The sequence below is a fragment of the Caretta caretta genome, chromosome 3 (genome assembly GCF_965140235.1).
Source record: "Caretta caretta isolate rCarCar2 chromosome 3, rCarCar1.hap1, whole genome shotgun sequence".
NCBI classification, from domain to species: domain Eukaryota; kingdom Metazoa; phylum Chordata; order Testudines; family Cheloniidae; genus Caretta; species Caretta caretta.
In genome coordinates, this window is record NC_134208.1 from 46,550,959 (window position 1) to 46,839,316 (window position 288,358).

The following is a 288,358-nucleotide window of genomic DNA, read 5'->3' on the forward strand; positions in this document are numbered from 1 at the left end:
GATGCCAATTTCCTGGGCTGTCAGTCTGGCACTGAATAGTAAATTTGCATACAAGATGGAAAAAGATCATCCAGATGCTACTTTTTTTTTTACTACAAAATGTAAAAAAAATGGTCTGCATGCTCAAGATAGACTAAGATTAGCTTGTAAACCTGTTTATGGTCTTCTGGAGTGAAATACTGATCCAATTGTGTGAACAGAAATTTTGCAAATTACTTCAGCGGGGCCAAGATTTCACTCTTGATGTAATAGTATTTGTATTACTCATGACTTGTTTGAAAGTCAACCTAACTGCTGTATTTTGTTGTTCTCTAAAAAGTTTCTTGTGTGCTATACTTAATCTAGTCAGTGTTAGATCAGCAATCATTACAATTATTTGATCTACTCAATCTAGCAGCCCTCTCTATATGCAGTTTCTTCAGATGTATTCAGGGCTTGCATTTTTTTTTTTTTAAAATCACTGGATACATGTGAAAACAAATGAAATTTCTGGTTCCAGACTGATATGTCTTGGGGTGTTTGTAACAAAGCAGGAAACATTTCAGGTATTTATTTAATATTTTGTAGGCTAGTTAACTGTTAGCAGTGTACAAAATCCTAAAATGTCAGGGCACATTTAAGAAAAATCATCAGATAATTGCAAACGCTGCAGAAATCAGACAAATGAAACTTGCGAGATTTAGCAGTTGATCTAAGGTGAGAAATAACACATTAGATTTTAAAAAGACTTCCAATATTCTTACTATCAAATAGGAATTATTCAAGATTTTAGAAAGGGGGAAAGAAGAAAGACAATATTGGATTCAACCCCCTCCCAAAAATATATTTTCCATTTTCCAACTTTATAATTATTAACAACATCTTAACAAGTTCTAATGCTAAATAGTTATTTTCCTAATGCTAAATAGTTATACACAGTTATGCAGAGTCCAAAAATGGTATAAGGAAACCCAACAAACAAGATCTTTGAGACTGAGTTATCTCTGTAAAGCTCGTAGCCATCCCACTCTCAAAGGCATGAAGGAATGAAGTTTGTAGTAACAGATGGTGTTGTTTGTATGTTTGCCTCTGCTAACCCTCTTGACCTTAGAATTAGCCTTTTTTCAAATGAGTTGAAAACCTTATTTTAGAAAGCCTTCAGCACAGCAAATTGGTTTGTTTTTATGCTATAATCATTTTAGTTTGTAAGGTGCCTAAAAGTTACATCATTTTCTTTTTAATTGCTTCAACAATATATTGTGAAGAATGTAATGTAAGAAAATATATGCAGTCTGCACACAATCTTGCTCTTAAAAGATTCAAAGCATCTCAGAGAAAGAAGCTTAGACCTCTCTAGCCAATACTATGGTTAAGCCAGGTAAATTCAGCTGGCCAAATTCATTCCAGTCTCTTTATTCACACAATATAGTTTGTACTATAATATCTGAATGAATATGCAAATTAACATTACTGTACTTGATTCTGCAAATCCTTACACCTCTAAATAGTCCCACTGCAGTTCAATGGGACTAGTCACAAGTGTAAAGTTACTCACCTGCTGGATTAGGGCCTATGTTAAGCATGTTAGAACAGCAGTTCTCAACCGGGGGCCGCAAATAGGTTTCAGGGGGTCCGCCAAGCAGGGCCAGTGTCAGATTCGCTGGGGCCTAGGGGAGAAAGCCGAAGCCATGTCATGCAGGGTTGAAGCCCAGGGTCCTGAGCTCTTTCACCAGGGGCTGAAGCCGAAGCCTGAGCAACTTAGCTTCACGGAGCCCCCTGTGACATGGGACCTGGGCAATTGCCCTATTTACTACTCCCTAATGTCGGCTCTGGATTTTATATGCAGAAAAAGAATTGTTGTGGCACAGCTGGGCTGTGGAGTTTTTATAACTGGGGGGGCTTAAGAGAAAGGTTGAGAACCCCTGTGTTAGAATACTATTATGTACCTTCTAAAATACTTTTATTTGATACTCCTCTAAATTCTGTATTACGTTGGGATCGTAGCAGTATAAATTAGTACCACCAGGAAAAAGTTCTGCTGGTCCTGTCCTACATGAGGGCTGATTCCGCATACACTTAAATAAGTGCATAACTTCATACAAGTGAGTCCCTTGGTGTCCCTAGCCTCTGTTTGCCAGAAGCTGGGAATGGGCGACAGGGGATGGATCACTTGATGATTACCTGTTCTGTTCATTCCCTCTGGGGCACCTGGCATTGACCAGTTGGAAGGTAGGATACTGGGCTAGATGGACCTTTGCTCCAACCCAGTATGGCCGTTCTTATGAGTAACAAAGTTAAGCATGTTGCAAAAGTGTTAGCAAGGTTGGGACCTGAGTGAGCCTTACTATGGACTGAGTGCAACATGGAGCTACTATCTATTTTTTATTATATTTTTAAGGTATTGGCTAGTGTAGTATGACAAAAGATTTGTTATAAAGCAGTCTTTGCATGTGCTGAGGTACACAGAAAGACGAGGTTTTGTGTAACGGGGGTTGTCTGATCCTGCAAAAAACTATGAACGTAACTTTCCTCAGATGAATAGTTCCACCTGTGTAAGCGTTTGAAAGACCAGAGCCAGCGACAAGAGCTGTGATTACAATCACAGACCAGGATGACAATCTTTCCACTTTCTGACAATATCAAATGGTGTACTGACTACGGACAAGGTTTCAGACACGGAAGAGGACAGTCAGACTCCATCACCTAAAAGTAGAGATAGAGTGGAAAAATTACAATTTTAAAGCAATATTAGTGTTTGTACAAACTTCTGTTTTTACTGTCTAGATTTACAGAACCCCTCATTTTAACCATCCAAATCAATCAATAATCCATCAGATTCTTCCTCTCCCCCCGGGGTGTGTAACCCCTCATTCAGCTTGTTTTGTTTTGTTTTGCTGGTAGGATGGGAAAGTTGATCCCGTTTCTTAATGGGCAGGAAACTTTGAAGGGTGCAATACTGCCGTTGCCTCTTGCCTCGTGTTGTGGCTGCAGCAAGGAGCAGCAGCAGAAGAGGTGCTCTGGATTGGTGTCCCAGAGCCTCAGGGTCAGAGACCAGAGTCAGGAAGGGAGAGGGGGAGGGATCAGGGAGTGATGATGTCAGCCTGGAATGAGGGGGAGGGAGGGCGAGAGCGAGTGTTCCGGGTCAGGAAGAGGAATGAAAGGAGGGAGAGAAGAGCAGAGCGCCCAGGGACCCGTGCTAACGAGATACAAGTGATTGGAGAGCAGGGGCCCCACAGGAGACCATAAGAAGGACTTCCCCCGCTGCTCCTGCTCATTGGGCTTTCTGGGACTGGTCTAGGGGGAAGAGTTTCCTCCTTCTCCAGCAGCGTGTTGGATGCGGGTTCCTGTTGCTGCCTCTGCTGGGACTCGCAGTGGGAAGAGGAGGAGCAGGAGGGAGGAGGCTTTGGAACCCGTAGCGGGTTGCTGGCGGCTGGGGCCGCTTTGGAACCCGGCGGGGGTTGCCAGGCGGGAGGGGGGCGGGCGCTTTGGAACCCGGCTCCGGCGGGGGTTGCTAGGGGGGCTCGCAGCCCGGCGCGGGCTGGTCGGGGAGGAGCGTCGGACCCGGCCGGGCTGCTGGGTGCGCTCCCAGGCTCGCTCTTGGCGCGGCCGGCAGTAGCCGGGGAAGGCGGCGGCAGGGAGAGGCGCTGCTGCTGCCAGCCCTGCAGCGGCCGGACCCCTCGTGGGCGGCGCTGGCTGCTGCTATGTTTCATTGCATCCCCCTGTGGCGGTGCAACCGTCATGTGGAGTCCATCGATAAGCGGCACTGCTCGCTGCTCTCGGTGCCCGAGGAGATCTACCGCTACAGCCGCAGCCTGGAGGAGCTCCTTCTGGACGCCAACCAGCTCCGCGAGCTGCCCAAGGTGAGCGCGGGGGCTTGGGGAAGCAAGGCAAGGTCCTGGGATTAAATTGCCCAGCCGGGCTCATTTGCCTGGGCTGGGGCTCCTCCCCCCTCCTCCGCTATTGTTACAGCCTGCTCCAGTGTAGGGTTACAGGTGCCGGCTTTGTGGCGTGGTCGTAGCCGCCTCCCGGTGAGGGGCTGCGCCAGGTGAGCAGCCCCGGCAGGAGCCCGTGGCCCGGATTACCTCCCTCGGCGCCTGCTGAGGCTGAGCGGGGAGAAGTGCTCGTGCTTTGGCCGCTCTCTATGAGCTGTCACAAGCCAGGCTCCCGAGAGGTGTTTGGAAAAGGGGCGTATGGGGGGCGACAGCTCAAGGAAGGCCAGTCCTCTTCTCTCTCTCCCTCCCCCCCCCCCCCCCCCCCCGACTGTGCCCAGGCCAGCTCCTCCGAAAACCTGCAGCTCCATCCATTCGAGAGCCAGCTGCCTGCTAAAACAGGCAAGCCGTAAGGCAGAAGGGAATGTACTGGACTCCACCTTGAATCCAAATCCACTCGCTCAGCTGGTGTTTCAAGTACAGCGTGTCCCCCCAAGGCTTGCAGCTAGGGTGACTAGATGTCCCGATTTTATAGGGACAGTCCCGATTTTGGGGTCTTTTTCTTATATTGGCTCCTATTACCCCCAATTTTTCACACTTGCTGTCCGGTCACCCTACTTGTAGCGTCGTGCGAGGCACGCGGCTCAGTGGTGGTGGTGGGTGAGTTTCCCTCCTCACATTAGAGCGATCCATCTGAAACAGCGCAGCTCCTCCCCTACCAGTCCCCCAAGGAGAACCGCTGGGGGGAAGAAGGTAGCTACTTCTGCCTTAGTTTAGCTGTAGCTCACGAAAGCTCATGCTCAAATAAATTGGTTAGTCTCTAAAGTGCCACAAGTCCTCCTTTTCTTTTTGGGAATACAGACTAACACGGCTGTTACTCTGACACCCTCCTAGAGTTATTTGCTGAGGCTGTTAGTACTAATGACCCAATACACGTGTTTAACCTCTGGTGTGACTTGGTGCAGTTCACCAATTAAACAAGAATAAACTTGTGGTAGCAATGTTTGCCTAGGGAGGGTGTCATCTAAAAAACCAAACAACTCCCTTCCCCCTCCATAAAAATAAAAACCCAATAGATCATAAGATCTGGGCAACTTTCTTTGGTTTGGAAGAGGAAAGCTTGTCAGAATTAATATAGTCCTAAATCAATGGTACTGCCTACAATCAACTATTATCTGTCTAATTAAAGGGACACAATAAAGTTTTTTATTTTTTTTAAAGTTAATTACTATTCCTAATAGCACTGTAGATAATTGCAAGTGGAGGGGAAATTAAAAAATGTATTAGTTTACACCACCAGTGTTTGTTTACTTCTGGTACTTTTCTCAGGTCTGCAGTATAAAAAAATAAACCAATCAGTTTGGCTCTCTGGCTTTCATTCACATTCTGTCACAAATGTCTAAAGGGGCACTCCATTTCAGATCTTGTTAGTGTCAGAACATGCGTTAAAAGTGATTTTCAGATACTACATGCTAATATTGTGGGTTTAAATAACACTCTGCTGTATCTGAAAAGAAGTGACCAGTCCAAATAAACAAAAGGAATAACTTGACTATACATGAAGTACTGTAGAGTGTACAGTACAAAGTAAACAAACTGGATTTTACAGCTGTGATGAGGTTAGGTGTTACATGTAAAACACTCTTAAGTGAGTTGTCACTGTCCATTTACGTTTAAGCCAACTATCTTCATTTAAGCTTTTTAAACCAATAGTAATATTTTTATTGATGTTGGTTCTAAATTCTGGGTCTAGGATTGCTTGATAATGCCCATTTAATGTATTATAATGCAACTGGATTATCAAACTATATACTGATTTTGGTAATACTAGTAGCAGAGGAAAACCATAATGTGGCATTAGTTTTCAGTGTTTCACCGTGGCTCATAGTGGTGTAAGTGGCCTTTCAGAAACAATATTTCAAAATCCTAGTGGTATGGAAGTAGTACGGTACTTGCTATGGGAGAACTGGGGAGATGAAAGGCCTAAAGCTTGCTGGTGTGAATGCCCGTGACAACATCTATTCACATCTATCTTTGTGCTGCTGAGTTATAAGTACACTTTGTATCTAGCCAGGTTTTTTTAATATACTAATCTGTTGGGCTGACAAATTCTCTTTTTTTTCCCTATGATGTTGACGATCTTTCCTTTCTTGTATTCTGCTTCTGGAAACTGAAAATGTTTGATTCTTATTTTGTTGTACTGTAGATTTGCTCTTCAAGTTGATATGAACTCTGCGAGGTCATCAGTGTTGTGCTTCATTTACAGAAAGAAAAGGAGTACTTGTGGCACCTTAGAGACTAACCAATTTATTTGAGCATGAGCTTTCGTGAGCTACAGCTCACTTCATCAGATACTGAAGTGAGCTGTAGCTCACGAAAGCTCATGCTCAAATAAATTGGTTAGTCTCTAAGGTGCCACAAGTACTCCTTTTCTTTTTGCGAATACAGACTAACACGGCTGTTACTCTGAAACCTGTCATTTACAGAAAGCATTCACCAGAACTTTCTGTGTAGTACTTCATTGGCATAGTTTGTCGTGTTTGACAACATTTCCTGTACAACTTCTAACAAATTAAAACTTGCTACTAACCTATTGTGAAACAGTAGGTGTTGCTACCATGAATGGCATAGGAGCATTTGGTGATTCTGAAAAAGCTACAGTCCAGAGTAATTTTAATGAGTAACTGTAAAAAAAAAAAAAAAACAAAAAAAAACAAACAAACAAACAAAAAAAAAACTTTTTAAAAGGTTTTAGCATGGGAAGATGATTAGCCAGTTGGTAAATTGTGGGTGTGTTTAGTTGTTTGTGGGTGATGGTGTGCTATTTTTTTTTTTTTAAAGCGTTCTCAGGTGCAAACTTTGGACCCTAGTGAATTGCAGTGGTGAAAATCTAACGCTGGAAATGAAACATGCTTAACTGGAAACTGAATTTAATAGGCAGTTGAACTTCTGTTAACTCAGAATTCAGTTAAAACAGCCTATGTAACTGAACAGAAATGGATAAACCAGAAAGGAGGAACTTTCAGAGGTGTCCAGTATTGTTTTTCTGGGATCAGGGGAGTATAATTCATTCTCTGAAAGATAAATGTTGGTTTTTAAAACAAGTTTTCTTACAGGAGCTATGACTGTTTTTTGACTCTCTTTTTTAATAAGAGTAATTATGAAATGGTAAGGCGTGACTTTGCTTAGTGAAACTAGAAGTGTTTTTAACTGAAGGGAATGCTTTACTGGTCCAAGTATCATCTTTTGAAATAATTAGACTTCCTGGAACAACAGGTTTGAATCTGGGCATACCTGACTCAACTCTCCATCCTTATGAGGTAGATAAATCTAGTTTCACACAACTCTAGCTTGTGTGAGGCCTTTCAGGTATGTAGTGTAGTTGTAGCTGTGTCAATCCCAGGATATTAGAAAGACAAGGTGGGTGAGGTAATATCTTTTATTGGACCAACTTCTGATGGTCAGAGAGGCAAACTTTTGCAGTTAGAAGAGCTCTGTTTGGCACAAAAACTTGTCTCACTCACCAACAGAAGTTGGTCCAACAAAACATTACCTCACTCACCTTGCCTTTTGGATAGGACCTCTCTTAAAGCGTCATCTGCTCTGTGTGGACTGAACACCCTATGACTTTTTGTAAGAGTATGGCTATCTGACCAAAATTTTCTCTCCCTCTCAACTCCGTCCTTGTGCAGTATACTGTGCTCTTGTTGCTTACTGTAACTGCTGTCACTCTACCTCAGACAGGACCTTGTTTCAGAGATGCAGTGAGAGTGCATGAGGGGGTTATAGATCCTACTGAGACCTAAGGCTCTGAATAAATGTAAAATCGCTCGGGTGCTATAAATGATAGAGGCAGAATGATCCATGCACTTCTTGCAGTCATTACTTTTTGCTGAACAGTGTTGTTGATGTCTGTCAGGTGATTCATACAATAATTTTTCTGTCTGTTCCCTATGCGATCTTCTGCATTCAGCCTGCTTAATGATGGCATATAAATCCTTCTCTACTCAGTGTATTGGGAGTCCCCCAGGTATAGAAAATAGCTGATGGATAAGGACAAGTGTGCTGGGGTTGCAGTATAGCAAGAATCAGAGTTAAACAATAAATCTTGGTAGGTAAAAAGATGTATTTGAGAACAGATGCAGTCTTGTCTGAAGTTTGTGCATGGGCTTTTAGAGGTACTGTATTTGTGTCCAATGCATACAGTTTATGGAAACTGTCTGTCATGATATCTATCCTTATGCTGCCTGGCTTATCAGAAGCACATAAACACATTTACTCGTCTGCCTTTCGTAGTGTTCTATGGACTTTTCTTCTCCATTGTTCTACTGTGTGTCCATTAACAACTTCTGATAAATGGGCTCAGCTAGGGGTAGTGTCTGAATAGATATAAGAAATAATAACAACAAAGTGTGTGTTATAGTGGTCTTCTAATCTTTTGAGATCAGAGACCACATCTCTAAAAACATTTTCTGTAATGGAAATTTTAAAGTTGTGCTGTTTGGAATAAAACTGCCTTGGCAGGGTAATGTAAGAACTTAAGAATATATTTTTTTTTAAATGTGGAACTTTACATCGCACACAAGATGCTGTAGTCATCACTTTATATTAAGAGAAGAGTGAGGCACAAATTTTGCAAAGAATTGGTAAAGGGGCATGTTGTGACCCTCTCTTAGGCAGAAGATGCCATTGAAATTGTCGGTGAGTTCTGTTTATGAACTGATGGGACAATATGGACCTAAATAGTCACCAGTCTTATTTTTTATATTGTGCCCTAAACACACTACAATATTTTTATAAACAAATTCTCATTTTAACACACAAAGCAAACAACTCTTAAACAAAGCTCCCAAAGACCTCCTGAATTCAGCAAAACCCTCCTTAGTCCACAGTTAGAAACTCCTCTTGCTCAGTTCTTGCGTTCACCACACCTGCCCAGGAAAAGCTGTGGGAAGTAAGGGTCCTGCGACATGCCCTAAAGTTCATTATGTGAAATGCGCAAGTGAAATCATTGCAGACCACAGAGTGAACTTACTCTGCAACAACACACACAAATATTTGTGTCCTCGTTAAAATGTCTGTACTTGGGATTGGTTAATGGGATTACTTAAGGCAGTTCTCAAGGAACTTAAGTAAATTACATACTTGACAGAAATGTTTTGATTGTGCTGCTCAGAGTTGTAGAGGTTGTCAGTAGAGTAAGAAGTTACACTTCTGTAGACAGATTCTTCATGCCACCTGCTACTTCCTTATTAGAGGGCAAAGTCTGCACCTTAGCTTTTGAGGCCTTTTGCTGCCATGCATTACTGTGGAGGGGCTAGGGCAGGGGCGGGCAAACTTTTTAGCCTGAGGGCCACATCGGGTTTCCAAAATTGTATGGAGGGCTGATTAGGGGAGGCTGTGCCTCCCCAGACAGCCAGGTGTGGCCCGGCCCCTGACCCCTATCCAACCACCCCTGCTTCTCGCCCCGATGCCGCCCCCTCCCCCCCGGGACTCCTGCCCCATCCACCACCCCCTGACTGCCCCTGGAACCTCTGCTTTTGACTGCCCCCTGCTGCCCCATCCAACCCCGCCTCTCCTTCCTGACTGCCCCCCCCCACCCCGGGACCCCTGCCCCTATTCAACCCCCCGTTCTCCCTGTCCCCTGACTGCCCCCAAAATGGCTGTCCCTGACTGCCCCCTGCCGCCCTCTGACCGCCCCCGAACTCCCCTGCCCTCTATCCAACCTCCCTGCCCCCTGACCGCGCTGCCTGGAGCACTGGTGGCTGGCTGTGCTACAGCCATGCCGCCCAGCTGGAGCCAGCCATGCCACCGCGCAGCACCAGGTCAGGCCGGGCGGGCTCGGTAGCTGGACTGCCCCAGGAGCTCGCAGTCCTGCTGCCCAGAGCATTGCACTGGTGGCGCAGTGAGCTCAGGCTGCAGGGGAGGGGGAACAGCAGGGGAGGGGCCGGGGGCTTAGGGGCCGGGCAGGAGGGTCCCAGGCCATAGTTTCTTCATCTCTGGGCTAGGGAGAGGGCCTCAAGAAGCAACATAGTCCAGTGGATACAACACTGGACTGGATGTCCTGCAGTTTTGAGTGAGTGCTATTTCTAGATCTGCCATGGACCTGTTGTGTGGCTCTGGGCAAATAATTGCCTGTCTCTCTGTTTTCCATCCCACGCATCACCAGTCTTGTCTGTTTAAATATTCTGTTCTGTGGGACACGTTTTGTGCGTTACTGTGTTTGTCCAGTGCCTGGAACGATGGGGCCCCGATCTTGGGGCCTGTAGGTGTTTCTGTAACATCACTACTGATGATACAGGAGGGAGGGAAGCAGTGTGTAGGGAATGAGTGAGACGTAGCCGTAGGCTCACGTAAATACATTGACACACTGGCCAAAATCTCAGTGTCATGCACTGCTATGGTCTAGAGGCTGTGCTGAAAGACTGGTCCATGCTTTGGCTGCAGGTTGGTGGAATAATTACACACTCATCGTATACAAACTTTTGTCATTTTGCTTCAGGCCTGGATGGTAATTTGGCCTCTGTAGACTTTGCTCTAAGGCGATAGTCACTTTCGTAATCTTAAGTGAAATCACAGTACGACATTCTTAATTTGAAATGTGTCCACACAGAGACTTGCATAGAAATAACAAAAGATATGAATTAAACTAGATTTTAGTTAGTTCAGCTCCAGTTTGTGCGTAGACAAGCTCTGAATGTGTTTGCAAGGATTTCTGTAGAAAATCATAGACTACAGGGCTGGCGCGCACTGTCCATCCGTCCGTCCTACAGTCCAGGATCCTGCATTTCCCCCCAAAACACCCACCCATTCCTGAGTCAAAGCATTGTCAGGTGGTGAACGCCAGGAGTGTAAATCAGTGGTGGCAACTTGATGGTTGGTGGTGGTAGCCTTCCATTACTCCACTCAAATTATTTAAAACACAAAAGTAGTCATGGAATTTATCCCCCAACAGTCACTAACTTATTTATAGGTTCTTTGTTTCTAACATGCACTCTACTGTATGTTCTGGTAATTGGTCGCCTAAGAAGTCTTTATAGTATTGTATAGTATCTGATCTTGATTGGAGAAGACTTTATTGAGTAAAGAACCAGCTGAGCAGCATAACTTCCCTGTGTGTAAACTAAGATATCTGCTCTTTGTTCACCCGGTCCTTATGTAGTTCAGCCTCCTATAACTCATAGGGTTAAGATTAAAAAGAAAAAGTTGATTTGATTGACCAAAATCTAGTAGTTAAGAAAGACCTTTATAGTCTTCACCGAGTGCCTCTTTTTAACATACAGTATTTGACTGACTGTATTTAGTTTTGACCGGAAAAGCACAGTGCATTGGCGCAACAGTGTTCTTAGTCACTTACAACCTTTTATTTATAAACCACGTTTCATTAAATGTCCCTTCTTTACTCACCTGCTGGAGGGAGTGGAAATAGATTTTTATTCTTTCAACTTAATTTATAGTTAGATATCATTTGCTATGGTAAAGAAACTAACTCTCACTGAAGAGTAGGGCCTTTTTAGGATTATCTTCATTTTTCTTTTTCTTAAATTCCTTTCACTCCAAATCTGAAGATGCTAGTGGGGTAAGAGACAAATCGAGTAAGCTCTCAAAGCTTTCTGAAAGGAAGCAAATACACATGCTGTGTGATTCACTTCATAAACATATTTATATTCCTCAAACATGAAAAGGCACACACCAAAAGTTAAGTTTCAGAGGAACAGCCGTGTTAGTCTGTATTCGCAAAAAGAAAAGGAGTACTTGTGGCACCTTAGAGACTAACAAATAAATTGGTTAGTCTCTAAGGTGCCACAAGTACTCCTTTTCTTTTTACACCAAAAGTTAAAAGCTTTCAAGTCTGAACATAAGTCTCCAGTCAACTGAGTTGCATTTCCCAATTTTGTGTGTTGGCCCTTAACTACCGATACACATTTTTATCAACTTATTTATGTTTCAGCACTTGACCTATTACAAAGTTTCATTCAAACCAACCTGAACGTTTAAAAACACATCCTATCATCGCTGAGCTGGTTGGACAGAAGTGCAGGTCCTTCAGAATTTTTGCAAATTTTCAATTCGGCAGTCATGTCTTGTCATTTTACTTCTAACATTTAATGCAATGAACTGTGACACAAATGCTTCTGTATAGATTTGGGGTAGAAAACTGGGTTGTCTTTTGTAGCTTTTAAAATCGAGGATTACATTTCAGCTTTTCTTCCTGTTTTGCAGACAACCTGTGATCTTTGTATTTGGGATCAATTATGTTAGCAAGTAACGGAAAGGTTCCATAACTTCTTTGAATGGCTTTTCAGTTTTTGTCCTTGTGATGTTCCAGTTTTTCATTAGATCAAGCGTTTTCCCAGAGACTGACACAGGCCTTGTTTACACAGAAAATTAGAGTGGCTTAAACCAATGCAAACCTGTGTGTGGATACTCCTCATTCATTTTAGAGTGGCTTATTTCAGTTTAGCCTGTTGAGAGCAGGTTTAAGCTAAATCAAAATAGCCACTCCTAAAATGAAATGTGTATCCACATTGGTGTGTGCATTACATTAAATTTGCACCTTTAGTTAAACTGGTGCAATTCTCTGTGTAGACAAGCCCACAGTGGTGTGTGTCCTCCCTTTGTAATCTGTCAAGTCCCACTGAAATGTCTTGTAATTGCTATAGTATATTAGTACAGTACCTCTTTGTAGAGTCCTTGTAAACTGAATGAGTAATTTTTTTTTCCTTTTCTCCCCCCGAACTGGTGGGTGAACTAAAAAACCCAAATGTTCAAAGTTCTTGGGTCAAACTGAATGTTTTGTTTGCTACAAAATGAATTATTTTCATTTTAGTTTTGATTTGGTTTTAGATATTTTTACCTCTTTTAGTTCAAATTTAAAAAAAAAATGTAAAAATATTTCATTTTGAAAGTGTCATAACACAACATTTTGAAACTTTTTTGGAAAAATATTTTTTTTTTGTTTATGTTGAATTTGGTGAATGGTTTTTGCGAAATATACGAATAGATTTTTGTCAACCCAAAAAATTGCATTTTTTGGTGAATAAACTATTTGTCTGAAAAATTTCACCCGGCTCTAGTCCCCGTATTTATAAAGTGTGTGTGCCATGTCTTGATCAAAATCCTCCTCATTCAGGATAAAGTGCTATGAAAACTCTTTAAACATAGGTCTTTCCTTCTCTTTAGAATATGTGAGACACTTAAGTATACTGTTTAGTTATATGGAAGATGAAGCTTAGCTTCTCCCCTTATGTTATGCATTATAATTATCCTCAGTTATGATGCCATATTTCTAAATAGAATTTTTTTAAATTTGTAGAAAATATGTGCGGCATTTGAAGTTGTCATATGTGGGGAGGAGAGGGGAGATGTCCAATGGAACATAGTCCAGCATGCTATGGATGGGATTATAAAAACAGTTGTGACTAGCAGTGTGGTGATGGCATATACAAGGTTTTAAGGTTAAACTACAACACTAATACTTCCACAAATTACATCTCTATCAGTAGTGGTTAATGGATCTTGCTGTAAATACTGTTCTAGAAGTAGCACCTGGAAACATTCATGTCAAATGCAATTTTAAATTTGCTTGTATTTCAGGCTAGAAATATAGATTATACAACAAATAAATTTCAATAAATTCTGTGCATTCCCTTACACAAAATTCAAGTAGCATGCATATGCTCTGTGAAGATAATTGAACTAAAAAAAGATTTTTTTGTGACCCAACTAAAATTATATATGATACTAAATGTCTCCACTCTTTCACCCTCCCTATTTAAAGTCTGTAATACACTTGCACTGACAGTTCAAATAAATGATGCCTTGCAGAGGAATTATACTGGGATATTATGTTAACGCAACTAGTGTAAGTATACAAGAACACTGTGTGCTGATTGCTCCAAATTGCAGTAGGTTACTAATGCACAATGTTCCTTTAAAATTGGTTTTTGTTTTTTGCTGGTTGAGGCATTAAGAAAATAATGAATTTTTAGTGGACTGACAAACAAACTGCCAACAAAAGAAGAAAACAAGTTCAGCAGAAGTGAATATTTAGATAGCTTCTGCAGAGCCTGTAAATTCCCTGTTGGTGCCTCTGAGAATGTGGCAGAATACAAATGCTTTCAAAAACCTGGATTTTCTTTGAGGTCCTCTTGATTTAATATTTCTTTTCCTTTTATTTTAATTTGGGAGCCCCTTGCCTACATTCCTGTAGAGAGGCAGTTACAGTGGCATTTATCTCGGAGGAAGAAAGAGGGTACATGTCTCAAAACACAGTGTTCATTATGTTTTACTGTAAAACAAGGATTGCTTAGCAGATTGGTGCATGCTACAAATTCGCTATTGAGAGGAGGGGTTGCCTTGCCCTGCTTAAGGTGCTCGAGGGCAGTTTAATTGCAGTCTCAGCAGCACCAGTTGTAATGCTTGATCACTGGCCTCCCCTGCAGCAGCTAAAATAAAATGACAGGTTTCAGAGTAACAGCCGTGTTAGTCTGTATTCGCAAAAAGAAAAGGAGTACTTGTGGCACCTTAGAGACTAACCAATTTATTTGAGCATGAGCTTTCGTGAGCTACAGCTCACTTCATGAAGCTCACGAAAGCTCATGCTCAAATAAATTGGTTAGTCTCTAAGGTGCCACAAGTACTCCTTAAAATAAAATGGTTTTCCCCCCCCCCCCACTGTGATCCTATGTCTGTGGCACCAGATGCTCTTTAATCTTTATTGCTGCTGCTTAGTCCACATAAAGGAAAAAGTAAATCCTTGCCTACAGGAAAACAAAATGAAGCAACCTTTTCAATGTGTTGCATTACAGAGCAGGCATGTGAGTAGAGATGCAGCAGCATGTGAATTTGTAAGCCCAGATAACCCCTTGTGCTTTTTTTTTCTCTGTTTCTGTAAAAGTGAGCTGTAGCAGCATAGTCCTGGACTCAAAACTGGCCAGTTACTGATTGTAGGTTAGGGATGGCACGTCTTTTGAGCACAGCTGCCAAACACTAAATTGGTGGTGGTGGAGTGCCAACCTTAGTGTAGCTTCAGTTATCTGATTCGTGCTCTCTCTCTCTTTGGCCTCTTTTTTCCCTTCCCTTTCTGCCTTGCTGATTTTGTATCTCAGACTTCAGCGCATCCATTGGAGGGAAGAGGGGCATGCTGCATTTCTTATGTCTTGTCAAGCACGTCATTTAGAGTGCATGCCAGCGGAGTTTGCATCATGAACTGTAGATCTGTGCTTTCTCTTGCCCTGAAATTTGGCTTTTTTCCTTCCCTTCCTTTTAGTGTGAGTTGCACATGTATGTGAAGCTTAAGGAAAAGATGGAATGCAGAAGCATGACATTCTTTCATGCATTATTCAAAGTCTTAAAATTACGTAATGACTCCAGAAAGATGAAAGCACTACTCTAACCCAGCTGTAAAATTTTGGGGTGGATGTTTGTAAACAATCCTTACCCATGCTCACTCCCATCCCTCTGCAAAAAAAAAAAAAAAAAAACAAACCAAACCCACAAAAAAACCCTCTAGCAGGCTCCTTTTCACTGTGATAAATACTGTCAGATGACTTTGTGGGGCATCCACAGACTTGATTCATTGTACAAAAAGGTGACTGGTTCTTTGGGCCATCCACTACTTTCTGCTGCAGAAATGAGGTCAGCTGGTTGTGATGAGGTCTAGTAGTTGTTGGGGGTTTTGTAGAGGCCTCAGCCAGATCAAGGCCCTGTTGTGCTAGACAAACAATTAAACAACAGTCCATGCCCCCCAAAAGTTATAATAATATTTTTTCTAAATTGATTATTGTCCAGAATAAATTGAGGGGAGCAGTGTTTGTCAGATCCCATTCTGTTCTGCACCCCACTTACTATCCCAGTAAGTAGTGAGAATGCAGGATTTGCTCACTTGCTAATGGTGAGGCCTTTGGGTAGCTGAAAGATCCTGACTTCAGTTATGTTATAGTAACTGGCATTTTATTGTACACAAAGCTGCTGCTGACTATCCTACAGTACATGAGACTCCAACTTAATTTTTTTCACACTTATACCTGTCCAAACCAATTAAACTTCATAGTTATTTCAAATGCTTAACTTCCTCCAGATGATTATACCATGGTTAAATAGACAGTTGGCTGTTTTCTGCTGATCTCTTGGGCTGTCATTCCTCATTGTTCCCACATACTCCTGCTCAGAGGTCCCCATTGATCCCAAACAATGACTATAAACTCTTTTAAGGGCTTCATTGCAACAGTTAACTTGAGGTAGTACACTCAAGTTTCTCCGCTTGAGCAAGCCTTGTGTTATTGAAAGCTGCCATATTGCAAAACAGCACTCATAATGCACAGTGATTGGATTAGCAGCGCAGTGACTGGTTTAACTGGTGGTGACTTATAACAATGAATTCCTGCATCTCCACTACATACAAGCTCCAACCAACCCTCTGCCTCACACCCCCTCCAACAGACCAGCTAGTTTGAATTCTAAGCACCACTTGAGCTGGAGATGTGTGTGTGTGTGTGGGGAGCTGGAGACGTGTATGTGTGGGGATAGGAGTCAGATTATGGGGGTGAAACTTTAGATGTGGCTCTGATAGCATAATAATGCCATGAAGACAAACCCTAAAGCAAAAAGGCAGTTGGATATATACAGTATCTGTACAGCAAAGACAGTAACTAAGACATGTGGCTAATACATTAATGATGTTCTAAAACAGACTATTAATATACCACAGAAATATCCCTTCTGTGAAACAATTAGTGATAAGTACTGACATAGCCATACAGTGACTTGATTTCCACATGGGAGGCATCTGTTAACCAAGCAGGTGTTCAGAGCTGAAACAATTGCTGTTCAATATTAGCAGTATCTCTTACACGTTAAATTAGGTGTTTCTTCTGAAGTTTGGTTGTCTTTCCAATGTAAAAGAAAGTTATTTAAACTTAATATAAGCCATCTAGCTATACTTACTCAAATTTGCCACCAGAGGGTCCACAGAGTTGATTGAAAAGTCTTCTTCAAGAAAGAAATAAACTTGGAGCTTTTGTTTCTTGGGAAACAGTGAAGTCTCATAGTAGTTGAAGAGATGAGGCTTTATCCTTCTCATAGAGGATGCTGGTAATCTATCAGTGGTTGAGTACTTCACTGCTTTAGGCCCAACTGCCCCCTATGTAGGGGAAGATCAGACTCTTATCTTTGGTTGTGATGGATCCTACATCCATAATACTGGCTTACGGTTTTCTTGCCTTCCTTTTATTTTGCTCCTGAGATATATATTGATTGGCTGGAGACTTCCTCCTGGACATATCGTGGAAAATTGCCAGGTGTCATTCAGTTGCTTTTTCAGCCGTGCAGCTACACAGGTAGTCTGTAAACTGACTTTTAAGAAGAATGAGTCTATAACTTTCAGACTGTTGATCCATTATTATCTGAATTTGAAGAGACTTCTTTCAATAGAATTTAAATTACACATTAGGTTTTTTACTGGCCTTTATGGGTTTGGCAGTCTCTTTTTGCTGTAAAAGTCCTTTTTATGTTTTTCAGTTTAGTTTCTGCTCTTGGAATAAACTCCAAAACTAGAATTCAAATCTGAGGTTAGGTTGGACATGGTAAGTGCAGTTGGCACAACTCCCCACGCTTTTAGAATTTAACATTCAAGAATAACTACTCTATCGAGGATTTCTAGTTAATATTCATTTTCTTACTAGGACAAATAAGCACTTGGAATGACACTGTCCTTGCATATTCTACAGATTAAATCCTGCTTTTAGCAAAGCTAATCAATGGCATAGGTTGCATAGTATATGAATATCTACACAAAGCACCAGTCTCGCGGTCTGTCATATTTTTAAATGTATGTAATCCTCTTTGACTTAAAATTGGTGACCAGTAATCTTGAAAAACATATACCATTTATTAAAACTATATTTAGACGGATCTCCGGCTTATAAAGTTAGTCTGAATTTTCTGCATGCAGTATAATTTGTAACTGTATGTGCAGTGTTATGAAAGATTCCATGCTGAGCATTGCTTTCTTCTGTGAAAGTTGTGTATTAAGGTAAAGATTTATTTAATTAAACTTTACATTTGAGCTGGCATGCCATCACTTGTGACGCCAGCAGCAGAGGGTTCCAATGTCCAATCAAAAACATCTGAAGTAAACCCACCGCAACAGTTATTTCCCTCTTCTGATTATTTTAACATTCTTACTCCTGAGGGAATTCTGTGCCCCTGTGTGTGTGCAGAATTTATGTCCCCCGCAGAGTTCTTTGCTTCCTCGCAGAAAAATGACTTTGACAGGGAAGCAATGGAAAGCGTAAGAGCGGTCATACGATCCTCCTCAGCAGTATGTTTCAGGTGTCCAGGGCAGCTGTCAGAGAGGTAAATCACTGTGGAGCAGGGGGCAAGACTTGAGAAGACCTGGCTGGTGGTTCCTATCTTGCACCGGGCTCACCTGCTAGTCCCAGCAGGGCTAGGAAGGACGGGACTTTCTCTTCCCCTGCATGGCATCTGAGGCCATGTCAGACCCACCTTCGGATTTCTCCCCTAGCTGTAGAAAGCTCGGCAAACTGTCTTCTCCCCCTGTCCCCAGTCCCCTTGCGCTTCCTGCACCCATTGCTCCTCAGCTGCAGGGGAAGGGATCACTGTACAGGGAGCTGCTCCCACATCCACCAAACCCCCGTGCATCCAGAACCCCTCATACCCAGACCCTCCCACTAAGCCTCATCCCCTTTCACCCAACCCTGGCCCCCCCCCCACCCCAACGAGCCCCACTCCCCCTGCATCTGGACCACCCCAACAAGCCACCTGGATCGCCACCCTATTGAATCCCAACCATCTATACCCCCACACCCAGACACCCCCCGCCCCACTGAGCCCCAGCCTTCTTCATCTGGACCGCCCTGCAGAGTCCCATTATCATTGCACCCACAACTCCCCAACAAGCCCCTGTGCATCGAGATCCCGCACTGAGTTGCCCTCATCCAGATTGCCCCACACAGAGCCCTCTCAACCCACACCTGGGTCTCCCCTCCCCCTGCCAAGCCCCTCTGCACTTGGATCCTGCATTGCTGAGCCTATCTGCCCATACCTGGTGTACCTGGCACGGAGAGGCAGGGCTCTGGGGTGTTCCTGGGGCAGGTCTGGCCTTCACACTGTGTCAGGGTTGCGTGCAGCCTCTCCGCTGAGTCCATGTCCCTGGGGGGAACCGCACAGTGATCTCCCATCTCTGTGCAGCTGGTGGCCTGTGTTCCCAGTGCCGTGCTGGAGCCTCCATATTTATTTGACAAATAAAATTTGCGGAATTTTGCAGATTTTTAAAATATCGTGTGCAGAATATTTAAATTTTTGGTGCAGAATGCCCTTGGGAGTAAATCATTCTGCAGTTTGGTTTCCATCATCCTCATTCAAAGTGATGCTTGCTCTTTCACACTTTATCGCTTCAATGATATGTTAAAACTGTGCTGCATTTCACTGTTTGGGAGAGGATTTATATGTATATTTTTTCCAGCTTCAGCCCCCTAGCAAGCTGAGGCAATGGTCTTAGCTAGAACTGCAAAAAATGTCAGCTATGCTAGATGTTTTACCATCCCAGTACAAAGGTGCTCATACGGGTTATACGAAATGTTTATACCATATCTATGCTATGACAAACATGCATTTAATGGTATCTGTAATCTCAAAGATTTGTGAGATAATTTGGAACAAATGCCTTTCCTTTTAGCTGTCTTTTCGGAGAGTTCACCAAAACTTCTTTTGGCTTCTGCCTGTTTGCCCAGAGAAATATTTGTGGTTGTGACAATAAGCTTCAAATCCTCCCCTTTTTTCTGGGGCAGCACAAAAGAAGAATAAAACAGTTTTAAAGAAAATTATTCTAATCAGTGTCCTGATAATTACAGAAACATAATCTGCAAATGGAAGATTACTCTCTCAAAACCCGAGGGCTTTTCTCATTTTGGTGGCTTTCATACTTTGGTGTTAAAAATTGTTGCCTAAAATTAGGCTTCTGCCTGAAAAGAAGTGTGGGTTTATGAGCTTAACTAAAGGCCTACATTTTAAAAAAAGTTCTTGTTCAAATTGTTTATCAATTTACTATACGTGAGGCTTTTTATTCTCAAACTTTTCTTCCTAAATCTGTAACTCCTATATACCTATTTTTCCTTTTTAAAAGCTGTTGCTGCCTTAAGACAGGCGAAGTTTTGATCTCTGTTCAGTTATTCTGTGCCTTGATACTTTAATTATAGGCACTATATGAAACAGTAAGTAAAATAAAAGTTCCAGTGACTTTCAGATATCCCCAGTGATATGTTTATTTCTTGGATTTGAAATTCCAGCCTTTATTATCTGAAGTTGACACCAAAGCTATGTTACGTATAAAATGCTTAAGGGGCTATTTTAAAATAGACTTTTAACTGCTTGTCGTCCCTCAACACCCCCCCCCCCCCCATAAGGCCTCAGTTTTCGTCAGATACAACACTGAGCTTGCAACTCATTCATAGTCTCTTCATGGCAACTTATTGTGGATGTAACTGTTGTCATTTCTAGAAAATCAGGCCCTAATTATCTTTCTGAGCCTCCTGCTGTTAGTGGTGGCTTTCCTGAAGGAAGACGTTGCTTGTGATGTTAAGCGTTTTGGTCAATCTGCTGAGTCAAAGGGAGATTATAAACTGACTTTCACATGGCTTCAGTGTGGTTGTATCATTGAAAAGAACACTTAAAGCAGCTTAGCTTCAAGAGTGTTCTTTAGCCCTCCATTATCTTCGTTTTTTTTATTGTCTCTTGCTTTCATCTGCTCCTTATTGTTGTTCAGGCAAGGGATTGAAATATTCATGCAGGATGCTAGTGCATTAATGCTCTGCCTTCTTGCAAGAAGGGAGCAGTCAAAGAAGTCCAGCAACGTGTGTGTGTTTGGCCCGTTGCCCAGAAGAGAAGTTGGAGTTTCATCAATCCTTATTAGAGACTGACTGACTTTATTTTTTGGTTTGCTTGTTTCCAGATTCAGGAGGACCAGTTATAATGTTTGACATGAAAGATTTCATTAAGGAATGAAATGTGTGGTGTACATTTTTTTTTTTTTTTTTTTTTGGTCATGAACATTATAAGGATAAAAATTGATTTACAAGGTCTTAATTTGTGGACTATAGCTAGTCAGTGTCACAAGTGACCCTCCCCCCTTCCTTTGCAGCAAAATGAACAGCATTGAGCTTTGAAGTGTTCCTCCTAATATAAATCCTTAAACACAATGCTGAGAAAAATGGGTAATGTTCCCTTTTTTTCTTTTTTAAACTGAGAATTCTTTCACTAAAGAAGCTGTATTTAAAAAATGTTGCCAAAACACATGCAAAGAAGTTGGATCTGCAGTCAAAACCATGCTGTTGCAGCATATTTTGAATGCTGGGTAGACACTCTGGTCTGGCCCCCATTCAAATATCAAGAAATTATTATGTTGCACTTAGGTTCCTACCAGAGTGCTTTGTGAATAGAGTCCGACTATTATGGTAATTTAGTAATGAGCCAGGTCTATCAGATTACATGTAGCAAATATTTAAGGCAGTATGCTCTCTTGATGAGTGTAACGTGTGCATGCATATAGATTATTTTAACTAGTAAATACTGCTGTTTTGGCCACTAACAAACAATTGGCAGAAGTAAGCGTAGCTCAGAGACTACCTCAAGGCTTCAGTGAGCATTGACAGTGTAGCTCTTGCTTAACTATAAATAGGCATTATCTGAAATTGGAATAGGATCCACTAAAATTGGAACTGAAAAATGATTTAGGCCTGTATAAAAAGGTTACAACAACTTTAAGACTTTTTTCACATTTCTACAGTTTATCATTTATCTACATATTGGTGTTGCCTCCTCAACTGGTACATAAAATGGACATACAATTCTTAGAGAACTTTAAATGTAAGAAATTTAGTTCACTTTGGGAATAGTAACCTGGCTAAATATCTTGTAACTTGTTCAGGTTTAACTGGTCCTATTTGGTCCTTATATATTTTTATGTGGTGTTTGCAATATATATTACAGACATGTGTACATGCTGTATATGTAATAAACAACACTGTGTGGATGAGGAGTTCTCAAATGTTCCTAGTCTGCGCTGTATATTAATAGTGTCTTGTGAACCATCTCCCCTTCCATTTGCAATTGTGTGCACTATATCCCTTCCCATTTGCTTGGAGTCAAGTGATATCCAATATCGTTTTTGTTTTAGTCCTTCATTGTTGCACAGTTGTATTTCAAGGGAGTTCTGCATATTTCTTGACTTCCTAGTGAGTAATAAAAGGTCAGTTTTATTAAAAAAATCATGTGTCAGACCCCCCCCCCCCCCCCATGAGATTTTAAAAAAATAAAAATTGGGGCTTCTTTTTATTTGCCATCTGTGGATTTTTTTATTTTTAAAGCCTTTAGAAAACACTTGGTCCATATTTTCACTGCAGCCATTAGGGCTAGAAAATTTTCTAAATGAAAGCTGAGATTGAGTCCAGGAGCTGGGGCTTAAACAAAAACAAACCCCTCCAAACCTAAATATCATGAGACTTGCAGTATAATTTTGAGTTGGCAACACTGTTTTTCTTTTATAATGCCTTCTTCTGAAAAGCAGTTTTCAAAGTAGAAAATTGTGATATCCAAGTCCAAGCTATCACAAGATCGTCGTATAGATGATGTTTTATTGACTTATGTGAGCACAATATTTCCCTATAGTATTAAAACTATGGGAATGGAACTTACAGACTTTTTAGAGTAGCAAGTTCTCTTTGTGCTCTAACCATCATAACTGGGATGTGGAATTTCTGTGTATGTGAATAGCTTTTATAATTAATATTCTACTTTGTGAGATCAGAATAATGCTGAGATGTTCTCTGAGAGAGTTGCTGAATAAATTATACCAAAATAGTATTTATCTGGAAGTGTAGTCAGCAAACTATATTGCTTAAAAGCCAGCCTCTAAGTAACAATTACGTAACTGTCTAGACTTTATGAATCTGCTGTGATTCATAATGGCTAGAATTTTATAAATGTTCTAAAAGCTACACTGAACTTTATTTTTCACAAAAGAGTGCTGCAAGGTCTACTCACCTTTCATAGCAAGGTCAGTACAAATACCTAGATGGAAATTGTTTTCTGTGGTTCTGAAAAGAATCTGACTTCTTTTTAAGTTGTTTCTGTACTTGATTTTTATCATACTAAGGGTATGTCTTCACTACACACCGGGTCAATAGGCAGCGATCGATCTAGCAGGGATTGATTATCGCGTCTAGTCTGCACGCAATAAATCGATTCCCGAGTGCTTTCCCGTCAACTCCTGTACTCCAGTGCCGCAAGAGGTGCAGGCAGAGTTGACGGGGGATCGGCAGCAGTCGACTCACTGTGGTGGAGACACCATGGTAAGTCGATGTAAGTACGATCTAAGTCGATCTATTCACATAGCTGAAGTTGCATAACTTAGATCGATTTCCACCCCACCTCCCCCTGCCCCAGTGTAGACCAGGGCTTAGTTGAATAAGAAGATTTGTGAGGCAGTCCCTGGGACTTTAGATGTTTATATCAACCAGTGCTGCTGTCCCTCCAAGAAACTTGACATATGTGAACTTAACCAAGTTGCAGATGCATTATGTGAATAATAATATGGGATTTTCTTTTTCAGCCCTTTTTCCAGCTTGTAAAATTACGGAAACTTGGACTCAGTGATAATGAAATTCAGCGGCTCCCTCCAGAAATAGCAAACTTTATGCAGCTGGTGGAACTTGATTTGTCTCGAAATGGTAAGCTAGAGTATTCACAGACTTGTTTGGTTCTGCCCTATTTATTGTACAGAGAGTTACAAGTCACATTGTACCTTAGAGTTGCAAATACTTCAGGAATAGAGGTTGTTCAGAACTCTGAAATGTTCGTAACGCTGAACAAAACGTTACGGTTCTTAAAAAGTTTACAACTGAACTTTGATTTAATACAACTTTGAAACTTTACTATGCAGAAGAAAAATGCTGCTTTTAACCTTTTTAATGTAAATGAAATAAGCACAAACTGTTTCCTTACTTTGTCAATTTTTTTTTAAATTTGACATTTGTTTTTTTTTTTTAAAGTAGTTTAACACAGTACTGTACTTGTTTTTTGGTTGCTTTTTTTTTTGTCTCTACTGCTGCCTGATTGCATACTTCCAGGTCCAAATGAAGTGTGTGGTTGACTAGTCAATTCGTAACTCTGGTGTTTGTAACTCTGAGGTTCTACACTGTACTGTGATTCTCAATTTGCTACTGGGGGTCTTTGTATGGCTCTGAAGCCTCTAAACACCATGAAGAATGTGCTCCTAGATAATGCACAGAGTTTTCTGGAGTGCTAGACTGTGTGTGCTATGGTTCAATGCTAAGGGGAGCCAGCAGTAGAACTATAGCATTAGAGTACTGTTCTTCTCTCTACCCACTCCTTTCTGAAAGGTTAAATACTGTTGGCTGAAGGAATACTAATCTATATATCCGGTTTTGCTGTGTGTGTGTCTGTTTGGTAAGGTTTTCAAGCACAGTTTATAAATATACACCTAGAAGGCAGAGACCAAAATGAAAGATGTGGCAGATAGCCCATTGATGTACAAAGGCTATGCCCTGGCTAGATGTCCATTCCATTCCTCATCCTTTTCTGTCTCTCTCCGCCTAATCTTTTGTTGTTCCTTGCTGCAAGTAAAAAGCATGCCGTTTGTTGTTCAGGTCTTGTGCTTGCTTCAACTACTGCTCCTGCTTTTCTAAGCAGTGACAGTGAAATTGGTGTGACTTGTTAGCTTTGTAGCCTGGTGATCCCTTGGTAATTGTAGGAGATGTTTAGGACCTGCAGGGCCCCCTTGCAGCAGCTTGCTGCCCTGATAGGTTAGGAACAGTAAATCAGTGTTTAGGAGTGGAGCATGGTCTCTTGTTGCCTGGGCCAGCAAATATCAGGAACGCTGCAGAAGCAACACACAAGGAGCCCTGGGCAGAGGGGTCACACTCAGTGATGTGCTTCTGGTTTAGTGAAGGAACAAGAGCCAGTTAAATACAGAGGCAGTCATGTCTATCCTTTTTAGGTCTGGAGTGTTGCTTCAGTGTATACTCCTGAAAATTGCCGTGTATGGGGGGGACGGGGACAAAAATGTACCTGAATATAAGGAGAAAGAACACTGAAGAGCTAGAGAAGTGACATTAAACTGTAAAGGAAATTTTGTATTTGTTTCCATTGGTAGAGTCACCTAACCTTTCCTCTCCCCTTCCTTTCCCTCCATATCTATCTAAACTTTGAATCCTCATGTGAAGGTGTCAGGTGATTACATTCTCACCAGACCCCTCCTTTGGACATTCAGTAATGAAATGCAGCCACTTCTGACCCCCATTCCCAAAAGAATTACTGCAGGACTTCCACTGTACTATATCATTTCATTCATATTCACAAAGCTTTGTAGGGAAAAGGCTGTGTGATTGAGCAGGAATTATCTGGGAGCCAGAAAGAATGCATTCAGCTGGTTAAGAAATTGCATTGTAAAAATGGTGTATACGTCTCTGTGTTAATGCCATTGGCTTTATGTACAGCATTTTTGGCTGTGTAGGTCTGCCAAGAGATGGCAACCCTTTAATTCCAAAAGAAACAGTACTTTGGCTCAACTCTGTGTTTTTTTCCCTGCAAATGAAGAACCGATGGAGCAGAGCCATTGGACCTTAAGCAGCCTGACTTCACTTGGAAGTTGGCATGAGAGTTCAATTCTAACAAGAATGGATAGTGTGAATGAATGTTTGTGTGTGGAGGGTGGTGGTGGTTTATAAAATACTTCTTTGTGCAATAACTTCTGAAGTGATGACTTGGACTAAAGTAGGTTGCAGGAAGCAATTTCTCTTGTACATCCAAGGTCCAGTCTTAATCACCCATTTTATTGTGCTATTTTCTTGCTTCCAAGTTCATTACCCAAAATGACTGGCTTAACTTTCTTCAGTTTAATACAGTTGCATGTAACTGCTTACAACTTAGTTGCTTTTGTCAATCTAAAAAAAATCTTGTGTAAGGATTCTCACAATATTCTAACTATCAGAGTGTTCTGTGCGGTTCCTACTTCTGTTCTTCAGAACAGCTTTATACAGGAGAGAATCTCAACATGCCTAAGGTTCCTCCTACCCAGTGACTCTCTATTAATCAGTCTTTGCTATTTATGTATTCAGCAAAAACTACAATCATGTGTGTTTCTTTCAGACCAAGAAAAACAGCTCTGCTTGTCAAAACATGACCTGCTGCGTGCATAGGGAAGTGTGGTGGTGACATCTTAACTCTGGGCACAAGAGATCATTGTTCTGTTCTTGTCCTAGCTGTCTGCTTACTGCACTAATTGCTTTCATTTCTGACCATCCTACTTCCTTCAGAGATGGAATACTAATACCCATTACCACCACTGACCCTTGTACCTGTCTATTCCCCACATATAAAATGGGATACTCTGAATGTTCTATCACTGGATGAGGTGGAAGAGAAGTTACTGAATGAACAGAATGCTCCCATTCTTCTATCATAGAGCTAATGTTTCTTCCTTTCTCCCCACCCTTCAAGTGATAAGCTGAGGGCAACTTTACATAGGCCACTATCAGATGTATAGACTACAGAACTGCATTGCAAATCGAAAAAAGTGTGTAAAGAGCCAGTGGCATCCCCAGCACCAACAAATATAACTTGCAGTATATTTTAAACTCCAAGATATAAGTGAATTGCTAAATGCAGGCAACACTTCATCATGCTGTCAGCAGAGTGAGTGTGTCTCTTATGTTGGCATGAAGGGAGGAATGCTACTCAGTGAAAGCTTTGTCAGGGATGGTGAAGATCCGTTCCCTGCCGCCTTTGCTCCTTGCTCTTTATTACTCCCAGAAGTCCCAGCCCTGTGCTTGCTACCCAAGTGCCTGATCTCCTAACTCAGTGTACATGGTACCAGGATTTCTAGGACTGAGGGACATCTTATGTTCCCCATTGAGGTAGCAGCAGCTGAGAAGGAGAAATAATAATATACTCCAACAAAGGACACATTCAGTACTTCAGAAAAGATGTTTGTGCAAACTTAATCATTGTACGTGTGGGTTATCCCTGCATATGGGACTGGAAATTTAGGACATTTACACGAGGAATTAAGCTAAAGTAAACTCAGTCCACTGTACTTCTGACTGAGAGCATCCACACAGGAGTCTCAGGGTATGTCTATACTTAAACTGCAACAGCCACAGAACTGCAGCTGCTATAGCGCTTCAGTGGGAACAATCCCTGTTCCAGCAGGAGGGATTCTCCTGTTGGCATAGGTAATCCACCTCCCCGAGAGGCAGTAGCTATGTCGATGGAAGAATTCTTCCATCGACATAGTGCTGTCTATATCGGGGGTTGGGTGGTCTTAGTTACATCGCTCAGGGGTGTGGATTTTTCACACCCCTGAGAGATGTAGCTATGCCAATGTAGGTTCCCGTTGTAGATCGGCGCTAATGTGCTTTAAGTAATACACTTTAAATTCACACCTTTAGTTCAGGTGGTTTAATTTCTCTGTAGACAAGCCTTTAGGATTCTTGAGTTTGACTGACCAAAAAGTTGTTCCTGGTGTGGGCAGGGGTTCCAGCTTGAATAGCTGGCACAGGCTATCTGCTTGGAGGAGACCATGTCTACGTTAGGAAAGTTGTGCTGCTATATCTATGCTAGTATAGCTATATCAGCAAAGTATCCTGCATAGATGCAGCTTATATCAGCATAAAAGTGCTTTTGCTGGCATAATTTACACCAGTTCCCCTGAGAGACATAAGCTATGCCTGCAAAAGCACTCTCTTATGCTGGTGTGTGTAGACTAGGGGTTGATCTACACTAGAAAATTAGATCGACCCAACTACATGGCTCAGGGGTGTGGAAAAAATCCACACCGCTGAGTGAGGTAGTTAGGTCGACCTAAGTTCCTGTGTAGACAGTGCTCAGTTGACAGAAGGATTTTTCCGTTAACCTAGCTACCGCCACAGGGGTTCTCCTGTCACTGGATTAACTCTGTGCAGCTGTGTCACGGTAGCGTTTCAAGTGTAGACAACCCCTAAGACTTGTAACTAGAGTGACCACAGCTTCCCAAAGAGAAAACGGGACATTCCCAGCCTCTTACCTGAGGCCCCTTCCCCCAAGAGGCTGTTGCCTGTTGCTGGCACCCTGCTGGCCCCCTCCCCGTGCTGGAATGTTGCCTCAACATTCTCCCCCCTGCCCCAGCTCTGTATCCCTCCCTGGCGGGAGGAGGAGGCTGGCATCTCCGCTTGCCCCCACCAAACATGTTGACACAAGTGGGCATCCAGACTCTTCTCCCCCCCCCCCCAAAAGTAGGCATTTGTCCCGTTTGCTCTTGCCAACTTGATCAGCAAACGGGACAAATGCCTACTCTTTTGGCGGGGATGGGGGGAGGAGAAGAGTCTGGAAGCTCGGGACCAGGCTTAAAAATGGGACTGTCCTGGTCAAAATGGGACATATGGTCACCCTATTTATACTGGCATAGCTATGTCTGTTTAAACAAACAAACAAAAAAAAAAACCAAAAAAACCAAAAAAACCCCACATGCCTAACCAATATAACTATGCCTGTATAAGTTTTAAATGTAGACCAGGCCTCAGCACTTCTTCTGGCCTCAAAAACAGCTTCTGGAGATGCTAGCCCTACCATGACTAATGTGAACTGTTTTAGCATTAATGTAACACTGGCAGTGTCTGGGGATTGTAGCAGTGAGGATGATGGCAACTATCCCGTTTTCTATCCTAGCTGTTCACTGTTCCTTGTCAATCCGTAGTTCCTCCACCAACCACTTCAATCAAACTGAGGGGACAAGAATTTACCCATCTTAGTTTCTATCGTGCTTGTGTGCTCACATGATTGAGGTGCAAAGAGCTGATGGCCAGAGGGAAATGTAAGCTGTCACTTCTGTGTGTGCACTATTCTCCTGCAACTGACGTTTCTTCCCATTACATGTGAAATAAGAAAGCTACCTTCACCTCAGGAGCGATTCTAGGTTCCCATTATTAGAGGAGTTATTCGTAAAGTAGAATTTGGCTAAAAAAGCCAGCATTTTGTTGTGCTTTATAATTTATATAAAGGATGAAGACTCTCCAATTTGCTGTTGTTCCATTGCTTAACATTCGTAACTTTGGCCTTTTGGATAATAATTTGGAGCCTTGTGAAGACCATTGCTGGGGGAGAGGAAGGGTTAAATGTTCTCTTTGCCCATCTCCTCTTCAATAGCACCTGGCCTGCTTCAGCCTGAAATGAAAACAAGACTTACCTTGCACCCATAGTTGTGGTATATAAATATTATCTTTCTTCCCAATGAAATAAGGAATTCTAAAAGAAAAACTTTAAGGGCTGTCCTGCAACTAGTGTCTTTCTGCCTTTTCATTCTGGCCTTGTTTCTTCTCTCCTACTCCCCTTGTGTTTCTGTCCCATTATATTTCTGTCTGCTGTTGTAGATCGCTTTCTTTCCTGGGGTGGCCCCGGAATCTGTTGTGTACAGACTGCTGTGTAGAGTGACTAACTTAAGTTTGATTTTTCGAGGCGTGTCCCTGTGAGTGTTTTACTTCAGGTGATTGTGCATCCCTGCACCTTTGATCGGAGAATTTCAGCAGCAGTGCTCATCTGGGTTGCAAATTCGCTCTCCGCATCTTGTGCCATTGTCAGCACTTATCTAGTGCTGCGCAATCAGATCCCCCTCAGTTCCTTCTCAGCTGTCCTCTGCCTGAGACTGAGCTCCCAGTCGTGTTAAAACCGATAACTATACTTAGTGTTTAGAACAGTCTTTTAGAGTGGTCTTAAGTACCCTAATTAGGTTTACTTATCCCTTTCTCCCTGTTTATTTTCTTAAAAAAAGAAAACAAAACCTTTTTTTCCCTCTCCCCTTTCTTCCAAGTTTATCCCTTAGCATAGTTTGTGTTCACTGTTAGGATCGAACCACTATAATTTGACCCACTTCACCGGGCGTCAAGTGCTGCCTTTCCTGGTGGGAGGTGATCCCAGTCTTGGATGGACACTGAGTACCTCTGGCACCTAGGTGAGACACATGTCCCACAGAAGTGCTCTCGCTACACCAGTTTGAAACCTTGCGTCAGGAAGGACAGAGACCTACGTCTCAAACTTCTACTAATGGAGAAGTCTCTGCACCTGGCATCCGACCCTGGTCCACAGACTCCCTCTGGACAACAGTCTCCAGCAACTTCACCCTTCTCACAGTGGAAGACTCACTCCTCCAAAAAGGTAGTGAGGAAAAGAGCATTGACTTCCTATCCTAAAGAGCTGCCAAAAAAGAAGTGGTCTCCGGCCCGCTCCATGCCCTTGGTACCAACTGCACTGCAGCTGAGTACTTACAAGGCACCAGGAACCTCCAGGAGTGCGCATACCGTGAAAGTGGGCAAGCTCGGTGTCGAGGGGCAAACAGACATCTATCTCCTCTGCTATGGCACAGACCGAGCCGCCTAAATAAGCGGCAGCAGGATGCTGCCCCCAGGCTATGGCACCACCTCCTGTCCCAATAGCGCAGAGTGCTCCGATGTCAGCACTAACGGCCGCAATTGCAACAGCATCGTTGGCACCAACCACCTTTGTACCAAAATCATTGGCACCGCACCATTTTCTATACCACAAAGACCTGCTTGTTTCACTGACGCTGGAAACCTCTCTCTTCGGTACCAATGTTTCTCTGGTGTGTTTGGCACCATGGGAGCCCATTTCATCTCTGGCCCCTCCATTTTCCAGCGAGGAGAAAGATGAGGAGGAGGTTGCCTTCTGCTGTGAGAAGGATGGCACTGCCTATGCCATTCCCCACTCAGTGGCCCTACTGGGACCCCTAGGGGCTATATAGGAGACAATACCCCAGCACCCTGTGGGGAGAGGATTAGATTTCCCCCACCATCCTCAATGACTGCACCATCAGAGCCCCTTGAAGAAAGCTTTGAAGAACAGGAGGTGACCTTGGAATAGGACATGACACCAGCCACTAATATTTCTTCTTTCTTCTTCTTCTTCTTCTTCCCAGATGAGGCCATAATGCCACCGCCACCCACAGCTGCGGACGATTTCAAACATTTTCAAGAGCTCTTTAAAAGAATCCCTGATTCCCTAGAGATCCCTCTAGAGGAAGTCCCAGAGTTCCAACACAAATTACTGACATTTTCCAAGCATTCTCTTCATCAAAAATTGTACGTCTGATAAATGACGCACTCATGAAGTCGGCTAAAAACATGGCAGACCCCGGCTATGATACTGCCCACTTCCAAGAGAGTGGATAAAAAGTACTGTCCCCTCAAAGGAAATGGACTTTTTATTTTCTCACGCTACATCGAATTCCTTAGTGGTTGATGGCATCAACCAATGAAACGGGCAGCACAAATCCAGATCCACTTTGAATGACAAAGAGTGAAAACAGTTAGACCTCTTTGGACACAAGGCCTATTCATCAGCCACTCTTCGATTTTGGATTGCTAGTAATGCTGCTTTAATGGCAAAATATGACCACACGAACTATTCCAAACTCTCAGATTTTATTGACATAATCCCAGAAGACAAAAAATCAATTTAAAGCCATTATTTCAGAGGGCCAACTCCCAGCCAAATCACCTAACGGGTATCTTTAGATGCTGCTGACCCGGCGGCACACTCCATGGCCACTGTCCTAGTTATGTATCCAGCTTCGTGGCTTCACTTGTCTGGCTTCCCAAAAGAAATACTGTCCACAGTGGAAGACCTCCCATTTGATGGCCAGAAGCTGTTTGCGGCAAAGACTGAGTCCCTTCACACCATGAAGGACTCTCTGGTGACTCTTTGCTCCCTTGGTGTATATACACGCCTGCATCAATAAGAAAACAGGGTAAATACTATGCCACACAATGTACAAGGTCTGTCCCATATGCCCAACAACAGAGGAAATATGACGCACAAAGGCACAGACCGAGACCTCCAAAGCATCAACCACCCTCAGCTCAATCATCAGCATCCCACCAATCCTCTGAAAAACAACAATTTTGAGGGTTTGGTCAAGGGCTTGAGAGACCTGTCCCTCTTCAGGGACCCCTCTCATGAACACCTTCAATGGCAAGAAGTAAACCACCTCCTCCATCTGGGTGCCGTACAACAGGTATCATCACAACACAAGGAAAAGCTTTAACTCCCACTACTTCTTAACCCAGAAAAAGAATAGTGGATGGGGGGGAGGAGGGTCTATTTTCTACCTCAGAAAACTCAACAAATTCAACCAATGGTTCAGGATGGTCACATTAGCAACAATAATATCAGCATTGGAACAGGGGGACTGGTTTTCAGCCCTCGACCTACAAGATGCCTATTTTCACATAACCATACATCCTGCTCACAGGAGGTCCTCAGGTTTACTCTGGGGACAGAATATTATCAATAAAAAGTTCTGCCTTTTGGCCTTTCGACAGCAGCGTGAGTCCCTCCCCCCGACCCCCCCCCCCCCAAATTCTTGCGGTAGTGGCAGTACACCTCCGCAAGCAGGGAGTGACAGTTTTTCTCTATATGGACAATTGCCTTCTAAAAGTACCCACAGAAGTAGATGCCATAGACATTATGCACAGGATAATCACCCTCTTCTCACGGTTGGGATTCCAAGTAAATATAGAAAAATCAACATTGACACCCATACAGGAACTGGACTTCAACAGGGCCCATCTTGAAGCTCTAGAGGCCAAAGCGTCCCTACCACCGACCAGATTAGTTACTATAATCAGTCTGATCTTCACAGTACTGAACAGCCCACAGATGTCGGTGCGGACCTGTCTCCAGCCATTAGGCCTCATGGCAGCAACCACATCCGTAGTACGACACACATGACTTCACATGCTCTGCAGTCAGGGTTCGCTAAGAACAGTCTACATTCCACACAAACATGGCCTGAACAGGCACCTCACTGTGCTGCTCAAAGTCAGACTCTTTACGCTGGTGGACCCAACCCCACAACAAGTGTGTGGCAGTCCCTTTCAGACAGAACCTACCCACAATGCTTCTTGCAACAAATGCCACCTTGATGGGGGGGCTTACCTACACATCGTACAATTCAGGGAAGATGGTCTCCCTCTGAGACACTGTTACACATAAGCTTCCTGGAATAGCGCAATCCGGAACACATGCTTGCACTTCCTGCCCTTGATCAGGAGCAAAACCAGCATTGCCTGAATGTTTTATATAAAACTGACTGGGGAGCAAGATCACATTTCCTGTGCAGTGAAGCCAGGAAACTATGGAACTGATGTATCCACTACAATGCCTCATCTCTCTCTCTGGATGTCAGAACACCGCAGCAGATACAAGGAGGAGGGAATGCTCTCAGAACCATGAGTGGAAGCTAAACAACACGGTTCTGCAGAACATATTCAAACACGGGGTCACCCATTCATAGACCTCTTTGTGACATCCCAGAATTATAAATGCCCGCAATTCTGCTCGAGAGCAGGGTTGGCGTGCTGATCCCTGCGCGATGCCGTTCTTCTCAAATGGGATGTCTCCCTGCTATATGCGTTTTCCCCCATCCCCCTGCTATCAAAGGTAATACACAAAATAAGAGGAGACAAGGCCAAAGTCACCTTGATAGTCCCCACATGGCCCAGACAAACTTGGTACTTGTACCTTTTGAGGATGGCGGTATGTGCACCATGCACTCTTCCACTTCTGCCAAATCTTCTATTGCAAGATGCTGGACAGGTGTATCACACAAACCTGGAGAGGCTTCTCCTGAGAGCATGGCTCCTACACAGTTCCATCATGACGAACTGACCTGCTCAGAACAGCTGAAAAACATATTATTGAACAGTAGAAGGACAGGTTTCAGAGTAACAGCCGTGTTAGTCTGTATTCACAAAAAGAAAAGGAGTACTTGTGGCACCTTACAGACTAACCAATTTATTTGAGCGTAAGCTTTCGTGAGCTACAGCTCACTTCATCGGGTGCATACTGTGGAAAGTATAGAAGATCTTTTTATACACACAAAGCATGAAAAAATGGGTGTTTATCACTACAAAAGGTTTTCTCTCCCCCCACCCCACTCTCTCCTGCTGGTAATAGCTTATCTAAAGTGATCGCTCTCCTTACAATGTGAATGATAATCAAGTTATTATCCATTTACCACCCATAATACTTCATAAATGGAGGAGATTCTATACCTGGGGCAAAAACAAACTATCCCGAGCTGTTACCGCCCACTTACCAATGATTTTAGAATACAGGCCAGAGTTCTTTAGTTACAGCTTATCCCTTAGCTTGCTCACAGTCCATCTCGCAGCTATTACCGCCTTTCATCACAAGGTAAACCCTCACCAGGAAAAGTGGCATAAAGAAGAAGAAAGAAGACCACAAGCTCTGAAATCTGTATTTTCCTATCCTATCGCCAAACACTTTCTTAGGGATATCAGAAATGTCCACCCTGAAATATGAGTACCTGCCCCTCCTTGGGACTTGAACTTGGTAATATGCTGCCTTACCTGGGCCCCATTTGAACCATTAGCAACATGCTAACACATCTGTCAATGAAGGTGGCATTCTTAGTCACTATCACGTCTGCCCGACGAGTGGGAGAATTAGGGGCCCTCCTGGCACACCCACTATATACCATCTTTTTCAACGACAAGGTCACTCTAAAACCTTGTCCTATATTTTTACCCAACCAATCCATCTTGCCTCATTTTTCCCTAAACCTCATGGGAGAAAATGGGACTCAATATTTCACCCTCTGGACATCAGACACACACTAGTGTGCTACTTTGAGAGAACTAAGACCTTCAGAAAGTCACTGATACTTTTTATTTTAACTTTGGAATGATCTGAAAGTTCCACCCTTTCCAAGCAGAGACTGTCTAAATGGATTTCTGGATGCATCCACCTTTGCTACTAACAGGAGGATATACAACCCCAAACAGAAATCTGAACCCATTCCCCCAGATCCTTATCAACCTCAGTAGCCTTTCTCAACAATTACCAATCATGGACATACGTCAAGTGGCCACCTAGGCGTCCGCATACGTGGTCAGAAAACATTATACAATAGATCCGAGCTCAAGTTTGGACAAATTGGTAGGACTTAGTGTATTATCATCCGTTACCCATGCAAGTCCTAAGCCCCTTCTATCCACTGAGGGGCACTGCTTGACAGTCACGTGAAGTGGAGCACCCACAGGGACACTCTTCAAAGAAGAAGAGACGTTTACTCACCCTGTACAGTAATTGAGGTTCTTCGAGACGGTGTTTCTGTGCGTGCTACACTACCCGCCCTCTTCCTTCTTCTTCTGACTTCAATTTCCGGATTCTGTGGTAGAGAAGGAACTGAGAGGGGTCTGGTTGCGCAGTGCAAGATAGATATCGACAATGGCATGAGATGGGGAGAGCACATGCAGAACCCAGGAGAATTTCAGTAGCAGTGCTCGTCTATCAAAGGTGCAGGGATGTACAATCACCAAAAATGGAGTACCCAAAGTGACACCATCTTGAAGAATCTCAGTTACTTCACAGGGTGAGTAACCTTCTTATTTCCAACTCTCCCCTCACTGTCTTAATACTGCCAAGTATTAAACTTACCTTTTTTTGTTAATTGTGTGTTTTTTTTTAAATAGCTTTTTGTCTGAGAACGGTTTGTTAAAAACAGAATCTGAAGTCTACCCTGGACTTTATTTGTAGATGCCCTCACTAAAAGGTGACCAGAAAAGTATTTTGAGTGATGGTGCTTTCTTAAATAATTAGGTATATTGGTAAGGGAAACTCATTGCTACATATTTAGTTTCTCTCAAATTCTGTTGTGCTAATACTGAATATAAGACAGTGAATTTCCCTCTTAGAAAAAGCCTTAGATTGAAATCGTCAGCAGGTGCGGGCCCTACAACCTCTTAATGTCATTGTTTGTTTGCCAGTATAGAAGTGTGACGTTGTTTCCTTTTCTACATTGCTTTACTTCTCCCCCAACCTTCCTGGCGCCGGGGTTGGGGGAGGAGACTTGAGTAAACCGTGTAAGCAGCATTAACTCAAATTATGTCTGAGAGAGCATAAATATGCAAGTAATAGTTATTCCATTGTAAGGCTGTGTCTGCATGGGGATTTTACCAAAATCATTCCCACCAGTGTCCTCCCCAGTTCATCTGTAAATTTTCTTCGTGTAAAGAAGGTTGTAAGGAGGTACCAAGGAAGAATGAGTCAGTCAGGGATGTGAATGTCAAAGAACAGATAAGATGTGGTAGGCTGATTTTTATAGCGGATCTATGAATATTTTAAAGGTTATTAGGAAACACTTATGGATTGGTGTAAGGAGCTGGACACTATCCTTGGTAGCAACCCCACCTCCACTGTCGAGAGACCTGTGGATACTCTGGTGGGAGTGGACAGTGGATTTAACCCTGTGGACGAAGTTGTGGACGAGGTGGTTGGTTGAGTTGGAGGACGATGCGGAGCACAACGCAGGGTCGTTTGGTGGTGTGGCGAGTTAGGACTTCTTTTCCACTCTGGATGGGTCTAGTCCATTCCAGCAGTCTGTCTCTGGCGCACATGATGCGGGAGAGGAGAGCCCTCTTAAATGCTGTTTTTGGGTTGATGCTAACCGAAGCAAGGAGGACATGTTCAGAGAGGTGTTCCAATCCTCAGAGGCTGAAAAAAGAGAATGCAGGAAGTGGAGAGAGACCCTGAAGGAAAAATTTAAAATAAAAAGGCAGGGCAGTGAGGAGCGCATTGTAAAGGGCCAGGAGCAGATGATGATAAAAGTGATGGAGACACAAGCAGAGATGTTTAAATCCCTAAGCATGCTCCAGGCAGAATACGGGTGTGCTCACTCCCCTCCCCTCCCCTCCCCACCCCCCCGGCCGGTTGATAGAGAACTGCCTTCCCAAAACTCCTCCCGCACATACCTTGCAACTTCCCGGAAAGTCTCAGTACTCCGTTCACTCCACCCCTTTGGACAGATTCCAGAATAAGAGCTGGACTTACACACAGCTATAAGAGCCTATGTGCCCTGCACTCTTATCTCCCATCCTACCAATCCTTTTGTTTGTGGTGTTAATTGGTATTTAATAAAAACAAACTCTCAAAAAGGTAAGCAATCTTTGTTTCATACATGTAGTGGTTGGTCATAATAGTAATACATAGTGTCAGTTTGATCATTTGCTGACTGTAAATCCCAGTCAGGAATCATCACAATTTTCATGCAAGGTGGCAAGTTAACAAAGCATGGCAGAATGCTATGTAGAAAACACATTACTGGTGCTTATTGTCAAAATGTTGCCTCAAAGCCTCCCTGACTTGAATAGCCCCCCATTGTGCCCCCCGAATAGCCATGGTATCTGGCTGATCAAATTCAGCCATCAGGAGATCCACCTCTGTGCTCCACCCTGTGGGAAACTTTTCACCCTTCGCCTCACAAATATGGAGAACGCAGCAGGCTGCTATGACCATGGGAATATTTTCCTGGTTTAGGCCAAATCTGCCATTAAGGAAGTACCAGGGCATTTTTAGTCTGCCAAAGGCACATTCTATGGTAATTCTGCACCTGCTCAACCTATTGTTGAAGTGCTTCTTGCTGCTGTCCTGGTTTCCCGTGTAAGGCTTCATGAGCCATGGGAGTAAGGGGTACACTGGGCCTCCCAGGATCACTGTAGGCATTTCAACATCCCCTACTGGCATCTTATGGTGTGGAAACAAAGTCCCTGCTCGGAGCTTTCTGTACAGGCCAGTGTTCCTGAAGATGTGTGTGTCATGCACCTTTCCAGACCATCCCATGTTGATGTCAGTGAAATGCCCACCGTGATCCACAACCTCCTGCAATACCATAGGGAAGTACCCCTTTCTACTGATGTACTCCATTGCAAGATGGTCCAGGGCCAGAATTAGAATATGCATGCCATCTGTTGCCCTGCTGCAGTTTGGGAATCCCATTGCCTCAAAGCCATACACTATTTCACGCATATTGCCAAGAGTCACAGTCCTTTGTAGAAGGATGCAATTAATGGCCCTGCACACTTGCGTTACCGTAGCCCCAGTGGTTGACTTCCGGACTCCAAACTGATTCGTGACCAACCCATAGTAGTCTGGAGTTGCCAGCTCATTTTGGAGCCCTTGTGCAACAGTTTTGGGGTGAGCTCTGCACATGGTTCCAGGCAGGTGCTTGTCCTCCCAGGCTGCATAACAATGCAGTCTGACCACTCAGTGCTTGTTTCCCAAACCCAAAAGCAATGGTCCACTGTGTTCAGCTGCTCCATGAATGCCAAAAGTAATCTGGTGGTGCTTGTTTCTATGGCGTACAGCAGGTCAGGCAACTCTGATTCCTGTTCAGAAGAAAAAAAGGAAGAAAAGCATCAGTCATTTGCATCTCTTCCTCACCTGTGCGTGCAGCGGAGTAGGGAACATGGTTATAAGATTGCCATGCCTTTCTGGAAAATTGGAAGCTCTTTGGGGCAGGGACTGTCTTTGTTCTGTATTAGTACAGCACCTAGCACAAACGGGTCCTGGATCCTAGGCAGTGGTACCAATTGAGGGGGAAGTGGCGAATGCCCTCCCACCCCCAGGTTTTTGCACTTTAAGTATTGGTCCCATGCTAAATCAGTACAGCTGCTGCCAGAGCCATTCGGAGCATCATTTTGGCTGCTTGGCTGCAACGCCACTGAAATTTGACCCAGCTGCCCCTTTTTACAGACGGAGGGGCATCAGATGTTAGTGAATGGCATTGCAACCTGGCACATGAGGTTGCAGCATCACTCAAATTTGGCCCTGCTGCCCCATCATCCAGATGAAGGGGAGTCTGTTCCTGTACAGTGGAGCACAGGGGAGTCTGCTGAGAACTCTACTCCTGGCAGCACTGGTACAATGAAGCAAGTGGGTAAGAGAGAGAGGGGAGACTGAGGCTCCTTGGCTGAGGGAGACCTGCTGCCCCAGTGGTGGGGAGGAGGTTGGGACAAGTAGGACTAGGGTGGGGTCCCTTCTGTGGGGTCGGTGGGGACTGGAATTGCCCCTGCTTCCAAATATCTGAATTGATGTCTCTGCTTCTAGGCACTTACCTTAGACCTTAGTCCATCCCATGCTTTGCTGCACATTGGCTACCCACATTTGCCATCCTTGCCTATCAACTGCCCTTCTCTCCAAATCTTCCCTTTCCACGTTGAGGTGCTTGATGTCATTCAGAACTGTTCGTTTCCGTGTTATTTGCGGTCTTCCTCTCTTTCTTCTTGAGTTTCGTGGCTTCCATTCAAGGCAGTATTTGGTAAGCGTTCTCTTTCCATTCTCAGCACATGTTCCAGACGCTGATTTCCCTTTTGTAGATTATTTGTGAGGGTGCCTTGTCCAGTAATTTTTCTGACTTCTTCGTTTGTCTTCCTATCTCTATATGTTGTTCTCAATACAGTAACTCCTCACTTAAAGTCATCCTGGTTAACGTTGTTTCGTTATGTTGCTGATCAGTTAGGGAACATGCTCATTTAAAGTTGTGCAATGCTCCCTTATAATGTCGTTCGGCAGCCGCCTGCTTTGTCCACTGCTTGCAGGAAGAGCAGCCTGTTGCAGCTAACTAGTGGGGGCTTAGAACTAGGGTGGACCAGCAGCCCCCCATCAACTCCCCGCTCCCCTAAGTTCCCTGTGCGGCAGCTGCAGGCTATCAATTGCCGGCAGTTCAGCTGTCCCTCCCCCCACTGCCATGTGCTGCTCCTGCCCTCTGCCTTGGAGCTGCTCTCCAGAGCCTCCTGCTTGCTGGGGGGCGGGGGAGGGGAGGAGAGTGGGGCTAACATCAGGGTGTCCCCCTCTCCCCTGCTCCTGCACCCTGCTTACCCCATCTCCAAAGAGCAGGGGACACACACGACAGGGCTCAGAACGGAGGGAGCTTCCGTCTCAGCTTGCTGATTAACTTAACAAGGTAGTGTACTTAAGAGTGGGGTCGGCGTACTTAAAGGGGAAATGCCCATCTCTCACACACAGGGTGTGTGTCTCTGTCTCTGTCTGCCATGCTGTCTCCCCTCCCTCCATTCGTGCTGCCTTGTAGAGCGTGAGGCTACATTAACAACGAGTTAACCCTTGAGAGCTCAGCCAATTGCTAGTTCATCACTGAGCAGTAAGGCATTCCCTGGGAAATATCCCACCCTCTGACTCCACCACCTCAACCAAGCTTCACAATCATCATCGCTATTAAATTGTTTGTTTAAAACTTATAGAGTGTGTGTGTGTGTGTATGTATATGTGTGTATATATATGTGTGTGTGTGTGTGTATATATAATATATATATATATAAATGAAATAGTCTTTTGTCTGGCAAAAATTTTTTCTTCCTTGGAACCTAACCCGCCCCCCCCATTTACATTAATTCTTGTGGGGAAATTGGATTTGCTTAACATCATTTCACTTAAAGTCGCATTTTTAAGGAACATAATTACAACGTTAAGTGAGAAGTTACTGTATTCTTATCAGACTTTGTGATGAAATGCATCCAGTTTTGGTGTATCTTTCTTGGTAAGTTGCCATGTTTCACTGCTATATACTGTGATGGCAATAACAGTTGCTTTGTACACGTTCAGTTTTGTCTTGAGGAGATGTTTGAGTTGCCAGATGTTTTTGAGTCTTCCAAATGCAGTGTTTTCCTTCCCTATTCTTCTTGCCTCGGAATTGGTACCATCTTGGCTGATGGTACTTCCAAGATACGTAAAATTGTCCACCTTCTCTAGTTTCTCTTCTTCAATTCTGATTTCTGTCCCTGTAGTTCCTATTAGCATGACTTTTTTTACATTTCTTTGCATTGTATCTCAAATCTGTCTTCTCCATTACTACTTGGTTTGTGCATTTTTGTAGTCTGTTGGCATCTTCGTTTATAAGAGCGATGTCGTCAACAAAGTCTAAATATAGATCAAATGGCCTTGAATTGTTCCATTTTAGGCCATATGTATCACTGTCACATTGTTTTAATATACAGTTGATGACTAGCATAAATAAAAAAGGAGACAGGACACACCCCTGCCTTACACCTGTCTTGGTGCTGAATAGCTTACTCAATCCACTTTTAATTTTAATGCAGCATTTATGAAGGCATTCTATGCCAACTCAAAAGTTGATTGATTTTGTTGGAATTCCATATTGTTCTACAATTTTCCACATTGTTTTTGTTTACACTATCGAATGCCTTTTGAAAGTCCACCAAATTGATGGCAAGGCTGCCTTGGAATTAAGTTGTGCTCTCAATAATCCGTCTCAGGGTGAAAATAGCATCTGTGCATAATCTCCCTTGTCTAAATCCAGATTGTTGTTTATGTAGGATTGTATCCATCTTTCCTTTCATCCTGTTCAGGAGGATGCTGCTAATACTTTTCCTTTGATAGACAGAAGTTACTCTCCTCCAATTTGAGGAGTTGTGTAGGTCACCTTTCTTCGGTAACTTGATTATTATACCAAGGGTCCATTCTTCTGGCACTTTCTCCTCCATCTATATTTTGTTGCATAGTGAACAGATGACTGATTCCATTTTTTTTCCCTCCATATTTAAGCATCTCAGGATGAATGCTGTCCAAACCAGGTGCCTTGTGTGTTTTTTTTTTTTTTTTTTCCAGCTTCTGCAATCCTGTTTTTACTACTTCCATTTTTACCTCAGATACATCTATATCTAGCTCTAATAGTTTGTCATTGTTAAATTCCAGTCTTATAATTGGTTCTGGTTGGTTTAGCACTTCTTTGAAGTGTTCCACCTATCTATTTTCTTGTACCTTCTGTGTTTTCAAAATTTCTCCTTGTTTCCCTTTCAGTGGGACATGTCTGAATTTTGATCCATATCCTGTTAACAGTTTCAGGATCTTGTAGACTGTTCTTGTATCACTTCTTTCCCCTGCTTCTTCAGCTTTACTAGCCTTACTTTCTATCCAGTTTTGCTTATCTTTTTTGCATTGTTTCTTTACTACTTTGTCAAAGTTCCTATAGGTTTATTTTGTTTCTTCAATCGCATATTGTAGTATTAGAGCCTTTTTGTTTTCTTCTTTTGTCTATAGTTTTCTGTTTCTTCCGAGATCCACTGTTCTTTATTGCTTCCTCTCTTTCTACCAATTATCTTTTCAGCTGCTTCTAACATAGCTGTTCTGAAAAGATCCCAGTATTTTTCCACTTCATTTTTTTCAAGATCTTTAAGAGCCTCAAACCTGTTCTTGACCTCTCTTGTACTCTTTTTGTATCCTGCAATCTTGTAGTTTCTGTGTATTGAATAGTCTGAATCTGTGTTCTTTCTTTCTGAGTGCTTTAAACTTCAATTTGATGTTTGCTTTCAGCAAGTAATGATCGCTCCCTATATCTGCTCCTCTAAATACTCTTGTGTCTAACACTGATGTTTTCCACGTCTGACTAACACAGATATAGTCTATCTCATTTTGCGTACAGCCATCTGGTGAAATCCATGGGTTTTTTTGTGTGTTTTGTGGCAAATTGCCGGTACGATTATGATGGGTCCTGCTCTTCCTCTTCTTGGGAGGGGGGGTTCAGGGCACAGTTTCCTGCCCCTGAACTAGGGTATCTACTGTCCCACTAGTAACCCAGAGAAGGGTAGTGGAGAGGGAGGGACCCGGGCCTGTCCTCTACTCCGGGTTCCAGCCCAGGGGCCCTAGGGATAGTGGTAAACCACTTGAACTAGTGCTTCCTTCCCCAGGGCTACTTCCTTCTCCTGTTCTTCAGCTTGTGGGGCTTCCTGCTCCCCCCTGCACAAGCTGGGTGTCTCTTTAACTAGGGTCTTGGTCTTCTAGCCAGCCACGGCAGTTCTCCAAACTCTCTCCTCTACTTCAACTCCTTCAAACTGCTCCAACTCCAGACCACTCTGCTCTAACTCCTTCCCCTGGCTGATTGAAGCAGGTGGTTTTTATCAGGTGACTAGCTTTAGGTGCTCTAATTGGCTTCAGGTGCTTTTAATTAATCTATAGAAACCTTTCTTCCCTCTACAGGGAATAAGGCTTCTCCTCATCCTGGGACTTACATATCTCTCCTACATCACTTTCCTGCTGCCTTCTGGCCATGCTGTATCACAGTTTTTATGTTGGAAGAAAGAATTGCAGATGCTAAAATTGTTTTCGGCACAAAATTCAAGGAGTCTTGTGCCATTGCCTGTTGTTGTTGTTCCAGTTGTATGTGGGCCGATGACTGTTTGTTTGTTTCCCAATCTCTTCTTTCATTTCTGATCCGGGCATTTAAACCTCCCATAACCAGGACAAGATCATGGTTTGGTATTTCTTTCGTTACATCTTTCAATTCTGTATAGAATCTCTCTTTATCCTCTTCATCTGTATCGTTGTTTGGAGTGTGTGCCTGGACTATGGTGCACTTAATGTGCTGAGAGTGGAATCTAGCTGCCATAGCTTATCTGATATTGGCTGCCAATTCACAAGTGATTTCTTTGCAGTGCTATTCATGATGATCCCTACACCTCTTTCATGTTTGTTTCTACCTGAATATAACATTGTTTGTTTTTTCTCCAGATGTTATATACCTTGATCTTTCCACCTGACTTCAAGAAGTCCTAGGATGTCAATTTTATATCTATCCATTTCTTTGATGACCTGTGCTAATTTTCCTGAACTATTTAAAATTCATACATTCCAGGTAGCTATGGATGTACTCTTTTTGACCGTCAGAATTTGAATCATCGAGTGAGTGACTTCCTGATGGATTTGATAATCCACTGTCATATGTGCATCTGAATGCTTTCCATCCTCCTCAGGCCATGATTTTTGGTTTATATGGTTTATGTGAGCAATTTCTGTAGCTAGAACTTTATTTTACGGTGAAGCCACCTCATCAACCAGCCCTCCTCCTTTTTGATCCGGGCTTGGGACTGGCCCTGGCGGAGTTGCTCGTAGGCACTAGACCAATGGTTTCCAAACTGGGGTTCATGAACTCCTGGAGGCTTGTGAAATGTTACAGGGAGTTCTCGGGGGGTGGGGGCGGGAGAATTCCAGGGGTGCACAAAGCTGTCCCTAGGGACCCCGGGCAGCACGGGGCCAGCAGCCCGGAGCCCCTGGACTTCTAAGAGCTAAGCAGATCAAAGCAAACATATCTATCACACTAAGGAGATGTAAACTTCAAAACTCTTTATAAGAAATGGAAAGGGAGGTGGATATTTTTTGGTGTTTTTAAAATTAAATAGGCAGCTAGTATTGTTTTTAAAATTATTATCAAGAACAAGTTTTTAAGCTGTGTTGTAACATGCGTTGTTTGCCTGGACTGCTCAAGACCTGAATGTTTGTATAGGAGGAACTCTTTGAGTTGGCTTCTTAAATACCTTCATTCTGTTTCATATTTGATACTCCTTGATGAAACATAGGAGCCTTGTCTTATAACAGGCTTATTCAAAGTGATACAAGCTACGAAAGTGAGATCTTGGAAGAGTGTTGCCATTTTCATAATGTAATAAAAATACTGTAATGATAAATAATAATTGAATAGTGTGTAATAAGCATGTCATAAAAACAAAAGATCACTGTTTTTTAATTTTATACTCATGTAAAGGAGAAAATCCTGGGAAATCCTCATTTTTAGGAGGGGGTTTGCGAGACTTGACATTTTAGTGAAAGGGGTTCGCAGGTTTTTAAAGTTTTGGGAACAACTGCACTAGACTAATATAAATGTAAATGAACATGCTTTGGAGCTTTACTCAAAGCTGTATAGATAGCCTCTGTTCTGTGCAGCAGTTCTGAGTGTCTTACACATCCTCAACCTGAGAATTGAGTTAATCAGCGCTCATGGACGGAAATATTACACATGTAGGAGCTATAGGGAGCCCTACCAAATTCAGGGTCCCTTTTGGTCAATTTCAAGCTCATAGGATTTTTTTAAATGGTCACTTTCAGGGTTTCAGATATTAACATCTGAAATTTCATGGTGTTATAACCATGGGGGTCCCGACCCAAAAGAGGGTTGTGGGGGTGGCCGTCGCAAGGCTATGGGGGGGGGGGGTCGCAGTATTGCCACCCTTACTTCTGCGCTGCAGCTGCGGACAGAGGCACTACCTTCAGAGCTGGGCAGCGCAGAAATGAAAGGGTCACATGTTATAAGGGTGTGTTATCACTTGAGGAGGGCAGGGCCAGTCTTATGGGTGGGCGACTGTGCAGGGCCCTGTGGTTGGGAGGCACTGTGGCCCCCCAGCCAGCTCACGGCTCCTTTAATCCCTAAGCACTGGGCCTAGAGCAGGGAGGGGCAGGGCTGGGGACAATGGTGCCAGAACCTTTGTAGAAGTGAGGGGGCCACCGGTAATGGAACCGGGGACGGCAGGGACCATGCCCTCCACTTTTTAACATGGGCATAGTGTGGGGGGGGGGCAGAGGGAGGCATTGCCCCCCCAAACTGCAAGCCTTTGGGCACACACAAAGCAGTGCCGATAGGGGCTGCGCTTCGTGGCAGTGTTGCCCTCCGAACAGCAAACCTCAGGCAGGTGCAGAGTGGCGCCCAGCTTCTGTTCCATCAAGAGAGCAAGAGGGGACCTGGCATGAGTAAGAGAAGGAAGTGGGCCTCAGACTGGGCATAGCCAATCCCCAGATGCAGCCAGCAGTTACTAAACCCTGTCACAAAGTCACATTTGGCTAACAGTTACCCGCTTTAAATAGGGACTCTGTCTGAGTAAAGAGCTCAGAGACTGAACTTAATGAGAAGAGGGCATGTAACTGCCTGTTAACTTGCTGCTCTTCTGAGGAAAAGAGTGCCTTATACAAATCTAGGGAATGAGTATTTTATATGCGGATGTGTCAAAATCTGCAACACTGAGCTACAGGCAAAGTTCTCTATCTGACTATGCAAGTTGAGCAGACCAAGTCGACTATTCAGAGACCTGAATGCTGCTCTCTACAAAGATAAACTGACCAGATTGAAGTGTTCGGCTATGGACTGCAGTTTTCATTCCAGTTTGGAAGAATCCAGATGATGTTACATTTTGCAGTCTGTGCTTGGTGTTGACTAAAATCTCATGGTATTTCACCCGCACAAAGCGTGTCTTGTAACGTTTCACTTTAGCATGCCACACAGAACTGAACTGAACAGGGTACAAACAAAATGGATACCCTGCTCCCTATGACATATCTCTGATGAAGTGGGTATTCACCCACGAAAGCTTATGCTCCAATATGTCTGTTAGTCTATAAGGTGCCACAGAACTCTTTGCCTGTCTCCTATCAGTGTAGCCAGCAGCTGGTAGTCCAGAGGCAAGTGGAAGATGGACTGCACAGGGAGAGAGTTATAAAAACTGAAGTGTTCTCTCCTCCCCCGTTCTGCCCCACACCACCACTGTCTAAATTTAAAACTGGCAGTTAGACCATCCCAGAGGGATACAAGATTGTTCCATAGATACATCTCAGAGGAGCTGTGGCAGAGCTTTTGTACCACTTAAGAAATGTTGAGTAAAACTGCCGAATATTAGCAAATATCAGCTGACAAGATTAACCAGCTGATCACAGTACTCCATTTCTGATTTGGGCTTGAAAATTGATCCAGAGACTGACTACACCTTCAGAAGTTTAAAAACAACCTCACCCTCCCCTTTACAGGGGAGCACGGAACATTTCCAATATCTTGGTAAGTGAACAGAGCCAGGAAAGATTTGGCCCAGCTGTGGGGAACTTCAGCGTGATTGTAGGCACTAAGGCATCACACCACTGAATGGAATAATTCCTGAATACCTTTTAAAAAAATCGGAGCTTAAGTCTCATTTTCAAAAGTGATTTAGGGCATGTCTACAATACAGATTTTTGCTGACACAAGTTACATTGGCATAAAGCAGCCGCAGTTAGTATATCGCTTGTGCTGGTCATGCGTGGGTGCTTGCGTCATGCTGCTTGTTTTGATGCACAGGGCCGTGCACTGTGGCTAGATATCCCAGCGTGCAACCTGGAACTGTCAAGCACATTGTTTTGGCAATGCATGGCGGGGCAGAAACGAGTCACGCAGGGGTGACCGGGAGCAAGGGGTCAACTTCCCAGTATGCAACGGTCTCCATCCCATAGTGTCATCTCTATTCCATAATTTTTGCACCTTTTTAAAAAAATCTCACAAACGTGTGCGGTCCTTCTCTCTGTCTGCCATTTCTAATGGAAGCGTGGAGCTGACGCATCTCTGGATTATTGTCCATAAGCATCGCAAGCACAGGCTAAACGGTCCTCCAGTATTTGCAGAGCTTGTAAGAAAACCTGAATTGGCGTGGAACATGATGATTTCTTGGAGGACAGATTGCTGTGGGACATAGAACCAATTTAACGTTGTTGGTGGCGTTCACAGAGCAGCTATTGGTGGTGGATCTTGTTGGTTTAAATGCAGAATAAATGTATTTAGATCAGAGGGGCACCCTCCACATTTATGCTAGTAACTGAGGTAATTTGGCTCATAGGCTGCAAATGCTGCCAGAATTTGACCTTCTACAGTGACTAGAGTGCCACTTCCAGTGTCTTAGCCAGCCACTTTTGTATCTGCAAAACAGCTATTGAAAGCTGTGTGAATTGTAGTAGAGTGCTTCATAGATACTGGCAATGCAGCCATTAGGTAGGCAAATGAAGCAACTAATTTGTTACTTTTAAGTGCTTTGGGGGGCATGGAGCACAAGCAGTCCATAAAAACACATTTTATTCTGTGTAGCACTGAGTGACTTAGTTTTAAGTGGTTTCCAGAACAAGGTTGTTTTTACCATACGGTGAAAACCTACTAGGGAGAAAAAGGTAAAATAGTGCTAAACTGAACATGAGATACATAGAGGTTTTTGGTTAAAACCTTGAAGGAAGTAGTGCTTGAGGTAGACAATGCAGGGAATTCTGTAGTCAGACTCTTTTTCTCCCAAGGCTATGTGTACATTAAATATAGCAAGCTTGCTAAATTGTCAGTGACAAGCATAATTTATTCTTAAACAAGGGTAATAAATTACCAGAGAGCAACCCTGCCTGGAAAAAGGTATATCCTCTTACATACATGACTGCTGAGCCTGATTTTATCCGCTTGTGTGCTGGTACAACTTTCGCTTGCTCTCAGCGTGGCTGCATTGTCATACGTCATAGAGCTTATGAGTGCTTTAGCCTTCCTATTCAGCAGTGCTTGCACAGAGTCTGTGTATGCCAGAACATCGGGGGCAGCATGTGTAAATGCAGAGCATTCATCAATGTGCAGCATTAGAAAAATCTGGGATATTTAAGCAGGATTTCAGTCTGTTATCCAGCAACAGTGAAAAGTGTCTTACCTGGCTAGCTTTACTTTTGGCACAGATATACTGTTTAAATATCAGCTATGAAACCTAATAGTGAACAGAAATGGAAGACGCTGCATAACCCACTGAAATTTAACACTGTCTCAGGGACCTCAGTATTTTATACTGGTCGTTGTCATTTCTTCCATTATGGTTTTTTCTTTTTTTATAATTATCAATTCAGGATGATTCTTGATAGGTACAGTGTTTCATCCTGGACCTTATTTCATATTTTTCTCTGCTCACCTATATCCTGTAATTTTCTTTAAGCGTTAAGTAAAAGGAGTTCAGAAATATTGTTTAAATCATCTGCTTTAAATTGACCTTCAGTGGGCAGATATTCCAGCTCCCTTGATAATCCTTTCCTGATGTCATCATGTAATGAAGAAAAATGAAGTTTGGCGTCAGCCTTGATTGATTTTTTTTTTAATCTACTTTTGTGATAGTGTGACTCAAGTGAATATCAAATTCATGTTTTTGTTGGGGCGTGTGTGGAAGAAAGTGTAGATGGAAGGAGAGAAGAGACACTTTGTGGGCAAGTCTCCTTTTCCCCCAATTCTGCAAACACCCTCAGGATTTGTTTTCACTTATTGAAGACATTTCTGCTCCTGTCGTGAAATCATAATCCTTGGGTTTTACATGGGTCTGAAATAGGAGAAAGTGGGCCAGGAGGGCATGTTCTTTTAATCTGTGAATTATAAATGATCTAAACAGGCTGTCTGCACTGCTTTATAACAGGAAACTTTGCGTACTAAGAAAACACAGGGGTTTTGTGTCAAATTAAAAAAATCAGTCTTTGGCCTTAATTTTACTTACTGGTGTTACAAATGACACTTAAGATAGCTGAAAGATTCAGTGAAAAATATTTTCAGTATACTTGTTTGTTCTGTTTTTGTGTGGGTCTCTTATACAGAAAGAGAAGAAAATTTCTTTAAAATGTGGTTATTAAACCACAAAGTGGCATGGTAATTTAGGGGCATGATTAGTTCCTGAAATTATTTCTTAGCTTTGAGTGGATTTTTAAATCTGTTTCTGTTATATGTTGTGACAAAGTCAGGCTGGAGGGCTGCAGGAGGGTCTGGGAAAACAGGTATGTTAACCCTAGAATGCTGAAGGCCCTTTTTCCTACAAGCTGGGAAGGGGTCACTTCAGGTCAGTTAGGAATACCTGAGTCCAATTAAGGGCTGCCTGAAACCTGTTAAATCCTCTCTCCTGGCTGGAGAAGACAAGCTGCTGCAAGGCTGGCAGTAGCAGGAAGATAGGCTTCTCCAGCATGTGAGTCTGTGCTGCTTCCCATAGGGGAGACACCCAAACCCAGTGCCTGGGGAAGGACTGACACCCCAGGGCCAGCAACAGAACAACACCTTCCCCATGAGGGGGCCAGAGAAAGGTATTCCTTTTTGTTTCAGTGCGTTATAGACTTGTTTTCCTTTGGTTGGCAGAGGAGCACTCCTCAGGCCTGCTCCAAGGCCTACTGGGAAGACACTGAGAAACAAACCCCGAAGGGGGAAGACGAACACGCTCCAAAGTGGGACTGATTTCCCCAGGCGCTGTCCCTGTAGGAGGAGGGAGTGCTAAGTCCGGTGAGGCAGAAGGCGTGCCTTGCCACAATGTCCTGTTTCTATATGCCTCCTCCAAAGCTCGGCAGACCAGATTGAAAATAGTTCCTCCTTCTATTTTGGAGAAGAGGGAAATATAGGTACTAACTGTGTTTGGGCTGCAGCGAGACAGGATTCTAGGTGCTGATTAGTTTTTAAACTGTTGTGCCTATCACTGTAGCATCTGTCTTGAGGTAGATATTATATAGTGTCGACAGTATGCTTTGGTGTTATACAAAGAGAAGATGAGGTCCCTGCTTTGAGGAGCTAAAATCTAATGCTAACTGAAATATGTTCAGACATGTCAAAAGAAAGCCCAAACACTCAAGGAAGTGCAGGGGCAAATATGGTTGTTCTCCCCCCATCCGTTGGACAACTGTCTGGTAAGGAGGCAGGAAGGAGTGAAGTATGGGCAGATCCAGACTCATGGGTCAACCATCCTGCATGCTGGCCAGCAAAAAGGAGTATGCTATAGCAAAGGGCTACAGGAAGTTACTTGGGAAATACAACAGGCACTGTGTGGCTAACTACGTATGCCAACTGGTGCCTTCTTTCTACTCCTGTACTGTGCCCAGTTTAGTCCTGTATGGGCAACGTTCAAATGGGGGAATGAGATGAAAGCTGTCTAATTCAAAAGTCAAACTTAGCACTTATATTTCTGTGCAGGGGTGGGTAGAATCTTACATTTCCCTTTGTACAGGGCATCTTAATGTGGCGAATTGTAAACTTGTGGGCTACAAACCCTGTCATTTCTGTGACAGGTGAATTTAACTGAAAGTGGACACAGCAGATGCCTCTTCCATATACTGCAGTGGTCCCCAAACTGTGAGGTGCACCCTGGTTGGGGGTGGCATGGAGGAACATTTGGGGAGGGGGGGAAGAGAGTGCAGCAGGGCCCTGGATTGCCCCCATGGGACGTGGGGAGGGAGTGCCAGCCTGCTCCCAGTGGTGGTGGCTCCGCTCTTGGCTGCTGGCCCTGGCTCCCAATCCGGCTATGGCTTTAGCCCCTGGCTCCTGGCCCGGCTGTGACTCCAGCCCCAGGCTCAGCCCCCTTACCCCTGTCTATGCATCCCCCACCTCTGGGAGCCACAGCCCTGCTCCTGGCCCCAGCTCCTGACTGCAGCTTCCGGGAGTAGAAGGGAAGACGGGGATACAATGTGAAAAGTTGGGGGACCACTGATATACTGGATAAATTCTCAGAATGCTGGTAGTTCTCTTTGAGGATGCACAAGGGGTGCATGTGTCCTGCAAATCTTTGAAGGTCTTTTCATACCCTGAGGAAACAGGTATCTGAACCCAGCTACCAGGCAAACTGACTTCTTTATGTGCCCACTCTAACAGATATGACACCTAAAATCAGCATAGAGAAGACTGCAGAGAGAGAAAAAACATTGTACTAGGTGTCAGTACCAATGCTATCAGTGTCTTGCTTCAGACCTAGAGCGAGGCTTCCCCAAACACAGAGGCAGATATTCTAAATGGAGCTCATGGCCTTCCCACAAGGACAGACTGCATAAGGCCTCGAGAGAACCACTAAGCCTCATGTGTGACATTGAGGGCTAGTGACAAAAAACAGCCTGTGGCAGAGAGAGAAAAATTATCTAGTGCCAATCCTGGTATTGGTGGCACAACCTTTGGCATTGATGCCTGCAGCTGAACAAAGACCACTTGATGTGCCCCCAGAAGAACCAGGCATGTCCTCAGTACAGTCCTGGTACAGAAAGTTCTGTAGGCCCTGGCACTGCTCCTACAGATTTACTCCTTCATTAGGGCACATGTTCTCACCGGCTTTGAGCAGAGAATCTTCTCCTCTGAGATCTGTGGGTGACACCACTGAAAGACCACTTGGCTGACCCTACAGGGTTCAGCGACCATAACATCAGGATTGACATTGAACTGGGCAATATCAGATGAGCCAGCCACATCCATAGGACATGCCACTGTGGCCCTATTGAACATATTGGGGTCCAACCTCCATGTGCTTCTAAGAGCCAATGTCTACCACACTCCAGGAGGAGAGAGATCACTCTCCCCAATGGCATCCATGGTTAGGTCACTGACTCCAGGGCAGGGGGAGAGGAAGGAATCGGGAAGAAGGAGACCTGGGACCAGAGCAACACCTCCACCCTACTTTACCACCAAAGGACTTTTCATCCTTGTCAGCTGATGAAATGGTATCCTCGGTGCTGGTTTACTTCAGGAATTTCTTATGAGAGTTGTGGAGACTCTCTAGAAATAGACACATTTGTCATACAAGAAAAAAAAAATCAAAAGTTGTTCAACATATTGACAACTTCTGTCCTGGTTAGAATTGCTATCCAAATAAATGAGGGACTGATAGACCCTGCTGTGGGTGGCAAAATATCAAGCCCTTCTGGCCAACTATGATTCTTTGACCTAGGTAGAACAATTCCCTCTTTTATTTCTTTGAGCTTTTCCCTGTTCTATGGTGGGAGCTTTGATAATCGTAGATGACCAATTGGTGGCCAGATGGCCCTACAGGTGGGCAATGGCTGTATTTGTGGTCACAGCGATGACTATGTGCGGAATGTCATGGCTTCAAGGATTGGGCATTAGCAGGGACACATATAAGCCACAATTGAGGACCTGACTTTTGAAGGCGTGGAACTATTCAGTGAGCAGATAGACAATGCCATGCACTCCATTAAAAAGATTGTAAGGCCACTTGGAGATACACATCTCAGCCCCGTCTTGCAAGCCATACAGTCATCAATCCCAGATGAGAGAGTGACATTTTAACACACCAGACAACCTGATTACCATGGCCCTGTTGAACCCACGTTTCTTCTTGGTGCCAGCCTTCCTTCTCCCCTGCATCTATGGGGCATCAGCAAATTTTGACAGGATTTTTGGGAGCCACAACAGAGCCAGCCCAGAAGGCATGATCTGTGGTAACATCAGACAGGTGCTGGAGATCGCCCACGGCTCTTCCATCCAGTTCCACTTTTTGCCCTCTAGTCCCCCACTTCCTTTGCCCTCTTAAGGGACATTTCTTACAAGAGACTGTTACAAGCAGAAGTGTCTCATTCCTTTGTCTAGGACCCATAGAGGAGGTTCCATGAGAGTTCAGGGGAAGAGGCTTCTAGTCCCAGTATTTCCTTATTACGAAGAAGAAAGGAGGTCTTAGTCCTATACTACAGCTGAAGAAATTCAACAAATACATATGCTGCTCCAGGATCAGGATGGTAACTCTCTTGCTTCCATACTTTCACTTCTTCACACTCATGACTGGTTCATGACTTTCGACTGCAGGGTGCATACTTCACCATAGTTAAGTCCACAGGAAGTGCCTCAGTCAGTGTGACCCAACCATTGCCAGTAAAGGGTACTGTCCTTCAAACTCTCAGCAACACTATTTTCACAAGATGCCTGGCAGTGGTCGCAGCATGTTTAAGGAGAAAGGGAATCCACTTTTACTCATGCCTACATGAATGGCTGATCAGAGGCAGGTCCCAGGAGCAAACTGCAGCAGCTCGGCAGTGTGTTCCTCTCTCTTCTCCCAACTAGTACTCTGGGTGAACTATAAGAAATCATGCCATCGTAGTCCCATGGTGGCATAGCCATGACTGATTTGTCTACCTCCCAGAGGAGAAGTTCCATTTTCTCCAGTCTGACAGACCACCTTCAGTCAAATCTGTTGGCTGTGCATACATGTCTGGAGCTTCTAGGCCACATGTTGGCTTATCTGATTTCATTTTCAGCCCTTGCAGCTGAGGTCTGTGTACACCCTGTCCAAACATTATGTGAACAAGAGTCGTGCTCCTGTCTCAAATTCTATGAGAACTCACTTGGTGGCTGGATGCAGAGGATATGAAAGGGGGTTCTCTTGTTTTGTGCTCCCTGCCTGACAACAGGCAAACTCCTCAAGGATAGGATGGGGTACCCACCTAAACCTTCTGCAGATGCAAATAACTTGGTCTCAGGACAACTTGAAACTGCAACTTGAAACTGCCTGGAGCTCAGTGCCATCTGGTTGGCTTGTGTAGTATTCCTGCCTGTTTTGCAGAAATCCACAATGCAGATCTTGACGAACAAGATGTAATGCACTGGGAAATATCTGTATTTTTTTTTTTATTTTTAAATAAATCTGGTGCATGCTTCTCTGTTTCTTCATGATGGGTTACTTGCTATAGACTGAGATCAAAAGGCGTTGTTGCAATCAAGCTGGAAAGGTAAAATGGGTCTAGATAAGGAGCATCCCAACAATCAAGCATAATTGCCAGGTTTAAAAGTGTTAAGAAGCGACTCCTTGGCCCCAACATGCTGATATAACTGGTTTGCCAAGGCTGAGAGAGAGGGATATCAAAGGGAACACTAAGGGCATGGCTACCCTAGGGACATTACAGCGGCACCAATTAAAAACTCTATGTAGCCACTCTAAGCCGATGGGAGAAAGCTCTTCTGTCAGATTAACCACTCCAGCCCCTGCAAGCAGCAGAAGCTGTATCATTGGGAGAAGTTCTTCTGCCGACATAGCACTGTCCCTACTGGTGCTTATGTCGGAATAACTTTTGTTACTCACCTCTGAGCGACATAAATTATGCTGACATAAGCTGTGCCGTTGATACAACATAAATTGATTAAGATCCTGGGCCTAGGGGGAAAAAAAAGGAGTGAGTTTGGGTGAGCTAAGGAAGGTTGCCCAGGGAGTGTTCGTTAAGTTGACATGCAACTGAGGGAACACACAGACAGTGCATGCTGCAAGCAGAATGGTCTGTTTCTCTCAGCCATGCCCGGGGAGAATGCTAGCCACAGGGGAACTTAGAAAAGCTGTCAAGGAAAGATTAAGGTAACAGTAAGATCCAAACGCACAGGCCACCCACTGTTTATACGCTTTGCCCTGTGTGCTCTGCACCTTTGGGGGAATGAATATAATGCTTTGTTTTTGTTTTGTAGAGATGCTGTTTTTTGAGTCACTGGAATGTTTAATCAGTTTGCTGTTCACAGGTCCCCATAGGGAAAGGGCTCACAGGTACCAAATGCAGTTGGGCCTGTAGCATTCCCACTTTTGGAAGATGGGTACTGCAGGCCAGAGATCCAGTGTGTCACTGCTGCAAACAAAGGTGTGACTTTTTTTTTTTTTAAATCTAGCTAGCGCAGCTAAAAACAGCAGTGAAGATGCAGCGGCGTGGGCTTTACACACTCCCCCAAAACCCTGGGTGTGTACTTGTGTGCCTAGCTTACACTGGGGTCTGTGCTGCCACATCTGGACTACTATTTTTAGCCATGTTAGCTAGCTTAAAGCTAGTGTGGCTAGGTCTACATGAGTTGCAATCACACTTTCAATTGCACTGTATACATCCCTCCAGTCTGAGTGATTGGACCATGGTACTGCCCAGGGTAAGGTGCAGAAATTCGGGCCTGTCTCTTAAGTGAGAGGGGTGCACTTAAGTGGGGGACTAAAACGATCAGAAGGTGCCGTTTGCCCGGTAATTGTGACACAGCACTTCCTGATGCACTATGTAAACAAGGAAGGAGGCTCTCGGTCATCCCCTCTCTATCAGGAAACAATCAGGATGTGGATATGGTGCCATTATTACAGAGTAATCCCATTTGCTCTGTACCTTCTAGGAGCCAGCAGTGACCTGGAAGACTTCTTAAACGGACATGTGGTAAACAACCTTGAGTGGTTGCTGCAGAATCCATCATGGACCTAATATTTCACCAGTACTGCACTTGAAATATGCTGGACTGGCAATTGATTTGTTGAAGTCCACCTTGCGGCAGTATTGGTGTTGCTCTCTGATACAGTCATTCTCTTTTCTCATCCGGTATCAGAATTCTCAAGGGCATCCTACCTACTTATCCACCTACTAGAGATACTAGTCCGATGTGGCATCTCAGCATTGTCTTCAAGCTCATAGAGCCTATTTCAAGCTGCCCTTCAATTGTTTGATTCATCATCGTACCCTCAAGACCATTTTTCTAGTTGCTATTGCCTCCAGCACGGAGGGTCAGTAAGCTCCAAGCCCTTATGACTGGATCTCTTCAGGGGCAAGGAGGTACGAAGGTAACACCTTCAGTTCCACCCTAAAGTGGTTTTGAAATTTCACCTATATCAGTCTATTAACTTACTACTTGTCTTTCCAAAACCACATGTGATGCCAGGGGAGAAGCTGCTTACTTTGGAAGTTTCAAGAGCCTTGCTTTATTATCTTGACAGGACTGAGCATTTTAGATTATCACCCCACTTCTGTGGCTATATCTGGCCTGTCAAAGGGCCAAGCTATGCTTTTGTAAAAGATATGCTCTAGGACTTATTTTGGTGAAGTTCTATGGCCTGCGTTGTACAGGAGGTCAGAGTAGTTGATCGCAATGGTGCCATCTGGCCTTGGAATCTGTGAACCACAGGGAGTCTCTTAAGTGGATCACACAGTGTCTTGCCATCCGTTGTCAATTAGCTTGTGAGCCTCTCTCCGAATGTCAAATCGTACTCCACCAGGGCTCGGGCATTAACAGAAATACCAGTATAGCTTATATCAAGGTAAATAGATGCAGCTACCTGAGTGGTGTCCACACTGCTGCACACGCTGATTTAAGCTACTTTGCCTTTGAAGTGCCTTTGTATCCACACTGTGCTCTGCTGTGTTGATCAAAGCATGTTGCACTGTGAGTAGGCATCTTAAGGTACTAAGTGCTACTTCTAGGTGCTACACTTTCTAGGTAACTTTCACAGCAGATTGTGGGATATTTCCTGGATGCTCAAAGAATCCTGGGATTAGTGCTCAGATTCATGTGATCTCTTTTTCTGAATCACAGTAATCTTTTAGTGGTCATTTGCCTCTCCCTGACAGCAGTTTTAAAAATGAAAGAAATGCAGACGAACACTTTTTTATGTATATTATTTATATCAGCAGGATGACCTTGTCTCGTAGGTAACCCTAGTTGATGTGCTTTTTGTACAGTTGTGTGAGGAAGCAGAGGAGGTTTCCAGGGAAACACTCCTATATAATCCCCTCATTGAGCATCTAAACTTAGTTAAGCAGTGCTTCTGAAGATGGTCTTGCTTGCTTGCTCTTCAGTTCTGCAGTTGGAGGTCATTCAAAAGAAACGATTTCCCACAGGCTTCACAATATAGTTGTGGGAAATCTTATTTTTGCGACGGGGGGAGGGGGGAAGGAGGGAGGAAGTCCTGCTATACCTAAATCAGGTTTCTAGAGTTGAAACTCCAAAGTTATTGGATCAGATTGGAACACACTTTCCAAATTCATTTTTTAAACTAAATATACCTCCCACTACACACAGGCCATATAGTCCTGCTGGCCAATAAAGTCCAGGGAACTATTTGTGTGAGTAAGTATATCGGATCACTGCCTGACTACGTTTCCTGTGTGGTTAGAATTGGAGGAATATATTTAACAAACTTAAACAGGGGATGTGGTCTGGGAAAAATGTGAGGCGGGGATGGAAGGGAACTGAAAAGAAAATTTATGACTGGGCAATTGCTGTTACTTTTTTTTAGATTTACCTTGATTTCTTCTGACTGGAGAGAATTTAGATCTAGTGTGATGTTTCTATGCGCTTTACGCTTGTTTTAAATGCGTAATATTCCTACGCAGGTTCTGGAAGAATTGAGGAAGTAGATAACTACCTTTTTGTTGTTGTTGTCATTGGTTTGACCAATAGGAGACTAAAACACAAAATAAATCTAAACCTGGTAGATTTAAAACACTAGATCAAGCTAAATACATTATTGTCCCTGGCAAACTCCTCTAGCCTTCACGTTTTCACTGAGCCTGGTATGAGTGTATTTTGCCTCTTGTTAAAGTGGCTGAACTAAGTGTTCCAAGGATGAAGCAGTGGCATCTACATTTTAAGATCAGTTTAATAGCAGTAACAAAGAATTAGGGGTTTTCTAGAGATAAACATTCTCAAAGTGCTCTCTACTGTCTCGTCTCGTAAACAATTCCCAGATGAAAGCGGGGCTCTTATTCCAAAGAGGATGCTTGAAACGAAGGGACGTATGTACAAAGGTTTAATTGCTGTTAATATCTGAACATGCTGTTTTCCTCTGTGCATATCTCTATCCAAGTATTCATATAAATTTTATTCCTTTCAAAGTAAATGACTGGAATCACAAATCTGAAGCTTTGAAAGCAAATACATCCTACCAGTGTGGGCATTATTCTTGTTGTAATTTAATGTAAGAACTTAAGGACCCTTAACGTAGGCTGCTCATGAAAATAGCATTGACGCATGAAACCTGGCAGACATCTTTTTAAAGCTCTACTTATGTACTGTACAGTATTTGAAACTTCCTGTTTACCTACAAATAGCTGATTAACTTCATTTATATTAAACCAGACCTCGGACGGCTTGTCTACTCTTACAACCATTTTCACGTCTGCTTAGTGAAGGTGCTACCTATGCTGAAAGGAGAGCTTCTCCCGTCAGTGTAGATATTCCACCTCCCCAGGTGGCAGTAACTGTCTACACTGGGGTTAGGTCAGTATAACTATGTCGCTCAGGGATGTGGATTTTCCACACCCCGAGTGATGTAGTTATGCTGACATAAATTCCTAATGTAGACCAAGCCTGACTAACAGTGTTTTGCATTTATTTGTGACCTAGATTCAAGAGAGTAGTACTATAAGGCGGTGGTTTTCAAACTTTTTTTTCTGGCCACCTAGTTGAAGAAAATTGTTGATGTTCATGATCCAACAGAGCTGGGGATGAGGGGTTTGGCATGTGGGAGGGGATCAGGGCTGGGGCAGAGAGTTGGGGTGAGGGCTCGGAGGGGTTCAGAGTGTGGGAGGGAGCTCTGGGCTGGGGCAGGGAGTTGGGGTGCAGCTGGGGGTGCAAGCTCTGGGGTGGGGCCAGGGATGAGGGGTTTGGGGTGCAGGATGGGGCTCTGGGTTTGGGGAGGCTCAGGGCTGGGGCAGTGGGTTGGGATGGGGGAGGGGGTCTGGGTTGGGGGTGCAGGCTCTGGGCTGGGGCCGGGGATGAGGGGCTTGGGATACAGAAAAGGCAGGATTCTCGCCTGCAGGCACGCCTCCCAGCTCCCATTGGCTGGTTCCCGGCCAATGGGAGTGTGGAGCCAGTGCTCAGGGCAGAGGCAGTGTGCGGAGCACCATGGTCACCCCTGCCTAGGAGCCGGGCCTGCTGCTGGCCGCTTCCGGGGTACAGCGCGTTGTCAAAACAGGTAGGGACTAGCCTGCCTTTGCCAGGTAGCACCACAGATGGGACTTTTAACAGCCCTGTCGGCGGTGCTGACCAGAGCTGCCGCGACCCAGTCCCTTCCATTCTGCGACCCAATTGTGGGTCATGACCCACGGTTTGAAAACCACTGCTATAAGGTGTGAGATTTTAGTGTAGTAAGAGGGGATGGTACTGTGCCCATGAGTGTACATTTGGGCAGAGATATTTACTCTTTTTTTTTTCTGTTCTACCCTCACACCCTGCCAACACACCCTCTAAAAAAAATGCCTGTCCTTATATTGACCCAAATTTCCAAATCCCTGGATTAGATGATTAATCTAGGACTGTGTCTCTAAAGTGGCTGACTTTGGCTTTTGCTAAACAGAGAGACTGAATTCCAGAGATTCTTCTGCTGATTTACAGACAACCCTCATTTGGACAAGTGAGCATTCCAGGCCCTTTGAGCAGGGCATGAGAGATAAATAGTCTCTAAAATGTCTGGGTCCCAATTAATTTTGGGCTCTCTAAATGTTAACTAACACCTTGAATTGTATTTGGAAATATCGGTAACTTTTTAAAAAACAGTCTTACATTTAAAAAAAGTCACAGCACACAGCAAGATAACTTCCTTGATTTGAAATGACTAGATACAGTATGTAATGCTGTGACCATTTCCGAATGAAAGGTGGTCTTCTACATCACAATTGTTAACCATGCATTTGTTTGTTTCTGCAGAAATTCCTGAAATTCCAGAAAGCATCTCCTTTTGCAAAGCATTACAAGTAGCAGACTTCAGTGGGAACCCACTGACCAGGTAACACTCCCCCTTATGCTAAGTGCTTTCCAGGCCAGCACTACAATCTTATTTAACTTGCTCAGTTCTTAAAGTAAATATAGTGTGTGTCTGAGTCATGCAGGGTCTATTTCTTCCACAGGGTGGTGGCCAAAGATCAGAGTTACAGGGACAAGTGCACCCTTTTTTCCCAGGGGTTGAAGATTACAGGCTACTCAGAACAAATGTGAATTTAGTCAGTACTTAAGAACACAAATCCAAATGATAAAAAGCCTGGCAAGAAGGGCCAGCAGTATAAACCAGCAAAGCTATGGTTCTATATTTTTCCACTGTCATCTGTTCCTTTCATCTCTAGCCTTTGTCTATACGTGGGATGTAGCAGTCAGTGACCAGCAAACCAGTGTAGCTGTACTGGCATAGTTTGACTGCTTAAAATTAGGGTTAATTCAGCAGGTGCAAATAATGGCTCTCCTTGACTACGCCTGAGGCTTGCACCCATGCCGTATCCCTAGCCACTGAATTAGGGCTAATCCAATATATTTATACGTGACATGTGGCCATACTGTTCTCCATCTGATGGTGACTGCTGCTTCTCTAATATCCATATTCCCTCCCTTGGTGCAATTGCATGGTTGCAGTGAAAGCAGTTCATAGTGGCATTAGTCACTGCTCCCTCCTGTTTTGGCCTAGGAAAGAGTAATAGTTGATGGTAGTTCTTCGTCTCATGTTCTGTACAGCACCAAATAAACTGTAACTGATCATTTTAAGAAAGCGTCCTTTAGATGTTTCTTGATTGGCTCTTGATTGGCTCAGTTTGGCAGGATTCGCTTGATTGCTGTGACTCTGATTCAGCCTAATGAATTAGTGTTCTTTACCCCACCACTCCACATAGCAAAGGAGAAGGACAGGCTCTTGGACAATCAAGATGATTGATAGAGAAATCAAATAGGCAGCAAATGAATGATAGACAGGGACTCTGTGCAGGAGCAGCTAGGAGAAGTGGGGCTCAGCTCAGCCTTCAAGTGCTGAGTTGCTACTAGGTGCTGCAGCACCTACTATAACTTCCTTTGCCCTGGCTGGTTGCATCTAGCAAGAAGGGGGTAAAAGGAAAGCCTCTAATGCATTGTGACTGTCTCTAGACGTTTAGAAATAGGGAGGGAATCCGCATAAGTGATCCTTCCCTGATGGAACAGAGTAGCATGTTTGTCATGTAGAGAGGGCACCAATCCAACATTGCATAGACACAGGGCCTTCTGCCTGTAGCCGTCCTTCTTCCTACCCTGGAATATTTAGGCTAATGTTGCCTAATATGATGGGACTATATAACATGGCCTAAGCCATAGCATTCTCTAACTAAGTAATAGTTGTCGTGTCCATGCTAGCAGTAAAAGCATTGTTGTGGATATCACAACTGTGTTCTGGCTTGTTACACTTGTGCTGTTAGGCCCTGTGCTGCTCTTGTTATTCAAGCAAAGAATTAGTTTTCTGATCCTTCTATATTTCATGTAACAGTGTTTAAAAGGATTACTCGTAAGCTGAATCCTTCCCTATTTCCTAAACTGTAAAGAAAGTCACAAGGTGTTAGAAAATAACAATAAGCTTCTATTTGCTGGGGTTTAAAATGAGGAGCAATATGCAGCACACTTCTTGATGAAGGGAGAACAGTTGTATTGTATTGGGGGGTGGGGAGCCACTTAAAATGATTTACTGAAAATAAATATGTATTGGTCTTTGTCTAATATATTATATTGCAGTCAAAACAACTACATGAAAAGAACTGTAAGGTTTCAAAATTCAGGGTTCAAAAGCTGTAAAATGTCACAATTTAAGGTTGCTTGGTACAATTTTTAATTCTGTCTCCTTGTGCATATGCATTATGACAACCTTCAGTTATATCACACACTACTTTTTCCACAGGACCCATACCTCTGTCAGTGCACTGGATGGATGGGTGCTCACAGAATGAGCAGCTGTTCAATATTTTGTTTTCTTCTCATTGTTCAATATGTAGCCCCAAGTTTTATTTACTGCACAGTATTGAAGTCTTGCTCTGAAGACAAAATTATTAATTTCCTTGTGGGTTTTAGTATGGTGATCATCACAATAGAATCTGAGTGCTTCAGATATTTATTAATTTACCTTCACAAAACCCTGGTGAGGTGGTGGTATTATCCCTAGATTACAGAAAGCAAATGGGACACTGAGGGACTAAGGTAAAAACTGTCCCCTTATCTTGGATGCCCAAATTGAGAATGCCTTAGAACTGGTTTTGAGATTATTTAGCATTTTATAGCATTTCATACGTTCCAGCACAGCTCTTATGCGTACTCAGCACTTCTGCATATTAGATTCCAAGGTATCAAATTGGGTATCCAGAAGCTGAAGAACACACATGACCAAAATGTTCATGTTTTGGCCACTGAGTTCCTTGCCGAGCATCACACAGGAACTCTGGCAGAGGCAGGGATAGAATCCAGTTCTCCTGGGCAATGTTCAGTTGTCTTAACCACGAGACCACCCTCTGTCTTCTTGCAATTCCCTGCCTCATTAATTACTCACCTTCCAACTTCTGCAACAAATGAAACAGAGGTCCTATAGACAACAGCCTCTTTTACTATACAGTCCTGATTAAACCCTGGAGCATAGGTCATCCTGTGCACTGAATGAGGAAGGGATCATGTGGAAAATATAGTATGGGATCATGTAATTTGTGTACACATTAGGATACAGTCTTTAAAGGGGTTGAGTTAAGGTTGCACAGGCAATTTTCTAACTTTTGAATGCTTGACTATTTGTAGCTTTCTAGGTGTAAAAAACAAACCAGAAATTCAATTCCATGGAACCATGTTGACACTCAAATGGTTGCAACATTTAGATCCATTGCACAGACCTCTGCCACTTGAATTAACAGAGTAAACTGACAGAGGATAACAACTTATTACTGGTTGGTGGACTAGCACTAGAGGGAGTCGGACACATTTTGCCAGTGAGTCTCTCAGCTATTTGCTGACACCAGAGAAATGTTGAGACTTGGGAATCTTGGGTTTCAATCTGGATTTTGGTGGAGAGTGTGCTGTAGTGGTCACACATCCTTCTGCCCTGTCTCCTTCAGTCTAGCCAGTCCTGATCAACTCCTTGCATCCCCTCTCAGGTCAGATTCTTGTCCGCTCTGCATTGAAGTTAGGTGGCTTCTTCCATAGCACTGCTTGGGATCCAGCAAGCAGGAGCATTGAGAGAACAGGAAAAAATTTCCTTGCATTTCTGGTCTGATGCCATAACAGCCCAGCAGGTCAGAGCAGCAATTGCAGGGAAAGTCCTGCTCAGCCCCGACAGCCAGGGCCTGAGTATGCTCAGTACATATGGAATCTTTGGAGGATCATAGAAGATTAGGGTTGGAAGAGACCTCAAGAGGTCATCTAGTCCAGTTTTTTCTGGATCATTTTTTTCCTGTTTGTATTTCCAGTATTTATAACACTACCCATTGTAATAATTTTCAGTTTTAAAAGTGGCTGTCAACCAATTTTTTTCCATTAGATTTTTATTTATTTAGGCCCTTTCTTTATGTATAAATCTATCTCAGGCTAGGCATTTTGACTAGCTTTTAAAAAAGGTAAACTCTACCAGCTAAATAAGCCTGCAATTTAACCCCAGCCTTCAAACAATTAGAAACCAAAAAAATCAATTGACATTTGAAAATGCACTGATGTCCCCTGAATCTGTGAAAAGAAATAGTTCTTGCTGCATGCCCTAAAGATAGCTCATGTTAACAAATCTTATCTGATCACTAGGCCAAAAGGTCTCTGCCTGTTCTACATTAGGTCGCCTTTTCCTTAGCATGATCCATCTCCCACATAGCTGGGATCAAGCCCCTTGGTATTTAGCAGTATGAGATGGCTAGGATGGCTGCGCAATGTGTTCCATGCTTTAGACATCTTTAACAAATAGTTAAAAATACAAAAGAGGCTGCTCCATAACCTAATATTGAAACAGGTGGCATGAAAAAATAAATTTCCCATGCTTCCGAAACCATAACTCTTCCCTCACAGGTTTCAGAGTAGCAGCCGTGTTAGTCTGTATTCGCAAAAAGAAAAGGAGTACTTGTGGCACCTTAGAGACTAACCAATTTATTTTGAGCATAAACTTTTGTGAGCTACAGCTCACTTCATCTCACTTCACTTAGTCTCTAAGGTGCCACAAGTACTCTTTTCTTCTTCCCTCACAATATATGCTGCTTCAACAGCTTTTGAATGTATCTTTTGTGGTGGTCTTCTTATATGGGATATGCGTTGCCTTAATACATACAAACAAGAAGAAAATTAAACCCATTTGGTTTACTTTTAACTTTTTTCTTTCTAGTGCTTTTCCCTTTGTCTTAGTACTATTGTTTAGCTTTTTATATAAGAGCCACCTCATATCCTTTTCCACCAACTATATACAATCTGACTGTGCCAATATGAATAGTTATTGTAGTACAAGTGTTTGATTTATCCGAATTAATATCTCCATAGGTTGCCTGAAAGCTTTCCGGAATTACAGAATCTAACGTGTCTTTCTGTAAATGACATCTCACTGCAGGCACTACCTGAAAACATTGGGAAGTAAGTTGTTTGTTTTTTTTGTTTGTTTTTTTTTTAATCAAGATATGATATTTAATTTGTTTTCACTGACTTAGATGTGGTACACCAGGTGTATGCAAAAATGTAAAGATTAAATTTACAAGTATGTTACACAAATTAGTAATTGATTCAGGGTAATACGTTTTTTTTAGTCTGTTTAAAAACCTTCTCTTGTGTTCCTATCAGTCACTCCATTGAGGTGACTGCGCTGAACTTGGGGTATATGTGCATATGTTTAGTCTTTGGGAGGTACAAATCTAGGGAGTTGGGAGAAGCTGGACAGACTAAAGGATAAAAGACTAAAAGGATGTTATCAGTTTGATAATTGCACCTCTGTTCAAACTTGTTACCTGCAATTCTTCATCATGCTGAGAGCCACAGATCTATTACAGTGAGTGCCTGAGCCTTGTTGCAGCTCACAGAGAGACCCAGATCTAGCAGCAGGAGAATGCCCCACCCGCTGAAGTTCCACACAGTTTTATGTGCTTCTGCAGTGGCTGGTGGGTCTGACCGTTCCCCCTGCCACAGAGCTTGTCTGAGGGAAATTGCAAACTTCTGTTACAAATTTCCAACCACCAGTCTGGGTTAGTCTTTGTCCAGTTCCCAACAGTGTCCCACTGCTGCATTTGCCTTTTTGGGGAGACTTCCCCCCAGCTTTTCCTCCCCCCCTGAGATATTTGCAGCAGCTGGTGCCCTGCAGGCTTCAGGGAGAGTGCTACACCGAGAAGAAAAAGGCAAAAGGAAAGGTCTGTTTCTCCTGTGTTTCCCTTTATTGTGTGTGTCTCACTGGGGAGCTTAGCTGGCTCGGAGGGTAGAGTGCAGTTCATCTCTTCAGTCTAGTCCAGGCAGGGTTGATTAGGATCTTCATGCTTTTGTTGTTCGTTCCTGATGGCTCACCAAATTTGATGGCCTGTTGTCTGATGGGTGTCTTCCCAATACACACCCAGTTGTAATGGTTACATAGTCCATATTTCTAATTTTAGATTCAGAATTGATACATGCATACAAATTGGATAATCACATTCAGTAAATTATAACCTTTCCACTGATACCTTACAAAATCCATCTCGCATAAAGTACATCTCAGTTATGTCATATCTGTAACATAAGCATATTTCCATAAAGAATATGGAGTGCAACATCACAGCGCCATTTATTACTTTCTGGTCTCCCGGCTTCCATTTTATAAGGGCATGATGTTCGTTTAGTGTGCACCAGTCCAAATTCAACCTGGTGTCACTTCTGAAGTTAAACTTAACTGTCTTTCATGGTGGTCAGGGACTCAGCATTTCAAACTGGGGAAGATATTTTTTAACCTAATAGAGTGGCCTCCTCACTATAAAAGCCTTTTGTAGGCAGCCAAGTCCAGGCAGGTGTCACCTCAGCTCCTTCTTATGGGCATGAAAGCTCTCAGTTGGCATCAGCCAAAAAAGAACTTCATACTTTTTTTTTTTTTAAATTTAGACACCTTTCTTATGCTTTCACAAACCATGCTAACTTGGATCATACCTCCCATACTGACCACCTCTCTTGACCCGAAATATTCCCTATTGTAAGGAGTTCTTCCTGAATAGATAGTGGGGAAACAAATCTGTTTAATGTAGGCCTTTGTCATTGAGATCAGACACTTGGACAAGTCAGTTCTCCACTCTCATCATGTTGTAGTGGGAAAACTTGATGAAAAGCTGAGACAACTCCGGAGTTATTGGGGAAAAATAGACTTACAATCCTGGCTGCTGCCAGACACTACTGCAAGGAATACAGATAACATGACAAGCAGCCCCTGAAGTACAACGAGGGATTGCTGGTTTGCAAGGGGTACCTGGAACAAATATAGGATGCTCTGGCAAGGTCAGTAGTTGCCCTCAGTTGCCTCAGAACAATCTGTTAGACTCCTGACTGGTGCTGGGCTCTTTCATTTTGAGAATAAATGGCTGCCTATAGCTTTCCTCAAAATGAGGTCACTGGACATTGTCGAGAAGGGCTACTCCTTGGAGCTGTGCTAGAATTACAAGCACAGGTTTGTCCCTTTTCTAGTCTCTAGTAGTCTATGGGAATGCCAGGGCAGGAATGAAATCCTACATAATCTACTTCAGATCAGAGCAATATCACCATTCTCCATCATGGCTGTTCCTTGTACTGTGTCTAGCTTTAGAGAATTGGGAAGAAATAGACTGACCCCAGTTGGAACACCTGAAGTTCCTAAAGAAGGCTCACATTCTAATGTTATCATTCGTCAGACAGCTCTCCAGCTTGGCATACGGATCGTGAACTATTTTCTTCAAAACTGATTGTTACCCTTTGATCTGACAGATGCTTCCAAGGTCTCTTCCAAGATCATGAGAGTATTAATATTGGCTTTAAGGAAAAAGGGCGTTCACTCTTGTCTGTTCCTGGAAAACTCTGCTCGTCTGGGCTCTGTTTAGAAAGTTGAGACAAACCTGTAGTGATACGGCTTCTGGAGTATTGTGGATTCAAGATAAAACAGATGTATGGTGCCAGGGACTCAGTCATTGGTGTGGACTGAGGATGAATTCTATTAGTAAAAGGTCTTATGGCAAAGAATGTTAACATCAGATATAGATGGTCATAAGGGAAAACTAGTGTGTCAGAAACAATAATCTATTTCTTAGTGAAGCCTGTTGGGAATGCTGTGCACAGACACTTAATGAATCGGAGTTCACATGAGCCCTACCCAGTAATTTGTGTTCTCTTCCGCATCTCACTTGAAATAACGTTTGTTGACAGAGGTCAAGGTCCTATTGTCTTTTTTTCCACTCCGCTCTGTGAATTGGGGAGTGCAGATAATGAGATTTTTTTTTTTCCAAAAGGGTCCACTCTTAGTGTGGTAGGCAAAGAAATCTTTTGTCAGATGTTAGCAGGAGTTAGTGGAGAGGACTCTTTCAGGTCCCAATTCTATCCAGGAAAATAGGTCTTAGAACGAAAGCATAGCATCCACTGGCTGGAACACAATGATTTGAGGTCTCGGTGTACTCTTCTTCCCATTGATAACAGACTTGTTCTGGTTGTGACAGTCTCTATCTGATGGGATTTTCATAAGTAAAGTAGAACACAGTAAGCCCATCCCTAGAGAAAATCAGCTTCTGTCCTGGACAGACCAGAGTTTCCTGCCTTGATGTGCACTTCCCATCAAATGGAGGAGGAGGAGGATGATGATTACCAAGACTTACGTGGCAGAAGTCCAGATCAAGCAGAGTGGCATTTGGATCCAGAAATATTCTTGCTGATTATAAGTCAATTTGATGGGCTGATGATTGATCTCTTTGCATCTGGAAATGGCCATTAAGTGCCCTGTGGCCTCTCCATATGTCAGGTTCTGGGTTCAAGGTGATGGATGATCCCTTGCAAAGCTGGGTAAGGTCTCTGCTCTTTGCCTACTCACCTCTTTTCCACTTCTCCCCAGGACAAAAGATAGGAAAGAGAGTGTGGCAGTGATGTTGGTTATGTCTTACTGGTTCTTGGGCTTGATTAACCGAACATTGGACCGTTGGCTGTGTCTGCCTGAGGAGGTCTGTTATTGAAAAAGCAATCCTTGACCCAGGAACAGATAGGTTCAAAATGGATGGTTGGATGAAGTGATCATCGTTCTCATGGATTCTAGAAAGAAATTGACACTCACAGCAGCACTATGTAATAACTAGGCCATCCCTGATAGGTGTGTCTAACCTGTTCTTAAAAACTTCCAATGCTGGAGATTCCACAACCTCCCTAGGGAATTTATTCCAGTGCTTAACCACCCTGACAGTTTGGAAGTTTTTCCTAATATCCAACCTAAACGTCCCTTTCTGCAATTTAAACTCATTGTTTCTTTTGCTATCCTCAAAGGTTAACAAGAACCATTTTTCACCCTCCTCCTTGTAACAACCTTTTATGTACTTGAAAACTCTTATCATGTCCCCTCTGTCTTCTCTTCTCCAGACTAAACAAACCCATTTTTTTCAATCTTTCCTCATAGGTTATTGATTCTAGACTTTTAATAATTTTTATTGCTCTTCTCTGGACTTTCTCCAATTTGTCCAACTCTTTCCTGAAATGTGGTGCCCAGAACCGGACAGAATACTTCAGCTAAGGCCTAAGCAGTGCAGAGCCTTAAATTCCTCCGGGGGGCTCTAATGTAGGTGTTTGAGACTGTCCAAGCAAAAGGTAACATCTCTGTACTATAATGTTCTCAGCATGGTTGAGAGAGAATTTTTTGTACAAGCCCTGACACTAAATGCTTCTGTAGAGCAGCTTCCCTGGGTCCACTCCAAGACTATAGAGCCCAACCTAGGAAACTCATTCTGCTCCTTCCAGCACTTTACCCCTGTCATAAATATAAAAGGAAGGGTAACCACCTTTCTGTATACAGAACTATAAAATCCCTCCTGGCCAGAGGCAAAACCCTTTCACCTGTAAAGGGTTAAGAAGCTAAGATAACCTCACTGGCACCTGACCAAAATGACCAATGAGGAGACAAGTTACTTTCAAAGCTGGACCGGGTGGGAACAAAGGATCTGTCTGACTGTGTGATACTTTTGCAGGGAACAGATCAGGAATGCTCTTCGGAACTCCTGTAAAAAGTTAGTAAGCAATCTAGCTGGAAATGCATTAGATTTCCTTTTGTTTAAATGGCTGGTAAAATAGGTTGTGCTGAATGGAATGTATATTCCTGTTTTTGTGCCTTTTTGTAACTTAAAGGTTTTGCCTAGAGGGATTCTCTGTGCTTTGAATCTGATTACCCTGTAAGTATTTACCATCCTGATTTTACAGAGGTGATTCTTTTACTTTAATTAAAATTCTTCTTTTAAGATCCTGATTGCTTTTCCATTGTTCTTAAGATTCAAGGCTTTGGGTCTGTGTTCACCTATGCGAATTGGTGAGGATTTTTATCAAGCCTTCCCCAGGAAAGGGGGTGTAGGGCTTGGGGGTATATTCTGGGGGGGAAGACATCTCCAGGTGGGGTCTTTCCCTGTTCTTTGTTTAACACGCTTGGTGGTGGCAGCATAGTGTTCAAGGACAAGGCAAAGTTTTTGTACCTTGAGGAAGTTTTTAACCTAAGCTGGTAAGAATAAGCTTAGGGGGTCTTTCATGCAGGTCCCCACATCTGTACCCTAGAGTTCAGAGTGGGGAAGGAACCTTGACAACCCCATTGAAGCCCTGTACCAGGTTTTATTATATTCACTATTCCCATTAAAGTAGACTTCCTGATAACTCTAATCTCCAGTCAGGTAAGTTTAGGAAAATAGAATGGAATTTTCATGTCTGTGAAAGTTGTTTCACGCAGAGAGGGTATCAGGGGTGGGGCATTCACCTACTGCTAGTGACTGAGAGGTCTGATTCTGCCCCAAAGCTGCAAGCAGGCTGAAGTAGTTACTGTAACAGATCTGTGGACCTTACTATTCAAAGAAAGAAAACATTCCGGTAAGCACAGGTATATTTTTTCCTCTTGTTACAAGTAACGCTTTTATGACTACTAGAATTGAAGGATTAGTGGGGATAAGGATTTGTCTCTATTGACAGGTCTTGTGTACTTAAAACATTCCACAAGACATAAGACTTCTGAGAAACTTGTAACTAGACATGCTTTCCAGAGTAGATGGAAAGCTAAATATCCTTCGATATCTGGTCAGAAAGATGAAGTCACAAAACATAATTTTGATTTTAGAAGTACTTTTTATAAGTTGTAGGCTTAAAATGGCAGTGATTTGAGTCAAGTTGTATTGATATCTGTGGACTGAAAGACTTTACAGAGGCAATGGAAATGTCTCAAATGCATACCAAATGTTAGGCTTATTACTTTTCACTTATGGCTTCATGAACAGATGTGTGGCTGAGAGAGTTGGTGTATGTCAGACTGATGTAAGATGGGCAAGGATGCAGTTTTTTACAGACATAAACTTGCAGTCTGAGACATCTGATGGCTTCACATGGAGTAAAAATAGTTCTGCAGGTTGTATGGAACAAGGAAGAAGAGCTCACTTAATGAGTGTACTTTAAAATGCAAACTTGTTAAAGTGCAGTGTTACAGAAGCAACAAATGAGATAGCGAGGCTTAACTCATAGTGATATGGAAAGTGGAATTTTTTTACTTGTACTGCTAGATATACTCAGTTAATGCTATGGGTTCTCTGTCTGACTCTGTTTACTAAACTCTGATAAGCTTAGCTTTAGAAATCTTTGCACTTTTGATTAGGTGGGGCTCTGTGTGATGCAGACTGCTCTCCATTAAATAGTAAAACTGAATGTTCATGAATTTGAAAGTGTTTACACTGTATTTCATGAGCACTATTATAGCAATTTAAAACTTCTAATGAATAGAGTGACCTCTGATGTTAATAGATCTATCAACTTGTGTATAAGTCAAATGTTTGTCTTGTGTTAACTTAATATTAAAAGTTCCATATTTAAATAAAATACTGAATTTTGTTGAGCTATTTTGTTAATGGAGGCAGTGGAAAAGCAACCTGGAAAATATTCTGAATGGAATAGCTTTTGAAAATAGCTGAAACTCTTACTCATCTTATGAATTGTCTTAGCATTTACCCCTATTTCAGTAATATTCCTGAGTAAACTGTAGAATGTTCAGTTAAGAAATCCAAAATCACATATATTGATCCACATATTTTTAAGCACCCTAATTCTTCTCCCCAACAATGCTTTTGAAGATTCCACAGTGGAGTCCAGAAGCTATGTCTTTGTTGGGCCCCATCGACTGCTGAATTTGGTCACGCTCTCTCTTAAAGTGTGTGAGTGTGAAATTAGATTTCAACAGTAGCTTAGACCCAGCAGCTCTTTTCTTCAGGGTTCAGTAAACTTTGGCGTGGGTGGAAATTCATGGGAGGGGAAGATTGCTGGAGGGTTGTACCTAAAGATTGGGAGAGCCAAGGCCGAGCTGAGAAGGGTGGAATCTGATCCTTATCTAAATCTGAATAGTCAAGAGTGAACCTTCAGACCAGTTTGTGTATTTCTGATTAAAATATTTTGCCAAAATTAGTCATCTAAAGAATCTGCGTTAAGTGGCCAAGCTTCACTGACTGAGGCAATATCTGAGCCATTAGCAATTATCTTTGAAAAATCCTGGAAGGCAGGTGAGATTCCAGATGACTGGAAAAGGGCAAATATAGTGCCAATCTATAAAAAGGGAAATAAGGAGAACCTGGGGAATTACAGACCAGTCAGCTTAACTTCTGTACCCGGAAAGATAATGGAGGAAATAATTAAGCAATCAATTTGCAAACATCATAAGATAATCAGGTGATAAGTAACAAAGAACTTCCTTTTATTTGTTTTAAACCTGCTTCCCATTAGTTCATTTGGTGGCCCCTCATTCTTACTTTATGGGAACAAGTAATTAACTTTTCCTTATTCACTTTCTCCGCACCACTCATGATTTTATATACCTCTGTCATATCCCCCCTTAGTCTCCTCTTTTCCAAGCTGAAAAGTCCTAGCCTCTTTAATCTCTCCTCATATGGGACCCATTCCAAACCCCTAATCATTTTAGTTGCCCTTCTCTGAACCTTTTCTAATGTCAGTATATCTCTTTTTTGAGATGAAGAGACCATGTCTGTATGTAGTATTCAAGTTGTGGGCATACCATGGATTAATATCTTTGTTGTGAAGGCCAGGACCATAATGGGGTTCAAAAAAGAACTAGATAAATTCATGGAGGATAGGTCCATCAATGGCTGTTAGCCAGAATGGGCAGGGATGGAGTCACTAGCCTCTATTTGCCAGAAGCTGCGAATGAGCGACAGGGAATGGATCACTTGATGATTACCTGTTCATTCCCTCCGGGGAATCTGGCACTGGTCACTGTTGGAAGACAGGATACTGGGCTAGATGGACCTTTGGTCTGACCCAGTATGGCTGTTCTTATGTTCTTAAGGCAGTTGAAAATATATAATGCGTTTTGTGTTTAGAAAATACCAAAAACTAATCATTTAAATGCTTTCTCATCTGTCCTGTGGCCCCTTTCCAGCTTGTGGCCCTAGGACTATGAAACAGTTAACATTGCTAACTCTGAAGTGTAACGATGATAATGTAAAAGTTAAATATAATCCTAATTATCTACTATCTGCTTGTAGATAGTGATGCTTTCTAATACTTGTGCCCACTCTTGCTTATGTTTTTTTGGAGATATTAGTGCAAAAGGGAGCATCTGGTATACTGTGGTGAAATCCATAAAGGCCAGTTAAAAGAAACTTGAAGAGGAATAAGTGTGCAGGGAACCCCAAACTGCATATTCAGTGGCAGAAATACTTATAAACTACCAGAGACATAGTAAAACTACATGCAGTTAAAATTCCTGTTACTAAAACTTTCTGAATGTTGGGCTTCTTAGAACATTTGAGGCACCTGTGTTTCCCCCTAACTCTTCTTTCCCGCTGTGTTGTGTGGGGAGCCATTCCATGCTAGTAACTTTTTGTATCCTCTTCATTCTCAACCTATAGATCTCTGAAAAATTACTACTCAAAACAGGCTTCCAGTATGTTCCCTATTCTGGGACACCCCAGTATGCTGAGCTAGTAGGGAAGGGCTAGCATCCTTTATAGCCTTCTCTACAGGATAAAAATTTCTGGCCAAATTCCCCTGTCATGGATATGGTGGAGGGGGAGAGGAGAAAAATTCTTGTTAGTGAGATGGAGATGCCTAACTTCCTCCTCCTGGCTTGAGAAGAGAGGGGAAACATTCTTTGGACTCCTCCTAAAGCTCAAGACAAACACCTGGACCCAGCTCCTTTTCCCTCAATAAGTGACTGTCTTTTTGCGGGGATGGAGGGAGAAGGTATGAACAACTGGGGCAAATATATAAATGGTTTTGTCAGACAAGAAATCCTGCTTCCAAAGTATGTAGACCATGCATCAGAAAGTGACAAGTGTGATAGCGAATTGAGATCAAGTTACCTGACATGAATTACAAAAAAAAAAAATTGTGGCTCATACTCTTAATTTGTGCTTCCTGCTTTCACATTCTCTTACTAATGCCATTATTGGCACACTGTCCTATTTGACAGTTCTCCGAAATTAACCTGCAACAAAGGATATTTCCAGATATCAGTTAGGAAAGTGATATGGCAGAGCACAAATTTTCCAATACATTCTTGGAAAGTATTGGGGACAGACTTTTTGTTTCAGCAAGTGGAGGAAGTATCCAGGGGGACAGCAATTTTAGGCTTGATTCTAACCAACAGGGAGGAAGTGTTAGCAAATGTGAAAGGGATCATGAAACAATAGATTTCATGATTATAAGGAAATGAAAGAATGAAAGCAGTAGAATAAGGACTCTGGATTCAAAAAGGCAGACTTTAACAAACTCAAAAATCATAGATTTTCTTCCCAGGACCTTACCTAAGGGAAAAAAGAGTTCAGGAGAGCTGTCAGTTTATAAAAGACAATAGTAAAGGCACAACTGTAAACGATCCCAATGTGAAGGAAAGATAAGAATAGTAAGAGGCCAATATGACTCCATCAGGAGCTCTTTAATTACCTGAAAATCAAAAAGGAATCCTACAAAAAGTAGAAAAACGATGAATGGCTACAGAGTAGAACAAAAATAAAACAGTGTGTAGGGACAAAATCAGAAAAAACTAAGGCACAAAATGAGTTACATCTAGCAAAGGACATGCAAGGGAATAAGAAGAGGTTACTTTAAATAAATCAGGAGCAAGAAAAAGAGGCAAAGTGTAGTCCTCTACTTAGCAATAACTGATGACCTGAAGAAGACTCTTAATAAAGAAGGCTCAGATGTTTAATATCTATTTTGCTTCTGTCTTCACTAAAAAAGTTAATGGTGACCATGTATTTAACACAATTAATATTAACAACAAGGGGAAAGGAACACAAGCGAAAAGAGAGAAAGAACAGGTAAAAGAATATTTAGATAAGCTGAATATATTCAGGTTTGCAGTGCCTGATGTAATTCATCCTAGAGAATTTAAGGAACTAGCTGAAACCATCTTAAATCTTTAGCAATTATCTTTGTTTCACTTTTTAAAGACAAGTACTATGTTCACTCTTCTCCAGTCCTCCATGAGCTCACAAAGAGGATCTGGGGAGCTATAGACCAATCAGCCTAACTTTTGTTACCTGGAAAGCTACTGGAACAAATTATTAATCAATTCGTAAAGAACTAGAGGATAATAAGTTTATACAGAATAGACAGCATGGATTTGTCTAGAACAAAACATGCAAACCAACACAATTTCCTTCTTTGAGAGGCTTACTGGCCTCGTGGATTGGGGAGAAGAGTAGACAGGATGTATCTTGATTTTAGCAAGGCTTTTGATACAGTCGCATATGACCTTCTCATAAGCAAAATAGGGAACTGTGATTTAGATGAAATTTCTGAAAGGTAGATGTACAACTCGTTAAAAGAGCATACTCAGAATAATAATCAATGGTTCACTCTCAAACTAGGAACATATATCTAGTAGGGTCGCACCTGGGTCAGTCCTGGGTCTGGTACTAATCAATATTTTTATTAATGACTTGGGTAATGGAGCAAAGAGTGTGCTTATAAAATCTGTGGCTGACGCGAGGCTGGGAGGGGTTGCCAGCATTTTAAAGGACAGCATTAGAATTCAAAACTACCATGACAAATTGGAGAACTGGTCTGAATTCAGCAAGATGAAATTCAGTAAAGTTAAGTGCAAAGTACTATACCTAAGAAGGACAAATCAAATGCCCAACTACAAAATGGGGAATAACTGGCTAAAGGGTAGTATTGCTGAAAAGGATCTGAGGATTATGTTGGATCACAAGTTTGAATATGGGTCAATAATGTAATGCTGTTGCAAAAAAGGCTAATATTCTGGAATGTATTAACAGGAGAACTGTAGGTAAAATGAGGGAGATAATTGTCCCACTCTACTCAACAGTGTTGGTTGAGACTGTGTCTTATTCTGGACGCTGCACTTTAGGATTTTGTCCCAAAAATGTGGGCAAATTGGAGAGAGTCTAAAGGAGAGTAACGAAAATGATAAAAGATGGAAAACTTAACCTCTGAGGAATGGTTTTTCTTAACAACAACAACAAAACAAAAAACCCACCCTGGAACCCACCCTGTTTATTCTTGAAAAAAAGACGGGGGGGGGGGGGGAAGGGAGAGACTTGATAAGCCTTCATATATGTTAAGGGGTGTTAAAAATAGGACAGCGATCACTTGTTCTCCATGTCCGGTGAAGGTAGTACAAGAAGTAATGAGCTTAATATGCAGCAAGGGAGATTTAGGTTAGATATTAGGAAGAAAGGGTAGTTAAGCACTGGAATAGGCTTCCAAAGAAAGTTGTGGAATCCCCATTGTGACTGGTTCTCCCCGGGGTACCACCTGGAACTGGGCTACCACTGAGCCCCCCAACCCACTAGCCTGGGCTCCCTTTTACACTGTACTGCTGTGACAAGCTGCAAAGCCCTCTCTCTAGTCTGCACTTTCACCAGCATACATACAGGTAGGGACACACCCAGCTAAAGTTACATGCAGATAGGCTCTTTAACCAGCCCCTGCATAGGCAGGCTTCTGCTAGGGCAAATCCCAGCTCCTTAGGCACACACCCTCTCTGGAGTGTAAACACAAAATTATACAGTCTTGCGCTGCACAGGGAACTGTACAATGTAAGTGCCTAAAATTCACCCCCCCCACACACACTCTTCAATTTGGAGAGGAATATGCAAACAGCTTTCTGTCCTTCAGTTATGATTTCCACGCACTGGATTAGATCAAGCGAAAACAAACGTATTTACTACAAAAGATAGATTTTAAGTGATTGTAAGGAATAGCAAATGCAAACTAAGCTTAATATACTAAATAGGGTGAGAATCTGCTCTACGTATCCAAAGTGATGATACAAGAAGGCTGCAGATTCTTAAGGGGCAAGCTGCACTTGCTGCCAGCTTGGAATCCCTAGGTGTTCCATTCACAGGCTAAAAATCTCTTTAGCTTGGGTCCAGCACTTCTTCCAGTTCAGTCTTTGTTCCTCAGGTGTTTCCAGGAGTCTCCGTGGATGGGGAGTCAATGAAGAACCTAGATAATGTCACTCCTCTGCCTGATATAACTTTTGCATATGGCAGGAACCCTTTGTTTCAAAGCTTGGATCCCGTGCCAGTCATTGGAAAAATACTGACATCCCAAGATGGAATCCAGCACCAGATCACCTGGTTACATGTCCCTGTAGAGTCACAATACCCATCCCACACTGGCTGTTTGGAGCCTTCACAGGAAGGCTTCCCAGGTGGGGAGGCCTCTCCTAAGGCCTATTGTTTCTTCCTCATGGCTTATTAACCTGAATGGACCCTTTCCAGCCAGCCATGTAGACTGACTGACTGCATTTTGCCTAGTGGGCGTTGCCCAGGAATAGCTATGTGTGAAATAGAAACATAGTCAATATTCATAACTTTGGATACAAAAATGATACATGCATTCAAATAGGATAATCCTATTCAACAAAGCATACCGTTTCTAATGACACCTTCGATGCCTTATTGCATAAAATACATCATAACTGTGGTATAATTATATCCTACTAATATCACTATGAAGAATATGGGGTGCAGTGTCACACCCATCATTAGAGGTTTTTAAGAACAGGTCGGACAATCACCTGTAAGGGATGGTCTAGGTGTACTAGTCCTGCCACAGCAGAGGGGGCCAGGCTTGATGACCCCTCAATGTGCTTTCCATTCCTACATTTCTATGATTTAATATCTACCAAGCCTGGGATGATTTAGTTGGGGTTGGCCCTGCTTTGAGCAGGGGGTTGGACTAGATGATCTCCTGAGATTTTTTCCAACCCTAATCTTTTATGATTCTAAGCCGTTTTCTATCTTGTTCCCTCCTTTCCCCAAAAAATTATACATTGAACACTAAGAAAAGAAAATAGCATTTAACTTGGACATATAAGGATAAATCCCTACCCTCAGCTTATTTGGCCTCCAAAAAGAAAAGAAAAAACTCCCCACAAAGTATTAAATTGATCTTTAAACATATTGGTCAGTAGATATAACAACTCCTTTAAAACTAATACTTCATCAAAACTGACCAGTGTAATTCTAGTTGCCTCACTTCGTTATTATTTTTTTATAATGTGTATAATTTATAATGTATGTTTGGAAAGGTGGAAGAGCCTTTATTTTTTTATTTACAATTTTCATATTCATAATGTGGAAAATCCTATTGACTTCATTATTAATCTTTGTGGATTTCGACTATCTTAAAGAATTCTGTCCCTGCTACTACTGAATCCTATTGGATGCTTCCAAAAACCTATAAAATATTTTTGTTAAATTCTGTAGGCTTTACAACCTAGTTAAATTCTATAAGACTCTTCATTAAGAAGAGTTAAAAGAATAACTAATTCATAGTCACAGAATGAATTTTACTTACACTTATGTTTGTTGTTATGCATGTTGTAATATATATTTACCCAATTGAAGGCCCCCAAAACCCCACCTAATCAAAACCCCATTTAAAAAAAAAATCTCTTCTTAAACACGGCTTTATGAAACAATCTGCTGGGAAAATGAAATTTAATTTAAATTATATATCATTTGCAGTGTACCACATAATACATATGAATCATCAATTCATTTTATGACCATTTAAAGTTGAGTCTGATATGCAACTTTCAATAATTACATAGGATGACATTAAGCACTAGTTGCAACTGTAAATAAGCATACAGTATTCAACCTTTTAAAGGAAAAACATGGCAGGAAAGTACATCAGTGGATATAATAGTATAATTTGTGGGCTGTATAGTCAGAGAACTTTTATGAAATGCTTGGAATGTAATCCTTTAGAATCCTAATATTAATTGGTTTGTTAAGGTAAATCTGATTACACCAAAAAGCAAAACTGCCTAGGAGCCCAGTACTTCAAACACTTCAGTAAATGCTAAGCTTGTGGCATTTGCAGAACAAGGCTTCTAAGTAGTAACTGATCAGTACGTGCAGGTGAGTGAAGACAGACACAGGGATGGATTTAAGTGACAGGTTGTAGTTTGAATTTTAATACTGGGTTGAAGTGCTATAGGCTTATCCACCCAAGACTCTTGTGCTAGGCTTTTAACCGAGTCAAGTGTAACGTTACGAAGCTCCTATCCTACAACCAACAACTCATTCACACCAATACAGGAACTCCACATTTAAAGTCGTCCCGGTTACTGTTGTTTCGTTGTTACGTCGCCAATCGGTTAGGGAACATGCTCATTTAAAGTTGTGCAGTGCTCCCTGATAACATCGTTTGGCAGCCACCTGCTTTGTCCACTGCTTGCAGGAAGAGCAGCCCCCCCTGCGCTAGCTAGCTCGGGGGGGGGCTTAGAACCAGGGTGGACCAGCAGCCCCCCCATCAACTCCCCGTTCCCCCAAGTTCCCTGTGCAGCAGCCGCCCAGCAGGCTATCAATTGCCGGCAGTTCAGCTGTGCCTCTCCCCACTGCCATGTGCTGCTCCTGCCCTCTGCCTTGGAGCTGCTCTCCAGAGCCTCCTGCTTGCAGGGGGGCAGGAGGAGAGTGGGGCTAATGTCAGGGTGTCCTCCCTCACCCCTGCTCCTACACCCCTCTGACCCCATCCCTATAGAGCAGGGGGCACACACGACAAGGCTCAGGATGGAGGGAGCTTCCTGGCAGCAGCTGCTGCGGTCTCAGCTTGCTGATTAACTTAACAAGGCAGTGTACTTAAGAGTGGGGTCAACATAAAAGGGAAATGCACATCTCTCTCTCTCTCTCTCTCTCACACACAGGGTGTGTGTCTCTGTCTGCCATGCTGTCTCCCCTCCCTCCATTCGTGCTGCCTTGTAGAGCGTGAGGCTACATTAACAACGAGTTAACCCTTGAGGGCTCAGCCAATTGCTAGTTCATCATTTAGCAGTAAGGCATTCCCTGGGAAATATCCCACCCTCTGACTCCACCACCTCAACCAAGCTTCACAATCATCATCGCTGCGTACAGTATTAAATTGTTTAAAACTTATACTCTGTGTGTGTGTATATGTGTGTATATATATGTATGGCGATAGGTATAGTCTTTTGTCTGGCCAAAAAAAAAAAAAAATCCCTGGAACCTCCCCCCTCACCCCCCATTTACATTCATTCTTATGGGGAAATTGGATCCTCTTAACATCGTTGCGCTTAAAGTCGCATTTTTCAGGAACATAACTACAACGTTAAGTGAGGAGTTACTGTAGTAACATATTCAGCAAATCGTAACCTTTCCATAGACCCCTTACTTGACAAACTTTGTACAAGATTTGTTGCAGTTATATGACAGTGGTAGCAACAATATTCTACATAGTCATATTTTAATCAGATAATGTCACACCCTCCTCAGCTGCTTCTAGGCCTCAGCTTAGTTTTGATTCCTTTTGACCTCTTCCACCTCAAGGGGTTAGGGTACCCAAGAGGGAACTTGGTCTGTGCAGGCTTCAGATCTCCCCTTCTCCCAGAGGCCCAAGGTCTAACAGCGAAATCCTGAGTCTCTGTTTCTGGGAGCTGGCCCTTTTAGCCTTTATCCGCAAAGGCCACTGGGTGTTCCACCTATGAGCTTGGTCACACCCCTTATCACCTTGTCTTTGCCTGCCCCAGTATACCATCTGTAGCGTAAACATATGTCCAGTTTCCAGCAGCCTATTGCATGGACCTCCAGGAGTCAAACTGTTTCATGTTGCAGATGTCACTGCCCCAAACTTGAAGGAATGTGTGCCAAAGTTTGCTGAGTTGAGACGTAAGTAAGCTCTAATGCCTTCGTTACCTCAGTGAACTTGTCTGGTCAGGTAGCCACCATCACTGTGCACAAATAATGGGTCTGACTCCCGGTTTCATGTGTCTAGAAAGGCTTTGACAGCTTTTACAGACACACTAGTTCAGCCAAGCATTCTCTTAGCTGTGTTGTGGCCCCTTTTCTTGTTTTATCAGTTTTGGAATACCTCAGTTTCAAGGGCATCTGTTGTTGTTTGAGTAAACAGCACATTTGCTCGCTTAGTGCATGCTTGGACCTGCTGACTGTGCCCAGGTACACGTTCTCTAACCATTGCTTACTACTGTTTTAAATGAGGAATACCAAACTGAACACAATTGAGGGTCTACATTGTGATACACAGAGGAGACTTGAGAGTAGAATAAATGGTAGGTAATCCTACACTCTCCTTCAGGTGTCTTACACGCCACATCCAAGAACTGTATCTGTTGGTTAGGCACTAGTAAACTCAAAAAGGGGCCGGCTACCTGTTTAGCTGCTAACTCCACCTGAATTTTTTCCTGAACTATTTGCTCAAATCCTTTAACAGACTTCAAGTTTTCCACCCACACATGAAATCTTGCTGCCTCATATGGGATTGTAAAACCTGGCCAAAATTCATTCCATGTATAACAGTCTTGTTAGGATAACATAAGAAGGTAGTAACACCTCTAAATAATTGGGGCTGGGGCTTTTTCCAGAACTGCCCCTTCCTCCCACTGATCCTGTTGGAGTACTGTCCCCCTGCTAACAGCCCCTCTTTCTGACATATCAGGCCTTTTCTTTGCCCCTATAGCAAACGAGGGCACTGTCTTGACTTCCACATTTCTTATATGAATGTTTGTATTTGCAGTAGGAACAAAAATGCTTTGCTTTATTAAATGCACAACAGATATTAGAGCGGATATCTGCTTTTGAAGCTTGTGGGTTTGATACTCGTAATCTACTGTCTGTATAAACATGCTGGCCCGCATGGCATGGTGGTTCTTACCCCATGGGAGATTTGGCTCCTCTGCTGCCTAAGTCTGAACTTCATTGGATCTTAACTATGCCTCTCTCCCATTTGTGGCATGTGTTCTGGATATCCTACCTAAATATTATGAAAATTGGGATGCTTGGCTCAATTTGTTTTGCACATTACACTGTGTGTGTGTGTGTGTATGTATGTATATGTATGAAAGGCTGCAGTCCAATTCTCTAGTGTTCTCACCATCTTGAGCTTGTCCAGTTTGTCGTCTTCTTTCCCTCCCTCCCCACCTGTTTCCTCAATCTGGTTTGCACAGAAGAGAAGGGTGAACATGTCCACATGCTCTCCTTTCCAATTTTTTTCTATAATATCCTTTGACAAATGGGCCCCAAGGGGTTGATCAGTTCCCACATACGATCACTTGGCATCAGTGCTTATGTCCCCTTTGCCTCTCTGTAGACAGGGAAGAGGTATAGCCTTGTTAGATGTACTGTCCCCTTGTGTTGGAGTGTCTTAGTCCACTGTACTCTTTTGTAGGTGCCTGGCTCTGCCATGCAGAGATGCGATGGGACAAGTTTTCCCCCTAGCCTTTTGGCAATGAGGTGCCAATGATTTTGCTGACTTGTTCCGCACCTCATGGGGCTGCTTTTCTGCAGCCCTGGTGCTGAAGAGAGGGACAGGTATGCAGCTATCTCTGAGGTGTTGGAGGAAGGCTTGCTGTCTTTCACTGTGTGCTTTTTCAGGGAGTTTCTTGAGCAAATGCTGTAGTTTCTTTTGGTAACCCTCAGTGGGATCAGAGGGTAATGGCTTGTAGAAAGTGGTGTTGGAGAGCTGCCTAGCAGCCTCTTGTTCATACTCCGACCTATTCATGATGACGACAGCACCTCCTTTGTCAGCCTTTTTGATTATGATGTCAGAGTTGTTTCTGAGGCTGTGGTTGGCATTGTGTTCTGTACGGCTGAGGTTATGGGGCAAGTGATGCACAAGAACAAATCTGCACAGACACACCCCTGGAACCCTGACCTGGGGTATTCTATCTGCTACCCAAGATCCATAAACCTGGAAATTCTGGATGCCCCATCATCTCAGGCATTGGCACCCTGACAGCAGGATTGTCTGGCTATGTAGACTCCCTCCTCAGGCCCTATGCTACCAGCACTCCCAGCTATCTTTGAGACACCACTGATTTCCTGAGGAAACTACAGTGCATCGGTGATCTTCCTGATAACACCATCCTGGCCACTATGGATGTAGAAGCCCTCTACACCAACATTCCACACAAAGATGGACTACAAGCAAACAGGAACAGTATCCCCGATAATGTGACGGCAAACCTGGTGGTTGAACTTTGTGACTTTGTCCTCACCCATAACTATTTTACATTTGGGGACAATGTATACCTTCAAATCAGCGGCACTGCTATGGGTACTTGCATGGCCCCACAGTATGCCAACATTTTTATGGCTGACTTAGAACAACACTTCCTCAGCTCTCGTCCCCTAACGCCCCTACTCTACTTCCACTATATTGATGACATCTTCATCATCTGGACCCATGGTAAAGAAGCCCTTGAGGAATTCCACCATGATTTCAACAATTTCCACCCCACCATCAACCTCAGCCTGGTCCAGTCCACACAAGAGATCCACTTCCTGGACACTACGGTGCTAATAAATGATGGCCACATAAACACCACCCTATACCGGAAAGCTACTGACTGCTATTCCTACCTACATGCCTCCAGCTTTCACCCAGACCACACCACACGATCCATCGTCTACAGCCAAGCTCTACGATACAACCGCATTTGCTCCAACCCCTCAGACAGAGACAAGAGCTCTATCAAGCGTTCTTACAACTACAGTACCGACCTGCTGAAGTGAAGAAACAAATTGACAGAGCCAGAAGAGTACCCAGAAGTCACCTACTACAGGACAGGCCCAACAAAGAAAATAACAAAACGACACTAGCCATCACCTTCAGCCCCCAACTAAAACCTCTCCAACACATCATCAAGGATCTACAACCTATCCTGAAGGATGACCCACCACTCTCACAAATCTTGGGAGACAGGCCAGTCCTTGCTTATAGACAGCCCCCCAACCTGAAGCAAATACTCACCAGCAACCACACACTTCACAACAGAACTACTAACCCAGGAACCTATCCTTGCAACAAAGCCCGTTTCCAACTGTGTCCACATATCTATTCAGGGGACACCATCATAGGGCCTAATCACATCAGCCACACTATCAGAGGCTTGTTCACCTGCACATCTACCAATGTGATATATGCCATCATGTGCCAGCAGTGCCCCCTCTGCCATGTACATTGGCCAAATTGGACAGTCTCTACGTAAAAGAATAAATGGACACAGATCAGACGTCAAGAATTATAACATTCAAAAACCAGTCTGAGAACACTTCAATCTCTCTGGTCACTCGATTGCAGACCTAAAGTTCGCAATATTATAACAGAAAGACTTCAAAAACAGACTCCAATGAGAGACTGCTGAATTGGAATGAATTTGCAAACTGGATACAATTAACTTAAGCTTGAATAGAGACTGGGAGTGGGTGTGTCATTACACAAAGTAAAACTATTTCCCCATGTTTATTCCCCCCCCCCCCCCCCCCCCCCGTTCCCCTCCATTTCTCAGACATTCCTGTTAACTGCTGGAAATGGCCCACCTTGATTATCCCTACAAAAGGTTTTCTCCCCTGCCCCCCCCTCCCCCCACCGCTCTCCTGCTGGTAATAGCTCATCTTAAGTGATCACTCTCCTTACAGTGTGTATGATAACACCCATTTTTTCATGTTCCGTGTATATAAATCTCCTCACTGTATTTTCCACTGAATGCATCCGATGAAGTGAGCTGTAGCTCACGAAAGCTTATGCTCAAATAAATTGGTTAGTCTCTAAGGTGCCACTAGTACTCCTTTTCTTTCTGTTTAAAAAGTTACATTAGATTCTAAACTCATACACTGTTTATCCTAGTCAAGGTACCAGCATCTCATCATTGTGGATACTTGATCGTAATCCAGTTTCTTGTATTGATTCAGAAGAAAAATATTTATTTGCAACTTTGTTTGTCCTTGGTGGGTTTTTATACTAAGGTACTCATTCAACTTCATGTATTCTCATTCTAGTAATAAATTCTCCAGTGTTGGATATGGTCAATGTTAGAAATGTTTTAAATTTAGTTTTTGTTTGAATTCAGATTTGGCTGAAGAATAGGAGTGTGATTGCATTTCTCTTTGCAGTAGTAGCTATAAATACTTTATATTTTTACCTCACTTTGTCCAAAAAGAAAATCTAAACCTTTAGCACTCAAGGCAGAGCATATTATGTTGTAGAGAACTGTTTTTTATTTGTAGATACAATATCTGGTTTTTATTTTTTCCTGGGACGCTAGAGGATTAAGGCAGATTATAGCATTGGGATAATGTCTGACTCCTTGTGTTCCATTGAGTCATAAATAAAACCCTGAAAAATCTGAATGTTACTATGGTGATGTTAGTAAAAGCCTGGGTTCTGGAGTAAGCAAACAGCTTAGAAACATACTGTCACTTATGATAATGAGCATGCCATAGTTGTCAAGTTGGGTATAGCCAGAGATGAGTTTAGTGGCTGCTGCTGTAACTTTACAGCCCACATGTCATCATCTAAAAGCCAATCAGTAAAATTACTTTCATATAATGACTAAAAAAACCTACATTATCTTTTTAGTAACTTAATATCACTGACCTTTTTATTGAAGTGGAAATGTGGGGTGTTACTTCCTATGTTGATTCCTTCCTTCCTTGAACTGTTTTTAAACAAACAAAAACTAATTTTTAAAATTTCTCTTTAGTCTATCAAGCAATCATGTGAAATGAAGTGTGAGGAGATTTTAAAAAAGAAATTATTGGTGGATGACTTCCATTAGAGATCACTGGAATACACTGTATAAAGCTTCCTTTTTCCTTAGTTAATGAAACTATTAAAGAAAATATCTTAAGATGACTTCAAAAATTATCATTTCTATTTTTAGCCTTTTTAACCTGGCTTCCTTGGAACTAAGAGAGAATCTTCTGACATACTTACCTGAGTAAGTTCCATTGCATGTGTGTCTGTGGTCGTGTGTGCTTTAATATATGCCCATCCTCGGGGGGAAAAAAAAAGTCTGAAGTTAATATTTTCTCTGGCCCTCATGTAATTTGTGGATGAATACAAGGTGTTTTCAGTCTCCTGCGTAATGAATGAAGAGTTCAGGCTGTAGCTTTCCCTTCATAAATAGCAAGTTGCCTCAGGAACTTAGTTCATCACTGGTTAGGAACAGGAGTCTGAAGGCTGTGTGCAAATCAGTTTTACCTGTGTAATATATCTGTGTAATAGAAATGTGCAGAATATACTGAATAGCTAAATACTGTAAACGAATGCCAAATTATTAAAGAGGTGGAAGCTTTAATCATTACATGACCAATATTAATTATTACGTAAATGAAGGTAGATCTCATGTTCAAAACTTTTAACATTCACTGTGTGAGCTGTATTAAACCTGTGTGGAGCTTTACATTTTTTAAAAAAACATTGTAAATAAGCAATTACATGAGAGGTTGAGTAATTTACAGAAACCTTGCAAACCTGGAGATGAGAGCGTCTGGCATCCCCTTGCAATATATAATTCAACCCCACTACTTCAGTGAAAGAAAGAAGGTCCTAGGATTTTTATTGGGGTGCTGTGTCTGCACCAGGTACAGGGAGTCAAGTCTTTTTTTTGACGGCCCCTGCTTGGACATCTGACTGTTTTTGAACTCCTTTCTCCCTTTTGGCTACTGGAAGAGGAAGATTTTTCCCTTCTTTCTTCCCAGTACCCCAGAGTCTCCTCACTGCTGAGGGACTAAGGGAGTAAAGAGTCTCTTCTCTTAGCTTCCTGGCTGCTACTATCAGGGGATACTCTCCTCCTGTATCATCCTCTTTTGAAACTTCCTCTCTTGCGGATATATCCAGTAGTTCCCCAGTTGCTGCTGTTCGTAACTCTCATGAGCCTCATGGCGCTTCAAATGCCACAATGAACTATAGAGTATGAATAGATAGTTTTTCCATGCAGCATCAGAGTAAAACTGTTTATAAATGGATAGTCTTACTGCTGCTCAGAGTTCTGACTAGCAGTAGTGAAACTGGCCAGTCTTGTCTTCATGCTGAGGCAGCATGGGGAAAGGTAAGCAGAAGCTCCAGAGGAGGGGTCTGTTCTGAAGTGTCAGGAAAGCTCTGTTTGTTCACATTCAGAAGGCTTCTTTTAAAGCCATAAATGCTCAAATGTTTTTTTTTAATTCAAGTGAAATTCTGTACAAGCTAATGAGTTAAGACATTCATCAGGGAAAAAAATCTTTATTTGCTCTTGGTGAGTAGGCACATGAGGGACTTGTTAAATCTTGACCTACATCTTTATAAACCATTTAACATGAACAATGCAGGGTAATGTAAGAAGTTTTCATCCAGGCATAAATTGTTTGGCTCCATTTTGTGGAGGTTTTCAACTTATTCTAAATTGTGGTATTGACCATGGCTAAGACTGGTGATTAGCATAGTGGGCTATGATCTTATCAGTTATAATGTATTTTATGCTTGAGAGGCACAACATTATACTGACAAACCCAGTACTCTTCAGTATCATGTTAATGTACATAATCTATGCCCAATAAAATCCTTTTCTAGAAGGATGTTTGGCTATACAGTGGAAAGAGCTCATTCAAGTATCTAGGGGTTCTGATGGGATCTAGGGGTTCTAGCCTAATGGGGTTCTTTCTCTGCTTACAGATCACTCACCCACCTGCAGAGACTAGAAGAACTGGATTTAGGAAACAATGAACTTTATAACTTGGTAAGATATTATCAGTGGAATATGTCATTGAAAATGTTGCTGTTTCATGTGGAACTAAAATATCCAGAACAGAAATGTCGCACACTGGAAGCAGTGACACTTCTGGAACATTTCTATACGTATAAATGAAAAATTGGCAGTGACATGCTGCCATCATGTTACCTATTTCTTGCGATCATCGTACAATACAAAACAATAAGTTCAGCTGATGTACCTTGATACTTTTATGACCCTATCCTAACTATTGCTATAGCTATTAAAATGATGTGATCTGTAGTCTGGCACTTCACCATATGTTATTAATTTGTGGTAGAATTATTTTTCTGCAAAAAAGGAAGGATCCCCACAGATCTCTCTGCAGAAACAAAGCAAGGGGCACAGATTGTTTTCTCTGTTCCTCAGTTGTGCCCCAGTACTTACCTTTTTTTTATTTCAAGATTGAACAGACGTCTCATTTGGGTGCTAAAATATGAAATAAGGCTCTTGTGCAGAAACACAAATGCTTACACTTTGCTCTTTTTAAAGCATATTTTAGTGATTACACTAAACACTAAAATTATATTAATGTTACAATTATGGTTCCACCAACAACTCTAATTACGCACTTGTGGTATACTGTGTTCTCCCGTATATTCTTATGGCATTCAGATATGACAATAATATATAGTATTTTGTGTGTGTATATGGGGGGTGGGAAGGGGATGGGTTAGAGTTGTTTTGGGAGCTATAACTTGGAGTTTAATTCTTTAGGTAAGCAAAACAAGAAAGAGGACCCTGTATGGTCACTTGAATATACATTTTTTCTGATTCTGTCTAATGGGTTGTAGTTGCTAGCCTAATACCTGTCTCTCCTCTGCATGTAAGGGTGTTTAAAAACTGTCTGAGAATGTGGAGTCCCCTTTGTTAGACTAACATAGTCTTAGTCAAAAACATAAATCACCTGTTGGATACTTACCAGAATATATAATGAATACAGATAACTTATGGTCATACGTAGTCACATTTTCTAAATCAGAACTAGCATTACAACATAGTAATAGTACTAAAATCAGTGTGTTTGGTCTCCTGGGCAACCAGTTTTTCTTCTGTTGCATGCACTGCTTGTTTCTGTATTACTCTAACTACCTTTTGCTCTTTTTTGTTTTTGTTTACATCTTGCAGCCAGAAACAATTGGTGCACTTTTCAGTCTTAAAGACCTCTGGCTGGATGGAAACCAGTTAGCTGAAATACCTCAGGTAAAGTAGTGTTCTCGTGAAAAAAGTATGTGTGAAGAAAAAATTCTTTGCGGCTAAACTACAAATATCAAACTTCCTTTTTTGGGGATATGTTTTTAAACTTTGAAGTTTATAAGCTTTTTTGAAAAGTTCAGCGAGTATCTTTAGGATTTCTGCCCCTCAGCTTTAGAAGGTTGGGCATGATGCCTTTGTCATATGCACCAAACATGGCTGATAGGCTTCAGAATATTTATGTGATGAATGACAGGACATTTCCCCTTTCCAGAAATGGATTATTCTGTCTGTAGTGTTCATGGCCCAGGGATCAGGGGACCAGTATTCAGTTCAACTGATCCTCACTCTTCACACTTGTCAAAATGCAACTAATCAAAGTTGTGTGTGAACTGTCCTCTTCTGCAGCTTTCTTCTGCTGTTTAAAATACAGTGTACAGAGGATATAGGATAATAAAATTTCCTCCATAAATAGAATTTTGAGACCCCAGTCCTGCAACTGGATACATGCAAGCAAATACCCCATTGACTTCAGTTGCAGGATGAGGGGCCTTAACAACTAAGGTATTTCTGTAATCTAGTAAGCTTCCCTGTCCTTAGTGCATTAAGAACAGCTTTTTTTTTTTTTTTTTTTAAGATTCAAGCCAAAAAATCAGGCCATTTCACTGGTGTTCTATATGCTGAGTCCACTGTGGGTGGTGTGGAAATCTTGCATGCTGAAAATCAATGCAAAAATAATAGTGATTGCAACTGAACTTAGTGTATGCCTTTTTCAGTCATTTAGACTAGCTACAGTAAGAACTTGTAAGAGGATCCAATTAGACTCTGCTATATCAGGTTTTCTGTGGACATCTGAAGTTTAGCAGCCATTTTTAGCAATAATTAGTGGGTTTTGTTCATGTCCAATGGAAAAATCCTAAGAAAAAGCTTTTTATGAGCAACTTACTTTATGTAATTAGTTGTTCAAATATTAGAAAATAGAGAGAAAAATCTTTGCTATCTAACGTGATCAGTCTTCAGATTTTCAGTGATCTTGTTGCTACTCTGTAAAAGTCTATATATGAAATATTAAGGTTGCTGTTCTATTTTTTATCTTTATTTTCAGCTGTGTTGGTACAGCAGTGCTGAATGTTTTGATGATTAAAGTCAGCTGTGACAGAATGTGTGTAGGTGTATACTCAGAATGAGGGTGTACTGAAAAATATAAAAATAAGAGGTGTCAATTTTTCCCAATCAGATCTTTAGATAAACTATATCATTGTCAAAACTAAGTAATTGGTAACAATAGCAGAGGACCTCAGTATAATTTCATAGCTTTATATGCTTGCTAGTGCAGCACTTCTGATTTGTATTTCTCCATTTGTTGCAAAGGGAGGAAAAAGATATGAAATCCCTAGATATTGATAGTTATGGTATGTTGAAATATCAGCCAAGAGGGGCTGATCATAATTTGCCTTGAGTTACTTGGGAGAGACAGACTTTGTACGTGGGATTTGAGTTCTGTAACTCTGAGAAACAACTACATTGAGTATTTCCTCAAGAAAAAGACTGTTTTGGCTTATGTTTCACTTATATTGCTTGCTTGTGGTTCCTCTTATGTACACAATGTTTGAGATGGAAACGTTTTGTCTAAATTACCTAGCCTGTGCTAGTCAATATTTTTATCATAAGAAGCTGCTGTTGTCATTTGTAATATCACACAAAATGAAAGTGGTCATCTTCCAGCATTTAGAAAAGAGGTCCTCCTTCTGAGTTCTTCATGGAATTTAAATGTGGTAGGAAACTGTCAGTGACTTGGTATTGCAAGTTTGGACATGATTTTGGATTTTTTTGTTTTGTGAAATGTGTTGTAGGAAATAGGAAATCTGAAAAACCTGCTATGTCTGGATGTCTCTGAAAATAAATTGGAAAGACTTCCTGAAGAGATCAATGGTCTGACTTCCTTAACAGATTTGCTCGTTTCTCAGAATTTACTTGAGGTGCTACCTGATGGTATTGGTAAGTAGTATAAAATAAACATAATAGACAACTATTGGATCTGATCTAAATAGCAAGCGTATGTGTCCTGAATATCTTTTGCAATTTCTGCCTATGTAAGAGATGAGCCTATCCCAATTTTTTTAAACAAAGTCTAATTATACACACAGTCCTGCTAATTTTGCACTTTGAATATTTTTATTTCTACTGTGGAATTTATGCCTCACCATTTAGGCTGCCTAAATTTATTAACAACTTGCTGAGCAGAGTATGAGACAGTACATCGTATGTGATACATTACCATCAGCACCAGAGGGTTGAGTGTCACAGTTCAGGGCAACTGCCCCATGCTCCCTCTGCATGGGGTCCACCAATGGCACCCACTCAAGGCTCCCGGCTCCTCAGTTGCCATTTCTGTTGGTTAGAGACACGGATCTTTCTTACTCTTGACTGAGTGTTTTGAGGCTGCACAGTTCTCTGCCTACATTGTGATAACCCCAGAAAGCCAGACTACCTAAACAGGCCGCCATCTTTCTCTTCAAGTGCTATAAACAGCTATAGTTGCGAGCAGTCAAGTTACCACACGGCCCTTTCTAAGCATGCACATTTATTCTTAACATGAAAACATTACAGAGAAAACATCTAAAAATCAATAAAAGTTCCTTATACGCATGCTAACAACTTTCCAGAGGTCACCCATCAGTAATATGGGACCTCAGTAGGCCCAAATCCTTCCAACCCATCCAGGGAAGGATTAGGTCTGTCTGTTGGTTGGAATGGATCAGAAATAAGACACTCAGTTATTTTAAACTCAGTTTATCCAGAAGTCCTTTCTTTGCTGGTCTCTGGAGAATCCTATTTGAACTAGTACATGGGAGCCTCTCCAGGTGGTGACACCTCTCTGGAAGTGTTGCAGCCTGAGTGAATTTGCCTAATCACCCCCCATTGTTAGTTCTTGCAGGAGCTTTGGTCACCCTCCCCCATGGAATCCTTGGCCTACAATGATACATAAACTTAATACAGGTTTCAGAGGAACAGCCGTGTTAGTCTGTATTCGCAAAAAGAAAAGGAGTACTTGTGGCACCTTAGAGACTAACCAATTTATTTGAGCATGAGCTTTCGTGAGCTACAGCTCACTTCATCAGATGCATACCGTGGAACATGAAGGTCGCTATCTTAAAACAAAAAAACTTCAAATCCAGACTCCAGCGAGAAACTGCTGAATTGGAATTCATTTGCAAATTGGATACTATTAATTTAGGCTTAAATAGAGACTGGGAGTGGCTAAGTCATTATGCAAGGTAGCCTGTTTCCTCTTGTTTTTTCCTACTCCCCCCCCCCCCCCCCCCAGATGTTCTGGTTTAACTTGGATTTAAACTTGGAGAGTGGTCAGTTTAGATGAGCTATTACCAGCAGGAGAGTGAGTTTGTGTGTGTATGGGGGTGGGGGGGATGTGAGAAAACCTGGATCTATGCAGGAAATAGCCCGACTTGATTATGTAAAGAGTTGTCACTTTGGATGGGCTAGCACCAGCAGGAGAGTGAATTTGTGTGGGGGGGTGGAGGGTGAGAAAACCTGGATTTGTGCTGGAAATGGCCCACCTGTTGATCACTTTAGATAAGCTATTACCAGCAGGACAGTGGGGTGGGAGGAGGTATTGTTTCATATTCTCTGTGTGTATATAAAGTCTGCTGCAGTTTCCACGGTATGCATCTGATGAAGTGAGCTGTAGCTCATGAAAGCTCATGCTCAGATAAATTGGTTAGTCTCTAAGGTGCCACAAGTACTCCTTTTCTTTTTGCAAACTTAATACAGTAAGATCTCCCAAAGATACTGCAGGAACTTGCTCTGTCACACTCCGGTGTACAAGTTGATTCATTGGAGGTTTTATAATCTGTAAATTCTATTTTGTAGCACATCACATGTAAAATTATTTAGTAAATTTAGTAAAATTCATGGAGCATAGGTCTTTAAAAAAACATTGTGTGGTTTTTAAACCACAGCAGCTCCACCACTGGCTGCCTTTTGCATCTGAGGGGAGGGAGGAGAGTAACTCTGGCAGTTCCATTATCTGCTTCCCTGTTGGGTTGTTAGAACCCTATGAAGAACAGGAATGGAGCTTGACTGATGCTGCCGAGCCTAGCACAGCCATTCAGGGCAGCTCAGGAGAGGGTAGAAGGAAGAAAACTTAACTTGGCACCCAGTGATGACTCTCAGGTTCTCTGTCTCCAGAACAAGTTAGAGCAGCCTGGGAAATGCTCAAACTTTCCTCAGCTGGCAGAGGTCTCCATCGTACATAGCACAAAGGGACCAGAACAGGACAGAGTCTGCCTGTAGCATCAGTTGTGGCTCACTGACCTTTTTAAAAGTAATGTTTGGCTCTTCAGCTGAAAAGGTTAGATACCACTGACCTGGAGGAAGATGTGGTCCTTTCCCCAAGAAGCAGAGTGGCACTTAGTGCTTATACTAGCTATCTGTGTCCTGAGCTACAGTGATTCTGGTACAGAGCTCTTTGACAGTGACAGGGCTTGAACTCATCTCCCAGAATGATTTTCTTTGAATTCTGACCTTATCAGTTATTGCATCTGTCTATCTTTGTTGACCAGGCCAGTATGAGACTAACTAGTGTTTGTACAGCACCTAGTGTATTTGGCCATGGTCCTATTTGGGGCTTTTGGGTGTGCTACCTCAAACTACGGCTATTTACTGTTAGTATTACTACTTCTAGTTTGTATTGCTAGAACAAACTAACAGTAATAATAGTCTGGCATTTATGTGGTAATTTTTGTCAGCTTTTTAAAAAAAGTAGAATGCAAAAAAAAAAAACTCCTATTTGGTGCCACTTGGTGACATTGAGGCTGATGTGCAGAGTTCAGGCTACAAGTCATGTACTGATATCAACAGATGGGGTTGTTCAAACTTTCCTTCTATGCCTTTTGGTCTTAGCCCTCTTCAGTAAATATGCACACAGGATATGAAACTGCAGCGTTTACCAGTGTAACCTCCTTGGGAGCCTTTATCATGTGATTTCAGTTACCGGCTAAAATCACTAAGAATATGTTAGGTGAGGCAAATGCTTGAAAATTTTACGTTAAATGTCATAAGAGCACACAGTGGAAGGAAACAAAGCAAAAAAGGAAATCACATGAAATCTTATATATTCATAGAGAATTCATTATATAATGAAGGATCTGGTAACCTAATGTTTGGGATTATAATTGTGTTTTGTATAAAACTAGCATGTTCGTATAGTAGTCCAGCACAATGATAAGGATAGAGAAGGGCATCCTACACCATATCATGGACCTGCCTATTCTAACTAAATGTAGTATGTTTTGATCACAGAAAATTAAATGCGGGTTCAGTTTTCATAAGTACTAGATGGTTTGTTTGTTTTTTAGTATCTGTGTTTAATGAATACAGATTACTAGAGGCCTAAAATTTCAAACACTTTTGTATGCTTATCAGAAAATATTGTATGGCTTGATTTCTCTTCCCCCCCCCGCCCCCCCATCTCCCCAGTCATGTTTGGATGGTGAAATATTTAACTCCTGATTATCCCACACTCCCTGTCTCAAAGGACTTCCCATTTCTTAACGCATTGATATGGTATACTGTTACCCCTTTGTCAAACTTCAGACTCATGAAATATAACTGAAAACACTTTTGCTCCCAAGCAAACCTTTCAGTTTTTAAAGTTTTTTTTGGATTTTAAAGGCATTTATTATTGGGAGCATTTGCTCTCGAGTTCACCCCACAACTAACTTTTTTTCCTTTTCACATAGTTTTATGGAGTCACTATTTGAGGAGGACGATATGTGATTTTTCAGCTCCTCTTCCATCAATAACAATCCTACAGTTAAAATTTATTTATGGATATTTTATTATCATTGTCTAGAAGAACTATAGTGTGCTGGCAATTCAGCACCTAAAATCGAAGTGGAAATAAGCATTACATATTCAATAAAATACAGCCATTGCAAATTGGAAAATTCCCCTGTTTGTCTTACATTTGTGATGTCTAATTCCAAGTGAGCTTTCATTGTCTATATCTGACACTTATCCTGTTTTTGCTATTGAACTTTAGTCTGGAAAACTCTTGTCAAATACACCAAAATTTCCCAACAGAAGAAAAGTTGCACTGTATTTTGTATGATTTTAAATGTTCAAACTGTAGGTTATGTGCAGTTTCATAGTCTCCATTGTCTGCTGTTGAACATGCTTAGAGTTCCTTACTTTATTTATTTTTTTTGCTCTTACTGTTTGTGTTCAATCCCCATTAGCAATGCAATCCAAAACATTAAATGTTTTCTGAATTATAGAATATTTAGTATTGTTGTAGCTTTACAAAACTAGTTAGGTTATCTGAGGAAACAATGCATTGTAGCATTTGGTTTTACAAAAAATTGTAATGCAATAACAAAATCTAACATTTTAAAAAGGTTATTTTAAAAAAAAATTTAATATTTAGATATTCACATATATTGCAGATGTTCTGGAATAATATAATTTCAACAACATGACTGTGTTAATCTTAAAGGGAACATCTGATGCAGGTATAGTTGAAGCCAACCACCAAACTTAACAATTCTCTTTTATCTATAGGAAATTTAAAGAACTTGTCTATCTTGAAGGTTGATCAGAACAAACTTGTTCAGTTGACAGAAGCAATAGGAGACTGCGAAAGCCTTACTGAACTAGTTCTAACAGAAAACCAGCTGCTGGTGAGTATAGTCTTGACTGCTCAAATAGCTGACAGTAATTAGGCCTGCTGCTATGCCCTGATTCATTCTGATTGTAATGCCTTTATTTTATTTCTCCTCCTATTATAGTTACTGCTAAGTACAATACAGTGGAGTTTGCATTAAGTAAATGCATGATTGTTACAACAGTCGTGATATTGTTTCCATATAGAATATATTCTGTATATTTAAATGACAATACATTCAAGAGGAACTTTCCATAATATAAAATTGGTAAATCAAAGTTCTCATTTTTAAATAACTGTTTTTCTGCAAGTGATTATATGAGAGAATGGCATTGTGGGGTTACAGATTTGTTTTACTGACTCTTATGGAAGGTATGCTCTGTTTACAAGTATAAAGATTTTCTTCACCTAATGGCAAGACCTGTAGACTCAACTTTTGAGCGAAAAATCAATTTAGATTGTTTTGAATCTGCGAATCATTATCAACAACATCAATTGTTCATGTTGCCCAGGTGTAACTAAAGGCAGAACTTGGCTCTGCAATTAGATTTTAGTTCACAGTTTTATTGATGGAGAAAGCAGAATGGAACCCTGTTCAGTTTTAGCTATTTTGGCTCTGCAATACTAATGAGTAAAAACTTATTTATCAGAATAACAGATGTGAGTAGCCTCAGTCTTTTTACTCTGTTCTTGACCATGGTATGAACTGTAAGCACCGATGACTGAATAGGTATAGAGCAACGATGCTGAGTAACAAGGTGCCATTTTTACATGGTCCATATTTTGAAGTAGAGCTTCACTTTAACTTGTGATTTGCTGACTTAATCTAAAATTATATACTAGGGCTGTCAATTAATCTCAGTTAAGTCACGCGATTAACTCAAAAAAATTAATCGCGATTTAAAAAATTAATTACAATTAATTGTAGTTTTAATCACACTGTTAAACAATGGAATACCAGTTGAAATTTATTAAATATTTTGGATGTTTTTCTACATTTTATATATATTGTATTCTGTGTTGTAACTGAAATCAAAGTGTATATTATTTATTATTATAAATATTTGCACTGTAAAAATGATAAACAAAAGAAATAGTATTTTGCAAATCACCTCATACAAGTACTGTAGTGCAGTCTCTTTGTTGGGCAAGTGCAGCTTACAAATGTAGATTTTGGTTGTTGTTGTTACATAACTGCACTCAAAAACAAAACGATGTAAAATTTTAGACCCTGCAAGTCAACTCACTCTTACTTCTTGTTTAGCCAATTGCTAAGACAAACAAGTTTTTTTTTTTTTTACATTTACAGATGATAATGCTGCCCTCTTCTTATTTACAGTGTCAAGAGAAAGTGAGAACAGGCAGTTGCATGGCACTTTTTTAGCTGGCATTGCAAGGTATTTCTGTGCCAGATATGCTAAACATTCATATGCCCCTTCATGCTTCGGCCACCATTCCAGAGGACGCTCGTTAAAAAAATAATGCATTAATTACATTTGTGACTGAACTTCTTGGGGGAGAATTGTGTGTCCCGTGCTCTGTTTTACCCACATTCTGCCATATATTTCATGTTGTAGCAGTCTCGGATGATAACCCAGCACATGTTGTTTATTTTAAGAACACTTTCACTGCAGATTTCACAAAACGCAAAGAAGGTACCAATGTGAGATTTCTAAAAATAGCAAAGCACTCAACCCAGGGTTTAAGAATCTGAAGTGCCTTCCAAAATCTGAGAGGGATGGGGTGCAGAGCATGCTTTCAGAAGTCTTAAAAGAGCAACAATCCAATGCGGAAACTACAGAACCCGAACCACCAAAAAAGAAAATCAATCTTACCCTGATGGCATCTGACTCAGGTGATGAAAATGAACATGCTTTGGATCGTTATGGAGTAGAATCCGTCATCAGCATGGACGCATGTCCTCTGGAATGGTGGATGCAGCACAAATCTTTAGCGCATCTGGCACATAAATATCTTACGACGCTGGCTGCAACAGTTCCATGAGAACACCTGTTCTCACTTTTTCAGGTGACATTGTGAACAAGAAGCAAGCAGCATTATCTCCTGCAAATGGAAGCAAACTTGTTTGTCTTAGCGATTGGCCGAACAAGAAGTAAGACTGGACTTGCATGGTCTAAAATTTTACATTGTTTTGTTTTTGAATGCAGGTTTTTTTAACATAATTCTACATTTGTAAGTTCAACTTTCATGATAAAGAGATTGCACTACAGTACTTGTATGAGGTGAATTGAAAAATACTAGATCTCTTGTTTTTTACAGTCCAAATACCTGTAATCAAAAATAAATATAAAGGGAGCACTTTACACTGTATTCTGTGTTCTAATTGAAATCAATATATTTGAAAATGTAGAAAACATCCAAAATATTTAAATAAATGATATTCTATTATTGTTTAACAGTTTGATTAATCACTATTAATTTTTTAATTGCTTGACAGCCCTATTATATACATCTTTTAGTTGAGTTAGCAGAGCTTATTGAACGGCAAGGAATAACCTGAGTATAGTAATAGGAGCTTGCTTCCCTGCCTGCACCTTTTTGGGTAAGTGAAAAGTTCAGGATTCTTTTAGATATAGTAAGAATTGTTTATCCTCTGTGTGTTGGATAGCAAGAGGATATTTTGTTTTGCCTCAACGAGCTCAACTGAGCACTTGTAATCCAGAAGCAGATGGCACGGGAGCCTGTATAAATACAAGAAGTAACCTAATGTCTTTGTCCGTGCCACGGTGTCCCCAGTGAGAATTCATACTGAGTCTCTGTAAAGGAGCAGACCCACCCCTGCAGCCTCCTGCTGGTCATTGGGAAATTAGCTCTTTCGAGCATGGAGCGCTCTCTGCAGGCCGGTGATCCGCACAGCTCTGGCCCCCATGTACCTCACAGACCCCGGTGCCCCTTTCTCTGGGTTCTGCCCCCTGGCATTATCCCCACAGTCTACCTCTGGGTCTCCCATTCCTGGGGAACCCCCAACCCACTATCCGCACCTTGCCTCAGTCTGGGTTACTGCCAGTCATCACCAAGCCCCTGCTCCCTGGGGCAGACTGCAGCGTAAAGGCCACTCATCATAGGCAAGGGGGTTCGGACCTTTTGCCTTCCTCTGCCTCCCAGTACCTCTATGGGCCTTGGACCAGGCCCTACAGCCTGGGGAGTTGCGAGCCTGGAGCGCCCCGCTCAACATGCTTCTTCCCCAGCCCTCCTTCACTCCCAGTACCCTGTCAGGCAGGCAGCCAGGCCCTGCTCTCTCCCAGCCTGAGAGAGACTCCTTGGGCCTCTGGCTCACAGCCTTTTTATACAGGCCAGCTGGGGCCTGATTGGGGCATGGCCCAGCTGCGGCTGTTTCCCCAATCAGCCATCCCCAGCCATAGCCTTCTCCGGGGCTGCTTTTAACCCCTTCTATTTTAGGAGCAGGGTAGCCACCCCGCTACAGTCTCATACAGGGGAAGTAGATGATGTCTGAAACTGGCAGCCAAAGTTTATACTGTATCTAGCTAAACAGATTCCCTTGTCTTTTACCTCTAACCGCTGAAGGATCTGACTTGACATGAAGGGAAGATTTATTCACGTACATATTCATTTTAAAGTCTTCCATGACTAATAAGAGAATTGGAGAGCCTGTTGTGTAGGAAGCTTTTACTTTGGGTTTGTCTACACATGAACATTGTGTAGGAATAAGATGGAGCATGAATTTAAAATGAATTAACTTCCTGATTCAATTTGGTGTGTTGATGCTCTTATTTCAGAGTAGAGCATCCACATGTGAATTTAAATTGGGAATAGCTCTCTGCGTAGACAAAGCTCCCCTTTGATGCCAACTAGTGCTGTGCATATCTTGATAAATAATGGTGGAGTCAAATTGCAGGCCCCACTGCTATGTGGTTGCTCTTTGTGTCACTCCCTGCTTTGTTAATCAGTTGTTTCAGCCAGTGATTTAATGCTACACGTGTTGAATGAAAATAAAATCTGAGGTTTAGGGTGTCTACACTGCAAAGTTGTTGACACAACTTTTGTCTTTCTCAGGTACTTAAAAAAGCCCACACACAAAAGGCAAAAGTTTTGCCCACGCAAGTGGCAGTGTGAACGTGGCTTTGTCGGCAGGAGCACTCTCCTGCCGACAAAGCTAAAGCCGCTTGCAGGGCTTGAAGTATTTTGTTGGCAAAAGTGCTGACAAAGGGTGTTTACACACCCTGACTTTTAGCAACAAGGCTGTGTCAACACAGCCTTGTCGCTAAAAGCTGCGTGGTGTAGACAATCCCTTAGTTATAGCGGGAACTTATTTGTTTTTCCACTTCTTCAAAACTGCCTTCAAAAGGACACTTAAATAATGTATCTTCTACCTTGTGTATATGGTCATTTTAGTACAAAGATAAAGTAAGGAGTGCAGTTTGGTTAGAAGCTGAAACAAGCAGGCCAATTCTGTCTCAGTTACAACTCTGGAACGCCACTGAAATCAGTGGAGTTGCACAGTTGTGACTATGAATAGAATTAGTCCTTTATATGTAAACTTTTTTATTACAAAAAGGGCTGTCTCCTAGATCCTATTCAAAGTGAGGTAAAGTTTTGTTTGACATTGTGATAATAGAAAGCTTGTTCATGTGTCACTTTCTATTGAAACAGAAATTGCCGAAGAGCATTGGAAAACTAAAGAAGCTGAACAATTTGAATGTTGACAGAAACAAATTAATATCTTTGCCCAAAGAGGTATGTTGTGTGCAGTCAACCATTATGATTATAGATATGCATTATTATAGATAGTCTGTTACAAACAAAAATGGTGAATATCGGTGCTTGTAGGAAGTAGTAAGCAGCTTTTGTTCTACTTAAATTACTAGAAAATATTCCTACCTAACAGGCTATGACCAAGGCTTTGTCTATAGGATTGCAGAGGCCTGGACAAAAGTAGAGGCGGTTTGGCTGCTAGTGAGTGGCTGGTATAATGGAACAAGAGGTCCAAAACCTAAATAGTTTCTTAGAAACTATCTGATAGTACATGTCAGACCCACCACTACTTGAAGACAGGTTTTTAAGGTCTGCTTATAACTCAGTGCACTTAAACCAAGGTGTAATTTTTTCTGCAGGTAGAATGACGATACCACAAGAAATTCTGATCTTTAAAGTTGTGGTTGGAAAGCACATGGGTGGTGGGGTTTTTTTTGTTGTTTTGGTTTTTTTTTAATATGAGAGAGAGAGAGAGAGAGAGAGAGAGAAGAAATTATTTGGGGTTCTGCAATTTTGGGATCTTTGTTTTATGAAAGTCTCTACAGGCTGCTTGTGTCATCAAACAGCCAGACCTAAAGCAGTGATTTGTGTAATACTAAGCTTAGCGATACCCTAGTTTTATAGCTGTGATCACTGGGGCTTCTTGCTCAATTTAAGCAGTGTATGAAGCAAAACAAAGGTAGAATAGGATTAAATGTAATGGTGGTCTGAGAAGTTGGTCTAGCTCATCAGTAAAACCTGGAAAGGTTGGTATTGCTGGGGTTGGCAGGGAGTATAATAGAGAGAGCCAGTGTGATGTGATTAAAGCATGGGACAGAGAGTTAAGTGGCCTGAATTCTAATGCCATCTGTGCTACTGATTCAGTGTGTTAATTCCTCTTTGCTACCCCCTGCTGCTGCCTACCCATATTAGAGGTAACAGCTAAGCTTGCTGCAAGGGGAGATTGTAGTCTGAACTCGCAGAAATAAGAGCCTTACAGGGATAGTTTGTTGGGGAAAGGAGAGGGGAGGAATAAGGACCTGCAGAGGGGAAGAGCAACCTGGAGTGGGGTCATGGGAAGCAGCCAGGGTGGGACTGTGGTGGTGATGGAAACAGAGACCTGGGGTGGATGGGGAAGTTGGGGTTAGGGGGAGAAATAGGAACCTGGAAAAAGAGTTGCGGGGGGCAGGCAGGGATTGTGAGATAAGTGTGGGAGGGGAAGTGAATTTGGTAATAGGGCTGAAGGAAGTGGGTGGATGGGGGCCAAATCAGGAACCTACAAGATGGGAGTAATGGTGATGAGGGAAGCTAGGGCCCTGGGGTGGGAAGGAAACTGAGCATGTGGGTGTGGAATCAGGGGAAACCGAGATGGTGAGTGGAGAAGGGGGGACCACAGACCCTGGAGTGGGGTGAGACAAGCTAGACCTGGCTAGGGGGAATGAGGGAGCCACACAGAGATCTGGGCATAGTGGGAAATGCCATTAGGGAGGGCAAGGAGGGAAGGGATGAATGTCATGGGTGGGCCATACTGTGCCTCTGCCTGGGGGGAGAATGGGGCATACACAGCCCCCTGGCAGTGGCAGACGGGATGGGAGTGGAAGGAGTTGCTGGGAGTCCCTGAAATAGAGGGGGATGGGAGGGTGGCATGCAGGGAACAGGGGTGGGGATGGAGGAAGGAAATGAGACCTTGGGGTGCACAGTGCATTCAGCCTACAGAAGCTACAAAATGTGTAACCCCTTAATAGTCACCTTTACAAAGCAGTGTGCACTTAATTAGCTTTTTATCTAAACATTTCCGAGGTTTTTTGTGTGTTTTAGTGCTCACTATAATCAGAATGATAGGCTTTAATCTTATATCTATGTCTTCACCACTAACAAAATGCTCTGGAACACTAACTCTGCTTAAGTGCATTTGCTTTGTACATGATTTGCTAGCCCTTGAAACTTCAGGAAATGCAGTCTGTTACTTTCTATTACACATTGCTATTATAGCCTTTCACCTCAAAGTCAGTGGTTTGAATTCAGAGTTGGTAATGGTAGCAAATGGAAAATAAATTACACTCTTGGATCCACATGGTAGATTGCATTTGCTTCACTTGCTTTCATAAATAACATGTCACAGAAACCACAGCCTAACTGCTGTGAATTAGCATCTGTGGCTGCCTCAGTTCTTTGTGCTTAGACAGGCCAACACGAATGCCTTTTTGGATTCTGCTCCCCCCAAAAAAGACTTATGGAACACTCGTGGGGTCATGTGGAGAAGCTTGCTGTGCTGCTCATGCTGTGTGTGCTTGGGGTAATTAACAGTTCAGTTCCCTTGGTATAGTACCCGTCTTAACCACAAACACTAGCTTTAAGCAAAACGTAAGGTTTTTTTTCTTATTTGTGGCACAAATTCATGATGTTAAAGTGGATGGGGGGCGGGGAGGGGAATGAATGGAGATTCATATGTTCTACAATTCTAAAAGAAAAAAGGAGTCTGACCAGCCTCGTAGGTGGTATGGCACATGCAGTATGGGCCATGCAAACAACCCAGGCTCAGGAGTGTCTTCAAGGATACTGATGATGTTGATCATGACTCCAGTGATGAATCTCATCATGGAGGAGATTCGCTTGGTCTTTTGCTGAAGATTGTGTCCATTTCCCTACTGAACAAAACAATGTTACAAATATTGAAGACCTTTTCATTCACTCTTCTTGGTAAGAGAAGGGAAGAACCCTGCTTGTGACTACTTAATAGTGAGATTGTACTGTGTTCATTACCACTTTCCCATTTATTCCCATCTCAAGCTGATTTTGATACAGAAGTTAAGCAAGGAGGTCTGAACGTTCACTTAAAAAAGCTGCCGTTGGTGACTTGGTCCCTCTGTGTATTGAACTCAAGGTGGCTGTCGGGATGGCATTGGGAAGATGGTGGTCTCTGACCTCTAAATGTCAGTAGTCAAGTGTGAGCTGCTAAACACACATGTGTTCTTCCCCTTCCGGCCCCCTAGAATGTCTCCCTGCAGCAGAGATATAACTTGTACTTGTGATATCAGAAACTGTTTGTTTTAATGAAATATAGTGCTCTGACAGAACTATGAATTGTATGAATAAAACTTTATTTTAGGTGTGGGATTTGGGTAAACCTGTGAAACAAGTATTTATGTACTTATACCTATACACACTTGTAAAACCAGTCTTTCCCTACTGCAGTAAGGTGACATTGACACCTTATTACATAATTATGGTATGGTTCAAGATTATTCTGAACCTTTAGCATCATAATTCTTTAGATGCTTTCTGGTTCAAAGGTTCTTCTGAACCTGATGGCAATTCATCATGTGAAAATGTTAAAGACTGAATGGCTGCCAGATACTCCAGTCGCTTGACAAGTTATGTATTCAGTATTCGTATTTTGAAGATGATTCTGCTCTCATAGAACCTAGTGGCAAAACTCTAACTTCAGGAAGTTTGTTTAAACTTGTTCATGATCACAAATGGTTTATTCCTTTAAACTTGAAAGACCTGCTCGGTGACTAACTCTAATCTTAAATCGCATCCTGCGGTTAGAACATGAGCGAAACTAGTGTGCTGAACCACCTGTTTAGGATACTTCAAAGTATCCTAAATTGTGTAATTACGTGCTCATTAATGAGCCTACATCTGCAGAAATCTGACACAGAGAACTACCTGGCATAATAAGTAGAGCTGGTCAAAAAAATTTTGTTGGAATGATTGTCTGTCTGACTGAAAATATCCATTTTGCAAAATCAATATTTTTCCTGGGAAAACTTCAGTTTTCCCTTGGGGGGAGAAATCAAAATGACAGTTTCCCTGTTGAAGGCTCTTGTCAGTTTCTCTTTCTGCCTTCCCCCAGCCATCCAGCTGCTGTGTGCACTGAACTCTGACAGCCAGGCTGGAAGGCTTATGTCAGTTTCACTGGGAAGCTGGAAAATGCTGTTCAGAGTCTCCCAAAATAGCTTTTTTTATTTGTTTTGTTTGTTTTTTTTTTAAATCCCTTCCCTTGAAATATTTCTCAGTTTTGACTTTTCCTTCCCAGTTTGGGATTAAAATTTGTTCCAAAAACATAAATTTTTTTGTGGGAAGGGATTCCTATTTTCCAGACAACTGTAATAATAACAAAACAAGTAAAACCTCCGGTGTGAATCTGTGGATTCGTTTGGGTAACAGTTATGTGTTTACTTTAAGGCCTTTAGTTTTACATCATTCAGTTTCAATTATTTCTTAATTTCATAAACTGGAATTGTAGAGTTTAACCCTTCAGCCACAGCCACCTCGAATTTATGAGACTGGCAAGAGAGAAAGTGAATTTGGGGCAGCTGAAGCCAGGACTCCCTCTACATGATTTGTCAGAATTTGCAGTTGAAGCCCACCTTTTCCTCTTGCACTGCTCTTCAGCTCACTCCCCTTTCCCAGCCATGGCAGCACTCGAGGCCATGCTGCCCTTAAACCAGCAGCACTGCTATGGGTACCCGCATGTCCCCACAGTATGCCAACATTTTTATGGCTGACTTACAACAACGCTTCCTCAGCTCTCGTCCCCTAATGCCCCTACTCTACTTGCGCTATATTGATGACATCTTCATCGTCTGGAGCCATGGAAAAGAAGCCCTTGAGGAATTCCACCATGATTTCAACAATTTCCATCCCACCATCAACCTCAGCCTGGACCAGTCCACACAAGAGATCTACTTCCTGGACACTACGGTGCTAATAAGTGATGGTCACATAAACACCACCCTATACCGGAAACCTACTGACCGCTATGCCTACCTGCATGCCTCCAGCTTTCACCCAGACCACACCACATGATCCATTGTCTACAGCCAAGCTCTGCGATACAACCGCATTTGCTCCAATCCCTCAGACAGAGACAAACTCCTACAAGATCTCTATCAAGCATTCTTACAACTACAGTACCCACCTGCGGAAGTGAAGAAACAGATTGGCAGAGCCAGAAGAGTACCCAGAAGTCACCTACTACAGGACAGACCCAACAAAGAAAATATCAGAACGCCACTAGCCGTCACCTTCAGCCCCCAGCTAAAACCTCTCCAGCGCATCATCAAGGATCTACAACCTATCCTGAAAGACAAGCCATCACTCTCACAAATCTTGGGAGACAGGCCAGTCCTTGCCTACAGACAGCCCCCCAACCTGAAGCAAATACTCACCAGCAACCACACACCACACCACAGAACCACTAACCAGGAACCTATCCTTGCAACAAAGCCCGTTGCCAACTGTGCCCACATATCTATTCAGGGGACACCATCATAGGGCCTAATCACATCAGCCACACTATCAGAGGCTCGTTCACCTGCACATCTACCAATCTGATATATGTCATCATGTGCCAGCAATGTCCCTCTGCCATGTACATTGGTCAGACTGGACAGTCTCTATGTAAAAGAATAAATGGACACAAATTAGATGTCAAGAATTATAACATTCATAAACCAGTCGGAGAACACTTCAATCTCTCTGGTCACTCGATCTCTAACGTAAAAGTCGCAATATTACAATAAAAAGACTTCAAAAACAGACTCCAACGACAGGTTTCAGAGTAACAGTCGTGTTAGTCTGTATTCGCAAAAAGAAAAGGAGGACTTGTGGCACCTTAGAGACTAACAAATTTATTTGAGCATAAGCTTTCGTGAGCTACAGCTCACTTCATCGGATGCATACTGTGGAAACTGCAGAAGACATTATATACACAGAGACCATGAAACAATACCTCCTCCCACCCCACTCTCCTGCTGGTAATAGCTTATCTAAAGTGATCACTCTCCTTACAGCGAGAGACTGCTGAATTGGAATGAATTTGCAAACTGGATACAATTAACTTAGGCTTGAATAGAGACTGGGAGTGGATGTGTCATTACACAAAGTAAAACTATTTCCCCATGTTTATCCCCCCACCCCACTGTTCTTCAGACGTTCTTGTTAACTGCTGGAAATGGCCCACCTTGATTATCACTGCAAAAGGTTTTCTTTCCCACTCCCGCTCTCCTGCTGGTAATAGCTCACTCTCCTTACAGTGTGTATGGTAACACCCATTGTTTCATGTTGTGTGTGTATATAAATCTCCTCACTGTATTTTCCACTGAATGCATCCGATGAAGTGAGCTGTAGCTCACGAAAGCTTATGCTCAAATAAATTTGTTAGTCTCCAAGGTGCCACAAGTCCTCCTTTTCTTTTTGTGAATACAGACTAACACGGTGCTACTCTGAAACCAAGCAACTACCAGATATCCTTGGTTCCTTTAAAAGATTCAGTAGATATTGCAGCACTACCTCAAAGAGTTTAGTCATTTAGAGATGATACACTGACTAGGATGAAGGATACAGCATTCAAGCAAAGTAACAAAGGTAGTAAGAGTCATGTCATGTTATTTCCATCTCTTTTTAAACTGTCCCAACTGATATGACTATAATTTACCCCTGCTGTATTGTTCAAAAGAAAAGAAGTGAGCCTCCAGGAAGGATAAATGAGGAGAGGGTACTGGCTTTGCAGACCATTTCAAGAAGGGCATACCAAGTTGCCAGGGAGGAGTGGGGAGGACAAGAAGCAGACAGATGGAGCCTTGAGGTTTGCAAAATTTGCAGAGGAGTAGCACAAAAAAAATTCAGTAAATGAACAAGAAAAGGTGAGTGATGCAGGGCCTTAAAGGATAAAATCAGAGTCCATGATGCAATAGGGTATGAGAGAGCCACTGGAGACATGAAAAGTCAAAAGAGGAAGTGGTGTGGCTGTATTTGGGATGGATAGGTAGTGGGTGTCATGGTTATCAAGAAAGTGAGAGGCTGCAAGAATCAAGACTGGAAATGATCAGGGCATGGGTGAGAGAACGTTATTGTGGAGGAACACATGGCAAGACATGGACATATGTTGAGAATGAGATAAGAGTTGCAGATGATGATCCCCAAGTTGTGAGGTGAAGGATGGTGGTATTGACCGACCGGGAAAGGAGGAAGAGTGGGAGAATTTTGTGTGAAAAGATAGAGCTTTGCTTCAATCATGTTACGCTTTTAATTAATGGTGAAATATCATCTGGTAGAAGACATTGGAGAGAAATGGCAATGTGCAGTTTGGCAGAGATGGAAAGATCAGTGGTGGGCTGAGCTGAATTATCCGCATAGAGATGAGAGCTGAAACCATGGAAGTAGAAAGAATCACCCATGTCTGAGGTTTAAGGGTCATTCACAGTGGGATAAGGGAAGAGCAGTCACTGCTGGAAGAGCAGTCAGACTTAGGAAAACCAAAAAATTGTACCAAAAAAGCCAAGGGAAGAGTTTCCGTGTTATCCAATGAAGTGTATTTTCGAGAACACTTGCATTTTAATGTAAATAATAAGCATGTGCATGATTTGTATGTAATTTTTCTAAATCCTAAACACTTAATTTTCTTTCAATTATCAGATGTAGACTGCATAACTATCAATTGTAGGGCTCTGATATCTTATTTTAAACATATGTAATTCAACCTTACAAATTGCCATCTGACCAGCTGGGTTGATTTTATTTGTTTGTTTTTATTTATTTTTTTTAATTTTTAAAGGAAAACAGACACGTGATATAACATGGCTGGTATGCAAGGCTGTTGTAACAGACCTAGAAACTTGTTTTTGTATCGTACTAAGATATATTTTCTTACGTTATGTTTAGTTGTGTGTAGACTATACTTTGAAATTGGTTGTGTATCAGCACTTTCCATGGCATATAGTTTAGTAAAGACAGTTTAAAAAATGTCCTCACTTTAAGCAGCCCCAATTCAATAGGGCACTGAAGTGTGCACTTTCCTCGGATGAGTAGGCCCATTAAAATCAGTGAAGTCCATATTTAAAGTTAAGTATGTGCTTAAACGTTTTGTGGAATGAGGGCTGAACTGTTGTATGTTTAGTATACATGTAATGGTTTGAATATGTGTTTGAAATTGTGCATAATAGATGTTGCCAAACCAACAAAAGCATGGCCTGAGTCCCTGGCTCTTTGTCAATTAATGACGTGCAGCCAAGTAAAGTACAGTGTTCTGGTATTGCATTACTTCATAGTGGTCACAGTGACATATTTTTCTTTCAATATGCTGTTTAGTACATGCAGTCTACCTCAATGGCTTTTGTGTTTCGGTCCTGGTGTCTTCCTACAATGCTGGGTGGATGCATTCTTTTCTTGAAATAGTAGCAAACGCTTATCTTCCAAATGATTCATTTATCCTGTCATAAAGTTTTCCCTTAACGTTAATTGCTCAATATATGCTATCTCCCCCATGGAAGAACATTGTTTCATAAACAGCTTCCAGTATTTTGTCTGTGTAATTTTTTATTTTGAAATACAAATGGTCTGGACTTGTGAGTTTATTATTAGACTATGTTCTGATGAATAGTTCATGTTAAAGTAATTGAGGTAGCAGCAGCCACATGTGAATTTTGGCAGCTCTTTAGGGGAGATGGGATTTATGTTTTATCTCCATTTTTAGCATAGTATGGTCCATCCAGTACAGATGATGAAGAATAAATCAAATGAATGTCTCTTGTGTTTTCTTAATTGTTAGCTGCTTGGAAAATTGAGTCAGGTAAACTTGTAACCTTTTAAATATTATTCAGTCCACAGTTGCTCTATTATCTCTCATTTAAGTGCTTTAAATGCATGATGACTCAAACCAGCTGGCTCCACTGCACATTCTTCATTGTCAAAGTATAGAAATTTTCAGCTTAGTGGGGTATCCCAACAGGGCTGCATGGCTTTTTCTGTTTGTCTGGCAAAATTGTTCAGATCCTCATGCTCCCAAGATTGAATTACTCAAACTTCATTCATAGAAAAACAAACACTTTGTGTATGGTGAGTCATCACTTGCCAGCTCATCTAACATTCACTAACTGTAGCTGTTGTCCTCACAGCTCCTCATATTAGATGCACCAATTAGACACTGAATAGATTTGATTTTTTTTTCTAGATGGCACCTCAAATGCTGTGAATTTGTCAAGACAACTTAATTAACAATTTGAGTGAGTGGTCACTTGATGCTGCAAAGAGGTGGTGAAATAAAGTAATTAGCAGAAGAATTGTAATTTTAACATTTTTGCTTATGCTTTCAATGCCAATTTCTAGTATAGTTAAATACTGCATTTGTCCATGAAAATATATGTAAATGTAGATGAAGGTGGTGGATGTTTTTGTTTTGGTTAGGGTTTTTTAATCCAATATGTTAAAACCTTTATTAACCCAGGAGAAAGGGAGTAGTGGGTTAAATGCATATGATCAAAACATATTATTTTGTTTGGAGACAACACACAGCTTAATTTTAGATGGATTTTTGATTATTAATTTCTAGCTTTGGCCAAGGTAGAGCTTGCTCTGATAGCTAGTTGGTACTAACACAAGTAATTTGAAGATCCGTAATCAAGGATTTTAAGAACTTTGAATGTTGTTTGTAATGAAAGAACCATATTGCTTTACAAAGGAGCCTACTCTTTTAGCAAGAGAGTGGCATTGGTGATGTTGCTGACAATAGAAAACATTTCATGTTGGAGAGAAAGCTGCTAAAGGGGAGGCATCCTGGATAATATCAATTATATATTGGTTCACTTGAGAGAGGGAATATTAATTAATTGAATAATAAAATATTATTAAACTACTTAAATTGTGTGTGTGTATATATGTGTAGAAAGAGTCTTACTTTTTAGACTAGGATCCACATCTGTAGCTTCTGCTTTTACTAATGCAGTCAGGTTTTAAATCAACTTGATCTGAAAGTTTCAAAAGGCTTCTGATATTTTGGCCTAATACATGGATTAAGGGGAAAGAAATATACTTTTAAGTAAGAGGGATTTTTGTTCTTTGTTTTGTGAACATATATAAGATTAGCAGACCCAAGGTAAGTAAGGTTCTCATCTGAAGGAGAACAACCAGTGAATTGCTTGAAGAAGCTTTCTGCTGGGTGAATTCAATAACCTCAGTACTCTTGTTATCAGTAGTTGCCATCCAGAGCAAAGGTCATTGAAGCTGGATTTTACCAATTTAATGCTATTTTTAACTATGCATTTTATGTGAAAATATATTTTGCATCAAAGTCCGGGTGTAGAAACTTGTATCTGTGATGAACAGAGGATATATTACCCATGTGGAGTGCTGTGGATGAGGTAAGCTTAGTTGGCAGGATGGAGGGAGTTAAATGATCACATTTGGAAAAAGGCTGGAGGCAGAGGATATTAGAGTATATTGGGCAGCTTGTATGGGAAAGAAGGGATGAGTTTTGGAAACTTCTAATAAAACAATGGTGTCACTGTTTGAGCTATACCAAAGACATTTATTTGTAAGATGTTTATTACTTTGTCTCACACTGTTGCTAGTTGCTGACTCTAGTGACCGCAATCTCAACAAACGTTAAGAGCTGACTGGCTTATTTAACATTTTATATTGCCCAGAGCTCTGTTGTGCTTGGTGAGGTACAAAAACAATCCAAGAATGTTAATGCTGAAATATAAGGTTAGAAAAAGTTGAGGGGTAAAAACTAACATTTGCTGGGAGACGCATACAGATGACCTGTGCAGCTGAGATAATTGGTTGTGCAGCAGAAGGCAGGAACAGGTGAGGCAGAATCTTGACCTCTTTGTTTCTAAATAATGAACTTTATAGTTTTACAAGCTTATTGTTCATGAAAGTACTAAAAGAGACTGTCTAGAGATCTGTTATCTCATTAATATTATTAATTTGCAGTCTGTGACTTGAAGCCATTATAATTTGAATGTGCTGTGACATCTTGTGCAATCTATGTGACATGCCTTTCTTACAATATGGTTCTGCAACAAAAATAGTTTTCCTCTCTTTTTAATATAGATTGGGGGGTGCTGCAGTCTTAATGTCTTTTCTGTGCGTGACAACAGATTATCTCGAATTCCCTCTGAGATTTCACAAGCCACTGAACTGCATGTCCTGGATGTAGCTGGAAACAGGTGAGAGATATTTTATAGTGTCCTGTTACCATGCTGGTTTTGCTTCATACTCAGTCAAGACATGTAGATTTGATGTCTTAGAATGAAGCAGCAAAAAAAGCTTATACTCGAATTTCACAATACTTTGAAATTGGCAATATGTTCCTGCTCTCTGGCCAAATGTAATTCCAAACCCTGCCAATACGTATGTGTGTCAAAACTACCTTTGTGACAAATACACATAAAAATATAGGATTCCAATCATGACTTTCAGGTTTTCTTCAGCCAGGAACAGAAAAGTCTAACTTTTTCACTTCATGTTCTTCTGACTTTAAATTAAAACAAAGAGATCTTGGCTTCAGGTGAAGTCTGGTGAATTGACTCATTAATGCCAGCTGATCCTTCTAAATGGGAAGTTTGATAATCAGGTTAATCATATAAATGTTAAGACAACAGAGGTTATACTTTTTTATCAGCATAAAAACTGGGCTTACAGATCTCATGTCATGCAGTGGTGTTTTGGATTCATTTATTTGTTGTTTATATTGTTGCACAAGTAGAGGCCTGAACCAGGGCCCCATTATGGTGAGCACTGTACACACACAATGAAAAGACATTCCCTGCTCCAAATTACATCTAAGCATAATGAGAAACAGCTGAGTAGAACAGGCCTGGCACAAGGTATAAAGTGAGATGGTTAGCCAGTTCGCTGAGTCATCTTTATTTTTACTTGAAATCAAACCATATGCAGGTGTGCAACTGGTTCGCTGCCCAGTTGGGCAGGTTGATTTATTAAGTCTCTTAGAAACTGGCCTGAAATTTCAGACTTTCCATTTCTTTTTAAATTAGGCTGATACATCTTCCTCTGTCACTGACTTCCTTGAAGCTGAAGGCTTTGTGGTTGTCTGATAACCAGTCCCAACCTTTGCTGATGTTCCAGACTGACACAGACCCTGAAACAGGAGAGAAAATTTTAACATGTGTTTTACTTCCTCAAATGCCTTCTGAGCCCAGTTGCCAAGGTATGGTATACTTTGAAAATCATTTCCACGTACAGCAGAACTGTCATCTTAAAAATCTACTGTCTGGAATCTTTCCCCCCCAGCATTGTACAAAAAGCTTTAGTTTATCTTTAGTTTATTTAGCTTTTGTTTAAAAAAACATAACAAAAACAGTTAATATTTGGTAACGGATAACATTTTCGTTGTTCACCTTTAAAGAGCTTCTCTTCTGCCTTTCACTATTCACTGTCTCAAAAGATTTTAACTCCAGTGGGTAAGTTGTTAAGTAAATTGATTTACCTCCCCTCTACATCAGTTATATAAGTGTGAATTTATTTAACGAAAATACAAAGTAAGCAAGCATAATTATCTTCTTACCCCCCAAATCCATGAGAGCTCGGTAGTGAAGCACATGTGTACAAAGTGGATATATGTTTTTCAATCTTGTGTATGTGGCTATGGAACAGAGTTGGAAGCTGAAGATTGAGTTTTGACTCGAAAAATCCAGGTGAGTTAATAGCAGATGTCATAAAAAATAGGCATTATCATCCCTAGAATGTCGCCATTCTGTCAAAAAGGGGTCAACAGGCTTTCTCTCAAATGTAAATACTGTGCAGTAACTTGGTATTTCAGTCTTAAAAGAATAGGTGAGGGATTGGTGGGGTCAGTTAAATTACGAACTCTTTTGCTTTGTTCCCTCATGTGTAACTAGTCCCTTCGGGGCTCAGTTGAGTCTTTAGAACTTCTGTGGCAACCCAATATCTGAAGGGTCAGATATGCCCACAAAAGTAACAGCTATTTATTGGTACTCAGATACTGTGGTGATTGCTCAGTGTTGTCGGTTCTCACAATTTTATTGTGATTCTCTATATTTGGTGTCTGTCTTAAAGGCCAACTCCAAGAGGCACGTGGATTACATGAGAATCTATTTAATTTAAAAACAAAAACCAAAAAACCCCTAACCCTTTAGTGCCCATAGTTTCAGAGACAAAGATTGAAAATCTGAATCCTAAAATCTCAAACCAGAAGGCAAATAAAAAGCACCAAGATTTTATTTGTTTGGCTTAAAAATCATGATTTTCAAAAAAGCCATGTCATGATTTTTGAGAACCTGGCTGATTTTTGAAAGCTTGGGGGTGGCAAGAGTGGAACCTAGATAGCCTGGTTAGAGAAGGGGGTTTAGGCATGCTACTCTTGGGGGGGGAGGAGGGGTGTCACTGATAGGTAGTGTGATAGGGTCGGACCAGATGGCTATAGGAGAGTAATAGAAGGCAGATATATTAGCCCCAGGCTAAGTAGGTCCCTTTTCCCTGGGTAAGGTAACAGGGAAGGTTCCAGAACAATCGGGAACCTTCTGGAGACAATTGAGACAGCCTGATTAGAACACCTGCAGCCAATCAAGAAGCTGCTAGAATCAATTAAGGCAGGCTACTCAGGGCACCTGAGTTTTAAAAAGGAGCTCACTTCAGTTTGTGGTGTGAGGAGCTGGGAGCAAGAGACACTTGGAGCTGAGAGTGAGAACGCGGACTGTTGGAGGACTGAGGTGTATAAGCATTATCAGACACCAGGAGGAAGGTCCTATGGTGAGGATAAAGAAGGTGTTGGGAGGAGGCCATGGGGAAGTAGCCCGGGGAGTTGTAGCTGTCTCACAGCTGTTCCAGGAGGCATTCTAGACAGCTGCATTCCACAGGGCCCTGGGCTGGAACCCGGAGTAGAGGGGCGGGCCCAGGTTCCCCCCAAATCCTCCCAACTCCTGGTCAGACACAGGAGGAGTCGACCTGGACTGTGAATTCAGAAAAACGGCCAAGCTGAGGGCTGCCGTGAAGCTCCAAGGCGAGCAAATCCACCAATAAGCGCAAGACCCACCAAGATAGAGCAGGAACTTTGTCACAGTAGGAAACTGGGTGGCACACAAGACCATAGTCCTGACGTAAACAAAATAAGTGTAGTGGGTCCAGCTTCTTGGATTACCAGCCACTGTCTCATCCACTTGTTTAACATGACATCATGTCAGCCAATGACAGAGAGTTGATAAATGTTGTATTGTTGCCTGTTGATTAGCTACAAACCTTTTGGCTCATTTCTTAGCCAGATAGTTAATCCAAAACTATAGTTTTAACCAAACACATACACTCTACATATTCCTTCGTGATGAATGCTTGATAATGGAAAAACTGCTTTCTCTTCTGTCAAAAATAAAATTGCTTGACTAAGTGAGTGGTCAGTAGAATTTTTGCATGGGATGAGTAGGTCATAATTAGGGCTTCTAATTTTCAGTTTTAGCTGATAACACCCTCAATACAAAAAAATGAATGTTTCACTGGAAAAATGCCAGAAATGGTTACTTGTACTTAAGGGCTTGTCTATATGGAATACTAATGCAGACAAGGGTGTGATGTCTAAAATTCACTAACATGTTGCACATTAACTGGCCTGTATAGAGGTGGTGGTGTGCACTAAAGGTTCCCCAGTGCATTTTAATGTTGTGCTGTTTGAAACAGTACTAAGTTAAAGTGCACGAGGTAACATTACCAAGAGATTACTTGTTACAGTAGGATACAGTGTAACAAGTAATGTAATTAGTAATGTATATTATATACAAAGAGCCCCAAAACCCACCCAATTTTTGGACATCTACATAAAAGTTAAAAATTACTAAAAACAAACCCTGCAAAATGAAATTAATTAAACCCCAAAGTCCTCATAATATATGTTAACATGTTCTTTCTTGAGAAGGTTCAGCTTTGTTTGTTTCCATTATAACAGATAACCTGCCCCGATGTGGTGCATTTGAGAGCTTGGTAACTGAAATGTCAGATGAAACCTGGAATGAGCGTGCAGTAAACAGAATCAGTTCAATCCGCTTTTTAGATGATGAAAAAGATGAAGAGGATAATGAAATGGTACGTTTCTCAAACATACGCTATTACACAAGTAGTGACTAAAATGCAAAAGAGTAAAAAGTGTTTGAACTGTCTACATCTTGCCTTAAACATTCCAAGTTTCTAACAGTAGTAGCAGACTTTCTATGTTTATAGCAGAGCTGTTAAACATTGGTTTTATAGTAGTTTAAAAAGGCTTTTTAAATTTGGTATTGTTTATCTGCTTAAATCAAATACAACTTTCAGTTCTGCTAAAACAAGACTCTCTTACTGTGAAAATTTTAGTCTGTTTTTTCTTTATTTTTTTAGGATGGTTCCTTCCAGTTTTCCAAAAGCAGGATAGGAGTAGGGTCTTCTTCTGCTCTGTGGAAGGTGTAAGCCTTGGACTCTATGTCCTTTAGGCAGTAACTTTGAGTTATTACACTCCGACATTCGTCCACATTGAGTTTTCTACCCCCACTATCATGTTTGTCTTTTCCCCCACTTTCATTACCCCTCCTTCATCTCATGACCATATGTATTGATACCAACATAGTGTCCATAATCAGATGGCATGTGGCACATTGGTGCATGCTGTTTCCAACTCAAATGAAGAAGGGCTATTGGGAGCATCTGTCACTGTACTTATGAGACCTCCATTAAATGGTCATTTCATACTCCCTGGAAATAAAAAATTTGAGGTGGTCTTTGAAATAAAGCATTCTTTTGTAATGGCTTTGCTTCACTAACAGCAGCTACTTGTAAATATTGAGACTTTTAGCGCCAAAAGAACTTTCCGCAGACTCCTAAATGTCTCTCAAAACTTGCTGATAGTACCAATTTTGCATGCACATTTTCGGAGGCATGCTGATGTCTTCGCCTTCAGCCTAATTTGAAGTGAGCCTGCATCAAAACACAAATCTAAAAAATCTCCAAACATGGGGATTTTCAGATCTGTACTCTCTCAAGAACATCTTAATTATAACACTCCAGACATGCTAGCAGTATGGCTTTATTCTGAAGAGTGACTTTGAAACAGACAGTATTTTTAACAATCACTTGCATATCAAATATGCTCATTTTACAAGTGTACAGATATATTTTTTCCTTACTACCTGCTCTGTAAACTGAACGAGGGATCTGACAAGCTAGGGTCTGTCCTTCTCAGAACCAGGAGTAAAGGGTTTAGCAGATCAGATTAGTCCCCCTGACATCTGTGCCAGCTGTGATTGCCTCGTATTGGTTTCCACAGGGGTAGCTGATGGAAACTTAGTAAGCAACTTTTGTGAATACACAAGGGGGAATATAATCTAGTTTACTTTTCTTCAGTTGTGTCATTTGTGCAGGGCTAACTGGAGTAAAAAGTAGTAAAACTAAATTTGGTCACTGAAGGCAGCATATGTGACTGGGGCAGCACGCAGCAGAACTGCGTTTTGAATAAGGTGTCACTTTTCATAACTGAACCACATAAAGTTGTGAAATAAGAATCTTTAACTAAACTCTTAAAACTTCTACCTCTTCTTATTGAACCACTTGTAATGAACTCGGAACAGCAGGCACTTTGAAACACTATTAAAAATTCAAGTACAGGACATTACTTGGGGATTTACAGACTGCCCTGAAGCAGTCGACTTTTGATACTGGAAAAAAAATATGTATGTAAATCATTTTGTGATCTAATCAAAAAAGTGTTTTATTCAGCTAGTCGTTAATTCCCAATGTATGCCCCTTATAGTTCACTAATGCTACTGTAATAATGTAAATAGTACACAAAATACTTATTTTTAAAAATTATATACATATGCACCTGCACACACACTCATGCTGTTATACTTAATGTGGTATAGATTTTTTTAAAAAGAAAATTAAAAGCTAATTCACTGGTTATTCAAATTATGCCAGTAAATTATCTTTCCATTTAGCTTTTGTCAACTTTCCTTGCACATATTCCAACATAAGGACATATCCTTCTCTAGCAGATGGTACAGAATTACTGAAAATAAACTGTTATGTTCCCTCTCTTTCCCTCCAAGTTCAGTGTCTATTTGGCAAAACATAATCTAATCCATGTCTTGATGATGGAAGGAGAGTAGAACATCACACAGACATTTACTTGACCATATAGAGAGACATCACAGAGAGGTGTTGTGGGATTTTTTCAAAAGCATCTGTTTTGTTTGGTTAATGGAATTAATTCCTAAATCACTTCAGCGGTTTTGAAAATCCCATATAGTTTTTTCATGACCCCCTCCACCCCCCCCAAACAAACACACAAACACACATCTGGGAACTTCTTTTGATGTGGATTTCAAATTAATAGGGCAGATTAGGAAAATTATGTGCCCAGAGTCTGTTCTCCCCCCCCCCCAAAAGACCTCTTTCACTGACTTCATCAACAAGCAGCTATGAAATTAACATATCTTGAAATTAACATTATGATTTTTAAAAATCATGTTATAGCTAATATTTGGTATTAAATGCTAAAACCTTGAAAGTGTGTGTGGTTCAAAAAGACAAAAGCAAAACCGTTTACTCCACTGTTTGTTTTTAGAGAACACTTCTAAGGCGAGCCACTCCACATCCTGGAGAGTTAAAGAACATGAAAAAGACAGTGGAGAATTTACGGAATGATATGAATGCTGCTAAAGGACTGGATTCAAACAAAAACGAGGTCACTAATGCCATTGACAGAGTGACCACTTCTGTGTAGAGTTACATCTCCAGGTTTTACCTCCTGTGTCTTCCCCTGCTGTTGAAATGTTCCTGTCGTCTTCTGGGACGTCATTCAGACCCCTTTGTTTTTAACCAGAACCTGATTCATCATCTCCTTGTATGTGGAAGGTGCTGATCACTGGAAGAAAGTGCCTTATCTCAGCCAGGCATTGAACCAATAATCTACAAATCAATATTGTACTTTTAATAGTTTAGTTTGTTTTTAATAAATAGAGTACACTACTGTATAGGTAGTGCCATATTTTTGTCTTACATGTGGGGAAATATGATTTTTCCTAAGTGCTGGGGTATCTTCTTCCCAGTTGTTAGATATGCTGGTGAGAAATATAGTTTTATGTGGAAAATGGATACATTTTTACTCTTTGGCAGCTCAGATGGTGTAAATTTTAAAATTTTGTATAGGAGTTTCATAACAAAATGGTGTATTTCATTTTTAAAAAGAAATTTATCTTAATCGGTACATATTTTAGTATTTGTGGAAGAGAACGTGAGTTTCATGGATAGTTGTATTCATTTGTTGTTTGTACTGCCCACTTGTGCCTTAATGTGTCTTGTATGTCAGACCAGTCTTAAAAGAAAACAGAAGCCTTGGGCAGAGCAAGGTTAAAACAATCGTGCCTGTTTGGAAGTGTTCATTTCAAGCAGTAATTAACCTTTGGGGTATTACAAAAAGAAGGAAAACTGATGTTTATATCACAGGATTCAAATTTGTGAAGCACAACTGTTTATTTTATTGTATGCTGAGTTGAGATTAAATGACCAGACTGCTACTGTTTATTACACAATGCACTCACACTTTAACTTAATCATAAGGAAACCTCTTGCTTTGGATGCAATGATGGATTGCAGTCAATAGAAACTCATGCTCCCACTTTTAAAGTTGAATGTGCCATTTGTAAAATAAACAGAACAAAATGCACACTAGACTTTCAGAAGCACAGTATGAAACTAGTTTTATGTATGACACAAGAAGAGTGATATTCTTTTAAAGTGCTTTGCAGGTTTTATATCTACATATAAAACCACAATAAAATAAAAATCTGAAAGCCTCAGTAGCTTTTTATTGTATCATTAAAATTGCTATGATAAATATTCGAATTGACTTTATTTGTACATTTTATTGTGCTACATCTTAAATAAGTGAACACTGGCTTTATTAGGTTAAGTAAACTCTGTTAAACTGAATATAATGCTGTGGAAAGTACCAGATTTAACATATGTTGGAGAAAGTAGTCTCTCAAATGTAGTGCAAATACAACACGAACAGTTGCATTGTAAGGTTTCTCATGATGCCACTCTCAATGTTCCTGGACTGTGGCATACATATCAGACCAATTCAATCTCCATATATATTAAATTCTTGGCACTTCTGCTGAGACTTGAAACAATGGTGTCAGTTTTGATTGTGTCCACTAGGAACTGGACCAAGACTGCTAACTTATCCCATGTAGACAACTGAATAGCCTTTAGGTTCAGAACACAGGTTTAATATACTAGTGCATTCAGATGCAAGTCGATAACTGAAATGAACAGACTTAAATTGGATCAAAATAAACCTGTTACTTTCTCAGCACATAATCATTTGGAACTAAACCTTCTTGTAAACATTTGAATGTTTGACAGGAAGACTTGAGAAACTTACAGCGAGCAAATTCTTTGTCCGGTTTGTATTGTTAGCGAGAATATTTTGAAGGCCAAAGAAACTGGCTACTGTAAACTTCAATTCTTCTTCGAGTGCTTATTCATGTCCATTCCACATTAGGTGAGCCCGCGTCGCGTGCATGAGTGTTGGAAACTTTTCCCCTTAGCAGGCCCCGCCGGGAGTGGCGCCACTGCGCCATGCATATATACCCCTGCCGCCCGACCCCCTCCGGTTCCTTCTTGCCGTCCGTGGCAGCGTTGGAACAACCTCTCTCTCGGATGAGAGCAATCCTTTAGCCTTTCTCATAGATAGCTGTTATCAGTTAGTTAGCATACCTTTGTTCTGGACACTTAAATGATTAGGTGCTTGGAGGTTTCCAGCACCCGCTCCAGGCCCACGGGGTGAAGGCTTGTGCCACGTGCTGCAGGCCTATGCCAGTTAGTGACCCCACGGCTCGTGTCTACGTTGCCAGGGGGAAGAACATCAAACTGAGCCGTGTAAGATTTGCAAGGCGTTCAAGCCAAGAACAAAGAAAGCAGTTGTTGTTGGAAGCCGCATTGCAGTTGTTGTTTGTTTAAAGCAGTTGTTGATGGAAGCCGCATTGCAGCCACTGGGCCTGGAGCGCCTGACGCCGGCTCCAGGTTCCTCAGTGCGTAGTGTCCCGGAGCCGTCGGGAGACCCGGCACCGGCTAAATACTGAAAGCTGTCGGCCCCAGAGCACCAGACTAGGCCCTGGCACCACTCGTCCTCCATGGCGCAGCCAAAAGGAAGGCGCAGATGTTCCCCACATAGAAGCACCAATAAGAGTGGGAAGGCCACTGTACCGGCGCTGGCATCTGTGGCTTGAGCACCACAAGTCCCACCGAGCCCAGGCCTAAGTGAGCTCAATGCGGACGATGGGCTCGAGGATTTAATGGATCAGCCCTCCACGCCTCACACCTTTGAGTCTGCAAAGGACCTCATTGAGCTGTGGGCAACGAGCCCCCTCCTGTATAGGGAGAATCCTCCGGCACCGATGCCACAGGTGCCGTCGAGGGGTAAGCCGGCAATGGTGTGCCGTTAGAGGACACCATCCCGGCATTGCTCCGGAGTTGGTCCCAGGCGAGCTCTGCCTCTGCGGACTCCCAGTTACCCACGGCTCAGAAGGAAGTCGCATTACCGGGAGTGGGTCGGCGCGAGGAAATAACGGAAGAGTCATGACGCTCTCCGGCACCGATTAGAGACTGGCACTGGGAGGAGTTGAGACGGCCCTTGCTGGAGGACTCCCGCAGACGCCGATCCCGGTCCTGAGAACGCCAGTGCCGGTCCCGGGGATATCGGTGCCGGTCTCACTCCCGTTCCGTTAGGAGCCATTCATTGACCTCCCGCCAGCACAGATCATCGGCACCACAGTGGCCTTTGCAGTCAGTGTCACTGCAGTCCGGCGCCGACTCCAGCCGTTACAGTTACTCACACCGTGCTCCAGACAGCAAGGACCCTCAGACGGGGTGGTACCCCCAATGGGAGCCGCCAGGTCATTGGCCCTTCTGGACTCCTTGGGCCTATCAACAGTGCCAAGGGGCCCCATCCAGGGCAAGCTACTCGTTGCAGCGGTCCCGTTCCCCGCACCGACGCCCGACAGCACCAGAAGCTACAGTATCCAGGCCTCCAGCATCCCCCCAGGATAAACCAGAGAGACCAGCACCAACTCCGGTGTCACCCCGAGGTCTCCCAGCCTGAGCCAGAGGCCCCTCCCATGGGAGAAGGGGAGCAGGAGGACCAGCCAGAGCGGGCTGAGCAGCTGCTAACCTCCTCGTCATCCCCGGATGAGGTGGTGGCAGGAACAGCGGTGTCTGGCCCTCCACCCTTAGACCACAGAGCCCGCCAGGAGTTACTGCGTAGGGTCACCCAGAACTTGGGGTTGCAGGCTGAGGAGACAGTTGAGCAGGAGGACCCCATGGTGGACATTTTGAGCCCTGAAGGTCCATCTAGAATAGTGCTCCCGCTCATTAAGACCATCCAATTGAATTATAAGACTATATGGCAGACCCCAGCGTCCAGCGCTCCAACGGCCAAAGGTGTGGAGCGCAAGTACTTTGCCCCGTCAAAGGCTACGAATTCTTGTTCTGCCACCCAAGTCCATGCTCCCTGGTGGTCTCGGTGGTGAACGAAAGGGAGCGCCCTGGTCAACAGGCCCTGGCACCTAAGGCCAAGGAGGCAAAACGCCTGGACCTTTTTGGCAGAAAGGTGTACTCATCAGGGGGCCTTCAGTTGAGGATTGCTAACCAGCAGGCCATCCTCAACAGGCATAATTTTAACTCCTGGGAAGCGGTGGGGAAGTTTAAGGACAACCTCCTGCAAGGTTCCCAACAGGAGTTTACGGCCCTGGTATATGAGGGCAAGGCAGTAGCTAAGACCTGTCTCCAGGCCTCCCTGGATTCAGCAGACACGGCGGCCAGAACAATCGCATTGGGGGTGGTCATGAAACGCTCTGCGTGGCTGCAGGAGTCAGGCCTGCCATCTGAGGTCCAGAGTACGCTTCAGGACCTTCCCTTTGAAGGGTCTGGGCTCTTTTCGGACCAGACAGACGCGCGGCTGCATAACCTCAAGGACTCAAGGGCTACACTTAAGTCGCTGGGTATCCACACCCTGGTGACGCAGAGGAAGCCCTTTAAGCTGCAGCCTCCGCCTCAGCGCCAGTACCAGCCTCGTCATAGGCATGAACCTTACCGTAGGTGATAACAGGGATAATAGGCAATGGCGCAATAATGCTCCGGGTCAGAACCATGGTCAGCACAAATCCCAGCCGGGCACTAAACCAGGCTTTTGAAGGTGCGCTCAAGGACAGCATACCAAACCAGTCACCAGATCTGTCTCCTTGTTTCCTGAACCGCCTGGTCCATTTCTCCTGAGCATGATCCAGCATTACGTCGGACCATTGGGTCTTACGCATGATACGGAACAGGTACTCGCTGCAATTCTCTTCCTTCCCTCCCTCCCACCTCCCTTCCCCGTCCTCCTTCAGGGATCCCTCTCACGAGCATCTCCCAGAGAGCAAGGTTCTCTCGTTGCTGGAGTCATGGGCAGTAGAGGCGGTGCCGCACGGCCTAAGGGGGAAAGGTTTCTACTTCCGGTACTTCCTCATCCCCAAGGCCAAAGGGGGCCTTCATCCCATTTTAGACCTGCTCAACAAGTTCCTGGTCAAGGTCCGGTTCTGCATGGTCTCTCTGGGCACCATCAACCCTTCCCTGGATCTGGGAGGCTGGTATGCTGCCCTCAACATGAAGGACGCATACTTTCATCTCGCCATCCACCCAGCACATCGGCAGTTCCTGCGCTTCACCATGGGCCAAGAACATTACCAGTTTGCGGTTCTCCCATTCGGTCTAGCCATGGCCCCACGGGTGTTCACAAAATGCATGGCGTTGGTGGTGGCCTTCTTACGGAGGCAGGGGATCTGGGTTTACCCGTACCTCGACAATTGGCTCCTGGGGGGTCGAGCTGAAGCCGAAGAGCGGGGCCACGTGGAGGTGTCCCTGAGATTGTTCCGTGAGCTAGGGCTCCTGGTCAATGTCCCCAAGCTCACTCTCATGCCCATGCAGAAAGTGGAATTCATAGGGACGGCCCTGGACGTGGTGCAGGCCAGGGCAAGCATTCCAGTGTCCTGATTCTGGGCTATCCAGCAAGTGGTGGCCTCCTTGCACCAGTCTCCAATGGCAACGGCCAGGTGCTGCCTGCGGCTGCTGGGCCACATGGCAGTATGCACGCACGTGGTCAGACATGCCAGACTGAGACTCAGGACTCTGCAGGCGTGGCTCGCTCGGGTGTACTGCCCAGGCAGGGACCCCTTGGACTTGGTAGTGACAGCCCCAAGAGACGTGCTGGACTCCCTGCTGTGGTGGCAGTCCCAGCCTGTGGTTTGCGAAGGCATCCCCTTTGCCTCCCCACAACCGGACCTGACGCTGGTGACGGACGCGTCAGACCACAGATGGGGGGCTCACTTGGGGGACCTCAGGGCTTGTGGTCCGGAGCAGAGCGGTCGCTCCATATCAATGTGAAGGAGCTCAGGGTAGTCCGTCTAGCCTGCCAGACCTTTCACGCCACTCTGAGTGGTCACAGCGTGACCGTTCTGACAGACAACACTACTGCCATGTCCTATATAAACAAGCAGGGTGGGGTCCGTTCCTCGCTGCCTTGTCACGAGGCTCTCCTCCTCTGGGACTTTTGTATAGCCCACGCCATTCACCTCTAGGCGTCGTATCTCCCATGGGTGCGAAACGAGCTGGCGGACTACCTCAGCAGGTCCATATCGCATGCACGAGTGGACGCTCAGAGCGGACATCGTACTTTCGCTCTTCCACAGGTGGGGGTTTCCTCGGGTAGACCTGTTTGCCACCAGGGCCAACACCCAGTGCCCGCACTTCTGCTAGTTCCAGGGCCACAGCCCGGGCTCAGTCACAGACGCATTTACAATCCCGGGGGGAGGGGGCTTGATGTATGCTTTTCCTCTGCTCCCCTTGGTACACAAGGTCCTGCTCAAGGTACACAGGGACAGGGCAGTGGTGGTCCTCATCGCCCTGGCGTGGCACCGCCAGCACTGGTACACAACGTTCCTAGAGCTGTCAGTGGAGGCCCCAGTAGTCCTGACCCTACACTGGGACCTCATCACGCAGGACGGCGCGTGGTTTCTCCACCCCAACCTGCAATCACTACACTTGACAGCATGGAAGCTCTGTGGCTAAATGCCTTGGAGAGCCAGTGCTCCCTTCCTGTGCAGCAGATTCTGCTTGGCAGTAGGAAGCCCTCTACCAGGGCTACTTATGTGGCCAAGTGGAAAAGGTTCTCACGTTGGTGTGAGCCCCGACAGATGCAGCCGTGCCAGACCCCGGTGCAAGCCATCCTCAAGTACCTCCTGCACCTCAAGCAGCAGGGGCTGGCCCCGTCCTCACTCAGAGTACACCTGGTGGCCATCTCCGCCTTCCATCCAGGGTTTTTGGGTGGCTCGGTGTTTTCCCTCCCAGTGGTGGGATGGTTCCTTAAAGGATTGGAGAGGATGTTTCCGTACTCATGCCCTGCAGTCCCTCTTTGGAACCTTAACTTGGTCCTCTCTAAGCTCATGGGACCCCCGTTCGAGCCCCTCGCTACCGGCTCTCTCCTCCACTTTTCCTGGAAGGTGGCATTTCTGGTGGCCATTACCTGGGCCAGAAGGGTGTCTGAGCTGAGGGCTCTCACCTCTGAGCCACCATATACAGTGTTTCACAAGGATAAGGTGCAGCTCCGACCGCACCCCAAGTTTCTCCCTAAGGTGGTCTCGCAATTCCATTTGGGCCAGGACATTTGTCTGCTGGTGTTTTTTCCAGAACCCCATACGGACCCGAGTCACCGCAGCCTACACACCCTGGATGTCCGTTGAGCGCTGGCATTCTATTTGAACGTACCAAGCCCTTTCCTAAATCCATGCAGCTGTTCGTGGCCGTAGCCAAGAGGATGAAAGGCCTCACGGTGTTGACGCAGATCTCGTCTTGGATTATAAGCTGCATCCGGGCGTGCTATGAGCTCGCAGGTGTTCCGGCCCCGGCGGTCACAGCCCACTCAACCAGGGCGCAAGCGACTTCCACGGCTTTCCTGGCACAGGGCCCGATCCAGGAGATCTGCAGAGCAGCCATCTGGTCCTCGGAGCACACCTTCACGACCCACTACGCAGTCAACCAGCAGGCCAGAGAGGATGCAGCAGTTGGCAGAGCGGTCCTCCAATCAGTTGTTCCGTGACTCCTACCCTCCTCCAGAGGTAAGCTTGTGATCCACCTAAGGTGGAATGGACGTGAACAAGCACTTAAAGAAGAAAAAATGGTTACTTACCTTCTCGTAACTGTTGTTGTTTGAGATGTATTGTTCATGTCCATTCCACCACCCACCCTCCTACCCCTCTGTTGGAGTCACCGGCAAGAAGGAACTGGAGGGGGACGGGTGGCAGGGGTATATATGCACGGCGCAGTGGCGCCACTCAGGGGCCCCGCCGGCCCGACGGGAGCCGCTAAGGAAAAAAGTTTCCAAAGCTCATGCACGCGATGCAAGCACACCTAATGTGGAATGGACGTGAACAACACATCCCGAAGAACAACAGTTACGAGAAGGTTAGTAACCGTTTTTTTTTTCCTTTAGCAGGCACAGAAAGGGGAGTGGGGGTGGCAGGCAGAAACAATAATAGAATTTCTTCTTCAAGTAGATGCAGCTATGTATTCTACTTAGGTATGTGCACATTCAGTGGACTGGGCCCAGAGAACTTTGCCCAGCAGTACCTTTAGGAGAGGTGCTCACAGCCCTAGCCCTTCCCCAAGCCATACAAGGGCAGCACTGCTCTGACCCTCTCTGTCCCTGCTTTCAGCCCATGGCTACAGTCAGAACTCTGCTTTTGGTCTCAGTTTCTGATAATTTTTTTTCTTGTGTATACTAGTTAGTACATTAGGTTAAGTTTAGTATGGAATTAGAGTAGTTGGCTGTCCTGTGTGATGCCCTCACCAGGGTTCCAGCATTGTCCATTGTGTGGGGGGGCCATCCCCAACAATGATTCTCACACAAGGTGCTTGTGTCTCAGTGAAAGACACATTAAAGAGTTGTGCTCCATCTGCAAGTCATTCAGAGAGGACTGAGGTGGTAAGACACTTGCAGCTGAAGCAGCACCTGCTGGAGCAGGCCATGAGGATGGAGGCCCTTGTGTGATTGCCAGTCGCCTTCAAGTGATGTCACTGCACTTTGGCTCAGCCATTTCCCCAAAGAGGAAGGAGTCATTCTCCCTCTGCTGGTACAACGAGGAAGAGGTGCCATAAAACAAATAAGGACCACTCAGGGAGACTCCACCGCATTTTCTAAGAGGAGTGCTGACAGGCACCATACTCTGTCTGGCACACAGGATGGAGCAGTCCATCCAGCTGCTCCCCAAAGCCACTCCCAAGATAGGGTAAGAGCCTGTACCATCAACTCTGGTTCTGGCCATGAGGTGTCTGTTGAGTCCAATACCAATGACATTGGCACCAGCACTGACTACCTCCACTCTGATGACATACTAGGCAGCATGGGCACTTACTGCATCAAACCTTTTTTGCCTCTCAGTCTTGGACTCTACACTGGTTCAGGAGTTCTCTGGTGCCATGGCTTCTACTGTCTCATCCTATGTTGTGCCATTGTCACCTTCTGGTTGCATCACAGAGCTTTGGGTTCATCAGCACCACAGCTCGCACCGCCTGGGCCTCAGACAGTAGAGTAGAGACTGATACAGGGTCCGGCACCAAAGGTCCCACTGATGCTGGTGCATCCTTTGGCACCATTGTTGTCTTGGCAGTAGATCCTTTTGAGTTAAGTACTGTCCTTAGCCTTGGTACTGGCACCTCTCCCAGAATCAGATGGGAGTGTGTTTCATTTGGTACCACAGGTGCCAATCCCCCCATTCCTCTTCAGCACTGATGCTACCCCATATTGGACATCAGAAGTGTCTGACCATTTGTTTGCTCCATTGGGGCTGGTTCCCTCATTGTCCCCAGAGAATCTCCAAGACTCCTCCAGAACAGATAGGCACCACAGATAACCTTTGGCTCACCATCGGTACCGAGATTTGACATCTGTCCCACAGCTGAGGTAGGAGCTCTTGGCCTGGTGCCTGGTGGTCACTAATGCCTTGTCTGTATGCCCAGTGGCCTTCTTGGAATCTTTGGGATGCTCCTTGGTCTATGAGGTCCTACTCCTTGCCTCTCTGCAGAATGAGATCGCTGATGGTGGCTCCTGCTCCCAAACCATGTCAGCTGCAAGTGACTGCTGAGCCCTTTCACCCTGGACCTCTGGGGCTCTTCCCACTGTGGTGCAAGAATAGGATCCATCATTCGTGCACCAAACCACCTCATCCTACCTGGACAACTCTACTGTGCCAGAATCTTCTTCTTCCTCTGTGCCAGAAGACTTTAAGCCATATTCACACCTCCAGAGGTGTATGGCTTGGGTATCCAGGAAGATTCCTGCAGGAGAATTACTCATAAACTGTTGAATATTCTCAAATTATTAGCTCCAGGGAGAGTAACCCTCTCAATAAATGAAGCTCCTTTTGAAGTCTGCAAAGGCCTTCTGGAATTATCCAGCTTCATTGTCTTCTGTGGTGAAGTATTTGGAGAAGCGGTACTTTTTTCCACATGAAGGGTTTTGTGGGTTTCTACTCCCACCTGGCCCCTAACTCTTTGGTGGTAACTGTGGCAAATGGCTGGGCACAACAGAGAAGGTATAAGTTCATGCCTAAGGATGAAGAGCCCAAAAGGATGGACTTGATGGAGAGGAATATTTATATCTCCTGTTCCCTGCAAATGCACATCACAGACTAGTAGGCATTGCTCTCTAAATATGATTTTGTCAATTGGGTGGCCATGTCTAAGATCATGGATAAGTTACCAGAACCTTCCATAGAAGAGTTTAATGTCTCATCCAGAATTATGATATTGGCTGTGACCATGAGGAGGACCTCATAGCTGCAGGATTTGGTCATTGCACCCAGTGTGCAGCAGACCATTGGGGGATTTAAAGTTTGATGCCTGGGTTTTGTTTTTAGAGAAAACTGACAAAATTTTGCACTCTTTTTTTAAAAGACTCCTAAGCTACTTTGTTCTTTCGGAGCCTATATTCCAGCCATGGAGAGACGCCACGATAGCGGTCAGCAACAGCAGCAATACCATCTGCAGATTTTTTTCTGGACAGTCCTACCTTCCTGTAAGGCAGCTGGACTATTCCTGGAAGGGCCACAGATCCCAGAGGAGCAGGTCTTCTGGTTCTGAGCTTAACCAGCCAGCTCTCCGTGTCCCCTTTCTCCTCCACCCCCCGCATCCAGTAAGTGCCCATTTTGACTTGTGTGTCCAGGACTGAGCCGCTGGTGGCCTCTCCTCCATCCCCTCTGTTCAGGGACTTGTTGGCTTGTTTTTGTGGTGTTTGGGACTTGACTTGAACTGGGTCCTAAGCACTGTCACATCAGGTTGTGCCAGATAGTTTCTCTCCATCCTTCCTCCCCACCCCATCCGTCTTCAGGGACCTGTCTCACATGAAACTGCTCCTTCAGCAGGTTCAGTCTCTACTGACTCTGAAGTCTGGCAAGGAGGTTCCCTTGCAGCACTGGGGGCAGGTTCTAAGCATTGATATTTCCTGGTCTGCAGGACCAAGGAAGGGATGAGAGCTGTCCTGGACCACTACAATTTCAGCATGGATGGCTAACCTAACAACTATCCTTCCAACCTTTAATCATGACTAGTTTTTTGCCCTCAACCTGCAGGACACTTATTTTCTTGTAGTAATCTTTCCAAGCCATAGGAGGTTCCTCGGGTTTGTCATAGATGGCTGGCACTACCAGTTTACCATGCTGACTTTCAGCATGTCTTTTGGTCCCCAGGTTTTTACCAAATGCCATGACTTGGTAACATCATACCTTAGGAAAAGGGTAATTCATATCTTCCTGTATTGGGACGATTGGTTACTGAGATGCAAGTCCAGAGAGGAAGTCCTCTGGCATGTCCATTTCACATTACTACTCAGTCGTTCAGGTCTCATCCTAAATGACAAGAAGTCAACACTGGTTCCAGCTCCAAGAATCAAGTCCATTGGGGCCCTGAGAGCATTTGAGAGCATTTCTACTGACCAAGAAATTCCAGGAAATTTGCCATCTATATCTGGAGTTTCACTCTCAATTCTCAACCACAGTCCAAGTATCTCTGAGATTGCTAGGGCATATAGCTGCATGCACAAGCTGGTCCAAGATACCAGGCTGCACCTGCATCCTCTTCAGATGTGGCTGAAGTTGGTCTATCATCTCAGTTCTCATCCTTTTGGACAGACTGGTCCAACTTCCTCCACCAGTCCTGGACTGGACAGGTTGGGGAGTGCATCTGGGGTCACTGAAAGTTCAAGGCCTATGGTCTGAACTGGAAGCTTCTCTGTATATCAGTGTCCTGGAGCCTCCTGCCATCTATGCTGCCTGTCGGCCCCTTTGAGATCACATCAGAGACTAGGCAGTGCACATCCTTACAGACAATACTGTGGTGATGTATTTATGTGAACGGACTGGAGAGCATGCTCCAGCATGCTGTGTCAGGAAGTGATCAGGCTCTGGCAGTTTTTTGCATTGGGGAAGATGCACGGTCAATCACTTACCTTGGATCCAGAATCACCTGGTGGATCACCTCAACATATATTTTTCCCTGAATCACAAAAGGTTGCTAAAGCCCAGTCTCCTGCAGTTCATTTTTGCTATTTGGAGCATCCCAACAATCAACTTGTTCATCACAAGAGACAACAAGAAACGTCAGCTGTTTTGCTTCCAAAGGGGGTCTCAGTTTGGTCTCATTTTCACTTGAGCTGGGAATCAGCACTCCTGTATGTATTTGCTCCAATTCCAATCATCCTGCAGGACGTTCTCAAGCTGAAATTGGACTGTGTCAAGCTCATTCTCATTGTCCCAGCCACGCTGGAGCAATGTTGGTTCTCCAATCTCCTTGCATTATTGGTTCAGCCTCTCATATCCCTTCCTCCTTATCCTGATTGCCTGACTCCAGTATCTTGGTGTGTTCCCTTCCCTGCATCTCACAGCATAGATGCTGCATAGTTAAATGATGAGGAGGAGCAATTTTGGAGGTGGTCCAGCAAGCCTTGCTCAATAGAAGAAAGCCCTCCACAAGAGCAACCTATTTTGGCCAAGTGGAAGCAGTTCTCAATATGGTCATTAGCCTGGCAAGTTCGTCCAGAACATCTTGGAGTATGTGTTACATGTTCAGTCTTCTGGTCTTACACTTAGTTCATTGAGAGCTCACCTGTTGGCATTTTCAGCCTTTCATCTGCCCATCCATTGGAAGTTGGTGTTTTCAAGAACCTCACTGCCATGGGGTTTGAAAAGAGTCACTCGTCTCCACCTGCCAGTGAAAGAGACAATTCATTTGCGTGACTGTAATGCTGTCCTAGTGGCTCCTATAGGGCCTCTGAGGCTCTGACAACTTTTCTCCCTTCTGTGTTAGAAAACTGCCTTTCTTGTGGCAATAACATGTGCAAGGAGGATGGGTGAGTTGTAGGCTTTGATAGTGGAACCCCCTATATGCAATTTTCTAAAGAGACAAAGCAATCCTGCATCTGCACCAAAAGTTTTTATCCAAAGTGGTTTCCCATTTGCACGCGAACCAAGGGCCACATTCAACCCCAGAGGAACAATGTCTTCACACATTGAATGTCTGACGATGTTTAGCTTTTTATCTAGGTATGACCAAACTTTTCCGCTCTCATCTTCTTTGTTTATATGCAAACCAAATGAAGCGTCAAGGGGTCTCTTCACAGATGATCTCCAGGTGTATAACTTCCTGTTTCATGCATACAGCATGTTAAAGTAGCCCAGGCTACGTCTCCTCAAAGGGTGTTAGCTCATTCTAACAGAGCCTGGGGAATGTTGACTGCGTTTGAGTGACATTCCTATATTGGACGCTTGCAGGGTTGCCACTTGGTCCTCAGTGCATATTTTTACAAGTCAGATGCAAACTTTGGGAGCGAGTCCTGCTGTCCTTTTTGAAATAGACGTTACACCACCTCCTGCCAGTACTGCTTGTGAGTCACCTAAGTAGACTACACACCTGCATCTACCTGAAGAAGAGAAAACTGTTACCTAACTGTTTTTCAAGATGTGATGCACCCACCCTCCATCCCCACTGCATCAGTGTCTAGACTTCTGATGTTTGGTGTGAAAGGACTGAGGGGGTCAGGGCAATGCAGCCCTTATGAGATCGGGGAGGGATTCATGAGCACTGTTCCTATGCATCCTGCTAGGCAAAGTTCTCTGGCTCCAGTTCACTGGGTGCAAACGCACTGAAATAGAATTGTATCTTCATCATGTTTCAAAGAGCAACTTTGAGGTAGGTACTTACTTACAGGTAGGTAACCATTTTTTATGAACATTATTAAATGTTTGTAATAATTATAATTACTTTGCATGCATTTTAAATCACTAAAACATCAGTAAAAGGTTTGAGTAGGGTATGCTTTCTTGCATTTTCCCACTGAGTGGTGAGTTGCAATACTGGTTTGTTCAAATGCTCCAAGTCAGGTTTATACAAAATCAATATTACAGACTCAAAACGTTGGGTATATCAGGTTAACACTTACTGTAACTTTCCATTTCCTTCAGAATTTAACATGAACTCTGTATAATTTGTCCAGTTCCAATATAAAGTACATAGGTAATGCATTTCATAGTCTGATCTGGTCCCAAGTAGCCCAGGTTTGACCCTCAAAGCATGTTTATTTGCATGGTCTGCTACAGAGAATGGGGTTTGATAGGGATTAGGTTTACATGGAGTAAGGACGTTCTGTTTTGCTGGAGGCAGAGTTTTGCTTGTCATGGGTATGTTGCTATTTAATTTTATTTGTTAGTTTGTGGCAGGGTTGGCTATAGCCTTTGAATAGGGTGCCGTTTTATTGTTTTGATAATCCAAATATTACAAAAGATCTGAAACTATGGTAGACTGTATAGCTAGAGTCCAGATAAACCTCAGCAAATCTGTTCTAGGATAAACCTTTTGCACTGGAGGAAAGCAAAAATGGTAACTAGTGACATCATAGTCTCCTGTGATGACTGTACCATCCTCCGTTGGCAATTGATTAAAAAATATTCTTTCGTCTCTAGACTCTGGATGAGTAATCACAGAAGATTAGGGTTGGAAGAGACCTCAGGAGGTCATCTAGTCCAACCCCAATTAAATCATCCCAGCCAGGGCTTTTTCAAGCCAGGCCTTAAAAACGTCCAAGGATGGAGATTCCACCACCTCCCTAGGTAACTCATTCCAGTGCTTTACCACCCTCCCAGTGAAATAGTTTTTCCTAATATCCAACCTAGATCTCCCGCACTGCAACTTGAGACCGTAGCTCCTTGTTCTGTCATCTGCCACCACTGAGAACAGCTGAGCTCCATTCTCTTTGGACCCCCCCTTCAGGTAGTTGAAGGCTGCTATCAAATTCCCCCTCACTCTTCTCTTCTGCAGGCTCAGTAGGCCCAGTTCCCTCAGCCTGTCCTCATAAGTCATGTGCCCCAGCCCCCTAATAATTTAGTTGCCTCCTCTGGACTCTTTCCAATTTGTCCACCTCCTTTCTGTAGTGTGTGTGTGTGGGGGCAAAACTGGACATAATACTCCAGATGTGGCCTCACCAATGCCAAATAGAGGGGAATAATCACTTCCCTCAATCTGCTGGCAATGCTCCTACTAATGTAGCTCAATATGCCATTAGCCTCCTTGGCAACAAGGGCACACTGACTCATATCCATCTTCTCGTCTACTGTAATCCACAGATCCTTTTTGGCAGAACTGCTGTTTAGCCAGTAGGTCCCCAGTCTGTAGCGGTGCATGGGATTCTTCTGTCCTAGAATCATAGAATCATAGAATATAAGGGTTGGAAGGGACCCCAGAAGGTCATCTAGTCCAACCCCCTGCTCGAAGCAGGACCAATTCCCAGTTAAATCATCCCAGCCAGGGCTTTGTCAAGCCTGACCTTAAAAACCTCTAAGGAAGGAGATTCTACCACCTCCCTAGGTAACGCATTCCAGTGTTTCACCACCCTCTTAGTGAAAAAGTTTTTCCTAATATCCAATCTAAACCTCCCCCACTGCAGCTTGAGACCATTACTCCTCGTTCTGTCATCTGATACCATTGAGAACAGTCTAGAGCCATCCTCTTTGGAACCCCCTTTCAGGTAGTTGAAAGCAGCTATCAAATCCCCCCTCATTCTTCTCTTCTGCAGGCTAAACAATCCCAGCTCCCTCAGCCTCTCCTCATAACTCATGTGTTCCAGACCCCTAATCATTTTTGTTGCCCTTCGGTGGACTCTCTCCAATTTATCCACATCCTTCTTGAAGTGTGGGGCCCAAAACTGGACACAGTACTCCAGATGAGGCCTCACCAATGTCGAATAGAGGGGAACGATCACGTCCCTCGATCTGCTCGCTATGCCCCTACTTATACATCCCAAAATGCCATTGGCCTTCTTGGCAACAAGGGCACACTGCTGACTCATATCCAGCTTCTCGTCCACTGTCACCCCTAGGTCCTTTTCCGCAGAACTGCTGCCTAGTCATTCGGTCCCTAGTCTGTAGCTGTGCATTGGGTTCTTCCGTCCTAAGTGCAGGACCCTGCACTTATCCTTATTGAACCTCATCAGATTTCTTTTGGCCCAATCCTCCAATTTGTCTAGGTCCTTCTGTATCCTATCCCTCCCCTCCAGCGTATCTACCACTCCTCCCAGTTTAGTATCATCCGCAAATTTGCTGAGAGTGCAATCCACACCATCCTCCAGATCATTTATGAAGATATTGAACAAAACCGGCCCCAGGACCGACCCTTGGGGCACTCCACTTGATACCGGCTGCCAACTAGACATGGAGCCATTGATAACTACCCGTTGAGCCCGACAATCTAGCCAGCTTTCTACCCACCTTGTAGTGCATTCATCCAGCCCATACTTCCTTAACTTGCTGACAAGAATACTGTGGGAGACCGTGTCAAAAGCTTTGCTAAAGTCAAGAAACAATACATCCACTGCTTTCCCTTCATCCACAGAACCAGTAATCTCATCATAGAAGGCGATTAGATTAGTCAGGCATGACCTTCCCTTGGTGAATCCATGCTGGCTGTTCCTGATCACTTTCCTCTCATGCAAGTGCTTCAGGATTGATTCTTTGAGGACCTGCTCCATGATTTTTCCAGGGACTGAAGTGAGGCTGACTGGCCTGTAGTTCCCAGGATCCTCCTTCTTCCCTTTTTTAAAGATTGGCACTACATGAGCCTTTTTCCAGTCATCCGGGACTTCCCCGGTTCGCCACGAGTTTTCAAAGATAATGGCCAATGGCTCTGCAATCACAGCCCCCAGTTCCTTCAGCACTCTCGGATGCAACTCGTCCGGCCCCATGGACTTGTGCACGTCCAGCTTTTCTAAATAGTCCCTAACCACCTCTATCTCCACAGAGGGCTGTCCATCTCTTCCCCATTTTGTGATGCCCAGCGTAGCAGTCTGGGAGCTAACCTTGTTAGTGAAAACAGAGGCAAAAAAAGCATTGAGTACATTAGCTTTTTCCACATCCTCTGTCACTAGTTTGCCTCCCTCATTCAGTAAGGGGCCCACACATTCCTTGGCTTTCTTCTTGTTGCCAACATACCTGAAGAAACCCTTCTTGTTACTCTTGACATCTCTGGCTAGCTGCAGCTCCAGGTGCGATTTGGCCCTCCTGATAACATTCCTACATGCCCGAGCAATATTTTTATACTCTTCCCTGGTCATATGTCCAACCTTCCACTTCTTGTAAGCTTCTTTTTTATGTTTAAGATCCGCTAAGATTTCACCATTAAGCCAAGCTGGTCGCCTGCCATATTTACTATTCTTTCGACTCATCGGGATGGTTTGTCCCTGTAACCTCAACAGGGATTCCTTGAAATACAGCCAGCTCTCCTGGACTCCTTTCCCCTTCAAGTTAGTCCCCCAGGGGATCCTGGCCATCCGTTCCCTGAGGGAGTCGAAGTCTGCTTTCCTGAAGTCCAGGGTCCGTATCGTGCTGCTTACCTTTCTTCCCTGCGTCAGGATCCTGAACTCAACCAACTCATGGTCACTGCCTCCCAGATTCCCATCCACTTTTGCTTCCCCCACTAATTCTACCCGGTTTGTGAGCAGCAGGTCAAGAAAAGCGCCCCCCCTAGTTGGCTCCTCTAGCACTTGCGCCAGGAAATTGTCCCCTACGCTTTCCAAAAACTTCCTGGATTGTCTATGCACCGCTGTATTGCTCTCCCAGCAGATATCAGGAAAATTAAAGTCACCCATGAGAATCAGGGCATGCGATCCAGTAGCTTCCGTGAGCTGCCGGAAGAAAGCCTCATCTACCTCATCCCCCTGGTCCGGTGGTCTATAGCAGACTCCCACCACTACATCACTCTTGTTGCACACACTTCTAAACTTAATCCAGAGACACTCAGGTTTTTCTGCAGTTTCGTACCGGAGCTCTGAGCAGTCATACTGCTCCCTTACATACAGTGCTACTCCCCCACCTTTTCTGCCCTGCCTGTCCTTCCTGAACAGTTTATATCCATCCATGACAGTACTCCAGTCATGTGAGTTATCCCACCAAGTCTCTGTTATTCCGATCATGTCATAGTTCTTTGACATCACCAGGACCTCCAGTTCTCCCTGCTTGTTTCCAAGGCTTTGTGCATTTGTATATAAGCACTTGAGATAACCTGTTGATCGCCCCTCATTCCCAGTATGAGGCAGGAGCCCTCCCCTCACAGACATTCCTGCCTGTGCTTCCTCCCGGTATCCCGCTTTCCCACTTACCTCAGGGCTTTGGTCTCCTTCCCCCGGTGAACCTAGTTTAAAGCCCTCCTCACTAGGTTAGCCAGCCTGCTCGCGAAGATGCTCTTCCCTCTCTTCGTTAAGTGGAGCCCGTCTCTGCCTAGCACTCCTCCTTCTTGGAACACCATCCCATGGTCGAAGAATCCAAAGCCTTCTCTCCGACACCACCTGCGTAGCCATTCGTTGACTTCCACGATTCGACGCTCCCTATCTAGGCCTTTTCCTTCCACGGGGAGGATGGACGAGAACACCACTTGCGCCTCCAACTCCTTTATCCTTCTTCCTAGAGCCACATAGTCCGCAGTGATCCGCTCAAGGTCATTCTTGGCAGTATCATTGGTGCCCACGTGGAGAAGCAGGAAGGGGTAGCGATCCGAGGGCTTGATGAGTCTCGGCAGTCTCTCCGTCACATCGCGAATCTTAGCCCCCGGCAAGCAGCAGACTTCTCGGTTTTCCCGGTCAGGGCGGCAGATAGATGACTCAGTCCCCCGGAGGAGAGAGTCCCCGACCACCACCACCCGCCTTCTCCTCTTGGGAGTGGTGGTCGTGGAACTCCCAACCTCAGGACAGCGCATCTCATGCCTTCCAACCAGCGGAGTCTCCTTCTGCTTTCTCGCCCCAGACATATCATCTGGTCCACTCTCCGCAACAATACCTGTGGAGAGAACATGAAAGCGGTTAGTTACCTGTGTCTGTGTTACTGGAACCTGGACATTCCGCTTACCTCTTCTGGAGGTCACATGTTGCCAAGCTTCTTCACTGGCCTCTTGGCTCCTCTGTGCAACCTGCTCTATATCTGTAGAGCTTTGTGCCCCTAGAAGCCTATCCTGAGTTTTGTCCAGAAAATCCTCAGTTTCCCGTATGCAACGCAGGGTTGTTATCTGTTGCTCCAGACCTTCAATCTTCTCTTCCAATATGGAGACCAGCTTGCACTTTGTACAGACAAAGTCGCTTCTCTCCTGTGGAAGAAAGACAAACATGGCACATCCAGTGCAGGTCACAACAGCTGAACCCCCCCCTTCCATATCACCTTCCTACTATGAGCTTCCTCAGAGCAGTTTGCAAGACGTAAGCCTCACTGGGCTCACTCCAGGCGAACTCCCAGGCAAACTCCTGCTGTGAGCTGCTCTGCTGTCCCCGCTGCTCAGCTGGTTCTCCGCCGCTCAGCTGGTTCGCGAAGCTCTGGCTATTTTTAAACAGCCAGGCTTCCCTGTCGCAAACAAACAGACACCCTACTGCCCGCCCCCTGCAGGCTAGCAGCCAATCAGACACTCACTCAGGCTCTCACACTGCCCCCCCAGCAAACACACGCTCGGATACTTCCTCAGCAAGCAAACAAACACACGCTCGGATACTTACCAGTCCCAGGCAAACTCCTGCTGTGAGCTGCTCTGCTGTCCCCGCTGCTCAGCTGGTTCTCCGTAGTACAGGACTCTGCATTTGTCCTTGTTAAGCCTCATCAGATTTCTTTTGGCCCAATCCTCCAATTTGTCTAGGTCACTCTGGACCCTATCCCTACCCTCCAGTATATCTACCTCTTCCCCCCTCCCCCAGCTTGGTGTCATCCGCAAACTTGCTGAGGGTGCAATCCATCTCATCATCCAGATCATTAACGAAGCTGAACAAAACCGGCCCCAGGACCGACTCCTGGGGCACGCTGCTTGATACTGGCTGCCAACGAGACATTGAGCCATTGAGCCCTACCCGTTGAACCCAATGATCTAACCAGCTTTCTATCCACCTTTTATAGTCCATTCATCCAATCCATACCTTTTTAACATGCTGGCAAGAATACTGTGGGAGACCGTATCAAAAACTTTGCTAAAGTCAAGGTATATTACGTCCACCGCTTTCCCTATATCCACAGAGACAGTTATCTCATCATAGAAAGCAATCAGGTTGGTCAGGCATGACTTGCCCTTGATGAATCCATGTTGACCGTTCTTGATCACCTTCCTCTCCTCCAAGTGCTTCAAAATGGATTCCTTGAGGACCTGCTCCATAATTTTTCCAGGGGTGAGGCTGAGGTGAGGCTGACTGGTCTGTAGTTCCCTGGATTCTCCTTCTTCCCTTTTTTAAAGATGGGCACTCTATTTGCCTTTTTCCAGTCGTCTGGGACCTCTCCCGATCGCTGCAAGTTTTCAAAGATAATGGCCAATGGCTCTGCAATCACATCAGCCAACTCCCTCAGCACCCTCGGATGCACTGCATCCAGCCCCATGGACTTGTGCACGTCCAGCTTTTCTAAATAGTCCTTAATCTGTTCTTTCACCACTGAGGGCTGCTCACCTCCTCCCTGCATTGTGCTGCCCAGTGCAGCAGTCTGGGAGCTGACCTTGTCTGTGAAGACTGATGCAAAAAAGGCATTGTGTACTTCAGCTTTTTTCACGTCATCTGTCACTAGGTTGCCTCCCCCATTCAGTAAGGGTCCCATACTTTTCCCTGACAGCCTTCTTGTTGCTAACATATCTGTAGAAACCCTTCTTGTTACCCTTCACATCCCTTGCTAGCTGCAACTCCAGTTGTGCTTTGGCCTTCCTGATTTCACCCCTGCATGCTCAAGCAACATTTTTATACTCCTCCCTAGTCATCTGTTCAAATTTCCACTTCTCGTAAACTTCCTTTTTGTGTTTTAAGCTCACCGAAGATTTCTCTGTTAAGCCAAGCTCGTCGCCTGCCATATTTTCTATTTTTTCTGCACATCGGGATGGTTTGTTCCTGCGCCCTTAATAAGGCTTCTTTAAAATACAGCCAGCTCTCCTGGATTCCTTTCCTCCTCATATTAGTCTCCCAGGGGATCCTTCCCATCAGTTCCCTGAGGGAGTCAAAGTCTGCTTTTCTGAAGTCCAGTGTCCGTATTCTGCTGCTCCTTTCTTCCTTTTGTCAGGATCCTGAACTCGACCATCTCATGGTCACTGCTGCCCAGGTTGCCACCCACTTCTACTTCCCCTACCAATTCTTCCCTGTTTGTGAGCAGCAGGTCAAGAGGAGCACGGCCCCTCGTTGGTTCCTCCAGCACTTGCACCAGGAAGTTGTCCCCAACACTTTCCAAAAACTTCCTGGATTGTCTGTGCACCGCTGTATTGCTCTCCCAGCAGATGTTACTAGCGTAAAAGAAAACGTTGGGCTGTAATTTGGGTCTTGTCCGACACTCCTTCAAAGGTTCAGGCTCACGCCAAACTCCCTTCCATCTACACACAAATCTGTCTGACTCAGGCCAATAAGTTGGCATAACCCAGCCCCTAGGATCTGGGGGTGAATCCAAGCCAGGTTCTGTTGGACTCTCATTTGTTTTGCAGTGTGAATGCAGTTTGGGTCAGTCTCCCCGGACTCAAGTCCTGAGAGTCCACCAATACTATCCCATGGGCCACTGTTCCTTTCCTTTCCTTTCCTTTCCTTTCTATACCAAGAATAGCCAATCAACTCCTAGGAAACAGAAGCAACCTCAGTGATTCAAGTACAGTCAGTGGTGAGCTGGAGCTGGTTCGCACTGGTTCGCTGGAACTGGTTGTTAAATTTAGAAGCCCTTTCTAAAAGGGCTTCTAAATTTAACAACCGGCCAAAAGTGGCGCCTTAGGCATGAACTCCGTGGGTGCTCCAGGGCTGGATCAGCTCTTCGCGCGGGAAGCTGGGGAGGGCTGAGAAGCAAGTGGCAGCTTTGTGCTCAGGCCCAGGGAGGCAGAGGTAGAGTGGAGGTGAGCTGGGGTGGGGGGGCGCAAGGTGGGCTGCCGGTGCCGCAGCAGGTAACCCCGGGGGGGCTTGCAGGAGAACCGCTCCCCGCCCCAGCTTGCCTCCGCCTCCCTGGGCCTGAGCGCGAAGCCGCTGCCTGCTTCTCAGCCCTTTCAGGCTTCCTGTGTGAACAGCTGATTCGTGGGAAGCCAGGGCGGAGAAGCAGAGCAGGGCGGCGTATTCGGGGCGGAGGCAGAGCGGAGATGAGCTGGGGCCGGGCACGGGACAGGGAGCTGCCAGTGGGGGCTCTGCACCCACCAAATATTTCCTGTGGGTGCTCCAGCTGCGGAGCACCCACGGAGTCGGTGCCTAAGGTGCCACTTTGGATGTGATCAGTGGGGGGAGGGGCCACTCCCGCCCTCAGCTGTGCTACCAAGCCCCTAGGAGCCAGAGGGACCTGCCGGATGCTTCCTGGGAGCTGCCCCTAGTAAACAACGCCAGGACTCCCCACCTCACCCCCCGGCAGGTCCCTCTGGCTCTTAAGGGCGTGGCGCAGTGGGCATCCACTATGGTGGCCCACGAGACCCTCCTTCCCGGTTCTGGGGGAAGTCAGGGGACGGGGAGGGGGGTGGATGGGGCGGGAGTCCCGGGGGGGGGGCGGCATCGAGGAATGCAGGGGTTGGATGGGTCAGGAGTCCCGGGTGGCAGGGGTGGGCCACAACCCCCTCGTGGGGTGAGGAGGGAACCAGTTGTTAAGATTTTGGCAGCTCATCACTGAGTACAGCAGCTTGGTGCTTAACCCTTCCATTTTATTCTGACCACTGAGCTACAAACAGAATGAACCGTTTCTTGCATTAGCTATGGCCACAGACAAGAAGTCCTTTGCCAAGCATGCTACTACCTGGGCATGGGACCGCAGTCAGATTCTGATAAATCTCTGGTATGAGGCAAAGCAAGATGTTCAACGTCAGTAAGTGTACCAAAAATGATGTGTACCAAGAAATCGTGGATAAATTGGCAGCATTGGGGACCAGAGTAAGTGGCTCAAGAGCAGCTAATAGAAAGCCAGGAATGAGAACCATCACTCTAGGAACTTGTCATCATCCAGCCTCTTTTTTGAGAACTTTGGCTACTGCTGGGCACTACGCTGAGCACTGAGCCAAGAGCGGTTCATGGTAGCCTGATCAGCCAGGATGGTGACCTTCTGAACCTGACTCTAATATAGTACTGGAGGGAGAGTAGGCAGCTGCTGGATCAGGCTAGCGAAGTGACTTTGGTGGTCATGCCAGTCCACTAAGAGGCTTTGCCTCCACAGAAGCTGTAGCATAACCCAGGTCCATACTTGAGGAAGGAGCTGTTTTATGACACTATCCCCGAGGCAGCCTGCCGGCAGCAGAAACCACTGCAGAAGCAGCCCCAGAGCCTGGTAAGTTTCTGACTCCGTCTGTTGTTAATATACAAATAGGACGGATTTCCAGTTTATGACCCAATGCAATTTTTATTACAGGTTGTGGGTAGCAGCCTGCATACTCAGTGTCGCTGCTCAAGCCTGGGCTGACAAACACTGAGCCTGTGGTTCAAGTCCCACAAACCCTGGGCTTACATTGCAGTGTAGACTTACTCCAAATCACTTGGACATTGTCTCCAGAGTGAAGTCACTGTGGAAGGGAATGTAATTTTAGGCTGCAGTTAGGACTCTGGTCTCACTTTGTCTATCTCCTTGAATGTTTACTGACAGCCTGGCTTTTCCTAATCTTTCATTAGTGAGAATCCAGGGCATGGCTGCAAGAGTATTAGACATGTTTGTTACCCTGGAATGTAAAATTTCTAATGGAACTGTTGTCTTGTTAGGGGCCCTGTTAAAACCTTTTGTGCAGCAGGTTGGGATTTTACCACACCACAGAGTGCAGCAATGTAGACTATTGGGGATGAGGACGTTTGGAAAGGTAGCAGAGTCGGCAGAGTGTCTGGGCTAGTGAATGCTATGTTACAGCTGCCTACAGTGTGGCTGATGATACAAGAGCTGCTGTAAATGGTGATTTGAAAACTTACTGCTTTTCCTTCGTAGTAATTTGCCTTTCAAAACAGTTAAGAAATGGCAAAAGTCAGCTTGAATTTATGGACACTGGGTCCACAGACTGTTTTATATCATAAGAGATGACATGACTGGCAGAAACCAGTCTCATAGAACCTGGAGCTAATAAGAATTACAGTGACACCATTACAAAGTCAGCATTTGCTAAGTTACTACACTTGTCTGAGAACAATCTGTGCTTTAAATAGGAGATAGCAAATGCTAACTGTTCAATGGCCATCCCTTTACATAGTGTTTAGTGTTTTTCTCCTAACACCACCACTGTAAAGTATAGCTGGTAAGTATTATTTACATTTAATAGAAAGGAAAACCAAGTTGATGCTGGGTCTAATTTCTTGCACTAGTGCCTGTAACAGTTGTTTTCCTCTATCATAAATTAGCTGAATACATAACTAAGGAAAACCAGGTTTCAGAGTGGTAGCCGTGTTAGTCTGTATCAGCAGAAAGAACGAGGAGTACTTGTGGCACCTTAGAGACTAACAAATTTATTTGAGCGTAAGTTTTCATGGGTAAAGCCCACTTCATCGGATGCATGCAGCATGCATATCTATATCTTCCTACTGTATTTTCCACTGCATGCATCTGATGAAGTGGGCTTTAGCCCATGAAAGTGTGTGTGTGTGTGTATACACACACACACACACACACACACACACACACACACACAGAACTGAAAAAATGGGGGTTGCCATACCAACTTTTAACGAGACCAATTGACCAAGATGGCGGTGTGGATTAATATTAACATTTCAATACTGCCATTCTGCTCATGTGTAGTCATAGGGGTAAGGAGTTTGTTAGGCTCAACCTATTAAGTTCAGTAGTCCCATGTGTGAGCACCAAATGCATTCTACATTTCTCAATAGTATATTTTCTGTGGTCTTTGTACAATAACAGATTTTTTTCAACCGCTTGAGGTATTTGTAGTGCAAAGTGTGGTTGTATTTTCACAGCTGTGATCTCACAGATGCACTGTGAGATTTTTTTGTGTGTAGCTATAGGGCAAGCTTGCCTATTATATTCACTGCCTGGCCTTCATTATATTTAGCTGCTTTCATTATATTCAGCCATAACACAAGAAACCTACAGGTCTGTTTCCTGTAAGATATTAGCTGAAGCATAAGTTAGTATAAGTGTGGTTAAATTGGCCATAACCCTTGGCATAGATTAGTGGTTACCTTTAGATTTTGGGAACTAAGAAGAGCTTGCTCAATGGTAGGAGTTAGCATGTTTCAGTAAGTGCTACCGCAAGGAACATGGAAGTAATAACTGCAAATCCACTTAAGTAAAGAGCGATGGGTATGATCAGGAGCTGATATGGCAGTTACACGTATCAATATGCTAACCTACTATAGAATAAGTACACCTCAGTATTATGTGGGTGAAAAGGCTAAGTATGGGCATGGAGGACTGAGCATGAGAAGATGATGCTCGGGCCCTATAACAGGACAGTCACCATGTGGACTGGGGCTTGATCTTTCCTGGGTTTTTTCCATTGCTGTCTGCTCTTTCTACTGTTTGACTCTTCAACTCATTGAGGAACCTGGACCATTGGACACTGTGGCATGCCAAAGACAGTGCTGGTCCTTTTGTCTCCTACCACTCGGTCCTCAACAAAGGGTGTGAGTATGTAATTCTAAGAGCTTATGCATAGAATGATACCACAGATAACAAGATAGAGATAATACAACACTGAGGTTATGTGGCTTGGGTCTTTTCTAGCTTTATCCATTATTTTAGTAAAGATACCTAAGGTTTTACTTTGCTTTCAGTGTAGTCTTTGTCATCCACCCCAAAATTCCCCACAAAATAGTGAACTCCGTAGTGTGTGTTCTGTGTAGCCCAATTCTGGAGGAAGAACCTTATCACAGTCAGATGAATTGGCCATTAATTCAAACATTATTAACCTTAAAAAGGGTCAGGCAACATGTGTAAGCTTTGATGCCATGTTCTGTAAGTAGAATACTGTGGACGTACATGTTCAGTTAAGGCTACTCTTTCCTACAACATGAGAGTACAACAGCTGTTATTTTGGGGCTGTCCTTTATTAGGCTCCTCACCATAGTATTTGAACAGTCATGGGGAGTGTTCTCTACTAGTAAAGCAGACGACTGGAAATTTGCACTCTCCTGTTCTGTTCCCATCTCTACCATTAACTTGTTTTGTCCCTAAGGGCAAAGCATTGAACTTCTCTGCCTCCATTCTTCCATCGCAAAAAGGGAGATATTAATGTTTACCGGAGTTGGGTGAATCATTTCCTGCAGTTCTTAGTGTGGCTGGTTGATGTGAACCAAGCCAATAACGATACCATCTTGTGCTATGATTCTTTCACATCTCACAACCTAGGTCTGATTAGGCTGCATTGCCACTTTGATAGGAGGGTACTGAGGGAACCCTATGGGCTGGTCTACACCAGGGCTTGAGTAATCACAGAACTCCGTTCCGGCCTTTTTTGCATTCTAGCCTCTGGTACTTTTGGATCTGTTGCCTACGAGTGACTACTGGAAGTGTGTTTCAGCACTTTTTTTATTTTTTAGGATCTGATCATTGGTCTACACATAGCTTTTGCACCGATATAACTAAATCAGGGCAACTCTAGTCTAGAATGTGGACTCAATTAGACTGGCATAAACATCTTTAGGATAAACACCACCTTTATGCTGGTATAACTGCATCCACAATAGGAGATTTTCAGTTCATCTATTCGTTTACTGAAATAGGTGCAAAAACTGAGTCAATAAGCTCTAAGGTACCCGTAGAATTGGTGTGGCTGTCGCCTTAATCAGAACCGAAGGACTTTCTGATGCTGGATGCTGAGCCATGGGGTAGGGAGCAAAACACTGTTGGTGTTTGCCATCTTCTGGATGAGATGCCAACCTGGAAGTCTTGATCATCTGTGATGATTAATGATCTTCTGGCCATTTTGGGTTGTTGTTTTTTTGTAAGTGTAGGAGCATTAACCCTGTGAGCCTAATCAAAATTCCAGTTTGAGTGATTACATTCTGCCTACCTCGTGAAACTTCAGTATCTGTTGGAAATAGCCTCTTCCTGTACCTGAGAATATTGGTGGATTTAGTAATGTTGATGTGTGTGCTGTTCAGGTTAAGAGATTTGTGCACTTTTAAAAAAAATCTGTTTGATTGTAAAGCACTTTGAAATCTTTCTCTCTTTAAAAGAGCTATATTAATGTACAATCCTTTTTGGTTGGTTAGAATGCTACATGCACTGTATACATAAAATGGCAAGGAAGTCTACTCTAGGAAAACACCTTGCAAAACTAAAACCAGTACCATATTTTCACAATTTTTAAAAAATATTTTAAAATATAAATAAACTTATTTTAAAAATAGGGAACAAGCAGGTTGGAATGTGAAATCTGGGCTTTATGAGCTAGGTTATGGATAACAAAATGTGCTTCATTTTGCAAGTTCTACACATCTGAAAATTCTGCCATGTTAACATTCCTTCTGCAAGTCAAAATACAATGTAATTAGCCTACTGCTATGAAGATTGTTTCTCTTTAATCTTAAAATGTAAATGAGTAGATCAGCCATTCTTCTCTTTTGAGTAATTGATTAGGATTTTTTTGTTGTTTTGCACGGATGATTTATAGCGATATGTGGTACTTGCAAACCTTTTTGCCTGTGGAAAACTCATTCCTATAGAGGATTTATTAAAGAGATTGTTTTTTAATATCTGCACACCATTTTATTTGTGCCCTCATGAGGATAGCTTGTCCTCTTAACACACAAGGGTGTGACAAAAAATACTGTTCCATATGGATTGCTAAAGTTAAGATTTTGAGAGTTATTTTCAGTTAAAGTCAAGGATTGGTCCTGGGCAATAAATAAAGATTCACTAAAGCCCATGACCTGTCTGTGACTTTTACTAAAAATGGGGTCGGGGGGCTGATGGGGAATGACTGAAGCCCAAGGGAAGAGGGATGAGAGCCAGGTGGGAGGGAAGCAGTACCTGCTTCCCACAGTGGCTTGGCGCTCCGGGGCGGTAGGTGGGAGTCCCAGGTCCCCACCAATGCCCACGGCAGCTCGGCGCTCTGGGTCCCCACCCACCCACAGGCTGCAACGGCTGAGGCAAAAAATGTTATGGAGGTCTCTGGAAGTCACAGAATTTGTGACTTCCATGACCTCAGTGACATAATCTTATCCTTAGAGATTGCATATGAAGACAACACAGGGTAGGAGGCAGAGATTAAGAGCCTCTGCAGGGGAAAGGAGGATCACCTAACCTGTTTCTTGTTCATTAAGTAGTAAAGCAGTTTTGTACGTCAACGTGGTGTGCACATGCTGATGAAGGGCATGCAATGGGAACTGTATTTATGTGCATTGTAATGAAATAAACTATGATGGATGTGAGAAAAATGTTTGTTTCAATAATTTATTTTAAATTTCCTGAACGGAACTATATTCCATAAGCAAAATATCTTTGCTATTTTAAAAACACTTCTTTAAAAAGTTCTGAATACAAAATTAGGAACCAGGGTATCCAATTCTACTCTTGGATTATTTCAAAAATTTCAAAGGTTATGGTCTAAAAGTTAGGCACTTAAATTCATATTTGATATTAAGCACATTAGGTTTGCCATTTCACCTGGGTGTGCCTGAGTTTCTTCTCTTTGTAAAATAGGGATGTGAATGATTATCTTACCTGGGTGTCATAAAGTTAGCTATTGTTTGTAAAATGCTTGGGAAGCAAAAACTGCTGTATTAATGCTAGTATTGTGCCAACAGGTGGCTCTGTCTCAGAGAAAGACATATATTCTATTCGGTCAATAAATGGGGGCTGTTGAAAGATTCAAGTGCTAACGAATATTCAATTATAATACAACACCATCAAGAGACATCTTGATGCATCTTTTCTGGATGCATGTCATTAGTATAACTAAGAATGGACAGCATTGTGTACTCCGGTTGTATGCTTGGTTTTGTACAATGTGGAGAAAGACATGGTTCTGTGCTCCAGGGAGCTTGCAGTCTTTGGGTTTTGAGCCTGCAAGATGCTGAACACTCCCTGTTCTCCATGCAGCACCCTCCATTCTTACTGTACTCAGGTTCATGACCTACATCTCTGCATTATTTATTTATTGATCTATTTTTGCATTGAAAACTTTTATGGAAGAGGAGTGATTTATAAAAAGCGATGAAGTTAAGGCTTGCATTCACATCAGCACACCAGCACAAAGATTTCATTGGCTATCTTTTACTTTGTGGCTCTTTGCAACGCATTCTGGTGATCGATCGTGAGGGAACATTGCACAGTCCTGATAGAATGGTGAGCTCTTTTTCTCTGGAACTGCCTGTGTAGCTCAACCTTAGCGATCCTAAATGTGTGTGTATAGAAAAAAAACTGCTTAAGGTGGAATTAAATTATTTATGCATATTTTGCATATGCAAAAGATCCCCGGTGATGAAAAAGCTTATGAATGTGAAAAAGATCCTGGATTCCTAATGTGCTTTTGCCCCCAATTCCCTTATTTATCACCATTTATGGCCTGAGCATAAAGTTCAACCTAAAAAACTGATGCTATGAAACTTATTGTACCAAAGAAGAAAATACAAATAGGGAACGCAGACTACCTTGCACTTACATCTTCCAGGCTTATCTTCCCTTCCAAGTTACAGATTGAAATTTAACCTGTATCGAGGACAACCTACTCACTTTCCATATGTGTGTGACAGCAGCACCACCAGCAGTGAGGGTGAAATGAAGCTCTCTCTTTTTGTAACTGACTGAGACCTATCCACATTCAGTCATAATATTCTCTGTTTACATCTTTCAACTTGCACTCATTTGGGAAAATGGACTTTTTCTGGTCATGCTGAAAAAGTGTTTTCAACATTGTGTGTGTGTTTAAGGAGCTGCTGTTCAGCTTTTAAATGGGGTCAGAGACCTACACTGTGTTTATTTTTACTATCAACGCTGTCTGCTTGCTTTCTAATGGTCTCAGATGCAAAGCAGACAGAGGTCCAATCCCTATGTCCTAACACCCTTTTTTTGTTGGGGAAGTTCAAATCCATAATTAAACTGCGGCTGAGTCCAATTTCTAATGTTTTAAAAAATAACCTCTATAACCTCAAAAAGAAAAGGAGTACTTGTGGCACCTTAGAGACTAACCAGTTTATTTGAGCATAAGCTTTCGTGAGCTACAGCTCACTTCATCGGATGCATACTGTGGAAACTACAGAAGATGTTTGTTTTTATACACACAAATCATGAAAAAATGGGTGTTTATCACTACAAAAGGTTTTCTCTCCCCCCACCCCACTCTCCTGCTGGTAATAGCTTATCTAAAGTGATCACTCTCCTTACAATGTGTATGATAATCAAGGTGGGCCATTTCCAGCACAAATCCAGGGTTTAACAAGAACGTCTGAGGAAGGGGGAGGGTTAGGAAAACAAGGGGAAATAGGTTACCTTGCATAATGACTTAGCCACTCCCAGTCTGTAATCAAGCCTAAGTTAATTGTATCCAATTTGCAAATGAATTCCAATTCACCAGTCTCTCGCTGGAGTCTGGATTTGAAGTTTTTCTGTTGTAATATCGCAACTTTCATGTCTGTAATCGCGTGACCAGAGAGATTGAAGTGTTCTGCGACTGGTTTATGAATGTTATAATTCTTGACATCTGATTTGTGTCCATTCATTCTTTTACATAGAGACTGTCCAGTTTGACCAATGTACGTGGCAGAGGGACATTGCTGGCACATGATGGCATATATCATATTGGTAGATGTGCAGGTGAACGAGCCTCTGATAGTGTGGCTGATGTTATTAGGCCCTGTGATGGTGTCCCCTGAATAGATATGTGGGCACAGTTGGCAATGGGCTTTGTTGCAAGGATAGGTTCCTGGGTTAGTGGTTCTGTTGTGTGGTATGTGGTTGCTGGTGAGTATTCGCTTCAGGTTGGGGGGCTGTCTGTAGGCAAAGACTGGCCTGTCTCCCAAGATTTGTGAGAGTGTTGGGTCATCCTTCAGGGTAGGTTGTAGATCCTTGATAATGCTCTGGAATGGTTTTAGCTGGGGGCTGAAGGTGACGGCTAGTGGCGTTCTGTTATTTTCTTTGTTAGGCCTGTCCTGTAGTAGGTGACTTCTGGGAACTCTTCTGGCTCTATCAATCTGTTTCTTCACTTCCGCAGGTGGGTATTGTAGTTGTAAGAATGCTTGATAGAGATCTTGTAGGTGTTTGTCTCTGTCTGAGGGGTTGGAGCAAATGCGGTTGGACACAAATCAGATGTCAAGAATTATAACATTCATAAACCAGTCGGAGAACACTTCAATCTCCCTGGTCACGCGATTACAGACATGAAAGTTGCGATATTACAAACTTCAAAGAAAAACTTCAAATCCAGACTCCAGCGAGAGACTGGTGAATTGGAATTCATTTGCGAATTGGATGCAATTAACTTAGGTTACCTTGCATAATGACTTAGCCACTCCCAGTCTCTATTCAAGCCTATTTCCCCTTGTTTTCCTAACCCCCTTCCCCCCCTTCCTCAGATGTTCTTGTTAAACCCTGGATTTGTGCTGGAAATGGCCCACCTTGATTATCATACACATTGTAAGGAGAGTGATCACTTTAGATAAGCTATTACCAGCAGGAGAGTGGGGTGGGGGGAGAGAAAACCTTTTGTAGTGATAAACACCCATTTTTTCATGATTTGTGTGTATAAAAACAAACATCTTCTGTAGTTTCCACAGTATGCATCTGATGAAGTGAGCTGTAGCTCACGAAAGCTTATGCTCAAATAAACTGGTTAGTCTTTAAGGTGCCACAAGTACTCCTTTTCTTTTTGCGAATACAGACTAACACAGCTGTTACTCTGAAACCTCTATAACCTCCTGTACTGGTGATATCCTACCTGCAGTTCTAGAACCTCATGGTGGCTCTTTCATGTAATCCATGTGTCTGATCAGAGTTCTGATCTTCCGACCTAATCTCAAAAAGAATAAGCAGAGTGGTGATCACAGGAGCAGTCCCCGTGCTGTCTGGCATCCAAGGAGAGTGATGAAATAAATGCAACAGAGAATCCTTTCTCCTATCTACCAAGCTGTCAGGAATGGGGGCTACTAATGCAAACCTGATTGTTTGTGGCTCTTTCAAACTCCATTCATTAGTGAACTGGCTCTCCAGCTCTGCAAAGCAGAATACTTTGACCTTACATGATTTAGAATATCCAGAAATCCTTGCTGTTTTACTATTAAAGGGTCAGGGGTTGGGGAGTTTTTAAGCATAAAATTATTTTGAGTGCATCCTTTAACAGCTAATTTCTTTTAGAGGCAAAGTGACCATACTGGAATATAGTAATGGAAAATGTATGTTTAATTTTTATTGTATTACGATCTATTAGAAAAGTCTGTGAAAGAGTTCTGTAATTTTGTCATACATCTTGCACTGAACTACTGTTGTTGCATGGTACCTAGTCTCTTCAACTATAATAACAAAAAACAAGCAGACAAAATCCCAAGAAGACTACAAACATATTGCATGATCTTTCAGCATTGTAATCCTTGTCTTCCTATGTTCCCTCCCTAGGACTTTTATTGTCACCAGCTGCTATATTATATATAAAACAGATTGTAATATCAGTTGTGCTGACACCAATAATTTGTGTATGTGCAGAGCCTCATACAGCAATGATGCTGCATTAAAAAACAAAAAAGCAATATGAAGAAAACCATTTCTTAAACCAACATCTGGTTAAACAGCGTGAGTGCAACCATTTGTTGAGGATGGAGTGTTCTTGAGGTAGCCTTTCCTGAAGTTTCCCTTGTCTAGAACTGTCCTCCATCTCTTTACCTCATTGACGAGTACGTATGTATGTCTGCGCATGCACACACACTTATTTTATTTTACATTTTTCTCTGTGACTCATGTATACATTCAGAAAATGGATTGAATTCATCACAAGTAATTTGTGTAGTATGAATGGGATGTAAACCTCTGCTAGAGTCCAAGTTAGATGTCTTCAAGTTGGCAGGACCTGACAAAATTCATGTGAGGATGCTTTCAGAACTTGTGGAGGATAGTAGAGATCCCAGAGGCCTGGAAAAGTGCAAAAATATTACCAATCTATAAAAAAGGGGAATATGGACAACCCAGGGAATTACAGACCAGTCAGCTTAATTTTGGTACCCAGAAAGATAATGGAGCAAATAATCAAACAATCGGTTTGTGGATAACAAGGTGATAAGTAACCGTCAACATGGATTTGTCAAGAATAAATCACGTCAAACCAACCTATATCCTTTTTTGACAGGTTAACAAGCTTTGTGGAGGGGGGAAGAAATAGATATGCTATATCTCGACTTTAGTAAGGCTTTTGACACTGTGTCTCATGATCTTCTCATAAGCAAATTAGGGAAATATAGCCTAGAGGAAGCTAGTGTATGGTGGTTACACAACTGGTTGAAAAACCGTACTCAGAGAGCAGATATCAATGGCTCACACTCCATCTTGAAGGCCATATCAAGTGGGGTTCTGAATTTATCTGTCCTGGGTCCAGTTCTATTCAGTATCTTCATAAATGATTTAGATAATGGTATAGAGAGTACACTTATAAAGTTTGTGGACAATACCAAGCTGAGAGGGGTGGCAAGCACTTTGGAAGATGAGATTAGAATTCCAGTTCTGGGCACCACTCTTTGGGAAAGATGTGGAAAAATTGGAGAAGGTCCAAAGAAGAGCAACAAAAATGATTAAAGTTCTAGAAAACATGACCTATGAGGAAAGATTGAAAAAAAAATTTTTTTTTTTTTTTTTAGTCTTCAGAAGAGAAGACGAGAGTGGGAAGGTCGGAGAGTGGAGGGGGACATTAGTCTTCAAGTATGTAAAAGGTTGTTATAAAGAGGACAGTGATAAATTGTTCTCCTTAACCACTGAAGACAGGACAAAAAATAATGGGAGATTTATGTTAGCCATTAGAAAAAATTTCCTAACTGTAAGGGTAGTTACTCTCAGGAATAACTTACCTAGGGAAGTTGTGGAATCTCTGTCATTGGAGATTTTTGAGAAGGGGTTAGACATACACCTGTCAGGGATGTTCTAGATAATACTTAGTTCTGTCTCAGGGGACTGGCCTAGATGACCTATAAAGGTCCTTTTCTAGTTCTACATTTCTATGATTCTATGTGGGGCGTATAACCTGTGTGCCTCAGTTTCTCCATCTGTAAAATGAGAATAATACCTACCAATTATAGAAATGTTCTTAGGCTGTAAAATGCTTTTGAGATCCTCAGATGGAAGCTATTGTAGAAGTGCAATGTAAAAGAACTGATGCTTTCCCAACACCAACCTCCCTAGCTGCTGCCTCATTTCCAGGGTCAATACTGTAGCTTTAAGGAGTTTGTTCAAAGAGAACATATGTACATTTGATGATGTGTGACCACTATCACCCATCTTTACATGCAACTTTTCTAGGGTCCACACATTGTGTAACTGCAAAGCTCTCTGAAATGTGTAAGTTTGGGTGGGAAAAGAGAACTATTTTTGTATAGCTTTAATGAGAGGCCCACATGTTGTGAAAACTGGACTAAATTACCACATGGTAAATTATAATAGCATGCTATGTGGCTCTCAAAGTTCCCCCTTCCCTTTGTGCCTTGGCTTTTTCACAGTGCTTTAGATATCCGTGAACTTTTTAAAAAAAATACTAATTTACTGTTTTCTTATCTTTTGTTGGCAATGCTTTTAAAATAAAGCACTTCGTTCCAAGGGCAGTGAAAGCAAACACTTAACTATCACTGGGATTCTACACCAAGAGATGGGGAGAAACAGCAGGTGAAGTCGTGGCTGCTCTATCAGACCGTTTGTTTTAACAGAGCAGTATAGAAGCCACTACCTGGTGCTCTCACGGACAATGTTGCCAATTGTGTTTATCTGAGTGTAAGCAGTGAGATCCTCCTTTAAGATGCTGAATGTGGTCTCGATTCAATGCTGGCTGATCTCGGATCATGCCCCATGCCACCACTACAGCCTGTTTACTCCTTAAGGGTACATCTATGCTGCAATTGAGTATGAGTTGTAGCTCAGGTATGTGTGCTCACGCTAGCTCTCATCTAGCTAGCACAGGTCAAAACAGCGGTTAGATGGTCTTCACCTTTAAGTGTATTAGCTAGATTAAAACTAGTGTGTTAACTAGATTAAAGCTAATGCAAATCATACCTTCAATTGCAGTGTGGGCATACCTTAACTGTCTCTGTTGGACTAAAGGCACTTTCCTAGGTGCAGTGCTTACCTCTGTGTAAGCCAATGAAGAATTATGTGATGATGAAACACTCAACCATACTTGCCAGACCATCTCCTTGCTAGGTAGATATTGACAGTAATACAGTCACATTTTAAAAATCTATTCATTGCCTCTTGTCTTGTTTTATTCTTCTTCACCAGGACTCTGTTAAGTGGCTTCCCAAGTCTCCTAAACTCTATAGCGGCCATAACTGGAGCTCTCGCTGGGCCTCATTAAAGGGAAAAGAAAGTTTTCGTGATGGCAATGTGTATAAATTCAACTCAGGCAATGAAAATTGGAAGGAAGGGAGAGTCAGTCCTGAGCAAGAAGCAGAGGAATTGGAGGATCCTGATGAGGATGTAAGTAGCTTCCTTTACAATCTCACAGACATAATCTAGTAGATTAAAAATATATTCAACCCATTCAATTTTTGATTCGATGAACATCTGGATGCTCCTGGTTAGAAAGGAGCTATAGCTTCCTGAACTGGCCTGGTCACTGTTCTAATCCATAGTTTCAGTGTTCCTGTTCGTGTTTTGTGGTGCAGGAGATGGAATCACCTTCAGGCCTTTATTTATTTTGATTGAAATACATTTAAGCAGATGCCTCTCCCAGATTCTAGGAGCCTTAACAATTGTCTAAAACAAAACCACTTGGGGCAGAGCCCCAAACCCACACTTAAAAATAATCTGGCCAGCAATGGAAAATAGAAATATCCTGTTTCCCTAGAAATACCTAACCTTTCATATCGACATGCCTCCCCCAGCTCTAGTGAAATGGGCTATTCAGCATACCTTGATGATCAGTGGATTCAGACTATTGGGGAATAAGGAGGGGAATGGAGAGTGAATTCCAGAGACAAGGGGTCTCATGTTAATTAGTTATATCTATACAAATGCTAGCGTTGAAAAGTTATAGAAGTCTGAATATTTTGAATTGAGTAAATATAGGTTATTTGGATAACACTGGCGTCAGTACAGTCCTTACAGAGATCAGTATATAAGTCCTTGACCAGTGCTGTCTAAAAGCTAGGTTGGGACTTGGTGTACTTACTCATGTAAAGGCTCCCCTTATACCCCACATGGTGCTCAAGCTATTCCTACCCCTGAAGCATGTAGGCAGAACCTTGGTTCCCCCCCCCCCCTTAAATCACTGACCAGCAGAACTGAGCTGGCCAGAGGTGGTTGTAATTTGCTTGTGGTACAGGCCAGCAGCAAATTTATACTCCTTGGATCAAGGGGGAAGAAGTAGTGAGGAAATTGTTCCTCAGAGCCAGAGTCCCTTACCTGTTCTGCCCCAGGTTGGTGCAGCTACTCTGTACCCCATGCACAAGGTTTGTAGCAAAGCCACAATCTAGCCTTAAAAATCAATGGCCTGATAAGGACCAGGAGTTTTGCTCTAGGAAGGTTGGCAGGATTAGGCCTATTGTCTTGCTTTGTATTAAGTACTGCAACTTTAGAAAGAGAGGCTGAAATCCTGGCCCAGTTGTTCATACACGTGTGTATGTTAAATAATTTTATTTCCAACTAGGGCTGTCAATTAAATGCAGTTAACTCAAGTGATTAAAGAAAAACACATTATCTAGGTTAAAAAAATAGTTGCAATTAATCACAGTTTTAAACACACAGTTAATAATAGAATACCAATTTAAATTTATTATAAGTATTTTTGGATGTTTTTCTACATTTTCAAATATATTGATTTCAATTACAACACAGGATGCAAAGTATATAGACTCACTTTATATAATTTTTTACTACAAATATTTGCACTGTGAAAAAGATAAAAAAAGAAATAGGATTTTTCAATTCACCTCATACAAGTACTGTAGTGCAATCTCTTTATCGTGAAAGTGCAATTTACAAATGTAGATTTCTTTTTACATAACAGTGCTCCAAAACAACATAAAACTTGAGAGCCTACAAGTCCACTCAGTTTTACTTCTTGTTCAGTCAATCGCTAAGGCACACAAGTTTATTTACATTTATGGAGATAATTCTGCTTGCTTCTGATTTACAATGTCACTTGAAAGTGAGAACAGGCGTTTGCATGGCACTGCTGTAGCCGGTGTTGCAAGGTATTTACGTGCCAGATATGCTGAACATTCATATGACCCTTTGTGCTTCAGCTTGTAGATTCCACTTTTTTTTATCTTTTAATCGTTTGACAGCCCTACTTCCAACTAAAGGAGTAAAGGATACAATAGTCAACAGATCTGATCCAAACCTTTAGCTGCCAAGTTAGAAAGAGAAAAACAGCCGTATATAAATATGGAAACCCTGTACCCATGGAGCTAATTTAGAAGAGAGGGGCTGAGATTTGTTTAGCCAGCTTGCTAACTCCTCTCTAATAAAAATAGCATCAAGAAAAATAAAATTGCATGTGTGAAGACGGAAAACCTAGTGCTCTTTGAAACCAGAGCTGTCTGAAGGAACTCCTCAGCCTGAATGAATTATTGGAGATGTTTTATGTGGATGGTTTATACATACATTCTTCTTCACTATCTCCTGGAGCCTGAGCTAAAACAATGGGTTGGATCACCACCTTCTCATGGATCCTGGGGTTACTACACAGATCTCTGGAGATTCACAGGAGACATAAGGTCATCTGCATGGAGGACCTATGCCTCTGCACCATGTATGTGCTTCCATTGCCCCATTCACACTTCCTGGAAGCATGGCTCCAATGTAGCTGTTGTCCCAGGGATTCCAGCTGGCCCCCCACTCCCTTAGTGGAGGATTCCCACTGCAGAGGAGGTTCCGCATATTAGGTAATCCAGTCCCAGGCTGCATTATCTTATCTCCATGGATTCAGAGCAGGCAGAGGCCTCAACCCTGCTAAGGAGAAGCCAACCACTGCCCACCTTCACCCTTACCCAGTCCCCTACCATTGCTTGTGAATCCCAAACCTGCCTCACATGCTCCACTGAGAAATGGGAGGTGGTGTCACAGAGGCAGTTGCATGGAGGATCCCCTCTGTATCTGAATTTGGGGGACACAGTTAAGTCTAGCGTCTTCAGTAGAGTTACCCCCGATCTACACCCATGTGATAGAGAAAAATGACACTAATTTACTGAATATAATGTCCAGGCTCCTAGACAGTAATTAGGCATTTACATTTCTGTTGTTTTGTCTTTCTCTAACAAACAGGAGCCGATATCCAAGTTTTCTGGCAGTCTTTTTGACACTGATGACAACATTAAAGATCAAAGAAACCCTAGAGCAGCTGTTCAGGAGAAGCACAAAGCAGCAGTGAAAGCGAAGCCTTTTCCAGAGGCTAACAACAAGCCACAGGCTCCTGCCTCCACAGCAGGCAGCTTTCCAGCAGACAGCAACAGGTTTCCAGAGGAAACGAAAGAGCAAGTTCCAAGAGCTGCAGAGGTGACACAGTCACCATTAAAGGTAATGCAGCATCTCTCTGAAGAGCCTTTCACTCCCGTTCTGTTCTGTGACTCTTGGTTTATCTGAGAAGCTTTGAATTTAAAGGAGACCGTTTTTAAGTGTGATATATCAGGGCCGGCTCCAGGCACCAGCAAAGGAAGCAGGTACCTGGGGTGGCCAATAGAAAGCGTCATCTGGGCGGCATGTCCAGGTCTTTGGCAGCAATTCTGCAGCAGGCCCTGCAGTCCCTCTCTTCCTCTCCGGCGGCACTTTGGCGGCAGCTCAACCAGGCTGGTTTTTCTTTTCTTTCTTTTTCTTTTTTCTTTTTTCTTTTTCCTTCGCCGCTTGGGGCGGCAAAAAAGCTGGAGCCGGCCCTGGATATATAAAGACAAGAAATATCCTCATCTGACTTACAATATATTCATATAATGCTGTCCGGAGTCCATTCCTGTTCCCATTGGCTTTAGTGGGAACAGGGGTTGGTCCATATTCTGAGTTATTTGTAGCCAAACTTTTGAAAAGAAGCCCCTGATTTTGGGTGACTAAATTTTTGAACGCCCAGCTTCAGACACTGTGGGATGATTTCTCAGAAGGGCTGAACGCTCACAAGTGCAAGTGCAAATGAAGTCCTTGGGAGTTGTGGATGCCCCACATCTATGGAGATCCATTCCCAAGGTGTCTCTAGTTGGGCATTCAAAACCAGTGGTTACTTGTGGATATTTGGGCCTTAGTGACTCACAATTAAAGACACAGCCTTACAGACCCTTACCTGTTTTTACAGACCTTGCATACTTGAATACCTCTTTGCAATTGGTGGGAATGCTCAGATGAGCAAGGACTACTGTTATGAGCGGGAATTGCAAAACTGGGTCTTGGATTTATGGAAAAAACTACTGTGTGTGTGTGTAGTGGGGAGGGGAGGGGAGACTAGATCATGGTTTGACCATAGCCCTGATCATGGCATGACATGGCCTAGGTGCACTCCCCTGGAGCAGCACAGAGAAGGAACTGCATGCCTCAGAGGCTTGCTCTAGGGGGTAGTGCTTGGTGCAGGTTCATACCAGTAGTAAATTATGATCCCTCCCCATGCTGAGTTCTCTCTCTGCTGGCCAGCATGCTGGAGGGAGCACAGGCCCTCTCCCTACCCACTTAGTTAAGTTAGGGCTAATAGCAGCTACATAATGCACACGTATGGTACTGGAGCCTGGGGAAGCTGCACAGGAATGTAAGGGACGGTCTTACTCCCCTATGTGGATGCACAGACCACGCTATAGTCTAGCCTGATGAGATCAATGAAGCGTTGTGGGAAATGATGGTCTTGTGAGCTTTGGTGCATGTGACTAACTTTACTCTCATGAATGGTCGTATTGAATTCAATGGGACTACTCAGGCTGAGCATAAATAGTGGTTGGACTCCATGGTAAATGGAGCATAATCTAAGTGTTGTAGGTTTTTTAATCAGTATAATAAGGCATTTTCTTGCACGTTTAAATATAATTAGTTCCAAATCAACACACCATGTTAGAACTGTAATATTAATTAAATACACTGTCTGAGTGGTTTAAAACCACAGCTGTATTGAAAAATCCTGAATGTAAAATTTTAAAAAATCCAAGTTCTGATTGCTTTAGAGGTGTTAGCTAAAGCAGCAAAAGTAAGAGCGTCTCAGCTACACACATGACTGATGGATGAAACCTTATTTATCTTCCAGCTCAATTTCAATTTTAAATGGTTTTCCTTACCTAATATTCGCTGTATTAGAATTATGTTTGCAAGCTATTTCTTCTTTTCAATATCAATGACATTATTTATGAAAACCATCAAATAGAACTTGCAAAAGTAATGGTTAATTTAAGTTGTCGCTGTGACCTAAACGAATTCCATTTGGCCTGTCTTGTAGGGACTGGAGATGCAGAATATGGTACAAAGGTGTTGCCCAGATGTACTAAAATTTCTAGGCATGTGAGAGTGTAGTAAGAATACAATGTCAGCTTTAACTCTGAATTCCCTTGCTTTTTTAAAACCAAAAGGCCTTTACCATTTAATGAGCTAGTAGTCTGAAAAATGTTGATTTTAAAAAAAGGAGAAGATTACATTTCAGTAGCTCTAAAAAGAGCAGTCTAAATCCAGTTTAGTGCTGATCAACTGTAATTACCTGGTCCAGAAAAGAATGTGTATGGGATGGGAACTTGTGTGAAATTTCAACCCAAAGTGAGTATAAAAACTTTTCCAAAAAAGGGGTTTACAATTCACTGTGATGCATGCATAGAAATAGTGTTGTTGCCAAGGCAAATGCTCAATAAATCATTGATGTATGTGAAAGAAATAATTTGATCACCCCACCTGTTCTCTGAAATGGATACCTGAGGATCAGAATACAACAGCACTAGCTATTTCACATTGGGTGAAATCCTCTCCTCATTGAAGTCAATGGGAGTTTTGCCATAGCTTTCAATAGGGCTAGGATTTCGTCCATTCAGTAGTACCTGACTCCATAATTAGTACTCTTAAAAGCAATGGGACTAACCACTAATATACTGCTCAGTATATAAGGGTGACATGATGAGAAAATATAAGCTTCCAAAATTGTCTCTGCATGGCTTTAAGACCTAGATCTGGAAATACTGTGTTTCTTCGTGCTTCTGGGAAAGGTAAAGGTTATACTTCCATGTGGTAGTCCGTGCGAAGAGGATATTACTACAGGATAAACACCATTTTTCTTTGTGTTGAATTAGATAGATTGTTTACAGAATGGGAACTACAGTATTGTTGCCTGTGTAATGTATGGGGTGCTGTTTTGATTCATCAGGCCACTTGTTATTAACTATAATTCTCTTGCAGATAACCATTACTGTGTGCAGTCAAATGGGGAGTCTTGGTATTAGCATTGCTGGTGGAAAGGGCTCATCTCCATATAAAGAAAATGATGAGGTGCATTTCATTATTCCAACATTTACCAAGTAATCTTCAGAAAGAGATGGAAAAAAGCAATTTTTGGAAGCTAGCCTATTTAGCTGTTTTCTTTTTGAAGTCATCATCAGTCATCATCCGTGTAATGCTGTAAGCTTAGTAGTAAAGTTGACAAGGGGAACAAAAGGGTATTCTTATATTTGTCCCCAAGATAGATGTTGAAGTTGGTGGTAGCTTTTAACTGTGACGCCTCTTTGAAAGGAAGCATCATGTGAACAATTAGTTCCAGAAGAAGGCCTCACAGCTGAAATCCCACTGGTTATTTTCCACCTGAATTCAAGGTAACTCCATTTGCAGCCCACAATTCAAGGTAACACACATTTGCAGCTTCCATCCCACTTGTTCGTTCACACTAACCCCTTTTTGAACAGTGCTTGTCTTTTCTCAGTTTATCATTCAAATCCTTATTCTCAAATATGTCCCTCGTGGCGCTGGGTAAATTGTTACTGACTTGTGTTTATTGCTGTTTGTGTCAGTCAGCAATGGGTGGTTTTATTTTTCTGTTAATGTGTTAATTAAGACATTTAGCTTATATGTATTTAGAGGCAGCTGAGCAACAGGCTTTGAAAATCAATTTGCTGCACATGTACTTTTTAACATCCAAGAGCTATGGGATAAACTCAGTTGGATCTGAAATTTTGTGTTTTATGTTACCAGGCAATCTTAATTGCAAGGGTGGCCAAAGATGGCCCAGCGGACTTGACTGGGGTACAAGGAGGAGACAAAGTGCTGGAGGTAGAAAGCTTTATTTGATAATGGAGTGCTGTATTTTCTTACATGAGCGATAGAATTCCCTACTCCTTCCCCACTGGGTCATATAAACACATGTTTAATCTGATTTTTTTTTATGCGCCTGAATCAAAATCCTTAATCTGAATATCCCAGATTTTGAATTTTTGGATCCAGATTTGGACTTTGCAGCTTTGGAACCGTTTTTAGTTTCAGTATGCAAATTATTCATGAAATGTTTCAGAGTGGTAGTGTGTTAGTCTGTATCAGCAAAAAGAACGAGGCGTACTTATGGCACCTTAGAGACTAACATTTATTTGGAAATAAGCTTTCATGGGCTAAAACCCACTTCATTGGATGCATGCTGTGGAAAATACAGTAGGAAGATATATATACACAGAGAACATGAAAAAATGGGTGTTGCCATACACACTATAACTAGACTAATCAATTAAGGTGGGCTATTATCAGCAGGAGAGAAAAAAACTTTTGTAGTGATAATCAGGATGGCCCATTTCCAACAGTTGACAAGAAGGTGTGAGTAACAGAAGGGGAAAAATTAGCATGGGGAAATAGTTTTTACTTTGTGTTCATGAAATGACATCCTTGACTTCTGAGTTTATTCCCATTATTTACCATATATTTTTCAGATCTTATACTTTCTAAGCGTTTAACAAAATATCCTGATCTTTAATGGCTAATTCATAAAGAAAAAAGAACGCCTTATTATGAACCTGAAAATGCACTGCCTTTATTAGCTCAATGACTAATTCTGAGAAGGTTTCTTATTTACTTCAGTTAGATTTATTAGTCCAGATTTACCAAAGCTTGGTGCAGGAAGTATAAACGACGCTTCCTTATGCCCTCAAGAGGATGCTCACACCGGGGAGGTCAGCTCATAATTGCTCTACTGATACAGGCTTCAAATGAGATGTGCTAAATAATAAGTGTGTATGTCTGGCTGCTCTACCTTTGGGCCTTTTTCTCCACTAGTGCCACCTGTTCTTTTGATTCATGTAGGTCCCTCAGGTTTCCCCAATGAGGAGATTGCAGATGTTTTGTGCCAGGATTTTCCTCCGAGCAGCATTTGCCAGGGCTGTCCTGGGATGAATCTGACCCAGTGGTGCTACTATTCCAAGCTATAGTTCTCAAACTAGTAACCTTTTATTATTGTTGCTAGCACTCTATTATTATTATTATTATTTTCCCTAGAATTAATGCTATTTATTCTGAGATGTTTCTTGTTGAATCAAGGTTGATACATAATATGTATTAAGTTGTCTGCATTGGGGATATAATGCATGATCTACAAAGCCTTTTATAGAAAAGTCCTAGAGAATTTATAGGGATAAAAAAATAGGGAGGTATAGAAAGTAAACAGGATTCTACAAGAAATTTACTCCAAGAATTATAGAATTTAACAGAATGATATCCTTTCTCTTGAATGTTTAAAACTACCCTATAGAATTTAATAGAGGATTATATTCCTGTGGTTGAATTCTACAGGTTGGCTGTAAAATTCTTTGGAAAGGTTATAATTCTCTGTTAAATGTTATAGGACTTTTCCACAGGGGTGAATACAAACTTTTTCTTTGAATAAAGGACTATTATTACCTGAAAACAGTTGGATTTTGGCAAACTGAAAATTTGAAAGAAACATTTTATCCATATGTATTTCATATCAGCAGATTATCTGCAAAATAAATCCACTTTTCTAGTTACTATTGGCCCTACTGTGCCCTCAATTTTGAAGTAGAATTCCTGACTGAAATAAGTAGACAGTTCTGCTTAAAAATCAGTGGTGCAGTATGGACTCATGCAGTAATAATCTCTTAGAACCCAGTGTCACTCAACATGTGTTAGCTACTAAATATTGTTCAGTTGGTGAGCGTGTAAAATCAAGAACCAAAAAGGGAAGACATTCCTTCTCAAATATGCAGCTGGTTCAACAAGTATCTGTATTTCCTGTGCATGCCACAAGATGGCACTATTAACAGAACAATTCAGATATTTTAAAATATGGGGAAAGATTTCACTTTTTTTGAGAGATGAAAAGGAATTAGTACATTAAAATATATTTAAAAAGGAGTTTTAATGTTTTGACAACAGGACAAATGTAAGTTCAAAAACTAAAATTGTCACTTGGCTTGACGTTTTACAATTTTTTAGTGTTCTGACCTTTTCAAGAACTCAAACACACATATTCGGTGAATTAAGGAACTGTGAGAGGAATTAGCCCACTCTGCTTGAATTTACCCTGGTGGAATCCTACATGATAATGTGTCTAGTCACTGTTTAAGCTGATTTGAGTGTGGGGGAGTTAGTTATCTTTTATTTTAGCAGTACCCAGAAAATAAAGGTGGTCATTTTATGCTTTTTTTTCCTTTTCCCCTCTCAAGGGATCCATCCTTTTAGAACCAAACACACCTGACTCTGGTCCTGGTGAAGCACCAGCTAAAAGCAGCCCATTCCAGACAGTAAATCACATCATAACAGTAAGTGAAGATGGTGAATTCAATGAACAAACAGCAATGCTTACACAAATATTTTTTGAGTTGTGTTACAAATGCTGCCCCAGCATTCAGAGAGACATTAGCAAAAATTTTGAATTAATAAAAAGTTGGATAATAAAAGAAACACTGCATTATCAAATACTCAGATTATCAAATACTCAGCAGCCACGATCAGGACCAAATTCCCAAAAGAGCTCAACTCCCATTGAGAAATCAAACTAAGAAATCAGATTTTCACTCTTTTGGGTCTCTTGAAAATCTGTCCTTAAGTGCCACACTAGGAGATGCTGGGTGCTGAATATTTTTGTAAATCTGATCCTTCCTTAGATGCTTAAATGGAAACTCAGCTCTTTTGAAAATCTGGACCTAGCTGGGGATGCTGCTGAGCACTGTCCCATTATCTATTCGGAACATACTGTATAATCCAGGGATACTCGAAGGAAAGAGGAGTGACCACATTGTCTAAAATATTCTCTCAAATTTTAACTCAGTTAGAGCCTTCATACTGGAATGCCTGCCTCCCCTAGAGCTGGTACCAGGTGGTTCTACCTACCAATAGAATACTTTGTTTCATTTCCCTTTCCTCCAGCCTCTCTCTCAAACCACACCTGCCTGTGACACAGCTAATGGGGCAGGGGAAGCTCTTTACACTAATTTATATGTGTCAAGGTTCCTTCCCCACTCTGAACTCTAGGATACAGATGTGGAGACCTGAATGAAAGACCCCCTAAGCTTATTCTTACCAGCTTAGGTTAAAACTTCCCCAAGGCACAGATTTCTTTCTTGCCTTGGGAACCAGCTTAGGTTAAAAACCTGATACGCTGCCACCACCAAGCAATTTAAACAAAGAACAGGGAAAGAGCTAACTTGGAGACGTCTTCCCCCAAAATATCCCCCCAAACCCTACACCCCCTTTCCAAAGGAAGGCTGATAAGAATGCTCACCAATTTGTACAGGTGAACACAGACCAAAACCCTTGGATCTTAAGAACAATGAAAAAGCAATCAGGTTCTTAAAAGAAGAATTTTATTTAAAGAAAAAGTAAAAGGATCACCTCTGTAAAATCAGGATGGTAAATACCTTACAGGGTAATCAGATTCAAAACATAGAGAATCCCTCTAGGCAAAACCTTAAGTTACAAAAAGACACAAAAATAGGAATACACATTCCCTCCAGCACAGCGAATTTTACAAGCCAAAAAAACAAATGAAAATCTAACGCATTTTCTAGCTAGATTACTTTCTAACTTTACAGGAGTTGGAAGGCTTGCATCCTTGATCTGTTCCCAACAAAGGTATCACACAGACAGGCAAAACCCTTTGTCCCCCTCAAGATTTAAAAGTATCTTGTCCCCTCATTGGTCATTTTGGGTCAGGTGCCAGCGGGGTTACCTTAGCTTCTTAACCCTTTACAGGTGAAAGGATGTTGCCTCTGGCCAGGAGGGATTTTATAGCACTGTATAAAGAAAGGCGGTTACCCTTCCCTTTATATTTATGACAATATGTTTGAACATATGATTCAGTTTTGATTAAACCTCTAGAATTTTTTAAGCAATTTGATTGCAAGTTGGTCACATGACCAAAAATAGATCAGAGCTAGATCAAGCTGGAGGACATGAAATGACTTTGAATTTGGCTGTGTTTTGAATTGGAAACTTTGAAATTCTCCGCAAAGGAAAATTCTGAAAATTTTAGTTTTGGAGTGATTGAAATGTTTAATTATGTTTTGATTTTGACTTTTTATTTTTATATGATCTTATATAATAATAATTCAAAATAAAAAATAGAAATGAAATGTCATTTCAAAACAAAACAGCAAAACAGAACAGGTCAATGTTGTAGGAACTTTGTTTTTTCAGTTTTTGTCCACAACAAAATGTTGGCAAAATTGACATGATTTCCTGAAGCTTTTTGATTTAGAATGAATTAAGTTTTTCTGACCAACTCTAGGCAGAGCTAATATCCTCTTAAGAGGTATTAGCAGATATTCGAGGCTAATAGTCTGTCGGACATCATCACTGCAATTCTACGGGAACATGATTGAAAAGGCTGGTTAATATGGTGGTTGGCTGACCAAATCTTTTGTAGAAGGAGCTGGTTGGCTTCTCCCTTTGATTTCTGCTGAGGAGAGAAACTGACCACTTCCCATGTTATCTCCTGATGGTAACATAACCCAGCTGGCTTCTACGATATTTCCTTCCGGATATGACCAGCTAGCCACCCCTTTGTGAGAAGAGGAGGGGACAGGTCAGACGATGCTGGCCACTTCAGAGCAGGAGGCCCTGAAGGAGCCAGCTAGCTAGAGCTGTTTCAGATGGTGAGGTGCTTCAGCACATATTTTCTGCAGAGAAATTTTTGCATTGAAATCTTTGTAAATGTGTCTCTGCAAGAGACTTACTCACAGAAGTCTTTATGCTGACTTGTGCATACTACTGTGCCTTTGGCAGAGGGGAATATACAACACTCTCTGGGACTCTCATCTCTTTGGGAATGTTATCCTGTTGACTTTGGATGTAGTCAATACCTCATCTTATATTCTTACTCCAGCTTTACTCAGGCACAGCTCCTGTTGACCCTCAGTGGGAGTTTTTCCTGAGAAAGGATTGCAGCATTGGGTCCAGACATCTGGATAAAAGACCAATAGTATTCAGAGGGATGGACTAGATGGTGCAGAAGGTTCTTACTAAAGCTCTGGTGGGCTAGAATCTTCCTCTTATTAAAGATCTAGGATGTAACATTTTAATGATCTTTCTGTCCTTAGCAGAGTATTCTTCTCCCCTGTATTTCTGATCTTGCCTCAAAAACAGAGAGGAACATCTTTTGCTCCGTTTATTAAGTTATAAATTCAGAAATTAAACACTTCTGTGTGTTTTTAATCAGGAAAAACTCTCCCTTTTATTATTAATCATACTTCTGTTCTTTCAACATCCTGCCTGGCCTCTTTTATCTCCTATGCTTTAATGATGTCTCCACAGATCGTATCACTGCCATGACAAAAGATGTTGTCTCCAACAGATTCAATTTCTCCTCTCTGGTCTTCCATTCTTCAAAGAGCTGGTTGCTCCAGATTATTTTAAAAGGCTCATTTGAATTTTAACTAGTCCAAAATCCAAATGCTTACATGCCAGCCTTCAGCTTTAATGCCACTTTGAATTATCAGTAATTAGTTGGACAAACAAGAAAATCTCTTTCACACCGCATCCCTGTTTTTCAAAGTAAAAATTAGGCCAGGTCTACGCTACCCCTTACTTTAGTATAATATACGTTGATCAGGGATGTGAATGTGCCAGCCCCCTGGGTGACATAAGTTACACCAACCTAAGCACCCGTGTGGACAGTGCTACGCTGGCAGGAGAGCTTTTCCCAACAACATAGCTACTGCCTCTGGCAGAGGTGGATTTATTATGCCGATGGGAGAGCTTTCTCACGTCAGCATAGAGTATCTTCACCAGATGCCCTACAGTGGCACAGCTGCACCAGTGCAGCTGCACGAATGTAGCGCTTCTAGTGTAGACTAGCCCTTAGAAACAGGCTAGCTTTTTTAAAATTTGTGATGGACCAGTTTAACTTTTGACATTTACAATTTTAAAAACTAAAATTACAATGAAATACAGTTTTCACTGACAAACTTTACAAACTTGCCATAGCTATGCATAAAAATTACTGACACTCACACAGCAAAATAACTGCATCAGTGTTAATTCACGTCTTTTCTTATTTTGGGGTAACTCTGTGAGCTGTAGCTCACGAAAGCTTATGCTCGAATAAATTGGTTAGTCTCTAAGGTGCCACAAGTCCTCCTTTTCTTTTTGCGAATACAGACTAACACGGCTGTTACTCTGAAACCTGTAAGGACACTCTTCTTTCAGAATAGAAGTGTCTTAGTGTGGGTTAGCTTAAGTTGATTCCTTACTAATTTAAACTAAATCAGAGTAAGACGTTCTGAGTCCACAAAAGAGTGTCCACACACAGACTTGCAAAAAGGCTTGAATTAAAACTGATGTAGTTATTTTAGTTGTGTACAAAAGTCCTGAGAAGCCAAAAGATCAAAGGCTGAAAAAATAACCTAATGCTATGGGACTCAAATCACTGCTTGTGGATCTCTGTGCTTTCAGAGCAAGTCCTGACTTCACCCATTTCCAAAAGGAACACATCACTCAGGCTTGGCCCCATACTATGCTGTCTCGGATTCTGCATGCTTTTTATCTAATTCTGTTTCTTTATCTTCCCCATCTTCCTCTTTTACCTCATGGAGTAATAGTGCTGCTTCTGCATTGACCCTGACCCACCTGCACTGCCTGGCTTTCTCCAAGAACGTGATTTTCTGTTGTTCTGTTCCTCTCAGTCTTCAATATCTGCTGCTGTTTCTGGAGACTAAACATCTGATCCTCTGTTTAAAAGAAATCAAACCTTATTCTCCAAGTCTGAGTTTGCATTGCCAGTGGACTCTCTCCAATACGAATGTTATCAGCATCACCTATTCTTCTCTTCTGAAGTGTGTCAGCATGTCCTGCTTCTTTTCTGGTCCATCTTTGTTGCAACTTTTGACCTAATGATTCTTTAATATTACCAGGCTGTTTGGACTTAATATTGTTTCCAAATCCTGTCATGTGATATCTCACCAGTGTCCATTAAAATTCATTTTTCTTATCTTTCTACCTTAAACCCGCAAATTTCCCATGTTTCCTCTGTTGTAGTGTTATATGTCATTTACCAATACAGTCAGCCCTAATTACTAATTATTGCAGATTTTTCAAAGAAGCCTACAAGTATTTCAAGGCGAGCTGGGCATGTATTCCCATAGGTGGTCCTCAGTTTTAAGGAAATCTCTCTCCCCCTATCATTGAAATCATCAATCACACCTTATTATTTATGCAGAGTTGGATGGGAATAATTTCCCCCATCTTATGAAACTTTTGGAAATTAAAAAAAATTTCCCATTCCTCATCCGGATGAAACAGAGACCTGATTCAGACCAGGGACTTGAACCTAGGTCACCTGCATCCCAGGTGAGTACCCTACCTACTGGACTAGAGAATCTGTCTCTCATTCAATGAATATTTAATTATTTATACAAAATGGAACAGCTCCAAGAGGAGAAACTGTGCAAGACCCACCCTAGAGAACCAGATGTCTGGTGATCAGGACACACCTGAGGGGTACAAGACCCAGGTTTAAGTCCCTGGTCTGAATCAAGCATAGCAGGGGCTTGAGCTTGAGTCTCCCACAGCTCAGAGAAATGTCCTAACTCCCAGACTATTCTAGGGGCTGGCTCATTCTCTCTCAATCTGCAGAAGAATTGTGGTGGTAAAGGATGTTCATAATCACCGCTACGCAAGAGGTCCTACAGTTCATCAGCACAGCCCCCAAAGCAGGGTGGCACTGGCCAATGAGTGTGCAAAGTAAAGCTCTCCTTCTGAGGGTGGCAATGCAAAAAAAACCAAAACAAAACAAAAAAAAAAATCACCCCAACCAACCAAACAAAAAAACCCTGGTGTGGAAAGCCTTGGCTGTGATAATCTCAATTAATGTGCCTGCCCTTCAATTTGAAACCCCCACCTCCCACCCCCGCTACTTGCACTGAACCATCTGGGCACTCATCACTCTGCCTTTCATTCGCATTGTTCAGACATGATCCAAGAAAATCTTTACATCAATCAGAATCAAAATGGACAAATCCTTTTCCTCTACAGTCAATCCAGGCCTAGCAAGAAAATGCCCTCCTAACACAGGACTGATTTAAAAACTCAAATGTAAGCATCAATAACTTCTTTCCATTCCTAGTAGTTTCTGCTATCTCAGGAAAATGTAAACTTTTCACAGAAATGCAATAAATTTTCCTTCTCCATACTTCAGACATCACCTCATCTTTGTCATTTTATTGGAGCAAAAGTAAATTGAATGTTCAGCTCAAAGAAGCAGAAGTCAGAAGAGACCATTTAAATGGACTACAGAATGCTTTAATCCTCTTCAGTGATCATCAGACTTTTGTTCCAAAATTGTTTCAAACAACAAACAAAGCTTCTCAGAGTGAATGCTTTGAGAAACCTGTTATCCTGACATTACATGATTTGATATTATTTTCAGACCCCTAAAGTTTTCTCTGAAGAATTGCATTATCATTGATCAAAAACACCTACATGGTCCTCAGTGTGGTCAGATCAGTTTTTTAAGATTCCCTTCTAATTAGGTAGTTTTAGAGATTATAAGATCTGCTTCTCAACTGGCTTGCCTCTTGTCTAGGCATTTACTCCTCTGCAAGTGGGTGCAAGTTGCAAGCATTTTGATTTGGTTGCATTTTACATCCACTTTGTATGGACCCATTCCTACATGGCACTTAGGCACAAACATAGCTTGCTCATGTGAGTAGTCCCTGTGAAGTCAATTGGACAATTCATTTGAGAAAAACCATGCGTGTTCGTAACTGCTTTGAAGGATCAGGCTGTAAATGACTACACAAGATGAAAGACACAGGAGAATCAAGCCCTTCTGTATCTAATTTAGGGCGCATCACTCAGTATGGCTTTGTCTGATATTTCAGCACCGTATGTTGGTGGCTTTGATTCTAAGGCTTGTCTGTGTGGGAAGTTAGTGAGCAGCAAGTTAGAGCGCCTTAAATTCACACCCTAACTACTCTGCGCTAATTCTCTGTGTGGACAAACATACTTCACGCTAAAAGTACACTTAAGCATATCGAGCTGAGCCACTCAAGGGTACTTCTAGCGTGGACTAAGAGTGTCCACATAGGGAATGAGTAGGGAGTAGCTAGTGTGGTATAAATTCACACTCTGGCTTACTGTGCACTAACCTCCTGGGTAGACAAGCTCACTTAGATTCTAAGTGATAAAATGGGCTTGTTTCCACTTACTGGGGTATTGATGTGTGGTGATTGATCCACCGGGGGTCGATTTAGCGGGTATTGAGAAGACCCGCTAAATCAATCGCTCTCCCGTCTACTCCAATACTCCACTGGAACGAGAAGCATAAGGTAAGTCAATGGGAGAGTTTCTCCCATCGACCCAGCATGGTATAGACACTGCACTAAGTCAAGCTAAGGTATGTCAACTCTAGCTACATTATTCACGTAGCTGGAGCTGTGTAATTTAGGTTGACTTAGCCTCGCAGTGTAGAACTGCCCTCAGACAAAACCATATTTAATGATACGTTAGAAGATGAGGGAGATGGAGTGAAGCCTGCTAATCAGCAGCTTAAACAACATCTAAACCTGCTGTGGCCGAAGGGAGTTACTGTGCACTAACCTCCTGGGTAGACAAGCTCACTTAGATTCTAAGTGATAAAATGGGCTTGTTTCCACTTACTGGGGGATTGATGTGTGGTGATTGATCCACCGGGGGTCGATTTAGCGGGTATTGAGAAGACCCGCTAAATCAATCGCTCTCCCGTCTACTCCAATACTCCACTGGAACGAGAAGCATAAGGTAAGTCAATGGGAGAGTTTCTCCCATCGACCCAGCATGGTATAGACACTGCACTAAGTCAAGCTAAGGTAAGTCAACTCTAGCTACATTATTCACGTAGCTGGAGCTGTGTAATTTAGGTTGACTTAGCCTCGCAGTGTAGAACTGCCCTCAGACAAAACCATATTTAATGATACGTTAGAAGATGAGGGAGATGGAGTGAAGCCTGCTAATCAGCAGCTTAAACAACATCTAAACCTGCTGTGGCCGAAGGGAGTTACGAATGAGGGAACACATTTGTCTTTCTCCATCCTTTTTGCCTTTTGCTAAATCTGAGCCTGTGCATTTTTCCCTAATTTCAGCTTCCTTGTTTTTTTCCTTGTTTCTTCGGGGAGAATTATACTAGTACCAACTAAGGAGAAGAATGGGGAGAAAATACAATTCTCTTTTAAGCTTGACTCCTCTGCCCCAACAACACAGGAAATACACAATTTTTAAAAAGTACAACACAATTGGGAAATATATAAAATATAAATATATTTAAATATATAAAATATTTAAATGGGATCTGTCTCCTCTTACATACCTCATGACGTATTAAAAAAATAACCAAGAGAAGCACCAGATCGTTAACCTTGTCTCCGAAGACTCAGACAAGCACAATCGAGAATGAGTCTGCAAGATTGTTCCCAAGGGCATTGGAAGGTTTTATGCCTCGCTGTCCTGGACAAGAGTGTTTGGAGCTGGGCAATGGACAGACAGCAGCAGATTCCAAAGGACAGAGGAAGGATTTTATAACCTTGCTGTCACTGATGTCAGCATTTTGGGGTTGGGTGGCCCCAGCAGCCATGTTAGTGTTTGCTTCTCTTTCATATCTCTTTGGCAGTAATGAATTCACACTTTTATTTGCATGTCTTCTGGGCTGTCTATTGAAGTTTGACATAATGCCTCAACACACAATCAGTTCATTAAGGCTAAGGCTCTTTCTTTTAATGGAAAAACCAACTGTTACACATGGTGATAAAGAAGAAGCATTTAGGGCTTGTCTTTTCATGTCAGCTGGAACATTTTAACTAACATGTTTTAAAACTCTAGTATAGAGAAAGAAGTCTTATTGCATGCATAAATTTAGGTAGGCAGTTTCATGTGCATGTTTGTATGTAGTTGTGTGCCTGAGATGTTTAAAGATCTGGAAGAGATCATAATGTCTACCTATTTTATCTGTCTAATCTACTCTGCCAGCCACTTCGGTGCTCAGGTAACATAGTTACTAACTTTATCCTGATAGGCAAAGCTCCTTTTGAATTATGCAGGTCATGGCAAATGATACCTCTGCAATTTATCACATGGACATTATGTGTATGTATGAATAATGCACATGGGCTGTATGACATTAAAAGTCATGTAAGTTTGTGAAACTATTTAAGTCATTCTTGTATCTTTAACTTCCTTTAAGTTTTCTTTGAGCGCAGGTTGTGCCATCTGTCTTGTCTTTATTTAACCATCACCTTATTGTATTAATTTAAAAGCCAGCAGATGTCAGTATTATCTAAGTTTTGGGGAAGTTGATAAATACATTCACTACTGCAATTCTCAGACACATTATTAGACTCTTCTGATAAAAATTATTATTTTTTAAAAAGCTACATATAATTAATTTTATCAGGCATGAGTAGGAATTACCTCCTTCACTCAGAGTAAAGAAATTTAATTTAGACAAGATCTGTTATGGATATAGATACATTATCAAATCCAAACTTTTGCTGGTGTGTACACAGTAAAAAACAAAAATCTGCTTTCATTCTCTGATGAGGAGTCAGGTGTGTAACTCTTTTACTTTTGTTAAAGTCTAACTATTATTGCCTTTATCAGTGCAAATAAAAAAACATTAATTTAGATTTGAACTTATAAAGTGGTGGTTACATTTCACATACAATCCGAAAGCTCTCATCTAGGGAGGTGTGTCCTGTTTAAAAAAATCTCTCTGAAATATACTCTTGTCCAAGGGAAATAGATGATTGCACCACCATTGCACCAGTAGAAAGAAAAGTGGGGCGTTGTCCCCCTGTTTGAAACAAAACTTTCTTTAAGAAAGTTTTCTTTAAGTAAATTCATCTGAACTAGGTCACATTTTCCTAAGTATATTAAAAATTAGTTTGTCTAAAGAGGGGATTAACAATTCCCATATTTCCAACTTCATCTACAACTGGTCAGTCCAAATGCCCCTTTCCCATCCTGTTCACCAGCCCTGGCTCTTCCCACCTTCTTTTGGTTAGATTGCCAGCCTGGCTTTCCTATCCCCCACTCAGCCAGTGCTAGCTGGCCTGGTTCTCTACCTTCCTTCTTTGACCTATTGCTTCTGGCTGAGTGTGTCCTAGTGCCAGGGCCATCCTTACCCATACGCAAAGTACGCAGCTGCATAGGGCATCAGGAAATTTGGGGCACCAAATTTCCTGGTGCCCTGTGCAGCTGCGTGCTGCTCCAGCCCCTGCTCTGCCCCAGCCCCGCCCCCACTCTCCCCCTCCCTAAAGCCCCCACCCTGCTCCGTCCCCGCCCCGCCCCCACTCCCCTGAGGACTGCAGCAGGGCCGGGCCTCTGCCATGCTGCCAGTGAGTGCTGGGGGGCAGTTGCCCCCTGTCCCCCGAGCCAGTGCCCCCCACCCCCACCCTGCAGGAGGGCTGTGTAGGGCCCCAGAATAGCTAGGGATGGCCCTGCATGGTGCTGATGATACTCTCCCAATGCTCCTAGCATGATAATATCAGGTGTGCTCAGCACTGCCATGCAACCTAATCAGCTATGTTAAGAGACAGCGGAAGGTACTTAAAACCTCATCCAAAGCCCATTGAAATCAATGCAAGTTTTTCCGTTGGCTTTAATGGACTTTGGATCAGGCCTCTAGCCAAGTGCTGCAGGGACTGGGGTTAGGTTCAGTCTTATTTAACATCTTCATGACTTGGAAGAGCAAGCAAACAGCCTATTAATTAAATCTATGGAAGATACTAAATTGGAAAGGGTTTTAATTATGAAAAAGGGCAGCGATCTATTACAAAGGCTGGGGTGGAGGGTGGTTAAGATGGAACCATGAGCAGGAAATAAAATGAGAAACCTGTGGTACCAAAAAATCCATGGAATTTTGGGTTATATACACAAAGATGTAATCAGTCATGATGCCCGGCAAAGTGATAACTATTGTTTTCTGTACAGGTCTGATGAGACCAGCACTGGGAAAACAGTACTGTATTTAGTTCTGGGTAGCATATCCAAAGGGGATGCCGATAAAGAGGAGGCTATTTCCTTTAGGCTCTGTCTGAATCAGACTTATGGACACAGATCTTAGATAGCCTTCATCTCCATAAACAAGCCATGAAGCAACATATAAATAGTAGTAAAATGGTACCAGCTGAATATGAGATCTATCTCCCCACAATGTCAGAACTATTTCTAGACTCTTAGCAAAGTTTTGTCCCTCAAATTCAGATCCCCATAGTGAAAGGCATTTGAATATTGTATCTTGCTTGTACAATGGATGAACCTGAGAACATAGCAATTTTTCTAAAAAAAAAGTTCCAGAGAAAAAATTAATTTGGTATAAGTGGGATCAACAAGTGGATTCCGTTCTCACTTACACCAGAGTCGATCAGGAGTAACCAGCACACTGTCAATAGAGAGACACTGCTGTAAAACTCCTGGTGAGATCAGAATCAGGCTTGTGTGACCTTTCCGGGCTGACTTCCATTAGCACGCTAAGCCTCTGTCTATTTTGAGTGCCTTAGAACTGCAGATATTGAGGTTTAGTGTTCAATTGCTTTCACTATAATCTTGAGTTCTTTTTGTGTTCTCTGGTTTTGATAGAAGCAGTAGTGCAAGTAGGGTGGTACTCTCTAGTACGCAGTACCAACGAGATTTTTAGGGGTACGGGGTACCGGAAAGAGTTGGGGCTAGCCCCCCACCTCTGGGGGAGGAGGTGCGCTCTGCTCCTTAAAGGAGCAGAACAGTGCTAGGGAGGGCATTCATGCTTTATATGGCTTTAACAGCACAATGCATATGCTAACAAACTTAAACAAAGGCTTTTAAATGTTGTTAAATTGGTCAGGAGCCCTCAAGAGGGGAGCGGTGGGAATGGGGTGGGGAGGAGCAGAAAGTGTTTAAACAGTGTTTTTGATTCTGTTTATCCCCATTGATCTGAATTATCCACGACATTCATACTGCATCACATCAAGTCCAAATCATTAGAGGAATGCCTCTGCTTGCTCTGACCAGAGGATGTTTGGATTCTGATGTCAGCCCAGTTCTGCAGCCTGACAGGTATCAGGTGTTGTCCCCAGTGTACAAAGAATTCTTCTTTGCAGCCAAACTAGTCTAACAGACTCCTGAAACTCTCTTACTATTTGCATATCTATGGACCACCTTTGTGGTAAGAAGAAAAGGAGTACTTGTGGCACCTTAGAGACTAACTAATTTATTTGAGCATAAAAATATGGAACACTTCACGAATTTGTGAAGTGTTCCATATTTTTATGCTCAAATAAATTTGTTAGTCTCTAAGGTGCTACAAGTACCCCTTTTCTTTTTGTGAATATAGACTAACACGGCTGCTACTCTGAAACCTGTCTTTGTGGTAAGAGTTTCAGGAGTCTGTTCTGTTCCTATAAAGGAAGTTGAATCTCCCATTGAAATGCAATCTTTGGGTATAATACCATAATGCAGTTTAGGATACAGTTCTACTTAAAATTTGTCTTTTTAATAAGTCATATGCTGAAATGGCTCCTCACCCAACTCCCATATTCCATATAAACAGACTGAAATCCTGCATATTCTGGGAGAAAGTGAGTAGTTAAGCACGTTGATGTTTGTATATACAAACACCCATTTCATCACTGTACTGGAAAATATAGCTGAACTTAATTTTCTATGACATGTGAAGAAAGTTTAACAGCCCCAATTGTTTTCTGTGTTAATCAGTTTGAACCGGAAAAAATTACATCCGTTCTAAGAGAAAAGAATCAGTCCACACTTGCTGAAAAAAAAATTCCTTCCAACTGGTGTTCAGACAAGTGCTACAAGACACATACATAACCTGGTGAGCAGAGGGCAGAGAGGAGACCCTCCCCCATTGACGAGCAAAATAAATAAATAAATAAATAATAAAATCTCAAAGAGGCAGAGGTTCACAGATTTGCAAACCTAAAAACCTGTGTTATGCTTTAAACCTCAGCACACACCAGGTTTATGAACATTAAAAAGTTAACTGCAAAGGAACACTGAAGCCCGTTAACCTGAACGTGTGCCAGTCAGTGTGCCCTCACTGACTAAAGGTGCAGTCATACCTGAACAGCTAAAAATTAACCTTGCCCTTTTAAACTAAATGGAGTCATGTCATTGGCTTCTTCTCTGTTGTTACATAACAGATAACAAAACTCCAATGGGGCATGGTGCTGGCACATAGGGTCTGAGTTACATGGTGTGATTTTTCATAATCTCTTTTGGGAATAGCAGTCCTGTAGGTGAACTAGCTGGTACTTATGATTATGCTATTTCTATGCATGTATATTCATCTTGATATCTGAAGTTATGAATATTAGCTACATGTTTGCTCCTGTGGTAACGCCCACAAGGTATTTAGCCAGCATGTGAAGGGAAAAGTCAACAATGGACCCTGGAAAACGCCTGTCTACACTTAATGGACTTTCTGTGAATGTTCTAACTAGAATATGGGTGGGGGTGATGGACGTGTAACTTGCCCATGTGACTCCAAACACCATCGTTCACAATAAGAACAGATTTCCCTTTACTTGGCGCTTAGCAGAAGCTAAAAGGCCCTAGCCTGGAAACATATCCATTTTGCCCCTTTCCTGCTCTGGCCTCTTTCCTGCTCCAGCCTCTGGACTATGAACATATACTAATGGAAGCATTCTAACCAAGGGACTGGGGACTTTAAGGTAATCTGGAGTCTTCATATTTCCTTGATCCTTTGCAGATGGACTTATGAGTTGGATATGGTACAGAGACTGTTCTAGCCTCCTTGTTTGCTGATTTCTCCCTTGCAATGGACAAAGATCAGATGTCTGCTGACTTTCTCACATGAGTCAGCAGCCTTTGATACCTGTGGTATAAGCAACATAGCCCCTGCTTGGCTGGTTTTGTTCTTTCCTTTCCAAATGTCAAAGCCTGTTCCTATTGAACTCAATAGCAAAACTCCTTTTGATCTCAATGTGAACAGGATTTGGCCCCAAGAGATCAGAGAACGTGATTTTGATCAATTGCTTATCTGTCCAGAGACAGTTCTTATGCATGTTCTGCCAGGCTGATTTTGATTGTCCCTCCTGTATGTCATGCTGAGGAAAATAATAAAACAATTTGGGCTGTAGTTATATCAAGATGTACATGGCACGCACGGTTCTATGCCTCTTTTTCATCAAACCCAGATGGCTCAGCATCTTTGCTTTCCTAGTGCCTGGTGGAGGTCAATGCTTACATAAAGGCAAGGTGGCAGCAGCTTAGTTTGGACATAAGGGAGGCAGTGATAGTGTGTTAAGGGAAAGTGGGGTGATTGTCCTTCCTATCCTTCTTTCATTTAAGAAGTTTTCAATTTTGGGTGCTGCTGGATCCTCAATGACACCTGGAAGTACACCAGGGGCCCAAAGTATCATTTTACAACTGCATCTGTTTCAGTTGTAAAATTTTAGACCAGTAAGGGGGGTGTTGGAGGTGATGGGGAGAGTGTGGGGGCCCCAGGCTGGGGGCGGGGTGGGGAGGAGTCACAGGGAGGGGTCATGTGGGAAGGTCATGTGCCCTCCCATGAGTGCAGTACCAGCAAGAAATGATTTCTACTTGCACTACTGGATAAAAGGAACTAATTTCTTGTTCTAGACCAGTGTTTCTCAAACTGGGGTTTGACATTTGTGCACTTACTTGCCACATAGTTTACAAAAACTAAACCATTAAGAGCAAGGAAATAAATAGTTAAGGATATGATAAATTGTATGGTGACAGTGCTCTCTCTCCTTGTAGTTCACAAGTTCCCAAACTCTAGTCTTTAGACCCCTGTTGGTCTGCAGAGTGATTTCATATGGTCTGTAGAAAGCTGGCTGATCACATGGTGTTGGCTCCTCCTCCTTGTTTCCAGCTGCAAAACTGCATGAAAAGACAGCTAAAAAACACATGAAATAACTTCCTAATGCTACTTTTTTGTGGAAGTAATTGTTGTAGTTGCCACAGTGATGTTGTGGAGTCAAGAATGAGAGACAAGGTGGCCCATGTAGCAATGAATCTTATGGGAGGGATCTGAGAAAAATCTTTCTATTAATAAGTGTGGTACCTACTTTTGCTTAAAACCATAGAAGGCTGTGTTTTTGGAACTAAAAGCTCAGTGTTCCAACCTCAGCACTGCAGGTGGTTTGTGTTGTTTTATGATGGAGAGGCCATAGTCCTTCCAAGTTAAATTGCAACCCCTATCCAGGTCCTTACCTCTCAGCTTGCCAAATCCCAAATGTGTGATGCACTGTGACATAGGATATGCCTAGTTCAAGCTTTGAGCTGGAGGTATAGTTTCCAGCTGGAGGAGACATAACTGTGATATCTCTGACCAAGCCAGTGCACTATTAATAATGTAGAGCTGCAGCAGCTCAAGCCATGGCAAGGGTTAGCAGTCCTGAGTACGAACCCATCCAAGATGCTAGCTAGGTATGTACTTGGGATGGCGAGCCTTTCCCACTACTTGCACCGCCACATCTACAGTCTATTTTCAGTGCGCTAGCTCAGTCAGAGCAAGGGTGGGTATGTCTCCTTGAGCTGGAGTTTACACCTTCCATTTTGAAGTGTAGTCATATCTATAGACCTACAATGAGGGACACAAAAATCTGTTTGTCAGAAACTTAAAATGCTGTGGCATTCATTCCTCTAGTGTAAGTAACTCGTTCTATAACCTCAGTTCCATGATTCTTTCAGATGTAAATAATTTTAAAAACAAAAATGAGGGGAAATCAAATTTGTATGGACTGTAGGTAAGTTTAAGACTCTTGAATTGAGGGATGTTTAAGAGCAACTTTTAATTTTTTCGTTACATCTCATTGACAACTAGAATGTTTTGACATTTTGATTAAATTAAGTAAATGCTTTTTGTCACTGAAAGACATAAAAGTGGCTCCTTCTAGAATTTTTTTCAAAACACCTAATTATTTTTGTTTCTCAACCTGTACAATGAAATCAAATAGCATCGTAATATTTGAAAAGTAGTTATATTTGACATTGGCTCATGTAAAATGCATATTTCAAAAGCAGGGCTACTGAAATGTTTAAGACGTTGCTTTATTTGAAAGCTAGACATGATTCCGACATCTACTCCTAGATGTCTAGCCATCGGCTCAAGATCAACATGGCTAAACAATTCTTAAGCCCCACTCACCCCCATCCGCAAGCCTGCCCAGTATTTCTTTTCTCAGTCCCTGGAGACACCACCACTTCCTGCCTGTGTCTCGGTCATGTAACTTGGATGTCAGACTTCTCTTGAGATCCTCACATCTCGGCTATGTTTGTCGTACAGATTCTTTGCATAACATCTCTAAGATATGGCCTTTCCTATACAGATATGGCCTTTCCTATACATCTACGCAGCTAAAACTCATTCAAGCTCCCATCAAGTTGCATCTCAATTACTCCAACATCTTTCTTTCTGGCCTTGCTAAATGCAGGCTTGTCCCACTCATATTCATTCAGAATGCTGCTGCACAGATCATTTCCCTAGCCTGTCACTTTGACCATGTCACCCCTCTCCTTGCACCCCTCCACTCACTCTGTCTTCTCTACCGTTATCAACCATAAACTACTTGTCTCCACTTTCCAAGCCCTTCGCATCCTGTCCCCTCTCTACTTATCCCTGTCACTCACTATCAAGCTTGCAACTCCTGAATCTGATCCGCCCGTGGTGCCTGCCTCCATTGCTCCTAGTTAAAATTTGGCAAGCGCCTTTGTGCTTTCTCCCAGTGCCGCCCCTCATGCCTGACAAGAGCTCCCCATAAACATCTGCAAACCTAACTCATTATCCTCCTTCAAACTTTCCTTTGCTTTGATGCATACAAAAATCTTGCAACAGTTAGGCGAGTGGTGAGCTGAGATCATGGCCTATATGCTGATCAATGTTGTCTCATTGCTTCTTTGTACTCCCCCATCAATGTCTGTATCTATCTGTTGTCTCTTGTCGTATACATAGTTTGTAAGGAACCAGGTTTTTTTGTTTGTTTGTTTTTTTATTCTGTGTTTCTACAGCACCTAGCTCAATAAGGTCCTGGTTCATGACTGGGACTCTTCGGAGCCACAATAATATAAATAATAATTAGTTTTTTTGCCAATGAGACCACGGTGATGGAGAATATTTTAATGATTATTCTACAAAATGGCTGAGGGCTACTTTTTAAAAGGGAATGGAAACTCAGGCTCTGGTAAAATTACTCCTTCTCCAGCATTCCCAATTAAATGCTCCCAGAGCCTTGGGGAAATGTGCACATGTCTGTTTCAAGACCAAATAATCAAGAAACCGAGAACTTAAGTGATTTACCAAAAGTATCATTAGAAGTTTGTAGTGGAGTTTGAAACAGTCCACTGGGTGAAATCTGGACCCTGTTCCTGGGAATTTTACCACTGACTTCAGTTGGGCCAGGATTTCAGCCCTGACCTCTGAGGTAGTAAGCCTATATCACACCAGCTACGCCACAGTGCCTCATATCCATATTCTACAAATCTCCATATGTAATTAGGCCATCTGAAACCTACTAGATTGGGCGTTAGGTGTGTAGAACAAAGCAACCTGGGTTCTGTTATTGGTTATGATTTGTAGCACCTTATACCAACATTCAGTGTTAAGAGAGGTGGTTCTATGAAGGATGCACAACTAACTCAGCTATGTAGTGAGCATACATATCCTCATGGGGTGCACTGAATAAGGCAAATCTCCTCAAGAGCTATTACCAGGTTGGCCAGCACCTTACTCAATATTAATTAAAATATGGTGATCTCTCTGTCCCATTTTTTTTAATTAAAACACTGTATCTTTGATTTTCTTCCTTTTGCTTAGGTTAATTAAGATGAAGTTAGAAAGAGAGGAGAGAAGAAAAAACAATGGATCAAAAATTACTTGGAAAATTCCTAAAACCAAAATCTCATTTCAAAAACTAGTTGAAGTTGCTAAGTGACATCTGTGCACTTACCTGCCACATTTTTTACAAAAACTAAACCCTTAAGAGCAAGGAAATGAATAGTTAAAGATATGATAAATTTTATGCTGCCAACCTAATAAACAAGCATGTCATTCTTATCAAGCATAAAGAAATGCATATTTCAACACAATAGAGCAACCTTAAATCTTATCCGCAATAACTACTACCTTTACCAGTAGTCTCAAAATTTAAACATAATACACACCTTTCTCAAAAAGAAACACAGCAATCCATATATATATATATATATATTAATAATACATTCATCAGTCTCAAATGAAAGTCCATATACCTTTATATTTTTGCCATCAATCACAATGTCATGTACTTTCCTATCATCAAAAATTGCTAAATGACTAAATAAAATTAAATCTCACACAATTCTCAAAGCACATCAGTTTTAAATACTTTATCAGAAATGTCTACAGTCATGTGACTAATATATTAATTGTTATATTGACTGTGTTACCAATTTTTTCCTTTTTAATGTATTCCTTAAAACAAAATACAAAGACTTCAAAATAAAAATAATACATTAATTATTGGGGTTTGAAAAATGTATCAGAGTTAAGAGTTTGTGTTACGATGAAGTGTGCATTTTCTGATATCTAAATAAGAATATTGTTTGTTTGTTATGTGGGGAGTGAAAGATTTATGAGGTCCGTCAGAACTCATTTCCTTGCTTCCAGTGCATGGATTTTGTAAAAGGTATGATAGATAAGTACATTGTTCATACTCTTTCATCTGCCACAGATCTCTGCTGTGTTGCTCACATCTGTTGCACATTTTAATTGCACTAGTTATTTAATTCATCGGCTCTGTTCTCTCTTTTCATTCAGTATAATTTTGTTTTCTTGTGCTTTCTTGTTTTTGAACTCTCTCATCTCTTTTCTCTGAAATCCTTTCTATTTTACTCAAGATACCTCGAATCATCCTAACACGCCCTTCCACTTCAGATGAGGACACCGACCAATTAACCCACGATCCAGATGACTTTGAACCTGAGGAGATGGATAGTGCAGAAAGCCAGGGCTATTCAGAGTGTTTGAACAATGCTTTTTACCCTCCCTAATAAAGTACTCTGATAGAAGAACTTCATGGTATTATTTTTTCGTTGTTGTTCTCTTTCTGTTAAGGTAGTACAGTACTTGAACCACTATGCCTTATTCATAGTTGAAACCAGTACATGGGCTGAATTTGAATTGAAAAAACAAAACAAAACTTAAGTTACATTTATGTTTATTTGCCTTGAACTTTACTTCAATTGGAATTAATACTCTTGAAATGGAATGTTCTGTATAAAGTTATATGAATGTCACCAGTCAAGCGTTTAAAATTTCCACTTTAAGTGCATTCTGCAAAAACTCAATGTGATGATAAAGATTTTCAGTCATTGGGGGTACTACACCACAACCCATTTGGAAACATGGTAAAAGCAAATGTATAGATTTATTTATTTTTTAAACTAAGGTGCGTATTCCATCTATGTGGCCAACCCCCTGTTTTATCTACAGGTTCCTTTGGATTGTCCCCTTTTATGTTGTTTTCTATCTGAATAAAATATTACTCTTCAGTCTAATGAATGGTTCTCTTTTGTAGATGAATGTAATTCACCCTGGGAAGGTGCAAGTCATGCCAAAGAATTAAAGAAGAGGCTTCTCTGAGTGCATAATTAATGTGATCCACATGTGAGATTTTTATAAGGACCTGTAAGTATGGATCCCATCAGATAAAAACTTAGAGAGGCCTCTTCTTCAGCCAGGAGCCAGGGAATGGGTTGAAAAAGAACTTCTGAACCGAGAGTGGTTTCCATGGTTTGTCTCTTCCTCCCCTCTATTTGCATGTAAACAGAACCCCCCAAAAGTTGCCTTGAAATTTCAGCATGTGTTTTAAGGAGTAAACAGAAGCACATATGGTAAACAACAGAGACCAAATGTTCTTGTGCCTGAGCATTCAACCCTCTTTCTCTTTACCAGAATCTAATGCCTTCCATATGGTTCAGGCCCCTAGCATGTTTTTAGGTACTCAAAAATAACCCATTGTTGGAACTGGGTACAACACATGGTATTGGCTAGTGTGCATATGTACCATTGTCCTGTATTTCAATGGAATCAGATGGCTCAGGTGTCTGTCACCTTCTGGTGTTTGGCCTACAAAGAGGATGCTAAGTACTAAATAGTAAGGAAGGTCTCCCCTAGTTAAATTGGTAAAGACCTCTTCTGCTGGAGAAAGATGTACTGAGTTCTATTCCGCATGTACATTAGGCCTGTTTTGCTGGGAACCACCATATCTGTGTATATGTAAATATGGATTCTTTGTAATATATGAATGCAATACAGCCCTATGACCTGGGGGAGCCTCATTTTCTATTCAAATACATGGACAATCAGCTGATAAATCTCTCAGAATGACTTGAATGATATCATAGTAGTTAGCAGTCCTGACCTACAACAGGATTGATACCATATTATTAGCAAATCACCCCTAATAAGTGTGAAAGAAATTTTAATTTGAAAATTTAGGATCATAACACTGATAATTTATGATATGGGGATTTCTCTTGCATCGCTAGCTGTTTCCACATAGTTTTCTTGTTATTTTGCACTTAGTTGAAATGAAGATAATTTACTAGTGATATGAGTATTAAACTAATTTTAATTGATTCTGGGATATGAGCATTACTATACAATCTACTAGTGTTGTGAAAATGCCTATATCAGTTCCATAGTCTTCCTAGTTTGACTCAGAATAGACAGACGTCAGTGGACGATTTTAAATTTTAAAAAGGAACATTTGTTCTCTTCCCCTACTGTGCTACACAGCTTGTTTTGCCGTAGAGACAATCATTGTTTCTCCATAGTGACACAGTCCTTACTGAATGCACAAAGCAGAAATATCATTAAAGCTGGCCCTCTGCACTAATAAATGCCTTTGCAATCCAGTGTGTGATATGCAATTTTTATTAGTATTGAATTATGTCTTCCTGGACTGGAGGAATAGGAAAATATAGAAATTACACGGTTCTAAACCAATAACTGGTGGCAGTGAATGAACCTCAGCTAATCAAGGGAATTAAGTGGAATGAAATGGGATTCTATTGAGAACTATATATTTTCACTATCTTGCTCTACTCCAGCCAGTCATATATTTTAGGTTCTTCATTAGATACAAAAACTTTGATATTGCTTTCCACAATATTCAAAAAAGGCAGGGTAATTGTATGCTAGTGTATATTGTGCACTTCAGCCTATGTTTTCAAAAGTGGCTTCTAATTTTGAGTGCCACAGTTTTTCAAAGTGTTCCTCTTGTGATCTCTTCAGCCTTCACCATCTTCAGCTGGTGTTATGGGTCTCTGAAAATAAGACTTTTGGTGTTCAAGTTGTTCCCCACAAAACAGAAGCACACAGATTAATAGAAATTTTTGAAAATGTAGGCCTTTATTTGTTTATTTTTAATTGAACTTGCAAAATTCAGATTGCAGTGTGGAGACTTTTGTGCCATACACATACACAGTTCTCATTCCAATGGATGTACTGACCACAAGTTAACAGGAGGTGTTTTTATGGACTTTGTTGAATAACACCACTATAAAGACACACAACTCTAATGTGTTATGAATTAGACAGCACCATAAATGTGCATGCCCCTTTACAAAACCGGAAAGACCAAATCTTGAAGCCCTTATTTAGTTTTTGCTCAGGCTTTACTCATGCAAAATTTCCAATCACTTCAATGAGAGGTTTGCTTGTATAGGGACTAAATAAAAAATTAAGAGCCAAATTCTGCCACTCTGACTCATGTTGTGTTATGCTCACTCACTTGAACCAGTATGGAAAAAGGGTGGGCAGAAATAGGCCCTGAATCAAGCCTTTAGTCAATACTGATATAACAATTGCTCAGTTCTTATCATTATTAGTTAATGACCGCATAAACCATTTATTCACAAAATGGCTCTCTGCAGCACTTGCTGGTTTCCTGTGGACAGCTGACTCCTCGTTTCCAGCTGCAAAATTGCATTAAAAGATAATTAAGAAAGCATTAAGTACCTCTCTAATGTTGTTTTTTCCTTCTAAGCAATTGTTATAGTTGCCACAGGGATGTGATGGTGAATGAGAGGAGTGGTTGGTCGGTACCATTGGTGTATGGAAGCGATTTGGGGGAAGGAGACAATCTCCATTTAAATGCGGTTCACACTGTTCAGTAGCTTGAGAACACCTGTTTATGAGAACAGTTACTTTGTTAAAGCAACAGATGTCAAATGAAAAAGGGCTTGTATGTTTCTTAGATGTTCTTTACCTTTGTCATAGCATATACACTATGCTGTCATTGACACTGTAGTAGTCCACTTTCAATCATTAAGCTATTAGTAATCAGAGTGGAGTGCTCTCAATTTCTACCGCCTTCAATGGAGCAAGAGCAATCTCTAAAGGGTCTGTTTAATGTAATGCAATAAATAACTTTTGCAACATTCTTTCTGGAATCAATGCATTCAAAAAGGCTCTCTTCTGAGGAAACGTATAGAAGAGACTCATATACATTGTATGGTATGTAATGCTTTTATGTATTGGTTCCCCTGTACATGAGGCGGGGGTTTATACTGCATATAATAATTTCCCTCTTTCGCCAGGGCTGTTCTCTCTCCCTCCCCTGAGTATTTACAGAATAAGCACGTTGTCCAAAGAGTGACAGCAGCAGTTGTTGATGGACTGTGACCTCTCGCAAGGATTAACTTCCCACCCTCAGATTTCATGTCAATTGAAAGGTAAGCCTTCTCAGTACATAACTGCAGGCAACTTCAGCACACACTTCATTTCTGCTGCTACAATGTAAAATACATGTTAGAAAAGCATCTGGAATCCTGATGCACATGACCTAGCATATGCATACAGATACTTGCTGACTTGTCATACTGCAGGGGAACAATTGCTGGAGTCAAAAATAAATTAGAAATCTTAACTTGTAATTTCTTCATGAATTGCAGCCAGATGGGGGTGGATGGATCTATCTGAGTATTGTGGGATTTTTAAGCTTTTGAATTATTTTAAAAAATAAATGGTCAAAATGTTCCTTCCAAACCTCAAGAAATCTTAAGATTTCAACCTTAATTTCAGACCTCTTAACTGACAGACCTGATTTATCATCTGAGTAAAATGTGTCAGGACTTCATACCTAATATTCATTAATTTCTAGTGGTGTGTTTAGACACAATCATAAAGACATTGTTCCTGAAGTTAAGACAAAGACAATACATGTCGGACACACATTTCAATAAACATGGGGATCCACTGTTTCAGCAGCATGGCTCGGTGCATGACAAATGTGAATAATAGAAGAAATATGGGTGTTCTGTGAATAAAAATATGATCCAATGTGACATGGAAATTATTGTTACTAACCTATTTTCTTTTCCAAGCATCACCGATGAACTGAGCACAGAAAATATGAAAGTTGCTGACGCAGTATATTAGAAAACTCTTAGAATAATGGCTTTACATTATAAGGACCAAGTGCTCCCCCACCCCGAATAACCCAGGGAAGAAGGAAAAGTGCTTCTAGACCTACATGGGGTTCAACTCATAGGATCACTGCCACAGTCCTAAAATTATAGAGCCATAGGGTTAGAAAGGAAAACAAAACTCATCTAGTGAAAATCTAACCTCCTGTCAATGCGGGATTTGTTGTGTCTACACCATCCAAGACAGATGGCTAGCCAGCCTCCTTTCGAAAACCTCCAGTGAAGAAGCTTCCACGACTTCCCTAGGCAGTAAGTTCCATTGTCCTACTGTTCTTACAGTTAGGAAGTTTTTACTGAGATTTAATGTAAATCTGCTATGACATAGTTTGAGCCCATCGCCTCTTGTCCTGCCCTTTGCAGCCAGAGAGAACAACTTTTCTCCATCTTCTTTATGGCAGCCTTTCAAGTATTTGAAGACCACGATCATGTCACCCCTTAAACTTCTCTTTTCCAAACTAAACATACCCATTTCCTTCAGCGTTTGCATACTTCATCATCTTTGTCACTCACCTCTGGATCCTTTCTAGTTTCGCTACCTCTTTTCTATACATTGGCGATCAAAATTGGATGTAGAACTCCAGCTGAGGTCGAACCAGTGCCGAGTAGAGTGGTTCTAACACCTCCCGTGACTTGCATGCTATGGCTCTGTTAATGCAACCTAAAATTGCATTTGCTGTTTTTTGCAACAATATCACATTACTGACTCATGTTGAAGTTGTGATCTACAACAACTCCCAGATCCTTCTCAGCAGTGCTGCTGCCAAGCCAGTTTTTCCCCTTTCTGTATTTGTGCATTTGGCTTTCTTCTCTGAGTGTAGCACCTTACATTTGTCTTTGTGGAATTTCATTTTGTTGTCTATAACCCAGTTCTATAATTTATCAAGATCCCTTTGAATTTTAGCTTTATCCTCCAAAGTGTTTGCAACTCTTTCCCCCCCACGCTCCCATCTTTGTGTCATCTGCAAATTTGATCAGTATGCTCTCTATTCCTACATTCAGGTCATTAATAAAGATCTTAGATAACACTGGACCCAGAACAGGTCTCTGTGGAAACCCACTTGAGACCTCCTTCCAATCTGACATCATTCCATTAATAGTTACTCTTTCTTTGTGGTTGTCTAACCAATTATGTATCCACTTAATGGTAGTTCTGCTAAGCTCATGTTGCTCCAGCTTACTTATTAGAATGTCATGTGGGACTGTGCCAAAAGCTCTGCTAAAGTCTCAGTATATTATATCCATTGCATTCCCCTTATCCCCTAAACTAGTTACCCTGTCAAAGAAGGAAATCAAGCTGGTTTGGACACAGGTCTCCCCTTGAGTTTGCCCTTCAAATCACAAGAAGCCTGAGGTTCCCTAGGGAATTTTGCTTCCAATCCAGCAGATTTCGGGATGTGGGAGTCTCTCTGCATTATTTCCTGACACAGTTGCCAACTTTCACATGGTAAATAAGCACCCTGACTTTCACAATAAGCCAAAAATCAAGCGAATCCCATTTCAAAACAAGGCCAAAACAAGCCAATCCCTAAGAACCCCAATACTCTATATGATTAGATTCTACCCGTGTGCAGTCTGGAACTGTGGTGACCCACTGTGAACCCCTGACTGTCTCCCCTGCTTGCCCCCGCCCCCCCCCCCGCCCCACCTCTGCTTGCCGGGAGCCAATCAAAAAAAAAAGAAGCAACAAGCTACAACAAGCAATAAGCTACAAGTCAAACAAGCAACAAGCCTCAAGCCAAAAACTAGTCAACAAGTGACTTACAAGCCAAATAAGCCAAAAACAAGCCCAATTTCTTCATTTTTTTCATGGGTTTGGCATGTGTGTTTCCTGAGTTTCTCTCCCCTACAGGCAGCAGAATCACTCAGGAACCATGATGCTATTGGTCCTGATGCTGCACCTATGCCCTACTTGTCATTTCCAATGTGGTGGTTAGAAGATTGGTGTCATCTTCTACTGACTTTCCCAGTGTTTTATCCAGCAGGTCACCGGGGAGCTGCTGTTCTCTGGTTCCATCCCGGCCTCCAATGCAACCTGCTCCAACTATGTAGCCCATGGAGAGCCAGTTGAATGCAATACATGGGGATGTGATTCTGCATTTTTATAGGGAGTGGGGTAATAACTGCAGCTTCCCAACCTTTTTCGGGGTTTTTATCACACTTTTTTTGTATTCGTCTGTTCAGGGCATAGTAGATGCACAGTGTGATGGAGACACTTGGCCCAATTTTTTTATTGTAGGTGACCTGATGCATAGATAATAGGCAACACTATAAGGGTGTTGATGGAAAATAATTATTGAAATACGAATTGTGTGCAGCCTCTATGTAAGCAGGGTCTGAATGAATGCTTCCCTGACAGCTAGCTGGGAGGGAAAGAGACTTTGGGTGTGTTTATGTAAATACAATTTGCTCCTGCTCTGCTTACATGTTCAGCAGATACTGCAGTGTCAAAGTGATCAACTTTGGCTTGTGTTGTGTACAAATCACCTTAGTACTGAATGGAGGGGTAGTGAAATAATTACCAATATTGTAATTATTGTAGGAATACAGGAAAGCAGGACTGTGCTTAACCTGTCCCAAATGAGGAGGCCACCCTCAGTTGAAAGAACCTCATTAAGCCAGGGGCTCTAATGTCAGAGCCCTGTGAAAATAAGAGTGCTGGGTACAGATATCCACAGCCAGGAGGTTGCACATCCTCACAAAGGGTCCTCCCTAGACTGGTTTAGCCTGTTCCCTCCCTCCCCCACAGTTCAAAGAATAACACTAAATAGGCTTCATTAGCAACCTCTTAGTTATTTTAATTGCTCAATCAGAGCTGAAATCAGTTGTGGTAGGACTGCGCTTCTGCCCTGCCTACCCAGAGCTGAAAATCTCTGAGACCTGAAATTACTTGTGGCAGGACTGTGTTTCTGCCCAGCCTACACAGAGCTAAAATCACTAAGAGACTGACTGGCAGAGGTCACATTGGATGCAGTGAGCCAGCGGGAGCCGTAACCCAGCAGGGGCGAACATGGTGGCATTTACCCCCCACCACCACACACACACTCATGGAGGGAGGAGAATTCATGCAGATTTATCTATGAACTCTGGGTCTGCGCTGACCTGGCACAACAACTGTGAGAGGGGTGTTAAGCGGGGGGGAGGGGGCACACTACAAGAACTTGGGTATTGGACTCAAGAACCTGAAACAAAGGACACTGCCCAGTGTTCTCTGGGGAGGGTGTCTTGCTCATGCTTTTATGTTTATGAATGGCGCTTGTGCTGTTTTCTCTGATTAATGCTAGGTTACTTTTATTAAAGAAACTCTTTCTATCTCAGACTCTGTGCTTGCGAAAGGGGAAGAATTGCCTCTTAGATATGCCCAGAGGGCAAAGTGAAATTTCCCCAGGTTACTGAGTGGGAGCTCAAGCTGATTTTGGTTATATTGTTGAAAAGGAACCACCTAGATATTGAACCCAGCCCTTCTTGCTGCCCACTCCAACTGGCAGAGGGTTACATCTATTTTAAATTGAATGGATAGTTCTGTGTTAAATTATAGTGTCCCTCGGGAGTCAGCTCAGCCCCTGTGATGCTACATATTTCAGAACAATAGGGTGAATGTTATCCTTTGATTTTATTAGATTGGGCGGCTCTAGGAACACAAGAAGAATAAAGACAATGACCACAAACACAGTCACAAGTCTGGAAACTTGTTTGTATTATACACTGTAAGCAGATTATTAAGATTACAATCACACAGATGCATACAAATTTGAGATAGCCCATGCAATAGCTACTGTTGTATTCATATGCATATAACCAAAGGTGTTACAGAAGCAAAGGTGTTACAGAATAACCAAAGGTGTTATTAACATCTTATTAACATTTATGTAAACATGTTACTATGGTCACTTGCAGGAAGAGAACTTTTCATGATTTTACAGACATCTAGCCGTGTGGTCTAGATAGGTTCACTGAAGTATATTTTCCCAGATTATCACTATTGGCACATTCTTTACTGTAATCTTGTAACTTTACTGGCATAGGGTTATTCCTAGGTCACCTACTTATGTCAAACATCCTTAAGCCTGAGGCCTAGTAAGGCTAAGCTGAAATTTTACAGGCCTTAGCCTGTAGGCCTTGTATTATGGCCTTATTTTACTTATATACCTAATACACATTCCTTTCTTCAAAAATGTGTCAATCTTATAATCCTATACGTCTATAATCCTATCCTACTTATATATATATACCTATATCTACAGCTTAAATCTATTCATCACACATTGATTAGATATGAAATAACATGAGTCTGCCATGATAGTAGATAACTCAATTAAACTAACTGGGTACTTGTGTAATAAGGATATTCTATTATTCTCAATCCCTCCCCCTATTGTGCGGGGACCTCTTGATATTAAGGGTGCAGTTGTTACTCTTCTGCATGATTCAGGAGCAGCATTGAAAGGTGCTGGGGAGATCCACATCCAGCTCCCCTTGGGTGAGACAAAAGTGGCAACAATATAAGACAATGAAAGTGGGTTCTTAGAGCCCAAATAAAATTTCAAAGAAGTATCCACCACCGTGTAACAGGTGTAAGCCATATGCTAATCTGCGAGTCCGCACTCTATTGGGCCCTATTCTCCAATAGTCTGAATTTGTGGTCATCAGCATGACCACAGGGTAATTTTGCACCTGTTCTAAAGTCGATTAAGGTCAATTGAAAGCCTCCCACTGGCCATTCATGATGATTCTGTATTGGGACAGAACACAAGACTCACAAATACAGGGGACTGAGCTTTCTTGGATGCTGGTTTGTGACTATTGCATTTGCTTTCTGCAGAGATTAGGATGATCACAAATCTTGATGCCCGCAGAGCAAGATTCAGATTGACTTTTTACATTTAGCTTTCCTCTAATAAGTAATAATATATTAAAATGCACAATCATATCAATAGGGGGAGGGATTGAAAAGAACAAGCTCTTTTCAGCTAGAGAAAATGCTCTTGTATCATGGTGCAGGTAGATTTGATTATCATGGGAGCTATGATCATGTGCTAATGCTCAGAAGGAAGCATATGTTCTTCTTGGCTGTATTTGACAGGGGGCAGCAGACATCCTGACATTCTCTGCAACTGAACTATGTCCTCCTCAGTAGTGTATAATATATATAATATTGGTTACATGTATTACTTGCACATCCTGTGTGAGCAAGTCCTGACTTTTCTAGCATAGGCTGAAGCATCTGTCATGTAACACACAGCTTAGACCCCTAATAAAGTACACTGGCCTCTAGTCTATGAGCTTGATCTAGAGCCCATCAAAATCAACAGGAAACTTTCCATGAACTTCAATAGGTGTTGGATCAGGGGTAGTCCAGTAATTTATTGCATCTCTATTTAAACATCATGGGCCTGATTTTCCTTTCCATTTCAGCAAAGGAAATCAGGAGTAACTCCACGAAAATCAATGGTCTTACACTGGTGTAAAACTACTGTAAGTAAGAGGAGGCACAGGCCACCTATATTAAAAATGCAGCGAATAAACACTTAAGAGCCAGATCCTCAGTTTGTGTCAACTTGTGTAGCTCCATTGAAATCTGGCTCCCCCTTTAACCAATGCTATGCAGGAAACTTTCTATTCTGTGCTTCACCACTACCTCCAGGGCTGGTCTTACCATGAGGCGAACTGAGGTGGCCGCCTCAGGTGCCAGACTTGGGGGCGGGGAGCACCACTAGGACCCAGAGTGTAGAAAATTGTTTGCTGCTGGTGCATATGTATTCTCTCTTCTCTAGATACACAGAGATGGTGGAGTGCTGTGCTGGAGGAAGGAGGACACAAGAGACATAACAGGCAGGCAGGAGAAAAAGTGAGAGAGAATAACAGAAAGCAGCAGGAGCTGCAGGGAGAGAGAGGAGGAGGAGCCTCTTATGTTCCTCTCTAGCACCCCCAGGAGCCTGGACTGATTAACATCAGTTTCTCGGGGAGCTTCCTGTTTACTGTTGCTTTTCTGAACCCACTTGAGGAGATCAAGCAGTCAACTGAAGTAGTAGGAGCCAGTTAGGCCCTTAAGCTACTGATATCTTCCCTCACTCAGGCCCTGCTACCAGTCTGCTTATTTGTCCCCTTCAACTGAGTGTTGAGAGCCACTATAGCTGGCACAGAACAGCATTCAGAAAAAGAAAGAAAGAAAGGGAAGCTTTTCCATCTAAGCAGGAAGGATCTCTCCTGAGATACACAGACACAAATGTTCATGGTGAGCCTTCCGGCCCCAGTGAGGATGAGAGTGGTGAGGAGATGCCTGATCTTCCAGTTAGTCAGAGTGCAGGTGACCTGGCAGCTACTGCAGCATCCATATTTCCATCTCAAATGGATGTAACTATGCACATTCCTGAAGAAAAGCGTAGATCATAGAAGAGTATGGTGGAGGTGCAAAAAACAGCTGCTGCTCAGTTTAGTTCCTTAAGTCTAGATGATCCAGGACTGTGGACCCACTTGAGCAGTAACCTGAGGGACTTCCTTCTACTGCATGGGCCGCTGCAAGTGATAAACTTCATGTTCCCCAAAGACAATGAAAATTAGAAGTTTCCATCCAACACATTACTGGCGTGAAATCCCCAATGATGACAAAGTGGAGAGGCCTTGGCTTATGTACTCAAAAACCCAGAATGCTGTATTCTGTTTTTTTTGTTGCAAACTCTTCCAGTCTAATGTTCCAGCCACATTGGGTTCTACAGGAACAAAAGACTGGAAAAATCTGGCTAGAAATCTGGCATGCCATGAGAAGGCAGCAATATCACCAGAGAGCATTCCATAGGTGGAAAGAGCTTGAGATGAGACTAAGGTTAAAGACCACCATAGATGATCAGCATCAAGAGAAGATTGCATCAGAGTCTCTTTACTGGCAAAATGTTCTGAAAAGGCTCATTGTGAGCGTGCTCGTTACCCAAAACCTAGCACTGCATGGCACTTCATGCCAAACAATGGAAACTTCCTTAAAATTGTGGAGCTGATGGCTGAGTTTGATGCAGTACTCCAGGAGCATCTAAGAAGAGTCACCACCCAAGAAATGTACACACACCACTACCTTGGAAAAACAATTCAAAATGAGATCATACAGTTACTGGCAACAAAAGTCAAACAGAAGATTGTGGCAGATCTGAAGTCAGCAAGATATTACTCTGAGAGACATTTTCACTAGGTTCTGTTGTTGTTACAAAACACACCATTAAAGTCATTTGTTCTGTATGGCTGATGTCAGATGTGTAGTCCAGAATAACAGTGACTGTCAGAGAGCATTTTCTAGAATTTATTGATATTGACGGTACTACAAGAGTTGGTATGACCAATGTGCTTCTTAAAAAGCTGGAAGATACGGGAATTGTGATAGCTGACATGAGAGGTCAGGGCTACGATAATGGTGCCAACATGAGAGGAAAGAACAGAGAAGCGCAGACACGGATCCGAGAGTTAAACCCTCGAGCATTTTTTGTCCCATGAAGTTCTCATTCATTGAACTTGGTGGTCAGTGATGCAGTATCAGCTTGTAGTGAGGCTGCTGAATTTTTTAATGTAGTTCAAAGCATCTATGTATTTTTCTCTGCATCAACTCATCGATGGCAAATTTTGAAGCAACATCTGGGAACATCCTCTCTGACACTGAAACCATTGAGTGCCAAATAATGGGAAAGTTGAATGGAGGCGATAAAGCCTATCAAACACCAAATTGGGAAGATAGATGATGCCATAGTTGCCATTATGGAGGATAATGCTATGACAGGAACTGTTTGTGGGAGAACAGTGGCAGAGGGAAATGGAATCACCAGAAACATACATAACTTCAAATTTCTGTGTGGCTTAGTGTTGTGGCATGACATACTGTTTGAAATAAATGTTGTAAGCAAGAGATTCAAGGTGTTGACCTTGATATATCTGGAGCAATGGAACAACTGGACAAAGCAAAGTCATACCGACAGTCTTACCAGTCAGATGTGGGATTTCAAAACATTCTGAAGAGTGCACAGAAGTTGGCAGAGGAACTTCACACTGAAGCTATTTTCCCACCCATTCAAGAATACAAGAGTCACCAAAGAAGAAAACATTTTGATTATGAGGCACGGGATAATCCCATAAGAGACCCCAAACAACAATTCAAAGTTGAATTCTTTAACCAGGTGCTAGATTGTGCAATACAGTCAGTTGAAGAACGTTTCATGCAGCTCAAGAAACACAGCAGTATATTTGGGATGTTGTAGGATATTCCAAAACTCCTCACTATACCTGAAGAAGACCTATACCAGCAATGCAGGGCTCTAGAGACAGTGTTGACACATGATGACATGCGCGATATTGATGCGAGTGATTTAGGTGATGAACTGAAAGCCCTTTCAAGATACATTTCAGCAGGATCAACTCCAAAGGCTGTTCTGGAATATAAGTGCACAGATAAGATGACCACCCTCTTTCCAAATGCTTTTGTTGCTCTGCGCATACTTCTAACATTTCCTGTAACAGTTGCCAGTGGAGAACGCAGCTTCTCTAAGCTGAAGTTAATAAAAATATATCTACGCTCCACAATGACACAGGAGAGGCTGATCGGCCTTGCAACCATCTCAATAGAGCATGAGCTGGCCCAGATTGTGGACCTTCAGGAAGTTGTTCAAATCTTTGCAAGCAAGAAGGCATGGAAAACACCACTTTGATTATTCAAACAGATAAAAATGCCAGTGTTTACTATGCAGACAAGAAAAGTTACATTCGCTGTTCAGGCATTTGAAAGTTAAGTGTTACTTAAAATTTTTGAACAAGGCATTTTAAGTTGTTAGTTCTCCTTTATTGGAGTAGATAGCAGAGCAGTACCATGAGAGGAGTAGAACAGGAAGAAGTCAGAATTGAGACCTTTCAAAGTTTTGGCCCAAGTGAGGGGACATGGGGGTGTCATTTGAGCTCCCCACCTCAGGTGCCAAAATGTTGTGGGCCGGCCCTGACTACCTCATATTGCTTTTTCTTCCACTTTGGGGACTGAAGCAGATTTTCTGTGAATTTTGAGTATTTGACTCCCATCCATCTATGTATAGTGAAAACAATAACTAAGTGACCACAATACCAAAGATGCAGTGATATCAAACTATGGCCCCAAGGTAGAGTTTATATTACATTGCTGCAAATTTATTTTCTTTACAACACGAGGGCAGAATATTTTGACTTGGGACAGTTTTTTACTTTCTGTAATCTGAAATTACTTCAAAGTGCCACATGAATAGTAATAGAGATTTCAGTTTTTCATACATGCTATGGGAATTTTCAGAAAGCAGATGGTACAAATTTTCTAATCCACTTGGCTCTGGCACACTCAAATTAGAAAATGCCTGGAAGAGAACAAGGAACATCATTGTGCTTCTGTGGCATGGCTCCATGAAGGATTAATGACTTTGGGTGACATTCACCCCTTTGTAACAATGTAATATAAGCTGCTGTTTAAATCCTACTTAAGCACTATTTTGATGGCATAAGTGGTGCATAGGCCTTGTGCTAGTCCCTCTGTCCAGGGAGGAATTTCATCCTCACAGAAGAGAGGTGAGAGAGAGTTGTCTTAGTACTTTTCTCATTCCTGATCGAGAGAGGGGCAATGCTATTTCTTCCCTATGTTTATGCCGCTTATTTGTGGTTTTTTTTGCCCCAGCTTTTTCAGAAGAATCAATGAGGGTTGTTGGTTTTTTTTAAGCCTCTTAATTTTAAGTAAATTTATATATTTTTTTTCTACTAGTTCCGCCTTGTAAATGTGTGTGGTTCTTTACATTTCCCTTCCTTTACTCTTCCACCCATGGTCTTATACGTCTATAAAGCAAAGATAAAAGAGAGAATAAAAGATAACTATAGAAATAACTTCTTCTTTGTTATGAATAAAGAAGGAAAAATGTGAGTTTTTGGTAACTTTTTCTTTGCCAGTTTTATTGAATATCTCATAATTTTTCCCCACTCCCCTTTCCTTCCCATCTGAAGCTCTGAAGATCCTGTGGGTCCAGTTCACAACAAAAAGTAAGCAATGCAGGAAGAAATATGTGTTTAGCTTTGACTGCCACTTCTACAGTGGCACACAAGTTAACAATTCCATGAAGCCAAAGCTAGATTTTTACTAGATAAGAACCAGAAGCAGGTTTCAGAGTGCTTCAGGCAAAAGAGGATGGTCCTCTAGTAGTAATTGAAATTCTCTTAATATAATCTGAGCATGTGACACCTACAGTGCCAATTTCATGAAGGAAAGTTTATTTTTTCTGATGTGTCCTGGAACCGTCAAAGAATCTATTATGATTCAGTAGCAAAGTAGTTTTTTTTTTTTTACACGACTGTGTTTGCAATTGGATTTTTCCCTATTAGTTACTAGGAATTGCAGAACAAACTGTGCATGCAAATCACTCAGAAGATATCAGCATTGACCTAGTTGATGTAGCAATCAGTGGTTGTGTTGTAAACCTTGGAATCTACAGCACAGCCAAGGAGACAACCTCCTCCCACCACAGTTTCTAATATTGGACTCCTGACTTTATCATCATGAACCCAAGCCAGGTTATTCTTCTATAGTTAACTCACTTTAAAAGCCCATCTCCCTTGGTATGTAATGGGCTTTAAATACAGTGATATTTTATATCTACACTGACTAGTTTTTGAGTGTATTAACACTTGTAGCACAGATACAATGTTTTGATTTTGTTTCTGCATTTCAGAAGATCAAGAAGACATTTAATATAGCATGTCCTATTATTAGAAGGACATGAGGAGAATATATCTCTACATTAAATTCTAGTGGGACCGCTCAACACCAGACACTGGTAACTGAGAAAGATCAATAGACAAACGTATGTATCCTTTTTCAAATGTTGCTCTGGTTATTCTGTGTCTGTGTAACATCATATCATACAAGCTAATCATATTTTCATTTTAGTTGGCTAATAAACTGTGCATTCAAGAATAAGTTCTACTGTGATCTAGCTATTATTTTTCCAGTTCCTTTTCAGGGAGTCTTTAACACAAGCTTATTTTGTGGGGGTGAGGGGCAGGTAACAAAAACCCTGCTACAACAGTACTCACGTTAAACAGTTTGCTTTGATGCCAAAATAACATTTATTGTTATCTGAGGCCAGTTGCCTGCCTTCTCTCTAGGATTCTATTTGTGAAGTTTCTACGTCTATAAATGGAAACACTAGCTAACCAGAAATTATCACCAGCACTGCCTGATAGAGTTCTGTCTCACAACTTGAAAAGTACAGTGATATCTAATATGTAGTCAGATTAAATCACTTCTACCCAGGATCTGAGCGTCTTTCTCTGGGACATGGAGTTAGAAAAGCATGAAAAAGAAATCTCAGCAAAACACACCTTAAAGGAGAAGCTGACGGTAAGACATGTTGAGGTTTACTCTAGAAACATTTTAAACTTAATGGTGAGGAGGAAAGGCAAAGCAACTGCTGAACCTTAGAAAGGTTCCAGTAATATTTCCATGCTTCCTCCAGCCAGTGACCTTGAAGATTAGCAGGCTTAGTGTTGCATGTTGAAATTAATTATGAATGATATCTTTCAGTGGAAATGATGGCATTTCATTAGTGACATTTGTGCAGTTGCAGAGTGCAAAACTAATTCAGTACAATTATATAACCAAACCCATATCACTTTTCTTCCAGGATTTCTTTATCAGAGTGTTTTCATGCCCTTGCAGTTTATTTTACATAAACATACTTCAGTAAAGGGCAGGTTGATTAGGAAATTTTATCGGCTCATTCACTGGAAACTTGAAAATGAATTTAAACTGAAATAGGTGACCACAAGAAAAAAGAATGGTCAAAAATGCAATTTTATATCCGAGTAACATAGTATTTAAATACAGCTTTACAGTGCAAAATAGAACTTGTTAATACTAAAGGTCATTTCCCAGACATCACCAAAGTGTCATATGATTCATATTATTAAATTGATAAGCTGTACTTAGTGCAAGTGATTGCTGATTTCTTTCTTAAATAAAGATGACAATGTACTGTGATCCTAAGAGGAAGGTAATACTATTGTTGCATTATGGTCTATTATTTTGCTTCACAATGGGACAGAGTTTATTCATGTTTGGCAGTAAATTATTCCTCAAGTAACCCCATTTAAATGAGACTATAGGTGGGGTGATATGTTACTCAGTGATAATATTGGTATCAGAATCTGACCCTAAACTGGTAATTACACATAGACCCTGATTGAGATGGAGGTAGGTTGGCTAGTGAGTCTAGGAGATCTTGAAACAAAATGTTAACTAGTTTCTCTATCTCAACTACTATGAATTTTTCAGGTAGAAAATTAATGTTTCTTTAAACAGTACTACCTGAAGGAGTTTTCAGATACTATTTATGTAAGTATTTTGTAAGAAAGCCAGTCAATCGTTATTAATACTTCAGACTATGCAAGAAATACTACATCTTTCTCATTTATGGCAAGATCCATAAAACGTAAAGAAAAAATATCAAGGGTTAAATCACTTAGATAATTTATACAAGCTACAGGAAAAAATATGCCTTGAAGTTCTAGTTTTGTATAGATCCTGTGGAAAAAAATAATATAAACATGTAATTAAAGATTGTATCATAATGCATACACACAAGGGGCCCAATTTTTAAGTTTTCCCAGGCAACTTTAATTCTAGCATTTCCTCACCTTTAATACTTGATTTTGCAACCTTAATGTTCTTCTAATGTTGTTTTTTAAAAATCTAACTGAGAAAAACAAATTTCATTATTTGGAATCACATTGACATGCATGTGGGCCAGCCACAGGGTTGGATTCACAATACAGACCTCTGCCACTTCAGTTAATAAAGTAATGAATAGAGGACAACAACCTACTAGTTCTATATGGACCAGACACTAGAGAAGGATGTGTATGTGAGAGAGATTTTCCCAGCGAGTTTCAGAAATATTTGGTGATGGCAGAAGAATGGTGAGACTCAGGAATCTTGAACTCTATTTCAGTTCTGGAGGGAATTGTGCTGAAGTGGTCACAGACCCTTCTGTCTGTTTCCTCTAAAACTGACCCTTTCTGCTCCTGTCTTCTCATGCCTATCCTAGGCCTGTCCCTTCTCTCTCATCCTCCACCTCTTCATTCCAGTCCAAATCTCCTTGCCCACCCAGTTCCCATCTCCCAGACGGGAGACCCCACCTGAATCCCATTCTTCCCCACACGATGGTTCCCAGTCCAAATCCCTACCTCTCGTAATCCACCCTGGGCTTCTCATCTGATCTGAGTCTCTCCTCTTTGAAACAAGCAGATCAGCTCAATGTTCAAACATAATTTAAGAATCAGTGTCAGTTTTTAATCCAGATACCATGTATAAACTTTACTGTTGGTGTTTCAACGTATTTGTATTCAGTGTATAGTGAGTGTGTAAACAAAGATAAATGCTGTATGAGATAACAACTCTATAATTTAAACTCTATGAATTAGACTACACTGCAATATTTTATATTCTGTCTTATACTTTGCTGATTGTTCCAAATATTTCCACCCTTTTGTTCACTAGAACAAAGTTCTGATCACAGGTTTCTACAGTTCTCAGAAATGTTCAGTGACTATCCAGAGACTAGTTCATACTCAAGATACTATGTGTCTCCAAAGTGGGACAGCCTGACTGTACATAAAGGAGTCATTGCCTTCTGATTCTTTGATAAATAGGAATTATTGTCCCCCTAAATTTCTGAAATCTGGCTCTGTTGCTCATTCAAACCATACTGTGGACCAGATCCTCAGCTAGTGTAAATCAGTTTATACTGAAAGTGTGGATGATTTACTCTGACCAGTGAGGATCTGGTCCTCCATATCACCAGACACCCTGAAAAGTTCTCTTTGTACATACTTCATAAATATAAGGCACTCTCTACCATCTCACTTAATAATGTCCAGACTTTACTTTAAAGAGCTCCCCTTATTTTGGCTCGCGGGAGCAAGTATTTTTGTTGTCAGGGTCTCTGGGAGAATTTTTTAAAAGTGACTGTGGAAATGGAAGGTTATGCTGGTTCTATTTTGTGAACAGTAAAGTCAAATGAGATGGATACTGATATTCTAAAAACCCCTCTACCTCTGTTAATCTTCAATAGATCAGCCTAACCGGACTCATGGAGCTATCTTTTTACACTTGTGACTTTGTTGTATGCTCACAAGGCACAATTGATTGAACAGCTCTATTGATATGAAGGTAGATACTGAGTTCAAAATAATCTTCCTGATTCTATTCCTGATTTCTCACCCACTGATACAGGAAGAACTCTCCTCCCAGCCATTTGAAAGGCTTTTATTATATTTCACATTTTATCTATTTCCTATTTGAACAATTGTAGCAAATTGACACTGGCATCCTTAACAGAAACGTTCAATCTTTGCACTATCAATTTTCAGGTTTATAAAACACAATTGACTTTTAGGGAAAATTAAATAATGGTAAAGAAAAGCCACAGAGGGACAACAAATTAAGCCAAACCAATATGTAGAGTGGAAAAAATAGCATGTGTTGCTTGAAGAGGCATTAGGATTATGCTTTGAGTGATGATATGTGCTCTATATAAGAAAGGACTGAAGGATTTAGACTAGAGAATTATTATTTGCTTTTCACAAGTCATATCTGGATCCAGCTAGTACTGAACCAAATGATTTAAATCAAATCCCCCAAAGTCAAAAGTTGCTATTCTGTGATGGTGTGAAGTAGAGCTTGTCACAATTCTCTTGTAGAGATTTCCACAATTATCTAAAAGACACTTATGTTACCTGTGCATCTGCTTGAAAAACAATGGAGTTCCCTCAACTGATAGCTGTGTATGCACGCCCCCATTAGTAAAATGATTGCTCCCACTTAGATGTCTCAGGGACAGTGGGGATCAGGAAGGTCTGGCTAAGTGTGAGCGAGTGAGAAAACTGGGATATTTTCTTGGTAGTTTAATGTGCTGTGGCCTTCTTGATAAACCTTTTTACTTCTTCCCTCCAAACAAATTTCATCCCCTCCTACTCTTCAAATTGCTTCACTGACTCCTCAGAGCACTGAGTTACCTATTCTGTAAATTGTAATCGTAAATTGACAGGTGAGTACCTAGTGCATAAATCCTCATGAAGACTTGAGGCAAAATGCAAAAAAAAAAAAAAAGCCACTGTTAGTGAATGACCCCGATCCTGTTGCCAATGAGCAGAGGACAATCTCCCTATCGAGTGGACCAAAAAAGAACCCTCATACATAAAAGCAAGTGCCAAACCTACTGGAATCGTGGTTACAATTCTGTAGCATTTGTCCGTTGTCCACCCCTTCCCCCTCCCCGTCTTCCCTCTCAATACCAGACTCACTCTTCCTGCACTCCCCACTGCTCCCTTCTTCTTCCCTTCAAAAGCCCCCTTACCCTCCCTATTCCCTGACACATTAATACTCCCACTGCTGCCATTCCTTTTAACCTTCCTCTACCCCCAGTCAAAACAAACAGCAAAGTAAGTTGAAACTTGCGCCAGTGATCATCTATCCCCTCCATCCTCCACTCCTCATCTGGTACTGGGTCCTTGAGACTTCAAAATCTTCAGGGTGCGATCTGTCTCTTCCTATCTATTTGTACAGTGCTTCGCACATGAGGCCCTGATCCTGATGGGGCCTTTCTTTTGCGGCTACCATCACATAACCAGTAAATGATAAATAATCCTAACCTAAGCTACAGGTCTTAGGCTGTGTACTCCATCAGTGCAAGTCCCATCACCTGAACTTCTCTTCCAACATATCTAAATGTAAATAGTGTGACCAAGCTGCTGTGCTGGCTGGGTCTGTGTGTGTGGAACCTCCACAGGCAGCCCCTAAAAGATGTGATGCTCCTCCCAGATGGGAAGGGCCCCTGACTCAGAGAATATCCCTAGGAAGAGTTCAGGGTGGGGCATGGTTTCTGCCCAGGGAAAGCAGAAGTGTTTTGGAGTCAGGAACAGGAGGGGAACTGCCTCTGTCCTCTCTTCCAGGATTAAATAGATTCTGTTCTTACCGAGCTTGTGCCTGTTTATGCTAACCCATCAAGAGGGAGATTGAGGTCATGCAGCAGGGCAGCCCTCACCCCAATGGGATATCTTCTGTCTTCTGGCAGATTGGACACAGGTTCCATCTACTAAAATGCTACTGCATCAGTGAGCTGGTACAGCAGTCAGCTTGGGTGCAGGGTGTTGTGCTCTGGAATCCTTGTTCTCTGCATTTGTTCTTCTCTCTCCTGCCTCCAGAGGGAAATCACTTGGTTCAGGATCACTTGGTGGTGGTGAACCAACAGCTCTGCCAAAACTCTTATCTGTTCTGTTTTCTGAGCACATCTCTCCTTTCACTTTTCCCTCATTCTGTTCTAGTTGGGGGAGACCTAAGTGGGAGCTTTTTAAAATAAGTTGTGTCCCCCCCCCACACACTTTCCAGTCTCACTTTACTAGATTCACCACTGAGAAGGATACATTGTTTTCAGCGCTGTTAGTGATCCCTCTTCCACAACAAGAACTGCTGCGCTGTACTATCAAAGTATTTCCCATTTAGTACCAGGCATGGCTACATTTTCCACCCTTCTTTTAGGGGACTGCCAAGTCAGTATGGAATCAGTTCAGTTCTCCAAACACTCCATACGTTTTTATCCAACAAAAATGCACTTGGATTTTGAACTAGAGACTTTTGTTGTGAATCCTCTTTCCACAACTATTACAATATTATTTATGTTAACTCACGCAAATCCCACATGCCTTGAAAGGAGTCCCACTGAAGTCTATGGAGCTGCTCTGAGGACTAAAGCGAGCCGTGTTTGACCCTTAGCAAGTTAGGTTAAACTTCCCACATATCAACTCTCCAGGGTCCCAGTGTGACACTAAGTTATGTTGCTCATAAGGGGAATTATGATGCAGAAGAATTTAACCTAAAATCAATTAAATCTATTGGATTCAAGCTAAGCCATAGTCAGATACAAAACTGCAAAGAGAAAAGAAGCCTAAACACGGTATAAAATGCACAATCAATTTTATTGTCAATTTGACAGCTACAATATATAACAAAAGTTGACAGTACCAGTAAGCAAATATGTTCTGGAAAACTGTAGAAAATACAGGTGTCAATTAAGTAGAACATTACATTTAAAGGAGATTGAATTAAAGATTTTATTTCTATTACAGTTCATCTCTTTGTTCCCCGGACTTTCGTTGTCCAGTGGATTAATAATGGAGAGTTATTCTCAGCAGTGTATATCAAACACAGTACATCCCACGTGCAGTTAGTGCCGCTTTGTGTGTGTGAATAGATCATCCCAGTTTGTCAGAGAGGAGTGAGTTACAGCCTGCTCTAAAGCTGGTCAGACTCCACATCAGTCTGACTTCATCTGGGAGCTTGTCATAGCTGAGTCCCCCTCATGCCGGGGATGTGTTGTCTGCAGTTCCTATGGGTTCCGAGCTGCCTTGTTCCAAAGAAGTGCAATTGTCCTGGTGGATCATAAAGGGAGACAGGGCCACTACAGTACCTGGTCCATACCTCTGAATGGCTTTGAAGATGAGGACCAAAGGCTTGAACTGGCAATGGGAGTGGATTGGGAGTCCAGGAGGGAGCTGAGCCACCAAGGTGGTGTGCTCTTAATGTCCTGTCTGGCCAGCGGGGTAGACTGCACAAACTGGAGCTTCTGCCTTGCTAACCTTTAGAGCCCCAGAGACCGTGATATACAATAACTCTGCATGGAGGTGTTGAATGTGTGGGTCATCTGAGAGGTAGAAGTGAAGTTTCCTAGCAAGCTGCAGGTGCCAGAATGCTTGTCACCACTGATACTGATTGTCTAGGCTTAGTGATGAATCAAACAGGACCAGAGCTGTGCACCATTTTGACAAATGAGGGGGAGATTCCTTTGATGAAAGGGCAGGACAGAATCCTGGCAAGTCCTTGAAGTATTTCCCCTTTCTGATCGGCACCACTTTACTCTTGCCTGAGTTGGGTTAAAGCCAACTGCACTTCATCCAGATGCTCGTCACCTGTAGGCATTGTGAAACCCTTGTGGTTGCATCGGTGGAAAAGGAGAGCTACGGATGATATCATTACCACGGTCTTGGCAGCAGGTTCCTTGAATTGGTCTCATGGAGATGTTGAAGAGGAGGAGAGGAGACCATATCCTAAGGACCCTGCAGGTGAGGCATTTCAGGGATGATCTGCAGTTGTATATTTGTATATTTACTCTCTGGACCTTCATGGTGAGGAATGACTGGAACCTTTGTAATGCTGCACCATCTACTGTAGCAAAGTCATGCAAGTGGAACAGGGACACATTGTGAGCCACTGTAGTGAAGGCTGCAGAGATCTTGAGTATATTAGCACTGAAACATAGCCTGGGCTGTGTGCTTGTCCGAAGCCTGATTGTGAAGCATGCAGAATGTTGGCAACTGTCATGTGTTTCCAAAAGATTTCCCCCAGGAATGTGAAATTGGAGATAGGATGATGTTTTCTGTATGCAGTGATGGCTTTTTGAGGGTTTGTCCAACAAACAATTGCTTGTCCCCCCCACACCGCCCACAATAAAAAGGTAGTTTTCATAGATTCCAAGGCTGGAAGAAACTGCTGTGAACATTTAGCCTGACCTTCTGTATAGCACAGACCTTAGAATGTCCCCAGAATAATTCCCAGGCATATCTTTTAGAAAAACATCCAATCTTGATTTTTAAAATGGCCAGTGTTGAAGTATCCACCATGACATTTAATAAGTTGTTCCAGTGGTTAATTACCTTCTTCTGTTCCCAAGCCCTCGTTAGCCATAGATAGTAAAACCTGTCATAACGACAAACACTCACAATAGCTCCTGCATAAACAGATCTCCGCACTTTTAAAAGTGCTCTTTGATTTTAAAAGCACTCAACGTTACAGCAGCAGTTACTGCAAGTCTGTCAGTGTTATCCATTGCTGAAATGAACTTTTGGAAATTGCCCTTGTGACAGTAAATGATGGAAAAGAAGGGAGATGATTAATGAGAAGGGAAGACGCAATGGGGATTGTCAGAGGACTGTGCTTTCATCGTAACATTTATTACATACAGTACATGTGGTAAAAATATTTTCCATATTCTCTTTGCAGCAATTGTCAAATACCTGAACATGTCAAGTCATTTTGCCAATATTATCCCCATTGGGAGAGGTTTTAAATAGACTGGTATTTAGGATAAAGTTAGTTTTAAAGGTTCTAAACTACTTTAGAAACTTTACAGAGCACTAGCTATTTTTCACATTTCACTGCCTGCCTCTTGATGTCTGTCCCAAGGTAATATTTAGACAGCAGTGTTCCCAAACTTCCTCCCTAGAAATGGATTGAAACTGATTCAGAAAGATAGGACAGAGATGGACAGAAATGAAGGCATTTTTATTTTTGTCAAGCTCAGTTTTTCCCTCCTCCACATCTGTGGTATCCTCTCTGGATTAGAAAGGATAGTCCAAATTTTAGGGCATTAGCCTAAGATTTGGATTCAGTTCCCTACTCTACCACAGACTCTGTGACCTTGGGCAAGTTACTTAGCTTCCCCGTACCTTAGTTCTCCATCTGAACATGGGGATAAGAGCATTTCCCTATTTCACAGTGGTGTCCTGAGGATATACATTAAAGATTGTGAGGTACTCATTTGCTATGGCGATGGCCATATAAGTACCTTAGATAGGCAGGTTTCCTTCCATTACCCTCTTCTCTATAGCTGTGTCCCTAGTGTCATGTGCCCTCAGTCGCCCTCCCTCATAAACCTGAGCCCAAATCCAAACTGCATTATGAGGTGACACTTTAATCATAGTGTAGCCATATTACCACCACCAAAAGAGCCAATCGCTAGAATGTAGTGAGGAGGAGAAGGCTTCATGTTCCTCCCTTACCCGGTCAGCACCCCCCTAGCATTCCTTAAAATGGCCTCCCGGAGAGCTTGCTCTGCTGGGCTGGTAATTCATTATGATGATGCTACAACAAAAGCATCCAGGACCAGATAAAAGCATAGGTATAAAGGCCTTGAGTCCTGTGATTAGGTAAGACTCTTCATTTAGCTTTCATGTAAAAAAGTAAGGAGGTGGGGGGAGGGGGAAGAGGCAGTGAGGAGGAAGGAAGGGGCATGGGATAGGGGCAGGGGGAGGGGATGTGGGAGTGAGGGGAAGGGGATAGGGGACAGTGGGGAAAGGGCAGTGGGTAGGGGACTGTGGGGAGAAGAATGGGGAGAGATGGGGACAGAAGGCAGTAGGGAAGTGAAGAGGGATGGGATGGGGAAGAAAAGGGGATAGGGAAATGGAGGGGGGAAGTGGGAGCCTGGCAGATGGCCCATTGAACTCCCCTCCTGATAAGCCCCACTGCTCCATACCTGGACCACCCTGATGAGCCCTCCATTGAGCCCCAACCAGCTGCACTCGGGCCCCCTGTTAAGCCCCTCACACCCAGACCCCTCATGCTGAGCCCCATCCCTACACCTAGACACCCCTGCTAAGCCCCAACCACCTTCACCTGGACCCCCCATTGTCCCTGTACCCAGAACCCCTCAATGAGCCCCTGTGCACCCAGATCCTCCACTGAGCCATCTGCACCCAGATTGGCCCACATAGAACCCTCTCGCCCCACAAATCCTCTCACCCCATGCCTGGATCCCTCCACACTGAGCCCCTCCACACTTGGATCCTGCTGTGCTGAGCCTCCCTGACCTCACCTGATGCCGAGGGGCAGGGTGTTTCTTGGGAAGGCCCTGCTCTTGCACTGTGTTAGGGTCGGGTTTAGCCTTACCACCGTATCCCTGCTCTGGGGAGGGGCGGGGGCGGGAGCCTGCAGGATGGTTCATGCAGCCAATGGCCTGTGCTCCCCACTGCCATGCTGGAGCCTCCACATTTATTTATTGACAAATAAAATTTGCTGAATTTTGCAGACTTGTAATATATTGTATGCAGAATTTTAATTTTTTTAGCATAGAATTCCCTCAGGAGTAAAGCTTGTAGCCCTCATGGTTGCAAAGAGAAGCTTAAAACCATTGCTGGAGTGTAACCGGTACAGTCAGACATCTGCCTGAATGAACAGAACGCCTGGAACAATAGCTTTAAGAGGTGTGAAGTTCCCTGTACATCTCAATGGGGTATTAGAGCTGACCGGAAGAAGACAATTTCATTTCATAGTGACTTTCAAAGTTTGTAAACTTGTTTTCACTCTGCATTGGACTGAAAATGAAACCTTTTGTATGTTTTCATGAAAATGGAATTGAATTGGAATGTTCGTTTTCAGCTTAAAACCAGAGCTTTTAGATTTGGGAGAGGGTGGGAGAGAGAGAGAGGGAGAGCGACTGTCTGTCTGTCTCTCACCTATAGGGTGGTGGTTAGAACACTTGCCTGGGATGTGGGAGACCCACATTGAAGTTCCTGCTTTGCCTGATGCAGAGCAGAGTTTCATCCATAATCACCCTGAGATGGACAGTGCAGTGACTTGAGCCTGGGTTTCCCACACCCCATGGCAGGCTGTAGAAGTGAGAGAAAGTCTCTCTGTCTCTGTGTGCCCTAGACAAGTTTTTAGTGAAACATACATGTCTGCAAAACGGCATATTTAGCTGAAGTTTCATTTCATCAAAAATGTTTTGTCCAGATCTAGAGTTAAATCCAAGATCCAATTGTTCTGCAGGCAGCAGGGGTTGGTAGGAAGGAGAGGGTTCAGCATTCCACTGCATTCACCCAAGCACTGATGGCTGAGGTAAGTACTCTGCTGCCACTCTTGTCTCTCTGGGGGTCCCTGTACCACCAATCCAAGTGGGGAGCAGATCAAAATTAGGAGTGGCATGATGGGCATGGACCCAATGAGGGTCCCCATGGCTTGGTGTAACCAGGGTGTAACCATTGCCTTAATCCAGTTTTGCAAACATCATTACATTATAACACGATGTCACCCAACCAAATCTGATGAACCTGTGTTTGTTCATCAGACTCAAGCAGGGTTTGTCTGGATCAGTTTGAATTTCCATCAGAAGCATTTGTCCAAACCGAATTTTTTATTGTGCTTTATCATGGTACATCTCAGAAACTGACATGCTTGTTGTCTGATAACAAGCACTGAAGTATCGGATTTATTATAAACATAGCTGGTTGTGTCAACTCTAAGGATGCTGAAGACTTTCTATTATAAGATCCAGTTTTCAGTTGCTTATAACTTTGCCAAACTTTAACTGTTTGGCCTAAAATGTTGCATGCTGATTGTCTGCCTCAGGCTGTTTTTTTTTCTTTTCTTTTTTTAAAGTTTCACCCACAATAATTCAGCCATTTCAGAGAATAGTTAGGGAAAAATACATTGTTTTGGACATGCTATAAAATCCTAAATACTCTGAAAAATGAGTCTCTAGAGTCTGGAATCAAAAGATACTTAGAAGCCTCTCTGCCTCTTGCAGGTGCCTTAGCCTATCATTTAGGTACCACTGTCATTCTCAAAGCCTCTGCCCAGCTGCCGCCTAACTCCTGTTGGTGTCTAAGTCTCCATGGCGACAAAGTTTCTGCTGGTCGGTATTTGCAAAGCCATGTAAGCCCTGATGCCACCACACAGCGAACAAGCAGCTCGGAGCCCTAGCTCAAACCAGAGGCCAGGGGCATCATTTCCGAAAAATTCTATGGGTAGATGTGGGAATGTTCTATCCTGCAAAGTCTGGGGGAAGGGAAGGCAAAAAGTGGAAGACCTAATGGAGCCTATAGACCTAAGAAAAGTCATGGGGAGCAACCGCCTCTTTGTCCTATAACAAACGATGCTTCTGCCAGAGGCCCTAAAGCAGGATACTCAAACTAGGTGAGGGAATACTGTCTTGCCTGTGGGGCTAATCCTGTTGGTGTGCTCTCGAGGTCCCTTTCAGTTCTATGATTCTATCTTTTTTTGAAGTGGATCAAATCTTTTTGAAGTGATCAAAGCAAATAATCCTATGAAGCAGTTACATGCAATGAATATTAATAGATTATTGGGCTGCACACAACGTGTCAGCAGCCAGGGGTTGTTTAGAAAGTCTACGAATGAAAGCATAGGTGAAGCAATGGATATAGAATGGAAATACACACCCTCACCATTAAAAAAACATGCTAATGTAAAAACACTGGAAGGGGAAAAGAGTGGGAGAGAGGAACAGGGGTGTAAAAACAACATAGAGAAAACCAACTGAGAATTATTTTGGGGAAGTTCTATCACCTATAGGAGTGTGAGACTATGATTATAATGGTCCCTTCTGGCCTGGGAATCTCTGAATCTATTAGGAAAGAGATGAAAAGTGCAGCAATACTGAAAACTATAAATGCAATCCTTCAATAAACCGGAGATTTCAGAAAGACATTGAAGAACAAGGAGGGAAAAGAGAGAATAAAAAGAGGGGACACGATGGGTTGGACTTTCCATCCCCTTGCACCTTGTGTAGCCATTTACATCTGTGCAAAGTGCTCAGTAAGGTTTTTTGATTAATCTAGTACAATCACACTTTATTCCATTTATAAATAGTTTACATAGAGTTAATAAATAATTCCTAGATTTTTTTTTAAAATGGGAAATCAATTATTAGACTCCAACAGATCAACAGATTGCTTATAAATGTGGCTTATATCCATCTATGTCACCTTCTACTGATGTGTTCATAACTGTCTGACAGATAGAGATCATATCAGTAACATACATTAACATCTATTAATCATTAAATATTTATAAACCAATCACAAATCCTTATTGTAAAATGTGACCTCCTGCAGTGTGTCCTGTATTGCATAGGTAGGATGTTCAGATATATGGAGTGAAATACTGGCCCTATTGGAGTCAATGGAAGTTTTTTCATTGACTTCCTTAGGGCCAGGAGTTGCCTTTGTCATTGAGAGTGATTCTGGAGAATTACTCTTTACTTACCATTATCAATTTGCCGTTGAGTTCCACACATCACTACTATTCTCGAAACTGAGTTTTACACAGGACTTACCACTCAACCTCTCTGGCATCCCAAACACGGAACTTGGCTGCATTATTTACTCATCTTTCGGACTCTCTTCAGGCATTAATAGTTTTTTTTTAAATGGCACCTCTCCTTGCAGAGATTCCAAGGGTAGCAATATATCTAGCAATAAAAATTTCCCTCATGCCCTCGAGTAACTGTCTGAGTACAACCTTGCTCTGTGTGAAGGAAAAATGTCAGTGTAGGAAGGGGGCAAGAGACGTGCTGCAGTAAAGAATCCTTTCCAGAAATGCATAGGCACTTTGCTCGATTTACTTTACTATTATTATTTCCATGGTTAGTTTCCCTTTGATTTCAGGTTATGTCCATCCTTGGCTGTTGTTACTTCAGTGTTGAAGTAGCCTGCTAACTCGTCAGCATATTGTCCTAAAACAATACATCACATTTTCGTGTGATCTCACGACCTTCCATTAACTTCTGAAGTGTTTGCAGAAGTTTGTAGCACTATGGTTCACCACACATCTCCAGAGGTATGAGACAACTGATACGTTCCAGCTTGACTTTAGTCTTGGGCCTAGGAATGAGATTGCCCTTTGCAGCATGCTGATTCAGGGGTATGTTCTATACTAGTAACCAGTCATTTTAGCATAAATAACCATGGAGCAATACTGGATGATATAAATATAATGGTGGGATTGCCTTTGTTTGTAACACGTTGAACTACATATTGCCAGTTTATTACCATACTCATCTGATAAATGTTCTGTTGGTTCTAACGCCTCTCCAAGAGCTAGGCAACTAAGCCAGGTTAATTTTCCCCTCTGCCTGATGAGGAGCAGGGACACAAATCTGGGTCTCTCACCTCCTATGAGAGTGTCCTAACCATTGGACTATGGGACATTATGGCGGAGGGCTTTCTCAGCCTCTCTTGTTGAAGCTGTTCCACTGTGTGTAAATAATTAAATGTTCTCTGGCTCAGAGAGACTGTTGCAGAATGCCTCTTTAACCTAGTGGTTAGGGCATTCAGTGAGGAGGTAGAATACCCAAGTTCAAATCCCTGCTCCCCCTTAAGCAGATGGTGTAATTGGACCATGGTCTTTTATATCCTGTGTGAGTGCTGGTAACTACTGGGCTAAAGGTTGTAAGAGGGTTTTCTTCCTCCCCTTGCCATTTTGTGTTGGTTAAGATGTGCTCAGAGCACGTCTACTGGATTGGACCCCAAAAGCAAGATAGATGGGGGAATGCCTAGCTTTGTGAAACCCGCTGGGGCTTAGGTGCAAGTTAGTAGCCAAAGTATGGTGTTAGATGCCTTGGGGACTTTAATGGTGGCTACTTAGGCATGAACTGAGCAGAGGGTTTGTGAATGCCAATGACTTCTAAATGTTGGACTTAGAAACCTCAAGTGCCATCACTGAATCCCACCCCTAGTTTTCCTGCCTGCTTCTGCTTTTCAGTCATTAATAGAGCCTCTGTAAGGCTTGGTAAGGTGAAGAGTGAGCAAAAGGGTTCATTTTCAGTCTGTCACAAGAGTTAGCTCTTATTATACATCTCATGTAACAGATGTTGTAATACAACAGTTCAATTTATGGCTGACATTGTAAATAAGGAGTCTGAGCAAGACATGAAATACTTTTTGACACAAACAGCTCTGAGATGTCCATCCAAGCTCAAGTGCTGCTTTGGTTGTGCCTAAAGCTGATCTCTTAGCTTTGGTTTAGAAAAAAAAAACATGCTTATACATTTAAAAAAATAACCTATGTGGATGTTTCAGTGTACGAAAGCAATTAATTCTGATGGAAGCTGCATGGCTAACTGACATCACTGCTTTGAAATGGAGGGGATAGGGCCGGTTTCTAGCACATATTAAAACCCTTTAAAGAGCACTTCTTCTCTTACTATCCCGCTCCTTCCTTAATAGTAGGGCTGCAGCAATTCAGTCACCAGAATGAGTCACACAATAAGATTTTAGTGTACCCCAGCAAAATAGTCTGTAGCCAAGTTCTGCTGCTATTCTTAGCAGTTCCACGCCCTGTGCCCAAAAAGATGGAAGATGAGCCTGTTGATAATGAATCATACTGGTGACTGACAGACTGGATAGTATCAAGTAGATGTTTGGCTTCTACACCAACTACCCTTATGAGTAAACAGCTCTACTAAAATAACGTATAGGGAGCAGAGAACCAGACCAATGGAAGGGAAGTTGCTTTAAAGTTGTAACACTAGGCCAGATCATGGCTCTCACGGTAACTACTTTTGTGTCATTCCATCAATGCAAAACTGGCTTAGTTTAATTCAGCGGTGTCCAACCTTATTACATAGGAGGGCCACATAAACTAAGTGCATCCTTGTGTGGGTCAAACACATTCTACATATGTTACTAAGATTTTAAGTCACCTGTATTGATCTCTCTATATTTTAGGTTCAGCTTGTTTTGGTTGTATTTAGATAGGTTGTTTCTATGTACAGTACAGTCTATTTACACACTTGTGTAAACTAAAATGATGTAAAAACGATGACAAAATGCCATTAGTATATTGTGTTGAAGCAGGCCTCGGGCTTTATTAAATGCTCTAGCAGGTCAAATGTTGGGCACCCCTGGTTTAACTGATTACCTGAGGATTAACTCAGAATAGGGGGATCCCTGGGTGGAGTAGGGCAGACATAGCAGGCTTTATGCTGCCCCATCCTGGACTATTCCCATTAAAGCATGTTGGGGGGCTCCTGTGGGACAGCCACCTTTGTTCTCCCTGGATCCTACACCAAGCCTATTTTGGACAGACCTGAGTGTTAAGCCCAGTCTCTTTAACTCACCTGTGTTTTGCATGAATGTTGCAGCAGGTATAGCCCTGTTTTGAGGAGTTTGGGCTCAGACCATTGTGGAATCTTACACACTATTGTCCAAGTTGTGGCATGTAACCACTTGCCCTCTTTGGGAGCTGCATCGCTCCAGGAAGCAATTATGGATCAGGAAGTCAACCCCTCACCAGGCAGCCTGGAGAGCAGATGGTGCAGGCCACACGAGGAGAAGCCCATTTTACAAAAAGATCTTTGGTGTGGCCTGTTCTTCTTTGTTGGTCTCATTTGCAGGTTTCTTGAGTGTGTGTGGAATTGGTGCTATATATTTTCTTAAAGGCCTAGTCCTCCCAGGCAGCAGAGAGAGAGAGAACTCACAGTGAAAACTCATCCATCTTAAAGCAGTGGATATGGAACTAAATGGGTTTTACTCCCTTCTTAAAAATGTTGTTGCCCCTTTTTGACCTGAGCAACGGACAGGACCTTCTGTCCCAGAGGTAGACCTCAATCTTTAAGGAATAAGGACTGTAAGAACTGACACTGACCAGAGCCCTTGTTAGAGATGGGAGTGTGTGATCTTCAGTAAGCGTGCATATAGATTATTTTGTTTTTAATATGTTTTCTCTGTAATGCTTTCACCTTGAGAATAAATGTGCTTGCTTAGAAAGAGTGGTGTGGTAACTTAAAACCATGGGCAATTACAACTGTTCATAGCTTTTGAAGAGAAAGCAAAGCAGAGTTTGGTTTTTGAGTGGCCTTATTTATAGGAGAATTCACAGTGCAGGCAGGGAACTGTGAAGTCTGGAAATATCATGGCCAGAAGGAAGAGACATGAAGGTCTCCACCCAAGAGAGTTGACATATGGGGAGCCAGAATCATAAGAGCTGGTGTCCTTGTTAGAGGGGGAATATAAGTGCAATTGCCCTGAATTGTGACATCAAGAACAAACGGAGCAGTTTCTTAGCTTATAGTCCCAAGTCTTTTTAGCTAACAGACCCAAAAGTATGCGCTCTAGCTTTTTCCAGAGTCAACTTGTGTATACAGGTGCTCGGCTCTCTTCCTGCTTCTTAGCCTCCCTAGTTTCCAGCTTGTCTTTCTCACCCTTCTTCTGCACCCCCCCCCCCCCCCCCACCCCCAGCCTGCTCACAATACCCAGTCAAAGGCTATGTCTGTGCTACAGACCTTACAGCAGCACAGCTCTACTGCTATAGATATAAGGTCTCCCATGTAGCTGCTCTTTGCTGGTGGGAGAAATCTCTCCTGCCGACATGTGCTGTCTACACCAGCATTTTTGTTAGTGAAATTTATGTTGGAAATTTAGTGTGTTTTTTCCACTCCCCTTACCAACAGAAGTGCTAGTGTAGACAAAGACAAACCCTTGGCCCGCATGGTGCTAGTTCATGCCCAGATGTTATTAGGCCTGGTTTTAGGTGTGGCTCCATAAATGTTCCTTTCAACTACCTTAAGTGAAGGGTTAACATGCATCTTAACAAAGTTTAACTCAACCCATAACAAGGTTTCACCCAACTCATAACAATACTTTTCAAACGACTCTCAGTTTTGTCCACTAATCACAGACTGCCCATTTCTGGGAAGATTTAAATGTTTAATAAGGAATTTAAAGAGGATTCTAAGTACAGCTGCTCTAAAGGTCACAGAGAATTTTTTGATTAATGCTTCCTCCTTTGTGTGTGTTCTCCCTCCTTCCTTTTAATTTTTCTATTTTTGTCCCTATTGTTGGCAGCCATTCTGCCCCTTACTCTTCAGTGGGATGGCAGGTGAACATTATCCACAGAGGCAGATGCTGCTGGTGGATCAGTGAGGAAAAGTTACTGTGAGAATAAAAACAAGGCCAGTCTCTGCCTCTGACAGTGTGAACATTAGCTTGTAAAACTCTTGGCTCTGAGCCTGACAACACAAATCCATTCCACAACTTTTCTCTCTCTAATGGCAGAGGAATTCATTGCTACAGCGATGGGTTGGCAGAAAGTGCTACTTACTGCTTTGCAAATGAATTTACACTTTGATGTCAAGTCTTTACCAAGTCTGAGCTATTTGATTTCTTCTAGGTTATTAGGAATAATATTTTCACTTTAATTAGTTCAAAGTGCACAAATGGTAGAGGGAAAACATGATTTAAGTACATCACAAGTCATCCCATGTTCAGCTGAGTCAGTCAGCAAGCATCCAAGAATCTCCAGCACTAGAAGCATTCTTGTTTTGCGGAGTGTCATTTTGTGCAGCTACTAGGGTATTAGCAGCCTCTTGAGCAGCTAGTGAGGAAGTCCGTTTTACTTCTGGTAGAATATTCTGGTGTCCCAAGGATGTCCCTCCTCCAAAAAGAAAGAGAGAGAAATTATTTCTTCATGCCCGTTTCTATACAGCTCAGTTGCTGTTGTCAGAGCATTCATTGCCACAGTAAAGTAGGGTCTGAGTGGTGAAGTTCAGATCTAGAACTGTAACCAAACTACCAGAGATCCAGTTTGGCTCCATCATATAGAGAAGGGTCTGTACCATGAAGTCCATATCTAGATCACAAGTTCAAGATAGTTTAGATCTACTGTTCCGGTTTGGGGGCCCCGTCTAATTTTCAATAAATTATCATGATGCAAGTGTTCTGTACTCGTCATCTCAATCATACCACTAATGAGAAGATAATAGCTTAAATATATATAGTGCCTTTCCTCTCCAAGGATTCCAAAGTACTTTTCAACTTGTGCTATCTAATGGTCTAGAAGAATAAACAAAGGGTTGGGGGTCATGAGTCCTAATCTTGCCTCTACTACTAACTTAGGGCAAAGCTTTGTATAAATCACTTCACCTTTCTGTACACTGAAATACTTACTTCACCAAGATCTTATTAATGATTAGATAGTGAATGCTTTGAACACATTAAATAAAGATGCATGGATTAATGCCAGCAGAGAATCTGGCCCATAAATAGCTATTATCAATGCTCACTTTTATTGCCTGTTTTATAAAAGGATTTAGTTCACCACTGAAATACAGGTACCTTTGGGTTAGAGTGTGGGTGGCAGCTGTTTAACAGTGTATGTGCACGACCCTTTAGGTGGGAAGTTAAGGCTACTATAGATAAATGAACCTGCAGGGAAATTTTGGATTGAAATATGGCCAGGGTCCCAGGCGAAATATTCTTACTGTTGTGAAAAGTGCTAACGTGTTCAATGGGCATGATTTTTAATGGTGAGCACTGTGGTTTTAAAAGAGTTCTGAAAGAGCTGAACCTGTGACACCCTAGTAGATACATCAATGGCATTAAATAATTTACATACATTTTCTTTGATGCCTTTTATCCTTTTCTATTTATTTTTCTTTCATAATTTTATTATAGTTTATATTTAGATTTGCCTATTTATGCACCACACATTTTTGAATAATTGATGCTGACAGTTGTAGTTTTTTCTCACAGAACCTGATTTCATATTGTACTATGTCCTGATTCATAGATTATAAGGCCAGAAGGGACCAGCTAGTCTCACTTCCTGCATAACACAGGGCATAGGACTTCCCTGGATTAATTCCCATTTAAACTATTTTATAGGAAAACATCCAATCTTGATTTAAAAATTGCCAGTAATGGAGAATCCATCACAGCCTTTGGTAAATTGTTCTTCACTGTTCAAAAATGGGGTGTTATTTCTAGTCTGAATTTCCAAGTCTTGCCCTTGAATCTTGTTACACCTTTATCTGCTAGACTGAGAAGCCCTTTACCATCCAGTCTCTCTTCCCCATGTAGGTACTTACAGCCTGGGAACCTTAACCATCTCTTAACCTTAACCGTCTCTTTGTTAAGCTAAATAGATCGAGTTCCTGGAGTTGATCACTATAAGACATGTTTTCTAAACCTTTAATCATTCTCCTGGCTCTTCAATAAACCTGCCCCAATTTATCAACATCTTTCTTCAGTTGTGGACACCAGAACTGGACACAGCATTCCAGCTCTCCTCATACAGAAGCCGTTCTATACCCCTAATCATTTTTATTTCCCTTTTCTGAACCTTTTTCAATTCCTTTTTTGAGATGGGGTGACCACATCTGCATGCAGTATTCAAGGTGTGGGCGTACCATGGATTTATATAGAAGCAATATGATATTTTCTGTCTTATTCTCTATCCCTCTCTTGATGATTCCCAGCATTCTGTTTGCTTTCTTGACTGCCACTGCACACTGAGTGGATGATTTCAGAGAACCATCCACAATGACTCCAAGATCTCTTTCTTGATAACAGCTAATTTAGTAACAGCTAACTTAGACCCCATCATTGTATACGTATAGTTAGGATTATGTTTTCCAATGTGCATTACTTTGCATTTATCAACATTAAATTTCATCTGCCATTTTGTTGCCCAGTCACCCAGTTCTGTGAGATCCTTTTGTAGCTCTTCACCATCTACCTGGGACTTAACTATCTTGAGTAATTTTGTATCATCTGCAAATTTTGCCACCTCATTGTTTACCCCTGTTTTCAGATCTTTTATGAATATGCTAAATAGGACTGGGCCCAGTACAGATCCCTAGGGACACCACTATTTATCTCCCTCCATTCTGAAAACTGACCATTTATTCCTACCCTTTGTTTCCTATCTTTTAACCAGTTACCAATCCATGAGAGAACCTTCCCTCTTATCCTATGACTGCTTATTTCGCTTAAGAGCCTTTGGTGAGGGAACTTGTGAAAGGCTTTCTGGAAATCTAAATACACTATATCCACTGGATGTCCCTTGTCTGCATGCTTATTGACCCCCTCAAAGAATTCTAGTAGATTGGTGAGGCATGATTTCCCTTTTAAAAAAAAATCATGTTTCCTTGCCCTCACCTCTTCACTAATTTTTAGTTCTGTGCTCATTTCCTCTTTATCTGTCAAGATGAGGTCTAATATTGAATTCCCCCATGTTGGATGCAACACTTTTTGAGTAAGAAAATTATCATCTATAACACTTATAAACCTCTAGCATCTGTCCCTATAATAACACAGCTTTTTTCCCTACACAATATAAATACGTACTTAAGGAGCCAGTCATCCTCAAACCGTGTGATTTGGTGTTCTGCTGCAGACACCAACTAATACCCTGCCCTGTACTTTATCTTTTTGGACATTGATCCATAAGCATTAAAGAGAACTTTCTTCGGATTACTGGTTTGTGTCACTGACAAATGTCATTTATGAAATGGGTGCCACTCCCCATCTCCTTTTGTCCACTGGATCCTTCCTAAATAGGTTATAACTGTTGATTTTACATTCCTATCACATAAATCTTCTCTCCAAGTTTCAGTAATACCAACTAGATCAAATTTGTGCTCATAACTGATCAATTACAGTTCCTCTTATTACCTAGGCTCCTAGCATTGATGCACACGCAACTGAAGAATTTCTTCTCTTCAGATCCTTTAGTGTTGCGATAAGTTTAGTAAACTTTTTTATATTTTTTGCTAAATGAATGTTCATGTCACCCTCCCCTTTTATTATTAGTTTTAATGCCCTCATGACTGCTTTACCCTACCCAGCCTGTCCCCTGGCTTCTCTTTTGCTGAGGTGAAGACCATCCAAACTATAGAAGGTGGACCAGTGGTTCCACTTACCCTCTACCACTTACCTAGCCAATGGTTCACTTCCAGAATCTTCTGCCCATCTTCCTTTGCTCATAGGACAGGTAGGATCTCTGAGAAGATCATTTGAACATTTTTCTCCTTCAGAATGCTTCTGAGTTCCCTGAAGTAATCTGTTATATCTGAGGTATCCCATGATATTGACAGTGCCAAAATGTATCCCATGACCATGTCATTAAGGTCGATATGCACCACTGCCCGTGGACCTTTGCCCATTGACTTCAGAAGCTTGTCCAGTTTTAGAGTGATGTCTCATGCCTTGGCTCCAGGAAGACAGCACATCATCCTGTTGTCTGTCCGTCCCTTGCAGAATGTTTGTTTTTTTAAAATTATTCTGAGCAGTGAATCCCCAGCAAGGATTGTGTTCCTTGGACAGTTGTAGATCTTTATGGACACACTTGATTTTCTTGCAGGTTGGGCCAAACAGCCATCCACAGGTATGTCCCATATACTTCTCCATTTAATGTGGTCAGCTAGATCTTCAGATGTCTTCCCCATTTTCCATGCTGAAGACCTGGTAAGGATTGGAAATTCATCCCGGTGCTCTTCTCTCTGGTAGTCACAGCCTGTCCATTCTCATCTGTCTCCAGCCACGCAGAATGCAGACTCATCTTCTTGCCTCTGGTAGCTAGGAATTGCCAAGTCTCCTTTCTGATTTCCTCTGATTTCTTGGAGGCCAGTACCTTTCTCTCTGGAATCTGGTATAGTAATGCTGCTTGAATCTAGTTGTCTAAGAATTCCTCAGCTTCTCTGCAACTCTGTAGAGTCTGTACTTGTCCTTCCAATTCAAGAATCTTTTCCTTTAGCACAGCCACCAGCTTTCACTTTACACACAGGAAGTCTCTCCTGGCTTCAGACAGGAAAGAAAACATAGCATGCTTGTTGCAGGTCACAACCACTGATCTATTGCTGGTATCACACTATTGAGGGTATCCCTGAACCTAGGGGAGAGCATTTCACATGCTATCCCAAACTCCCAGTTTGCCACATGAGTTCACCAGGCAAATGACATATAGTAAGCTCAGCTGCTCAGCTCTAGTCCCTTGCTAATGGAGAGCAGTTAGGCACGCAGACTTCAGACAGCAGGTCTGATCAAAGAGCCATGGGTCATGGTCATAAAGCGCTTACCAAGACACAAAATGACCTGACAGAAAGGGCTGTATCACATGTACTGGTATATCTGACGAATGCACAAGATCTAATTTCTATCTCTCACTAGCATGATAGGGGATACAATGACTGAGAAGAATAACGTAGGGGTATATACTGCAGAGGTAAGCCCTGTGGTCTGAAGTCCTGGAGAGTAGGGAGCTTGTTTTTGACACCTGTTGGTGAATAGGGAGGAAAGCAGCTCAGAGCTGCATCAGAATTGCATGCAAACAGATGTTCCATAAGGGAAAGAGCTCACTGATGCCATCTGTTGATGAGCAAGGGGAAATGACTGAATGGGCCAGTCCTCATTTGCATTTCAGTTATGTGACAGTTTTGGTTATTTTTGGTAAAAATTCAGTTCAATTTTAAGCTTGGGGATAATAAAACATTATTATCCCTGTTGGAAAATGAAAGTACAAGAGAACTGCACCAAATATGCCTGGGGTGAGGGTGACTCTACCCGAAAGCACAGGCTGGCATGGTTGGGTACTGCAGTCTGGACAAAGTTAAAGAGGTGACTTAGATCTTCTGATGAGATTTTTTTTTTTGCATTCCTGGTGGCAAGAGCCCTGTGCAGGGTCCTATATGCAAGTGGTCTTTTTCTCTGAAGTCTTCGAAAAGAGGTGGTGCTAAGACACCTTGTGTGTGATGAAGAGGTGGCTTAGAGGCCGTTTTTGCTAAAGCAGCAGAGGGCAGCAACATAGCTGAAGAACTCATGTAGTGCCCCTCTACCCAGCAATCAATAAAAGCTGTGATCGTTGCAGCTGGGATATGTGGTAGAGTGCCAGAGCAGACCACGAAGCACTTCCCTGAGGAGCTGGAGCTGGTCATGTCCAAACTCTGGAATTTCCAACCCTGGACTATAAAGCATGAGTGCAGTTGCGTGGCAGGCAGGGGAGGAAGGAAGTAGCTACGGCAGGAACTCATGGCTTTGTTGGATGCTTATAACCATTGTGGAGGACTGAGTTTAAGGCTATTGCCGAGACACCCTGGAAGTGGGAGGAGCCTCACTTAATAGCTATATACAGACATTGCTGATTAATTATTACTTATTTTTCTCAAGTTTATTCTGTGCCCCTTCCCCTCCCGCCTCCCACCCCCCCAAATTTCTTTGTCTGTACAACAGACTCCGTACTTGAGCAGGAGAAGTGTTACCTATTAAGGTTGCCCAGGGGAGGGTTTATTTTTCCCAGGTTTCTGGGAGGGGACTTGAGCTGCTGTTTAAGTTTTTGCAGAAGGAACACCTGAATAATTGACCCCAGTTTTTTGCTGCTGACAACATCTGGCAGAAGGATTACACACGTGTAATAATCAATTATTTCCATCTTCATAGGCAATTTAGTCATCAGTGTGTCAATCCTGCAAAGGAGTCCATTCGTGCAGCCCCTCCCACGGAAGTAAGCTAGCTGATCCCTTTGCAAGGTCTAGGCCATGGACTGGTCACTTATGCTAAAATGGTTTAGGTATTCAGGATGTCGAGCACAACTAAATGCCAACCTGAGAGCGAAGAGAGAAAAAATTGTGCAGTGAAGAGCTGTACTTTTGAGGTTATGCAATCAGATTTTCAACTCTTTTTCCTAAAAACTTTTCTGTTATGTGGCCGAGGGAGCTATCTGTTTCCTGCTTGGTACTTGGGAATTGCATTCCGTTTTTAGAAGCTGGAAAGAAAGATGTAGAGAAGAAATCCTCATGCTAATGACATGTTTCATACAGCTTATATACAATTTTTTCTCGGTAATAATTATTCACAGGGAAACTTCTCAAAGTAGTTAACTAAAGTATGGTCCTGTCCTGGATTCGATCAATTGCTCTGTTGTCCTTGGAAGTAGACTGTGCATACCAAATACTCCATCAAATATTTCATTTGGGCTGCACTGAAGAATCCAATAGTATCATTCAAAAATGTGGGGAGCAGAAAGATGTGGTATTGAGGCTTCTGGCTCTTAATACTAAATTAAATAATAACTTTATACCTCAAGCCCAATATTGAAATGAAAAACCAAGGCACTGGAAGGCATGTTGAACCAAATTCTCAGCTGGAGTCAATGGAATTAAACTAGAAGAAAATCTGGCCTATTATTCTTGGCTTATTTTCCATTTCTATTATACAAGCAGAATGCAGAGCAATCCAATGCTTATAGAAAGAAACATGAAAACAGAAAACATTCTGTCAGACAGGATGCCTTTGATAAAATATGTTTTTGTTGCACACAGGGTACTTGGTTTACAAATAATATACAAGAGAAGGAGAGCACCTGGGGCAAATGAGTAAATGTGTTGCATGTCTCCTGATGCAGTAATGGATCTCATCAAAGCACCTAGCTAGGCAGTACTGTTCATACACAGTGCCTTTCAAGATCTCTGTGTCATACAAATATTAATTAATTCTCCCAGCACACACACATTATTAAACACATTTTCCTAAGGGATAAATGTGGGCATTGAGAGGTTGTGATTAGCCTACGGTTATACCATGAGTCAGTGACAAAGGCAGGAATAAAATCCAGGAATCTTGACTCCTCTTCCCTTGCTCCAGGATCTGAACCACACACCCTTCATATGTTACCATAGCAGATGAATCCTTTTAGCAACAACATAACACAACTACCTCATTCTCTGCATCAGTGCATCTGTCCTAGAACTTGTCTGTTTTGCTCTACCGTTAATTCTGATGTGGGAAAATCAAGAGTCTTTGGTTACACTTGCTCTTGTAATAGACTGCTTTGAAGAATAGTGTTCCCACTGTGCAGAGGGGAAATTGCATAACTCACTAATAATTGCAAAAACAGAATATGTGAGGTACTGGGAAAAGACAATGCGACCGTAAGCACATCATTTGCCCTGGTGAGATTCTACCTGAAATGGGAAGGAAGTAGTATGTGAAGATTCAGCAGACAATCCTGGTGCAGTCAGAAAAGGGAGCATATTCTCATTGCCAAGCCACCAGGTTAGTCCCACATGAGACACTGGATTGTTTGGTTTCATCTGTAAACTCCATCAGACTGAGTAACTGCAGTTTTAGCCTGCAGATACTCAGTACCGAGTTGATATATACCCAACTAAACATTGGTTAGTTGCAATATGCCACTTTTGGTATTTGTGAAATTGAAGTGATTTTATCTGGTGCTGGTGTGGAGGTGTTTATGTCTCCAGTGGATCCACAAGGTCTGCAGGGTCTTGGTAGATCTGTGGGACGCAGATGCCAGACCTCTGGCGGCTTTTGTGGGGAAAGAGGGAGCCCCATTTACCCAGTGAAATAAATTGAAGGGAGCTTCTCAAGTGGAATCTGAGTTTTGTCTTTTCCTCCACTCTATCCCCAGAGGAAGGCACAATCTGTCCCATTTTTTATTTGGTGTATGCAATCCATTCAAGCCAAGACACAGTGTTCTTATTAACAATGTTCAAAGTATGATGACCTCCAGGAAGTTGTCATTTTGCAGTCTTCAGTATTGTGTGTTGTGGTTTGTGCTGCCACACTGATATAGGGGACTTCCTTTGGCCCCTTAAGCCCAGTCTTATAGTCCAAATCTCTCATTGGTTTCATTAAGTAATAGTGCTCCTGGTTGAAGCTCATCTGCAGGGGCTGAACCCCCGAGTCCAAAGACATGAGCCCCTACTGCTCAAGCTAACACTCCCTTGGCTTGCAGATAGTAACAGACTCACAGACTGCTCTATATGTGCTCTAAGCACTTGGAAGAGACAAAGAATCATGATGTGTTGGCATGAATTTTAATGAGTTTTGTCTGGGTGAGGACAGAGGCCACAGCTTTACAAAAACAAACCAAATTATAGAAGGAAAGGAACCAAACTGAATATAGATCCTGCCCCTTTAGTCTTTATTCAGTGGGCTACATATCCACACACTTATCTCATGGGAGTCAATCAGGCTGTTTGTGAGAGTAACTGCTCACCAGTGTGAGTAAGGTGCTCACAGCCTGGCTCTATGTGAGTAAGGCTGATATGATCAGAGTCTTACTAAGTGAAACTTTGCTCATTAAATTCAACACTCAGATTTCAGAAGTAGAAAGAAAATACTCACATGCAAAAGGCAAAGAAAGGACAGGACCTAAAACATGCTGTAGATGATCATCGGGAACAGTGAGCTCTGCCATCTTTTGTGATGGGAGGCTCATAGGATTGTGATCTAGTTATTGCAGGAGGAAAATCACCTGTCGATGTTTTAATGCATAGCCAATGCCATTCATTAGCCTATTTTTTACTACATTATTTCACAGCCTTTGTACAGTCTAGTGAGAATAATTAGGTATCAGATAGGCACCTATTATCTCAATGTGTTTTCCAAAATGATGGGCCTGAGGTTAGAGCTGCTGAAGGCCCATTGAATTTATTAGCAGATGGGGGTACTCAGTGCCTCCTTCCTCATGCCATATGTTCATAGAATGATTTGCTTAAGGGGATCATGTTAGTTTCCATTTTTTTCTATTATGAAAAAAGAAGTCCCAAATTGGATCCCACAAATTCTAGGATAAAGTATCAGCAATATATCTAAACATCACACATAGCATCATGATAAGCAGATTATTTTAGGATATTTCTTCTAAAATAAATCTAGTTTCTTCCTCTTTATTTTCAAGGTTTATATTACATTACTTTAGTTGCAGTGGCAAAATGGCCAGGGACAAAAAATTAAACAGTTATAACACACACACACAGAGTAGCAAGCTGGGTCACTGAACTAGGTAAGGCCCACTTTAGTCCTAGTGTTAATGCTAGCCATACACAATATACCTGGCTACAAAAAATCTTGCATTTACTCTGTCTTTGCACAGTGTTCAAAGTGGGTGTAAAACATTACCAAATTGGAATTATCTATTCTCATGAGTGGTAGAGCTTTAAAATCACCCTGCACAAGGCGATACATGGTGCAAAACAGTGGGAAGTCAAGGTCTTGGCTTAGAATCAAATCCAGGAATTTGGCATTTCTGCTGTCATGTTCTAGTCAACAGGATTGCATGCGTGTAATTGTATAGGACTGGCTGTGATGAGTTGCCCCCCCCTCTGGGGTGACACCTGATGTTCTGGGGTACCACTGAGCCTGCCTGTTCCACCAGACTGGGCTCCCCTTATACTGTCCTGCTGAGCCAGGCTCTCAAGCCTCCTCCAGCACACACACACACAGACAGGTAGGGACATACCCAGATGCAGAAAGACACAGGCACTGAAATCAGCTCTGTATGGGAAGACTCAGCTCAGGAATTGCCCAGCACTCAAGTGCACACCCCCTCTGGGGTGTATACCCAAAATTGTATTGTCTTGTGCTGCACAGAAATCTGTACAGTGTAAGCTAATGAAAATCTCCCTCTCCCTCGCTGTGGAAGCTTTTTGCCCCCCCCCCCCCCCCCCAGTTATGAATTGCACAAACTGGTTTAAAGAAAACAAAACAAGTGTATTAACTACAAAGGATAGATTTAAAGTGATTATAAGGGATAGCAAACCAATCAAAGCAGATTACTGAGCAAATAATGCAAACATGCAAACTAAATTTAATATGCTAAAGAAACTGGCTACAAGTAGTAATTTCTCACCCTAAATGTTGTTTTAAGCAGGTTGCAGAGATTCTTGAAGACAAACTACTCTTGCTTGCAGCTCAGAACTCCAGATATTCCTTTCAGAGAACGCCAGATATTCCTTTCACAGGTCAGACCCCTGGGGTCAGTCCTGGGGCCAGTTTTGTTCAACATCTTTATTAATGATTGGTGGGGGAGGGATAGCTCCATGGTTTGAGCATTGGTCTGCTTAACCCAGGGTTGTGAGTTCAATCCTTGAGGGAGCCATTTAGGGTTCTGGGGCAGAAATTGGGGATTGGTCCTGCTTTGAGCAGGGGGTTGGACTAGATGACCTCCTGAGGTCTCTTCCAACCCTGAGATTCTATGATTCTATGATGGGATTAATTGCACCCTCAGCAAGTTTGCAGATGACACTAGGCTGGGGGGAGAGGTAGATATGCTGGCTAGTAGGGATAGGGTCAGGAGTGACCTAGAGAAATTGGAGGATTGGGCCAAAAGAGATCTGATGAAGTTCAACAAGGACAAATGCAGAATCCTGCACTTAGGAAGGAAGAATCCCATGCACTGCTACAGGCTCGGGACAGACTGGCTAAGCAGAAGTTCTGCAGAAAAGGACCTGGGGAATACAGTGGACGAGAAGCTGGATATGAGTCAGCAGTGTGCCCTTGTTGCCAAGAAGGCAAATGGCATATTGGGCTGTATTAGTAGGAGCACTGCCTGCAGATTGAGGGAAGTGCTCTATTCGGCACTGGTGAGGCCACACTTGGAGTACTGCATCCAGTTTTGGTCCCCCGACTACAGAAGGAATGTGGACAAATTGGAGACAGTCCAGAGGAGGGCAACGCAAATGTTTAGGGGGCTGGGGCACATGACTTAGGAGGAGAAGCTGAGGGAACTGGGGTTATTTAGTCTGCAGAAGAGAAGAGTGAGGTGGGATTTGATAGCAGCCTTCAACTACCTGAAGGGGGAGTTCCAAAGAGGATGAAGCTAGGCTGTTCTCAGTGGTGGTAGATGAGAGAACAAGAAGCAATGGTCTCAAGTTGCAGTGGGGGAGGTCTAGATTGGATATTAGGAAACACTATTTCACTAGGAGGGTGGTGAAGCACTGGAATGGGTTACCCAGGGAGGTGGTGGAATCTCCATCCTTAGAGGATTTTAAGGCCTGGCTTGACAAAGCCCTGGCTGGGATGATTTAGTTGGTGTTGGTCCTGCTTTGAGCAGGGGATTGGACTAGATGACTTCCTGAGGTCTCTTCCAACCCTAATATTCTTTGATTCTATGACACCTTCTAGCCTGGGTCCAGTCCTTTCTTCCCAAGTTCAGTCTTAGTTGTTTTCAGCAGTCATCTTGGGCAAGGATTCAGTGAAGAATCAACCCTGATTAACTCCATTCCCTGCCTTAAATAGGATTTACATATGGTGGGAATCCTTTGTTTCCCAGTTTGATCCCCACCCCCTTTGTGGAAAAATGCTAGCAGTCCAAGATGGAGTCCAGTACCAGGTTACATGATCACATGACCCTGCATGGTCAAAGCAGCATCCCAGGAAGCTTTCCAGGATTAGCATCTTCAGAATCCTTTTGTTCTCCTGAATGACCCATTGACTAACCAGCCAGACTGATTGCATTTTGTCTGGTGGGTGTTCTCCAGGTGCAAACCCACTTGTAATTGTTACATAGTCAATATTCCTAACTTCAGATACAGAAATAATGCATGCATACAAATAGGATAATCACATTCAGTAAATCATAACCTTTCCAATGATATCGCATATGACCTATCTTGCATAAAATACAACTTAGTTACGCCATATTCATATCACAACAATATATCTATGAATATGGGGTGTAGTGTCACACTGGCCATATAACTTTCATTCAGTGTTGCCAGATGCAAAGTCATTCAGAAACACTGCAAATAAAACAACACTCTGCATTAAACTCCAAACACACAAAGCAAGAAAATATCAGCTGTATCTGTTGAGCTATGTTATCTTTACCTTCCTTTGTGCTGAAAACCTCATCACTTGTGGGGCAGAAAGAGTAACTCAGCTCTACCAATGCCTGTAGAATCAAGCCATAAATATTATTCATACTACGATAATGAAATATGATGGCAAAGTCTCAGATACCAGCAGTGTTTAGAAAGGGAATGTGGGCTAAATCAAAATGTTTAAAGAAAGAAATATAAGCTATAGCTATAGATTTATGGTAATTAGAGATGGAAAATATCTATTAGGTCCTTATCTACTTTCCTCTGCCACTGAAGGATTGCTCTTGCCAGTGGATTATTGAGCACTCTGTCCAGTTTTAAATGACTCTAGCATAAAGCTTTCATCATGCTCCTTGGTATCCAATAGATGCCACTGTTTGGAAATGTTTCCTGATAGCCAGCCTGTGAACACATACTCTCCTCCCCACATACATTCAGCCACACTGTAAAGTTTTAGTTCTGTTAAGCTTCCCCCATAAATTAAGCCCACCAAAGTTAACAATGTTCATTGTTCTCCTCTGAATTCCCTCTAACTGAAACAATTTCAGGTTTATTTTAAGATTGGTACTATTGATATAACTTGAGACCATAAAAAAGAAGACCGTATTATGGCATAAATAGTAAATGAGCCCAACATTGCACCACAGTATTCCTGTAACAGCTGCTTTAATAGTCATAAAATATGGTTGTTCTAGAAGCAGTGATCTTCAAACCAATATATCACATAGCCTGGGGGAGAGCAAACCGCTAAACCTTGATGATGATATTTAGCCAATGGTGTCACTTGTTTAACACTGACTCAGTGATTTGTGCTAATGAAAGCAGTGAGGGTTTACCAATCCCAAAGGGTTTAATTATTGGGATCATGTCTCAGCTAGACATTCCAAAGCAGGGTTAATGGCTTATCTTGTTAGCTGCATCAAATGTTTGACATATGATTTAGAAGACAAAGAATACTTACAAGTCAGGGTGAATAGGGCAGAGAATTGGGTGTTGTTTGCTTTTCCTTTCTTTGTCAGCTGCAGATATACAGGGGTGCTGGAACAATTTGTATAGTGGGGGGTTCTGAGAGCCATTGAACCAAACTGTGAACCTGTATATGATGGAAGCCACTTCAAGCCAGGGGGTGCGGCAGCACTCCCATCACCCCTAGTTCCAGCACCTATGCAGATACATAGATTAATTAATCAGTTCTGATGCAATTAGGTTTACTTTTTAGACCAGTTTCCACAAAATGGTTATTTTATGGCGCAAATACATTTTCATGGATATATTTTGGAGTCTGTTACAAAATATAATTCAATGAAGTGTGTTAATTTTTTTTGAATAATTTTGAGTGTGAGATGAGATAATGAGCTAAATGTATCTCTGAGGCTACTCCCCTGATGTCAGTGTAGGTAAAACCAGAAACGAGACTCTGCTGGAATGAGGGAAATGTAATTGGCTTTGTAGTACAGCAGAACATTCTGCACAGGGACTGCAAATATGTTTTGCTACTGTTTCCAGAAAATTGACTGGGATGACCTTATAAGAATGATCACCATAAACCTGACATCTCATTTTAGAGGTAAATGAAGATGGCAAAGGTCGCACTTTACATTAAGGTTAATTAGTTTAGCTTATAATTGGTTAATAAATGATGTTTTAGTGGTTAATAAAATGGTTATAGAGTCCGACAGATCATAGCTTATCCCCATCTATTACACTTTCTCTAGTGCTGCGCTTTTAACTATCTATAGCACATATTATTCCCATCTGGAACATGCTCATAGCATTAATTAATCTTATAAACTATTTATGAAGGTATCTTAATATAAAAAAGGGAACAAAGTTCCTAGAAGTATTTATAACTTATTACTTTTCCCTTAAAGTTCTGCATATGGTTATAAAAACATACCACCTTTCCCTGCTCTGCTCCTGTGGCACTCATCTCAGCTGTAGGGAAAGTCCTCGCCCCTACCTAGAGTAGGATGGGGGATGCATAAATAAAGGAACAAAAGATAAGGAAAATAAATAAAATAAGGGGAAACAGGGAACAAAATCACAACAATGCAGAAAACTGAGGGAGTAACACCGAGATGGTTACTGGTTCTGTGGATGAAGGGAAAGCAGTGGATGTATTGTTTCTTGACTTTAGCAAAGCTTTTGACACGGTCTCCCACAGTATTCTTGTCAGCAAGTTAAGGAAGTATGGGCTGGATGAATGCATGATAAGGTGGGTAGAAAGCTGGCTAGATTGTCGGGCTCAACGGGTAGTGATCAATGGCTCCATGTCTAGTTGGCAGCCGGTATCAAGTGGAGTGCCCCAAGGGTCGGTCCTGGGGCCGGTTTTGTTCAATATCTTCATAAATGATCTGGAGGATGGTGTGGATTGCACTCTCAGCAAATTTGCGGACGATACTAAACTGGGAGGAGTGGTAGATACGCTGGAGGGTAGGGATAGGATACAGAAGGACCTAGACAAATTGGAGGATTGGGCCAAAAGAAATCTGATGAGGTTCAATAAGGATAAGTGCAGGGTCCTGCACTTAGGACGGAAGAACCCAATGCACAGCTACAGACTAGGGACCGAATGGCTAGGCAGCAGTTCTGCGGAAAAGGACCTAGGGGTGACAGTGGACGAGAAGCTGGATATGAGTCAGCAGTGTGCCCTTGTTGCCAAGAAGGCCAATGGCATTTTGGGATGTATAAGTAGGGGCATAGCGAGCAGATCGAGGGACGTGATCGTTCCCCTCTATTTGACATTGGTGAGGCCTCATCTGGAGTACTGTGTCCAGTTTTGGGCCCCACACTTCAAGAAGGATGTGGATAAATTGGAGAGAGTCCAGCGAAGGGCAACAAAAATGATTAGGGGTCTGGAACACATGAGTTATAAGGAGAGGCTGAGGGAGCTGGGATTGTTTAGCCTGCAGAAGAGAAGAATGAGGGGGGATTTGATAGCTGCTTTCAACTACCTGAAAGGGGGTTCCAAAGAGGATGGCTCTAGACTGTTCTCAATGGTATCAGATGACAGAACGAGGAGTAATGGTCTCAAGCTGCAGTGGGGGAGGTTTAGATTGGATATTAGGAAAAACTTTTTCACTAAGAGGGTGGTGAAACACTGGAATGCGTTACCTAGGGAGGTGGTAGAATCTCCTTCCTTAGAGGTTTTTAAGGTCAGGCTTGACAAAGCCCTGGCTGGGATGATTTAACTGGGAATTGGTCCTGCTTCGAGCAGGGGGTTGGACTAGATGACCTTCTGGGGTCCCTTCCAACCCTTATATTCTATGATTCTATGATTCTATGAACTGTGCCAGGTGCTTCACCGAAGCAAATCATATATAAGGTCCAAAGCAACTTGACAAAGTAAGCAAAACAGAAGTCACAGTTGCAAGTGCTTTGGAGGGTAGGATTAAAATTCAAAATGATGTGGACAAACTGGAGAAATGGTCGGAAGTAAACAGGATGAAATTCAATGAGGACAAATGCAAAGTATTCCATTTAGGAAGTAACAATCAGTGGCACCCATACAAAATGGGAACTGACTGCCTAGGAAGGAGTACTGCAGAAAGGGATCTGGGGGTCATAGTGGACCACAAGCTAAATATGAGTCAACAGTGTAATGCTATTGCAAAAAAAGTAAAGATCATTCTGGGATGTATTAGCAGGAATATTGTAAGCAAGACACAAGAAGTAATTCTTTGCTCTACTCTGCGCGGATTAGGCCCCAGCTGGAGTATTCTGGGTACCATATTTCAGGAAAGATGTGGACAAATTGAAAAAAGTCCAGAGAAGAGCAACAAAAATGATTAAAGTTCTAAAAAACATGACCTATGAGAGAAGATTGGAAAAAAAATGGGCTTGTTTAGTCTGGAAAAGAGAAGACTGAGAGGGGACATAACAGTTTTCAAGTACATAAAAAGTTGTGACAAGGAAGAGGGAGAAAAATTGTTCTTAAACTCTGAGGATAGGACAAGCTGCAATTTAAACCCATTGCTTCAATGGCAGTTTAGGTTGAGCGTTAGGAAAAACTTCCTAACTATCAGGGTGGTTAAGCACTGGAATAAATTGCCTAAGGAGGTTGTAGAATCTCCATCATTAGAGATTATTAAGAGCAGTTTAGACAAACACCTGTCGGGAATTGTCTAGATAATATTTAGTCCTGCCTTGAGTGCAGGGGACTGGACCAGATGACCTCTCGAGGTCCCTTCCAGTCCTATGATTCTACGATTAAGAGGTGTTACAGTCCTTCCTTTTCCAGTCCCCCGAGTACACCCCTTTTAAGTGGCAAGTCTGTGGCTTCACTTTTCTTTGGGATGGAATCCCACAACCCAACCGCACTCTGGGTGGCTCTCCGGGTTATACCTGCTTGCCTGCCAACTGTGTTACCTCACAGGTCCAACGGGACTTCGACCCTGCCAAAGTTCTCCTTCATGGGTAATCAGTAATAGCATGCAATGACACAGAAGCAGTTTCTCTAAAACAGAGTATGATTTCTTTGCCCAAACTCTACACAGAGCTTACAGAGGGGATTGAAAAAATCAAAGAGACCTACATGCCTATTGTTTCTCCTGTGTTTGGCATTCCCTACAAGCCTCTAGGTTGACATGACTTTAGCTCTGGTGTTCCCTTTCTCTCTGGGCACAGTGACAGCTAATGTGGCTGCAGATCCGGTTCCAAAGTCAGTCAGCCTATGTGTCAGTCTCACTGCATGCTCACTGTGGCCCTGTCAGCCTCCAGCTGAGCTGACTGCTTCTCCCCTCCCTTTCTGCCAGGGGTACCTATTAATTACATATGGTCTTCTGATCTCAGTCTGAGGAAGAGAAAAACATCCTAATCTGGATGGTGCCAGCCAGGTAGGTTCTTCCCTCAGCTGATGGCTCAGTGATTGCTGTCTTAACTCCTTTGAAGCAGCTATCTGAGAGGCTTATCTGAGTCATTGTTTTACCCTTCCCAGGTTCCTTAACAACCCCCACGTGTAGCCATTTTTGATTTGACTACATGCATTCAGTCAGGCAGCAATATAAAATTGAACAGGGAAACCAAGCCATACATAATATTCCTAAAACGTAATTCAGACATTTCCCCAGTTTGTCACAAGAAGTCTTAAGTTAGCCCTTAAAAAAACAAAAACCATCATTCAGAAAGTCACTTTTTAGTGTTGTAGCCTTTCAGTGGAAATTTCTCTGAATTCCTCTAAAGTAATTCCTGAATATAGTGCAGTATTTTACATTTAACAAAAAGATATAACTATAATATCAAAGAGAGGAAAATATTTTCTGATGTGCTAATGGAGTTTTGTGTTGCTGTTCTCCAGATAGGAATGGTGCTTTCTGTGCATTTCAGTATTAAAGTACAATTGGTACTCAAATAAACCCATGTAGCTATTACAAAGAAGATCTTGGGCAATTCTGGCAAAAATTTTGCAACTGGCTGCATTTGCTTTTTTAAAAGCATCAGATTCTCTAGGTAATAGTGCAATTAGCACGTGTTATCAATGATATTGTACTTCAAATCTTGAGTCACCTGTCCTCTTACCTTTTGTCATAAAGCTATATAGTCGGGAGCACTCATGAAAACAAAAGCCCACTTGTTACCACCATGGTGTCTTCTATAATTTGTAGACCAAAATATTTTCCTGTGTCTTTGTATGATCAGTGTCAAATGTCAAATAGTACAAATGTGAAGCATTACTTGGACTTCACAGTAGCTCCCAGTAATGTGATCTTCTGTTTCATGAGCCATAGAAATTTGTTTCTGGAAGAGAGCTGTTGAAGTTTTCTAGATGCTTTTAGTGGTGATTTTATACTTCAAAGTGAGAAAACAAAATATGCATGTGGATATAAATTATTCCCAGTATACACAACCCAAATCCAACCTATGGGTTTTTTTCTCACTACAGAAAGCAATGTCCCTACCTCATTTAATAGGAATACTTTTATGAAAACAGTTAGGGTAAAATTCTAGGGTGAAGTCTTTTTCTCATTGAAATCCATTGCAAATCTCCTACCGACTTTAATGGGCTACAACTTCTATCCTTACTCTTAATTTCATACGTATTAATTCAGAACACCATTGATTTCAGTTAATTTTTTAGCATCCGTGTATCTGAGCACAGAATACAGGCCTTAATTGTGTTATACTTCAGAGCTCCTAGGACCTGAGCATCCTCAGCTTCCCCTGAAGTCAATTCTCGCTGAAGCTTGCTTCAATGAGGGTTAAGAGTGCTCAGTACCTTGCAGAATCAGATCCTTAACCTGGAGATTATACCTTTTAACAGATGAGGGACCTTTCATGTGATTCTTGTGTGCAGAAGAGCTGTCATTGCTCAAAGTGGTTCTCATTTAGGAAATCACATGAATTAAAGAAAGGTCCCTTGCATTATTTAAAACACCATATAAAATACATCACTCAAAAAGCTGATATTACAGACATTTCAGTCTATTTTTGCACCTTTTTATGGCTGTCTCCTGTAGAAAGCAATAACATTAGCCACAAAGATATCACAATGCACAGTGTCTCCTTTATTTATCATTCATTCAGGGAAGTGTGCAGAAAGTGGTGTAACACAGTATAAAAATGAAATATGTGCCATCTGCGTGTCCCTTTCCAAATACTTCTGCTCTTATGAATCTCGTATTGGGGCCAACACTCACTTTGAAACTTGTGTAATATATTTTTAGGGTTCTTGTATAGACAGTCAAATATTCTAACACTCTGCAGTTTTGAATTTCACAATACAATGGATGATATAGATGTTAGTGCAGACCTGAGATATTTTTCCTAACAGCAAAGATTTTTAGGTAGCAGCCATTCCTTGCTAGTATTTTATGGTCGTACACATTTGGAGGAATCTCAGTGCATTTGTAATCCTTGAAGATTTAGGCAAGTGAACCTTTTCCATCATTTACTGATGATGTGCATAGCCTTGATTCCTTCACTTTCTATTAAGAAAGCATACTGACAGCTAGTATGGTCCAGAAGAGATTGACATAAATTATGTTTTTCTAATCACTGGTTTGATACTTGCAGAGAAAAGTGTGTCATGTACACAGTACATTATCACTAGTGAATCATAACTGTTGATGTTCACACACAGGCAAATTGCCATTAAGGCATCTTGATAGTTGACACTATTATTATAAGTACCACTTTTGACACCAACTAGTCAAAACTTTGCCCCAGGACTCTTGATTTTAATGTGTATTCATGTACATATCACATTGACATCCTCATGACATATCCCTTAACATTACTGTGATTATTATAGACTGATTTTGCTGCTGCTCATTTGCTGATATTGACCTATCTATCTGTTTCAGAGGACAAGGCTCTTCTTCATAATGGTGGCAGGTAGAGCATGTTGATTTAAACACAGAATCATAGGACTGGAAGGGACCTTGAGAGGTCATCTAGTCCAGTCCCCTGCACTCATGGCAGAACTAAGTATTATCTAGATCATTCCTGACAGGTGTTTTGTTTCTTAAAAATCTCCAATGATGGAGATTCCACAACCTCCCCAGGTAACATGGGCTGTCTCAGGGCTAACCGATTAGTCATTATACTAAGAAAGGTTGTCATACAACTTCACCACCTCATTACAAGCAGCTCAAGATATTACATACAGGTTTTGGCATCAATGTGTGTCTATTTTTTGCCAAGGACCACTGAAACAATTTTGAACATTTCCATCAATGTGAGCTCTATATGTGTGAAAAAATATATATTTACAATTGAAGTTAAATCCTGATATTATTAATAAAATAATATATTGTGTAATGCATCTTAAAACATCTTAGTCACCCAGTATCAGTTTGAAGTTACTTTGGAATACTAACTTCGGGAGTCTGATCCATCTATTCAGAATCAAAATGTTAAGTTGATTTGATGTTGATACGTGGGAAAAATACCCTGCAAATTGCTTGAGGCTATAGTGTCAGTAGACAGGTTTCAGAGCGGTAGCCGTGTTAGTCTGTATCAGCAAAAACAACAAGGAGTCCTTGTGGCACCTTAGAGACTAACAAATTTATTTGGGCATAAGTTTTAGTGGGCTAAAACCCACTTCATCAGATGCATGGAGTGGAAAATATAGTAGCAGGTATATATACACAGCATGTCAAAGATGGGAGTTGCCTTACCAAGTTGGGGATCAGTGTTCCCAGACAATTCAATTAACAGTAGAATGCCAAGGGAGGAAAAATCACTTTTGTAGTGGTAATGAGGGTGGCCCATTTCAAACAATTGACGAGAAGGTGTGAGTAAGGGGGAAATTAATATGGGGAAATTCATTTTGTAATGACCCATCCCCTCCCAGCCTTTATTCAGGCCTAATTTGATGGTGTCCAGTTTGCAAATTAATTCCAGTTCTGCAGTTTCTCATTGGAGTCTGTTTTTGAAGTTTTTTTGTTGAAGAATTGCCACTTTTAAGTCTGTTATTGAGTGACCAGGGAGATTAAAGTGTTCTCCTACTGGTTTTTGAATGTTATAATTTGTGATGTCAGATTTGTGTCTATTTAGTCTTTTAAGTAGAGACACTCCAGTTTGGCCAGTGTACATGGCAGAGGGGCATGGCTGGCAGATGACATATATCACATTGGTAGATATGCAGGTGAACGAGCCCCTGATGGTGTGGCTGATGTGGTTAGGTCCTATGATGGTGTCCCTTGAACAGATATGCAAACAGAGTTGGCACCGCGGTTTGTTGCAGGGTTCGGTTCCTGGGTTAGTGTTTTTGTTGTGTGGTGTGTAGTTGCTGGTGAGTATGTGCTTCAGGTTGGAGAGCTGTCTGTAAGCAAGGACTGGCCTATCTCCCAAGGCCTGTGAGAGTGAGGGATCATCCTTCAGGATAGGTTGTAGATCCTTGATGATGCGCTGGAGAGGTTTTAGTTGGAAGCTGTGGTTGATGGCTAGTGGTGTTCTGTTACTTTCTTTGTTGGGCCTGTCTTGCAGTAGGTGACTTCTGGGTACCCTTTTGGCTCTGTCAATCTGTTTCTTCACTTCAGCAGGTGGGTATTGTAGTTGTAAGAATGCTTGATAGAGATCTTGTAGGTGTTGTTTGCCTCTGTCTGAGGGGTTGGAGCATATGTGGTTGTATCGTAGAGCTTGGCTGTAGACAATGGATCGTGTGGTGTGGTCTGGATGAAAGCTGGAGGCATATAAATAAGTATAGTGGTAGAGAACTCCCTCACAGATGGAGTTGGCACATAACCTGAAGATGGTATTGAGAAGTTGAGTACTTTTGTATGCACAGTTGCATTGGTGTAATTTGCACAAGACTAAGATATTCTATAACTGTGCCTTCTTGGGCCACAACTGAGAGTGTGAAATTCAGGACAAACTGCTGAGAAATAGGGCAGATACACCCCAAGATTGGTGGTTAATCCTCCATAGGAAAAACCAAACCACTTCTGTTTTACCACACTAGCTAACAAGAAGTCATAAAAGCAGTTTCCTTAGACATTCCAGTCCTTGTATTCCCTCTGAAAACAATAGACTTAGAGATGAGTGGTTCTTTAAAACCAATCTCTTCAAATAAGGGGTTCTTCTGATCCCAAAGGACCAGCCACACACTCACGTCAATATATAACTTAGATCTTACCCCAAAATCATGCTGATGCCAGTTCTTTAGTATCTAAAATCTAAAGGTTTATTCACAGAAAGAAAGAGAGAAAGGTGAGAGTTAAAATTGATTAAAGGAATCAAATGCATACTGTAATTGCAAAGTTCTTGGTTCAGGCTTGTAGCAGTGATGGAATAAACTGCTAGTTTGGTAAGTCTCTGGTGGCTTCCAAATCATTGGAAGGACCTCAGTATCTTGGTTAGAATGCTTCCATTAGTATAAGTCCTTAGTCCAGAGATTTGAGAAGGAAAAAGGCAAAATGGAAGGGTGTCCAGGGCCTTTATATCTTCTGCCATGTGGAGGGAAACCCATTGCTTCAAACAAAGCCCTCAGCAGAGCTAGTGGAAAATTACAGATGACAAGATGGGAGTTTGGAATAAAATGGGCGAGTCACCTGTGCATTCCTGATTTTGCTTAGTCATGGGAGGAAGCCATTACCTATTCTTCAGATGGTACATTTGCAGGACAGTCCATTCAGTGTAGATGGGCGTCTCCCATGGTCCATTGTCAGTTAAGTGTGCAAGTCTCCAAGATGTGCAGGCTAACTACTTTGTGGGCATTACCCCAGGAGCAAACATTTGAAATCCAGATATAGAACCACTACTCATAACTTCAAATACAAAAATGATACATGGGATACAGATAACATAATCATAACCAGCAAATCATAACCTTTTCAAAGACACCTTACATGCCACATTTTGTGCAAGATTTATACAAATATATAACAGTGGTTGCAACAATGCTCTATATGGTCACATTTTAATCAGATAACATCACATATACCAATTTATATATATTCGTGAAATAGATTGGATGGAAGATTAAAATTAGAGCTGATCAAAAATATGTTGTGGGGATGATTTTCTAATGAAAAGTTCCCTTTTACAAAACCAGAAATTTCCATGAGAAAACTTCAGATTTGCTGAAAAATTTTGATTTCTCTATCAGAAAAACTGAAATGATGGGTCCCTGGCCACCCACCTGGAAGGCTCTTGTCAATTTCACTTTCTGCAAGGTGAAATTAACAAAAGCTTTCTTTGAGGGCTCCAGTGCAGAAAGCACCAGTTGCTTTGCCTCCCTGCCAATCCCCAGCTCCAGGAATCCAGAAGTCAGAGAAAACTCTGCCATGCAGACTGCCCCTTGAGGTGGGAGGCCCTCGTCTTCCAGGGTCCACAGCTCCAGGGCAGCTTCACCATGCCAGAATTTCCAGGAATTCAGGTTCTAAATTGGTTTTGGCTCCTGGAACCAGGGTTCTCAGGACTTCCAGATTCTCTGCTGCAGAGCCAGGATGCTGGAAGTCCTGGGACTGGCTCCCAGGGTCAATGTCGCTGGGGCCATCTCACTACAGACTGCCCCATATTGGGGACCAGAGGCCTTCCAAACTTGTGGGCCAGCTGGGGACTTGAACCCAGATTGGGGACTTGAATCCATATTTCTCACATCCCAGATGAATGCTCTCACCGCTGAGCGATAGGATAAAAGTGGGGCAGTATCACCACTACTACTGTGCGATAGAGTATAAGGGAGTGGCGGTATCACCATCATGTTTTGTGTGTGGCCTGATTCAGTAGGTGTACCCTTCGGCAGTCTCTGAGAATGCCTAATGGACTGGGCCCACCGGTGCGAGAACGCTTAGTTTGAGAATCCCACCAGGGATTTAGTGTCAAGCAGCTTGGTGGCATGAGGGCTTAGGCAACTTTGCTCATGCATGCTTGAGGGGACCTTACTGGTGGAAATGTAGGGTATGTCTACGCTTTGATAAATTATTAGTTAAATTGGAAAAGATGGGGATCAATATGAAAATTGAAAGGTGGATAAGGAATTGGTTAAAGAGGAGACTACAGTGGGTCATACTGAAAGGTGAACTGTCAGGCTGGAGGGAGGTTACCAGTGGAGTTCCTCGGGGATCAGTTTTGGGACGAATCTTATTTAATCTTTTTATTACTGACCTTGGCACAAAACGTGGGAGTGTGCTAATAAAGTTTGCGGATGATACAAAGCTGGGAGGTATTGCCAATTTAGACAAGGACCAAAATATCATACAGGAGGATCTGGATGACCTTGTAAACTGGAGTAATAGTAATAGGATTAAATTTAATAGTGAGAAGTGTAAGGTCATGCATTTAGGGGTTAATAACAAGAATTTTAGTTATAAGCTGGGGACGCATCAATTAGAAGTAATGGAGGAGGAGAAGGACCTTGGAGTATTGGTTGGCCACAGGATGACTATGAGCCGCCAATGTAATGTGGCTGTGAAAAAAGCCAATGCGGTCTTGGGGTACATCAGGCGAGGTATTTCCAGTAGAGATAAGGAGGTGTTAGTACCGTTATACAAGGCACTGGTGAGACCTCATATGGAAAATTGTGTGCAGTTCTGGTTTCCCGTGTTTAAGAAGGATGAATTCAAACTGGAACAGGTACAGAGAAGGGCTACTAGGATGATCCGAGGAATGGAAAACGTGCCTTATGAAAGGAAACTCAAGGAGCTTGACTTGTTTAGCCTCATCAAAAGAAGGCTGAGGGGAGATATGATTACTCTCTATAAATATATCAGAGGATAAATACCAGAGAGGGAGAGGAATTATTTAAGCTCAGTACCAATGTGGACACAAGAACAAATGGATATAAACTGGCCATCAGGAAGCTGAGACTTGAAATTAGACGAAGGTTTCTAACCATCAGAGGAGTGAAGTTCTGGAACAGTCTTCCAAGGGAAGCAGTGGGGGCAAAAGACCTATCTGGCTTCAAGATTAAACTCGATAAGTTTATGGAGGAGATGGTATGATGGGATAACATGATTTTGGCAATTAATTGATCGTTAACTATTCATGGTAAATAGGCCCAATGGCCTGTGATGGAATGTTAGATGGGGTGGGATCTGAGTTACTACAGAGAATTCTTTCCTGGGTATCTGGCTGGTGAGTCTTGCCCACATGCTCAGGGTTCAGCTGATCGCCATATTTGGGGTCAGGAAGGAATTTTTCTCCAGGGCAGGTTGGAAGAGGCCTTGGGGTTTTTTTGCCTTCCTCTGCAGCATGGGGCACGGGTCACTTGCTGGAGGATTCTCTGCACTTTGAAGTCTTTAAACCATGATTTGAGGACTTCAATAGCTCAGATATATGTGAGAAGTTTATTGCAGGAGTGGGTGGGTGAGAGGTGCATTGTGCAGGAGGTCAGACTAGATGATCATAATGGTCCCTTCTGACCTTAATATCTATGAGTCTTTCCAGCTCAAACCTCTGGACTATGGACGATACTAATGAGAGCAGTCTACGCAATGGACTGAGGACCTTCCAATGATTTGGAAGCTGCCAGAGACTTGACTGGTGTTTTGGGATCAGAAGTTTTTGGGATCAGTGTTTTTTTTTTGTTTTTTTTTAAGAGATTGGTTTTAAAGAACCACTCATATTTAAACCCAGTGCTTTTGGTGGTGAACATAAGAATGACCATACTGGGTCATAGAATCATAGAATCATAGAATATCAGGGTTGGAAGGGACCCCAGAAGGTCATCTAGTCCAACCCCCTGCTCGAAGCAGGACCAATTCCCAGTTAAACCATCCCAGCCAGGGCTTTGTCAAGCCTGACCTTGAAAACCTCTAAGGAAGGAGATTCTACCACCTCCCTAGGTAACGCATTCCAGTGTTTCACCACCCTCTTAGTGAAAAAGTTTTTCCTAATATCCAATCTAAACCTCCCCCACTGCAACTTGAGACCATTACTCCTCGTTCTGTCATCTGCTACCATTGAGAACAGTCTAGAGCCATCCTCTTTGGAACCCCCTTTCAGGTAGTTGAAAGCAGCTATCAAATCCCCCCTCATTCTTCTCTTCTGCAGGCTAAACAATCCCAGCTCCCTCAGCCTCTCCTCATAACTCATGTGTTCCAGTCCCCTAATCATTTTTGTTGCCCTTTGCTGGACTCTCTCCAATTTATCCACATCCTTCTTGAAGTGTGGGGCCCAAAACTGGACACAGTACTCCAGATGAGGCCTCACCAATGTCGAATAGAGGGGAACGATCACGTCCCTCGATCTGCTCGCTATGCCCCTACTTATACATCCCAAAATGCCATTGGCCTTCTTGGCAACAAGGGCACACTGCTGACTCATATCCAGCTTCTCGTCCACTGTCACCCCTAGGTCCTTTTCCGCAGAACTGCTGCCTAGCCATTCGGTCCCTAGTCTGTAGCTGTGCATTGGGTTCTTCCGTCCTAAGTGCAGGACCCTGCACTTATCCTTATTGAACCTCCATCAGATTTCTTTTGGCCCAATCCTCCAATTTGTCTAGGTCCTTCTGTATCCTATCCCTACCCTCCAGCGTATCTACCACTCCTCCCAGTTTAGTATCATCCGCAAATTTGCTGAGAGTGCAATCCACACCATCCTCCAGATCATTTATGAAGATATTGAACAAAACCGGCCCCAGGACCGACCCTTGGGGCACTCCACTTGATACCGGCTGCCAACTAGACATGGAGCCATTGATCACTACCCGTTGAGCCCGACAATCTAGCCAGCTTTCTACCCACCTTATCATGCATTCATCCAGCCCATACTTCCTTAACTTGCTGACAAGAATACTGTGGGAGACCGTGTCAAAAGCTTTGCTAAAGTTAAGCAACAATACATCCACTGCTTTCCCTTCATCCACAGAACCAGTAATCTCATCATAAAAGGCGATTAGATTAGTCAGGCATGACCTTCCCTTGGTGAATCCATGCTGGCTGTTCCTGATCACTTTCCTCTCATGCAAGTGCTTCAGGATTGATTCTTTGAGGACCTGCTCCATGATTTTTCCAGGGACTGAGGTCAGACCAAAGGTTCATCCAGCCCAGTTTCCTGTCTACAGTCAGTGGCCAATGCCAGGTTCCCCAGAGGGAGTGAACCCAACAGGTAATGATCAAGTGGTCTCTCTCCTGCCATCTATCTCCACCCTCTGACAAACAGAGGCTAGGGACACCATTCCTTACCCATCCTGGCCATTAATGGACTTAACCTCCATGAATTTATCTTGTTCTCTTTTAAACCCTGTTATAGTCCTAGCCTTCACAACCTCCTCAGGCAAGGAGTTCCACAGGTTGACTGCGCTGTGTGAAGAAGAACTTCCTTTTATTTGTTTTAAACCTGCTGCCCACTAATTTCATTTAGTGGCCCCTAGTTCTTATATTATGGGAACAAGTAAATAACTTTTTTCCTTATTCACTTTCTCCACACCACTCATGATTTTATATACCTCTATCAAGATACAAGTGATACAAGAACTGGAATGTCGAAGGAAATGACTTTTATGACTTCTTGTTAGCCAGTGTGGTGAAATAGAAGTTACTTTTGTTGCTGGTTTGGCATATCTTATGGAAGAATAACCACCAGTTTTGGGGTTTGGTTGCCAAATTCAGGACAAACTGCTGAGAAATAGGGCATTCTCAGTTGTGTCCCACAAAGGCATGGTTACAGGCCTCTACAGGGTTAGGCAGCAGCTAAGTGGGGGTTTACATGGTTTAAAGTTTGGATTTAGGCACCTAAAGTGAGACTGAGGCACTTAAATTTCTTTCTGGATCTGGTGCTTAGTTGCTTTTGAAAATTCTACCCTAGATGCTTTGTAACTGCACATTTCTAGTAGGCATTTCTGTTATTTTGTCAAGTGAACACATTAGTGCAGCACCATTAATGTGAACTTATTTCAGAATGTATCTTTCCTTGCTTCCTCAGTAAGTGTTCTTCATTTGAGTTTTCTTACTCTAGAGGCTTATTACTCATCAGAATGCTCTACTTTTAATGGTCTTCAGGTTGTTAAGATATTAAATATTTTTAACAGAAATAGGTACTGTACAAACTCCTTTGGAAAAAAATGAATTATAGGCAATGGACAGAACAAATATTGATTGCTACGTTGACTAGCTCTGTTTCCCTTCCCTATTCCTCACTGCTATTCAGATAGATTGTAACATTTACTCTCACATGAAATGCTTGGTCTACTATTGGATGCGCCTCGGAGCCATTCCAAATCTTTATACTCCCTTTTTTAGAGTCACATACCATTAGTCACTAGGGGTGAAATTCAGTCCTGTGCAGAAGACAAGCATGAGAAGACAAGTCCTTGAAGCTCTGCTTTTGCAGATTTAAGTGTTTCATAGACCTCATGCTGGCCCTCTGCATAAGGATGAATTTCAGCTTGAAAGAATTAAGCAAGGTGAGGAGTCTGATCAGAGAGTCGAAAGTGTCTATCTGTTCCTATATATCAGATACAACACAAGAGAGTATTAGCAAAAATAGACTTTTTAAGTTTGCCCCTGTGTGGCAGGTATTCTAACATGGACCTCAAAAGGATAGAGATTTAAAGTTTATGCAGCTACTTGATGCTGAATAAAACCCACTGTAGTATATTACTGCATGACAGAGTTATCTTTGATTTTCTTTGCTTTTGTTATTTTACATTGCAGACTTTGTCCTAGACTTGCAACGTGTAGTGTGTGGGTGGACTGCTGTGCCCAGACAGAGCCACATTGATGTCAGGGGGCAAGGGCAGTATTGCGGCTCTTCTAGTTATTGAAATGCAATTTAATTTGGCTTCCTGGAGAGAGAGCAAGCTTTATAAAGTACCGTTATTGAAGAATCTTAAAAATGATTACCATGTAAATGTATTACTGTGTACAGAATGAAATTCTGATCCCATTGACATAGATGTCAAAACTCCCATTGACGTTGGCAGAGCCAGGATTTCACCCATAGTTAAGGTTACCGGACATCCCGTTTTTAAATGGACAATCCCCTATTTAAGCCCTCCTGCAGATGTCCCAACTTTTTCTTAAAAATGGGCAAATTGTCCCATATTTTCTGTCTCCCAGTCATCAGTACTGGCAGGTCTTGCTGCTAGCCGGATCCCTGCTCACCAGCCGCCTGCCTGCCAGCACTGAGTCGGGGGGTCCAGTGGCCGATGATGGGGGTGGGTGTGCAAGGCTGATGGCAGGGTAAAGCTGCAGTGTGCGGGGGCGGCCCTCCCCCTGCTGGTCCATCAGTGCAGCCCCTGCTGCAGGCCGGCTCTTGGCCAGCAGGGCCTTGTCCCCCATTCCGTTTCTGGCCGGCACTGTCTTTATGCTGTGAGCTGCAGTGGCTGGTGAGTGTGGGCAGGCAGAGAACCAGCCCCTGCTCAGAGCACTCAGTTCACCAGCACCCTGGCTGGCAGGCTCCTTCCTTCCCTCACTGCCTCTGGCTGGGCCGGTGCGCCAGGAAAGCCCAAGACCTTCTGGCCCAGGGCTCTGGCCAGGAGGAACCGAACCCTGCATGTGCCAAAGCTCCGCACAGCACTGGCACGGGGAAGCCTCTCCACTCCTCAGTTAAGCTCTGGAGGGATGGGAGGAAGCAACTTCCAGCCTGTTCACGTCCCAACCCTGCAGAATCCACAGCAGCTCCCTGGGCAGGGGCTTAGCACCCTCTTCACCTACCCCTCCACCCCACCCTAGGTCCTGTCCCCAGGGAGCGACAGTCTTCTCAGTCCCCTAGGCACCCATCCCTGCTGAGCCACCTCTCTGACCAGGTTCTCTGAAGCCCTTGCAGTCAGGTTCTCTGGGTCCTGGTGCACAATTCGTCCTTAGGGCTTTACCCCTTCCTGCCCATGCTGTAGCCAGGGGACAGGAGGTGGCTGGGTTATGTCGGTGGCCAGCAGCAGCCTGGAGGTGTTAGCTGCTTTTTGACACTGTGCGGGCAGGAAGGGACAAGCTGCTTCCAGCCACAGGGAAGCGGAGGAGGGGGATGGAGGGATGGGAAGAGATAAGCTCTGCAAAGACATGGGCCAGGTCATCCCCTCTCCCCTCTCCACCCCTGTGGCTGGAAGCGGCTCCCATCCCTTCCCTCCCACACAGTGCTGAAAGGCTGCTGCTGACCACATTCTGGTGTGAACCCTGGCAGAAATCTGGGGAGGGGGCATGTGACCCTGCATGCTCCCCGCCCCCGCCGTGAGTTGCCTCGGGAAGATGTGGTGCCAGGCACCAGGAGAGGCGGGTCTGTCCCAGGGGCCCAGCCAGGCATGGAGGACAGAGAGCACAGGGCGGGGAGAGTCAGGTTGGTCAGTTACCTACCCAGTGTGAGAGAGGTGTATGGGAGTGTGTGTGCATTATCTCTCCCCATGTGAACCTTAAAGATAAGAAGGTAAATAAAAAGAATCCAGCTCTGCAGTATTTCTTTTTAACAAGGTCTCAATCAACTTGATGTTAATTTGAACGTTTGTACTGCATAGTTCTGATTGATTGATTGATTGCCAGCGGACTCACTGAATATGAGTAATTTTACCAGGTGTCCCATATTCAGCATAGGGAAATATGGTCACTCTACCCATAGTATTTAAGTATGCACAATATTCAGGGCTGAGCAATAGTTTTATTTTTCACGTGTTTATGTAATATGAGCCTTGTTCTGCAAGAGAATCTGAAGTGAGACAGCGTGTTCTTGTGGTATTTGTGGTCTGACTGGAAGTAAGAAGAGTAGGAAATCTTGCAAGGAAGCCTTTGGCTTCTTGAACATCGAAGAGATTTAGATAGCTTGGCTAAACTTCAGCTAAAAATCCAAACCTTTGGGGGCTTATTCAGAATTAGACTAAATGTCCAAACCTTTGAGGTTGCTCATTCACAGAACTGCAAGGGTTGGAGAAGGGTCGGTCATTTAGTATCTGGTCTATTGACATGAATTGGTATTTTCCTTGCAGGATCAAGGTCTTAACTTGTACTTATAGAAAGTAATGTATTTTTCATGTATTCAGTTATAATATACACAATTAACTAAGTTCCCCTGTTTATAATGTTCATTCTCTAGCATACCATTAATACACATTTATTTATTTTGATTTTTTAAAATGAATTCATCCAGAAACTGCATAACAACAAGTTGAACCACAATCTGAAATTCTCCCAGAGCACCACAGAAACTAATCTGCAGCTTCTTCATGAACCAACCCCAACTGGTTTTATGCGGAGTCCAGATGAAAGCAGGGGTCTGCTCACACCCAGAGATATTTGCAGGATTGGGGTCTAAAAACTCCTCCCCGACATCCTCTCTCATCCATGAAGCTCTTCCCTGTCTCTCCCCTCTTTCATCCCCCTGCACACACACCTTCCAGAAAGCATGGAGTAGAGAGAAGTTGTAGAGGGATCTGGAGGGCAGCATATTCAGGCTCTAATGAACCAATGGAGAAAGTCCATACCAAACTGTAGGAAGTGAGTAATTTGGGAGCCCAATGGTGGGGTTCCTCATCCTACTCTGAAGAGACCACCCAAGCCCTGCCAGAGAAGCAGTGTGTATATAGGTTGCAAAACCTTGAATGTTTGTGATAAATATAGGTGATAAAACCAGTTTTTGAAATCCAACTGTACCTGAATGGGTTCCTCATACTCTTTATGGTGTGTGAAGTGCGGAGGTCCAAGACAAAGATAGGGAACCCTCACTGTAAGCACTCCACCTCCAGCCCTCATTTGTATAGTAGTGACTTGTTAATTCGGGCCCTTCTGCTATCTCAATCACTGTATCCTACATTGAGGGACCTGTCAGCTGGGAGAGCAGAGCGAAAGGTGTCCTTTTACAGTTCTTCACAACTGATGGGTTGTCCATTGGAGATCCTCCCTATCTTCTCTGTGGACTGACACTCTGATGTTGCCAACCACCCCCTGCCCCTCAAGGTCTGCGGAGGTAATGATACCATGGGTAGTGCTCAGTGACCAAGTAGCTGCTGTGTGTATTGCAAAGGCATGAGATTCCCTGATGACATGGGCACCGCAGCGTCAGTCAAGGCAGTACTCCTCCAACAGGCTCTACACTTCTGTTGTCCCATTTAAATTAAAAGCAACTTTTCATTTATTTTAAAATGTTGTAAGCTACCAGTATGTCAACAGAGTTCCAGGGATTTTAACTGGGAAACAGAGGGAAAATAAGTACTCAGTACAGGAAGATAAGTACTCAGTACAGTAGGGCTTATCTGTCATTTCCAAAAATATCCTGCTTCATTCCCTTTGCTTTCAAACATGATTCCCCCCAAGTTCTAACTTCAGCAGGATCCTTAGCAGAGGGCATTTGATCACTTGCAGGGAACCTAAGAAAGTGGTGGCTAGGCTGTTAAGACTGGCTGACATAAGGTTAGACTGCAACTGCTCCAAGGGAGCCTGAATGAGCTCATTATTTGATTAAATGCCCTTTGAAAAGAAGAGAAAAGCCTCTGCAGAAAGGTTAATGGTTTGATGCTGCAAACACTTGTGCATGTGCTTGACTTTATGCATTTGAGCAGTCCCGGTATGCTGCTGCAAGCTTGAGCCCTGACATCCCAGTCACCGGGTCTTTCTGAGGAAACAGGTGTCATCAGAAGGAATGTAAAATCATTACCATAGAAATAGGAAGAATTTAACTGCATCAGTGCAAACAATAAACCCATGCCCTTCAGTGGTGGTGGTGGTGGGGGGGGGGGGGGGGGGGGAGCTGGGATTTTTATAGTGACATGCACAAAACACAAATGAGTAAAATCAGGTTTTATCACAAATAAATTACAGTTTGTGCGTTCCTACAGGGATGACTCATACACCTTTTTTAGCCCATATTTATTTATAGTTTTAGCCTCGGTTCACTTTTTTTTCTGTAAATCTTTTGAAGCTGTTTCACAACACATTGATAATGAAGCTCACAGCTTACAGGGTGCTTTATCCCTACAGATGTAGAAACTTTATTAAAAACACTTGGGATTCCTTCATCATCATCATCAAACTTATACAGTCTTTGGGAATCTTAGAGAAAGTTATTTACTGAACCGTAGTAGGAAGGAGAGTTTATTGTAGGCCAAATCTGTTTCTCATCCTTAAATCTTCTCACTTGTCAAAACATTGAGTGGGGGAGTAACACGGGAGTTATCTAGACTGTCTCCTGAAATTCAAATGGTTTGTGCTGTAATACTTTAAGTACATGGAAATTAAAAAAGTCTGCACAAGCCTGCCTTGAATGCTGGGTAGTTACTTGGGCTGCTAGCCCCACAGAAGTACATGCTGCCATGGCATCAACTGCTGTGGTACCCAAGCTAGCTAGATTAAAGCTAGCTCAGGTATGTCTACATGTGGTATAATTACATCCCCCAGTTGCAATGTAGTCATATCCTTATGCCCAATGGAGCTGCCTGCTGCTAGGGTAAAGGAAACAGAGCTTTCACTGATGGCAGTAGACGGCTGTGTAACAAACTCCTATAAAACTTAAGAATCATGGCAAACCTTACCACCTTTCACTCCTAGTGCAAGGTGTACTTCTTTGGCCTTTGCTAATACACAGCAAGATGTATCTATAATTTAAAACAAACAAAGAGCCCCCCATAAACCAACTCCCCCAACCCAATAAAAACACTCCCCTGTACACACAGTTTTCTCCCTGGGGGAGAGGATGAGAGAAAGAATGAACCACGCTTCACAGATGTTTTTCATTTCTTAATGCACTGCTGGAAGGCATTGAGATACGTGGGGATGAGGACACTATAAGCACCAGTATAGAATAGATAGCTGATATCAGAAACACCTTTAATAGTACAGGATGGATTTCTGTATAGTGTGGGAAATTTGGAAGTTGAAAGGGTTTTTTTAATTGATGCCAATGTTTATTAAAGAAAAAAAATCCCCTAGAATGGCAGTTCTGACAATAAATTCTAAATGGTTTCTTATCTAGTGCTACCAGATAGAGTTGCCCATAATTTGCATCTATCACTGGTTTTAAAACTGTCAATTAAAGCTCAAATACACAGGGAGTAAATGCTGTGTTAATATTTGTGTTATTTTTGCCACTTACAAAATAATTTTTCTCTGAATTGTTTATATCCTTAAACTGCAAAATATAGCTGCCACTCTGAATAGGAAATCAAATGACAGTGACAGATTATTGATCATTTCAAAGGGGGATTCTGTCACTCTTTTAAAACAGTCATAATTTTGATTAGCTTATGTTAACATCCTGTTTGGGTAATAGTATTTACAGATGTGCTAGCCCAAAGCCCAAAATAAGTAAAGAAACTTTGATTCTCTGATAAATAACACTGAATTTTGATCCATTCAGGGAAACAACAATCATACTACTTTAACTATAATCTAGATGAGATGGGTTCCAGATGCACAATGTTGTTCTTGTCTTTACAACATTCTACTTGACCCACAAAGGAGCTGCTTTTCAGAACTGGATAAGAACATTGGGTGATTGGAGACAACTGTGTATGAAATGCTGAGTTTCACAACTTCCTTTTCTGGTGTCTTTGTAAAGGCTTATATTTGTCTCTTACCCACTGCTTCAAATAAAAGGACTTCTCCTATCAACAGACTACTACACAACATCAGTATGACATGCTGTCACCTTCAGAGCAAGTTCAGGCACTACAAAAGGGTGAATACTTGCGTACCATTGCAAAGAATTTTGCTGGTGGACACCTAGTGAATTATAGGCGTGCTAGGGAGGTACAATTATGCCTGCACGACAAAATACTTTAGGGTAGATAAGGGTCCAGTGACTTGCCCAGGGTCACACAGGAAGTCTATGGCGGAGCTGAGAATAGAATCCCACTTGCCTGGTGCCCAGTTTTGTATCTACACAACCTTCCACTACTAATTATATTGTTTTTCTCAGTGCGAAATATACAATCAACTTCTTGAAACTCTATTTCTGTTCTCTCTCCCACACTCTAAAACATTTGGGGAATGGAGCATGACTATGTTTAGTGGACTGATTGAAGCAGTTTGCAAAACGGAAAATATATCTTTTCCAATGAGGCAAAGTGAAGTTTGGAATAAACAACTGAAAATTTCAAACACAATCACTTTCATATTAAAAGAACATTTAGTAGAATGTACACAACATGTACAGCTGTTCTTATAAATAAGTAAATCCATACCCCAAATGAATCCATTTAGGATATATTACTTCTGTGGTGGCACCCATATACATACAGTATATTTGGCATGTAGGGACGTTAACTTTACAATTCAAATGAAATATCAAGTGTTTAAAAACCAACTACTTTTAATGATTAGCCCAATCAAAGAAGAAATGGAAATCATATGCTGACACCCTCAGCTCCCTGTAAACGTATTGAAGAAGCAAGCAATAATTTCATCTTTACCATGTTACATTTTAGTAGTTGAGTGCTTGAACAATGTCTCTTTGTATCCAAAATTCTTTTAGGCCCACACACACCTATTCAGAAAATATCTTGCTAGAAGTCCCTCTAGAAATTATTGCTGAACAGTGAAAAATATCATCTCTCCTTCAATCTATCATACATAGTCATATTGTTGTTTAAAACCTGTCTTTTTCCCCCCACCCCAAGCTGCATCCTACACATCATGGACAGCAATTTGGAAAAAGAGACATAAAAGTCACCAGTCCACTGAGTTTCCTTAGCACAGAACGGGTAAGAAGATTTTTTTTTTAGAGAGTGCTACATTGCATCTTTGTAAAATACCTTGTAGAGTTGACTGAAGGATTGTTATCGGGTTTTGTTATGCAGTAAATATTTTGAGATTATTGTTCTTAGTGTAAAAAATCTGGTTTTAAATCTATTGTTAATTACACCTGGCTGCAGTCCTTAATAGAACAAAGTCCCAATTTACTTCATTTGTGCTCAGTTAAGGACCAAAGAATTTAATCTCTGGTATTTCACAAAATGTTTCATTAGTTTGAAATAGTGTCAATGAGAACACCTTTAGGGCTCAGTTGTACTCTGTAATACATGGATTTCTGTTTTGTAAGACCAAGTATCAGTGGTAGATGGTTATATCAGGCACCCATTGTGCCTGGTTATGTGGTGGAAGGCTGGGCAGACCCTTAGACTCTGGTCATACAATTGATGCTTTGCCTGGTGGTTTAATCCACTGAATTAAGATAATTTGGAATAAATCACTCTTATTCTGGAACTAATCATGGGTTTAATCATGAATAACTCACCCTGTAGACAAGCCTTGAGACTCCTTTGAAAATCCAAGCTATACTGTTGTAATTGTATACAGCTCTTTATATACATTGGTTCTCTGCCCCATGAACCTTAATAAGATGCCCAAATATAAAGCATGGCACAAAGGTCTGCAGTTTAGAGGAAAAGAGGAGATATCTGTTGAAAAGATTATGTTTTAAGGAGGGATTGAAAGCAGTGTAAATGAGTAGTTTGTAGATGAGGACAAGGAGAAAGTTTGAAGCATAGGAGGGGCAGAGCACAGAGCTACCTGAATATTTTTATCAGGGTTTTTTTGTTTTTTTGTTTGGCAAAAAGTTACTTTTTGAGGAAACAGAAACTTGTCCATATTTTTCAAGTTTTTATCAAAGCCCCCAAATCCTCAAACCATTTTTTTTGAAAACTTTTTTTAACCAAAACATGAAAAATTCCACATAAATAAATAAATTTTACCTTATTTCAGCTGCAGTGAAAGTAAATTAAAGCAAAAGGGAGCAGTGGGTTGACAGAATGAGGGATGCTCATAGGGAAGAGGAGACAGTAAGACTAAAATGAGAGCAGAGGTGCAGGTGGGGGACAAATGAAAGTAGTGCCTACGGTATAGACGGTAACAACCAACTTGTGTGTGACTGCACCTTTTCTCTTTTATGTACAAGGGTGGAATTTGCCTTTTAACTTCAGCAAAACAGGATAGGTGAGAATGAATTTGGGGCCTGAGTTAGCAGTTCTTAACTAGAGGCAAAACTGCCTTTGTTTTGATTGGAATTTTGCCTCAGTAAGATATACAGGACAAGGCAATCTGTGATGTCATCCTTCTCCTGAACGAGGCATGGGCAGTCAGGCCTAATGGTTGCAGCAGGACTCAAGCCAAGGATTGGAGCGAGAGTCAGGCACCAGAACAGGAAGCAGACTGAGGCAGGACAGGAAGACAGCTGAAGCAAGGCAGGCACAGAAGCAGTCACAGCTGCAGGCATCAGCATCGAGCAGTCACTGGGCTTAAGAACAGGCCTGGTGACACCGCTCAGCCAGTCAGGGAGTCTGGCTGATCAGAATGTTCTGTTGCAGGTCAGCTAACTGGCCCCGGGTCCATCTGCAGGCCCGAAGTCCTGACACTCCTACCCTTCCTTTGTTGGCACAATTCAACATAATCATTAACTTCTTGCTGACAAGAGACTGAGGCTTGGACAGTAGAGATGTTTCAAGTCAGTACCTTGGATAGAGTGATATTTTGGGAAGTTTGCAGTATTTGCCCACCCTGTGTCATACTTTCAACAATGCTATTAGTGCTTCATTTTCAGCAACAAGTTCACTGAAATGTAATAGAGAAGGAAAAAATTTCATCTACTCAGCGCAGGTCTACACTACTGGTTAAGTGGCTAGAACTTACCTCACTCAGAGGTGTGAAAAAGCCCTCCCACCTGAGCAACACAAGTTCTGTGCTGTCCACACTGGTGCTACGTAGGTGGGAAAAGTCCAAAAGGAGCAGGATAAGAGTAGTGCAAAGCACCCATGGTCCCACTCCAAGCCTGTCAACCCACAGAATGGGCAAAGCTGGACAGGACCAGGAGGGAGTTGGGAACTGGGAGGTGCACTAATTAAGTGCTGTTCTGCCACAGCCCCTGATGTTGTTTAAAGCTGTCCTCCCGCAGTGAAATTCCTAGTGCAAAGAAATTGCTGTCTGCCCTCCCCCAGGGATGACTCCTCTTCTGCTGCAGATATCTCCACAGGTGAGGAAGAATACACTTTGCACTTCCTGGGGCTGAGGGATGATTTTGGCCCAATACTTATAGCAAACATTCAAATGCCAAATAAAGGGTCGCGCTAGTTAGCTAGAGTTTCCTGTGCCTCACATGGCTAGTGAGATTATTTTTAATTTATAAATGTAACAGTTCACATAGTAGTTCCTATCAAATGGAAAACTGAAAAGATGCACCATGACACCACTGTTGGGAACGCCTGGCGTGGCTAGTGCCTAGCATTGTTGTTTCAGTGACCTAACCCCCACTTCTCCACACATGCACATGTGTACTTACCAAAGCCAGTGCTGGGCTTCACATACAGAGTGGGGAGTTGGAGCTGGCTTCTTAAAAAATGGGGTCCTTTTCCATTTTTTAAAAAAATTACCATTGGATTTTTAATAATATCACCAATAATCAATAGAAAAGTAATCCCTGAAAAATAAACTCAAAAATTTGCCTCAGCCAGGTATCAAACCACTCCACCTCCCTCAGAAGAAGTGCTCCTCCCTACTGGTAGCATCATGCTGATATTGCTAATGCTGATCCTCCAGTGGCCCTAGTACTGAAGGATAGGAAACATCACAATGTTCGTTCTGATGGGAGTTGAGCATGTGTGGAAGCTGTGGTACATTAGGTAACCACTGTGAAATGACTGGAAGTGAGAATATCACGGCAGGCAATGTTAGGAGATCAGTGCTAAAGTGAATGCAGGTCTGGTACTGACTTTACTGAAAAGAGAAGCAATTACAGTGAACTCCTACTGGCATCCAAGCATCGAGACATGTTTAGAAACTAAAGTGCAAATGACTGATGCATGCTGATGTAACATTAAATTAAAAGGAGTACTTGTGGCACCTTAGAGACTAACCAATTTATTTGAGCATGAGATTTCGTGAGCTCATGCTCAAATAAATTGCTTAATCGCTAAGGTGCCACAAGTACTCCTTTTCTTTTTGCGAATACAGACTAACACGGCTGTTACTCTGAAACCTGTCATTAAATTAAAGTTCCTCATTAACATCATCCTGGAGGACTGATCTCTCGACCATGACAGATATAAGCAGAGATTTATTTCTGTTCTCTATGCTTGACTTGATAATTATGTCTCCTTAAGAGGTAGTAGGTGTAGCTTTTAGAATAGGAAAACAAGAAAAATTATGTCATGGAAAATCATGAGAGAGCACTCCTAGAACATTGTGTGACTTACCCTGGGAGAGGTCAGATGGAACTACAGCACTGCATTGTAGGAGTATAGTGCAGTTTTCTCACAGGCAAACTTCCAGTTGAAGTTACAAAAGCATTGTGAAAATTAATGTCTCTAAAGAACTAGAAAATAGTTGAGGACCCCTCACAGATGCGAGCAGAAGAAGAGCTAACTGTGGTGTGGACAGCATGCCATTTTCTTCCCATTGCAGATACTTCATTATACAATATCTGAAAGTTAAAGGGTGTGCGGGAGAATACTCTCTTCCTCCTGGCTTTCCTTCATTGGTGAACAAAACTGGCTAACTCTCTTCATTTTTCCAGCCACTGAGAGCCTGTGTGCTTTTTGAAAAGGAGTACTTGTGGCACCTTAGAGACTAACCAATTTATTTGAGCATGAGCTTTTGTGAGCTACAGCTCACTTCATCGGATGCATACCGTGGAAACTGCAGCAGACTTTATATACACACAGAGATCATAAAACCATACCTCCTCCCACCCCACTGTCCTGCTGGTAATAGCCTATCTAAAGTGATCATCAAGTTGGGCCATTTCCAGCACAAATCCAGGTTTTCTCACCCTCCACCCCTGCTACTCTGAAACCTGTCTGTGTGCTTTTTGTAACGTGGCCCCCATCACAGCTGGAATAGTGACTCTGATGCTGTCGCTAGAGTAGATATGGGGACAGAGTAGGCAGTGGGGTTTGTTACAGGGATTGGTTCCTGGGTTAGTGTTTCTCTGGTGTAGTGTCTAGTTGCTGTTGAGTATTTGCTTCAAGTTGGGGGGCTGTCTATAAGTGAGGACTGGCCTGCCTCCCAAGGTCTGTGAGAGTGAGGGATTGTTTTCCAGGATAGATTGTAGATTGATGATGTAAAGATCATATTAAAGATCTCTGAAAGGAAGCAGGCATTAACCCACCTAACAGCGGGGCAACTTATCACAGACAATTAGCAACAAAGTCTAGATTTCAAACACAGCAAACCAGTAAACCACCCCAGAGTCCTGTCAAATTCGATGGCAAGTTCCCAGCACAGAAAAGTGCTTTGTTTTTGTCCCCCAACATTAATCAATAGCAATAACACAGAAGTGCTCCAAAATACTCACCAGCTGGCTAACTCCCATATTTGTTATTTGTTACTTTCCCTATCAGGATAATAAATTAATCTCTGTGTTTGTTCTCTCTCTCTCTGTCTCCTCTTAATTTCTTCAAATTGCATTGTTGTGAATTAAATTTAGTCTGTAATTTCCTTCACGACTGAAGATCGTTAATATGAAATTCATTACTGTTGTCAGTGTAACCATCTTTTCCAGCTATTTGCTAAAGTAATCAGTTTAAAATAATAGCAGAATGGCAGTTCACTGCAATTGTGTCAGGAAGTCTAACTATTTTAATAGCAAACATTTCCTCTTATGGGTTTTAATGTATATATCTAATAACGTATCTGTACATATGTATGTATCTAATAACATATCTTTGATATTTGTTACTTTGTTATTAGACATTGAGGTATTTCTGTCTCTTTCCTTTAATTAAATAAATTAAAACCCATAAGAGGAAATGTTTGCTATTAAAATAGTTAGACTTGCTGACACAGTGGCAGTGAACTGCCATTCTGCTAATTTTGAACTTGATTATTTTAACAAATAGCTGGAAAAGATTGTTACTTCAACGACATGGTCAATTTCATGCTAACAGTCTTCAGTCATGAAGGAAATTTAAGGGAACTAGCCACTGAGATTAATTTTAATTCACAGCAATGCAGTTTGAAGAGATTATAAAGGAGAGAGGGACATTTCATGCAGAGATTTATTTATTATCCTCAGGCTCATGGGAAACAGAACATGTCAATTATGCATTAAACCTGTTTGCAAACTATGGGCAAAGAAAGGAAACCCTGGAAATCATTTACCATAAATTTCTTGTATAACTACTAAGCACTCTGTCATGTTGCAGCCTGGATCCTTCCAGCAGAAATGCTACATGGAAAAAACTATTCAGATTATGCTAAATATTGATATTCTTCAAAGGCCTAAATCAGATAAAAATGCACAATTAAAGCTAGGCAATTATTTCATTGTGAATAGAGCAGGACAGATAAATACAAAAAGTGATTATTTAATGTTTTCTTGAATAAACATTGCAGGCCAAATTCTCTGCTGCCATAACTCCTAGGTTCCAGTGGAGTTAGGCCAGCTGGCTGTGTGGGCCATTGAATTCTTTCTGTCGTTATTTTTGGGCTCTGGAGTCTAGACTCAGTCTGCTGCAGGTTTTTGTATGTACTCTGATGGATTTCAGGCTATTTTCTCTTTCTCAGATTAGTAACCTATAGATTCCAGAGAAGCTGGGAACAGAAATATTATGTAAGTGCCAACAATAGCCATCCTGTCCATTTCCTTCAAACGTTCAGAGATCTGGACCGTCTGCCAGGAAAGTACAGCAAAATAAGGAAATATAAATAAGTTAATTAAATTCACTTGCCTAGAAATGGTGTGTCTTATTTTATGTATGCCCTGCTCCCATTTCTTCACCCTTTCCCCCTCTCCTTCTATGTCTTACCATTCTGTCCATCTCATTATTTTATTTCTGTAGTATTTCTTGATTTTTACTCTTTTTCTTTCTTTTACTCTGAAAAGCAACATCTCACTTCCTCTCATTATTGCCTTTTTTTTTGTAGTCACCCCCATTATTTTGAATGAACAATGAAAATAAAAAATAAAAGTTAGACAACATTTGATTTTCCTTTTCCAGGATCAGTTTGAAGTATGAATCTTGATTCAGGAAAACACTCAAGCATCTACTTATCTAGAGGGCCCTGTTTAAGTCTCATCAGCTTCAATTAAACTGAAGCAAAAGTGCCTAAAGTTAAGCAGGTGATTATGTTCTTTCCTGAATGGAGATGCTTTCCTGATTTATGGTTTTAGATTTATGGTATGTAATATTTGTCCCCTGTTTAGCCTTCCTATCTGGCACTTCACTTCACTTCACTTCACTTTTTTTTAAACCTTTTTTTGACTTATTCAGCTGGAAAAAATGCAAAACAGAAAAGTGTGTTTAACGTTTATTGAAAGAACAGTTAAAAAAAAAGTGTACAAAGTGGGTTACTTTCCATTTCCATGCTTTTTTACCTTCTTCCTTTTCTGGTTGAGGTGGGGTGGAAGGTGAATAAAAAAACAAGGAGAGCAAGAGCAGGAGGGGAAACCTGCTGAAAATCTAGAAGCCAAAAATGGAAAGCTGAAATCTTTGTTTCCAAAATCTAAACTGAAGCCACATTTTAACTCAAATAGAAATGAAATGAAAATATTCATTTTAAAATGTGTTTTGAAAAATAAATGAAGTGAAATTCTTCACGGTGTTTTGAAAATTCCCATGGAAAACCCATTTTTCAATTGGAAAACAGATTTTTCCAATGAAAAACATTGGGCATCTGACCAGCTCTGTTTATCATGTATCTTTGAGTCTGTTGCTAGTATAACTTAGCCTGATTTGCATGATTGTGGTTGTATTCAAGATCCTGTGTCTGTTTGCAAGTCTGAGTGAATCAACAGGAAAAACAGATTCCAAGGAGAGACTGCTGAATTGGAATTAATTTGCAAACTGGACACAATTAATTTAGGCTTGAATAAAGACTGGGAGTGGATGGGTCATTACACAAAGTAAACTATTTCCCCGCGTTTATTCCCCCCCTTCCACCTCCCACTGTTCCTCAGATGTTCTTGTCAACTGCCGAAATGGCCCACCTTGATTATCACTGCAAAAGGTCCCCACCCCCACCCCGGCCCCGCTCTCCTGCTGGTAATAGCTCACCTTAAGTGATCACTCTCCTTACAGTCTGTATGGTAACACCCATTGTTTCATGTTCTCTGTGTATATAAATCTCCCCACTGTATTTTCCACTGAATGCATCCGACGAAGTGAGCCGTAGCTCACGAAAGCTTATGCTCAACTAAATTTGTTAGCCTCAGAGGTGCCAGAAGTACTCCTTTTCTTTTTGCAAATACAGACTAACACGGCTGCTACTCTGAAACCTGTCAACAGGAGGTGTGGCACTGCATACTGTCCTATGCAATATGTGACTCCTTGAAACTTCCTGTACAAGCCTGAGGCTGTACAACATAGGAAGAAATTCTAATTGGAGGTTGACACAATCTAATTTTTAACAAAATTAAAATATGTTGAATTCAACAAGCGTTAATATAATGGCCTCCTCCAAAGAAGAAAACTGCATTGAATGGACATCATGGAGTAGTTGGAGGATGCTGTCTAGTCCATAACTCAAACATCTTGCACAAACCTCTTAAATTTAATTTTTCAAATATAATTTTATTTTTCTATTATTTTTGATGGTTAATTCCATCATGTATTTAAGTTAAGCAGGCCTTCAAAAGTGTTTTAGTCCAGTTTTACACCAAAACAATGGAGATACCAGTGGTATACCAGTGGCAAATCTGGCCCAGGGAATCTGAGCTGGGCTATATTCAATATCAAAAGGATGCCATAGTATAATGCACCAGTCCTTATATTCTTACTTCTTGCTTGCATTCCCACTTTGGAAGTATGCGCATACGTGATTGTGAGCTTAGTTGTACAAAATGTTTTTTAATTTTTTTTTAAATTTCTATAAATGTTGACTCTGTGTGTACTTGGTATTCTCTCTCTACTTTGTTGAACCTTTAAAATTATTAGTCTGAAAACTAACTAATAACCCCTATTAAATATTAATGTTACCTCCATGTCTGATCATACAATATATCTGATATCAAGTGTCAAACAACTACTTTACAAATGGGAGATTACAAGGGAAAGCATTAGCAACTGTGTCAGGTAGCAAGGGTGCTGCAGTACCTTCACTTCTAACTAGAGTTGGAAGGGTAAAGAACAGTCACAGATCCATAAAAAATCCTTGTGTGTTTTTAAAAGAGGATTTGAAAGGCTGCCTGCAGCAGATTGCAGTGAAGAGCGAGGTGCTCTAAAGATTGTGATGGATGGTGTCAGCTTTACAAAGCTCACTCAACGGCTAGCTAATATGATGGATGCCCCAGCTTGAGCGAAGGTGATCGTAAATACCATCATAAATATTTGCTCAGGAAAGTCCCTGATGATCAGAGTCTTTCTGTAAGTTTCTATAAATCATTTTACACATTTATCCTTTCACTCCTTGAAATGTTATTCAGGGAGATGGTGGAACAAAGAAGAGCTAAGGAAATGCAATCTGCAGGGATGATAACGCGCTCGTTCTGAAAAGTACCAGCAGTCTTTGGTGTGGAGATTACAGACCAGACTGCATTCTAGTCACCAGATCCTGAAAACAAACATGCGCATGCTTAACTTTATGCACACGAGTAGTCCCAGAATCAACAGGATAGTTTGCATGTATCCCTGTTCGCAGGAGCAAGGCCCAAGTATTCTATTGTTTGCAAACTAATTGCGGAGCTGCCTATCTGATAATTGCATCTCTGATTCATGAAGACCAAGGGCCAGATAGAAGCGCAGGCCACCCACTGGGGAAAGGCAGAGGCAAGGCAAGGCTGTAAGAAGCGTTGTGGCTCCTTGAAGCAAAATACCACCCAGAGCTCCCCATGAAAAGGAGTATCTAGCATTCACTCCCCTCCACAGGAGCCTACAGGTCATGTGCCTTGTTCTTCCACGCATTGCCAATCAGCCTTGCTCACTGAGGCTGGGGCTCAGGCTCTCTCTTTCCCACATCCCTTCGTAACCTGCATCTGGAAGCAAAGAGCAATTCTAGAATGTATAGCACATTCACATGAGTTTGTGAACAAAAGGGCCCAGTTTTGACTTGTGAGGTCATATTGTTCATAAGCATTGAGGTGACTGCCATGTGGTCAGTGTATTTACCTTATGAAGATTTTAAAACATTGCTCATTTAGAATTAGATCTGGAGAAATATAAAATTGTTCTTGACTGTGTCTTAGAGAATAAGGCTCTTATCCTAAACTGTAAACCAAACTCCACAGGGCTATGGCTGTGTAAATAATTTGATTGCCTTGTGTAGGTGATTTTGGAGGCAGGTTTCTGATCATGAAATCAACATCTACTTAAATTGTTTTAGCTGAAAATCTGTGTTTAACATTTTTAACATCCCGTCAGCTACAAGGCTAGTTTTGCTTAAGTTATATGAATATTTTTCGTCTTTATGTCCTAAAATTGCTACTTGCTTTCAGATGCAAATTACAAAGGAGTATAACAAGTAGCACGTTGCTCAAATTTCTGTTTCGTTGTAAATGAGAAAACCACAGGGGAAAAAACCTCATAGATTGCTGCTATTATGCTACAGCATAATTCAATTCAGTTTAGTTCTGCATTATTATGTTGTCTGAAAATTAGATTAACTACTACAATCCTGAAGTCAGATTTTAGGGATAAACTCCATGAATTCCTTCCATGTCCTTCCATCAGGAGGATGGGGTTGTACCCCTTACCCACCCATGGAAGAATCAATGGAATCTGATCCACAGTTGTCCCCAGATCTGCTATGAGGTCCAGTAGAGGGCCGTTTGCATCTCCTCTCATCAATCTCTGCTGGCAAGACTGCTTTATACCAGCTTCATTACAAGGGCTTCTTCTGCCAGCACTTGCCTACCAGGACCTTCTATGAAGGGGGATTTCATTGATTGGAGGGGACTGTGGGAAGTCTTGTGCTGTCTTTTAGGTGGAATTCCCATTATGTGCTGAGGCAAAGACTGAACAGCCCCACCCTCTTGACCCCAGCCTGCACTCTTCCTTCACAGTCTTTGTGTAGTACCCCAAACAGGCAGGAAAGGATGAGAAGGAGGTGGGGCCATGGCTTACCCTGACACCTTCCCATATACCTATAGGCCTGTGGGACTGGATGGCTCTGATGTGGAAGTGAGGGAGGAAGTATACTGTAATCTCTATTTGCCTGGGACACTCTTGGAAGCAGAATTCATCCCCAAACTCATCCATGGTTGGCATTGGCTCCATACCAACTTTTACTCTAGGAAGTGTGTCATTTGCACATATTAATGGTGTGGCAAAAACAATGAAGCAAGTTTGGGTTTTCTTCTATTTCCTGAATTATTTTCACAGGTAAACCAATTGGGTGTGTTGATTTTAGTTACAACGTAGTTGTTTCAAGAGACACCTGTGATAAATGACTGTGGTTTCATTAATCTGCCAGCTCTATTCCTATGTCATTTGCTACGGTTAAAGGTGCCTTGTTTCAAAAACAACTGTTTAAATTTGTGGTCCGTTCATAAGCAAAAGGTTTTTTGGCCCTAGCCTGTGTTCAGGCTGGTGTAAATCTGCTGAACGCAGTAGAGTTATACAGTGGCACATGCAGACTAGTGGAGTGCTGATGCAGGAGAATTATGGAACATCAAACTGTGGGCCAAACTCACCACTGAGATACCCACAATGCAACTGTACCGATTCAATATGGTGGCACTAGGTGTGAGCCAGGACAACGTTTTGTCCTTTATGAATATACTTTCTCAGATTTGATTAGAAAATACATATATTGCTAGGACACAAAACCCATCCATCAGTAAAGCTAGTGAAAAAAGCATAAGGCATGAGGATGTATATTGGATCAGTCATAAGAATTAAACAGACTCTTTCTTCTTTGGTAAAAATAATCTCCATCAAGATTAAAAGCTACATTCATTATGTATCTTGTAGGTCCCCTCTGGAGAATCCGGAACCAAACCTTTGACCTTCACATTTGTTCCATCTATCGGACGACTTCCGACTCACTTTCAGGTTGTAGATGTCTGTAAACTGCTTGTGAGAACTTCAGAGGAGCCAAACAATGAAAGCAGTCAAGAAATTATAAATAGGGTAGGATTTTATATTGACATAGTTTTACATTTACTTGAAAGGTATGGAAAAGTCTTCCTGACTGTCACTGAACTGGTATTGTTCCTCCTTAACCTCTTCCCTGTTGGAGTTTGAGTGTAAATTCCAGGACGATCAGAGAAGCAGCCATGCAATATACATAGAAACATGGGAGTTGCTATAATGGAGCAGACTTATGGTCTGCCTAATAAGGTATTTTGCCTTTGGTGGAGTTTATACCTGAAGTAAACCACTCCCCATCTCCATAATGTGTTCTGCCAATTATGTAATGATATATCATGATGATGTGATGAGGGTGGAAAGGGGACATGAATAGGTACATTAGAATTATCATAGTGGAATACACCAATAGTAAGTCACAGAATCCTGCCTTCAGCAATGGCCACCGTTGGATGCTCCACATGAAGGTGCCAGTCCCCATAATTATTCTAATTCTGCAAAAATACTGCAGTAAAATTAAAGTTTCTTCTGTTTTGAAACTGCCTATGTTAAGATGGGTGCTCTACATTTGAAATGGGGAGTACCACAGGACGCAGGTATCCTTTGCTAACTGGGACAGTCTTTGAAGTGCAACTGCTGAACAGCACAGAGGACATGTCTTACTGACTTCAGCTGGTGAGCACCTTATCTCCTGCAGACCAATATCCAGTGTAACTTTTGGATTTAGGTAGTATAACTACAAATGTTCCTCTTGATCATATATAAATAATTTTTAAAAATGCTGCTAAACCATTTGCCTCGGTGATTTCCTGTGATAGTGAATTCCCTAGGCTCACATTACGCTGCATAGGAAAATATTTCCTTTGCTTTTCATTTATTCTTGTGTTATTTGAAAGCATAAATATGATCCTCTGATTAATTTCCACACTCCTTTTGGTCTTGTCCCTTCAAGTCCTTTTATGCTACATAGCTGGGAATGCAATTTGGTGGCACTCCAGTTCAAGTAAACATAAGCTACACATGGGGGCAAGTAGTGTGCAGCACTAGGAATAGTTCCTGAACTGAATGGAAGTCTCAAGCACCTTGAACATCTTCTCCCCAGGGCACAGCATTACAAAAACGGTTGAATGTGGGCAGAGAATGGGCGTGTCTGAGGAAGTTGAGTTTAAATGTAATCCTCATCTTGCAAATAGTCACTTAGTTACTTGCTCCTTCCTTTGACTGTGTAGCTGCTACTTGCAGGAGAAGTGCCAGAAACTCCCTAGAACTGGGAGGCCACCGGCACCTGAACCATGCCTCCACACATGCTCTGCCCCTTCTCCTGAAGTCCCACCTTCACCCCACCTGTTTTCCCAAGGCCTGACCTTGTTCCACCCCTTCCTCCCCAAGGTCCCATCCTTGCTCTGCCTCTTCCTCTGAGGCTCCCACTTTTAAAAGTGATGGGGCTATGGCTCCATGACCTCCTCCCCTCACCCCGCCCCATTTCAGCACCCCTGACTAGCAGAGCTCTCAGGAAGCAGAATCAGGTTTTCCTGAGTTCTGTGTCCATCCATCACATTTCAGTATGCTCTAATGCAGGCAGCACTCACGTATGCTGAGCAGCAGTAGGACCTTCATACCCCCTTTTATTCTCCTTTCCAAACTGAGCATGGCCAAAATTTTCACAAGCGAGTCACCCAAACTCAAATTTAGATATCAAAATAAGTGGTCTGATTTTCGAAATAACTTATTTCCCTGTAACTCCCATTGCAGCCAATGGGAATCTAATTCTGTAGTATGCCCCTTACAGAGCATGCATATGTAAGCCTTACCGGTGATTTATTTCATACATCCATTCATCTGCCTGATCCCTTCTGCTAGGCCAGGGAAACAAAATACAGCAATCATTTCAAATATTGGATGACTCAGCAATGCATAAGACATATGCAAAGGATAACACTACTGCAGCACTTGCCGGGATAAATACTAGAAACTGAAAAAGCAGAATATTAACTGCTGTAAAAAGAACAATTATGCTTTGTGCTAAAATGCTTACCCTTAAATGTACAGTAAAGCTTCCTGACCTCACATTCTTTTGTTTCCTCTTTCCAAAGAATGCCCTGGATTCAGGTCCTTTGTTCCTTTGTTGCTATGTATGGGTTTTGCCCCAAATTTCTCTGTCAGATAGTTGTGAGTGGTATTGTCTGCTCTTGTGGATCCCACAGTCAGAATTCCACCCCCATCATGTCTGCTTTAGGCTGGCCTCACAGCTCATTCTGCTTGACTGCACCCCATCCTCCCTCCCAATTGCAATGTTATTCCCAACAGCAAATCCAATCTATTGTTTTGACTTGAGTCTCCCATTTCTGTGTTATGTAGCTAGAAAGGCGACAAGTGTCTCCCTTTATAACAGATTTAATGTGTGGGCCAGCGTGTTGGTGGGAGGGAAGGTGCCGGGAGTGGGAAAGCATGCTAGGGGAACAACAGAACAGGCAACTTCTGTTCTCTCGGACACACCCAGCCTAGGCTGGAGCCTGAGATCTTGGCTTATCTTCTGGGAGATTGGTATCATAGTGCCAGCTAGTGCTGCAAGCTAAAGGTTCCTTCTGTTTTTATGGAGAAACAAATAATATTCAGCTAAAATAGAATTTATTTTAATGTGTTTTGCAGTCTACCATAGTCTCTGATGACCTGGCCTTAAAAAGTGGAATCAGGCAAGACAGTGAATCCACCTATCACGCAGGCACCAGCCAAAAGATTTTCCAGCCAAAAGAGTATAAGATGAGCAAAGGAGACATGCAGGAGGGTGACCTTTTCAAGGCTGAGTTTGTCTTTATTACGGACTCTGATGAAGGAGATGAAGAGACCGTTTCCAGAAACAGTGTTCAGCAGCCTTCTGTAGGTCATGGCATTGGGCATGCGAGATGTCAGCTATTGGCCACCTCCCACATTTCTTCTGGTGGTGAGTCAAGCAAACCTCATGGTGACCTGAACGTTCCTGAGACACAATGTGCTGCGCTGTCAGTTAGTGCTACCCGTTCCCCCAAACAACGCCAGGTAAGTTATTATTTTAACTCTCCTGTGTGGGTGGGGTGTGCATGTCAACTTTCACTTGCCATCTCTTTTGCGATGTGGTCATCCAGTTCAGCTCAGGATGGATGTTGATTACTGGCTGCTTTTTGTGGATTATTCATAATTTCTCTCTTTTGCCACAGTCAATAGTTCTACATTTCTACCTAAAAGTGGGTATGTGTCTCACAGTAGAGAGGGTGTATAAAGGGAGCTGTTAACAGAGGTGGAGGTGAGTAGCTGGTGCAGATCTGTTAATCTTTTTCTTCTTGCCTCTCTGATCTACTCATCACAACACAACCTAAAGGTGTAGGACTAGATTCTCAATTTGTGAAAATTGGCATAGCTCCATTGAAATCAATGGATCTTGGAGCTAAGCTGATTTAGCACTGAGGACCTGTATGTGAATTTTCCCTTCTCTGAAACTTATGCAGTCATTGACGTCTGCGCAAAGAGGGTATAAAATGCTTCTGTTCTAAATTAGTGTCATTTTTCATTGTCTTTGCATGGGTGTAAACGACAACTCAAGGTGCAAGGCCCATTCTGTGGGCTTGTCTTCACTGCAACAGTTAGTACACTTGAGTTACTGCACTTAACTAACTCAGGTGAGAGTGAGCCCACTTCAAAACCACACTTGGAGTTACAAATAGTGATTGGATTAGCAGCACAGAGTGACTGGATTAACAGAATGATTAGAGTGGATTAGCTGCTGATGAATTGCTGTAATTTGAGCTGCAACGCACCCTCCCCCCTGCTACCCTTCTCCCCCCCACCCACCATTGGCCAGGGAGTTTGAGTTCAAAGCACCACTTAACTGAAGCTACAGATTGTTTTGTGTGGATGGGAGTTGAGTTAAGGGTAACCCTTGAATTATAACTCAAGCTAACTACTGTGAAGACACACCCTCTGTTATCCTATACATGGCACATGGTTTTATATTAGGCAAAATTTAGGACTCTAAAGAAAAAAATAACTAATGGTGTTCAGAGTTTATTTTATTTGGAGATGGATGAATTTGAACCAAAGGGTAAATAAATTGTGCATACATTCAGAAACTTGACTTCTGATGTTTCTGGAAGGAGCACAGATTATCTCCAGGGAATTGTAGATGGGGAAATATTTTTCTCTTTTTTTAAAACATAATTGGCCAGATCCTCAATTGGTGTAAATTGATGTAAATCCCTTCACTTCAATAGAGCTGTGCTAGTCCGAAAATCCAGCCCTTTGGTGTTCCTAAAGAGAAAATAAGACCTGTTGCTTTCTCTAACAAAATGAATAATTCTTGATGTCCAAGGCTCAACTCCTGATATCCTTATTCAGTTTTTACTCAAATTCCCAGTGATCTCAATGTTCTCATGTGACTTTATGACTGAGTAAAACCGAAAAGAAAGGATCTTAGGATATAATCCTTCATGAGGAATTATTCATTGGGCTGTGCTCAGTCCCAGTGAAGCCAATGGAAGTATGATGGCATATACAAACCCCACACGGGGCAGCACAGGGCTAAGGAATTAATGTGGGTTTAGGCAGCTGTGGCCCACGACATATGTGAGAGATGTCAGTATTGGAGAGAGGAGCTTAAAAGGGAGAAGACCAGCTCAGTTCGTGGCACATGAGTCAGGAGAGCAGATCTCCAGTCCTCAGGTCTTGGAGCAAGGATTGGATAAAGGCAAGAAGTCCTCAGCTGAGCACTGCCTGGAGACCCCTCCCTGAAGGAAGCACGGTTCTGTTGTGGATCCACCTATGATAAGACTATTGTTTTATACTACTGGTGACCTTAGTTTGGCCCACAGCTTTGCAGAAGCATTCTGGATGAGAGCTTTACCATATCTGTGGGATGACTTGTTGGTGTGGGTTTGTTGACAACCACCAAGAGGGTGGACTATCTGGGGCTCAGTCTGAGGACAGAGCCTCGTGAGACTTGACTGGCATACAGGAACACCTGGACACCGCAGAGCAGAGGCCTGGGTGAGTGCTAGGGCCTGGTTCAGGGCCTAGGGGGTGCCCTGGGGTAGGAACCCTGCTGATAGGAAGTGTTGCCTGTGTAAGAAACAAAAGAATTGGTCCTTGATGAGGCAGCTTACAAGAAATGAAGATGAAAATTTACTTGTGGTACTTTGAGTCCACACAGATCATGGAAGGGTTAGTTAGGAATTTTCTCCAGTAGCAGCTATCAAATATATGGCAAAGTTTTTATAAGTGAAACAGAGAGTAATATACATGCCATAGTTTCTTAATGAGTTTTTGATGGTCTGACAAGCAATAGGAGACTTGATTGGCAGTATAGGAAAAAAAATGTAGCCTCTGGCCTTCTGTGCAGAGTTTGGAAGAATTCAGATAAAGTCTGTTCAACTGTATTAATCCTATACCTGAGTGTATACAGGGTAAATGTTTATTATACCTGATGTGTATGCCTCAAGTGTATACCTTTCAGGTCATTGTTCTAAAGACACATGGCTGACAGATCAACAACTTTATGTACTCTTCCCATCTTCTTTATTGTCTAAATAATATCTGTTACCCTGTATGTGATAAATAGAATACATTTTGACTAAGCTGCTTTTTTCTGGTGTTCAAAGTCCATCTCTACTGAGCTCCTCTCAATATTTCTATGGTAACTCGCTTGCTTTTAGTGGTTTAGTATTTAGTGTAGTGATTAACCCTAAAATGAAGGGAAATTATGAAAATTTAAAATGACTACGTTACTTATACCGGGTGTAGTGGCACGTGCCTGTAATTCCAACTACTTGAGAGGCTAAGGCTGGCAGATCGCTGGAGCCTAGGGGTTCTGGGCTGCGATATGCTATGCCGATCACGTGTCCGGTGCCACTGACAGCCTGGCCAATGGGTGGCTGAAGGACTGGCTAACAACTCAAACGATGCACTGTGATCAGCGCTCTCTCTAGGAGGACTGATTGGACAAGGTGATATTACTTATCTGCTAGTAAATTTACTGGTATTATTCACAGAGGTGTCTCTTACATAGGAGTCTACATTGTAAAATGATCTCGGTTACAAAATCAACATTGTGGTCAACTTTGGTGATTGTACATATACTACAACATTTGTTTAAAAGAATCGCTAACATCTTCATTTCCTGTCGGTGGGGGAAGGAGAACAATGACTGACACTGAAGTAAACAGATGTTCCAAACACCCTTAACTTGCTTGACCATTGCTGCAAAAAAAATTAATGTCATATTCAAAGTATGAAAAGCAGTTCAGTATTTCAAATTTAATAACTTACTAGTTATCACTTCTTCTGCTCCCCTCACTTCCTGTAAGCCTGAAGTGGTTGTTGAAGTAGCCAGGAATCATGAGGCAGGCAGTGATCATAAATCAGCCAGTTCTCTCCGTTTTCTCTTCTGTAACGCTCATGCTCCACCCACATGGCATAATGGAGCACCAGTTGCCCCAGAAGCGAGAAGCCACTAGATCAATTCATGTGTTAATGAATTACTAACAGATCAAATGTTTAGTGAATAGGGAGGAGCAAACAAATAATATTCCATGTTAAAACATGGCAGATGTGAGTTTAGATTCAGCTGATGAATGATGACAGATGCACATAAGGCTGCAGGGTGGCTCATCTTTTGTAGTTGTGTATGAGGGCATGGAGAGAACATTCCCTCATTTCCCCCTTGTGCCCTTACACAAACCCAGACACCTTGTGACTAGAGGGTATAGGTTCTCCCCAACCCCTTCTGCATCTGCCAGAAAAGCTGGTCATCCATAGATGGGAGTGAATGGTGCACCCTCTCTTTGTACAGGCTCTTGCTTTAGGCCATAATCTAGCCCTTATAAAACAAAATAAACTATAATAATCTGTAGTTTATCAGCATTCTGGATTCTGCTCTCATGGTATCTTTTGAGAATCTGCTTTTCGTATTGGCTCCCACTTCACAGACACAATGAAATTTACAAGAACGCTCACTTTTTAAAGGAAATGTAAGAGTTTCAATATCAGATCTCTGTGTTTGTCTTTGGGTAACTTACCTACATGGAAATCCCAGGTTACAAGGCAGGTTGTCCCAGATATTCTTTTTCTGACCCTGTTATGATGGGAGATTCCATGAAATAGCTAATAGGAAAGCTATCCATTAACACTTTAAAAACTCATTAACCTTTTGATGAATCCAGTCCAGTGTTTCATGTCCTTACTGATCATAAGCAGAAGTAGTAGAAGAAATACAGTCTGTTTACATATCTCTTACATGCCCCACACTGTATAGGTGCCCCACAGAAACAAACACCTAACATAAAAGATTAATTCTTATTATGGCATTGGATTTCAGGTTCGGAAGTCTTGCCAATAATTTTGCAAGGTCATAGTCTGTGTGTGTGTGTGTGTGTGTGTGTGTGTGTGTATGTATATATATACATAGGTGTGTGTATTTAAAACCCAGTTATAAACGTAATTATGAGAAATCTAAAAAACAAGGTGCCCATCAAAGAGTTCAGTGTTGCTTCAGCTAGACTGTAAGATCCTTGAAGTAGGGGACATACTGTTTTATGTTTGTAAACTGCCAAGTCCATTGCTCAATAGATGATAAAAATAGTAAGAAGCAATCAGAATGCCAGATACATTCTTCCCTCTGAACTGCCACTGAACAAATTCCTTAATATGGTGATAGCACAGTGCTACAGGAGGTGCTGCATGAGACATTAAAAATGAGGACCTAACCACTTCTAGGACCTGATTCTTGTTTATACAAAGGCACTTCCTACAGCTTTGGTACTATAGAGAGGCATTGAAGTAGGAGCAAATTACATCTACCCCCACTTTCAGGCCAGTGGTGTAAAGAGGCTATAATGAATCAGGCTCCTAATCTTTAAAGGTCCAAATATACTTTATGTGAGACAGCAGTTCTCCACCGGGGTCTGGGGCCCCCTGGGGGGCCTCAAGCAGGTTTCAGGGGGTCTGCCAAGCAGGGCCGGTGTTAGACTCGCTGGGGCCCAGGGCAGAAAGCCAAAGCCGGGAGGTGCAGTGCTAAAGCCTGGGGGCCCAAGCCCTGCCACTTGTGGGTGAAGCCAAAGTCTGAGCAACTTAGCTTAATGCGGCCCCCTGTGGCATGAGACCCCAGGTAATTGCCCTGCTTGCTATTCCCTCCCCCCCCCCCCCAATGCTGGCCCTGGCTTTTATATGCATTGAAATAGTTGTTGTGGCACAGCTGGGCTGTGAAATTTTTATAGTGGGGGTGGGGGGGGGAAGGGCAGGAGGCTCAGAAAGAAAAAGGTTGAGAACCCCTGCTGTAAGAAATGGGGTCTTAGCTCTAGCGTCCTGAGCAAATTCCATGTTCCTGCCGGTACTTGTATTCGCTCTTTCTGTTTCCTCGACAGATTCTGCTCTTCCTTGCAATCCTCATGTGTTGGTTGGCAGCTGATGCAGTCAACCTGAGATGAAGCTACATTTCAGTAGAGTGTGACTTGATCTATGTACACATTCACCACATCATCTATGTGGTCACCTTTTAAAAGTGAACAATAGTTACCACACAGTGTCACATTTTCTCCTGTACTTAACAAAGGAAATACAATACCTGTTAGAAATTGCTGACTTAGTTTTAACCATTATGTTTTCATTTAATTATTTTCAGCAATATCAAGAGAAAATAGAAATGGTGCTCACTGTATATCAAGGGCCTAGTCTCACTCCTATGGAAGCTAGTGGCAGTTGTTCCATTGACTTCAGTGGACGCAAGATCAGGCCAGAAGTTTTTTAAATGGTTCAGGACTGTCTGGAATAAAAGATGTTCGATCACCCTCCGATAATATTATTATTTAGAAGTATTTGTTAAAATTTGAAAGTAGATGAGTAATGTGTAGAAATTGTTTGTTATAAAAACTGAACAAGAACCTGCAAACCCCCTCCTCCTTATTTGTCTGACACAAATGTAATACAGCAGTAGTTATTCAAGTGTGGTATGCTGCAAAGACTAGTTTTTATTTTAGTTGCAAACCAAGCAACATATCAACTCGTTATCTGACAAATTCTAAACCATATGGACTAAATCTTGAAGTACTTACTCAGGAAAATCATTGCCTGACTAAGGACATCCATACATAGTCATATAAATTGTAGTGGGTTTCTACTGTATTTTCAGTGCAGGGAGATATCTTTCATATGTAATTATGACATTACAAGAGGTAATCCTTTTGATGACAGACGGTTTGAATTCTATCACCCTTATTCACATTGTGTAGGACCTTATTTCATGAGGAACAGAATTGGACACTAAATATATTATAGATATTTAGGGCCTGTCATAAATATAAAGGGAAGGGTAAACCCCTTTGAAATCCCTCCTGGCCAGGGGAAAGCTCCTCTCACCTGTAAAGGGTTAAGAAGCTAAAGGTAACCTCGCTGGCACCTGACCAAAATGACCAATGAGGAGACAAGATACTTTCAAAAGCTGGGAGGAGGGAGAGAAACAAAGGGTCTGTGTCTGTCTGTATGCTGCTTTTGCCAGGGACAGAACAGGAATGGAGTCTTAGAACTTTTAGTAAGTAATCTAGCTAGGTATGTGTTAGATTATGATTTCTTTAAATGGCTGAGAAAAGAATTGTGCTGAATAGAATAACTATTTCTGTCTATGTATCTTTTTTGTAACTTAAGGTTTTGCCTAGAGGGGTTCTCTATGTTTTTGAATCTAATTACCCTGTAAGATATCTACCATCCTGATTTTACAGGGGGGATTTCTTTATTTCTATTTACTTCTATTTTTTATTAAAAGTCTTCTTGTAAAAAACTGAATGCTTTTTCATTGTTCTCAGATCCAAGGGTTTGGGTCTGTGGTCACCTATGCAAATTGGTGAGGCTTTTTATCCAACATTTCCCAGGAAAGGGGGGGTGCAAGTGTTGGGAGGATTGTTCATTGTTTTTAAGATCCAAGGGTCTGGGTCTGTAGTCACCTAGGCAAATTGGTGAGGCTTTTTACCAAACCTTGTCCAGGAAGTGGGGTGCAAGGTTTTGGGAAGTATTTTGGGGGGAAGGACGCGTCCAAACAGCTCTTCCCCAGTAACCAGTATTAGTTTGGTGGTGGTAGCGGCCACTCCAAGGACAACGGGGGGAATATTTTGTACCTTGGGGAAGTTTTGACCTAAGCTGGTAAAGATAAGCTTAGGAGGTTTTTCATGCAGGTCCCCACATCTGTACCCTAGAGTTCAGAGTGGGGGAGGAACCTTGACAGGGCCACATTCTGCTCTCACACCAATGTAACTATTGTTGTGATCAGTGATCATATATATGTGTGTGTGTGTGGTTGGGGACCATAACTTCTAGTTGCATCATATGCTTACTGACAGCATGATTACTTCAGTTTTTGCTTAAATGGGAAACACAATAGCCTGGAACCTAAAGAAGTGGTAACTTGTTTATGTAAGCAAAACAAAATCTCCATCAAAATAATTTAAGTGCACAAGTTGTTTGTTCTGAATCCTGTCTCATTAGAAAGCAGCCCACCAGGCTGTGTTACTGCCAGTTAAGATACCCTGGTGCTGTTAGCCCACAATATAGTACTAATATAAATACTTTATGCATGATCATGCAACCAATATGTAAGATTTTAACAGTTTCCCTCATCTCACTCTATTTTAACATTTCTCTTTCTTTTTTTCCCAGTTAACTTCTCCTTCTACTTTTGATCATCTTTCTCATAAACCACCTGCTGCCTGCTTAATTTCTCCAACTAAACTGAAAGTAGAATGTGAGATTGTTAACCCGAAACAAGCCTCTTCTCTGGAAGAATCCTATAACAAGTGGCAGTCTGCAGCTAGGTCTTCTAAACAAGATTCATCTACGTGTTTTCAGGCTACTGCTCACAGTTCACCTCTTTACATGCCCCAGAGATCCCCATCTGTATTAAACAGCCCTTCTTCCAGTACTCAATTCTCCAATAACCTTCAAATGCCAAATATTGCTATGCCTAACTATGTTTACAATACGTCTGAATTCACAGCATCATCAGATCCAAGCAAGAGTCCAACTCCAGTTTCATATTTTCCCAATTCAGCAGGAATGCCAGGTTCTCCAGATCAGTCTGTATCTCCCTGTTCTTCTAAGAAATTTAACACATTTTTTGCCACCCCTGTCCATATCACAGCACATTCATTATCACCTAGTCCTAAACCACTGTCCTCCCCATTTTATGGTTCCTCCTCAACCATATGTAGTGTAAATGAGCCTTGTAGCAGGATGTCATCTAGTGGAAATCTGCTGAAGTCAGGAATTAGATCCCCTCTGCCAACCAGACTGTCCCTTTTAACTGCTATTCTGAAGTCAGGCCTATCTCAGCAAAGACCACTCTCCCCTGCATCCTGTCCCCCTACCTTTTCTCCTAACTCCCTTTGCTCCTCAACATGCACAGTAGATCAAAAGTTTAAAACAAGTCCCCCTACTCCTAAGAAATCTGCCTCAAGCTTTTCTATTAAGTCAAACTCTCCAAGCCAAGAGGAACATTGGCCTTCGCTATTGTCTCACTCACCCATTCATGTGCCTTTGTCCTCAAAGCCCATTTCTACTCGGGCTAGATCCCTTTCCCCTAAAAAGCACCTTCATGCCAGAACACTTTCTCCTGACTCATTATATCCTCTGTCATCCACCATTTCTCCCTATAGGAAAACAGTTGTGTCTCCCCTGTTACAACCCAAATCACCTTCAGTGCCGCCCCCTGTCCCGAGACACTCTTCTTCCCTTCACCCTGCACTTTCTCCTACAAAACCATTGCCTTACCCTGTCCACAAACCCCAAAGGCCTGAAAAGTCTAGGAGAGTCCACACCTACTCACCCACTTTCACTTGTAAATCATACCCTTTATCCTCTCCTGCCAATGAAAAAGGCATAGTCTCCCCTATCCTAGAAAAATGTTCCTCCTCTTCTCCAAATCTTATGCATCCAACCTATAAATCAAAAGCAGGTTCATCCCAGATGTCTGCTCAGGAACTGAATCCTGTCTCCCCTACCCCTTCAAATGTCTCAACCCATTGGTCTTCGTCACCTGCTACTTCTACATCGCCTATTTGCCCACCCTATAATATTCATTCCCACTCACCACAACTTAATTCCTCCTCACTACACCCAAAACATAGAGTTTATTCATCAGCTGCAAGACCTAAGCAGTTGCCCACTATATCAGTAACACCATGTAGATCTCCTGTCCCAGGCCAGTCACCTTGTACACCGTTGTCAAGATCCAGGGAGCTGAGTTCACCTAAGTCTTTTTCCCGGCCTCCTGATCATGAAAGCCTGAAACCCAAGGTACTTGTCTTGCATGCTTATTTTCTAATAGACCTTTGTCTTCATACAAAAATTTACATAGTAAAATTAAGCAACTGGGTAATTGTTTTAAAAGAGAAAAACTTACTGTATTAATGGTGTAAATACAAAATCATAACATCACATGTTACTAACAGCATGTTTTACATTATGGAAGCAGCCATGTCAAGAGTTTGTAGTGTAAAAAGATATTGTCAGTGGGTGGGAGGAGGAGCTGGTGGAGATTGACTTGTTGGCAGTTGTTTGGCAATAGATTTGATTATCTTTAATTGTTATAAAACTCAGGTAAAACAGTGCTGGATATAATATTAATAACTAAACATATTCTGTGCAAGTTAAGAGAGCAGATGTAAGTCAGCATAGTTCCCCATTGAAAACAATGGAAGTGCACTGATTTATATCAGCTGAGGTGAGGCAGAGAAAGAATCTATCTGTTCTCTCAGTTTTCACTTGTTGATCTCTGCTGCTATTATGCCCAGTCCTGGCAGCCTGCTACAGTTTTGGCTAAAATCCCAACTCTTCTGCAGCTCTGTCCTAATCTTTTGCCTCATTCTGCTGTGTCCACGTGCTGAAGAAGAGCACTGTGTAGCTTGAAATCTTGTCTCTCTCACCAACAGAAGTTGGTCCAATGAAAGATATTCCCTCGATCCACTTGTCTCTCTGCTACACTATAGATACTTCACCTCTGCTAACTTGGTTGGTAAAGTGCTGACTTGATTCTTGTGCTTCTGTGTTGTAAATTCTTAATGTTGTAAATTCTGTATTACGAAAAAAGAACCCACCCCAACTGCATTTGCTGCTTCAAATATGTCTGCCCTGCACTCTGCTGAATCAGCTCTGCCTCCTGCTCTTTGCCCTCCATAAGAAGAGGGGGAGAGTCCCACCAGAGGGAGGACAAGCAGTAAAGGGAATTGCTGTAAGAGGATTTAGACATCAGTGACTTTTAAAATGCTTGATGTGGAGTAAGAAAGAAGGAATGGGAGGGGGGAAGAAAGGGAAAGTGTGTGGGCCAAAAAGGATGCAACAGATGTGTACATGTGAGAACTAAGGGAGCTAGAAAACACAAAAGAAAAGATGACAACAGAAGCAAATAGAGTTCATGGTTTTCTGTCCTCCTTAGCCAGGATTCTGCGCTCTCCATTTTTCTTTATTTCTCTTCTTTCTTACCCCTCGGCTCTCCTCTTACAGCTGAAATATAGTTACGATCTTCGGAATGATGTCATACTTTATCGAATTACTGTAATTATCAAATTACTGTAATATCTTTCACTGGACCAACTACTGTTTACTCTTGAGCTTTCATAGATTTCCTCTACAACTCACATTCTCTTGTGAGCAGAATACGATCTCTTTAATGTTCAAGTCAAACTTTCAAACTCAGGATATTTGAGTGTGATTGAAATTTGACTAGACAAGCTCAGCCATCCCTAAATTTGAGAGAGCTGCTATTCTGTGGAGTTTTACAGGCTTTAGAGATCTTGGTAAAGAAGTGTTTTATAAGCAAGGAGAGAATTAAGGCAAAGAATGTTAGACCCACTGCAAAGCTGGGTCTGACCTAGTTTTTGTCAAACAATAGGAGTGAGAGGCCATGAAGTCACTACTGACTTTACTCAAAAAATAGACAGCATTTTTATTGAAATTTGTCATTGCATGGTAGCTAAAAATATTTTTTCTGTACATTCTCATTTATATTTTGACATTGAAATATAAGTTTTCAACATGATCCCCATAATAATTATACTCCACTGTATCTGTGAGTGAGTAAGAGGCCCATCAGTTACACTCTGTGTGGCAAACCCTGCCCTCTCCTCCATGGGTACAAAGGGGATATATATAACTAGCATGGTATATTCCTTACAATCAGAAAGAAAAGAAAAGCAGAGCTGGCAACTGAATGTTTTAATCAGTATTTTGCATTAAAGTTGACATTTCCCCTCAGTAAAAATTAAATCTGGTCAATATGTTCTGTATAATTCCTGTCCTTTTTGTAGCAAGTCTTTGTTGAATTAACAGCAGCATAAATGGCTCATCACCCAAATCTGTCATGTTACATTAAGACACTTTTTCTGTAAACCAAACTCTGCTGATGAGAAAGCATTATTCCTTCGATTTTGTGGTACCCAAACAGTTTGGGCAGGAGTGTGGAAAGCATGTCAGCTAGTAAAGATTCATTTTAATAAATGAAAAACTAGCAGTGATGCAGCAATAAAGCTGAAAAATCAAGCACTCAAAAGTCAGCACATTCCAAAAGTTAAGGTTTTTCCTTCAGTGTTAACTCAGCCACGTTGTACATACTCAAATATACAGTTTGTTACACCATGCAGTAATAATCAGTCACTACAGTCTCTGTGCAGTACTTAGTGCTAAAATCGAACAGATTGGGGAGAAAGAGACCTGTGGACTCCACATATTGCTGGTATTGTCTCACCTCAAGCCTTACAAAAAGAGGAAGATTTGAGAGAGAGTGGTAACCAGCATCAACAAATGAGCAAAGGCCTACCAAACCAGTGAGCTTGTGGAGCTCTTGGGCCAACTCGGTGAAAACAGGGGAGGGAAGTGTTGAACTGATACGGTCATCGACCATTAATTAATTCATAGATGTTAAAGCCAGAAGAGAACCTGTATAACACAGGCCATAGAATTTCATTCAGAGATTCCTGCACCAAGCCTGTAATTTGTGGCTGCAAAAGATCATTTCTTTTGGAAAAATATCCTTTCTTGATTAGAGTTCAAGTGATGGAGCATCCACCATATCTCTGGGGAAGTTGGTCCAATGGTTAATTATTGGTAAATATTACTGATAAAAATTGTGCTGTATTTCTAGTTTGAATTTGACTAGCTTGAGCTAGTTATAATTGTCACAACTTCTTGGACATGCTAAAGGCTGTTAGGAGCTTCTACCTGATGCAACTTGATCCAGGAAACCATGTTGTAACTGGATTGCGAACACTGTACCTCACCCACCTAGTCTCTGTGAGAAAAAGGGCAGAGAAAGGGGGAGAGAACATCTCAGGTGGAAAAATTAAAACAATATCTAAACCATGTTACACCATCTTGTATGTGTTGTGAAGTGTGCAGCTCATTTTGGGGCACCATGTTCTAATAAATATAATGAATTAGTGTTTGAATCAAAAGGAATATGGGGAAAATGACTCCCTCTATAGCAGTTCAGCCCTTCTCTGGATATCTTTAAATCATCCCTGCCATTGGCACTTCTGTCCTCCTCTCTTAAAAGATATGATTCAGCAAAATGCTTACACATGTATATGATTTAAGCATGTGAGTGGTCCCATTGACTTGCTGGTCTCATATCCTTCACCTGAAAGCTTGACATCAACAGAACTATTCATGTGCTTAAAATTACATATATGCTTAAGTGTGTTGCTGGATGTGGCCACAGATTCTTCTGAAGACCATATTTTTTCACCTGTGGTACAGACCATCCTTCATGTATGTCCCACAAAATTTCTTGGGGGATAATAATCCCAATCCTGTATATTCCCATTCTGGAAATAAAACTAGTCTTTCACCTCTAGAGACCTAGGGTGAAACCCTAGATCCGCTGAACGGAAGTTTTGCCATTGAATCCAGCTGAGCTAGGACTTCACTCCTGGAGTCAAATCTTTCCGTAGGTCACAGATAACAAGTAGGTCCCAGCGCTGCAGGCATCATTCAGGTGAGTAGTCCCATTGAAGTCAGGAGAAGTATTCATGGAAAGGCTGCAGAATGATACCCTCACTGTGGTGGGCTCAGCTGAATTGCCAGTTGTCCATATTACAAAGAACAGCATGTAATTTAGTAGTTGGCAGGCTCTACTTATGCGTAGCTGAGGACTGGGATAGGAGAGTGATGTAAATCAGGATTTACTGCAGGTGCATTGACACAGCAATGTAGGGCTGTCACCTGTCTGAACTGTGGACCTGATCCAAAGTTAATTGATGTCCCTGGAAAGATTCTGGTTGACACCAGTGGGCTTTGGATCAGGCCCTATACTTGCTTGAAGTCAATCCTCTTAGTTTAATGGATACCATATTCATCCATTAAAAGAAAAAAACATATTTTAAATTTCACAAGCACCGGCTACCTGTAAAAAAGCACCCCCAGCTCTTTCTATTGTCTGGTTTTTTTTATAGTGGCCCTCACTGTACAATCTAAACAGTTTTGTCAGGTTTTAATAACTGTGGAATGGCAGGTAATAATTGAACCTGCAACTTACAGGCACTAACTGCATTATTTTCTTTCAACCATCTAATACACGTGTTCCTAATTTTAATCACTTGCAGATGAACACATTTTCTCACTACATGCAAGTTAAGCATTTTCTCATCTTTATATCTTGGCAATATATGACCTGTTCTTGAACCATGCTTTCACAGGTGAATGATAATTCTATTTCAGAAACAGGTCTCAGTAGCACTGTTTGCACCTGGCCCTCTTCTTGTTTTGTGATCCCAGTCTGTGAGAATAAGAGCTTGCAAAAACCCCATCCTGAGTGGTTCTGAGCACTTGTAGCTCTCACTGAAGTCTCAGGTGTTCAGCGCCTCTCAGCATCAACCCTGCAGAAAGAAAAGTCTTGTGCAACTATCACCTTGCCTCAGTGGGTCACAGCTGAAGATACTAAATTCAGGACAAACTGCTGAGAAATAGTGCCAGATGACCCCAAACTGGTCATTACTCTATCATTATGTTATACCAAGCCAGTAACAAAAGTAAACATTTGACTCACCACAGTGTTAACAAGAAGTCAAAAATGCAGTCTCCATAGGCATTCCAGCCCTGGTTTTACCACCCAGACACTGGACTATATGATAAGTGTTTGCTGAAAACCATTTTCATCAACTGTAGGGTCCTTCTAACCCCAAGAGATCAGCCACTTAGCCAGGTCAATATATAACTCAGATTTTACCCAATAATCACACAGATGCCAACCTTTTAGTAACTAAAGCTAAAGGTTTAATAATAAAAGAAAAGAAGAAGAGAGTTAATAATGGTTAATAGATCATATACAAACAAGTGATTGCAAAATCCTTATATCAGTGTAGCATCTTTGTAGCAGTGATGGAATAGACTGTTGGTTTGTAAAGTCTCTCTGGTGACTTCCAAAAGATTGGAAGCTCCTCAGTCCATAGTTCAAAAGTTCTCCTTTTAGTTGTAAATCCACAGTCCAGAGAATCAGGGCAGGAAACATGGACAATAGAGATATCTCAGGGGGTCTTTTATATTTTCTGCCATGTGCCTGGAAATTTACTGTCTCAAATGAAGCTCATAGCTCACTCAGTGCATGGAAAGTTACTGGCCCAAGTTGGAGTCCAGGGTCACATGAACATATCACATGCCCTTACATGCTTTGATGACTCAGATGGGCACCCATTGTCCATATTCTGGCTGAGGCATCCACAGGAAAGGATTATGGGGCAGGATGAGTTTCTTCTATGGCCCATTGTTAGGGTGAAGTGCCCTTAATGGGCCATCAACACATAGCTGTCTCGCTCTAATGTAAATTCTAGCCAAGAATACAACACATGTATAAGATACCAATGCATAGCCAATATTCATAACTTCAGCTACAAAGATGCATATAAACAGGATAATAATACTTAGAAAATCATAACTTTTCCATTGACCCCTTACGTGACATACTTGGTACAAGATTTGTTGTAATTGTATAACAGTGGTAATATCAATGATATAAATGGTCATATTTAATCATACAGCATCAAAGCAACTACTTGTGCTTAAATCAAGGGTGAAAGTAAAATGGAGCACGTACCGGTACGGAGCCAGCTCTGCCTCCTCCTCCCGCCCCGGAAGGGGCAGGGCCTTGGGAGGAAGGGGCAGGGCTGGGTCTCTCCCCGAAATGTGGGAGGGGACGACCTCCCTATGCATAAAGCTGTATATGCTTAAGACTTGCAGATTTTTGTTTTTATGTAGAACAATTCAAAGATTGCATGGGCTTTGAAGAAGCCATTATGATCTCAGGGGAATATCCATAATAATTTTAATGAAAGACCAGTTGGTCAAAAAGGATTGATACAATTTCTAGTAACAGAGTCTGCACAATTTTTACCAGCGCTTTTAAGCTTTAGTCATTTTGTGTGTGTGTATGTAGATTATATATATATAAAATATTAAACAGAACAAAAATACTGTGCTTTATAATAACACTGAAGGTTAAAGTCTCAAGGAATGAAATTAGCTTGCCCACAATTTCCACATATGTTTACACACAACCTATGCTTATGTGAGAATATCAAATAATTTAACATTCAAATAGGCATGCAATTATTCCATTTGCTCCTGGACTTTTGCATTTTAATGAGTATGCTTGAAATCCTCTCCCCCCACCCAATGTTATAAGAGCTAAACCCAGTAATTTAAAATTCAGATCTCTCACTCTGCCTTTCATTTACTTTACTGTGCCCAAGTATTACAGAAAGCTGAGAATAATGTGTAAGTGTCAGGAATAATGAATTAAAGGAGAATGAAGAATATTTAACTCTGAGTATCTTCTCTCCGGTGGTTTGTCACAATACATTACATGACTGGACTATACTTAATTATAGATTTTCCCTTTACAAATCTGTTTTCCTTTTTTTACTTATTTTTTTTCAATTGGAATCTGTTGCCATTGAAGTCAACAGCAAAATGCTACTTGCTTTAATAGGAGGACTGCAGTCCTTTTTAATGTGTTTGTGCTTCTTTGTATATTATGACACTGACTGTATCCTGGCCTCATATCAGCTTTTAGTCTTGTGCATACAATTGTGCACATGCAATGAAATGTGAGCGCAGTTAGACCTTTAGATGCCCCTATTTAGATGCCCCATCTGACTTGCAAGTGCATTCAGACCATTAGACACCAAAACATGTGCAATTGCTGGTGCAAAAAGATGTGCCTAGAATACTGAAGGTTTTTTTGTTTTGCATATTTAGCTTTTTATATATGTATATACCAATATGTATACATGTAAGCTTGGTCCACCTCCATCCCTGGAAACCCTGGCTGGTAAGCTCTCCCAGTGATTCAACAGTGCACACACTCCATGAGGTACCTTCACCAAGTGTCTTTATTATTATTTCTTGCCCGGTGCTTTAGATACAGCACAATGGGTCTCAGCCTTTTATACTGCTTGCTTTCTTTTCTGAGCTATCCAGCTGGTCAGCTAATTACTCCAGTAGCTTATCAGATTCCCTACAGGTGCAAGTGATTCCCGTAAACTACTTAATTCCCTCCTACTCTAACTACCCAGTGCCCTACATATCCTAAGTGATGAGGGTGCTGGCTGCCCAAAGGCTCTCTGTTTATAGCTGCTAACAGCCCCCTTCTCACAGTATATGGGCTGTATTTTTAAAAGCACTATACAGACATTGGAGACAATTTCCAAAACCACTCAAATGATGCAGGAGCCTAACTCCCATTTTCAAAAGTGACTTAGGTGCCTAGGAATTTCAGTGGGAGTTAGGAATGTAGGAACTTTTGAAAATCCCACTAGGCACCTATCTCGATCCTTAGGTACCTAAATACCGTCTACAACTCTGACCCATAGCTGTCTAAAGTTTAATTGAAAATCAATGAGTTAGGCTCCTAAGTCACTTTTGAAAATGGATGTAAGCTCCTAAGTCATTTAAATGGCCAAATTTAGGCTGCTAGGTAAGAAATTGAAGTCCAGGACCTCCATGGTAGCATTCTCTGAGATGCTCCCAGTTCCATGCACAGGGCCAGTTAGACAGGCAGAACTGCAGAGTCTCAATGCCTGGATGAGACGATGGTGTAGGGAGAAAGGGTTTAGATTTATTAGGAACTGGGGAAACTTTTGGGAAAGGGGGAGCCTATACAGGAAGGATGGACGCCACCTAAACCAAAATGGAACCAGATTGCTGGCACTTTACATTAAAAAGGTCGTAGAGCAGATTTTAAACTAAGGGCTGGGGGAAAGCCGACAGGTGTGGAGAAACACATGGTTCAGACATCCCTTAGGGGAGGATCTATTAATAAAGAATCTGTATGTCCTAGTGGGGAGGAGAGGATGGAAAATGATAAAATATAGGCAGGGTCTGATCAGAAACATTCAAATAAAAAAAGTCCTTTTCAATTACATCGTGTAATGGCAGACAGCTAAAAGGAGACAAGTTTTTAAAGTGCTTATATACCAGTGCTAGAAGTCTAATTAATAAAATAGGTTAATTAGAGTGCCTCGTATTAAATGTGGATATTGATATAATAGGCATCACAGAAACTTGGTGGAATGAGGATAATCAATGGGATTCAATAATACCGGGGTACAAAATATATAGGAAGGACAGAACAAGTCGGGCTGATGGGGGAGTGGCATTATATGTGAAAGAAGCGTAGAATCAGATGAAGTAAAAATCATAAATGAATCAAACTGTACCATAGAATCTCTATTGATAGAAATTCCATGCTCTAATAATAAGAATATAGCGGTAGGGATATATTACCGACCACCTGACCAGGATGGTGATAGTGACTGCAAAATGCTCTGGGAGATTAGAGAGGCTATTAAAATAAAAAACTCAATAATAATAATGCGTGATTTCAATTATCTCTATATTGACTGGGTACATGTCACCTCAGGACGGGATGTAGAGATAAAGTTTCTTGACACCTTAAATGAGTGCTTTTTGGAGTAGCTGGTCCTGGAATCCACCAGGGGAGAGGCAATTCTTGATTTAGTCCTAAGTGGAGCACAGGATCTGGTCCAAGAGGTGAATATAGCTGGACTGTTTGGTAATAGTGACCATAATATAATTAAATTTAATATCCCTGTAGCAGGAAAAACACCACAGCGGTGCAACACTGTAGCATTTCATTTCAGAAAGGGGAACTACACAAAAATGAGGAGGTTAGTTAAACAGAAATTAAAGGGTACAGTGCCAAAAGTGAAAACTCTGCAAGTTGTGTGGAAACTTTATAAAGACACCATAATAGATGCTCAACTTACTATGTTTTTTTAATTTGGGGTACACATTTAAGAGAACCAAAAAAGAGCCACTGTGGCTAAACAACAAAGTAAAAGCAGCAGTGAGGGGCAAAAAGGCATCCTTTAAAAAGTGGAAGTTAAATCCTAGTGAAGAAAATAGAAAGGTGCATAAACTCTGGCAAATGAAGTGTAAAAATACAATTAGGAAGGCCAAAAAAGAATTTGAGGAACAGTTAGCTAAAGCCTCAAAAAGTAATAGCAATTTTTTTTAAGTGCATCAGACACAGGAAGCCTGCTAAACAACCAGTGGGGCCACTGGACAATCAAGGTGCTAAAGGAGCACTCAAGGACGATAAGGCCATTGTGGAGAAAGTAAATGAATTCTTTGCATTGGTCTTCACGGCTGAGGATGTGAGGGAGATTGCCAAACCTGAGCCATTCTTTTTAGGTGACAGATCTGAGGAACTGTCCCAGATTGAGGTATCATTAGAGGAGGTTTTGGAACAAATTGATAAATTAAACAGCAAATAGTCACCAGGACCAGATAGTATTCATCCAAGGGTTCTGAGGGAACTCAAATGTGAAATTGCAGAACTACTAACTCTAGTCTAACCTATCATTTAAATCAGCTTCTGTACCAGATGACTGGAGGATAGCTAATGTGACGCCAATTTTAAAAAAGGGCTCCAGAGGTGATCCCGGCCATTACAAGTCTGTAAGCCTGACTTCAGTACTGGGCAAACTGGTTGAAACTATAAAAAAGAACAATATTGTCAGACATAGAGATGAACATAATTTGTTGAGGAAGAGTCAATGTGGTTTTAGTAAAGGGAAATCATGCCTCGCCAATCTATTAGAATTCTTTGAGGGGGTCAGAAGCATATGGACCAAGGGGATCCAGTGGATATAGTGTACTTAGATTTTCAGAAAGCCTTTGACAAGATTCCTCACCAAAGGCTCTTATGCAAAGTAAACTGCCACGGGATAAGAGGAATCTCATGGATTGGTAACTGGTTAAAAGCTAGGAAACAAAGGGTAGGTATAAATGGTCAGTTTTGAGAATGGAGAGAGGTAAATAGTGGTGTCCCCCAGGGGTCTGTTCTGGGACCAGTCCTATTCAACATATTCATAAATGATCTGGAAAAAGGGGTAAACAGTGAGGTGGCAAAATTTGCAGATGATACAAAATTATGAAAGATATTTAAGACCCAGGCAGACTGTGAAGAGCTACAAAAGGATCTCTCAAAACTGGGTGACTGGGCAACAAAATGGCAGATGAAATTTAATGTTGATAATGCATTGGCAAGCATAATCCCAACCAGACATATAAAATGATGGGGTCTAAATTAGCTGTTACCACTAGAGAAAGAGATCTTGGAGTCATTGTGGATAGTTCTCTGAAAACATCCACTCAATGTGCAGTGGCAGTCAAAAAAGCAAACAGAATGCTGGGAATAATTAAGAAAGGGATAGATAATAGGACACTAAATATCATGTTGCTTCTATATAAATCCATGGTACACCCACATCTTGAATACTATGTGCAGATGTGGTCGCCTCAGCTCAAAAAAGATACATTGGAATTGGAAAAGGTTCAGAAAAGGGCAACAAACATGATTAGGGGGTATGGAATGGCTTCCAGATGTGGAGAGACTGGGACTTTTGAGCTTGGAAAAGAGACGGCTAAGGGGAGATATGATTGAGGTCTATAAAATCATGACTGGTGTAGAGAAAGTAGATGAGGAAGTGTTGTTTACTACTTCTCATAACACAAGAACAAGGGGTTACCAAATGAAATTAATAGGCAGCAGTTTTAAAACAAACAAAAGGAAGTATTTAACACGACACACAGTGAACCTGTGGAACTCCTTGCCAGAGGGTATTGTGAAGGTCAAGACCATAACAGGGTTCAAAAAAGAGCTAGATATATTCCTGGAGGATGGGTCTATCAATGGCTATTAGCCAGGATGGGCAGGATTGGTGTCCCTAGCCTGTGTTTGCCAGAAGCTGGGAATTAGCGACAGGGGATGGCTCACTTGATGATTACCTGTTCTGTTCATTCCCTCTGGGGCACCTGGCACTGGCCACTGTCGGAAGACAGGATACTGGGCTAGACGGTCCTTTGGTCTGACCCAGTAGGGCGGTTCTTATGTTCTTAAATGCTTTTTGAAAATTTTACCATTAACTAATATAGACCCTGATCTTGCAATTTCCCACTTGTGGATGTAGCAAACTGCAGGATCAAGGCCATATATAACAGCTGTGACAAACCTAAGCAAAGATCATGACAAAAGAGAGTAATTTTTTCTTTCATTTTTTTTTCCCCCCTCGGTCCCTTCTTCCCTGTTAGGGAGCAAATGTCACAACATTTTTGTACAATAGTATTCTTGTTGGAAGAGGCGGATTAAGAAAAAGCTTATTACTAGAAATAAATTATGTAGAGATTAGACACTCATGAGGGCAGGAAAAATTATTAACTGAAGAACCCCAAAGTAAAGCATATTATACAATCTTTCATTGAATAATTGACTTGCCTCCAGTGCAACACAGTGGAAAAAGCAAAGTAGATAATTTTGTTACTTTATTTCTAGAACTGGATGAACACGGCCAAAAAGTATTCATTCACATTTGTTCACAGGAAAACTGACCATTCACTTTGGTGGTATTTGTGATCATTTTTTATATACTTTTTTTTTTTTTGGACTATTCATGCAAGTGAAATTTTGTTCATCAGAATATTTGTGAGAAGGGAAAATGTCACAAATAGTCATTTAAGTATCTAGTCATACACACAAATAATTATGTGAACAGTGGTTCCATCCCTCACAATATGGTATTTTTGCTAAAAGCCCCAGCTCTTGAAATCATGTAATTATATGAGAATCTGAACTTTCGTTTTTTAAAAAAAGTAAGTTTCAGGCTCTCATAGTTGCAGAGAAAAGCTTGAAAGTATGAACTCTAAAGGCTCCTAAACCAGTTGGTAAATTAAAAAAAATATATTTAAAAAAACCTCATGATTTAAACCCAATCTCATGATTTTTGAGGGCCTGACTTAGGATTTTTTTTTGGAGGTGTGAGGTTGGCAAAACTATGAATATTGCACAACTATTTACAACGGAAGGGTCCACAGAGATGTCTTGGAAGGTCTTCTTTGGTTTGGAGTTGCCCAGACAGTGATCAAAACAATATCACATGTGTTAGTTGACCAGTCCACATAGCACAAATAGCAAATATCCAGGCAACAGGGGCCTGAGTCTGCTTCATTAAAATCAATGACAAAACTTCCATTAGCTTCCATGTGGAAGCCACAGTTGAAGTGGACAGTTAATGAGAAATAGATAGGCAGGAATAGGTTTGCACAGTCCACCACTAAGTCATTTCAAATAAAAACAAAACTTGTAACACCCCCCCCCCCAAAAAAAAACAAACAAAAAAAACCAACCAAACAAAAAAAAAACAAAACCAAAAACCCAACAGCATTCTTTATGGATACTTTCCCAAGTTAATTGAAGAAATTGTGTGCTGCTAAGTTTCTCAGCTCTACTTATCTTACATATAAACTATTCATATGGTTGTTTTTTAAAAAATATTTGTAAAACCATGAAAATAGCACCATGGAGTGAAGCCCATGTAGTTCTTCTGTAAGAAATAACTTTTTCAAACCAAAGGTAATCACTTTATTATTGATAACTTGTCAATGAGACTGGTAGAATTAGCTTTAATTCTATCATACCTTTTTTTTTTTTTCATTCCCATTCCTGCTTTCTGGCTTACCCCTTCTAGCAATACAAGATCAAGACAAGCTACAAGGCTTTTGCAGCAATCCCTACAAACACCTTGCTTATGGAGCAGAAGGTTAGTGTTTGCTCAGGAGCATGAAAATTGCCTCATGTATTCAAGCACATTCTACTTAAGAACATTTCATAATTAAGATTTTCCTGACATTAATGCTGTGAATATTTCAAAACATAAATACTGTAGGCTGACTATTCAGGGTTATATATGCTACTATTCTTCAGGGCCATTAGTGTTGTATAAAATATGTGAGACTTTCTTCTTCTGAGTTTCTACAAAAATTCCCTGCAGAAAATATTTCTTCCCATGGGAGTTGCAGTTTATATCATACTGTCTAAAATGTTCTTTGGCAAGCTTCAAAGGGCTAGATTTTCACAGTTCTAAGACCATGACAAATCTCTGGTGTTAAGTTTTGATTACACAATGAAGGCCAAATTGTGCAGTCCTTACTTGTACAAAACAACCATTGAAGACAATGGTGCAACTGACAACTTTAATTTTGAATGAAGGGTTAAATTTTTAAATCACCTGTGATTTAGAAGCCTAAGTACCATTGACTCTTTTGAAATTTTTGTCCAGCATCCAGCTTGTATTAAAGTCACTAGAAAGATTCCCATTGATTTCAGTGGGAGTTAGCAACTAACCTGCTTAGACATTTTTGCAAATCTCACCTTGAGGCACCTAAATACCTTTGAAAAATTGGCTCACAGGAGCTTAAGTCCCATTAACTTTCAATAAGACTTGTGGTCCTAAGAGTCTAAGTCATCTTTGAAAATGGGATTTAGGGTTATATGTCACTTAAGATATGTCTACGCTGCATTGTAAACCTGCGCTTGTGGACTCAGTGTTTCCAAGACTGCACTTGAGCGTCCACACTGCATTGTAAATGATTGGACCAGAGCCACGTTAATGTCTTCATACTGCACTGTCCAGACCTTCTCTCTTGGATCTGAGGCTTGAACAGCATCCACACTGCAAAATGACAGAGCTCGGACCCAAGTCATAGCAGGAATTGGGCACATCTACTAGCAAGGTCTTAGGACCCAGGTCCTGAGTTCTTGCTGACCTGTGTCAAACTGATTTGTGTGTGGATGGAAGCAGGGCTTGGTCTCAACCTGGTTCTGCGCATGGGCTTAGTTTGCAGTGTAGACATACCAATAGGTCCTTTTAAGAGTTTTACCCCTGGTCAAGTATTATTAATGGTAGGCTAGCAGATAATGGTTGGCATATTTGAAAGTCACACCACGTTTAACAGATACAAACTGAATTTTTTTCTTCAAACCATTTAATACATTTTTAAAAACTCGCTAATGCTTGATTGAAGTTTTTCATTGATTGCAGATTATAACTTCTCTTATTGAAATCTTGGATGTCCAGCCTTTTCTTGAGCATTGATTTCATATGATGCAAATCAAGGGTGATTCCATTTTAGGAATGGATCTTGGTAACACTCTTTGGAATTTCTACCTTTTTCTAGTTCTATGTACCTTATTCCCAATACATAAAATTGAGTTTGTAGAAAATTATGATAGGGTCATCAGAAAATGAAGGTATTGTCTGAAATGACACTAGCATTGAGAGAGAAGACCTTAGTTATCACCCTTTCTATTGAAAATAGTAACCTCGGCACATTCTGAAAGGGTGAAAGCAAGTTCATACCATATCAGTAGAAATTAGATTTTCTAAGGCAGGATTTGGGTCTCGGGCTCAGATAACTTAGGCTACAGTGTACTAGATTATGCCTTAATGCACAGCCTGACTAAGGGTGGTGTGTAAGTTGTACCCCAAATAGGCATGATAAGTATTGTGACTCAAGCACCACTCTAAGGTACAGCTCCCTCCCTGCTTCTCCCTCATTTTGGGGAGAGGAGGAGAGTAATTTGCTACTGGCCTTTACCAGCAACTAATTACAACATCCTCCTGTACCAGTTCAACTGGGTGGGCTGACACACATTCTCCACATACCAGCTCCAGGAGGATGTAAGTAGGCACACAGCACCTACAAAGCCCAGGGCACCCAGTCCTGGTAGCCCACACAAGGGAAAGGGGTTATTACTCATGTGAAGGTCTGTAGATCAAGTCACAGTCTAGCCCAAAGATAGTTGTTGTTATTGCCAATAAGTTTGTTCCAGCTATCATTATTAACATTTTTTAACCTAATGTTTTTATAAGGAGAGGTGCAAGAGAACTAGGTTTTAATTATATAAATCACTTTCTTTTAGCATATAATTCTTGACAAGATCAGGCCAGTTTAGGTAAAAAGTCTTGGGGTATGTCTGACCATTGAGCTGAAGGTATGATTTCCAGTTTGAGGAGACATAGTTGACCTAGCTGAGATTAGGGTGACCAGATAGAAAGTGTGAAAAATCGGGACGGGGGTGGGGTGGGGTGGGGGGGCTAATAGGTGCTAATATAAGGAAAAGCCCTGAATATCAGGACTGTCCCTATAAAATCAGGACATCTGGTCACCCTACCTGTGATTGAGCTGGCACCCTAAAAACAAAGTGTTTCTGTGGTGGTACACATGGTGGGATGGGCTAGCTGCCCTTAGTAGAAGCCCACTGGAGATACTAGGTACATACAGTGGCTAGCTGAGCCATCGTGGCTACACTTCTATTTTTAGCACATTAGCTTGATCAGAGCTAGTGTAGGGATATCTCCTTGACCTGGAAATTGTACCTCCAACTTGAAGTATAGACATACTCTTAGAGCTACACTTCTTGCACCAAGAAATGCTGTTCTGCAATATCCAACACAGACATTTATTTGTCATGATAGTCACTACTGAACACAAGCTGAGCAAGTATCATCTGCTTATAATTAGATATCACTGCTTAGGAGGTGAAACAAGGGATTGTCTGGCTTTTCTGAAAGGCATTTTTAGAAAAATAAGACAATCCTTGTTTCATTTCTTAAGCAGTGACATTTAATTGTTCAAGTGGTCAAGAGAAATGTGTTTGCCCAGGCCCTTGAAGTCTATGATCTAGTCACAGTTCATACCATGTACCAGATCACATGATAAAAAGGTGATGGTGATTTTGTTTCTTTTGCTGATATGTTTCTCTTCCTGTATCTAACTTTTATTTGTCTAATCAATCCATCTCTGTCTCTAATCTCTTTCTCTCTCTCTGTACATATAACATTTGGGAGGGTATATTTTTTAAACTTCCTTTTATGGATCCCCAATGTACTATTGTCATTTTAACACCAGAGGGCCAAGAAAGACAGTAATTCTAATGTTTTTTTCTCCTCCAAGTGTGCTGACTGAAGTGGGGTCTTTAACTTTCCCCCCATTGTTAGATAAGTGGCTCATTGGTTTTTTCATCTGCTGGTCAGACAC

At 42.1% G+C, this 288,358-nt stretch overlaps 2 protein-coding genes across 17 annotated transcripts in view; both read left to right on the top strand.

The window, feature by feature from the left end:
- Nucleotides 1-3,108: 3,108 nt before the first annotated feature.
- On the top strand, nucleotides 3,109-180,769 carry LRRC1 (leucine rich repeat containing 1). 6 transcript variants are annotated; one of them, XM_048845272.2, is made up of 20 exons: nucleotides 3,109-3,839; nucleotides 23,539-23,656; nucleotides 59,569-59,647; nucleotides 64,135-64,224; nucleotides 84,968-85,024; nucleotides 86,737-86,800; nucleotides 87,962-88,036; nucleotides 89,881-90,025; nucleotides 94,610-94,728; nucleotides 99,345-99,428; nucleotides 107,983-108,003; nucleotides 110,268-110,383; nucleotides 111,212-111,384; nucleotides 114,130-114,266; nucleotides 152,132-152,329; nucleotides 155,120-155,371; nucleotides 158,192-158,281; nucleotides 158,978-159,055; nucleotides 161,449-161,544; nucleotides 180,110-180,769. In XM_048845272.2, exons 1-20 carry the CDS (start codon nucleotides 3,681-3,683, stop codon nucleotides 180,260-180,262), a joined length of 2,304 nt encoding a protein of 767 aa, XP_048701229.1. In that variant the 5' UTR covers nucleotides 3,109-3,680; the 3' UTR covers nucleotides 180,263-180,769. The 6 variants fall into 6 exon arrangements, with proteins under 6 accessions (XP_048701229.1, XP_048701231.1, XP_048701230.1 ...); XM_048845274.2 differs by lacking the exon at nucleotides 158,192-158,281; XM_048845273.2 differs by lacking the exon at nucleotides 107,983-108,003.
- A 14,536-nt stretch (nucleotides 180,770-195,305) lies between these two features.
- The window catches only part of MLIP (muscular LMNA interacting protein), a 179,377-nt gene continuing 86,324 nt past the window's right edge, over nucleotides 195,306-288,358 (top strand). For 5 of the 11 annotated variants that reach the window (XM_075126463.1, XM_048845266.2, XM_075126467.1 and 2 more), the window contains exons 1-6: nucleotides 195,915-196,076; nucleotides 248,624-248,707; nucleotides 259,844-260,002; nucleotides 262,610-262,996; nucleotides 270,629-272,263; nucleotides 285,007-285,078. In XM_075126463.1, the coding sequence (XP_074982564.1) occupies nucleotides 196,014-196,076; nucleotides 248,624-248,707; nucleotides 259,844-260,002; nucleotides 262,610-262,996; nucleotides 270,629-272,263; nucleotides 285,007-285,078 (2,400 nt within the window). In that variant the 5' untranslated portion in view covers nucleotides 195,915-196,013. Of the gene's footprint in view, nucleotides 195,538-195,914; nucleotides 196,077-248,623; nucleotides 248,708-259,843; nucleotides 260,003-262,609; nucleotides 262,997-270,628; nucleotides 272,264-285,006; nucleotides 285,079-288,358 lie in introns of those variants that run through there. The other 6 variants (XM_075126469.1, XM_075126464.1, XM_075126470.1 and 3 more) reach the window with 6 other exon arrangements.

Bases quoted from the DNA above. Each gene is read 5' to 3' on its own strand.
- LRRC1 (XM_048845272.2), top strand. From the start codon at position 3,681: ATGTTTCATTGCATCCCCCTGTGGCGGTGCAACCGTCATGTGGAGTCC. The intron at 108,004-110,267 runs GTAAACTTGTAA...TTTTTAATATAG, and splicing joins TGCTTGGAAAATTGAGTCAG to ATTGGGGGGTGCTGCAGTCT. The intron at 114,267-152,131 runs GTACGTTTCTCA...CTTCTTCACCAG, and splicing joins ATGAAGAGGATAATGAAATG to GACTCTGTTAAGTGGCTTCC.